Consider the following 288,358-nt stretch of genomic DNA (forward strand, 5'->3'; position numbering starts at 1 on the left):
ACATTTTACATTTATGTGAACTTGTTTAGTTCTATGATATTGGTCTAAAAACTGTCTTAGTGCTGCCCTCTTAGGGTTGAATGGTGGCTATTGCCGTTGATTTTTCTTATTGGTTCAAATGGTACATGCTTTCATCGCCATAGCCCTGCATTTGGAAGGTGGAAAATCCTCCATCTCAAAAGACAGTTCCGTCACAAAACCTCCAGATGTTGCTCTGGTCACTCCATGTTTTAGCTGGTTACTTTCCCTCGTCCTAGCCGCCGCAGCAAAGAGCCCTGCTTAAGACTCCCTCCGCTAATCCGTGTCCCCTGGAACAGCACACTTTGGTTGCCTTTACATCAGGGTGAGTTACACTTTAATAGTGGAAATAACAGCAGATAATGCAAAATTGGAGAGTAGTAGGAAAAAGTCAATAAGAGAGGAAAATTTTTCCTCATGTCCTCCAGCATCCTATGCCTTTAGAAGCATATAATGTACCTATAGTATAAGATTAGATGTATCTGCAAAAGTATTTTGTCGTTTAGGCCGTGTGTCCACATGGATCCGGTGTTTTGGGAGACCGTAAACGATAATTTTTTAAACCGGGTCCAATATTGGCTACATTTTGAAACCCCAGTTTTTCCATGTGTAAATGCAAGCCACATGTTTTACTCTACAGCTACAATGATCTCGTAGCTTTGCCTCGCTCTGTAAAGCACACGTGTCTCACTTTCACAAAAAACAACAAAGATGGCACCATCCAGTGTGGCAGCTTTGTTACGGCGGTCAGTAGCATCCTCAGATTCTTCCATTCTGAGGGGCCCGCTCTACATAGCGTGTCCAACTCACAAAACAACCACGGCGAACATGTGTAAAGGTTTGTGTCAGATCCCGGGTCGGCGGTGGTGCTGTGTTTACTTCACATGAGTTGCACATGCCCAGTGTTTTTTTTTTTTTTTTTTTGCAGTGTCAGATACCTGCCACCTGCCGGCGCCGTTAGCCCGGGCAACTAGCATGATAGTTAAGATTAGTGGCTAACGTTAATGCTGCTGTGTTTAGTCGAACATTTATTTTCTTAATCGTTTCTAAAAATGTATCGTGTTTGTGTTTTTGTAGATGAGGCTTGACAGAAGTGGGACTGCCAAACAATCTGCGTCACTGCGCTCTCTGACCACCGGCAGCAGCAAAGCAAGGGAAGTGTCTTCTTGGCTAAGGACAGAACAACTGACGCGGTCATAACGGGGTTTCGCACCAGCAACCTGCCACTTATAGGATGAATTCCCAAGCTCCTGCACCACCTTAGCCCCATATATCATTACTTGACATTTTGAAGGAGCTTTAGTCTGTTTCAACCTCCAAAATTTACTGTGGTGTGACCCTGACTTCTGGCGTTAGAGTAAAATGTGTAATTAAATAAATACGATTTAAACCGACTTTATTGTCATTCACAGTGTACATTGAAGCAACATTTCTTTGCAAGGCTTTAAGTAAAAACAGAAGACAAAATAGAAACATTATAAATATAAGCATTTGTCATTTGTCTGGAATGTAGTTGCAACAAACCCAAGAAAATACATTTTATATGTACAGAAAAGTTATGTGTAAGACAATATGAATAATGCAAGTATTTGTAGCAGCAAGATGCCATGCAAAGTGTCCACGCCTTGCTGCAAGGCAACTGTGCTAACCACTTCACCCCCAACTATTACGCATTATTATTATTATTATTATTATTATAGATTCAATTACTAATAAATAATCATTAAGTTAAAATGTACCATAGATTACAATTCTGTTACAAAAAACGTAAACAGATAATTAATTTGCAAGTGATTTTAAATGAATAAATAGACAATTATTTTTCATTAATTGACTAATAATATAATTACATATATAATACAATGCATACATACGGTTATTATGAAATGATTTATTGTTATATATGATACATATTAAATAGTAATAATAAATTAATGTTTAGGAATAAGAATCAGAAATGTCGGCTTATTACTGTATGCAATGAAAATAAAGTGAGGGGAGGTATATAAACCAATAAATCTGATTTCCAGATGTTCCTTTTCAGAATCAGAATCAGAATCAAGTTTAATCGCCAAGTAGGTTTGCACTTACAAGGAATTTGACTTGGTATTGATGGTGCAGACAAAAAATAAGAATACAGTAAAATAACAAGTAAAAAGGATATATACACGGAAGCTGTATATACTCAGCAGACTGTGCCTCAATGTAATTTTGCATGTATTCTGACTCAAAAGAAGATAGGATTGATTCTCTAAGCCATCATACTTTCAGTCAAAGGTCTGATGGAGGAATTATGATTCAGATGCATCGTTTCAGATCTCTAGCCTCCTTCAGATCAGACTGATATTAAACTGACGCTCTGAGGACAGCTGCTGCTCTTTGTCTGAGCAAACAGACAGCTGTTATTTACCAAACCGCACTGACCCACATCGACCACTAGAGGGAGATATAACACAAATGAAGACATCTGAGCCTCACCTTCAAATTTACTCTGACCTTCCCTGCAGGTCATTGTCCTACCCAAGTCTGCACGGACAAACGTTTCTGCGGAGAGACTAAAGGTGAGTTTTACAGCCTCTGCTGCTCCAGTTTCTGTCCTGACAGTTTCACTTGTTCTCAGGCTGATCAGGCGCAGATTCATTTACCCTTACTTAAAGCTGTGGTTTCAAAGTTTTACTTTACAACTAAATGCTTTAAAAAACTAACATTTTCCATGCAGGTAGGCCAAACCGATCAGATCAAGCTGTGAAAGATTCCAGCTGAACTCTAATCAGTCTAATCTGTAGACAAGGTGTTATTAAAAGGGGCTCAGATATGGTGTTATTAGTTAGCCGTGGTTTCTAGCCGTGGAAAAATCATTGCTTTGCATCAAAAGGGCCTCTGTTGCAAGAAAAGGCTGGTGAAATTGTTTCTGGACCGCCAAGAGCTTCAAGCTGGGTGGTTCAGCTGCAGAGCAGGATGCGTCAATAGGTTTACAGAGACAAGACTCCACCAGTGCAGAGCTTACTGCAGCAGGTTGGAGTGAGTTCACCCACAAGTACAGAAAGGAGACGTGATTAGAGGGGCAGCAAAGCAGCTATTTCTGTTCAAGAAAAAACAAAAACAAATTACATAGCAGAAAAATTCTACAAAGTCATTTTCTCAAATAATTCCTCTTAATGTTTGAGACATCTGGAGAAGAAAAGCCTGGAGCTCCTGTGTGGTGATGACAGTCAAGCATTCAATCCATGTTTGGAATTGCTTCTCGTCCAAGGAAGTCAGCCTCCTTCCAGTCCTGCACGAGAAAACAGCCATGCAGCTGGATCAAAACATCCTCCAACAGTTCTGGAACAGTTTGACGACGATCTGTGGGTTTTCCACTATGATGGAGCACCGGTCCAAACTGGCTCAGGGATTAAAAAAAGGTTAGAACATTAAATGTTGGACCTGTGGTCAGGCAACTCCCCAGATCTGAACCCTACTCAGAACCTGTAGTCAGTTCTGAAAAACGTGGAGAAACACAAGACAACAAACCGGGATCAACCTGTGGCAATAAGAAGACAAAAATGAGGGAATAGGTGATTAAAACATGAAGGAAAAACGTAACATGGCCTAATCTTGGTGTTTAGGTTTAATGCCACTGTCATAACAAAAATCCAATGAAATTCTTGTTCTCTCGCTGATAGATATGAATAAGAGACAAGGGTGAATCAGAAAAATCACAAACCATAAAAGGTTAGAAATAAACCACAGAGACTACCTAAAATAAGAACACTGACAAAACCCTAAACCGTATTAACAAAATGTAATTTTGTGTTTTGGCTCTTGATTCGCTGACTGCTTGTGAAGCTCCAACATATTCTTGAAATTATTTTGCTTGACAGTAGTCAGAAGGTTGCAGTTGTCCCTGTTGTTGATGAAACCTTTTCCTACTACACTTTTTCCTTCCACTCAACTTTCTTTTAATATGACTGCATACAGCACTCTGTAAACAAACAGCTTATTTAGCAACGCCTTTTTGTGGCTTACCCAGTCAATGGATGTTGTCTTCAGGACATCTGTAGGGTCAGCGGTCTTCTTCATGGTTGTGCTGACCATAATAGGACCATAAACCATAATAATCAAAATTACAAGAGGTAAAGCCTTTAAAAATATTTCACTTCACAAGTAATAAACATAATATATCAGTTTCATTTTTTTAAACGAGTGGATCTTGACTTGCTGTTACTGTGTTTTAGCACCCCCTGGTGGTCACATAACATTACTGCGTTTTTGTCTTTAAAAGTAGTTTATTTCACTTTTTTTCAACATAAATGTGTACTTCTCAGATGATAAAATGCTCTTTGTCAATAATTCTGATACCCCAATGGAGATTAGAGGTCAGTGAATTAGATTTGGTGTCATCTATGAACACCCATTGTCTTTTCCCACTTGTCTTTGCAGGGTCATGGGGAGTCAGGGTGGTCGGGGGCTAATGGGTATAGTAAAGTTTGCCTCTTCCTTTTTTCAAACTGTGAATAATACCAAAGAGTGGTCCTGCTGGATGTGTTGGGTCATTCTACTGCAGATGGGCTAAGACTAAACCCAGTGAGGTCAATCAAGTCACCTGGTGTGGATCAACCCAGCCATGGGGAATTTAGGCAAACCAATAAAACTGGTATGTCTGCTAACATAAACGTTGTTTTTTTTCCATGAAGTTGTTGTGGGCTACACGTCTTACAAAGCTGGAAACTACCTGTATCACATCAGGCCCCTGCATCATGTTTCTGGTTCATAATGACGTTAAAACCTGACAGAATATTTCACCATCATCCGACCGCGGGATGAAACAGGAGACGGGACCAATCAGGCAGCTCCGGGGCTCTGCGTAACCCAATGAGAGAGCAGCAGACGTATCATGTGCAGGGTGATAACTTCCTGTCCATGATAGATCCTGATAACCTGGTTAATATGAGCACACCAGGTTTCCAGAGGTGCCTGTTCTCTTTTAGAAAGCAGCTCTGCCTCTTTGTTCTGCAGCTTCTCTTAGATCTGAATTTAAACACATTAAACAGACCTGTAAGGCCTCTGTGCTGTTGCTGCTGCTGTACCATATGATCAACCAAAGAGTGCAAAAGACGCATCAAAAAAAAGCATAATTCTAGGTAGGACACAAGAGCCGTTCTAGATGCTCTCTGCAGGCTGACACTGAAACACACAGAGACACTCAACACCAACAACGCAGCAGATCCAGACATGGTGTCAGGCACTAAAATCATGTGCTGACCAAGTTGCAGTGGGTTTTCTGGACACCTTTAACCTCTCCTTGCAGCTCTCGCGGTCCCCACACCAGCCTGAAATCCTCTATTATTGTGCCTTTCCCCAAAAGAACCAATCATCACCTGCCTAAATGATTACCATCCTGTTGCTCTGACCCCACTCATCATGAAGTTATTCGAGAGGAAGCTCCTGCAACACATCAAGAATGTCATCCCTTCTGGCCTGGACAGCCATACGGTCCTCTATGGTTCAGGGAGAACCACAGAGGACGCTGACTCGTTAGCACTTCACACAGCTTTGACTCCTCTGCAACAGCCCAACACCTATGTTAGAACACTGTTCATGGACTTCAGCTCAGCCTTCAACACCGTGCTTCCAGATATGCTGGCTGTGAAGCTCCACAACCTGCGATTGTCTGTTCTGCTCCTGGACCAGCGACTTCCTCACCAACAGGCCCCAGGTGGTGAGGATAGAGAAACGCACAACCACCCCACAGTTCCTCAACACTGGAACGCCACAGGGTTATAAACACCTCTCCACCTGGTGAAGAAGTCCCAACAACGGCTCTTCTAAGGAAACAAACTGGACTTTCTACTCAGCAACTAAAAAACTTTTATAGAGCTACAATTGAAAGCATCTTGTGTCTCAGCGCAACAGTTTGGTATAGGAGCTCCATGGCACAGGAGAGGAAGGACTTAGCACAGGTGGTGAGGACAGCACAGGGATTGTGAGATGCCGTCTACAAGATCTGGGCACGGTTTATGCTGCATGAGTCCAGAAAAGAGCCAGATGCATTGCCCACTTGCCCATTTGTCCCTCTTCCATCAGGTATATGATTTAGGAACATTAAATCAAAAACTAACACTCAAAAACAGCTTCTTTCCCAAAGCTGTGAGGGCTATTGTCTCCTGCTTTGAATTCAAATACACCACCAGCCCAGTTCATAGTCTATTAGATGTTCACCAACATGCTGCTGGTTCCACAGGTTCTTGATCCGACTGAGAATTATTTAAATTGTCTCTCACATGCTAATGTCTATTTGCACACTTTTAGTCTCTCTGGGAGTGTTTGTTAGAACATCCATGCAAGTTGCACAGTTCTTCTAATGAACCCACGGAATCTGGAGACCCGGTAATTTAGCCGACACAGAAATAAACTTTTATAAGGTTTATTGAAGGAACTGGTTTTGCTGGACAAGGGGCTGACAGGAGAGCACACTGGAACCACCGTGGGAAGGAGAGCAGGGTTAGTGGCCGAGGATAACTCAGTGAGAATATTTGAGCGCTGTCCTCCAGAGAACATCCAGGTAGATAAGAGTGGTCATCTTCAGCGACACTTCATGTTAACTTTCAAAGTAGATATTATCTATCACATGTTCCTGAAGCCCACACAGAAAATGTAATTATGACATTGAAAGAACCCAGTACCTATATTAAAAAGTGTTATTTAAGATAAGAGAGAGAGAGAGAGAGAGAGAGAGAGAGAGAATGTGTTTGTGCATGATGTTAAAGATGTATTTTGACTGAAAGTAAATTGTTACTTTAATAATAATAAAAAAAACACTTCGAGTGATCCTGTATTTACATAAAATTCATAGTCAGGGCTTGGGTCATACACGGTAAGGCAGTCTAAAACCAGTGGTTTCCAGTAGGGCTTGGGCAAGAGACAAATCTGGGATCCAGGCTTGAGTCGTTCCCGGGAAGCTCACCCCAGGCAGAGGTTTCCAGGCAGGGGCAGAGACAGGCAGGCTAGGTCGAGAGATGGTTCAGGAAGTCAAGGTACTAAAACAGAAGCTAACAGGGGAACTCACAGGAACAAGACAAGTCAATAACAAGCAGGCAGTAAAGGAATGCTGGATGGTTTCCTCACACAAAAGGCTTTCAAGAATCTGGCAGTTACTCACTGGGAGAGCCTGGAATATAATGATCCTCCAAGATGCAGCGACGCCACTTAATTGGAGCCGCAGCAGGTGTAACTGCTCAGATCTTGATTACCTGTGCAGGTAGGAGCAGGCAGGAACTGATGGAATCATTACAGTTCTTTAACTGGACGATCTGTGCAGTTGTACAGTATATTTTACATCATCCTGTAATCTGACTGCTGCCTGTCTTTCTGACTTGAGCATCAATTAACTTAAACATTTAAGTTTTTGCTAATAGCTATTGTCACACTTTTTGACTTCTCAGGGAATGTTTTGTCTGATACATTCATGCAATTACGCAGTACTTTACATTGGCCTGTAAACTGACTGCTTGAACATTTTAATCTATAAGACGCTGAGAACTACTTGCGTGCTTTAGCTTCTCAGGAAGTGTTGTTGGTGAATCCAACATGAACATTATGTCTTGATTTGTGTCTGTGTGTTATGTGTGAATCTGTGTAAATTACTCCAAAATTTCATTACGGTTATATAATGACAATAAAGACTCTTGATTACATTTTTTTGTCCTCAGTTTATGTTCCCTGCTTTCTTTTTTTTAAGACACTGACACATTTTTCCCAATTTAATCTCCTGTCAGTCTGCATGAAACTGCCTCATATCCGTTTCGTTTCACATTTTTCTATCAAAATCTATCCTTTTCTGCATTCCTGCAGCAGCACAAAGGAGTTTTTTAACCCAATGTTTTCATCCGCTCATCTCTTCTTCCAAAACCGTCCTGCATTGAGGATCCCAATCCCATTAGTCCTACATTCTCCAAAATAAGCCACACATTGAGCTTGGAGATTTGAAGATGAAGCACCACTAGTTGTTCCCAGGTCTTGACCCTTGTCTGGGGGAGACAGATCCTTTTCAGCTGAGGGACGACGTGGCACAGAGGGTAGGGAGTTTGTCTTGCAATTGGCAGGTTGCTGGTTTGATCCCCTGCTTTGACTGTCTCTGTTGTTGTGTCCTTGGGCAAGACACTTCACCCGCATTGCTTCCTGGCGGTGGTCAGAGGACCCGGTGGCGCCGATGTATGGCAGCCTTGTCTCTGTCAGTCTGTCCCAGGGCAGCTGTAGTTACTAACATAGCTCACCGCCGTCAGGGTGTGAATGGGTGAATGACTGAACTGTAGTGTGAAGCGCTTTGGAGGTCGTTCCAGGTATTAAGTGCTCACTTATATACAGAAAGCCTGTAATTTATTTATTTATTTTCTTTCACTTTCTTTTTTCAGGTATCACTTTACACATGTCAGCTTAAATATTAATACATATGATTTAGCAATGGTATCAAGGTGTTACTCGATTGTATCTGTTGCTTTATGTCTGTTGGATGTGCTGTTTTTTTTGCATCTCTTTCTAGATGATGGAGCAGATGGAGAACGTTTTATCATTCTCTCCCTTTTATCTCTTCTTTCTTTCACCTCTACTCTTTCTTTTTTTTCTCTTCTTGTTCTTCTTTTACTCTCCCATTGTAGTGTCCATATAATTTGAAATTCTCCCTGCAGGAATCACAATAAAGCTATTAAAACAAAAAAAAAGACTAGTTAAAGCGCTATACAAGTACAAGCCATTTACCATTTACCATTCCTTGCTTCCTTCTGCACCCTCTTCCGTTGCAACCAAAATATATAACAAAATAACAGAATATGTATATATTTAACACAGATACAAAGTTTCTGCTGAGACAAAACAAGGAAACAACACAGGGAAGGTTCTGTTGAAACAAACAAAACCAAAAGGCGCAGAAAAAAACACATGGAGAAAATTAGTTATGAAAAAATCAAAGAAAAATAAATTATTCACAAAAAAGACATCAGAAACAAAGGAAGGCAAATATTAAGTGATTTTGATTTCCCTCTGAGTTCTACACAGCAGATGAAAAAAGAGAACACATGCCAGAGTTAGGTCTTCATCCCTCCATTGCAAACAAATCCATCCTAAGACGCACTGAATCAGATTTTTTTAAAAGCCCAATTGGTCTTTCAAGCTGAAAATCAGGTGATTCTGTTCACCTGCAGAGAAATCAGGTGCAAAGTTTCACAAACTAAACCCAAAGATACCGAAACAAAGCGAAAGAGCAAAAAGGTTCCTGAGAGGAAACAGATGTCAAGTCATCAGAGAGAAACAGACTGCACAAAAGATCACAAACAGACAACATGAAGAAAAAAGAAAAAAATCTCAGAAACACAAAAAACTGCTGAGGATTGAATGCTGAACCAGCATGCATCGTCACTTTGTCGTTTTATAGGATATTTACAAAGTGTCTTTAACGGCTCGACACGGTTCTGAAATGAGAAGAAATTCAAGAGTAAAACATCAGATCATAAAAGGCCTTGAAGGTTTGTGAGCAGACTCAGAGTCCTGATTCTGTAGGAAGCAGCAGAGTCGGTGTGAAGAGCCAACAAGCTTTTACTCCACCGTATCTGAGCCCACGGAGCTCCTCAATGCTCGCTGCTGCAGTGCACGCAGGGAAATACTGCCCTCTGATGACATAACGAAAGCTCTGCTACTTTTAGCAGCTGGAAGTGACTCATGAGAGCGGCTCGAGTGAATCCAAGCAGATTGTTGACGGGATTTCATAATGCTCTTTATGTAAACGAAGGAGAGGAGGGGGCTGGATGTGGCGCCTCTCCACCTGCCTCCACCTCCACTGCAGCTCTGCTCCACATCTGCGGATTTCATCCACCAAATTCTCCTTCAGATGTTCCAGCGTTCACTATGAGCCTCCCCCATGATCTTTCACATCCTGACTCATAAACTGCAGCAGACTGAGACTGCAGGGAGGTCCAGGATTGGGGATTTTAGGTCCAAGCTGCAGAAAACTGACACTGCAGGGAGCTTTAGACCATGAACCAGGTTCAATTTGCAGCAAACGAATACTGCATTAGGTTCTAGGTCACAAGAAACCAGGTTCATTTTGTACATAACTGACCCTGGTGGAAGTACCAAAACCCACGGAGAAACCAAGACCAGGAATCAGGTTCAAATTGCAGCACACTGACACCGCAGGGAGGTCTGGGCCTTCTACAGACCCCAGGACCCAGGTTCAGTCTGGGTAAAACTGACACATTGAGGAGCTCCAGGCCCCCCAGAGCCAATCAGACCAGGATCCGGGTGCAATCAACAGAAAAAGGACACTACAAGGAGGTTTAGACCAGAAACCAAATTCAATTACCAATAAAACCATATCACAGTAAGTTGTAGGTCACTGGGAACCAGGTGCAAACTGCAGAAAACTGACACTGCAGGGATGTCCAGTAAACAGAAACCAGGTTCAGTCTATACCAAACTGACCCTGCAGGGAAGTAGGAGAACCCACAGAGAAGCCCAGACCTGGAACCACATTCAAAAGGCAACAGACTGAGACTGCAGGAAGGTCCAGGATTGAGGATTTAGGTCCAATCTGCAAAAACCTGACACTGCAGGGAGGTTCAGACTATAAGCCAGGTTCAATCTGCAGCAAACGAATACTGCATTAAGGTCTTGATCACAAGAAACCAGGTTCAATTTGTACACAACTAACCCTACTGGGAGTAGCAGAACCCACGGAGAGACCAAGACCAGGTATCAGGTTCAAACTGCAGCACACCGACACTGCAGGAAGGTCCAGAGTCTACAGAGACCTTCGGAACAGGAACCGGGTCCAGTCTGCAGCAAACCAACACTGCACAGAAGCTCAGAACGCACAGAAACATCAATAAAACCATTTCAAAGTGCAGCAAACTGACCATGCAAGGAAGTCCAGACCTTTGAGAGACACCCAGACTAGGAACCTATGCAAAAAGATGGCACTGCAGGGAAGTTCTAACCTGGCTCTGCCAGATAGATTTGCTCCGCATATCCATCTGGAAACCTTCCGTTGAAGTAATTTTGGGAAGGGGCGAAAATACTGGTTAGCTGATTGGCCTGTGTTGGTGATAGACGGGCCAAATAAACCAATCAGATTCGTCGTCGCTTACGAGCGACGACGAAAACACAACCACAAGCCAAGCTACTCTTGCTGCTGCAGGTAAAGGCTCGTTAGCTCAGCAAAGAAATACTCTGTAATTCCGATAAAACTTGCTCGATAGCCACGCTAACGCTAGTTTCATCGGCTGAAGCCGCCATGTTGTTTAGACTGAACTGACGCGCTTCCCGTTGCGTCACACCTCAACCCGCCTCAAAGCCAACGCTGATTGGACGTTCGTTTGGTGAACGGCTCCAAATTTTCTTCAACGGAGAGTAGCCAGACTGATCTGCGAGTGAAACCTTGAAAGCTCGCGAGATCAGGATGGTCTCACGAGGCTAGGGAAGTTCAGACCTCACAGGACTTCCAGACCTGGAAACCAGGTTTAATTTATGACACACTGACAAAGAAGGGAGGTCCAGACCAGTAACCAGGTTCAAACAGCAGCGAACTGAGTCTTCACCCTGCAAAACACTGGGCCTGTAAGGAGGTCCAGACCCAGCAAAGATGCAGAGACAACAACAACTGGATCCACAGTAAACAGGTCAAGAAAGAATCCAAATCACGTAAGAAAATAACAACAAGCAGATAATTTAATTAGTTTTTTTCTCCTTTATTACGTGTGACTTCCTTTCCGTCCACCATTTTCATGCTGTCTTCAGATCTCCAGGTGATGTTTGGAGCAAGAACATTTTAGCTTCAGACTATCTCGCGGAAACTAACCAAGCGGCCTCGACTTATTCAGATGTGTTTTGGTGTAAAACACAAAGAGACTTCGTGGATCAAAGCAGAGGGAACACAGCAACGTGGTGAGTTATGGTGACCTGTCACCTCGGATCAGAGCCGAGGAGCTTCTGCAGGATCAAACGAGTGGGACATGAAGCCTGTTTGCGGACTGAGCCCGGCTCGTCCCACATAATCACATCATGCAGAGCGTCTGCTGCTGGGTGGGGACAGATATCTGTCCTGCTTCTCCAACATCACACACACACACACACACACACACACACACACACACACACTCTCCAGGTTGCAGTAATCTCATTACCGGTCCCTGTAACACAGTATCGTCATAAACTACTGTTTGATCCTCACTTATTACATTACGCATAATGAGTCGCTGAAACGTGCGCAGAACTGTGCGAGTCTGAAGGAGGCAGCATCAGAGAGTCCATCTGAGAGTAAAACACTGGACTCTGTTTAAATTCGTCAGTTACTTCATATTCATTCACTTTAGAAAATTAGGACTTTTTTTAAAACATATTTGCACATATGCACATAAAATCTAATTAAAATATGCTTTTAAGCTGAGATAAGATAAGATATGCTTTATTGATCTCACAATGGAGAAATTCACTTGCCACATCGGTTCATACAAGAAGGTGCATTCAGTATATACAGTGAATCTTCATATATACAATGGATCAAAAGGGATACAAAAAAATACAAAAGAAATAGGGATGGGCATATGCTGTCTTATTTACATAGATAGTGATCTATATATATATAAACATATATATATATATATATATATACACAGCATATATATATATATATATATATATGTATATTTATTTATATATATATATATATATATATATATATATATATATATATATATATGTATATTTATATATATATATATATATACACCTATACGCCTACATACATACGTACCTACACGTATATATGTGCATACATTTGTGTATACATTTGTACATACATACATACATGTGTACATGTATTTTACATATTATGTGTTTAATTTGGGAAAAATTTGATTTCTGGTGATACAATGGCCTTTACTGAAGTTACGGTTTGGGCACTAATGGGGTTACTAAATGGACACGGCTAAGCGTAACACCTAACTAGGTATAAAGTCACGGCAAATTTATTTGTGTGGCACATTTGAGCAGCAAGGCGGTTCAAAGTGCTTTACGTCATGAAAACATAAAATGTTATGGTAAGGTAAGTTCATTTATGTAGCACTTTTCAGTAACAAGACATTCAAAGTGCTGTACATGAACAAAAACATCAAACACACCGAAACTGTCACTGGTTGTGAGACCAGTAACAAATATTAAATTGCATCAAGTAACAAAAACATCAACACACATCAAACATGTTGGTCGGTGTTCCTGTTATCATGGGTGAAAGTAACTTTAAACAGGTCGGTTTTCAGTCTGGATTTAAAGGAACTCAGTGTTTCGGCTGATTTACAGTTTTCTGGAAGTTTGTTCCAGATTTGTGGAGCATAGGAACTAAATGCTGCTTCTCCGTGTCTGGTTGTGGTTCTGGTTCTGGGTATGTAGAGTAGACCAGAACCAGGAGATCTGAGTGGTCTGGAGGGTTGATACAGCAAGAACAGATCTTTAATGTATTTTGGTGCTTTTAAAGTCTATTCTCTGAGTTACAGGGAGCCAGTGTAAGGACTTTAGAACCGGGCTGATATTCTCTATCTTCCTGGTTTTAGTGAGAACACGAGCAGCAGTGTTCTGGATTAGCTGCAGTTGTCTGATTGATTTTGTGGCCAGACCTGTGAAAACACCGTTACAGTAATCAATGCGACTAAAGATAAACGCATGGATTAGTTTCTCTAGATCTGGTTGAGACATCTGTCCTTTAATCCTGGAAATGTTCTGCAGGTGCTAGAATGCTGACTTTATGTGTCCTCGAAGGTTCAGGTCTGAGTCCATCACTACACAAGAAAAAAACAGAATAAAAGCAAGTAGGAATAAAATGTAGAAACAAAATAGAACTTGGAAAAATAGAAACTAAAAGCAAACATTAAAAACAGTTGGACTACAAAGTTGAACTAATGATGTTTCAGTAAAAACAGTTTAACTAGAACAGAGTCGAAGGCAATCCTAAACAAATGTGTTTTTAATGTTGGGGGGGATTTTTTGCGGCTCTAGTGGCTCGCTTTTTCTGAAAGTAGGCTGACAGGAAGGGGGGTGGAAGAGGGGGAGAGACATGCAGCAAAGGACCGCGGGTCGGATTCAAACCCGGGTCGAACCCGGGTCGAGGACTAAGGCCTCCGTATATGGGTTGCGCTACCTGCTGCGTGGCAGACCTGTGAAAACACCGCTGCGGTGATCAATTCGACTAAAAATAAATGCATGGATTAGTTTTTCCAGATCCTGCTGAGACATCAGTCCTTTAATCCTGGAAATGTTCTTCAGGTGATAGAAGGCCGATCTTTAGGTCCAAAGATAATAACTTTCGAAATATCCATGCATTGATTTGTTCTAAGTATCCATTCAGTGCATGGATGGGTTCAGAGTCACCTGGTGACATTGTAATGTAGAGCTGAGTATCATCTGTGTAGCTATAGTAACTAATCTTGTTTCTTGTTATTATTTCAGCTAGTGGGAACATATAGATATTAAATAGAAGTGGTCCCAGGATTGAACCTTGGGGTACCCCACGTGACTTTTGACCACTCTGAAGAGAAGTTACCTATTGACACAAAGAAGTCCCTGATCTTTAGGTGGGATTTGAACCAACTGAGTGCTGTACCAGAGAGTCTGACTCTACAGTCGCTCTACAATCTGTACTTTTGTGGATGTCACTGAAGACTTTGACGAGGGCGGTCTCAGTACTGTGGTGATCACGGAAACTAGACTGAAATACATCAAAGAGCTATATAGCTGTTGAAACACACATTTTTCAATAATTTTACTGATAAATGGCCGATTGGAGATTGGCCTGTAATTCTACATGATTTTAGATTGTGCTTTTTTTTTATCAGTGGTTTAATAACTGCCTGTTTTTAAAGCCTGGGGGGGAAACACCTGATGAAAGGGATGAACTTACTATTTGTATCAGGTCAGATGCAATGACAGGCTGGACTTTTTTAAGGAAGGTTGTAGGTAGGATATCAGCAGCAGGAGGAGGAGCTTAGCTGATTTATTATTTTCTCTAAGCTTCTATTGTTGAGTAGTTGAAATGTTAGTCATTTTCTCATTTATTATGTTTGAGTATAACATTGGTGCTGGATAAAGTGGCTTAGGTACGACAAAGTCCATGTTCTGGGTTGCCATTTCCAAAGCTCTGATCTCAGTCCCATAAAAAAAACCTCTGGGCTGAGCTGAAAGGGCATGAGAGCAAGGTGGTCTACAGACCTGACTCAGTTACACCTGATCTGTCCGGAGGGTCAAGATTCCAGTTAACAATTTGACCCAAGGTTTAAAGGGAAATTCTCCCAAATAATAACGAAATGTAAGTAAGTGTCTGACGTTGAATAACCTCTGTCACATTGTTCTGCATTTTAACAAATAGAGATCATTTTGGTGGTTTCAACTGACCTTAAACAGGAATAGTTTAGTCAGATCAGATTGTGAAAAACAAAAAGGTTCTGCTTTTTTGTGTGTGCAAATGTCCAGTTTTGGCTATTTTAAAACATATAGGTAACAAAAGTCAAGATGCTTATGTTGGTCTTCAGCTGCGATCTGTTTGAGTCAGACATCATGTCACCATGTGATAATCATCAAATTGATTCCTCAGAAACCGAAACCTGACCCAACAGGTGCTGATCGAATTAAGTTTCCTCTGAGTTTGTTTAGACATGGAACCGGTCCTGTTTGACTTGTTATAGAGTAAAGGAATGTTTTCACAGGTAAGACTGCTGCTGGTGTTAAAAAAAAACTTTCACTGTCTCACACCCTGAGTCTGACAGTCTCAGGGTGTGATATTGTGCAGATATTGATCATGTTTTGTGGGTTGAGAGTACCAAAATGGAGAAAATAGCCAAGAATCAGTAAGGTATAATAAGGATAACATAAAACAAAATGAGAACAAGGGCAAGAAGCAGGTAACACAAGGAACCAGCAATGAAAATTAACCAGGGAGCTTATATACTGAGGGAAGGGTGGAGAATGACATTGTATCCAGGTGAGCTCAGCTGTGAGAGCACCCAGAGAAAAAACGAGGGAGACTAATTAATAAACACCAAAATGATCAAAAGACAAAAACACATGAAAACCAAAACCAGACACCCACTTCTGCATGAAATAAGTTGCTTTTTTATTGGTCTGATGCAATATTCTAATCTCAGATGCTGTGTTTTTCTTAAGTGGAGGTGGGGGAAAAGATCATAGTTAAGTGAAATAAAGGCTTTAAAACATCATCAGTCAGAGTTAATCTAATTAACGTGCTTTCCTTGTTGTATTCAGTTGCTGAAATAAATGAACTTTTCAATTATATTAAAATGATTGTGTGTATATATATATATATATATATATATATATATATATATATATATATATATATATATATAAAATGTTTGTTAAGTGTATGTGATGGATGGTTGTACTGAAACTGAATTTTCGATTGCAATGCAAATTGTAGTTGACAAATAAAATTCATTCATATATATATATATATATATATATATATATATATATATATACTTTAAATCTATATATATATTTCACTTGGTGTTTTTAGCTGCTGAAACAAATTAACTATTCGCCAATGTTCTAATTTATTAAATGAGTTCATATTCATGTATTTTGTTTAAAAACAGAAGCGTGTCTTGAGGAGAATCATATAAAGGAGACTGGAGACTTATTGGCAGCCTGGAGCAGACCAAAGGGAGTACCATGGGTATTTCAGGTAAGTTCTGTGCTGTCTCCTGCTAAATAAGCAGAAAATATTTTCTTGCAAACAACACTCATCCATTCAAAATGTATCTGACCAAAACTAACAGTTTAAGTATTCCTGTCTCTCCGTTCAGGGGTCCTGGGTGCGTGATGCTAAAGGCCTGCAGCAGACAGGTTCTTCTCGGTTTCCTCAGCATGCTCCTCTGCAATGTTCAGAGATGAATAGTGACCTTGTTGACCTCAGTGGGCCGTGTGTAGGTGGTGAGGGAACTGTAGTGATGATTGCTCTGTTTAGGTGTGTTTTTAACTTTTTTGCCTTTTCTTTTGCCATTTACAGAGTAAAGATATTCCACTGAAATCAGACATACAGAATGTCCAGTGTAGAAATATAAAGCAGGGTCTTTTCAGGCACATTTATCATTCCCTAACCTGGCCAGATCCCTGAATACTGATGAATTTATAATTTAAACAAAAATGTGACTTGTTTTTTTTCCCTTAACAGTAAATTCTCTGATGAATGGGACCATCATTTAGGCTCATTGTATTTGCCTGAACAAGATACCCACCTTTTGCCAACATTAGCATTTAAAATGTTCAGGACTTCAGGACAGGAAACCTGTAAAAACAAAAGATAAAGATTAGGTTGACGGGAAGGAAGGCTTCCAATCTCAAAGACTGACATAAATCATTATTATACCAGTGGAAATGCAGGAAGAAAAAATTATTTTGGGCCTTAACTGTATACATGTACATGTAATTTAAATAATTACACAACCGTCATGCTCTTATTAATGAGGTACTTGTGCTGGAAACAATTATGGACAATAGGAGATAAAAAGAGAAATTTTATGTGTTTTTTCAGGTTTGGGAGCGAGTTCCAGGATGGTGCTGGGGAGGAGAAGTAAACAATTATTGTATGAAGTTATATTCCATAATTTGCAATCTTGATTTGCAGTCCTAACATTGTCGTTGTACAAGAGGATCCTGGAGTGGTTTGTTCCTGTCTCAAGCGGAGGGGTTTGAGTATCTTATTTGAGTTCACGAGTGAGGAGAGAATTGTGCAGGAGATCGATAGACGGATCAGTGCGGCCGCCTTAGCAGTGTGTAACCTGCACTGATCCATTGTGCTGAAGAGAGAGATGAGCTGAAAGGTGAAGTTCTTGATTTACTGATCAATCTACCTTCTTATGGTCATAAAATTCAATTCAGTTCAATTTTACCTATATAGCGGCAGTTCTCAACACACGTCATCTCAAGGCTCTTTCCAAAGTCAGACTCCATCAAATCCTCCAGGTTGGTCAGAAAGTTTCCTCTCTAAGGAAACCCAGCAGGTTGCATCAAGTCTCTCCAAGCAGCATTCACTCCTCCTGAAAGAGCGTAGAGCCACAGTAGACAGTCGTCTGCATTGTTGATGGCTTTGCAGCAATCCCTCATACTGAACATGCATGAAGCGACAGTGGAGAGGAAAACTCCCATTTAACAGGGAGGAGAACCTCCAGCAGAACCAGAACCAGGCTCAGTGTGAACGCTCATCTGCCTCGACCCACTGGGGGTTAGAGAAGACAGAGCGATCCACTGAGCTAAACTAATGACTTTCTTTAGTCTACGAAATAACTTTGATCAGAAAGTTAGACATTTCCAGAGGTTTTTCAGCCCACTTATGCTGCATAAGATAGATGTATTCGAAATTAGAGGTCTATTAGATTATTCTGTCGAGATTTACAATTACTGCCAGCTCCAGCCTTATACATCTTCTAGGTTTACAACATTTCTCCCAAGACTACAGGAGTTAAACACCTACTCATACAATATATATTTTTTGGTGCTTCCTGTCAGCAGGATCTTTTACACCACTTTTTCTACTGACTGGAACCCATCAGGTAGGTCATCTTTCTCCAATAATGTAGCTGACTCTTAATTTTCACACAACCACATAACCGACAATACGCCGCACTGACGTCTTCAACAGACAGCTAGCCAACTAACAGTCACTCCTTAATCGGGTAAATTAATTGTATCTGGAATACTTAAATAAAATGTATTTTAATAATCCAGTCAAAAACAAAGCGGGTAAATGTAAAGATGTTTGAGATTCTATACACCAGCTCCCTTAACATGGATGCACTAAAACAATGGCGGACTTGGGAGTTGAGGTTGTGTTTCAGACACTATTCAATTTATAGTGGATTTTATGCTAACACAATTTGCTCCTTTACTGAATTTGGTGTGGACCCACAACAAGGCAGTCCTGCAGCAGCTGCAAGACAGGTCTTCCTCCTGCACGGTACCAGATCGTCGTGTAACTCTACACAGTAACACCTTCAGGCCATTTCATCTCAACAATTTCCCTCTGGGATTATTAAAGTATGTCTGATTGTGATTCTGATTCTGCTTCAATCAAGTTTTATTAGTTAACCTGTTTGTTTTTTCCTTTGTCCAGTACTCTTACTGCCCAACCCACACCTGTCCATTGCCTGTCCGACCCAAACTCAACACCAATGCCAGCCTACCTGTCTTGGATTCCCTGGTTTTGACCCTCTGCCCACCTGACCCTGAGAACTTGGATCAACCCTACCAGTTGGATTGGATCACCTGGATCTGACCATTGCCTGCCAGACCCAGAGAAACTGCCCCAATAAATTCAAGTTTATTCTGTACCAACTGCTTAGTGTCCAAGTGTGTCAGTATCAAATAAATCATATGTAAGATATCAGCGTTGTTTAGAACCATTAACTCTAATATTTGTGAAAGATAAAACAAAAATCAAAGGTAATCTCAAAATTAGTCATACCCCTGGCAGATTTATTATTTCAATAAGCTTGTTTCTGATAGGAAATGGGACAGAATGGGTCAAATAGTAATTCTAAAAACAGTATTAGTACAAAATACATTGTAATTTACATTTACAAAGTGGCAGGCTTAAAAAGATTTAACAGCATTAACAACATGTTTATATTACATGAAGTTAAGGTGAGCTCTGACTCTTTAGTTTAAAGGTCAGTACAGGTAGCCCTTCGTATGACACAGTACCAATGAAGTAGCTCTCAGTTTGACATAGGTTGGTGACCCTTGCTGTAAAAATTCAAGTCTTTGAGGTTTATCAAGTCCAACAAGCCCAAATGGCTTTACACTGCAGTCAGTCACCCACTCACACCCTGACGGTGAGCTATGTTTGTAGCCACAGCTGCCCTGGGGCAGACTGACAGAGGTGAGGCTGCCATACATGCCATACATACCTCTGACCACCACCACCAGCAGGCAATGCAGATTAAGTGTCTTGCCTAAGGACACAAGAACTGAGAAGGTCAGAAGGGATTGAACCAACAACCCACCAGTTACAGGACAAACTTGTTAACTCCTCTGCCACTGTCGCCCCTTTAGGTCAGACTCAAGCCAGAACTTTGGCTGGGCCTCCAAAAGGTTCATATTACCTCCAGTCTGGAGAAACGTGGGTAAAGGATTACTGTAAACCTAAGGGGTGTGAATATTTTTGGTCCTATCTGTAAATACATTTGTACATATGTATGTTATAAATGCAGTCTCTCTTAGGCGTGCATCAGTATCGGTGATCCTGTCACTTCCATGGCCACAGGTGTATAGAATCCAACACCGGCGCACGCAGACTGCGTCCTACTGACGTTTGTGAAAGAATGGGTCGATCTCAGGAGATCAGTCAACTCCAGTGTGGCGCTGTGATAGGATGCAACCTGTGCAATTAGTCCAATCATTAGATTTCATCACTACTTGATACTGCACACTCAAATGTTTAGTGGTATTTACAGCAAAGTGGAAGCGATTGGGAATGACAGCAATTTAGCAACAACCTGGTGCGTAGTGTTAAGAGATCATTATGCTCCAGATCGCTTTGTGTGGGCTTTAGATACGAGATGTGCTGCGGGACTCTAGAGAAGTAGAAAGCTGCCCTATGGTGTGATAAATCATACCCCTTTGAATATTATATAATAAGAAAAAAGGTTGGGAGTGGTGGTCTAGTGGTTAGAGCATTGTGCTTGTGTCCCAGAGGTTCTGGATTTAACTCCCACAGACTGCAACTCTGGGTCCCTGAACAAGACCCGTAACCCCCAGATTGCTACAGGCACCACACAGTGCCAGCCCACTGCTCCCCAAGGGGCTGGGTTAAGATGCAGAAGTGAATTTCTTCATTGTGAGATCAATAAAGTTCAGTTATTATTATTGTTTGGCAATCCTATAGAAGAGTCTGGGTTGACATAGGAGAAAACCAGCACTCACCTGTCTGCATCTTGGTGTGGAAGATCTTGACTAGCCTGCACAGAGTTATGACCTCAACCTGATAGATCATCTTTGGCATGGAGGTGATCAGCCCGTGGTTCTGCTGAGGTGTTCAGGAAGTCCAGGTTGCTTTGATAGTGGCCTTCAGGCCATCTGCATCATTGGTTCTGGTGTCTCTGATCTTCCTCCGGACAGTACTTCATAGAATCTCTGTGGGGTTCGGGTCAAGAACAGTAACAACGTGGTCATTGGACCAGCTTTTGGTACCTTTGGCAGTGTGGGCCTGTACCACATCCTGCTAGAAAATGAAACCAGTATCTCCATAAGGCATGTCTGCAGAATGAAGCATGAAGTAGCCATAAAATAGCCATATAGATGGCTCTGTTGACTGTGGATTTCAGAAAACCCAGTGGACCAACACCAGCAGATGACACAGTACCCAATATTATCACTGATTGTGGAAATGTTGCTGTGGACTTCAAACAGATTGGATTCTGGGCCTCCAACCTTCCTCCAGACTCTTTTCTCCGTAACCAGGTAAGACATCTCTGAAGTTAGCCCTGACTCAGGGCAAAGCTGACATGAGGAATGCCACAGTTGTAGCTAACATGTAGGTTTCATCTGTGTGTGATCACTCTTAATGCAATGATTCCAGCCTCACTCAGTGTGAAGCTCCTCCAAATTCTTGAATGGATTTTCTATACATATGCTTTGACAACATGTTTAATCTTTTTGAGACATATATATTACTTATGGGTTTTATGCCCCTGAATATTGTGATACCATGTTATGATCAGCTTCAGAAGCAGCAACACCTAAAAGTGGTTGGTTTCGGGTGCTTACAAATTCACTTCTATACAGAAAACCCCCATCAATAGCTTTAGCTGTTACTTTATATGTCCTGTATTAAATAATACTACGTTTTTCAGTGATGGTATGAAGGTATTGGTTGTTTGAACCTGTAATACTTTATCGGTTGGTTTTGCTGTTCTTTTTTATATCTCTGTTTGCAGGTGTAGAAGCAGACTCCAAGGAGGATGTTACCTTGATCTCTCCTTTTCTTCTCCTCTATTTTTTTCATCTTTTCTCCCTTTTAGCATGTTGTCTCATCTTTTTCTCTTCTTTGTTTTTCTTCTACCTTCCTGTTTTTGTGTCCATTGAAAATCATGGCTCTAGACAGGGGCCAACAGGGCCAGTGGCCCTGTGAATGTGGTTGGGGCCCCTGTATTAAATCTGAATCATGTTCTTATGATATGTGCTGGCACAGAAACCATAACATGGCTGGTCCCTTGGGCCCATTTAATTTTTTACCTTTATTTTTATTTTAACAATTTTTAAAAGAACGTGTTTCATTTTTAGCTTCAGTATTAAGACAGGATCACAATTTTCAGGGCTATGCCCTGCAGTTCCAGAGCCACAAGTGGATCTTTGGCTCTGTGGCCCACTTAATATATTACACAATTACATTTTGCCCTGTTTTTCCTGGTTTAAATATTTTGTTATTTGCCCCCATAAAAAAAAAAAACACACACACACACACACACTGGTCCCACCCTGCCCGCCCTGGTAAATTTGGTCTAAAACCGCCACTGTTGAACATGAAATAGTCCCAGAATAAAATCCAATAAATCTTCTTGCATGTTCTAGCGGAGCACTATGCCGACAGTAAGGCTCCACTTGTGAACGCAAAATCTGTTGGGCTCTTTTTGGCATTAAGACAGCAGTTCTTAATGGCACATAGCCAGACAGAACATGTTAAAAAAACTAAGCAGCACTGACTGAGAAGTTTTTCTTTTTGCTTTAGAAGAAAGATCCAACAGGAAAACCCAGATTTAGCTGCAGTTTTGTCAGGAGGTTCTCTACAGCAGATAAAGTTTGAGGATTTGGAAAGTTTATTTATTTATTTTTGCATTTGAGAAAATTACGCGTTTATTTCCTGGGGTTAGAACAGCGGAAAGTGAAAGAAGCCCCACGGACGGCCGTGCAGAGCGTGGTTCATCTGTCTCAGCACACATGTGGGAGATCTTTTTTTAAGTTAAACGTCCTCCTGCCCGCTGCACCTCCGTTTTAATTGGCTGTCAAAAATAACCCGCCTCATCTCATGGCGCGGTTCCTCCTTAGAGCGGGAACCCGGGGGATGAGGCCGCCACGTGCGTGTGGTGAAGAAGCGTGCGTGGGTCTCAGCGCGGCCGTGCGACCTCTGCTTCACTGCCGTGTGGGATGTTTTACCATCTTTATGTAAAACGTATGTGGGAGGGCAGCCGAGCGGAGCAGAGCTGCAGAGATGATCTAAGAGAGGACCACATGATCGGTGTCAGTGTTCCTCACCTCAAACTCCTCATGTGGTGAAGAGGAGCCGCTCTCATCTTTGCAAACATGATTAGTTTTAGTGCAACTCGCCTGAAAATTCACTTTTTTAATGAAATTAAACGTAAATCTACTGGAGAGGGGGTAAAAAAAATAATGAGTTCACTTCCTCCACATTCTTTCTTTTTTGGGTCTCCTCGACAGCTGCAGTGTGTCTGAAGCGCCAGCTGGTGGCAGCAGAGCGCACCTTTCTGCGCGCAGCCAATCAGAGGCCGAGGAGCCCGGGTGTGGGCGGGGCTGAGGCAAAGGAGAGGGAGAGCCACAGAGCTGAGATAAAAAGTCAAGAGAAGAGAGAAGCGGAGCAGCAGAGACGCAATACTCGCGGAGAGGAGGCCAAACTGTGACAAAGGAGCAGCAACAGGTCGAGGGAGGAGAAGGAAGAGGATTCCCGTAGCCTCCTCTCCACTCTTGAGCCCCCCCCCCTCCTCTCTCATTTGGCTGGAAACTTCCTGGATATGCAGCTGTGTTCAGAGAGCATGCAGAGGAGACAGGCTTCCTCAGGCTGGGAGGGTTAGGACCAGGAAGGAAGTGAGGAAGTGAGCGTAGAGACCAACAACCCCCACCCCCCCTCCTCCTCCACCTCCTCCCCACAAAAGAGTTGAGTTTCAGCTTCCTGGTGTGAAGTGAAGCTTTAGAGCAGAGCTGCCGCTGAGAGGACGCGCGGAAGACCTGAAGCTGCACTTCCTGTTGCCTTGAGCTGTCAGAGGAAAGTTGTGCAGCTGTCAGCATGGCTGTGAGCAGCCCGGAGCGCCTGAGCGCAGCGCTGACCCCGGAGCAGCCCAGCCTGTGAGCGCAGAGGTGGCCATGGAGCAGCCGGAGGAGCAGCAGGAGCAGCAGCAGGAGCAGGATCAGGAGGAGAGGAACACCCAGGAAGGAGGAGAGGAGCCCGTCACCTCCGCATCGTCCTCCTCAGCCTCCAACACCGAGCTGCCCTCTGAGGCCCCGGCCCCCAGCTGCCAACACAACAGCAGGACCTTCGGCTTCAGGATCTTCTGCAGGAGGTGAGTTCCTCCTCCTCCTCCTTCTTCTTCTCCTCCTCAGCTGCTCACAACGCTTCTTCAGCTCCTCATGAACACTGCTAGGTTCCTCTGAGGAGGAGCATCGCTACAAACACACACACAGGTTGGACTAAAAGCTCACAAAGGTTGGCAGAAATGAAAGCATCTGAGCAACAACCAGACATTTCTTTATTTTTTTCACCCCTGAAAGTATAAAAGCTACCAAACGAGAAATTCAAAGGGCATTTAAGCAATGAATACAAGAAGATTAACTGTAAAACCCAAAAGCTTTCAGTTCCTCTGAAAAGCAGCGATACAACAAATATAAAGGATGCAACTCACAGGATGACCAAACATATGATCATCTGTGTGGCTCAGTAATACCTTTTTTAAATTTAAATACCAAGTCCCCTTTTAACATATTTAAAAAGTGGCATTAAAATCTAAAAAGGTTATTGGAGACTAAACTGCAAAATGGATTTTCAATTCGACTTCAGTCCTGCACTGCAAAAATGAAACTAAAAATAAGTAAAAATGTCTTGAAAGTAGTGTATTTTTCCTTGATTTGAGCAGGTAGATAAGACTATTTGCCAACAGAATGAGATTTTTGCATTTAAAACGGGAACAATTCATTTCTAAAATAACATAATTAGACACCCTGCACTTGAAATAAGACGATAGAGATGAATTGTTCCTATTTTAAGTGCAAAAATCTTATTCCATTGGCAAATAGTCTTATTTACCTGCTCTAATCAAGGAAAAATACAATGTTTTCAAGAAAATTTCACTTACTTTTAGTTCTGTTTTTGCAGTGTGAAGGTAATATTTGAACAAAAAAGACGCATCCATAACAAACATATTTCTTCTAATTCATGCAACTGCTCTGCAAGCTGCATTGAAAAACAATCTGTGTGAAATGAATCTACGCTAAACTCAAATAAGACATTTGAAGAGAAATTACTTTTTAAAAAAATAGATAAATCCTGTAGAGGGATAACAGATTTTAATCTGAAATATGCACCACAAAAACCAACAGATACAGATCCCCAGGGTGGAAAACAGACAATAAATGTACATTACAATTAAAAAAAAGTCTTTTAAAGTATTTTATTCTCAACACGACATGTTGACAGTTAACAGTCAAAATTATGTAAAAAGAAAAAAAAAACGCAGGAAGAATGCAAGAAAATTGACAAAACGTAGAAATAATACCATTAAAAAAGGTTTAATCTTAGTTGACTGAACAAGAAAAAGGTTTTCATACAGACTAATTAACCAGAAATAAAACCTGAAGGATTGAACACGAGAATATTAGGTGAAAATAAATGAATAATTCAAGTGTTCATAAAAAAAGATGACTGGTCTGTGTTTAATATTTTATTAAAATGTGTAAAACCAAAATTATTCTTAAAATAATAAAACCCAAACCAGTGATAAATTGTGATTCCAGTAAAGGACCAACTGGGTTAAATATGTGATTAATCCCTAACGGGTGTGTAAAGTTTTTCTCTTTTTTTTTTTTTTTTACCTTCCTGAGGACGATGCCGGGTTATCAGTAACCTGCAGGTCCTGTTTCCATGTTTTCTTTGATAATGCATCCAGCTGTGAAGCTGCGGCGCTTTGAAGAGGTCCAACGTGTGTGCCGCTGCGGCCTAATGCTCCTGACGCTTTAATGACGCCTGAACTCTGACTGAAATCTGTCTCGAAGAGGAGCAAGAGTTCAGCCACAACCAGAAAAGTGTTTGGTGACGTTTCTCTCCCCGTCACTAAAGCCTCCAGCCGTGACACGCAATCAGAACGACGTCACCACGCTGATGTCATCTGCCGCCTCTGAGGGTGTAGTACTTAATATTCACCCAAAAAACAACAGTTTTTATCCTGTTTTTTGTTAATGTTGGCAGGTTTGTCCAACCAGATCTTTGTAGGCACCTCTTGTTGGAAGTTTTGAGCTGTTTTAAAAACGGCAAGTCTTTAATAATAATAATAATAATAATAATAATAATAATAATAATAATAATAATAATAATAATAATAATAATAATAATAATTAATAAAATCCAAACAAATTGGGATGAGCGCGTAGCAGCAGTGGACAGTTGCTTGCATTGTGCCGTTGACTTTGCAGCAATCCCTCATACCGAGCACACATGCGGCGACAGTGGGGTGGAAAACTCCCCTTTAACAGGGAGGAGAACCTCCAGCAGAACCAGAACCAGGCTCAGTGTGAACGCTCATCTGCCTCCACCCACTGGGGCTTAGAGAAGACAGAGCAGAGACACAGAAAGCTCAGAAGCTCACATTGACCCAGGAGTACTTTCTATGTGAGAGAAGTAAAAGGGTACTCCATTAGTGGCTTCATCTAGGATAGAAACAGATAAGTTCTGGGCTGGTTTTAAATTAGCATTTATAACACCTAGAAACAGTCGGCAGCCCAGGTTTATTTTACCATGGTTATAAATAAAAAAAATCACGTAGCTGTTGTTGTATCCTGGATTTTGGTTCAGTGTTTTCCTGCTCTGGATACATATTGAAACCTGATTAGCAAAATAATTTCTCATTACGTGTCTGAAATTTTAAAGGATGGTTACCTTTTTTCATATTTTTTTTTTTTTTTAAAAGTCCAGTAAACTTAGTTTCTACATTGGGGTGTAAGGGTTGGTTGAACGGTTTGGCTAGTTGCCACATCCAGCAACAATATCCCTTTGGCGGCAACCTTTTCTGCCGTGAACGCTCGTTATTTATTCATGAGCGGAGCAGCAACCCTGTGTCTGCCCGAGAGGCAGAGAGGTCGCGCCGAAAGACTCGGCAGTAATTCACTATTTTAGGTAATAAAGCACCATTACCACCTGAACTGATGCCTCTCTGTGCGTTTTCTAGACCAGAGCGTCTGCAACCTGCGGCTCCGGAGCCACAGGTTGCTCTTTGGACCTTCCAATATGGCCCTTAAAAACTTTGGCTAAAAATGATACAGAACCAAATAATCATTTTTTAAATATAAATATAACAAAACCAGAATTTGACAGTTAATCGTTTCTTTTAATGGAATAATTGAATTTAATTTCCACAACAGAATAATACTAAGTATCAGTAAGAAATTAGTGTTATGTTGGTTGGAAACTATGTACTTTATTTCTTTACATCACTTTCCGTGAATAACAATATTCCTTTGGAAAAAATCTGTTCTTCTTTCTACAATAGATTTTCTTTTTCTTTCTTTTTAAGTCTAATAATATAAATAAACTAATGTTTTTAAATGGCAATGAATTTCTTAAAGCAGATATTTATCAATAATCATAAACTGCCTTTTATTTTAAAGGTCCTGCAACATTAGCAGCTCTAAACGTGCTGTAATTTGGCAGATCCCGGGTATAAATTAATACTCCCAGCTTGTGTCACAGTCTGTCAGCTTTAGCAGCTCCTGCATGCACGCTCCGTGGCAGACAGAGGTTACATTTAAATGGAAAAATAAATAAACTTTTCTGTATTCCAGGTAGTGTTTGCTGGTGTCAGCTGTCAGCTCCTTGGTTCTCCTCTGAGCTCCAGCTTTATCTCCTCGGTTATTATCGCTGAAAAACTTGAGATGACTTCCAGCTCTGGAAACATTTGCACAAAAGTACAAAGCCGATGCTCTCCTTGTATTCCTTCATGATTTGCCCTAAAATCTCTAATAAGGTGATGCTGAGCAGCAAAGGATCACTTTGCAGCTGCAGATGTTAAACTGGCAGCAAATTATACGGATACTTTAATATTTGATACATTTATATATGTTTTTTTTGTATTACAATGTGTTTTTCCATTGGGCTGACAGAATCAATGAGGGGTATTCAGTTCTTTTTATACAAGATAAAGGTGGGAATATCATCTCCACGTTTCATTGGCTGTTGGAGATCAGGTGTGATTGTTCTTATTGGTACCTGCAGCAGTGGCCATGTTGTTTTTATTCACTTGCTCAGTGAAAACCCACCGATTCTTGTTTTCTGTGACATCTGACCAGCTGATTCAGGTCCTTTTTTATTATGTAGGTTTTATTATTTCATATCCAAACTGATCTGAATAAGCTTTATTTTGATTAAACTGTTAAATATGCTGCAGGTTTTGTCTGATTGAGGTGGAAAACAAAGGGATTTAAAGATTCACCTTAGTTCTGCTTGGAAAATATCTGTCCCAACCTTTTTTTTTACAGAACTGAACAAATATCTTAATATAGCATGTCGTTAATTGATGCATTTGCTGAGTAAAATAGGTGTGTCTTCAGTTTTGATGCCTTTGAACAGGGGAAAGGTCAGTATTTACCCTTTTAGACGCCATTCAGAGCCAGCGCAGTGAAACCAGGCTGATTGAATTTAAGGACTATTGGAAATGGGCTCGTATGGATTTCTAATTATATGATAGTGTGGAGTAAAAACGTCACTGTTGCAGGTTATTAAATAAATAACGTAAACTAGAAAAGGATATTGTCTAATTGGTTTAAACCGAAAAGGTAACTATATTACTGGTTGTTCTTTTGATAAGCAAATCTAGGTAAAATTGTTCACTTTGTGGTTTTATTGTGTTTAATGTGCAGAATAATGTTGATGTTGTTGTGCTCCTTTATATAATAACACTGTGTAACATATTAGCTGGTGGATTAGTTGGGCTATCTGCTCCGATAAAACAGATAGCCCAACTGTTTTATCGGAGCAGATAGCCCAACTAATCCACCAGTTGGGTGGGGGGGGGGGCTGCTGCCTCAATATATACTCGTTAATAACTGTAGTGGCTAAGCCGACGCTTAAAGCCACCGGAGTGTCTTTAAACCGGAATCTTATGGTTGACTGGAATTTGCCGGGGTGAGATGGTAAACAGGAAATTTCCAGACGCTGTTCTTGCAGTTAAAAGACAATTTATTCTCACTTTTGGTTGCTTATAAAACGAAAGATGATACAAACGGCCAGTTGTGTGGTGACGGCGTTTCCCGGCCAAACGGTCAAAACCGATTTGCCTATTCCGGTGAAACACACACCCATAAACGCATCATTTCCTGTCTTATATAGACTTTACACATATTGGCTTCTACAATAACCATACTTTTTTTTATTTTTTAACCTGCATAACAGCTTAAAACCTGTAGTTGAGTCATGTGAAGGACGTTAAGCGGGGGAAAGACTGCATTTGGTTTGATTTGATGAGCTAATGAGAACCTTCATTATCAGAGATGACGCCTCCGCTCTCTATTCTCGTTTTACTAGACAAAATCTTTTTTTAACCGGTTAAGTTTTTATTAACCAAATTGTTTCCTGTCAAATCGTTTTACTTTAAAAATGTTTTCCAGCCGCTCTTCGTGCTGTCAACATTAGATCGTTTAGATTTTTATCAGGAAACTCTTCATCATCCTCTCACACCTCTCGCCCCTCGTTATAATTTATCGCTGATTCAGACGCTCCGAAACAAAGTGGATGAATTTTGATTTACTGGAAACGTGTGAGGTGGAGGTTCATGAGCAAGACGCGAAAGGCCTGAAATCCAGCAGAGGAAAGAAAGAATCAGTCATAATCTGATTCGTTTTCATCTCTGAATATTTTCTGTGTGAAAGATTGTTTTTCTTTTTTTCCAATGAGACGATGATAGTTGAGCTTTACTAATTTCTAAAATGAATCAGTGTGAATGGGTTTTAATTCAGGCTGTTAACAAGTCATCTTTACTTACTTTTCTGCTGTTTCAGCCTCAGATTGATGGTAAACTGGAGCTGCAGCGACTCGTTTGATACCAAACTGTTTCTGCAGCTCAGTTATGTTTTTTTATTTTGTTTTTGTGACTCTGCAGACTAAACCAAAACTAAAATCGGCATCGGCTCGTGTTGTTTCTGCGTGAGAGCGGCTGCCGCTGCCTGCAGCAGATTTATAGACCCTCTGATGGATTGGTGAACAGAGAAGATGATCGAGAGATTAGTTGGTGACAATCATCCGTTCAAAGCTGCGAACACCTCTGCACAGGAAGAGATGTGTCAGCGAGCTGCTGAAAGAAAAAAAAAACAAAAAAAACGATCCTGCTGTGGGTTTCATCTTCATCCAGATGTTTGCAGCTGGAGCTTAGCGCTTAAAAAGGAGTCAGTTTCAGTGAAAACGGTTATGGTTATGATCTAATCTGGGTATTTTTTCCTCTGCCTTACTTATTGGACTTTAGAAACTTTAAAAAAAAAACGTAGGTTGCAGGTCAGACCTGATACGGAAACTTAGTGTTCGAAAAAGAAACATCTCAGTTTCATGATCGTTTTGAATCACTTATTTTAAGGTTAGGTTTTTATTTTTATATATTTTTTTAAGATAACATTTTAGGTTCAGAACCGAAAGGTATCAGACATGCAGCGTATTTCTGAGTTTTCACCTCTTTTTTTTTTTTGGTATTCTATGTATTTTGTTAAAAACTGGTGGATAAAATAAAAACGATCCAGACTGACGACGTCCAACCGAGGAACACGGAACCCATTAAACCTGCATCCATGAAAACTCACAGAGCCGACCAGGAGGAGGTGACCCAGGTGAAGGTAGGCAGCTACAGAGAGGGGAGAACCTGTCCACAGAACCTCTGTAAGCCCCTCACTGAAGAAAACTTGACCAAACAGAAGAGTGGCCCGGAAAAGACCAGCTTAAAACTTTAACAAAATGCCGGGATCAGCCGTAGAGGATGAGGAGCTCTGTTATCTGGGCGGAGCTCAAAGTAGAGCCGCTGCTTCTCCGCATCGAAAGGAGCCATCTAAGGTGGTTCGGACATCGGATCAGCCCCTGGGCGCCTTCCTTTGGAGGTTTTCTAGGCACGCCCCACTGGAAAAAGACCCCAGGGCAGAGCCAGAACCCGCTGGAGGGACTTTTTATCTGACTGGCCCGGGGACATCTTGCTATTCCCCAGAATAAGCCGGAGGATGTCGCTGGGGGGAGGGATGTCTGGACATGTCTGATAAGCAGAAGCCAGTGGATCGCTGGATGGATGTGACAAACCGGATCAAACGTACCACGTCTAGTCTTGCCAACAATTACGCTGAGACACAATGGTGGATGTTTTGTGTAGGGCTGGGCGATATGGATTAAAAAATAAATCTCCAATTTTATCATACCAAATCCGATTAATCGATTTTTTTTTTTTTTTTTCCTCCTTTTTGTTTCATAAAAATAAATTAAAGAAATTATTTTTAAACCTTGCTTTTTATGTCAAGTATTTCGTCAGGGAGTTGACCTGAATTCAAAGTGCAACTAAAATCAAGCTGTGAAACATGCTTGTAAAACAAGATGGCAGCCGTGCCATTATAAACAATGAAAATATAACAAAACATTTGCTGCTAGTGGTATTACACATTCAGCTAAGAACAGGCTGCACTGCATTTGTGAACATCAAACTAAGTTAAAAAAAAAAAGTAAATAAGTAAATGAAGTACCTCGTATTATGGTAAAAAAAGTTTCCACTTAACAATATTTTGACAATACATTTGCCTAAACATATATTCAGCATCACATGCTGTTCTCTTCATGGAAACCAATGAGTGTATTGGCAAAATAAAATCCAGATTTTCCAGAAATGAAATCTTAAAGAATTGTAAATTCGAATTAATCGATTAAATCGGTTTATCGCCCAGCCCTAGATTTGTGATGTTTTGCACAGTGAAGCACGGCAGTGGCAGCATCAACCTGTGGGGGACGAAGTTCAAATCAAAATTTAGTTATATAGCCAGCAGGTGTCCAAAGTGCTTAACAAAATGAGTAAAATCATAAACATACAATAGAAAGAGAGAACATAGAAAACAATAAAATCAAAAAGGTTACAGAGAAACAAAATAATTAAATTGTCACACCACTGCTACGTATTAAAAGCCAGCCTGAACAGATATGTCTTGAGTTTGGACCTAAAAAGAGCGATATCTGTGACGGTGTGAATATCCGGGGGTAACTTGTTCCAGAGTCTCAGGGCAGCATCTGCAAAAGCCTGATTACCGTTTATACCTTGACCACGGGGCTTCGAAAACCAACTGATTTGAAAACGGCAATGACCGGTTTTGCTCTTGCAAAGTTAAAATTCCAGACAAATACTTTGGCCCGAGACCATTTAAAGCTTTAAAAACAAACTATAACATCTTAGAATCTATTCTAAATCGCACCGGGAGCCAATGCAGGGTGTAGAGAACACCCTTGCGATTTGTGAAATCTGATTTTTTTGCGTGTCCGTTCACATTTCCAAATATATGCGACTTGTATGTGATCTCCTGTGTGAACTGAATGCGTTCAACCTAACTGTCCTGCATGCGCACTCGAGGACGCGATGACGTCACACGTAGCAAGCGTCCTCAGTGTTTGCGGAAGTAAACATGGATTATAATGCTGACGCGCATTTTGCGGTCATTAATTTATTTTCTAACCGGAGCTTTTTCTCCATTGACTGCTCTCCTCATTTTAGTCCGCTATGGGTGTCGTCTTTCTTGCTGCTTCTGCATAGCAGGACGCAGAATAGTGACGATTGTCGAGTATCAATGACGTACAGGTCGGATAAATGCGACCCGGCCGTACAGACACAGGTCGGATTCAGGGCCACATATCCAAGTGGCCTGGGTCGCATTTAAAAAAAAAAAAAAAAAAACGATCTGTGTTGTTCAGACTGTCATAAAAAGATCAGATCCAGGTCGCATATGGGCAAAAAAATCGGAATTGGGTCACTTCATGCTGCAGTGTGAACGTAGCCTAAAAGTGAAGACAAACCACGAGAACAAAAATGAGAGAAACCTCGAGAGATTCTATTTAAATGACAGGCAAAACAAAGAGATAAGATGCAATGTCTTTTTTTTTTTTTTTTTTTTATATATCCGGCAACTCTTTCCGTTGAGGAAGTGACTTCATAAACGGTTTAAATGTATATTTAATTTAGGACTTTTCTTTGTTTGCTTCTTTGATTGTTTTTTTATTCCCTCGCACTTTGGATCTGAAGTCATTGTTTGACCACTTGTTCTAACATTGACCCGAGATCATGACTCAGTGGAAGTATTTTTAGCCATCATGACTGGTTTCTTTTTTTCTGTATTACTGGCAGAGAAGCCCATAAATATAACACAAAGGTTAAAAAGGGTCAAAATGTTAATTTTCTTTTATCTCTGAACGTCTAAACAAGGCATTAGAGGAGTAGACCGTTGGTAGGGGAGTTAGGGTCAGTTTATTTTTCTTTACCTTTTAACAGGGAGACAAGCTAAACAATCCTGTATATACTGAACAGGTGAAGGTTTTACTCTGTTTAAATATTAACATCGGTGCCGTTGATGTTAAATTAACACCAGGTCTTCACAAAAGCAATCCACACATACAAAGAACTCAAGGAAAATTGGCCCACGACTGAAGTTACAGGTATGAAACGGAACGGCGAGGAATACGTATTGAACATGCTCCAGTGGAGCGTTGAAGCTGTTATCCCAAAAGAGGAAATAACATAATTTCACTTTAAAGCCACTAGGGCCAGGTGCTTCTTGTAAATGAGTAAAAACAAAAATCAAGAGTTCTCTGCGAATCAAGGAGCATACAAAGAGCTTCAGAAATACCAGTTTGAGTTATTCCCATGAAAACGAGAAGTAGCGCAATCAGCCACAAGGGCTTTTGGCCGCTCTCGCTGAGCAAGAGTCCACTGGTGAAGAAAAAAGGATGTTGAAGCTTTTTTTTTTAAAGTTTGCTGCAGAAGATTTTTCAGTAGAGGGTAAAATACTGGGAGGTTATAACCTGGTAAGATGAGGCCAAAGCTGAGCTCCTGGGATGTCGCAGCACACGACATGTTTGGAGGAAGAACGTTTCTCCACGTCAAACCAAACACACCAACGTTTTCAGGTGGGAACATCATGGTGTGGGTTTACTTACAGCTTATGGTCCTGGCACATTTTATATAACTGAAGGAAGAATGAACAAAAATAATAAATATACCCTGCAAACTTGTATCCAGCTACAAATCTGTGGAAAGAACAGGGTGCAAAGAACAGACCACGAGAACCTTCAAGGATTGGAGACTGTGTGGAAGGATGGGTCCAAATCACACCTGAGATACGCATACGGATAATTTCTCCTCATCTTTAACGAGAAACAATTTTCCCCCAAAGTATTTAATACATTTCTGTAAGGCTGTTCAACACGTATTCCCTGTATCTCTGTTTTTGTCCATGACTTCAACCGTAGTTGCTGTCGACATCTGCTGTAAATGTTAATGTCAGTGGCTCCATTAGACAGATTTAAACTGTTAACAAATTGGGGTGTTTACGACTTATTTTTATTTGAAGTCCTTATAAACTCTTGCATCACTAACAAGCTATTTTTTATTTCCCCCCCGCTAAAAACATCTTTCATTTCTGGTCTGTCACCAAAAATAAGCTGTTCGTTAACAGTTATTTTTCTCTAGATTAATATTTTAAATCTTTTTTTAGTCACTCACTGCATAATACAATTCTGTATAAACACATTTATATTTCTTACTTTTATACCTAAAGTCCTGTTTTTTTGTTTTTTGTTTTTTTGTTTAAACCCAGCTGAAAAGTCTGTTAGTTAAAGAATGATTTGAATGTTTTTGTTCCTGTTTCGTGTAGCATTTTACATGAGTTGGCACAATGGAGGACCTCTCCTGCCCTCATGGGGAAACGTAGTTCAAGTTCCTCAGGCTATAAAAACTAATTAGGTCCAGAGTTCTCAGAGAAGTTCACGTTGCTCGTTAGCACACCTCCTTTAGCCCAGAACTGCTGGTTCGTTCGTCGCGTAACGTGAGTGGAGCAGGTTGGTAAAATCCATTTAGAGGAAATGGTTCAGATGATGCTGCGTTGGTAAAGCAACGGTTTTTGGCTCTGAACCCAAGAGCCACACCTCCCAGACAGACTGAGATGAGACGGGTGGATCGTTTTTCGTGGGCCGATGAACAGTTTCAGTCAGAAATAAGGAACTTAACAAACATGACCCATCGTGATCTGTAGCAGATACTTTTATCCGAGCTGAATTAGTCGTTACATCTTTTGTCTCTTTGTAAAATCGCTGCAGACGTCCGGTTCCTGGATTCCAGGTTTAATTCACTGCAGCCTCTTTGTTTTTAGGGTTAAATTCAACTTAAGTCCACTCTAAACAGTGAGATTATGATCTACGTGTGAAAGCTGATGCATTTACATGTCTAACCCCCCCTGCAGTCACTTTACTCCAAACCAGTGGCCACACTATAATCCTTAAGGCCTGGTGTCCTGCAACTTTCACATGTGTCCCTTGCTTTACACACCTGAATTAAATGGCTAAACTGTCTGTAGTCAAGCTCTGCTAATAAGCTCATATTTGAGGTAAGAGTGTTGAAGCAGAGACGCATCTAAAAGTTGTAGTTTGAGACGGCTGCTTTAAACCGACGCATCGAAGGAGGAAAACACCCAGCAGATACACCTGCTGCCACGACTGACCCACATGTTGGCTCTAAACGACCCCGTGCACATGCAGAGGACACGCGTGTCTGAGCTCATGTGTTCCCAGACTTCCTCTGATCTGCAGGGACCTCTGACTAACGCATCCACATGCGTTTTAGTCACAAGCTGGGCGGCGCTGGTCATCGTGGTTAACGGCACCGTCAGAAACTCGAGAGCTTTTCCTTTGTCGTGCTCAAGGCTTGGTGTATTAGACGCTGCAGGAAGCCGGAGCCGATCCACCTTCAGCTGAAAATATTCACACTTTTTTCATGAAACGGGACTAACTATATGCATCTGTTAGGAGAAGAGGCGCTGCAGCTGCTGTCTGGTCCTTGACACTGGTGAATAAAAAGGTAACAAGTGCAACCTGAGGTTCATTCAGGTGGATCGTTTAATCTGCCAGCGATCTCCCATGGTCCTCTAATTATAGCTGCTATTAATGGATTGGCAGAGCAATTAATTAAAGGCGCTCATTTTTAGTGCCTGCTGGGAGTGTTTGACTCCGGAGAAGAGGATTCAATCTGCAGCTCTCCGAGGACGGGAAGGTGGACTCCACTCCTCCTCCTCCTCCTCTTCCTCCTCTTCCTCCTCCTTCCTGATTCGCTCCAGAAACAGACGAGGGCTTCAAAGGAGAACGCTGCTGCCACTTCATTTAGCTGCTGATACTGAAAATATAAACCCACAGGAGAGCTGGTGGTGTCTGGTTTAAACCTCCATCACCAAAACAACACGAGCTCTGCTGCCTAACCGGATCCCAGATTTATTATTCCCATCATCTATAAATTGGTCTAACTGGTTTCTGCTGTCTATTACTCTGTAACCATCTACCTTTTAAGTTTGTTTAGTTTTGGTCTGAATCAGTTTATTAATTTCTTAACTAAACCAAGTGAACCAGGGTTGGTTTTGAAGGGGCCTTGTCACATACTATGACTTTATGATTTTCTACGGCAGTAGCTCTTTCTGGTTGTCTCGATGAAATTATCGTGCCCTGGGGTCCGTTCTTCGTACGTTGCTTAAAACATCCAAGATCAAATGACACATCCAAGATGATTTCATCCGGCTAATCCTGATCCGGCTAATTGGGTTCTTCCAACACACCTGTTGTTTATGATTAGTATGACTGGATTGAGTTATCTGAGACAACTGCGCGTTCATGCGTTTGTTTAAAAGGGGAAATGTATCGATAGTAGAAACAATGATCAGCAACGCTGCTATTGGCTGTTCAGCATGGCCAAAGAACGCCCACAGTTTTTCTCACAAGCAGAACACGAGCTTAAAGGTTATGCCGAATTTAAGTTATTAATTAAAACACCTAAAAATCAGTTAAAGCCAGGAGAGAGGGCCGGCAAAAAGCAGCAGACAAATTAATGCGTAAACACTGTCCATGATAGATGTTTCTATCACTTTCTACAGTATGAATTTTTGCATTTTAATAATCTCATATTTACTTTGTTCTTTTATGTCAGAGCCTCCACGGGACCCACTAGAACATGGGGACAAGTAAAAGTGAGATACATGAATATTCTACAAAATGGTAGCCTTTAATTATTATACTTTATTTTAAAAAGGCACTTGTTATGTCAAGAGATCCAAATTTCGGTGTCATTCCTTAGACACGGGAAGTAAAGGACACGTGCAAACTGGGAATTTTAACAAAAAAAAAAATCTTTATCCATAAAAAATGAAAATTTTCCTTTTCCAATCATCCACAGTTTACACGGTAAAACTGTATTGCTCCGTGTCTAGATAATCCATCCATAGTTTTTTCTAATACAATATACGGCTCGACAGGAAGCAAGCCTTTCAAAGTAAACTAAACTTCACAATAAAATGGCCCGAAAAAATCTTCTTACTGAATATGATAAAAGTAAAAAGCAAACTATCATACAAATAACTTAAATATTTTAGATTTATGGCTCCAACACCACTTTTTCCTCTTTAAAAGCCACTGTTAAATGATGTGTTTGTCTGTTTATAACAGCCACCAAGAAAAATCTCTCTACAATTACACTGTCGCGCTGCGCTAAAGGATCCTGTCTATTGCGCAATACGCGATTAATTTGAAAAGCTCTGAAATAATTCTTGCACCTTCCGCAACAGGTTGCTGCTGTCGTAAAAATGGACATGGCTACGACAGACTTCCCTATCTCCTCCGCTTCTACAGCCGTGATCTAATCTTGTTTACATGAAATAAGCCTGCTCTGGAGCAGGTTTAAGCTGGCGCACATGTTGCTATGACAACAAGTGCAGGAAGTCTTTCGAAGAACCAAACGATCCAAGATCATGCCAAATCGTCAACAATGAAATCCTGCTAACTGAGTTAGCGACGTACGAAGAACGGACCCCTGGCGGCTTATTATATTTCATGTCTGGGTTTTACACTTTGTTTCTGTTGTATTTGTTAGTAAACAAAGGGCTTACCACTAGACCATGTGACCAGAACTATGATATGCAAAGCCAGCAGTGAGTAAACGAGGAGAAGAAATGGAGTCGAGCGAGTCAATAACGCCCAGCAGAGGCCCGAAAAGAAAGAGGAAAAATTTAAGGTCAAGTTGATAAAAAGTGCCAAAAAATATTTTATCGGGTGGGTCTTGGACCACACGGAGCTGTTACTTTACTGCGAGGCATTGTAGGACGGTTATGTTTCATTTTATTTGAAGAGGAATATATTTAATTTTTTACTCTCATAATATGTGACTAGGCTCCTTTTTAAACGGACTGAACACCTCAGGTGTGAAAACGGCCATAGGTTAATCTGGATATTCAGGATCTTGGATAGAATCCTTTCTGTTTCTGTTTGACTTCATCAGAAAGTCAAAGGTCTAATTTATTTATATAGCACATTTCCAATAACTCATGCAGCAGAAATTAAGGTTAAAAAACAATCAAGACAACAAAAGCAATTTAAAATGTCTGTTTTAAACAAACAGAAACAGCTAGAATGATAAAATGGAAGGACGATTAAAAAGACAAATAGACAAAGATGGCATAATTTTTTATAAAATACACATAAAAGCAGATTTTTTTTTAAGTTGATACCCCCGAGATGTTTTATATTGTATTTTAAGGTACACTTGATTTGTTTTCTATCAAAATAAATGTGTTCTTGGAATAAAAACAATCTTAAATCTGCTGCAGGTATGAATTGTGTTGGAGTTAACTGTATAGAAGATCTTTTGGGTTTTATCTGTTTTGCTGAAGTGCCCCTTTAGCTGGGTTTATAGTCTTTTTTTTTTCTGCTGGGAAGTAAATTTTAATCTCTTACAAATCTCTGGAGACCCTCAATCTCTCCTTCTATACAGCCAGATTTCCTGCTGAGGAAATAAAATTCCCACATCTTAATGCTGCCACTACCATGCTTCAGGGTTTGTCCAGATGTGGTGTTCTCTCTGAAAAAATTGTCAGAAGTATTTAGTGGTGGGCTTTGAGTCGAGCACTGAGCTGATTTAATGTCCCACAGACACAAAACATATTTAAGGTTATCGATATGATTGTAAAATATGATTAATTAATTTCTCCTGACTTTGTACAATAATCTCGACTAACGTATCATTTTGTGTGCACAAGTCTTGCTTTATCCAGTCTGACCGTTTTCACTTTCTTTCCTTCAAAGACATTGTTGCTATTTAAGGCATTCATCTAAACTGATCTAATCTGCGGATATTTGTCTTTGTTTGCTTTTTGGAGCATCAGCACCTATTGCTCTCAGTCAGTCACTGTGACCTGCATCATATCTCAGGAATGTGTTCCGGGTCCCCTCCTATCTAAACGTGCCACTTACCTGAACACTCTATCAGTGGCGGCTGGTAAAAAAAAAATCTTTGTGGGGCTGGCCAATAGATTTCCCTGCCTAACCCAGTACATGCATTTAAATTAAAAGTCGAAAAATTACTACGTTTCCACAATAAGCATTTAATTAATAAAAAAAAACATTGTTCGCAAAGGATTATTTTGGTGTTTTTGTCTTATTCATCCTTTTCACAGACTCATGCCAGAGGGTTTGCATACATTGTACATGTACGTATATTATTACAAAACGAACGTTTCCGTCTTGACTTAAATATATATCCTAATTTTTTATTTTATATAATGATTTAAGTAGCACAATGACTAGTGCAAAATTAAGTTGTATTTACCGGCGATGAAGTGTAGACTGCAAATTTTGTCGTAGTATGATGGCTCCCACAGTCAATGGGGATTGTCTGCCTGCATCCGTTTCATTGAAATTATCCATTTCTTTCGTCTTTCTTCGTCCTTCGGTAAACGAAAGAAACGTACATCCGACGATTTGGAATGCCTCTGTGTGCAACCGGGAGCACAACAAGTCGTAGGCATTGTTTAGATTCCAAAAATAAACTAAAAGTACGCTCTAATTCACCCGTTTTATCACGCTGGTAAGTGAAAACAGTAGTTTTTGCCGACCACCGTGACCCGGTGTAGCTCGTGACGTCATGCGTGAAATGCTCTATACACCTTTCACTGTGCAGCTAGGGCTACGACTCCAGGAGCCCCAAACCCATTCATTTTGGCGATGCTGATTGGCCAAATATTTATAAATCTTCCCTAGCAACAGTATACGATTGGTTATTTCGTTACACTTCTAAGGCTCCTTGAGTCACAGCCCCACAAATGTAGAAGAAGAGAAATGATACGTTCTGTTGGTGGAAATGCACTGTTAAATGAGTCAATTAGTAGAAGTGTTTTAATAATTCTTATTACATGTAGCCACGTACTATTAAGTAAAAACTGACATTAATAATACTTTTAAAATCTATATGTATTTTGACTTTTCCCCTCCACATCTAGGGAGGGCAGCGCCCGAGCGCCCCCTATGGGCCAGCCGGCACTGCACTCTATGCAGATGACACTCAGACTCATTTGCTTATTTTCCAGGATGTTAAACCAGGTTAAACCCTGGGCGTATACACACTAACTAACCCTTGTAGAAATAAAGCACATGTTTATAACTATCCTTCAGCTCCTCCGTCACTCAGTGTTGGTGACGATCGCTCCCTTCCTTCCTGCCTGCATCTTGAACCTGTTTTTCAGAGCGTTTATCAGGAATGATCATAAATACCATTCTGTGCAGTTTTACTATCAGTTTTAATGAATCAGCTGCTGTTAGGTTTCGGAAAGCTGCAGCATTAAGTCACCTGTGCTGTCATCACCTGTTAAACAGATAAGCCTCAGCAGTCAAAATGCTATAGTTTCTCTTCAGTCGGATGCTGTCGGACTTTTGTCCAGCCCTTTAAGCAGCAGCTTTGAAACTGATCTTTTCTGGTTTTGTGTTTTTTGGATAACTATTTATGCTTGTTTTAAACCTAATTTTTTTTTATAGAATTCAATCTTTGTATACGTGTCTGAGGGTGTTGGTTAATCAGTGTGGTATATTTGGGTGTTTTCCATCATAGTGAAGCATTTTTAGAAGCTTAAGTCCATACATCTGTGACTGGTATGGAAGCAAGCTATGTCCAGGATGCAACGTTCTGCTCTACACTGCAAAAAGGGAACTAAAAGTAAATAACTTTTTTGAGTTATTTTTCCTTGATTTGAACAGCTAAATAAGACTATTTGCCAATGGAATGAGAATTTCTATCCTTAAAGTAAGATAATTAGACGTTCTGCACTTGAAATAAGATGATGGAGATGAATTGTTCTTATTTTAAGTGCGAAAAGCTTATTCCATTGGCAAATAGTCTGATTTACCAGCTCAAATCAATGAAAAATACTCATTTCAAGAAGATTTTACCTACTTTTAGTTCCCTTTTAGCAGTGTACCAGAACATTGATTTAAATCTCTGGTGGGTTTCTAACGGGAAACTCTGGGATTTACTCTGTTCTCCTCCACAAACAACGCGGCAGCTGTTTGTTGGAGGGAACTCTGCTATAAGAGCACATGATGGGCCGAGGAGGTGAGTAATCCTCCGTCAGAGTCTCCATCAGGACAAGGGGTGGACTTGCTGATCTGAGCCGACAGCTGGAGGAGCTGCAGCTCTTCTTAAGTCGCTATGATGCTGAAAGATCTCGGCAGTGGGCACGCTATGTCAGGTCGAGGTCGTCTCCACCTTCCTGTGCTCGGTGGTGAACGCTTTGTCACCGTCTCCTCTCTGTTGTTCGCTGATTTACCTCTAGAGGCTGTGCATGCTCTGCTGCAGAGTTTTTTTAGGTCTTGGCTACACTTTGAGACATTTTGTAGCTTTGTGTTGCAGGAGGTTGAAGTTTTTTGTGCGTCTTAAGAGGGGAAAAAAATGCAGTCGGATTCCTCAGATCGTTTTGTTCAGAGCTGCCTGTTTACATGCAAACAGACTGTAAATGTCTCTGTTTAGCTCAGAGAACAGCCATGCTGGTTATGGTTTTCCATAGACCCGGTATGTTTACAGTACCATCAGACCACGCTGAGAGGTCACAGTGTTTCTCTGAACCTTAGCAGTAGGGCTGAACAATTAATCGCATTTTCAATATAATCGCGATTTAAAAAAACGCAATTTCCAAATCGCAGAGTCTGCAATTTTTGGCTATGTAACAATTAGGGAATTAGACACATCCATTAGGTGTTGGTAAAATGTTTAAAGTGGGTTTGCCTCCACATGGAAGGGAAGACAGTTGCTGCAGTGAGATAATCTAATTTTATTACTTGTATTAGAGTTTGTTTAATCATATATAGCATTAAGTACAGGTCAATCAGTTTAATACATTGACTTGTTTGTTGGTTGCACTTTATGTTCATTAAGGATTGATGTCCAAATCAACTAAAAGCTGTTCTCTTGAATGATATTCTGATTAATAGAAACATTAAAATTTCTTGTTTAAAATAGTCCTTGTTTACAAACATCTTTATTTAGAGGCCATTTTTGTTGCTTGTGGTTAACGCAGAGAAAAGTCAAAATTGCAATTTTGATTGAAATACATCGTAGGCAGAACGCAATCATTTCTGATCTGAGTTTAGATGCTGTGGGTCTTTTAGCAACTAATTTGCACAGCGAGGAAACAAGTTGATTTATTGTTTGTATATGTTTAAAAAGACATGATAAATTAAACTGGGGGAAAAAAAATCACATAAAATCGCAATATTAAGAAAAAAAATCGCAATTAGATTATTTTTCCAAAATCGTCCAGGTTGGGCTGGAGCCATGAACGGGTTAAACCTTCAGCTTCTGTTGTTCTAATTATATTTATTCCAATTTCAAAAAGTACCAATTAACAGCAGAGAAGTTGCTTCACATCTAATTATTGACGCACATCACATTTGACCACCAAGGTTAGCCCGCATTCACCCCGGCAGTTCAGTTATTTATACTCTCATTTATATGTCGACCACAACAAACTGAAAATACAACCAAGGTCTGAAAATTGTCCAGAAACACCAGAAAAGTATTGGATTTCTAGTTGGGATGTTGCCGTTCTAATAATCAGTGTGAGGCTGATTAGTAGAATGTGCAGTTGTTGTGTTTACAGGGATAACAGAGGTCAACATGTGTAAAAGCTGACCCAGGAGTACTTTCTATGAGTACCAGCTCCTTTTTAGTGGGTTTATCTAGGAAAGAAACGGCTAAGCAGATCCGCTCTGAGCCAGTTTTTAAGACTAGAGGATGAGAGAAAGCGCCTACATTTAGTCTCAGTCTCACATTCTAGGAAGCACCGGCAGACCTGCAGTCTGAGAGCGCTGAGTGCTCTGTTAGGAACAATATGGCACAATCAGCTCCCTGATGTATGATGGAGCTCGATTGTTAAGGGCTTTATATCATATAGAAAAGAGAGCAGTTCTCAGTTCCATAGAAAATGTGTGGACAGGGCAGAAAATGTGTGTAGGAGCAAGGTGACCTACAAACCTGACCCAGTTATCTGTTCTGTCAGGAGGAATGGGCCGAAAGTCGAGGAACCTGTGGTGAGAAGCTCAGGGAGAGACGACTGAAACATTTGACCCAAATCATGCAGTTTAAGAGGCAATTCTACCAAATACAAGTAAAAAAACAAACATTTTATAATCCAATAGTGCAAAATGCAATATTTAATTTATAAGATATATTAAGATTTTGATCAGGATTTTATATCTGATATTTTATCTTGCTTGTTTTTTCTGGCTCATCTCTGCACTAAAGCCATTAGTTCTTTTAAAGGGTTTAATACATTCACTAAAATGTTTTTCAGTCTCTCATCACATAAACAATAATCAGCGTCGGTTACATTTAATTTCTGATTTAAAATTACATTTAGATCAATGAGTTTGGACTTTTTATTTTATTTTTATATAGCGATCAGGCCTGAAAGAGAACGATACATGTGGGTTGGTCAGTAAAAGCCGGCTCTCTGACGCTCGCCATCAGTTTTATCTGAGGCTATAAAGAAACATGGCCGTTAACTTCACTGAGAACAAGATGCATCATGGATATCATGAGGGATGCAGCTAAATTAGCTGTTGTTGAAGAAAAGACCTTATTGCTCAGTTTGAGTCATCTTTTCCAATCGCAGCAGCCGCAGACCGACACGGCGGCAGCACCAGGATCTCTCGCCGAGGAGTGAATAACCCAGTTAGGACGTTATCAGGGACGGCGTCTATTCCATGTTTAAATAATGTCCAGCTCTGGCAGACACACGCTCGGCTGTAACCGGGCCTCTCGGTGTGACGCAGAGCACAGGCCAGTAATCCAGGGATGGTGACAGAATCTGCCGCCTCATTTTCCGAACCACTCTCAGCTGAAACACATTTATTTGGGAGTAGTTTTGGATTCAAACCTAAGATTTGATGCCAATATAAAGAAAATAAAACTTAATTTGAATTGAATTTCGCCTAATAGGATCAATAAATGCTGCTAAACTACACATTCATGCTATGATTTTATCCCATGTCTCATACTGTATCGCTGTCTGGGCCCAGGCTAAGCAGTGAAAAGTGTAGTCTCTCTTCATAAACGAGCTTTAAAAGTGCTGGACCAAAAGCCCACACGACGGCACCCCTGCAGAATTCAAGAAAAACACAAGTTTTGAGAATTTTTATAGAATATTCTTTCTTAAAATTAGTTTTTAAATGTATTAAAAACTTTGCTCCAGAAATTGTATGCAACATGGTACAAACCTATAGCGCCCGAGGTGTCACTGCCAGCGGTGACTGCAGACCAGCCAGATGTAGAACCACATCTGCACAGAGCTCATTCACAGTATATGGGCCTCAGATGTGGAACAGCATGCCTGCCCAGTTAAAAACAGACCTAAAACAGCTCAACAACAAAGTAAAACAATGGCTCTAATCTACTCAAACCTGTGAATATTAAAGCAACTTTTGTTTATAGCCGGTATTACATGTTCTGTATCTTTTTCATGTTTGTATCTCGCTGTTTTGTCTTATGGACCTGGTCTGCAAATCAGCTATTAGCTAGATGACCAAATTGTAACAATTTTTTTATATTTTTATGTTCTGTCCCTATCAAATAAACTTATTATTAATAATAATAATAATTTACAATTGAATGTTTAAAGACATCTGACAGATGTCTGCTTAGCTCTTACATTTGGACCAAATACATCCTGGTTTTACTCAAGGTCTCTGGAGACTCGTCCGAGGTTGTTCAGATGCATTTTCCAAACTAAGATGTTAAGTAACGTGGTGAAAATGGGGCAATAAATCAACAGATTCTCAATCGTTCTGCTGTTAAGGATCAAGAACCTGAAAAGCAAAGTTTGCGTTCGTTGTGAGCTGAGCTGAGAATCGATTAGATGTTCTGCAGGTTGTTCTTCATCCTGGTGCGTGGTAGGAAAGTGCAGTTTTTCCCCATGATTATCACCACCAGAGGAGTGGGAACAGGGATAAATAGACAAGTAAAAAACTCGTCTGACTCGACCCAGCGTTCCTTCTAGAACTTGATGCAGGCTTTTATTTTTTATTTTTCTGCACACAATCTTCCTCTTTAATTGATGCTGAATCCATCACAGGATAAATTCAACCTGTGTTCAGGCTGAGTCACGGACTCCATGGAAATTATCTGAAAACATGTGAATCACGCGAGAGGGTTAAAAATGAGACGAGCCGTCTGCATAATCTCACTTTTGCCCTCCTCTGTCGTTAATCTAACCTCAAACAGTCTTTGTGTACACCTTTTGTGTGTTCTCTGTGTTCAGAGGGCGGTGAAGTTTCCTCGGCTTTCCGCCTCTGGATCGGGTGTCGCTCTCTGAGCTCTGATTCTGTTTCAGGCCGAAACTGAAGCCCGTCACAGGCCCCACCCCCCCCTCTCTTTCTACTGCAGCTCTATGACCTCTCACACCTGATGGAAAGCACCTGTTGTGACATCACAGCGGGGGCGGGGCTAATGTTTAGACAGGTGGAGGAGGGAAAACAGCCCCGATGTCTATTTTTATACCCTAAGTCTAGTCTTGTCGGTGTGAAAACGTCAAAGATCTGCATTCAGGAAACCAGTTTGATGGAGATTTGATGCGTGTCAGGTGTCCTCGCACCTGACGGGGTGTGACTGCTTACATCAGCTCAGAGCGGCTGGAATGAAGTTTTACTTTCTTCATTCAGGATTTACGAACAAAATCTTCCCAGAGCGACACGACCCAGACTGTCAAGTTGTTTAATCAGTTTTTGAGCATTTCCTGGTGTGTTAATGAGAGACAGGTCACTTTTTATTAATACACAGCGGCCATGTTTTCCTGCAGCTGGGTTAAGAAAAAAACTGACGCTGACGTGTTATCGAGCTCATTCATGAGCTGACGGAGCAGCGGCGGCAACAAAGGGAACAGAAGACGCAACCAACCGGAGGTGATCATAAAGTGATCTCATGAGGAATTTGAACTATGTAACATAAAGGGGAGCGGTGCCCTAGTTGTTGGAGCAGGGTCCTTCCACTGCAAAAACGGACCTAAAAATAAGTAAAATGTTCTTAAAATTTGTGTTTTTGTCTAAGATTTGAGCAGGTAAATAAGATTATTTGCCAATGGAAAGAGTATTTTTACCCCTAAAATAAGATGATTAGACACCCTGCACTTGAAATAAGATGATGGAGACGGGTTGTTCCTATTTTAAGTGCAAAAATCTCATTCCATTGGCATATCATCTTATTTACTCACTCAAATCAAGGACAGATAGACTCATTTTAAGAAATTTTTACTTATTTTTAGTTCCATTTTGCAGTGTGTGTCCTGGGAAGGCAGCAAGTTACCCGGTTCAAATCCCACAGACTGCCACTCTGGGTTCCTGAGCAAGACATTCAGCCCCAGAAGGCTCACCAGGCGCTGCATTCAACCCATCCCCGAGGCATGGGTTGAATGCAGAGAGATAATCTCAGTCGGATGTACGTTGGAATGACAAATAAAGATGATTATTATTATTATGATCATTGGAGTCTGAATGGAAATAAATCCACATTACAATGAGTCTGCTGCTGTTCTGTCTGAGAGACCATTACCAGGAGTCCTGCTCACATGGCGTGTGACTGTGTGTCCGAGGTAAATATTTGCCGAAGCTCGTGGTTAATAAGAGCGCTGCCGCCTTGTTTTCTCTCCACTCTCAGACTTTGAACCAGTTTCTCTGATCATATACAGAAACTCTGCGACCCGTAGGTCAGCAGAGCTCTGCTCGTCAGCTGCAGAAATTCAAGCGTCTTTCTTCGGATTGGGTTTTCCTCGTCGCGTGTTAACGCTTGAGTTGTAGTTGTTTTTATTTTTTCTGTGTGTGCGTGTGTGCAAATGCCGCGTTGACGCACGAGGAAGTGTCTGAGCTTGTGGGTTAATTGTCATGCTGTAAAGCCGGGGGTGGGGGGGGGGGGGGTTGATCTGCAGGTTTTCATGGGTGAAGCGGCTCATAAATTATCTGGTTCTAAAAACATCGTGGATGTACATGTACCCTCAAGACATAATTATTTTTAAAAAGAAATTTATCAGCTGTTTTCCGGGGTTTCTGAAGGTTTTTTTCCTTTTTAACTTTGGCTGCTTCACGTCTTGACAAGAGATGACACATATGAGGCGATGAGCGAAATATGTGAATGAGTTTTATTCTCATTTACTTTAGAACTAACCTCTAAATTGGTTAAAAAACTTATTAATTATATTACTAATCTAGTGTGTAACTATGTTTTTGCCACTGTCATGTCCGAGTGTCTTTGTGGGACATTAAAGGTTTTTCTTATCTACAACAGATTCTCAAAACCGGACAGATTCTTTTCTGAGTTGGATTTCTCAAACGTGACGGTTAAAAAAAATTAACTGATTCCAGTCTTTGAACAGATTCGTGAACTAATTCCAGACTTTGAACAGATTCATGAACTGATTCCAGACTGTGAACAGATTCATGAACTGATTCCAGACTGTGAACAGATTCATGAGCTGATTCCAGACTTTAAACAGATTCACGAACTGATTCCAGACTTTAAACAGATTCACGAACTGATTCCAGACTTTGAACAGATTCGTGAACTGACTCCAGACTTTGAACAGATTTGTGAACTGACTCCAGACTTTGAACATAAACAGTTGTGAGCAGATTTCTTACTCTTAACAGACTCCTGATTGTCCACAGGAATTGATTGCAGTTTCTAGACACAAACAGATTCGGATCAGACTTCTGACTTTGATCAGATTCACGACTCAAATTGTATCCCTGGTTGTTGCGAGTTTTATTGCTGTAAACAGATTATTGGTCTGTAGAGTTTGGGATTTGGGAGATTTCTAATGAATAAATAAAACAAATAATGTACAAAGTAGACAGGTGTATATACAATAACATATTCAAGTCCGAAGAACAAAACAATGTCCAGAGGGCCGTTTATGGGAGTGGGCTGATGACCTTCTGGACAGACACCGTTCCTCAGTATGGACTTTTGAGGCTATGCAACCTTCTACCTGAGAGATGGGGTCCTTCATGATGTTCTCCGCTCCAGTTCTGTATCTGGTGTAGTAAATGTACTTTAGTGAAAGGAGGTGGCTATTTGTTCTTTGAGCTGATCTGATTGGTCTGTGTAGCTTCTTCTTCTTCTTGTCACCCTCAGAGCAGTTTCTTGCTGGCTTAAGCCTCCTTGTGACGTCGATGTGTTGGTGAGCCTTATTAAAGATGCTGGCCGTGTTTACGGTCCCTGATGTTATTGGTCATGTGCAGCACCAGGTAGCCGGGCTGCTTCCACCTGCTTTATGACTTGTCTTCCAATGATGAGGGGAGGAGGGGTGTTACGTTAAACAGACTAACTGTGAGCCGATTCCTGACTCAGAACTGATTTTTTTTTTTTGTCACTACAACCCCTGGCAAAAATTACGGAATCACGGGCCTCGGAGGATGTACAGTTGTTTAATTTTACAGGAAAATAAACAGATCACAGACATGACATAACACTAAAGTCATTTCAAATGGCAACTGTCTGGCTTTAAGAAACTGTCAGGTTCAAACACCTAAAACATTCATTAACAACACAAGAAGGAGAGACAACAATGAGGTTAGTTTTCAAAAATCTTACAAGGAGATCATAAGTGTGCAAGGAGATCGAACGAATCTCGCCTCCCCAGAGGAATTTTTTTATTCTAAAAGAAAAGTGGTAGTCTTGTAGTCATTACATCTTCAAGTTTACGTTGAGATTTTGGACACTTTTCTTATCCCTTTAATTGAAAGGATGTTTGGGGATGGTAAAATCGTCTTTCAACATGATAATGCAGCTTGCCATAGAGCAAAAACTGTGAAAACATTCCTTGAAAAAAGACGCATAAGGTGAATGCAGATAGTCCGGATCTTAATCCAATTGAAAATCTTTGGAAGTTGAAAAAAATGGTCCATGACGAGGCTCCAACCTGCTAAGCTGATCTGGAAACGGCAATCAGAGAAAGTCTGAGCCAGATTGATGAAGAGTACTGTTTGTCACTCATTAAGTCCATGCCTCAGAAACTGCAAGCTGTTATAAAAGCCAGAGGTGGTGCAACAAACTGCTAGTGATGTGTTGGAGCGTTATTAAAAAAAAAAAAGTATGGTTCCATATTTTTTTTCCCCTCTGTTTGGTCTAAAAAAGTAACCGTTACTGACTACCACATTTCTTTTGTTGATTTCTTTGTGTTTTTGAAAGCCAGACAATTGCCATTTGAAATGACTTTAGTGTTGTCATGTCTGTGATCTGCTTTTTTTCTACAAAATTCAGTTAAAATCTTCTCTGCTGAACTTATCAGTATTTCCCCATTTGGAGCCCAGATCATAATGAGCGTTAGCTGTTCATCACTCTTTAAGATTTTTATTTAACCTTTTAAATAACTAAAACCAACGATTATGCTGGGGACCACCTTGGTGAGCCTGAGGACCACCAGTAGTGACGTACGCCACTGGTTAGAGAAAAGGCATTTCGGTCTTTGAATTCACTGCTGATGAGAACCATAATTTCCCACTCCTAAAGTTGCAGTAAATGCATCGTGACGTTGAGGCCAAGTGGTTCACCTCCAGACTGGTTCGAACACAAACCTGCAGATCTGAGTGGAAAAGCCCGATTAGCACAACTGTAGAAAAGGTACGCGCGTTGCCTTGTCTTCATCATTCAAGGATGTTTATCAGCAGATGGAAGCCGCTGATCATTATTGAGATGCAGCTGTTTAGATCTAATGTCAGACTGGCTGAGTTTGTGCCAAACTAATGATCTGCTGCTGTGTGCCTGTTGATGCTGCCTCTTATAGATCTTTCTTGGTGTTAAGACTTACCTTCTGAGAAGCAGCGGGCCTAACAGGAACCAAAGCCCAGTCATAACGCAGCAGAACGTCCGGTTTAGGTTGGTGGGTTCTTTGGTTCCTTTGCTGTCTGGAAAAGTATGATTTCAGTTTTTCAGGTCTTGTTAGCTACACATAATAATATTTGTTTTTTTTTCTCTAGATTAATGTATGAAAGGTATCCTCCCATCCTTCCATATAGCATTCCCTTCCATTCCTATTCGTTTTTCTTTCCTTGTGTCCTTCTCTTCTTCCTCATTTCTGTCCTTGCTCCAATCTTTATTTCCCTTCTGATGTCTTTTCTTCCTTCCTTAGTCGCGTTTCCATCAACGTTTTTTTTTAATGTGCATTTTGAAGTATCGCACTAGAAGGGGTTGATGGAAATGGCAAAACTCAAATTAACTCACTAAATTTTGCAAAAGGTTTTACACTCTCTTCAGGTGGTTTTTGACTTTTAAAAAAAAAAAAAAAACAGTAAATGCGCTAAAGAGGAGATGGAAACACATTTGTCAAATCAGTGCTGACGTGTTAAACGTTTACCTCACAGGACTGATCAGCTGTTTCTGCTGCTTGGATATTCTTATAACGCTCGAAAACAGGTCTGGAAGCTGAGTCTCATCTGTTAAAAAACAAACAAACAAGAAAAAAAAACTCTGCACATTCATTAAAGCCTTGCTCCATAACTGGCCTGTGATCCGTGCTAGTTAGCAAATGGAAACACAGCTATTGTGTCTATCCTTTCTTTCCTGCATCTTTCCTTTTATTCAACACCTTCATTTGCTTATATCCCTCCTTCCTTGCATTATTCCTTGCCTTGTGTCCCTTCTTACCGTTCTTCCTTCCTAAGTGTGAAGAACTGGCAGGCTTATAGAAATGCTAATAAAATTAAAAGAATCAATAATCAGAGTATAATATCAGTTAGACTTCTGGAATATTGATCTGATCAGTTTAGTAGAAGAAGCTGTAAATCAGAGTCGGCTTAAGGAAATTGACAGAAGCACTAAAGGAGCAACAATGAGGCGACCCTAAAAACAGGAACGGTTTTCAAGGTGGAACCCAAAGACTTTTCTTTTTTTTTTCGCCTCCTCACTTTTCATTTATCAGCTTTTCAGTAGTTTTGCATCTGAACGGGTCTGTGTCCCTTCTGCCACCATGAGGCGATACCTGGACCCTACAGAGGCTCCAGATAGTCCAGCTCCAACAGGAAGACTCATCGTTGCGTGCCGTCACCAGAAGGTTTGCTGTGTCTCCCAGCACGGTCTCAAGAGCATGGAGGAGATTCCAGGAGACAGACAGTTAGTCTGGGAGAGCTGGACCGGGCCGTCGGACCTCCTTAACTCATCAACAGGACCGGTATCTGCTCCTTTGTGCAAGGAGGAGCAGCGCACCACCAGAACCCTACAAAGTGACCTCCAGCAGACCTCTGGTGTGAATGTCTCTGACTAAAAGCATTAGAAACAGACTTCCTGATGGAGGCCTGAGGGCCCAAAGTCCTCCAGTAGGCCCAGTTCTCTCAGCCTGGCGCTGATGAGCTGGCAGGTCCGGTTCTGGTGCCGTGTTCTTTTCTCAGGTGACAGCAGGTTCCCTCTGAGCTAATGTGGCAGGCGTGAAAGAGTCTGGAGAAGCTGCGGTGAACGTTATGCTGCCTGCCTCAGAGATCAGCTAACCTGACGCCGCCAGATAGATTTGCTCCGCATATCCATTTGGAAACCTTCCGTTGAAGTAACTTTGGGAAGGGGCGAAAATACTGGTTAGCTGATTGGCCTATGTTGGTGATAGACGGGCCAAATAAACCAATCAGATCAACGAAGCATATGACGTTCTAACAGCGACGACGAAAACACAACCACAAGCTCTTGCTGAAACCAGTCGGGAGAAGAGCAAAAACATCTTTTCCTCTGAGAAAAGCCTCCAGAGCAGCGTTTAGCTCTTCTTTCAGTGAAGAAATACTCTGTAATTCCGATAAAACTTGCTCGATAGCCACGCTAACGCTAGTTTCATCGGCTGAAGCCGCCATGTTCTTTAGACTGAACTGTCGCGCTTCCCGTTGCGTCACACCTCAACCCGCCTCAAAGCCAACGCTGATTGGACGTTCGTTTGGTGAACGGCTCCAAATTTTCTTTAACGGAGAATAGCCAGACTGATCTGCGAGTGAAACCATAAACGCCGCCGCCCTGGCTGCCATTACGTATCGGGATTAAATCCTCAGACCTGTTGTCAGAACCGTCACTGGTGGAGTGGTGTTTGGGTTCCTCCTGGTGCATGATGAAGCCCGACCTCATGTTTGTAAGAACTCGCAATTGATAGTACGGACTGGCCTCCATGCTCCCCTGACCTAAATCCAGCAGAACATCTTTGGGACTTCATGTTTAGGTCTGTTAGACACCACCTCAGGCTGTCCAGGAGCTCAGTGGTCAGGATCCGTGAGGAGATACACCAGGACACCATCCGTCATCTCACAAGGAGGTCCGACGGTATCAGGCATGCCTACAAACCGAGGACAACTTAGAGTTGCTGCAAAGACATTTCTGCTAATTGGACCAGCCGGTTTTTCAGTTTCATTCTCTCTGCAGCTGCGGGTTAAGCCCTGTGGGTCAATAATTTCCATTTTTAACAAATGATGTGGTATCCCTTTGTTCCTGACACATTATGTCAGGAACAAATTATCCTACCCATTCCACGTCATTGTGGAATGGGTAGGATAATTTTTTTGCATTGTAATCTGATCTGTTTTCCAAGTGTTGCTTGAATTTTTGTTTGAGCTGTGTCCTAATACGGTCAGAAATCCAAACGTGTGGGTGTGTGTGTGTGTGTGTGAGACGTTGGTGGTTTTCTCAGCTATAAGAAGAACTAGGTTACTGCAGCAACGAGCCAATTTGAGATAAGAGTCAAAATCATCTCTGCAGATGAAGTTCATCAGAGCAGGAGGGACCCAGAGAACCACCTCTGACCCCGTTACAGCGTGTGTCTGTGGGCTTGTGGGGCACTCAGAACCCAGGGATTACACAGACCCACTTCCTGAACTATCTTTGTCACTCGGTGCCCTGTTTCTATAAATAGACGGGTCCGGAGGGGAGGCCGAACCTCCGAGGAGGAGGAGATGAGATGGTAGATAGGATCTCGGTCGTCAGGAACACCTCCACACACAGAGCTGATGAGTTTTTAGGTCTACCTCATATGTGCCGTGGCCACTAGATGGCAGCACAGTGGCAAAAACCCTGGGGCGACAGGAGAGGAGAGAAAACTGGTCCTGTATTTTAATCAGATCCTCACTTAGACTCATAAACACCAGCCGTGAGCTGCTGATCAGATGTATCTGCGCTCTTCATCCGTTTATCTTCTGTCCGTCTGCTTCAGAAAGCCAATACTTCGCTCTCACCTGATCCGGGATCAGTTTTCCTGCAACTGAATGCTGGCATTATGTGAGAGGAATCGGATACAAACAAGGTTCCTATGCAGTCTGAAACAGTATTACATTTGCTTTCATCATTTACATGTCTGGATAAATCAAAAAAAAAAAAAATGGTATAAAAAAAGTTAAATATTTTCCACCCTTTATGGACATAGAATTGGAAATGGAGAACTCTAAATGTCTAGATATGTAGATTCTTAACATTGATGTATATTTAAACTACATCCTTTATCCTTGCATTTTAGCTATCAGTATTTATTTATTTATTTTCATTTCACTGTTTTTAGTTTTGGATCCCAAAATCTAATTATATCAGCTGTTTTAACTGTATCTACTATTTTCAGTCTGGTAAATTGTCAATCTCATTACTGGAAATGCAACGATTTGAATCTTAAAAAAACAAAACAATGAATTATTCTGAATGTTTGCTATGAAAAATCTGCATTTGGTCTAGGATAATCCAGTCCCAATAGATTTTGATCTGGAGTTGAAAAAATCAGCTAATCTGATGTTTAAAAGGTTATGGACCAGAAGGACACTTACTACCACACCTGCAGTTTCAAGGTTAATTGTTTGTGATCTAATGATCCGAACTTTATAACAACTGGGAAAAGAAAATCGTAAGATTTGAGTCTGGAAAATTGCGGAAAAAAATAAACAAAATGGTATTCGATTAATTAGAATATTATCTTAAAGTTATTTCTGTAACTCAAACCAACAACTGACATGCATTATATATATTAATTACACACAGACTGATGTTTCCAGCCTTTATTTCTGTTAATTACAATGTATTTCTGCTTACAACTAATGAAAACACAACTTTTATGATATTACATCAGAGCAATAAAAAAAATTAATACAGAAATGTGGGCACAATGAAAAGGTTTTTCTTAAAAATTAACTTTTAATCTAATAATCAAGCCTCATTGGACACATATTCTAGTTTATTTAATACGGCTGCAGAGTAATTAGGAGTTAAAGGATAAGTTCTCATGTCTGAGACATTTGAAGCTGATTTGTTGCTGTTTTTATGATTTGTTGCTGAATAGGGAAATTGGTCGTTTACGGCTGAGTTTCTGCAGCTTTAGACTCTTAAGACTTCTGACTCTGAGAGGCTATGGGCTGAGATGAGCTGTTGTTTCAGAACTGCTTTAAACTGATCAGAAAGGCTCGAGTCAATTTATGTTGTGATCAGACACATAAGTAAACCTTTTTTGGAAATATTGATACTGTTGAATAGGTTTGATGTCCCAGGATGCCGAATCGTGTGTCCTGGAGTCTTGGTTTGGTTCCCATTAATTATCAGAAGGAAGAAATACAGGACTGCCGGAGTTCGGTGACTATAATTAGTGCCCTGTAGTAGTACCAGAAATAATAAAGCCAGTTTGGTGCATTTTTAACTTGGTGTAGCTGCTTTCACCTGACGTCACGCTGACCGTTGGTAAACTAGGAGGAAGCTTCCAAGCCTGAGAACACCATCCTGACTGTGAAGTATGGGGGTGGCGGCATCATGTTTTTCTGCAGGAAGAACTGATGTACTTGAACAAAAATAGATTGCATCATGAGGAAAGAACAATATGTGAAAGCCTCAGAGAAACAAACATCTCAATGTCATCCAGGAAGCTGAAGCCTGGGTGTGACAGGGCAGCAACCAAAAACAATGCCTGGGCAAATTCTCAGTTATCCAGGTAAACCGGCTTAAATCGGAGGAAACCGGACTTTCACTCAGTTTTTTTCTGAAAGTGCTTCAACACCTATCCAATACACCTGTCCTTCATAGGCGCATTCCAAGTCAGATGCAAATCAATGACCCACCCGTCACTGTCCTGGGTTGTTAGGGGATTGGGACTTTCCTGGGCATTTTGTGGCCCTTGGAATAATCTTGAGTGGACCATGAATTCAGTCAAGAAATTTGGGAAATTGTACACCTTTTTATAATTAAGTCAAAGATCAGAGACTCCTTTTCAGACTTATAACAATAAGTTATTTTCTGGTAGAATAATTCAATATTAAATTATTTTGCATTTTTAAATCAATAAAATTTACGGCCCCAGAGTATTTTCAACTTGCCGATTTTGGCCCATCGGGCAGAGAGTTTGGACACCAGTAGTCTAAGGGGACTTTATCAGTTTAAAGTTATAGCCGGTGATTTTTTCCGGAAGTTTCTCAAAGTTCCTTTTTGAATAGATGTGCATGCACAAGAACATCTTATCTTGCTCTTCTGCTCCTCCGTGGATCATGTGAAACAAAATCTCCCAAATCTACTCTGGTCTTATTTCTTTCTACTGAGGCCTTCGTCTTCTTCTCTTAAACATGAACGCGGTTTGCTTCATGCAAATCTCAGCCATGTTCAAAGTCTACAGAGAAAGCAGCAGAGTTACAATGAACGGCTAACCGCTAAGCTAACCGCTAACCTAGCGGCTAAGCTAACTGGATACATAAACACCAGAAGTGCGCAGCCAGCAAGCGGAATCTAACGAGGAAACTAACGTGCCCACGTAACACGCAAGGGTGAGAGCAGACACAAAACTCTGACCAATCTTTGCCCTCTGGTGCAAATGGCTAGCCTCGTGAGACCATCCTGATCTCGCAAGCTTTCAAGGTTTCACTCGCAGATCAGTCTGGCTACTCTCCGTTAAAGTAAATTTGGAGCCGTTCACCAAATGAACGTCCAATCAGCGTTGGCTTTGAGGCGGGTTGAGGTGTGACGCAACGAGAAGCGCGACAGTTCAGTCTTAAGAACATGGCGGCTTCAGCCGATGAAATTAGCGTTAGCGTGGCTATCGAGCAAGTTTTATCGGAATTACAGAGTATTTCTTTGCTGAGCTAACGAGCCTTTACCTGCAGCAGCAAGAGTAGCTTGGCTTGTGGTTGTGTTTTCGTCGTCGCTCTGTTGCGAGCGACGACGAAGCATGTTGACAAGTACGTCATATGCTTCGTTGATCTGATTGGTTCATTTGGCCCGTCTATCACCAACATAGGCCAATCAGCTAACCAGTATTTCCGCCCCTTCCCAAAATTACTTCAACGGAAGGTTTCCAGATGGATATGCGAAGCAAATCTATCTGGCGGAGTCAGGTTAGCAAATGGCAGGGATTGTTTAGAGATTTTACAAACCTGCAGCTCCTACAGAGATCAAAGGTTTTTTTTTTTTTTTTTTTTTTTTTTTTTACTTCCTTTTTCTGAATACATAATTTGACTACTTTCAGGATGGAAGGACGGTTATACTCTGTATAACAAAAAGTTTTTTCTGAGCAGGATTACCAACTATAGCTTTAATGGATGGAGCAAACTTGAATCTAATTAACCATTAATCAAAAATTAATTGTAAGTAATTTGTTTACATCGCTATCTTAAAACCGGGTTTAGTTACTTCTTCAGTCCCTCAACTGCTACTTTCACCTTCACTCACTTTCTAATCCTGGTTTTTCCAATGTTGCATTTTCTTGTTTAAAATCTGAACGTGACACATATTGATGAGCTAAAGCTTCTGAACAGGCATCCTATATGCAAGAAACCCCCATATTTCCCAGGGAAACCTACTGCAGGAAGAATCAAGATCAAAGTGTCTAGGAGTCGGGCCTTCCTGCTTGTAGCTGATGGTAATCTGTTCGGGCAGGAAGCGGAGGTGATCCAATGGGAGCAGGAGCTGCTGATCTTTTAAGCCTCTTCCAGGTTTCAAATCGGTCCTCTAATTGAAACAGCAGCGAGGAGAAAGTCCCAAATGAGTTCCTGCTGCCTACAGAGGGAGCAGATCTCAACGTTAGGGGTTCAGGAAGCAGAAACCGGAGGTCTTTATTATCCGTTCAGGATGTTAAAGTGAGCAGAGCTGCTGAAAGAACATCTGGAATCAAGTTTTCAGGAGGAACTGATATCATATAAAGCTGTTACATTTCCCAGCTGTAAGCCAGAAATCAGAACCTAAACTTAAAAAAAATACAAAATTCTTAAAAATGTCTTAAAGAACCACCCAATGCTACCCACAGAATATGATCTACACCATCTAACCTTTATGTTGTAACAAAGCAGGGTTACCCTGACAAATTTACCAGGTCTGGGTCCCATAAGTTCAGGATTCTGAGTAACTACTGACTATTCATCTTAAATCTATAATCAGTAAAAGAGTTGTACAATATGTGTAGTAAAAATTAGCAGAAAACATTCTTGGAAAGTTACGATTTATAAGACCAACCACCGGGTCTGAGATCTGATGAAAAGATGTCTGCTATTTACATATTAAAATTCACTGTCTGTGTTGTACACACACAGAAATAGGAAATACAACTTAGCCGACATAGCTGACGTTTATTATTAATAGTCAATACCCAGGTAATTTAGCCTAAAATGTATTTAAATGAAACAACAAAAGCCAAATAGAAGTCATGCATTGCAAAAACAGAACTAAAATTAACTAAAAATGTTTTTAAATGAGTGCATTTATCCTTGATTTGAGCAGGTAAATAAAGTGATTTGCCAATGGAATAAGATTTTTGCACTTAAAATAGGAACAACTCATCTCCATCATCCTTTTTCAAGTCCAATATATCTAATTATCTTATTTTATGGGTCAAAATACTCATTCCATTGGCAGATAATCTTATTTACCTGCTCAAATCAAGTACAAATACACTAATTTCAAGGCATATTTACTTATTTTAGTTCTGTTTTTGCAGTGTGGGGGGCCATTATAGCAAATTTAATACCTCTATCTATGAGATACATTTAAATCAAATTATTTTTTCTAATACCTGGTGACGGTGGCCATAGAAGACGTAGCAGGAAGGTATCCTCAGCTAGCTTAGGTACGTTTTGAAGCAAGTTTAAACTTTTTCATCTGAGGTTGATAAAATGAGCTTTTAAATCGAGAAAGGTTACCTCGCCACATGCTTTACGCTGTAGAAGACAAAATGAAGAATAAATAATTACTTTTTTGAACAGCAGAAAAGGGGCAGGTGCTCCAGCCCCGCCTAGGGTCTACCTGTGCACCTCCCTGGACGCTCATAAGAGCTGCTGTGGGACCTTCTGGTTGAAAGTCTTTAGTACATTTTTTTTTTCATCTACTTATTGGACCCTGATTGTTGTCATTCAAGCAGTTTTTAGAGTTGCGGCCTGAAATGCAGCAACAAAGGGACCCTCACACTGACTCGGCACCACGCTTCTCCACAGCAACATCTGGACCTCTCAGCAGAATCTGTGTCCTTAACAAAGCCGCCTCTAATTAACCCCATGATCAGCCGTCCTGTCTGGAGGAAGACAAACCACGAGTCGGGCACAATGTTTGGACAGATTAACATGCGGCTCCACTTCCTGTCATTTTTCTCCCTAATTGGATCCATAATGCAGCAGCCCGCGGGCCTTGAAGTGTTAATGAGGAGTTGGCGGCTCCATTCATCTCCGCTGAAGAGCAGTTTTAAAAGCAGCTGGAGATCTTCTGGTCCTGGATCAGCTACTCAGTTCTCCTCACAGTCTCACAGAGGAGCTTTGAAGTGTAGATCTACAGCTGCACCTCAGCTGGTCCCGGATCAGCGTGAAGCATTTCGGAGAACCTGAAGCCGCAGATCAGCTGGTCCTGGATCAGCGTGAAGCAGTTTGGAGAACCTGAAGCTGCAGATCAGCTGGTCCTGGATCGGATCAACAGCTTACAGAGATACGCTGGCTTGGCTCGCAGCTCTGAGATCAGCTGAAGCTGCGAGAAGGTGAGCTTATTCTGGATCAGCCGAGGTGACGCTTCTCTCAGATCAGTTTAGATTGGTGCAGCTGAAGCAGTAAATGAGTAAACTGGTCCCGGATCAGTTGCTTGGCTCAGCAGAAGTAGGTTGTGAAGTTGCTCTCCGCCTGGTTTACAGCTCTGGCTGCAAATCTAAAGCTGGTCCTGGGTCAGCTGAGGTGTCCTCAGCCATGAAGCTAAATTTGGATCAGTTTAGGTTATTTGCAGGCGGAGCAGGGAGCTGGTCCTGGATCAGCGGCGCAGCTCAGCAGCGGGAAGCTGAGGTGAAGCTGCTCTCAGAGCGGTTTCCAGCCCACAGATTTATTTTAACCAGCCGCTCGCTGTGCGTTCATGCAGCGCTGCCTCTCAGTGCGTCTCTGCTCTTCACCTGTGCAGGACGGAGCGTCTCTCAGCCTCCTGACAGGTTGTATTCAGCTGCGAAGATCTGCTGCTTTTCATTTATTCTGTTGTGTTGTTTGCTGTTGTGTCGATGTTTTAAACTACTGGACCATCTCAGTCAGTGTTTCTGCTTCCCGACGGATCAATCTCTGACTTAAAGAGACGGATTACATTCAGATTAGTCTCAGATTTCCTCCTATGATCCTCTGACGCTCCTATTTGCAGCCATAACACATTTCACATATTATCAAACCCTTAAAAGCGTTGCCTTTGCTCCTCTGTCCTCTCCTTTAACATTTATTTATTTACACTAAAGCATCAGGACACAAGATTTTTGCTTAAAATTTGAATCTTTCTTTCTCGAGGAACAATTTGCCTTTCACATCTTGTCTTATGTTGTTTTGAAATGTTGTCGTTTTGTGTTTCTGCTGATAAATCAGAAGGAAACTTGTTTACGAAATAAAGAATTAATAAATTAATTTGACAAAACTGAGCAAGTCGGTTAAAATTTCTCTTTATAAATGATAAAAAATGAACAAAATAAATGGGGAAAAAGAATGTTAAAATAGTTGTAAAATTAAGATTTTACCTTATTTCAATAGAGAAGTTAAAATGTGCATCAAATTAAAAGATACAAAATGTAAATCTATAACAGTTATGTGCTATAAAACAATAAAAATCAGAGGTAAAATAATTTAAACCAGGTTTAAGGGGGAATATAGTTTTACAAAAGTCCCGACAGTCGGTTCAGCTTCACAGTTTGACTCGTTTGTGTCGGACGTCAGCGGCTTCATCAGCTGCCGTGGCAACAATGGTTTTATAATTAAGGAGCAGCCGGTGTTGCGTTTACTCTTTGATAAAACTGTTTGGTTTTATCCTGCTGGAGATAACGGCCCAGACACCTGGACAAAGTGTCAGCGCAAAGCAGAGCTTCACCGCTTTCTAATACAGAGACGGAGAACAAGAGAGACGGTGTAAAACATGCAAATGTATGAAAACGCGCTCTGCTTCATGCAGGAAAATTTCCATGTGTGACGCAGATTTCATGTCAATGTATTTTCATAGATCTATAGATACTTTACTAATCCTTGGAGGGAATTTGTTACATAGCAGGAACGACACAAAATATCAAACAATCAAACAATTGTGTAAAATGTCTAAAACTAAAGCTGGGAGCCATAAAAAAAAATTATGTTATGGTGAAAATATTGATAGATGGCAATCAAGCTTGTTTTTTGTGTAGCAAAGATTTCTCAACATAAAAATCTTTTTCATAATTGGTAAAAGCACCAGTGTCTAAAACACTGCATGAAAAGTGTCACCAAACCTCTTATAAGTTTTGTTTGAGACTGTTGACTAGACTGTGTGACAAGCAAGTGCATCTAAATAAATTAATTAAATTCTAAAAACAAACTGATTTTAGTGGTAATACAAGTCAATTCACCATTATGTACAATTTTCTACCACACTTTTCCCTTCCTCTCAACTATTCCTTATCGTCACCTTCCTAAATTAATAGCCTAAGTCATTGTTTTTCAGATTTTTCAGAAAACACATGAAATAATATGACGAAGTTATTAAGTTGACTTTATTTTAGGAAGTTGACAAGCTTGTTTTCCACAGTTTTTTAGCAGGTGTCTGTTCTGGATATACATCAGACGAGCCACATTATTTAATGGATCAAACAAATTGACTCTTTTGGAGACTTCTGAACTTTTGTCATTCAGGAAATTTGTCCCAAAAAATCTAAGCGCAGTAGCAGGGCATTTTAGTAATTTATTTTAAAAATATTTTTCCTTAAAAGCCCTGCCCTTTTCCTCCATTTAAGACCATACTGGGGTTTTAGCCTGAGGGTATTACCCCAGAATTTGTGTACCAAATTTAATGAAAAACTGATTAGCAGATTACAAGATAAAAAGCTTTTAAACATGTAGCGCCTCCCAGTGTTGAAATGCGAGATTTAGAAGATGGCTTAAAGTTCCAGTGTGTAAGATTTTCACACAGCAGCTAAATGAATTACAAACAACTAGAGCTGGTCAATTAATCACATTTGCAACATAATCGCAACTTTAAAAAAAAAACAATACAATTTCTTAATCACAAAGGTCTGCAATTTTGGCTATGTAAAAATTAATGGATAAGACGCGTCCTTTAGGTGTCGGTAATGTGTTTAAAGTGGGTTTGCATGGAAGTGAAGAGAGTTGCAGCAGTGAGATCCATTTTAAATCCCTGCTCCCTCACAAATTATCTCCGCCTGGTAATAATAGCTGCGCCAATATAGACTCTTGTTTTTCTCCTGGTTATTACTTCTTCTTTTCTTGGTTACTTTCTCTTCCCTCTCGCTGGGCAAAGAGTATGGATGGTCCGCCATTTCAACAGAAAACAGCAAAGAGAATGACCTACGGTCGTCTTTGCTTGTTTTCTACTCCTCCTCCACCAACAACACATCTTAATATAGAAGACAGATAGAAAAACACGTATAGCTGACAAGTTTGGCCCCTTTTGGTTTCTGAAATCAGAAGTTGCGAAACAATATAGCGCCTCCTAGTGGCTCACCGACATCTACTTATTTATAAACTACTAATTCTAAGTTATGAGAGCGCTTTCATTTTTTATGTGATGTTATTAGACTCTTTATGTATTTATGAAGAATATATATTTATAAAAGCAATACATGATTTTTGCTAATTAAAAGCCAAAATAGTTACACACCGTCCCTTTAAAGCTGTGAAATAAATTTCCCTCCAGTATCTTTCGAGGATCTATTTGCAACATGCCCAGGTATTCTTTATTGCAGCTGGTGATTAAAATGGGCAAGTATTTTTATTTATTTTTTTGTGCTTTTTTTTAAAATAATTTCAAAAATGGATTTCAATAACTTATTAATCTGACTCGCTTTATAAATACAGCAGGGAAATCTTCACGCCAGTTCAACTCTTTCCACTGAGCAAAATTCTATTGAAATTATGATTTATTTTATTTATTTATTTTTAAACGGGCTGTTGATGGCCACATGAACAGTCTGTGGAGTTTTGATCACATCAGGAGGACTAATCAGACTTCAGCACAATGACTTGTGCTAAATTTGGACTCATGGTCTGGAAAGGTTAAATTTTTACCACAGCATTCTGGACTGAATGAGAATGATTGATCAACCTGAAATGTCCCTAAAAAGCTTAAACATTCTGTGTTTGCTGTTGTGTAATTTATGGTTTTAAATGTAAAATACAATGACCACATCTGAACTGGAGTTACCTGCCTCGTGGGAATCAACACCACAGGTAAAGGTAATGCGTGAATGAATGGCACCAGGTGAGACAGGTGCGGCGAGGATGAGACAGGTAGCGAGTGACACGGTTACCAGGTGATACAGGTACTAAGTGAGGCAGGTAATGTTTGGGGCTGGTGAGACGGTTGAAAAATAAGATTGGTGACTGGTTAGTTATCAAATGAGATAGTTAACACAACAGTTGAGGCAGGTACCAGGTGCAACAGGTAATGGGTGGGGCATCTGAGACAGGTGATGAGTGAAACGGGTGAAGTGTGAGACAGTTACCAGGTGAGAAGGGTAACAATCATGACAGTGAAGGTGTGGGGCAGGTGAGACAGGTAACAGGAAGTTACATATGACACCACAAGTAAAAGGAGAGACAGTTACCAGGTGACACAGGTGCTAGGCCCGACAGGTAATAGTTGGAGCCGGTGAGACAGATTACAGTCTAATTATCATATGAGAGAGGTAACAGGTGAGGTATGTAATGAGTGAGACGTAGCGGATGTGACAGTGCAAGGAGAGACATGTTACGAGTGAGACAGGTGCCAGGTTAGACAAGTGATAAAGTCACCAGGTGAGACTTGTAAAGAGGTGAGACGGGTATCTGGTGGGACAAGTGATGGATGAAGCAGATAAAGTGTGAGAAAGGTAACAAGTCATGCAGGTAATGGGTAGGACAGGTGAGATGGGTAACAAATAAGACAGGTGACGGGTTGAATAGTTACCCTTTGAGACAGGTACCAGCGTAGAGAGAGATTAAAGTGCAACAGGTGAGACAGCTTACGAGTTAGACAGGTGCTAAGAGAAAGATTACAGGTGAGACAGGCACCGTCCAAGGTTGGTAACGAGTAAGACGATCACAAAGTGAGACTTCTACTAGTCAGGTAACAGACAAGTGATGGGTGAGAAACAGGTAAAGTATGAGACAGTTGCCTGGTGAAAAAGGTAACAAGCCTGGCAGGTAATGGGTAGGAGAAGTGAGACAGGTGACCAATAAGACAGGTGATGGGTTAGATCAGGTGGCCTGCAACCTTTACAGTCTAAAGAGCCATTTTTCCTACAGTCCACCTGAATTAAACTCGTTCAGAGCCGCAAATGTTTGCCGGCCTTTTGAAAAAAGACAACTTATATTTTTTGATAAAGTTCTACTGTAGGAAATATGTTGTCATCGTTAAACGCCCTTTTATGTAAATTTTGAGGTTTAAAAAAAGAGGATGGACGGGATGTTGATATTTGTGGATAATGATGTAAAAAAAAAATCCTAATTTTCGACATAATAAAAAAATATTGATTTAAAATTAAATATTACTGGCACTTTTAGCATCATTCTGTTGTGAAAATTAAAAGCAATTATTCCAAGAAAAAACTTAGCTTAAACCTGCATTTATTATCATTATTACATCTAAATACCATAATAAATATATAATTTGTTGCCAAAGTTAAGAGCCACTGGTTGCAGACCCCTGGGTTGGATGGTTATCCTTTGAGATAGTCACCAGGTGAGACATCCAAGAGATCAGACAGGTAAGGGCAGTGTTGTATAAAGTACAGAAATCTCGGAGTCAAGTAAAAGTAAAGGTACCTCTCTAAAATATGACTTTGGTAAAAGTCCAAGTCACTGACTGAAATGTTACTTGAGTTAAAGTCTTAAAGTATCTGAAATGTCTTGTACTTAAGTATGAAAATTACTGTAAAATAGATGTACTTAAGTAATGTAATAAAAAGTATAAGTAAGAAGTAAAACAAAGCAAATGCAGTTTGAATGACATTTTTAGATTTTGGTAAACTTTGAAAGTCAAATTCACTTGAAATAATATAAACAGCCAAGTGCAGGAGAAATTTAGACCAAGTTTAGACAGAAAATACAACCTTTTTGTAAGCTTTCAGTTTTCCTTCTTCAAGTAAGGTCAGTGCTGTGCACTTTAAAATTGTACACAACCAATTGCAGGCAAAATTTAGACCAGGGGGTGTATACTAAGAACATGGTTAAGTGATAAACCAGGTCCAGCCAACCTACAGGAAGTGGTAAACCTGCTAATAGATACACCTGCAGGTTATCATTTAGTTAAGAAAATTAGGACTCTCTGCTATTAGATGCTTTACCTAAACCACAAGGTTAATTTAACCTGCTTTACCACTGAACCAGCTTCTTATCCTGTTGGTGGTGATGAACAAGCCCAGGCAAATCCCGACTTTGTCGCAGTTAATCAATAGGTGGGGTCAAAACACTTGCGTCTCTCTCTCTTTTTGTAACGAGTAACTAAACCAAACATTGAAAATGTATTGGAGTAAAAGTATGCAATTAAGTTCAGAAATATAGTGAAGTAAAAGTAAAAGTTATCAAAAAAATGTATACTCGAGAAAAGTATAAAGTATTCCAAAATATACTTAAGTACAGTAGTGAAGTATTTTTACTTTGTTACTATACAACACTGGGTAAGGGGTGAAACAAGTAGTGAGACAGGTAGCAGGTAAGGCTGAAGAGTGACAGCGAGGAAGATGAAGGTCTATAAATAGCTGTTTTTTCTCTGAAGTCGCTGATAAGCGGTCTGCTGACAGACGCTCACGTAACGTCTTCCCGTTAATCCGTTGGAGCCGACAGCCGAGTCGTGGAAACACAGCAGGGATCAGGGATCAGAGGCGCTGCTGCACACACGCTGGTCACACTGGTCAGACTGGGGAGACTCTGAAGGTGGGGGTGGGGGGGGCGAGACTCACGGAGCAGGAAGCGGGCGACACGTGGTCCAGGTTCCTCCTCGGCTGCTCGCAACAACGTTTCCTGGACAAAGTTTAACGTGAAGGGCTTCCAGGTCGGAGTCGGTGCAAAAAACCAGCAGACGACAAGGATTTAAAGTGAAAGAGGGATGGAGATGTCGGGTCCTGCAGGATCTGGGATCATTTTGGATCATTTTGGATCCTTCTGTGTCCCTCTGGGAACTTTAGAGTCAGAATCTATGTGAATCTGGTGAAACCCGCTTTTTGCGCCTCTTCTTGTTCGTTGCGTCCATTTGAGGCTCATTTCTCCAACCTCATGTTTGATCTTTGTTTGTTTCAGATCTTTTTGCAGTTTAATATATGGTTATTTTCCATCTTCTCTGTTGTAACTTTGCCTTTGTGTAGCTTTCTGCGGCTGTTTCTTGCAGTACAAAGTCCCCGTGTACGTGTCCTTCCATTCTGCTTGTTTTGTTGCAGTTTTCTCTGCATCCCAATTTTTCACCATGCACCTCTTTGCAATGATTTGGAGCTTGTTTGGCTTCCTACTGGGTTGGTTCTTCTGGGTTCTTTGGACATTTTGCTGCTTCTTTGTGGACTTTCTTGGTCTTTCTTTGCTGTTTTTTCTTTTAGTGGTTTTATTTTACTTTGTCACCGTTTGAATGTTGTTTTCTTGGTCCTCTTGTGTCTCACAGTCGTAAATCCTCATTTGTTTCTTGAGGCTTTGAATCTCCTACCGGCTAAGTTGTCCATCTGCCAGAGCTAGAAGCGTCTGGAAGACGTTTGGGTCAGCCGCTGACTGGTCTTTGAGCTTCAGACTCAGGATATCCACCCGATGTGTTTTGGTTGGAGGCCTGGAAAGCAGCAGGTAGCCGTGGCTTTAATTACAGTTGTTGTTGTTGGTGTCACAGCGGCGATGACAGCTTCCTGTCGTCGTGCTGATTCTCCTGTGGAGTGAAGGCACACTTCCTGTGAGGGATTTATAATTCATGTTCCCTGCAGGTGAGCAGGGATCGGGTGGTTCTGTAACATGAAGAGCTCTTTATTCAGTCTGGATTAGCCAAGCAGTCCGTAATTATCGGCTGATGGGGGGGCTTTGACCTCCAGGAGGAGTTAGACCGACCTCCTGTTTCCATCCTGAAGCAGGCGGAAGAACCTGAACATTCAGGGGGAAATCTGCAGACAAATGAAGTCCAGTCAGGTTGCACACCCTGCAAGACTATATTTGTCCCAAAACTGCACCGTGTGCCTTAGGATAGGAAGAAAGAAACGTGAAAGAAGAGTCAAAAAAGAGGAGAAAGGAGCCGCCTGGTCGTCCGCTCTGCTGAGATGTGAGTCTAAAGTGACCCTGTTAAAAATTAAAATTAACTGTGGATTAAACCTCCTTCCTTTTAAACCAGAGGATTTAATATATATTGCAAAATAATTGTATTCAACATCACTGCACGCAGTATTGATGAAGTGTTTCTTGGACTGCAATACATATTGGCTATTTATGTAAGTGCCATACATTCAGGCTCTTCATGCCATACATGTGTGTGTAGATAAGGGGGTGGATTAAGATGTTCTGGTAAAATCATTAAGAATCTGCAAAATAAAATAGCACAGCATCTGTGTTTAACACAAGGCAGAAAGACATTGTCACTGTTTAGTTGCATGTATATCACCAGTCATACCATCATGCCGTTATTTTGCAACATTATCGTATGGTTTCCTAGCAGACAGGACCTGCAGTTTGATCTTAAGTACTGGTTCTGATCCACCGTTGAGAATCATGGGTTGAACCTTTCTAACTATCCATCCATTGTCTGAACTTATCCTTTTTGGGTCACGGTAGACTGGTCCCTGTCTCCAGTGGTTGTTAGACGGGAGGGCAGACCCTGGACAGGGCGCCAGTCCATCACAGGGAAACACGGCGACATTTTTTTACCACCTAAACACGTTCTGTAGTGTAAGCACATCCGAAAAGAGCAGAATAACACTGAGAGAGGTGGTCCAGTGGTGCTGTGGGTCTGATGTTGGTGGTGAGATAATACAGAACTATGTAGAGGTTACCGGCCCTTTAAAAGTTTGGATTGGACATCTGAGAGATGTTTATATTCTGCAGCAGGGCGTAAACTTTGCCGTGAGCTGTTTTTTTTCTTTTTTATCACACTAAATGTTTTAGATAAACATGTTTTAATCTAAAAAAAAAAATTACTCTATTTAACACACGTACAAGATAATTTGTTGAGGAAACAAAGCTATCCAAACCAGCATGGACCTGTGTGAGAATACCCCTCTAATCATCAACTAAAAGGGAATAAAAACATTTCTTTGGTTAATTTTCATGAGCCACATTCATTGGATTAATGCCAGACCCGTATGTTCAAGAAATCTCTGAAATAGTACCTCGCTTACATGAAGTAGGCTAAAAGAAACGACACATCGTCCTTCAGTCTTTGATTCAAGAACACGTCAGAAATAAAGTCACTGAGCCATTTCTAAAGGCTCCGTTTGGGTTATGCCACCAGAAAATGATCCAAAGCCCACAAGCAAGTTCATCTCTAAATGGCTAAATAAACTAAATCAAGGTTTTGGGAGTGGCCTAGTCAAAGTTTTGACTCAAGCAACTTGTTTGTGCTTAAAAACTCTTATTTACAATTATGTGGGGTTGGGCAAGGATTCCTCCTCAGTGATGTAGAAGACTCGGGTATCACAAACTCTCGATCGCAGCTATGGCCAAACGGTGGCACAAGTTGTTAGTTTTGGCTCTGGATAGATTTGTTTTCTACTTTATAACTGAAATTATCCTTTGGAAACTGATTTTCGTATTTACTCCGGCTATCTTTGTATGATTATCTGAAACATTCAGGTGTCTCAAAAACAGCGAGAACAGAAGAAAAATCGTTGGATCTCAGGTTGTAAAAGTTTCATAAAGAAACATTAAATCTGCAGATGAACTCTGAAAACTGAGTGTTTGAGATTCATGGTAGGCTCAGTCGACTGATCCGGGTCCCCAGTCAGACAGCCCTACATGGTTCTGTAGACGATGCCTGGTCTTTGTTTTGGTCCCTTGGTGAGATCACCTCCGGTAACGTCCGCCTAACTTTGTACACCAACAGCCGTAGAAGCCTTTCTGAGGTCTCTGCGTCCAGCATGGACACGTTTTTCCGTCGTCACTTCAGGAGAAAGGAAGCGGCCCTGCAGGTGGACGCCGAGGCCGCCTCCTGCCGCCAGCGCAGGCCCAGCGTGGCGGTCCCCACCAGCAAGGCCCGCCGCAGGTCCAGCGTGGGCCTTCCGTCCTCTGCCTTGACGCAGCGCCGCCGCTCCACCGTCCAGCAGCCGGCGCTGCTGAGCGCCGGCGGCGGCCGCCTGTCCACGGTTTCCCAGCACAGAAGAACGGGACACGCCCGCCGGCGGTCCAGCACCACCACGCCCAGCCTGAACCCGAGGTTCGCCGTGTGCCGGAAGAAGGTGGGGAAGCTGCGGACCATCGACACCCACCTGCTGGGGTCGTCCATGCTGCTGGCCAGCCTCATCCAAATGGCCGAGGAGGAGGATGGGGAGGGAGGCAGCTCGGGGGCCGGGTTTCCAGCGGGGGAGCAGCAGGTGGAGGTAAGGGGCGGAGCCAACAGCGAAGGGACGTTTTCCCACTCTAGCAGCCTCCAGTCAGATGGAGATGACGACAGCAGCGATTGCTCAAGCAACAGCCAATCAGAAGACAGCCTGCTGTCAGAGGCAGAGCAGCTCCCTGAGGAGGAAGAGGAGGACGAAGCCGCCACCCCCTCCCTCTGTACCTCCGCCCTGCAGGTGCTGAGGAAGCCCCCTGATATACTGTCGCCGTCGCGGCCCTTGATCCGGGCCCCCCGCTGCCTCCGCAGGAACTCCTCTCAGGTGTTCGTTGGAGACTTGTCTCCATTCACCTGCTACCGCGGCTCCAGCCAGAGGAAGAGGAGGAAGATCTCCACCATCTCCAAGGCTGGGAGCCCCTGGCCCGGCAGAGGCCACCCGCTGCCCAGCCGCAAGAGCTCCGTCTACTACCTCCACCATCCAGCCTTCTACAGGGGCCCGTTGGGACCCCATAGCTACGACTCCCGCCTGGAAAGTCTGAGTGCCTTCCTGCTGTATGTGGTCCAGCCGCTGAACGCGTCTTCAGTTCTGTGTGATGAGTTTCAGCCTTTGTGTTGCATGAAAGCAACACAAAGGCTTCTAAATTTCTAAACACTAACCTAACTATGCACCTAACTGTCTTTGATAAACAAGCATGAATCTTTATTTCCATCTCAGATTTGCCTTCCTCTATTGCAGGGGTGTCAAACTCATTTTGGTTTAGGGGCCGCATACAGCTTAATCTGATCTCAAGAGGGCCACACGAGTAAACTCATTGCAAGATTAAAAAGAACTAATAAAAGTGAACTTGTTGTTGATTTTTATATTAAATTAATTTCACTTTTACACAATATATTATGAATTACCTCAGCGTTTTTAAGAAAAGTATGTGCAATTTTAACAATACTTTTACTCAGTTAAATATTTACTTATGCATTATGCATAAGAACTGATCACAGTGATTGTACAATGTTGAAAAACATTTATTCACATTTTTGGAACTTAAAAACACTGTCCTGCATGACAAAATACATCAAACAGATAAAAATTAAGAAATGATTTAAAATCAATTTTCCACATCTGAAGCTCAGTGGTACCATCTGCTGATTAAAACACAGCGCCCCCCGTGGACAATATAGGAACTGCAGATTTTCAATTAAACAAAGTACATGTTTTTTTCAATAATTGTTTTATCATTCTCTTCCTTCTATCTCCTCTTTCTTTCACCTTTTCTTTTGTTCTTCTTGTTCTTCCTTTCCTCTCCTACTTTCCCATTGTAGTGTCCATATCATTTGAGAAATTCCCCGCATGAATCATAATAAAACTATTCACATTCATAAATCACTATGGCAAAAGCAGTACTGCTCCACTTGTGAAAGTAAAATCTGTTGGGCTCTTTTTGGCATTAAGACAACAATTCTTATTGCCACATTGCCAAACAGGACACTGAAAAAAAAAAAATTCTTTTAATTATAGTAATGCATTTAGCCACCGGGCCGGACTAAATTGTTCGGCGGACCGGAACCGGCCCGCAGGCCGTATGTTTGACACCCCTGCTCTATTGCTTCCCAGTCGACGACGCAAACCAAATATAAATCATGTTTTTATCTTGAGCTCTTTTTTTTCTCACTTTAAATATTTATATCATCCCAGCACTTACCAAATAATAGAGCTACTAACGGTTTATAATGAGGCTTAAACAATGTACATTTGTGCATGCGCTGTAATTTTTAAGTAATTGATTTTAACTTTGTAAGTAATTTTCCCAATATATGATTGAAATACTGTAATGAAATTATTAGACATCTTTGAAGGGTGCCAGTACTGCCTGAAAATATAACTTTATAAATATAAATCAACTTTCTTTTTAACTATGAAAAATGTTGCTGGTTGCATCTGTATTTTTTCTTAACATATATGATGGTCTATAACCTAGAATATAAGAGGTTTTATTTTTTTGTGTATCAAAAGATGCATAGTGTTACAAAGTCTTGTTTTACGATCTGCTTTAAAGTTTTATTTTTTTTGTGAAAACTGCTGCATCATCCATATTAATGCTTCAGAAATGCATCTTATTAGTCAATCTGTGGAAAAAAAGAGTTGTTATGGCCTTCAAAAGTTTTTTTTTCTATTAATTGTAATAATTCAAATGGGAGCAGCGCCCCCTGGTGCTTTGCTTTTTATTTCAAACATATGCTTGTCCTGCACCTCTGCTAGCTAATGGTGAATTTTATCCTGTAAAACAAACATGAGGAGAATAGTTCTGAAACAAAATCAAAATACTAAAAAACTAAATTATCCTCGCAGCGCCACAGCGTACTTGGTGGCTGTTTTTTGTGCAGAGAGCCGGATGAGATCTAAAAATAAAGACACTAACCTATCCACAGGACTGAGCTGACGTTGGTATGTTTTTCTTTTAAACTGGATTAGCAGCATTTACAGAAGTTTTCGTCTCTTCTGCTGTTTGCAGGAAAGCCATCGCCAAGTCGGGCCTGCAGCACGCCGCGACTCAGCCCCACGTGTCCGGACAGACGGACTCTCTGCAGCCCAGCAGCACAATCGACTGGAGCGTAAGTTGCTGTTTTTAATCAGAGACAGAAAGTAGCTGCATCGCATTTATAAGACACAGATATAATATTTTACTTCACATTTCTTATCCCTGTTTGATGCCATAAGTGGCCATCTGACACGGACCTTCGCCTTTAGTTCACTACACAGATATTTTGTTCCTGCCGGTCATTAAGGTTCACTTTAGCCTTCTGGAGGTCGTTTCTCACCAGCAGGGTTGCACGTTTTGGCTCAGTATCATATTCCAAGATAAAATGACGACATAACCCTGTATTTGTTGATTGCTTTTGGTTTTCTGATATCTGCTATCAGATGCATTAGTCAGGTCTTAAGGAGGCTAATTATTTTAATCCAAAACAAATCTAGGACACTTATCAAGGTTGTGTTTAACGATAATTACTTATCTAGGGCTGAGCCATATGGCTTAAAAATAAAATATCCAATTTTATTACACCAAATACAATAGATTTTTCCCCCATCCTTTGCATTTCACAAAAAGAAATTATTTTAAAAACTTCAAGCATTTCATCTGGGAGTTGACTTGAATACAAAGTGCAAATAAAAACAAGCTGTAAAACAAGATTGCGGCCCTGCTATTGTAAACAATGACAATATATATGTTTGTTGCTTAAGGCTTCACTTCTGTAACTTTAAGCTAACTTTTAAAATAAGTAAATTAATAAATTAAAGTGTTTCTTGTTATGGTTAAAAAAAAGTTTCCGCTTTAAAATATTTTGACCTATATATTTTCCTAAACATATATTCAGCATTGCTGGTGTTCTCATAATGGATGCTCAATGAGTGCACTGGCAAAATAAAATCCAGATTTTCCAAAATTTAAATCGTAATATATTGTAAATTCGAGTTGATTGATTAAATCAATTTATTACCCAGCCCAAACTTATCTTACTTCTATAACAATGAATATCTCATAGAGAGGCTAATAATGTTGTCGTCCATTTTAAACAGGATCTGACTGTTAACCTTTTAACGCAGACGTTTCAATATTAAAAACAGTTCTCTGCTGATCCTACACAGTCCCAAATCTTTTATTTTTAAGAGCTTTTACCCATGTTTTTATAGCAACTGACTCAGGTGACTTTTAGACGGCTGCCTTCGACACTAATTTTTCGATTGTGTTGACATAACGGCCTGGATGGCTTTGGACTTTTTTTTTTTTTTTTTTTTTTTTACTTTTAACGAGCAAAGTGATGTTTCAAGACCGCATCTTGTTTTTTGTTTTTTTGGCCCGGTATTCTAGCATGTTAAAACTAGTTTGGTTGTCAAAATGGGTGCAGAGCTTAAAACTTGTAAGCATGTTGTAAGAAATAGCTGTTTTTTCATTTCAAGCAGTCAAATAAATCAAATAAAGCTGTAATGCAGCTTTTTAAAACAGCAATCTATACATTTGTTAAATCCAGGCTGGGTTACTGCACTGCACTTTTATTTTGGAGTTAGTGATGCATCACTATTGTCTATTAACTGATACAATAAAGTTTGAGCACATTGTCTCCCATTTTAACTTTACTTAACCTTTACATTAAAGGATCCTTTTTAAAGTTATTCTATTTGCTTTGAGATTTCTTAAAGGCCTGATCTGCTACAGTAATATATATACCCGCCCGCTCCCTTATGTCCCTCAGTTAGCAGATTCTTAATGTGCCCAAAAACCAGGCAGAAACTTAAAGGGATCTTGCTTTCGCTGTAGCTGCTCCAAAGTTGTGGAAGATGTGGAGGTTTGATCTCTTTCTGAGTTTACAAATTTTCTTAAAGCATTTATTTGCTCAAGCCTTGATAGATTCCATTTTGAACGTGTTTCATTTCTTTTTAAACAGCTTGTGTGTGCAAGCACTTTGTGGAAGTTGGTTTGTTTTTAAAGTGCTTTATAAATAAAGCTGGTATAGCCCTGGACCAGATAATTTAATTGCTAGACCAGATTAACTGGGTGTGTTTCTGCAGAGAATCAAAATCAGACCCCAAAGTTATAACGTCACAACATTTACCAAAAAAAGTAACATGGCTTATATAAATTCAGATGGTTAAAACTTACCCCTCCGTCACTAAGAAGCGTTCGTTAAGCTCAGGTAACGCTCTGAGGCGTTCTCAGGGGCCGGTGTTCTGCAGGTTTTTTTAAAAAAAAAAAATTCTTTTTTAATCATCATCTTTATAAAGCGCTTTAGCACCAGCCACAGCTGAAACAAAGTGCTGAACATCAAAAACAATAAAATAACACTAAGGGATAAAATGGCAAAACTAAGCATACAATAATAAATGAAGAAACTTGCAACAAAACACAATAAAACGATGCAATTACATGTATTCCTCACCCATCAAACAGGTGTACGATATCTCCTCAGCATGCAGTGAAGAGCTGTAGAGTCCTGCTAATGACCTAATTATTTGTCTCAGGTGTGCTGAAGCAAAGAGAGACCTCCAGTAATTGGAGGACGCTGCTGGCCCCAGAGGACTGGAGTTTGACATAATAAATTTTCTTGGAGTGAGAGGAGGAACGAGGTCGTTTGGTGGCGGAACAACGACGCGTCAGAAGCTGACATTATATCACAGAGGCTTGGGGCCACGGTGTTTTTCTGAGCTGGCTGATGGAGACGCCCAGCCTGTTTATTCCCGTTCTGTTGCTCTTTGGGGTAACTAAAAAAACTGAATCAACATTTTAAAACACCAGACTCTGAGACTCTGACACAAATCAGTTCATCTTTATTTATATACCGTATTTTTCGGACAATAAGGCGCAGTAAATATTCTCCCCAAGTGTGTAATATCACTCCTTCACGTCCACAGCTCTTTATCTATCTCTATCAGGAGTAGCTGGACTACACTGTCCTGTTTCTAACATAAGGCCAAAATAAACGTAACTTTTATATTGAATTAACTCACTAGGTTTATTGTTGCTAGCGCGTACTCCGGGCTGCCTAAAGGCTCCTACATACTCAGTTGTACTGTGAGCTTGGCGGACTCGGCGTTAACCAGGGGTGTCAAACATCGGGCCCGTCGAACAATTTAGTCCGGCCCGGTGGCTAAATGCAAAAAAAAATAAATAAATAAAAATAATGATAATGCAGTGCCCTGTCTGGCAATGTGGCAATACGAATTGTGTTAATGCCAAAAAGAGCTCATTAGATTAGCATTACTGCTTTTGCAATAGTGCTCCACTTGATTTATGAATGTGAATAGTTTTATTATAATTCATGCGGGGAATATCTCAAATGATATGGACACTACAATGGGAAAGTAGGAGAGGAAAGGAAGAACAAGAAGAAAAAAAGAAAAGGTGAAAGAAAGAGGAGATAGAAGGAAGAGAATGATAAAACAATTATTGAAAAAAACATGTACTTTGTTTAATTGAAACTCTGCAGTTCCTATATTGTCCACGAGGGGCGCTGTGTTTTAATCAGCAGGTGGTAGCACTGAGCTTCAGATGTGGAAAATTGATTTTAAATCATTTCTTAATTTTTATCTGTTTGATGTATTTTGTCATGCAGGACAGTGTTTGTAAGTTCCAAAAAATGTGAATAAATGTTTTTATAATATAACTGTGATCAGTTCTTATGCATAATGCACAAGTAAATGTTTAACTGAGTAAAAGTATTGTTGAAATTGCACATACTTTTCTTAAAAACGCTGAGGTTATTCATAATATATTGTGTAAAATTGAAATTCATTTAATATAAAAATCAACAACAAGTTCAATTTTATTAGTTCTATTTAATTTTGCAATGAGTTTACCCGTGTGGCCCTCTTGAGATCAGATTAAGGTGAATGCGGCCCCTCAACCAAAATGAGTTTGACACCCCTGGCGTTGACTCTCCGTGGACAATGTGAACGTCGGTACGGATCTGAACACTGCGTTTCCCCCAGGTTTGCTTCCCAGGGGATAATTTCTGTGAATGTTGTGTTGCAGGAGAACGCCCAGTACGGAGAACACATCTGGTTCGAGGCCAGTGCTTCTGGAGACTTCTGTTATGTTGGAGAGCAGTTCTGCGTGGCCAAGTCTCTGGTGAGTTCACCTACAGCTCCACTGGTTTGTATTTGGTGCCCCCCCCCTCACCTCACTCACTGTCAGCTGATCTGTTCCTATGCTCTCCAGCAAAAGTCTGTACCAAGGAAGAAATGTGCTGGATGCAAGATATCGGTGCACGTCATGTGCATGGAGCAGCTGGAGAAGGTAAATGAGCTCCAGATCAGCACCTCCTCTCAGACGTTTCTCCTCCTCAGCTCACAGCTTCTGTCCTCTGATCAGATTAACTTCAGGTGCAAACCGTCGTTCAGGGAACCGGCGTCTCGAGCCGTCCGTGAGGTCAGCGATCGCGTACACCATCTGAAAGCGTCCTGAGTTGAGTTAAACGATGCTGATTTAAAGAAATTGTCTCGTTCTCCAGGCCAACGTCGTTCGGCATCACTGGGTCCACAGGAGACGGCAGACTGGGAAGTGTCGGCAGTGTGGGAAGGTTGGTCTCTCCCGATCCGGTCTTTACCTCACCTGAGATAACGCTCTTCCCTGTTTAGATTTATCACAATGATGTAGGGAAGAAGGTAAAATATTTACCCCATTAACTATTGTGTTAAAGCTCAGGAATACTTCACACCAGGGAAACCATTTAAACTTCAAATGGCTCACGGGAAGTTGGACTTCACCGACATTATTTGTTTTTACAGGAAATCTTTCTTCCCTCATCTTAAGCCCCATTTACACTAACCTTGTTAAAACGATCCACGCCGAGCTCGGTTGGAGCTTGGATCAGTTAACCGTGCCGAGTTTGGTTCTGACGACCGTTTACACACCACGCTAGCACGGTTCCTCGCCTCCTGGTGACGATCTGCGGTATTACTGCTCTCTGGGATTGAAGGAGGGAATCAAGCAAATAAAAATAGCGGCGCCCCTAACATTCAGGAAGTTATGCTTGGTTATAATTGTGATACTTCGTTGTTTGCGGAGAGTCAGGCGAAGAAGGCAACATTTGGTGAATTTACTTGACAAACTCGGCTTTTGGGAAGTGGATAAGACAAACGAACGTCTAATCAGGATTTACAGACACAGGAAACAACGACAGACGTTGAGGTTCATCACACTGCTAAGCAGAATCATCACTGGAAACCGTGTGATACGGTAGGGAAGCTGGTATTTTTATGAATGTCTGAAACCGCAAAATTAGTCAGCTGGCTGTAAGGAGATGACGTGGTCTGCTCATGCTCTCTTTGTTATCAGAGAACCGAGCCACTGATGAACCGGGCCGAGCCCACCCATCGAACTAGTCTAGATTTAGCGCAGTCCGGTTGTGTCTGGCACGGTTCAGTTCAGTTTGCGATCCATTTACACTCGATAGTTATCTCAGGTACCGAGCTCGGACCGTTCACTGCAAAAACTAAACTAAAAATAAGTAAAATTTTCTTAAACTGAGTGTATTTGTCCTCGATTTGAGCACGCAAATAAGATGGTTTGCCAATAGGAATAAGATGTCTGCACTTAAATTAGGAACAACTCATCTCCGTCATCTTATTTCAAGTGCAGTATATCTAATTATCTTATATTAGGGGTAAAAATACTCATTCCACTGGCAGATCATCTTATTTACCTGCTCAAATCAAGGACAAAGACACTAAGTTCAAGAAAATTTGACTTAATTTTAGTTCAGTTTTTGCAGTGTTCTTGGCACGGTTAAAAAAAAAAGGGTTGTGTAAACGGGACTTTAGTTTGATGATGTGAGACTCTATATTCTGACTCTGTGAAATATTTTTGATGTAAACTAATCTTTAATCTTCACATGTACAGTTCATACATCAATATGTAGGTATTCTTGTTTGCTTTAACCCAGTGTGTCTCTCCCACTGCTGTAGGACTTAAAGTTTTCTGTCAAACGGGCCTAAAGGGAAGAAATAGCTCCTAAAACTCTAATTCACTCCCTTTTTATTTCAGCTCTAAACTTTCCCTCCAAACTAGAACAGAAGGATCCTTTAAATTGTCACGTTTCCTATATAAAACACTGTAGACACGATGTGTGGCAACCAGAAGGTTCTGACACTCCTGGTTCAAGAATGCTTTGGATAAACGACTTCTACTCTATGCTGATAAAAGTATTCGCTCACCTGCTTTGACTCGCATATGAGCTTCAGTGACATCCCCTTTTTAATCCTTAGGGTTTGAGATGTTGGTCCACCTTTTGCAGCTAGAACAGTTGCATATCTTTATAGGAAGGTGGTTCACAAGGTTCTGGATTGTTTACGGGGATTTTTGACTTCCAGAAGCGCGTTTTTGAAGTCATACAAGAAGGTCTGGCTCTCAGTCTGCTCTATTTCATACCAAAGGTGTTGTGTTGGGTTGAGGTCAGGACTCTGTGCAGGACAGTAAAAGTCATCCACACCAGACTCTGCCATCCATTAACCTGACTCCGCCAGATAGATTTGCTCCGCATATCCATCTGGAAACCTTCCGTTGAAGTAATTTTGGGAAGGGGCGAAAATACTGGTTAGCTGATTGGGCTATGTTGGTGATAGACGGGCCATATAAACCAATCAGATCAACGAAGCATATGACGTACTAACAGCGACGACGAAAACACAACCACAAGCTCTTGCCGAAACCAGTCGGGAGAAGAGCAAAAACATCTTTTCCTCTGAGAAAAGCCTCCAGAGCAGTGTTTTGCTCTTCTTTCAGTGAAGAAATACTCTGTAATTCCGATAAAACTTGCTCGATAGCCACGCTAACGCTAGTTTCATCGGCTGAAGCCACCATGTTCTTTAGACTGAACTGTCGCGCTTCTCGTTGTGTCACACCTCAACCCGCCTCAAAGCCAACGCTGATTGGACGTTCGTTTGGTGAACGGCTCCAAATTTTCTTTAACGGAAAGTAGCCAGACTGATCTGCGAGTGAAACCTTGAAAGCTTGTGAGATCAGGATGGTCTCACGAGGCTAGCCATCCATATCTTCTTGCTTTGTTCACTGGTGGACATGTCATGTTGGAAGAGGAAGGGGCCATCTCCGAACTGTTCCCACAAAGTTGGGAGCATAGATCAAAATCTCTTGGTCTGCTGAAAGACTCAGAGTTAATTTCACTTGAACTAAGAGTCGAAGCCCGGTTCCTGAAAAACGATCCACCACCAGAATCCTGCTTCCACCAAACTTTACACATGACACAATGCAGTCGGAAAAGTACTGGTGTAGAATATGCTGGGTTTTCAGGCAGAAGCACTCTTTGAACGATTTACAATTTCTTTCCAGTTTTTTAGAGTTTCCAGTGTTGTTGATGTTCTGTTTCCACACACATTTATTTTTCAAATAAAATCAGATGAAAAAACATCACACGGATTTCTAAGACAGGAGATCAAGTCTGGATTTTACATTTTTACAGGGGGCAGTTTGGTGGTTTCCCAATTCCAGCTTACCCTTTAACGTCTCGCTGTGTCTCCAACATGTCATCAACAGGGCTTCCAGCAGAAGTTTACATTTCACAGCAAAGAGATCGTAGCCATCAGCTGCTCGTGGTGCAAACAGGCGGTGAGTTCATGTTAACAATAAATCATAAACCTTATAGCACTTTTTTTTAAAAAACGTTACAAAGTCCTTAACAAGATAAAACATACGAAAGACAATAATACACATGGAAATGCAAAAAGAAACTGTAAAAAGCAGGTATGAAATGAATAAAAGCTCATTTGAAAAGCCCTAATGGGCTTGGGGAGTAGGAGGCAAGGGTTGGTCTTAAGCCCCTTCCACACTTCCATCCTCATCATCTGGGTCAGGGTTATGTGTCAATAAAGCCAGAAATGATTTACTGGGTAAAACTGACCCAGCAATTTACCGGCTCAAGACCTAGTATCATGCCCGGTAATTTACCGGGACCACTCTAGCGTGAATAAAGCCGTTACATTCCTGGGTAAGGCACGCATTTACGTGATTACGCAAGACGTTCGTAGTCTTCGTTTAGCTCCGCCCCTGATGTCTGCGAGTCGCTTCTGTGACTGAGAAATGTTTACATTGATATTAACTAACATTAAAACCCAAATATAATTGACCAATTTAGTTCTAAGCAGGCATTTAAATCAAAAAGAGCATTCTTCTAATAAAAAAAAAAATTATGGGTGTCCCGATAAGTTTTTTGTTTTTTTTCCAAACAGAGTACTGCTGTTTAGATACTTGTTAATTCCAAGTACCGATACTGAGCACTTAATAAATTGGTACTTATTGATCACAAATAACTTAACAGTATCATTGACCGCTGAAAACGACTCACCATCAAGGCCGATGAATTCGGTTAGAGCTTCAATGATCTTCTCTCCTTCTTTTTCTTTTGAAGGGTCAGAAAACGACCTCTTGGTGTACAGCATCTCTACCTGGTATAGAGTGTATCTAGCCTTTGAGTTGCAATGTAGTCCAGGAGGAAAATTCTCATTGGTTCAGAGAATCTGGTTGCTTTTATGAGTATGAGTATGAGTACTTGACGCTGGTAACGGCCCCGATACCAGTATCGGTATTGGAACACCACAAATAGTAATAATAACAATAATAGATCACCTGTTTACTTTAGACTTATGCCATGTTAATTTTAAAATAAATGTGCATCTTAGAAATTACGATATGGATAGATATTTTCTTTAGCATCGATCAATCATTTAATCAATATATCGAATGTGGCTTGATTTATTGTTACACCCCTAGGGGGCGCTACAGGTAAGTTTTTACAAACCTGAAGGAGTCATTACCAATAGATGCAGAGAAATATCTGTTACTTAGATAAGATGTGAACCAGTCCGGAGCAGTGTCGGCCACAATGACTTAATAGAATAGTGCGCAGCGGAAATGTCAAGCAATACCAGAACGCGACAACCGCAAGCGTCTGAGTTCATCCTGATGTCATTCACAACTCTTAGAAGTGCCGTTTCAGTGGCGTGGTGTTTACATGATTTACATTTCAGTACAAAGACAATGCAAAGTGCTTTACATGATCAAAATATTGGAAAATAAAAACAGAATCAAAGCAAGTTGGAATAAAATGTAGAAAGGTGAATCTAAATAAAACACGGGAAAATGGAAGATCCAGATCAGTGGAGCATAGGAACTAAATGCTGCTTCTCCATGTTTTGGTTCTGGTTCTAAAATCATTTTATGATTGCTAAAATTAACAGCTAATTTAAAAATCGAGAGAACAGCATGAGATAAAGATTTCATAAAAAATTGGTAAAATATGTAGAGATAAACAAATCTTGTTGGTAAAACATCTAAAGACTATAGTAAACGTGATTTTCATTGTTCTCGTTAACTCGGACTGAGAAAGTGGATGAAATTACTGTCACTCTATATATTAAGGCGCCATTAAGTTTAGTATTCTTTAACATTCAACACTGGTGATGATTTCATGCGCCATAAATGTTGGTTGAAACAAATAAATTTACTTTATATTGGGTTTGTGAGGCTGAAATTCAAAACTGAAAGTTGACCAGTTAATGTAAACTATTTCACGCTCTGAGTCGTTTTTTTAACAACAGACTGAGGTAACTTCCTGTCAGCTGACTCTCTCTGTCTGCGTTTCAGTATCACAACAAGGTGTCGTGCTTCATGCTGCAGCAGATCGAGGAGTGCTGCTCCCTGGGAGCGCACGCCGCCGTCATCATCCCTCCCACGTGGATCATCAGAGTCCGCAAGCCGCAGGTTAGCACGCAGGAATCCTGTCGTCAAAGCAAAAAAAGTAAAAAACAGAGCAACTGGACTTGTTTTTCCGGAAGCTTTCTCAATTCAAAAAGTCTTGAGTAATGATGAGTGCAAGCTTTATACCATTGCCAAACAAAGGTAATAATGGCTTAGACAACATGCAAATTTAACAGAAACATGTCCACCCCTTAGTAATGGACGGTCGTTAAAGTCATTAAAGGCAGCAGATTGGACCGAAACTGGTCCACTCCTCTGTAACGAGGAGTCGTTAGGGTCTTTATTGGCCTGGCTTAAAGGAACGATGTTTTGATCACCCGAATGAGAGTGAGAGTTAAGGTGATGGTTGGCCGGAATTAATCCTATAGCTGTATTGTAAGTTTTTGAGAGTTGGAACCTAAGGCCCCCTCCTCTGTTTAAGGTTGGTCTTTCTCTCTTTACATAGATGGCTTCCTTCACTCCCCTTTCAAACCATCTGTCTTCTTTGTCCAAAATGTGAACATTTTGGTCCTCAAAAGAGTGTCCTTTGTCCTTAAAGGTGTAGGTGGACAGCAGAGTCTTGTCAGCAGAGTCTTGACCTCTGCTGACAAGACTCTGCTGTCGTCAAAGCGTTTACTGTCCTGATCTGGGAAATTACCCTCCACAAGTCTGCACAGTTCAAACCAGAGAAAGAAAAAGGACATTTATGTTTTTATTTTTATTTTTCTGATTTAATGTTAGGGCTGCATGGAGCTTGCATGTTCTCCCTGTTCTCTCCGGGTACTCCGGCTTCCTCCCACGGTCAAAAAACATGTTGGGTTAATTGGTCTGTCCTCATTGCCCTTAGGGAAAACAACCGTGCACACATACATTCACACCTGTGTACCTCGCTTCTCACCCAACGACTGCTGGAGATGTCATTAGTGCAAAAGTTTAAACAAATGTTATTAACTCTGCATCAGTTTGCACACAGAGAAGTTTCAGTCTATGGCTTTAAACTCCTCATCCACCTCCTAACTTTAGATTACATTAGATTCAACTTTATTGTCATTACACAGGTACAGACAATAGGCAACGAAATGCAGTTTAGGTCTAACCAGAAGTGCAATAGCAGCAAGTGCAGGATAAACAACGGTTCCATAAGTACAGGACATGGATATGTACTGAATAAATATAGAGATGGATACTATTATAAACAGAACTTTACTGATAGATTTGTCCTATGAGTATAATATATAGATAACTAGTATTATAACTAAATTTACAGCTAGATATGTACCAAATATAATATACAGGTGGATATTACTATGAGTAGAGTTTTACAGATATGTACAATAGCATAATATACAGATGATTGTTATTATAACAGTTTACATGTACTATGAATATATGTACAGATGGCTATTACTATAGGCAGAACTTGTTTCTCTGACCCAGCCTTCCCTGTAATCTTTTGAACTGGTCTGGATGAGTAGTTCTCAAAGCGTTCGCAGTGTTTCTTTTCGTACAGTTTCAGCACAGTATATAACAATTTGGAGCTATAAACTTAAGAAAACTGGATGTTGGAGATGAAGGGGGGTGTAAGGGCCAAATAAAACCTCTGTTCAGCAGATGAAGGGGACGTAAAAGTCCTGTCTGCGAGAAAGAGGTAAAACGTTGAGCAAAGACCTGACCTGATGGTGATCTCTCAGATAATCTACTGAATAATTGGTGGATTATTGGAATTAAACTGAGTTATTGAATTAAAAGCACAAACAGTAAAGAAACCGTGGATAAATATGGGCTCGATCCAGACTTTCCAACTATTGTTTTATTTCCAGCCGCCCTATTCACAAACTAACCTCAACTGTAAATCTTGCCTCATTCTTCATTGATTCTTTGATCTGATCAGTTGCTCAGAGCGTGGAGCAAAAGTCTCTGCTGCCGCTGATGGTTTTCTGTTCGCTCCATTTCTGCAGACGTCTCTGAAATCCAGTAAAAAGAAGAAACGGACGTCGCTGAAGTGCAACAAGGCGGCCAAGAAGGGAGCAGAGGTGAGCAGCTGACAGCTAAAAACGCACTTTATGTGTTGAGCCAAATGTTGGCTTTAAATAAAGCATTTATTTCAGAAATGAGATCAAACACAGTATTTTGCCCCTTGGTGGCCTTGGATGAAGTATTTTGGTTAATTAGACTTAGACAAACTTTATTGTCATTTTGTATGCACAGAGTACATACAGAACAAAATTTAATTTGCATACAGCTTAAGAAATAAAGTTATCACAGTGAACTCAGCATTTTGTCTCATTACGATTGTGAACCCTCCATTTTGTTCCATAGTGACTTTAAATGTAGAATTTTGTCTGAAAATGACTAGGAATGCAGCAATTTATTAATTTACAGTTAACACAACGTTTTATTTCCTAAAGACCGTAGGGTGCACACTTCAGTAAGGACACTAGATGCTTAATTTTGTCCAGCAATAACATTGAATGCCATTTTTTGTTTCTTAATGTTAAAAAATCTTTTGTTCCTAAGTGGCATTGGATGTAGTGTATCGTTTGGTTATGACAGTGGTAGCTACATTTTGTTCCTCAACAAGATTAAATGCAGCATTTTCTTCAGTGATGACATTTAAATGTAATGTTTTGTTTGTTGATGACATCAAATGCAGAATTGGCGCCATTGGATGCAGCATTTCATTCAGTTGTGACCCTGAACTCAGCATTGTGTTTCAAAACGACAGGGAATACAGCATTTTGTTCAGCAATGACACTGAACACGTTTTTTTTATTTTTTATTTTTTTTGTAAAAAGAGAGAAAAAAAAACCCTGACCACAATTTTGTAGTTATAACATGACTGCAATTCATTTAGGGATGAGCCTAAACTTAGCATTGTGTTTCATAACAACAGTGAATGCACCGTTTTGTTCCATAGTGGCATTAAATGCGCCATTTTGTTTACCTGTGACTGTAGTTCTAAATCTTGCATTAAATAATACTACGTATTTTTAAGTGATGTTATCAAGGCGTTGCTTGTTTTGTACCTGTAATTCTCTCTTGGTTGGTTTTGCTGTTCTTTTTATCTCACTCTCTCTGGAAGTGTAGAAGCAGACGTTATCTTGTCCTCTCCCTTTCCTCTATTCTATTTTTGTCACATTTTCTCCCTTTTTAAGCATCTTGTCTCATCTTTTTTTCTTCCTTTGTCTCTCTTTTACCTTTAAGTTTTTGTCTATTGAAAGTTAAATATGAAATAATATCTAATAAAGCTTCTTGCATATATAAATCAAGCAGAGCCCTGTGACGAAAGCAGTAATGTAAAGTAAATTTGTTGGGCTCTCTTTGGGATTAAGACAGCAATCCTTAATGCTACAATAAACGCAGCATTTTGTTTCACAACCAAAGTGAACTCTGCATTTTGTTCCTTAACAAGACTAAACGCAGCATTTTGTTCAGTAACTCTCTTCCTGTTGGCTCTCAGGTCCAAGATGGCCGCTGGAAGCCCTTCCTGGTCAAGCCCCTCCCCTCCCAGCTCATGAAGCCCCTGCTGGTGTTTGTTAATCCAAAGAGTGGCGGGAATCAGGTAGTTCTCCAAATGTGTTGCTGAAAGTTACATTTATTTGTTGCACAAATTTTGATACAACAAAACAGTAAAATCCTCAACTGTAGTGCAGGGTTTTACAACAAAACTTTGCTCTACAGTTGAGGATTTCCTTTTTACGCCATATAAATAGGACGATAAAGTAGATCTTGCTATCTGTAGAGGTAGCATGTTCTATTCAAGATGAATGCCAAGGACCCACAGCTCACTGTTGAAATTCTGGAAATTCTCCATTTAATAGAAGAACAGAAACTGAGCTGTGGAGGTGTGGATCTGCTGATGGAGATCCAGACAAAACAGATCAGACGTAATTTGTTGCAAGCAAAAAACTAATTTTTTAAATGGAAATAAAAAGAAATACTATCCAGAAATTAAACTTTGGAAACTTCTTTATATTAAAAAAATGTTTTGGGAATAACTTTGCTGTTTTCTCAGGTTGTATTTGTAAACAATGTTCATATTTTCTCTTTTTCAAATTTTCTTTTCCAAACTTTTTTGACAGTTATATTTTCAAATGTATTTTTTTATTTCTCTTTTTAAGATTGAGTTTTAGGAATTGCATTCTTTTCAAATTGCGTTTTACAGATTACGTTCTCTCCACTTCTTCTGGGGCCGGGCTTTCCTCTGGAGTGAGGAGTGAAGGCGCATTTCTATTGGTCTGCATGGACGTTAGCAACATTTTTATTGGTCAATATTCACGTCAAAAGCGAGAAGTGAAGAGAACGTGATCTGTAAAACGAAATTTTAATAGAATGCAATTTGTAAAACTCAATCTGAAAAAGAGAAATGTGAAAAAAATATTAAGTTAAAAATATGAATATCTGTTAAAAAAAAAAAAAAAAAAAAAAATATATATATATATATATATATATATATATATATATATATATATATATATATATATATATATATATATATATATATATATATATATATATATATATATATGTGTATATGAATTGAAATTTGAAAGAAAATGCAAATAAATATATGAAAGAGAAAACACCTAAGTTACTCTCAAAACCTTTTTTGATTTTTTTTAAATTCTGGATTGCATTTTCTTTCAAATTTCAATTTACAAAAACAATGTAACAACTCAGAGGAAATGAGCTGTAAAGCACGGAGGGCTGTGGGGTGAAGGTTTTTAGACATTTTTGCACAACTTCTTATTGCAGCAAGGAATTTAGAAATTAACAACAAGGTTTTCAATCAGCTCAGATCCAAACAGTCTGAAGTTCTGAGTGAGGGTTTTTCATTTTAAAGGTATAGTGGACGATCTTCTTTAGGCTTCCAGTTCTGGGGGGATTGTCTCATTTAACGGTTGTCCCACATGCCGATCATTGTGAAGCGCTCACGTAACGCCGTTGTGCGTGCACGTAACTTGCTAGTTTCCTCCTGCTGCTCATGTTTACCTTATGTATCCGGTTAGCTTCGGTTTCAGCCGTTCATTGTAGCTCCGCTGCTCTCGTCGTATACTTTGAAAATGGCCGTGAGTTGCAAGAAGCAAACTGTCTGACATGTTTATGAGAAGAAGGCCTCAGAAGAAAGAAATAATAAGACCAGAATGTATTTAGGAGATTTTTCACACGATGGTGGAAGAGCAGGTAGGATGGTGTTGCGCGTGCACAGTTATTCAAAATTAACTCGGGTGTTTATGGAAAAATCTGCCACTATATCTTTAAAAGTGCATAGTGCAAGTTTTGAGGGTAAACATTATTTATTTTCTTTCCCATACATGACCTTAAGATGCCTCTATTGATTGGATTAATCCGTTCATGAGAGAGGGACTCGGGCCAAGGCCTCAAGGTGTAATGCGCTCTCGTTCCCCTGGCTACTTCGTTGAGTCTCCACTGTAATCAACACGTTAGCAAGAGAATATGAGCTAACTTCAGTATTTATAGCTTTCATACCTCAAAGGACATCACGCCTCTAAACAAAAGCGCCCTGCAGTCGCAGCGGTATTTGGTTTTCCTCTTCTCCCATACAAGTGCACAACACTGGTGTCATTTCAACTTGTCACCAGAGGGGGCAGACTTCTGCAGAAGTCCTGGAACTTGCGCTATGCTCCTTTAACTATCCGACGGAAAGTGTCATACTTCTGAGCTGGAACAATCTGCTTTCTTCTTCTTCTTCAGGGAGCGAAGATCATCCAGTCGTTCATGTGGTACCTGAACCCTCGGCAGGTTTTCGACCTGACCAAAGGAGGACCCAGAGAGGGGTAAGGACACGTCCCATATGCAGGAGTCTTCCTCATTCCCACTTTTGTCCCCTTTTCTGCTGCTCCTCTGCTTAAACTTTTCTTGCTCCTTGGCGCATCAAACATCTCTGCAGATTTTATTGTTCCCAGATGTGATCAGGATCCAGTTCTCTGCTCCTGGATCAGTTCCCGTTCTCTTTACTGTTTGCCTTTGTTTCCCTGCAGCCTGGAACTGTACGCCAAAGTTCCCAACCTGAGGATCCTGGCCTGCGGCGGCGACGGCACGGTGAGTTTAAGCCCGTGGCAAATCAAACCGAAGTTACACGTCAGATCCTCGGGTCACATGACGTCCGTCTGTTCAGGTGGGATGGATCCTGTCGGTGCTGGACCAGCTGAAGCTCCGCCCCCAGCCTCCGGTCGCCATCCTTCCTCTGGGGACGGGCAACGACCTGGCCAGGACTCTCAACTGGGGAGGGGTGAGTCCAGTCGTTTCACACCGGCTGGAAACTTGAGAGCAGCCACAAATGTTTAGATCAGGGGTGTCAAACATACGAACAATTTAGTCCGGCCCTGTGGCTAAATGCATTATCATTATATATATATAAAAAAAAGGGTTTGTTTCCCAGTGTCCTGTCTGGCAATGTGGCAATAAGATGCCACAAAGAGCTCATCAGATTTGACTTTCACAAGTGGACAAGATAAAAGGAAGAGAATGATAAAACAATTATTGAAAAAAACATCATCAAACTTCATTTAATTGAAAATATGCAGTTCCTATATTGTCCACGAGGGGCGCTGTGTTTTAATTAGCAGATTAAGCTTCAGGTGTGGGAAAATTCAAATCATTTCTTAATTTTTATCTGTTTGATGTATTTTGTCATGCAGGACAGTGTTTTTAAGTTCCAAAAAATGTGAATAAATGTTTTTTAACATTGTATAATCACTGTGATCAGTTCTTATGCATAATGCACAAGTAAATGTTTAACTGAGTAAAAGTATTGTTGAAATTGCACATACTTTTCTTAAAAACGCTAAGGTTATTCATAATATATTGTGTAAAAGTGAAATTAACTTAATATAAAAATCAACAACAAGTCCACATTTATGAGTTCTATTTAATCTTGCAATGAGTTAACTCGTGTGGCCCTCTTGAGATCAGATTAAGCTGAATGCGGCCCTTCAACCAAAATGAGTTTGACACCCCTGGTTTAGATGTTTAAGTTTTTATTTCCCCTTTTCATCCGGAGAATCCTGGTTCAGAAACTTAAAGTACTTCTTGATTTTGAGATCATACAAGTTGCTAAATGTTAGAAAGTTCACACAGTATTATGACCTGAGGAAAAAAAAAAACTAAAATTCGATGAAAAAGTGGATTTTTAAGGCTTTTTAGCTTAACCTCCTGAGACCCTGCGTCCACATACGGGGACATTGCATATTTGCCTCTCTGCCTCTAATACTTAATTTTTTTCAACTTTAACCCACTGGCCTCATTAGTAGACACTCCCAGCATCCTCTAGTGGTAACATGATAATACTACACTCATTTGAATGAAAACAAGATGGCGGGGATTCCAGTGAAAAGCTTCTACAACAACTCTCGTGACAAAAATGGCCAAGGTAAAAATCCAAATAATATTTCATGTTTGAAACCAGTGTTTTTATGCACAATTATATCTTTAGCTTCAAAAGACATGCAAATTTGAAAAAAAAAATCTACAGTAGCAAAGCACAATGTCTGTAAAGATAACGTACTCATTTGAGGACATCGGGGCTATATTTCGTTATTGATTGTGCCATGTGGTTGGATAAATGTGGGAAAGTTTACAGATATAAATGGTTGTTGTAAGTTATATTTCATCCCATATTTTGATTAGATGAATATGGAAATATTTAAAACTTTTCACAAGTATAATATGTTCTTGCTAGTAGTAAATTTTCCAACCAAAAAATTAGCTTGCTAGCTAATTTTTTGGTAAGTCTATATAGACTAAATAGACCAGTAAGTCTATTTTGGTTATCCAGACTACTTTTTACAAAGGTTTTCTGTTACTTGGCTATATATATGGGTAGCCATCCCAGTTGCATGAAATACTCTTTGAAATACCTTCTTAGTCCTTTGTTTTATGGCCAAATGTCTGAAATAAACTGGATTTATATGTTTCAGCCAATCATGTCTTTGTTGTGTCATTTGAGAATATAGACCCAGTGTCCTCATATGAGGACATCATTTTTTTCAAAAACTATTTATGGCATCATGACAGAGTTTAGTTTTTAAACTTATTAGGTCTTACTAATCCTATGTAACTTGTAAATTCATAAAACAAACTCCAAATAAAAGCTCGGGTCTCAGGAGGTTATGGCTCATAAAAAATTTTTGCTTGACCGATGACGTAATATGTGTGTAGGCGTTGATCTGTTGACATGGTAACAAGATACTTCCTGGTTGCAAACTCGCTTTCTCAAAGACAAATAGACGGATTAAACATGGCTAAAAAGTGTGTGGCTTATGGTTGGTCAAATACCAAGAAGGATAATGTCTCTTTACACACATTTCCGAACCCAAAAAGTCCCGGTGTTGTGCAAAATTCAGTTCCCCAGTGAAAATCTGTTCCTTTCTGTGTGGGAGCTGCAGCCAGAGAGGCGGGGTTTCACGGCACTTCTGATCGGTTTCTCGGAAAAAAAACTCATATAATCATGTCAAGATTGTAACATTCAGTTTAATCGGCAGCTGTTTACAAAATTGTAAAATAAAAATAAATAGGCAGCTGAAATGTCCATATTCTCTCCTCTCGTTCACTACCTCTCTGCACGGCGCTGCTGTGCTGAGAGGTAGTGAACGATGCCAGACAATCGAGTTTCAACGAGTTGTTTCCGTGTTTAAATCCGAACAGTCAGCCATGACCGCGATTATGAGCACCGATTCCAATTATACATTAGCAAACCATTCCATTTATTCTCCTAAAATGTTTTTTCTCAAACTTACCCGAGTCGTAACAGACGCTTGCGCTGTCTTTCGTGTTAAAATCATCACTTTGTGAATCGCCATCTGAACTTCTCGTGGTCTACTTCATTGAACTCTCTGTAGTGTAACGCCCACAAACTACGCCGAGGGACAATTTTAAGTCCTTAAAAAAAACTTTTAACGGCGCAATCACGATCTTAATGCTACATTTTTTGAAAATATGGTCACTAATGCATGTATTTCCGAGTTGGTCGATCTCAGAATCAAGAAGTACTTTAAAATGTAGGAACTTAAAAAACGTGTGTAGAAATGTCCATAAATAGGGAGTTCTCCAGTCAGCCTGCTGCGCTCCTGTCTCAGGGCTACACCGACGAACCCATCACAAAGATCCTGTCACATGTGGAGGACGGGAACATCGTCCAACTGGATCGATGGAACCTGAACGTGGAGGCGAACCCCGAGGCTCGACCCGAGGAGAGAGACGAACAGCAGACGGACAAGGTCAGCTCCAGACTCCTCTGAAGAGTTTGTTTGCAGTAGAATAAAAACATCCCTTATTTGCCCCTCAGTGGGTAAGTTCAGGTGTAGCAGCACCTAGGGCTGAACGATTTTGTAAAATAATCTAATTGCGATTTTTTTTTTTTCTTCATATTGTGATTTAATGCGAATTTTTTTTTTTCTAGTTTAATTTATCATGTGTTTCAAAATATATACAAACAACAAATCAATTTGTTTCCTCGCCGTGTGGATTAGTTGCTAAAACACGAACAGCATCTAAACTCGGAGCAGTAATGATTGCGTTCTGCCTACAATATATTTCAATCAAAATTGCAATTTTGACTTTTCTCCGCATTAACCACAAGCAACAAAAAGGGCCTCTAAATAAAGATGTCTGTAAATAAGGACTATTTTAAATATGAACTTTTAATGTTTCTATTAATCAGAATATTATTCAAGAGAACAGCTTTTAATTTAATTGGACATTAATCCTTGTTGAACATAAAGTGCAACCAACAAGCAAGTCTATGTATTAAACTGATTGACCTATACTTAATGCTTTGTATGATTATACAAACTCTAAAACAAGTAATAAAATTAGATTATTTCACTGCTGCAACTGTCTTCCCTTCCATGTGTAGGCAAACCCACTTCAAACATTTTACCAACACCTAATGGACGTGTCTAATTCCCTAATTGTTACATAGCCAAAAATTGCAGACCTCTGCAATTTGGAAATTGCGGTATTTTAAATCACGATTAAATTGAAAATGCGATTAATTGTTCAGCCCTAGCAGCACCTGCACCGGGTCAATGAAAGTGTTCGAGCGGTCTCTCAGCTGGTTGTTTCGTTTTTGCCTCACAGCTTCCCATTGACGTCTTCAACAACTACTTCAGTCTGGGCTTCGACGCTCATGTCACGCTGGGCTTCCACGAATCCAGAGGTCAGTCCAACCGCGCCGTTATTCTCAGTCAATTAAAAGTCTGTTTGCTGCTGAGATTTGGATCATTGTCCAGTTGGTGAAGCTGTTTGGGCCAAGATTCAGCTGTCAGGCAGTTAAATTCAGGAACAGCATGGAGGGCACATTATCAGCCCTCCACCTCCGTGTTTGACAGTTTGATGTGTTTTTGCTGATACATTCTCGTTTTCTCCAGATGCATTAAAGCCATAAATCTCACCTGTCCAAAGGTCTTTGTTTCAACACTTTTGTTGCTCATGCCGGTGCGGCTTTGCAAACCCAAAAATATAATTTTTACAAAAAAGAGTCTTTCTTTGTCAACCTTCCTAAATAAGCAATTAATAAATAAAGTTTTTTCCTGTTCCTGTCATGAACTTTAACACTGAACATGCTAACTGAGGCCCGTAGACCCTAAGGGTGAATTTAGAAGGAGATCCTGTCGTGAGACGTCTTCAGCATTTGTTAATTTTTCTTTTCATGCTGATTAATTAATCACCATGAAAATTCATGATCATGAGGCTTATGCCAGGCATACACTGTACGATATTTTCATTCGGTGTACTCAGCAACAGCTCAAACTGTACGACAAAACCTCAGGGTTTAAAAGTCCACAGCTCTCCATATCTGTTTTTACTGTACGGCCCGACGTTCTGATGCGACCTGACTGCTCACACTGTACGTCTAAAAACTACGTCAGACTCAGCCCTGCAGAGAGATGGCGCTGCTCAGACTCTTCTATCCAGATGCCAAACGTAAACAGTAGAAGAAGAAAAAGACGGAAGTGTCGATGCTCACTGTTAAACATGAGGCTCACCAGAACGAAACGTGCTGCCTTGGCAATTCTATGAGTCGCTCCTCCGTAGTTTGACTCCATGTCACACGCACCGCCGCCATGTTTCTGTCCACTCCTATGTTTTCGAACGAGAAGAAGAAGAATCCCCTTATTTGCGTATGTGGAGTGTGCGAGGTTGGGGGCAATCGGCTCGTAGACGATCGTAACTGCTTCAACAGCAGGACCTTTTTGTTCTGTCATTTTCTCTCCATAGAGGGTCCACCTGGTCTGGTGTTCTGTTAGCTGTGACATCATCAGGGGAGGCAGATCATCCTCTATTACCATCTAACATAGAAAGTACTCCTGGGTCAATGTGAGCTTCTGTGCTTTCTGTGTCTCTGCTCTGTCTTCTCTAAGCCCCAGTGGGTGGAGGCAGATAAGCGTTCACACTGAGCCTGGTTCTGGTTCTGCTGGAGGTTTTTCCTCCCTGTTATAGGGGAGTTTTCCTCTCCACTGTCGCTTCATGCATGCTCAGTATGAGGGATTGCTGCAAAGCCATCAACAATGCAGACGACTGTCCACTGTGGCTCTACGCTCTTTCAGGAGGAGTGAATGCTGCTTGGAGAGACTTCATGCAACCTGCTGGGTTTCCTTAGAGAGGAAACTTTCTCACCAACCTGGAGGATCTGATGGAATTTGACTTTATAAAGAGCCTTAAGATGACGTGTATCATGAATTGGCGCTATATAAATAAAATAAATTGAGGGCCAACTGAATTTCAGAAATGTTTGATTTTCATCCGACCTCCGATTCCTGATTGAGAGGCTAATTGCCCCTCGTTACCCTCTGTATACGAGATGATGCAGGATGCACAATGCAGCTGAAACTCGGCCCAATCCAAAAAATTCTCACACGAACTGAAGAATCGGCCCAAAAAGGGCAAGAAATCGTACAGCGTATGCCCGGCTTTATACTGATGACCATTGACCCTCCGTGGTTCAGAGACCAAACTGCTTCAGCGTAAAGCATCTGAAGAACGACGCTGTTCTCTCCTGTTTTGTGTTTTCAGAGGCCAACCCGGAGAAGTTCAACAGCCGCTTCAGGAATAAGATGTTCTATGCTGGGGTGAGTGCCGCCCTCATCCCTCTGCTTTAGTCCATCTCCTCAGAAGCATGTTGCTAATGTCCGGCCGTGTGTGTTTTTTTTTTTCAGACGGCCTTCTCGGACTTCCTGAGCGGCAGCTCTAAAGACCTCGCCAAACACATCAGAGTGGTGGTGAGTACAGGCAGCGAGTTCCCAGAATGAGGAAACGCGGCTTCTCAGAACCAGGTGTCACAACCAGGTTCCCCTTTTATGCTTCGTAGCAGCTGCTTTCTCAGAATGAGCAGCATTTAAAACATCTGATGCCCATTGTTGTTGGTTTTTCATTTCTGAAGCTGAACTGTGCATCATCTCTGAGCGAGGTCTGAAAAACTGCTGCAGGAACAGATTTTGGTTTTATTGCCACCTGAACAAACCTGTGTTCAGAGAGAATAAAACCCATTGAAGTGGCAGCACGGAGCCTTTTGTACTGACTGCATGCAGACGTGATGAAGGACAACAAAGCTTCGTCCATTTCAACAACACCAGCAGGCCGTTTTTAACGCCTCTGAGATGCATTATCCCAGCCAATCCACAGCAAATCTAAACATGTACAACTACCTGGCTTTATGTCGGCTCTGACTCAACCATCAATGTGTGAAATATAATTAGAAATATTGTGGTTTTTTTTTACTCATTTTGAATAAACAACAAAGAAAGTTTCCCCGTTGTGCCATAGCTGTGGAGTAACAGGTATATAAGACAGAAATATACATCATCACCGTGTTTGCAACAATCACAACACAACATTCACAACAGTCAGTCAGTACGTACACATTTAAAAACCTCCACAGAACCCTAGAGTTTAAAAGCTTGATTGCAGAACAGATGAAAGATTTTGAGTGGCGGCTCGTCTGACACACAGGAAGCGCTTAACGACGGAAAATTCACCTGCCAGAGCGTGAGCCGAAGAGGCTAGGATGCTTCCTGCCTTCTGAACCGTTTGACATCAAGGTCTCTGGTTCACAGCGATAATTTTAGAACAGATTTTTTTTACTTTTGTTGCTCAGACTATTCCTGTCTTTGACTGTTAAACTGTGAAACCAGCAGATAAAAGAAAAGCGTAACAGACTCTCAATAAAAAACTGACAAAATCTATACAGGATGACCGGTGTGACAAATAAGGAGTTTAGATAAATTCTCTGTTGCCCCCCCACTTCACAATATCAGTGCTTTTTATATCAAACTTGAGATGGTCATTAAAAACCGTGCCCAAGTATTTATATGATGAGACAATGTCCACCTTTTTATTATGTGTGGTGCTCTCAGGAGCAGTATCTCTATTTTGCCCAAAGTCAATAGTGAATTCTTTGGTTTTAGATACATTTTAATTTAGGGTTGAACGATAATTTAATGATATATATTGATGATAAAAAAAAGTGTCAATAAAAAGTACAATAGAATAACAGTTTTTCTTCCTTTTGCATTCTATATTTACATTATAAGCTAGGATGCAAAATATAAGATAAGATGGGCGTTATTGATCTCACAATGGAGAAATTTACTTGCCACATCGGCTCATACAAGAAGGTGCAGGGTAGGAAAGATGCATTCAGTTATATACAGTGACTTCATATATACAATGGATCAAAAGAATAAAAAAGAAATATATATATATATATATATATATATACGTGCATACGTTTGTACATACTGACATATGTTCAGGTGGTGATAGCAGCAGAAATCACTACATCAGGGTTATGAAGTGTGTGTATATATAATGTAAGTTAATATTACAGTCATTACAACCTCCCAGCCAATCACAACACAGACCCAGGAACCAAGCTCCGCCCCCTTCAAAGAGTTCAGAGAGCACGTGTTCTTTTTTCTTTTTTAAAAACTTGTAGTTGGTGGAATAAAAGGTTGAGTTTGAATTCAGAATTTGTGTGTCTGTATCTAAAATATGTTGCAAAGCAACAGCATAAAATGGCCAGGGCTGCACTTAAAATATGTTTTGAATTTGTAGCTAATTATTGATTAGCTACAAATTCATTTTACTGGATTTCATTTTCCCCTATATCGTCCAGCCTTGTTTTAAGTTAAGCTAATGGTAATCGCACCCTGAGATAAAACCAGTCAGAGCATTCCTGCAGTCAGATACTATGACCTCCATATTTGGAAAAACACAGATTATCTCTTCAGTTTGGCGCCTGCTGGTGGGCAACAAGTCAACATTTTGTCCTGAAATCTGATACGTTTGAAGTAGGAAACCTGGGCAGTGTGAGGATGTGAGCGGGTTTGATGGGGACGCATTGTGAAGACTAGACTGGGTTAGAGCATCTCTAAAACGGCAGGTTGTCCTGGGTGTTCCCAGTCTGCTCTGCTCAATATCTATCAAAAGTAATCAAAAAAAAATAAATAAAAGGAAGATTGTAAAACCAGGAATAGGGACCTCTTGGCATGGCTCTATGCACCTAAAAATACTCCTGGATCCAGTGCTTCTCTGGCTGAATGGATGGACGTTAACGTGCTTGAATATTTTCTTGTTCATTCATACTTTCAGTTTATTTTATTTAGATTTAATTTTTTTTTTCATGATTTATTCAGCAACCCTGAACCTTGAAGAGTACCGAGTGCGATTTTACTCTGATCTCAAGTTTTAAGTGTTATCGTCTTCTGTGTTTGTTTGTTTTTTTCATTAGTGTGACGGTACCGACCTGACAACCAAAATCCAGGAGATGAAGCTGCAGTGCCTCCTCTTCCTCAACATTCCCAGGTACCCTGGATGGAAAAATTAACCGAACAGAACAGGAATATTTTTTAGGAGGTTAAAGACCTGCGTCCTTGTACATTTATAAGTAAAAACATCAGAACCTTAGAGCTGTAATAATTAACAGTACTTTAATTACAGCAGAAGCTGCATTTATAGAATAGAGGATCTCTAATGATAAAATTATACTTTGCATTCTGTCAAAGCCTGTATTATTAATTTCAGTTTGAGATCATTAACTGAAAAGGTAATATATATAAACCGTATCCCTCTTAGCTTGCATCATAGAGATAAAAAGTGTATTAAAGGCTGTTTCTTCCGCTGCAGGTACTGTGCAGGCACCACACCGTGGGGGAACCCCAGCGAGAGTCAAGACTTTGAACCTCAGCGGCACGACGACGGCTGCATCGAGGTCATCGGCTTCACCATGACTTCTCTGGTTAGGTTACAGTTCATCCACACCACATCCGCTCCACGCCCGACTTGCATTAAGACGGGTTTATGCTTGACGCACGTGCGTTATTGAGACGTACGGACACGACGTATGCAGCGTTTGTGCTCCGTGAGGCTCTTCCTCTAGAGGGCAGCGTTGTGCTCCTGCGGCATGCGCACTACATCCCACTACACGTAGAAGTAAAAAACACAGTTGCTCCCAACAGTTTAAAGCCTCTTCCTTTCTTTCAAGACTAAAAGCGGCAGTGACGTTTCTCAGTTCACAAGAACGTAAGTATGGACCTGCGTTCTCATCAAGTCTGTTCTTGGCGAGAACACAGGAAGTACGGACTTGGGAGAACGGGATCACGTAGAACGTATCTCTGTGTGTTGGAACAGAAATTTACTCGTGAACTGATCACAGTGATTGTACAATGTTGAAAAATAATTATTCACATTTTTTGGAACTTAAAAACACGGTCCTGCATGACAAAATACATCAAACAGATAAAAATTAACAAATTATTTAAAATCAATTTTCCACATCTGAAGCTCAGTGCTACCATCTGCTGATTAAAACACAGCGCCCCTCGTGGACAATGTAGGAACTGCAGATTTTCAATTAAACGAAGTACATGTTTTTTTCAATAATTGTTTTATCATTCTCTTCCTTTTATCTCCTTTTTCTTTCACCTTTTCTTTTTTTTCTTCTTGTTCTTCCTTTCCTGACAATGGAACCGGCCTGCGGGCCGTATGTTTGACACCCCTGATAAAATGAAATATCATTGTTGAATGTGAGAAGTAAAATGTTGTTAAATTATAATTTAAGTTCTTTAGCCTTTTTTTAAACATACAAAACTATTTATACACTACACCATATTTTATTGAAAACATTTTTACAACAATATTTTTAGTATCTAAATAAGCCAGAAAAATATATTAAAAAAATTATTGATTAAAATTACAAATTTTTTATTCATTAGAAATAAAAAATCCTCGCCTCAAACGATCTGAAAACGTTCTTTTGAAGAACAGTAGCAGCAGAAAAAGAATTTTTTTAACTTACTACCATGAGCTCAGTCTACATAAGGGTTTCCCAAAGTGGGGGTCGGGGTTCCCGGGGGGGGGGGGTCGCAGGATGATTTGATGCTGATTTGCTAAAAAGATTTATTATTTCCTGCACTTTTTGTTAAGATCAACCTTTTTCTTGCAATTTTACGACAGCATTATTATGACTTTATTATCACAATTTACAAAAAATAGCAACCCCCCCTTAGCCATTCAGTCTCTGGATGCTGCTATTTAGGGGGTTGCCTTCTAATTGAATTCAGTCCGCACCAGACCACACCAAGCAACATCCAGACATCTTGACTTCTCACATCCAAACTACATCATATTGGAGTCTTTCACAGCACATTCAGTCTACATTTGGACACATGCACTCAGGTAGGGCCTCATATTGTCTACATCAAGCCACGTCAGATCCATCCAGACTAAATTACAGCCCATAATGGGACCTTTTAAACGGCAAAAGACTCTAGAGTACTTAAGAGGATTGAACCACATTATATTCGTCTCATCTGACCGAACTGGACCTGAATAGGTACAGAAACCATGCAGATGTATCAAGTTGGCTTAACAGGTCCTAAATGATCAAAAGTTTGACATAAGTTTCTAAAAGTAATGCAATGTTGTGTGGAGAGGTGTTGAGCAGTCTGCATCTTACCTGAAGTAGATAAGTGTTATAATTTAATATTTCATGCTTGAGCTTCAGTCTAGCCATTGAAAGCCCTGTAATGTAACCTGACGATGAGCCTTAATAAAGGCCCGCCCTGTGCTCAGGTGTGAACACCATCAAGCTCATTTTTTTACCTGTGCTTTTTGTGCAGGCAACGCTGCAGGTGGGCGGTCACGGCGAGCGTCTTCACCAGTGTAAAGAGGTGACCCTCACCACCTTCAAGTCCATCCCCATGCAAGTGGATGGCGAGCCCTGCAAGCTGGCGCCATCCATCATCCGCATCAACCTGCGGAGCCAGGCCAACATGGTCCAGAAGGCCAAGAGGAGGATCTCCATGCCGCATTTGAATGAGTAAGGGACTGATGTGAACTGTGCTCGACCCTGGAGAAGCAGCTTATTATTGACGGCGTGCCTCAAGGGTGTGTTCTTAGCCCAATTTTAAAGGCTTATAATGTTAAAAAATCTGTTAATACCATTGGAAATCAAACATGTTTTTGTTAATTAAAGGGAATTTTAGGTTGAAGCAGTTTGGACCCAAATAATTGTTTTTAAAAATATGTGAACTTTCTCTTGTATCAAGATGTAGGGATAATTTTTTTTACAATATGCTGCATTTTAAAAGATGCGCATCATTATATTTTAACATTTTATTGTCACAGCTGTATCAAATGCTGACTGAATAAACAAAAGCTGTGGTTCTCTTACACATTACAATTGGACAAATTTATAAAATGTAACAAAACAGGATTCTATTAGGTTACTGAATAGAAACGAAAAGGTTGAACAGAACATGAAACACTAATAATCTCCACGAGATCCCTCACCGTCAACTGAGCTTTTGGAATCATGTCTGTTTCTGTCATGTTTTCTGTCATGTTACAATTGTTTTGTGTAATCCCCTCCACTTTTCTGTCATCACATCCCTTCTTTCTGAGCACATCAGTGAATTTTGGTTGAGAAGTTGACGCTGCTCCGCCAGGCAGCCCAGTCGAATGGGAGCTAAATTTAGCTGACAGCTTAAGGAGCTATATTTAAAAACAATTCAATTCAATTTTATTTATATAGCGCCAGTTCATTAAAGATGTCATCTCAAGGCACTTTACAAAGTCAAATTGAATCATATTATACAGATTGGTCAAACATTTCCTATATAAGGGAACCAGCAGGTTGCTTCAAAGTCCCGACAAGCAGCATTCACTCCTCCTGAAGAAGCTTAGGGCCACAAGGAGAATCATCTGCATTGTCCATGGCTTTGCAGCAATCCCTCATACTGAGCAAGCATGAAGCGACAGTGGGAAAAAAAAAACTCCCTATTAACGGGAAGGAAAACCTCCAGCAGAACCGGGCTCAGTATGAACGGTCATCTGCCTCGACCGACTGGGGTTACAGAAGAAAAACAGAACTGCCTAAAGAGTATTTTGCATCCATGTCATTAAACGGTGCAAAAATAATCCCACACAGGCCTCAGTTTAGACCATTTCATGTTGCGTCCACCACGACGGTCTGGCTCCGCTTTAGAATGACCGACAGCGCACTCTGCTGGATGGCGGCCCTACTAAAACACTGAAAGAAGGTCCGTCTGAACGGACATTATCAGTTAATCGGATGGAGCAAACTTTAATTAACCTTTAATCGACAATTAATCGTAAGTCGATTATTTGTTTGCATCCCTAATATCGATTGGTTCCAACTCTAGAATATGCACACCCAACATGATGCGGATGTCCTCTTCAGCTTCTGGGCACTGTTTGGTTTTTATTTAGGGTGAGTCTGTCTGTGATAAATTAAACGTTAGAGCTGGAGGCACAGCTGCCTGAGTAGACAGTTCAAATACAGCTTGGTTGTCTCAGTCCGTGTTGTGTCCTTGAAACGTTGTCTGTGTGTGTGTGTCCTCTGTAGGTTAGCGTGTAAATGTCAGTGTGTATGTGTTTGTGCACAGCCAGCAGCCGATCCCTGAGAAGCTGCAGATCACGGTGAACCGGATCAGCATGGCGGCGTACGAGGCTCTGCATTACGACAAGGACCAGCTGAAGGAGGCCTGTGAGTTTTTAAACGAGATCAAGGGGACCTGCAGATCCCTGCTTCATTCTCCTTACATACCAGACTTCAGGACTAATATCCAGGGCTGCATTCATTGTTAGAGTCAAATTCAAATTAGAAGTGTTTTTGAAGAAAAGAGATGTTGACTCCAACTGATCTTCGGCTATATCATCTGTTTAAGATTTGAGAATTTCTGAATTTTCCTCTAGATAAAAAGGATTGTTACCGCAGGTCATTCATCCCTGCTGCTATCAGATTATACAAAGCTGCAAAATAACTGTAACAATAACTGTAATTATAACTGTAACCACAACCGTAACTATAACTGCAACTGTAATAACCAACATGCAATAACTAATGTGCAATTCTATTTAATACACTGTGCAATAATCCTGAAGGAAGTGACTTCTGCTGCTACCACACCCGAATATATGTCAATACACACGCGTATAAGCCACAGTGAATGTACAGAAGACATCATCCTCTGCCTTATTTCTATTTGTATTTTTGCTTTTTCTTACCTACTCCTTTTGATCCATGGTATAACGAGGACACACTGTGTATATATTTGATGCACCTCGTCCTACTTGACTCCTCCTTGCTATGACTACTGATTACTGAGCTGAGGTGACATGTGAATTTCTCTAATGTGAGATCAATAAAGCCTATCTTATCTCTTATCTTATCTTAAATACTCACCTCTGGATTTATTCCTTATTTCCAGTAAAACCAGCAGAATCCCTGAGAGATCCCTAACTGAAATGATGCCAAAATTAATCAGGGTAGCAGTAGAAAATCAACGTTGATCCCTTACACAACCGGTGTTTTGAAGAAACGTTGTCGGATCTAAACCCACTGACGATTGTCTGTGCAGCGGCGCCCCTGGGAGTCATCACCGTCCCCGGAGACAGCGACCTAGAGATGTGCCGGCTCCACATCGAGCGTCTCCAGGACAACCTGGACCAGGACCAGGAGCAGGACACAGAACAGGTGCGGCACAGACTCTCACCACCGCGTTATCCATGGTGTGCTGGTAATGGTGGAGCTGGTCCAGGAGTCTAAAAGAACCCGTTTTCTTCCCTTTTCTGTTCCCGCAGGACGGAGAGAGGATGAAAGGAGAGATCCTGTCCTCCCAAAAGCTCTCCATGAACTGGTGTTTCCTGGACTGTAAGCCTTCACACAACGTCTCACCTCAGGTTGGGGGTGCTGAAAGATCCTGATCGGGTTCTGGTTTCTGTTTTCAGGCACGACTGCGGATCGGTTCTACAGGATCGATCGGGCTCAGGTGGGAATTCAGATCTGAGGTTCCTTCTGCTCTGTTCTTCAGTCCTTCTAGAGACATAACATAGATGCCTTAATGACCTCAGACCATTTAAATTTTTTCTTTTATTCAGGTGGTTTACAAACGGCCTATAAACCGGAAACAGATAATAACAAAAATAATTCTTGTCCAAACTGGGGCTGGGCGATATGGACCAAAATTAATATCTTGATATTTTTAGGCTGTATGCCGATACGCGATATTTACACTGCAAAAAGAGAACTCAAGGTAAGTCAAATTTTCTTGAAATTAATACATTTTCCCTTGATTTGAGCAGCTAAATAAGACTATTTGCCAATGGAATGAGTATTTTTACCCCTCAAATAAGATAATTAGATATCCTGCACTTGAAATAAGATGATGGAGATGAATTGTTCTTATTTGAAGTGGAAACATCTTATTCCATTGGCAAATAGTCTTATTTAGCTGCTCAAATCAGGGATAAATACACAAATTTCAAGAAAATGTTACTTACTTTGAGTTCCCTTTTTGCAGTGTATCTCAGTATGTTTTTCTTTTCATAAAGTAATTACAAAAAGGCGTCTCTGAATCAAAGCTTTATACCAAATGTATCATATTTATCAACAGCTGTTGATAAATATGAGAAACAGCTGAAAAATAACCTACTGGAATACATAGAAGTATAATTATAACGCAATATAGACCATCTTGATATAAACGACAAAATCTCATCTTTTATCTCTTTAAAAAAAAAAACTTTATATTTTTACAACCTCTTTATCTATTTACATTTGTGATCTGTGGGAAATAAAGTGCACCAGATAAAATTTGTTAAGGCTGTCACAGAATCGTTCAGCTCAGTGTTTAGAGCATTCAGAAAGCTAAATAAAGCCCGGTTCAGTGTTATTTCTGAGCTCTGGTCCATGAGCAACACGGTCAGGGTCAGAGCCCAGTACCAGACCCGGTGAACTCAGATGGACCGGTCCAAAGAGACAACTGTAGTTGCTGCAAATGGCTCTACAAGTGTTGACTTTAGGCGGCTTGTTTTTAAGCATGTTCTGTGATTAAAACCATGCAAACTCTCAAAAAATGCGTTCTGATTACTTGTTTTGAGTAATAAAATATGACAAATGCCAAGGGATGTGAGAACTGTTCAAATTTCTTTCTTATCAGCTGTGAAATTAATAACATGATTAAATAACAAATAAAAAAAATTACATTCCAGTTAGACAGTTTTAGTCACACATCTTTAAAATGATTCAAATTAATTCCTAAACATTGGACTTTTTATCCAATTTAGTTGTATTGAGTTACAATTAATTATCTTTATATCATTTTGATGTTTTGTTATGGGAGTATTAGACTATAAAACTATAATATTTCCAATTGCCACCCATCGTTAATAGAGTCGCAGACGTTCGGGTCCGATGTGATTGTTGGACCTTCTGCTCTTCCTTCCAGGAGCACCTGAACTACGTGACGGACATCTGCCAGGAGGAGCTGTACATCCTGGACCCGGAGCTGGTGGGGAAGGAGACGGTGGGCACCTCCCCCAGCATGCCGGACCAGTTCTCCTTCCCCTGCTCCCCCTCTTCGCCCACCTCTCCCACGTGAGTTTCCCTCCGCTTTGCATTTGCAGAACCAGAACTGATTCATCTGCCGAAACATAAAAGATAAAACATACCATATTGGTTTGGGATTTATCAGTATGAAAGGAGGAAACGCGCCATGGTTAGATATGATTTATTTTGTTCTCCGGGATCCGACGCAGGAGCAGTTCTGCTACTTTCTGGCCAAATTCTGGCTGTTTCAAAGCAGCCGTACTATTGGTGTTTGTGTCCTGAAGCAGATCACTGCAAAAAGTAGAACTAATAATAAGTACAATTTTCTTAAAATTTGTGTATTTCGTCTTGGTTTGAGTAGTTAAATAAGATGATCTACCAATGGAATGAGTATTTTGACCCGTTATATATATATATATATATATATATACCCGTATATATATATGTGTGTATATATATATATATATATATATATATATATATATATATATATATATATATATATATATATATATACCCGTTATCTCTCTCTCTCTCAGAGAGAGAGAGATTTTTAAATTACTTACTACTTACTATTAATTTAAATTACTATTACTACTACTTTTTCTATTTTAAGTGCAAAAATGTTATCCATTGGCAGATGGATAACATGGATAATCTTATTTACCTGCTCAAAGCAAGGACAAATACACTAATTTCAAAACATTTTTTACTAAGTTTTAGCTCCCTTTTTTCAGTCCAGAAACAAGCTGCTGTGTTCTGTAAGTGAACAGAGCGCCTCCTGCTGGAGGAAGTTGGTGCTGCAGCAGCTGATCAGCTGAGGGTGGCGTCTGTCGGGGTCGGGTCGTTTAATGCAGCCGTCGGTAACGAGATGAGCTCCAGCTGCTGATTGATGTGCCGTTACCACAGAGACGCTCATCTGTCCTTTACGATGGCCGCTCAGGCGCGATCGATCGGTCCCCGAGGCGAGGACGGACCGGAGGAATAAACGATGTGTGTGTGTTTCAGGGTGAGGGACGGGCAGAGAAAGAGGATCTCCAGCGACAGCTCGGTGTCGGAGGCTCTGACCCAGACCTCGCCTAAAACCACTCTGCAAAGGTGAGCTCACACACCGCGCCTCTCTGGACAGCCGGGATGGAGGAAGTTCTCAGGTCCAATGTTCGGTCAGAGCCGTTAAAAGCTTCACTTTCACCGGGTTCCTTTAAAAAAATCAGGAGTCGCTGTAACCCGTCTGGATCAGTAGTTCTGATCCCTTCAGTTAAGACGTCTTTTTCCAGCTGAATAACGAAGAGGTCCGAATCCGAAGCCTCTGTCTGGAAACGGCCAGAACCAAGGACCCAGTCAGGGGCTGTGGAGAAGATGATCCACATGATCCAGAACCGTTTAAATAAAACTAGGGACATTCTAAAACGCTTAACGTGAAAAAGCTTAACCTGGCTTAAGGTAGGAAAACAACGATCAATGATCACCAAATTTCTCTTTGATATTGTGTTCGATATTTTTATAGTTTTATGTGCTTATAAAGAGCAATATGAGAGAGAAATTTGGTGATCACCGAACGTTGTTTAGGTACATTGAATTGCGTTAAGCTTTTTCCTTTGCCTCAATGAGGCAGAAACGCTTAATGTTAGATAACGTCCATAATAATTGGACTTTGGGTTTGACATTTTGACAGTTTTATGTGCTAATTAGGAGCAATATGAAAGAGAAATCTGGTGATCATTGATCGTTGATTAGGTACATTAAACCACGTTAAGCCTTTTTCTCGCCATAGGCGCCAATGAAGAAGAAAACGTTAATGTGAGATATCTTCTATAATCGTTGGATTTTTTTTTTTTTTTTTTGACAGGCTTAAGTCTTCATGACAAGATATGGCCATGCGAAATTTGGTGATGATTCCTCGTTGTTTTCCTACCTTAAGCCACGTTAAGCTTTTTCACGTTAAGCGTTTTAGAACGTCCCCTAAAACTAGAACAAAACAAATAAAAACAAATCGGCAACGTTTTAATATTTTATCTCCTAATTTGCATTTTTTCAAAAGGAATCCATGTTTTTGAAAAATAAATAACGTTCAACTGAGATGACGGAAAGCGATGAGGAGGTAAATAAAATATTAAAGATGTTCCTGAAGCAGAGGAACCATGGGACACGGAGCCTGGATCGGACCCGGGCGTCCAGAACTTTAAGGAGTAAATTAAGATGATTTTGTTACAGGTTTTAATTCCTGATATTTCACTCGATTAAAGCCGTAAAATCTGAGATCGACTCCGAGCTGAGACCCGATCCGTTTCGGGCGTTTCTGAGAACTTCCTCCGGCTCGGACTGCTTGCAGAGCGGCTCCAGAGCGCCTCCTGCTGGAGGAACTCTGCTTGTCCCGTGCGTGACGTGAGGAACGCCCTGTAGGTTGATGAGTGACTCCTGCTAACGTGCTCCTGCTGTCATGTCTGCTGTTGAAGGAGGGGGGCAAAGATTATCAGTGTCGATCGCTCCGCTTCGACGGCGGCTGATCTCAGACCAGCTGCTAGGTAGGCCTCTGTCACATGTCTGTGTTCTCCTGGTTCCTCCTCTGCTTCTGGGTTCTGCTCTTTTCTGATGCTTCTGTCTGAACTTCATTCTGCAAAAACATGCCGGGCTCTGCAGGAGGCGATGCTGTGCAGCTGAAACCTTTTAGACCCTCCAGAACAATTGGAAGAATGTGGAAGGAGCTGTTCTGTCTTCGTTTCTGCTGATTTGCTTGTATGTTGATGCATTTGGACCCGGAGGCCGGTTTTGACTCCTGTGTGTGTGCCGTGGAGAAGAGTCCCTCATGTTTCCTGCTCTAGATGCAGATGCTAGCATCTGCAGAGAAGCTCTGTTGAACATCTCCATGTTTTAATATCTCCTCTGCATAAAAAAAGAAAGAAAAACCAGCAGGAACATTTGGCTCAAGATGTTCATAAGAGTCAGAGAGGATGTCCAGGGTCTAAGTTATTATCTGCAGTTCAGTCTTCATCCTTCTGCAAAAAGTTACAGGAAAACGATTTCAGCTGGATTTAAACTCTTTAAACTGGGAATAAAATGAACTGCTTTGATGCGGTGAACACTGCCACCTACTGGACAGAAGCAGAACAGGCTGCAGTGGAGATGTTTGGAGGCGAGAACAATTTGAAGGAACCTTTTTTAGTTCCTGGCTGGAATCTGAACTTATGTTGACTAGAGGACAAATCCTGCTAACATGGAGGAAGAAAGTCGGAGCTCTTCGGGAACCTTTATCACTCAAAACCGATGGACCAAACTAAAAATTTTTGCTAATTTACGCCATTCCTATACAGCAGTCTTGCTCTGAAAGGCATTTAAGTTTAATATAAACTCTGGAGATTATCTAAAGAAGAAATGCAGGAGATCCAAACAGTGGATGGGTCTGATTTCCTCAAGGCTGTCGGAGGCATCTTTATGGTCAGATGTTACCAGACTGAACGTGTCTGTCGTCGAAGACCTCGACTGTGAAGATGAACTCAAACAAGCAGCAATTTTAGAACAACCAAGATGAAAAGTAGTGGGTTCTGACACAGATTTAAATTTTTGTAGCGTCCACAGACTGAGACTAATGAACAAAAAAGACAACGTCTGAAACTGCAGATTAATCTATACATGTCCACAGATCCAGCTGCTTATTTCTTTAGTGGAGGAGCTAATGTTCTTGAGAAGGTTTTCAGTGGATCTGCAGACCTCATTTGTACAAAATCTAGGAGGAAAACCCAGACGTCACCATCTCCAGCTCCTCCTGGGGGATTCCAACATCTCTCCAGGCCAGAAGGGATGTTGAGCAACTCCCAAAGTCTTCTGGATCTGCTCTAGCACCTCCTCACAGAGGGATGTTCCTGAAAAACCCTCAAAGGGAGGAACCCAGGAAGCATCCTGATCAGATGACTCCTTTTGGAGGAGCAAAGCTGCACTGCAAAAATGGAATAAAAATAAGTAAAATGTTCATAAAATGAGTGTATTTGTCCTTGATTTGAGCAGGTAAATAAGATGATTTGCCAATGGAATAAGATTTTTGCACTTATAATTTGCACTCAAATAGGAACAATTTATCTCCATCTTATTTCAAGTGCAGGATGTCTAATTATCTTATTTTAGGGGTCAGAATACTCATTCCATTGGCAGATAATCTTATTTATGTGCTCGAATCAAGGACAAATACACTAACTTTAAGAATATTTTACTTATTTTTAGTTCCGTTTTTGCAGTGTGGGCCATCGTGCAGAAGAGGCCCACAGCTGCTGGTATTCAGGATCTGGTTCTTTCAAGCCGTGGTCTGTATATATCTCAGGACCATCAGTGGTAGAACGTAGATGGACCAGTAAATCCAGAGCTTCCCTTGCCAGCTCTCCATCTCCTGCAAGAACGCCAGATTCCTGGAGCTCCTCTCAATGAATCGGAGGTTTAGAAAAGCGTAAAATAACTGAGTTCTAACTCAGATTTGCTCCTCTCTCTTTCTGTGTTGGCTTTAACGTCTCTGCTGCTTTCTTCTGTGTTGGGGTTGGGAGCCATGAAGGTCTGTGGGGTTTTCAGACGACCTGGTGGGGGGGTTGTTGCTGTGAACGGTGCCGTTTTCGTGGGGAAGGAGGTCCCGCAGCTGTTTGGAACCCCAGAAGATCTTCGCTCTGCCTCTGGTTGGTTCTGACGCCGTCTTCTGTCTCTTTGTCTCCTCGCAGATCTTCCACTGCTACCTCACAGGACCCTGAAAAAGGTAAAAGACAATCAACCAACTCTTTGTAGGAACAGAATTCAAATCATTCTCTCAACTTCAAGAACAATTTAACCTCCCATCAAAGGCTTTATAGAGATACCTTCAGATACGAGATTATATCACAAGTCTTAAAGAAAGAGATTTGGTCAGAAAAAAACCCAAATGAAATAAAAGAATACTTTATCAGTGTTATAGAGAAGCATTACCCAACAAAAAAAACACATATCTGTATATGTATACTAAAGATACGTAATTGATGCCTACAAAACACGAACCACATCCAGGAAAAATGGGAATTAGAGTTAAATCTTATAATTCAAGACTCTATAAGGGTGGACATATGTTCTGACTGTCAGGGGAATTAGCAGCCAGCTATGGACAGAATTTGACTGGAAAGTGAAGATCAGATACTTCAATACTCCCTTTATCATTTCTTTAAATGTGAAAAATCCCAACATGGCATTATGTTGGCAAAATTGTGGAAATATGGGAGACACCACACTCACACTTTTTGGGATTGTCCAGTAATACGAGGATTTTGGGACAATATTAAAAAGGAAATAGGTTTAATATTGGAAGTAAATGTGGCTCCTGAACTTATGGTGTTTTTGTTGGGAGCCACGCCTAAAGACTGATATAATGTAGTTTAGAGTATACACTGCAAAAACGGAACTAAAAATAAGTAAAATTTTCTTGAAATGAGTGTATTTGTCCTTGATTTGAGCAGGTAAATAAGATTATCTGCCAATGGAACGAGTATTTTAACCCCTAAAATAAGATGATTAGATATTCTGCCCTCTAAATAAGATGGAGATGAGTTGCTCCTATTTTAAGTGCAAAAATCCCATTCCATTGGCAAATCATCTTATTTACCTGCTCAAATCAAGGACAAATCAAGAAAATGTGACTTATTTTAGTTTCGTTTTTGCAGTGTACTGAGGCTTCTTTTACTGGTAGCAAAGAAAATGATTAGCGTGGAGAGAAGTAAAAGCACCAACTATAAGTCAGTGGGTCCAGAGACTGAAACATGTCTACACGATGGAGCGAATGACTGCAAGCCTGCAGCTCCCTTTGGACACTTTTGTGCAAAGATGGACTTAAATTTCACAATATCTGGGCATCTGATGGAGAGGATGATGGGATGAAATGCTGCTGGAAAGAGATGTCTATTTTAATTCCTCTATGGAAAAAATCCTACTTAGCCACAGACCACAGATTATAGATTATCGTCTACTCTGCCTGTTGTCATAATTATGAAGACTTTTGGTGTTTTAGGTTTATTGTGATGTCTCCTACATGTTCTGTTCTGTTAGGAAATGGTAACCCCATTGGCGACACCTGGTTTAAACCCTCAGCAATGATGCAGATGAACAACAAAAGCAAAGAAGCAGGCCTTCATCACCTTCTCTGTCTGTGTTTTTAGATGCAGAGCTGATCAGCTGCGTCAAGAAGGAGAACCTGAGCAGGGTGAGTCTGCAGAGCTCAGATCTGGATTCGGTCCTGAGGTCTTTCTAGAAACTATCTGGGAGCTGCAGAGGGAGAACCGAGGAATGCTTTAACTTTTATCTTTTTAGCTGTTGATCTTTACCTTCACCCATTCTCTTCACTGCACTAACATGGAACTAGACGAAACAGAAAGAAAAAGGCAAATGTTAGATTTAATATCCAGTTTCATTGTTGCCCACAACAGCCTGAACAGAAACTGGGTGGAAAAAATCTAGAATCTGCTGGTTTCATTTATGATAGAGGTTTGACTTTCCAAACTGTAATTCTTGTTTTTATATCCCTAAAGATAAAAAAAAAAACTGAAATTTTAAGCTGTAAAGTGATTATTACATTGTTTTATATTTAGTTGATATTCTTTCTTTTTTAATTTGCTGCATGTCAAATGGACTTTTTTTGTCAAACTTATTGATCGGTTTGGTTTTCCTGGGTTATATAAAATCCAATTTTCTATATATTGTTTCCCTCTACATTTAGTTTTTTTTTCTCTATTTTGTGTTTGAGTTTAGTCATTTAAAAAATAATAATAATTCGGGCAGGAAACAGGCTAGAGAAGCCTAAAATGGATTTCGATCGTCTGGATGGGGCCCAGGACTGGACCTGTGTGCATTTTTAGGACTTGGTCTAGTTTAGGCAGCAAACAAAGCACTAATGCTCTTAGGTTTTGTAACTTACAAACAGAATAAGGATCACATCTTTACAAACCTTGGGACTATTCAGTTTAAGGGAATATATTTTGTATTTAAAGCTGATTTAGGTGGCATAAAAATACCAGGATCCAAACTGCTAGATCAGAACTTCAGCATTGTGTTTTTAATGATTTGTAGAACATAAGGGTAATAAAACTTTTTCTTGTACTACTGTCATGGAAATCTTTTTACAAATTGAGAAACTTTGAAATGGAGAATCTGCAGGAATCCTGGACTGATTTTCCGCAGCAGAAACCAAGACTTTTACCCACCACTGTGGCCACGTTCAGATGCATCCTCTGTTCTAACTCCTGCAACTCTGTTATAGACGGTCCACGTTTTAGATTTAACTCTTAAAAAACATCTCTGTCCATTTGTTTCCTCCTGCAGCTGACCGAGCTCCACCAGCAGGGGGCGGGCCTGGTGCTGCAGGACGCAGACGGCTGCACACTGCTGCATCACGCCGTCCAGACCGGCAGCAAAGACATCGTCAAGTACCTCATTGAGAACGGTGAGACATCTCTTAACGCGTTGAAACACACAGATCCAGACGGTGGAAGCTGTTCATCCGCTGGTCCTCGGGTGGGATTAGACACCTTGGTATTCCTGGATGATCCGGAGCGGTCATTTTCTGGGAAACTTAGCTCAGGCGCGATTAGTTTAATGATTGGAAAACCCGGGAAGATATCTATGAATTTGGGTTGTATTACTGATTCATCATTTTCTGTCCTGAAAAGATGTTATGAACTGACATTTTATTAGTCATTCTTACATTTTCTCTTCAGATAAAAATGAAGGAGGAACGTTTAATAGTTTTTCAGAGGAACCTTTTTTCCCGTCAGTCAGAGGGAAATTATAAAACCAAATCACGTCTCTTTCACTTCAGAGAACTCAGCCATTGTCTAAATGTGGTCAAATACTGACTCATCTCTGTGAGACTTTTAGCTGTTGGCTAAAATTAACACTTCAAAGTTATCTAATTGTTTCAACAAACTGAGAATTGGTTCAAATTGGCAAGATTTTGTGCACACAATCAAAGATTTGGACTTCGGTTCCTCTTTGTTATCAGTAAAGATGTTTAAGTATAAATGTCTTCGTTGAGTATAAGTACAATATACAAAAAGGGAAATAAATATTCTTTGTAAATATAGTTTTTTTCACAGAAGAGGTTGGATTGGTGCAGATAAGCATGCATGGATCTGAGTCCTCTAGGTGTTCATTAGCAGCGGCGTCGAAGCATTTGAAATGTGTGTGTGTGGTTAAGATGCACTTAGTAGAGCATTTTATTCTGGCAAATATTTTATCTTGATATTTCATCTTGAAGACTTCCACCACCACCGCGACACACGTCTTAACTTTAATCATCTGTATAGTTACTTCCACCAAAACACTAGGATAGGCCCAACCCCCGGTGCCAGCGGAGGAATTTAACTGTTTTTGTATCTCTTTTAATTACTGTAAGTCCCCCACAGTAAGACACAGACGTATTCACAGAAATGTCTGAATCTTGGCTCAATGCTCATATATAAAGCACTACAAACAGCATTAAAACCATACGCACTTGAATTCAGAAAAAACTCCAGATATGCCATGACTTCATATCTGTCACAGCTGATGACTTTACAACTGTTAGAGCGTCTCAGTCGAACCCAATGAGTGTATTCAATTCAATTCAATTCAATTTTATTTATATAGCGCCAATTCATGAAACATGTCATCTCAAGGCACTTTATAAAGTCAAAATCAATCAGATTATACAGATTGGTCAAAAATTTTCCTATATAAGGAAACCAGTTGATTGCATCAAAGTCCCGACAAGCAGCATTCACTCCTGGAGAAGCGTAGAGCCACAGGGAGAGTCGTCTGCATTGTACATGGCTTTGCAGCAATCCCTCATACTGAGCAAGCATGAAGCGACAGTGGGAAGAAAAACTCCCCATTAACGGGAAGGAAAACCTCCGGCAGTATAGACGGATGAAGTATGCATTTTGTCCCCACTGGTGCTCTTCACCCAGGCATTTACCTTTTCTCACCTCCCATGTATTTTGCAAATGTTTTCGCTTTGGAGTGATACTGAGAGGAGCGTGAGACAGACAGGTGTGTAGCGTCCGTCTCTAGGCAGCCTTCTCTGTTGGGAATTCTCTGATGTGTATTATGTTTGGGGAGGGATCAGGTTTTGCAAACACGTCTATACTAATAGAGCAAAGTTATGTAGATTCCTCCTAAATGTTTGTTTTAGTTGAGTAGTCATTTAAATTGGCCCAGAGCTCATTTTAAGGCCATGTAAAAGCAAAACCTAGACACGGTGAGATGTCAGTGAGACTGACGGTACCGGGCGCAGTTTTCAGCTGCCATTCAGTTTTTATGCTTGGAGAAAGCGGTGCACTGCAAAAACAGAACTAAAAATAAGTAATATTTTCTTGAAATTAGTGCATTTGTCCTTGATTTGAGCAGGTAAATAAGATTATCTGCCAATGAAATGAGTATTTTTACCCCTAAAATAAGATAATTAGATATAATTCACTTGAAAAAAGGTGATGGAGATGAGTTCTTCCTATTTTATGTGCAAAAATCTTATTCCATTGGCAGATTCTTTTATTTACCTGCACTAATTTCAAGAAAAATTTACTTATTTTTAGTTCCGTTTTTGCAGTGTGGCGTGGCGAGATGTTGAAGGTAACCGGGAAAACAGTGGAGTTTGAGACGTATAAGTGTTCTCCGATCAATCAAGTGGAATGGCAGAGAAACGGACCCTGGACCCAGTCATACGTCAAAGTGACGGGGTCCGTTTGGGTAGCTTTTAAAAGTGGAGGGGGACACGACCCCTTCACACATAATTGAGACGCCCATGTTCATTAGAGATCCAGCCTGGGGGAGGAAACGGTCTCTGTGGCGACTGGTCTTTGCATAAATCGTTCCATGGCACTGACCTAAAGGTAAATGTCTAGACGGTTTATGTCCAGGATGTGTGGGATCTGCAGAGATGATGGTGACTTTTGTCTGGATGCTAGACCTGTGCAGGTCCTGGATGGAGGGAATATCCGCCCTGATAATCCTCTCTGTAGTTTGGACCTGTCCTGGAGTAATTCCAGTCCCTCCCATCCATACACGATTTTTTATTTGCTCTGTTTTTAGTTTTGATCTCAGATTTTCTTCTTTAACTGTGTTTCTTTTGTCCCATCAGTGCCCACCACCCACCTGGACCTCACAGAGACGGAGACGTGAGTCCGTTTTGTTCTTCCTTTAAACCCACCTGTTGTTCAGCTGTTATTCCGTCCAAACGAAAGCTCAAACTTCCCAGAGGTGACCATGTTTTTTTGTTTTTTTTTCCCCGGTTTGTGTTTCAGAGGAGAGACGGCGCTCCATAAAGCCGCCACCCTCTGTCAGAGGAGCATCTGTCACTTCCTGGTGGAGGCGGGGGCGTCGCTCATGAAGACGGACCTGCAGGTAAACCTGCCTGGAACACGCTCACCTGCACAACAAAACAACATTCATCACAATTCTCCATCATCTAAATATATTTTTAATTTATTCTGCTGAAGACACATCCCGACATTTTTTAGATGCAGGAAAATAAAATTGACTTGGTTTGATCCAATGAGCCGATGAAGAAGCCCACCAGAAAAATTTGTCCATGCAGATTAAATTAATGAGACAGAATTGGTACAAATAATTTATTTTTTCCTAAAGACTACAAAACCATTAACTGCAAGGTTGTATATATTTTCTTCACTTGTTTTGTTTATCAGAAATAAAATCTCTGGATCCATCAAAAAAAAAGACCCGGGGTCTCGTTTATAAAGCTTGTAAATGCACAAAATGAGGCCTGAAACGTGCGTACGCCACTTTCCACGTAAAAGTTGGGATCTATAACAAAAATCTGTGGGGGAAATTGGCGACGCAGATGTTATAGTGGTGAATTACAGCCAAACCGCTTCATGATTCCTGTCAGACGCTCAATTTCCTTCTATATCAGACTTTAATCAACTAAAAATAAGTAAAATGTTCTTAAAATTATTGTATTTGTCCTTGATTTGAGCAGGTAAATAAGATGATTTGCCAATGGAATAAGATTTTTGCACTTAATATAGGAACAATTCACCTCCATCATCTTATTTCAAGTGCAGGATGTCTAATTATCTTATTTTAGGGGTCAAAATACTCATTCCATTAGCAAATAATATTATTTACCTGCTCAAATCAAGGACAAACACACTAACTTTAAGAACATTTTACTTATTTCTAGATCCGTTTTTGCAGTGTAGATCAACAATCATAAATTTTCAAAACCACTGTCTCATTCAGGCTTGCTCTGGTGACACATAACTATACAAAAGGACTTTTAAATAAATAAAAAATGCCCATAAGCCAACTTAAATCTTAAATAAAAGTCCGCTTAACATTTTATCACACTCCTCTCCTCCATTATCACCAATCTGACGTGTTCCATAGATTACAAGATCACTGTGACAAGATGTGTGGCAATTACTTTGATTGCTAGACGGTCAAACACGCTTATGCGTGAAGCTGAGCGGTGGATGCATTGACTCTGTTGGAGACCGTGCAGATGGGAGAATCGACGAATCGTGGTTTCAGGGATCAAATATTTCCTGGCCGATGATGGTGACTGGCCAATATACCGCTTTAGACTACATGCATTCTGCTATTCAACCTCATCTGCCGTTGAAAACAGCAATCATGTTTAATTTTAAACGAGTTCTTCTAATGTGGGCAACATCTGTGCTTTTACCTCTAATTTACTGATTTAATGAACGGGCGTGTAGCGAGCAGAACCTGAGGCGGAACCATCTATAAAGCAAAATTGCGTGCTTCTTTGCGTGCGCATGGTTTTATAAGTCAACTTCTATTTTTAAACGTTCACTTATTTTAGTATTTTACAGTCCTTTGTTTTTTGTTTCACTGAATTATCCCATAGGTCCCATTTTTTACTTAAAATACAGTGATATTTACTAGGGTCTTTTTAATCAGAGATTTTCCTTTTTAAACTAAAATATTCTCCCGTTTCAATCGAATTTGGATTTTAATGTGGATTTCCTGGAACTCACATGTTATAAAGTAGTTTTACATACAGTTATGGTTCAGTTTCAAAGACTGGAAACTGAACTGATTTTGGAAATGTTTGCCTGTTTCTACGCTTTTGGGCATTTAGTTATTTATGAAAATGTAACTCCTCCAAAAAAAAAGTGTATTTCAGTTCAGATACCTTTTCAATTTTAACAATATTAAGTTAAAGTGTCCTCGACAATTTTGGCAAAGAAAAATAAAACACAATTGAGAAAGTGACTAATTTGGATTAAACTGCAGAAGCATAATGTCATATCTAAACGCATAACCTTTCATTTGAGTACATTTATTCAGTAGAAAGGAAAAAAAATTTTGTTTTTTTTCTCCCCTCCTGGTTTATATTGTACAGGGAGCTGCAGATGAGTAAAAAATTATAGATTTAGTCAACCTTAGTGTACATTTATTTGGGTATGAACAAATATTTATATTTTGCCCACTTATTGAATGTAATTAATTTAAGAAAGGAACATAAGTCACAGTACTGATCCTTGAGGAACCCAACAGGAAATGTTCAGTTGCTGGGAATCTTTAATTTTTGGTTTGAAATCTGTTGTCCAGATTACTATTTTTTTTTTTTCTTTTTGTATTTCTCTAGTGTCTTTGAGGTCAGATTACACAGTTTGGTTGTATTTTATGTGTATTATTCACCTAGTAAAATGGTGTAAAATTTAAAATGACTTTAAAGTCAACGTCAGCTGATTGTCAGCAAAGATTTAGTTTCTGGTCAGCAGCAGCTTTCTGCTGCATGAAGTCGTTTTTAAAAAAGAATTCACTGGCAGGATGATGGCCACCAGCCTGATCCGTGCCTCCGCACTTAAATGGATCTCCAGCAGTATTTGACCCACTTCTATAAAGTGATTAATGTTGTGTGTCAGTGAGAAACGAAGCTCCGCAGGATTCCCCGGCCTCCATCCCCAACACACAAAGCCCTCGGCTCACCGTAGCCATGGTGAAGCCAGTGGTAACAGGAAACAGCCCATAATCTGAGCTTTTTCTCCTCCGCTTCACAAATAAAGAGTTTATGTGTTATTTAGAGTCCAGAGTTGGTGCCGAGCTGGAATTCACCGCAGGAGTTTAGCCGAGCTGAGAGGCTTCTCTTCTTTCATTTCTCACACCATTCAGTCACCGTCTGGCCTCAAACTACTTTTTCAGATAAAAAGATCAGATTTTGTCATGTTCATTAGCTTTCAGTTTGCTGTGAGGCAACCTCACGCTTCCTAGCGTCTGTATCTTAGCCTACTGTATCAGGAGTTGCACTACTTGCTAAAAAAAAATCGAGTGACAGCAGGCTTCAAAGTGAGTTTTAGTTTTAATTTGTTTTTAAGTAATCGTTCCTCTGTTAGCCGTAACGCTGCCTTAGCCATGGCAGCTAGCCTAGCCATTAACCTGCCTGCTAGCCTATTAGCTTAGCCCGTAGCTCAGCCATTATCTTAACTGCTGACTTGCAGTTGGATATTACCATAGCAATTAGCTTAAATATGATTATAGTTTAGCCATTACTTAGCAGTTCCCCCACCAAACCATTAGCACCTGGCAGCAGACAGATGCCTGTATCTAGTGGCGCTTCACCAGAGCCCCTCTAGCACCTCTAAAGTTGTCTAACCTCTCTCCATCTAGTCCAGGGATGGGCAACTGGCGGCCTGAATGCATTGATATGGAGTTTAAATTCCTTTTTTGCAATTTTTTTTTAAAGCAAACGGTTTGTCTTTTGCTTAAGGACATATTAAAATGCATTTATATGCAGAAAATAGTTATATGTTGGTGCAGTAAACATACAGATATATATATATATCCATCCATTTTCCGAACCGCTTTATCCCTCATGGGGTCGCGGGGGTTGCTGGTGCCTATCTCCAGCGTTCAATGGGCGAGAGGCGGGGTACACCCTGGACAGGTCGCCAGTCTGTCGCAGGGCAACACAGAGAGACAAACAGGACAAACAACCATTCACACTCACACTCACACCTAAGGACAATTTTGGAGAAACCAATTAACCTAACAGTCATGTTTTTGGTCTGTGGGAGGAAGCCGGAGTACCCGGAGAGAACCCACGCATGCACAGGGAGAACATGCAAACTCCATGCAGAAAAACCCAGGGGTGTACTTGAACCCAGGACCTTCTTGCTGCAAGGCAACAGCGCTACCCACTGCGCCACTGTGCAGCCCCATACAGATATAAATTAATCTAAAATTTGTTCTTATTGAGAATAATTTGTAGCTTTTTTCATATCCAATTATTTGAAGTGCGTGGTCATGTGGCCCTCCAATGGTCGTGCTGAAAAAAATGTGGCCCTCTTTATCATGGAAGTTGCCCATCCCTGATCTAGTCCATAGTTGTAAGCCTTGCAGTTAAACCACAAACAGACTTAAATTGGAGGCAATCAGACATTTTTCACAGTTTTTTTTCAACATGTTTTGACATCTATCCAGGTGTCTTTGTCAATTCTGGTGGCTTGCCATCAGCTCAACCATTAGCCTGGCTGTTAGCTTCAAAGTTATTGCAGGCTTTACCAAGCCGCTACCAACCAATTTCCACATCTGCTCCCGTTGTTGTTAGCCCGCAATTACAATACATACAGTAAACCCAAAGGTTACAGGACAAACTCCTAGTTCATGCACCCCATAGATGGATGTTAGCCTAACAGTTCATTCATTACTGTTAGCCAAGCGGCAGTTAGCCATTAGCCCGTTGGACGCTCCTACATTAGTTAGCCTTGGAGTTATGGTGCTTTCCATTTACCTCAGAACTCAAAACTAGCAAGTCGCAGATTACATCGTCTCCGACCTTTTGCACTCCAGTTTCCATCTTGTCGAGCAGTAGGAAAAAAAACATGGACGCCTGCACAAAACACATGGTAAACCATATAAATAAAACCAACCTGAGTCTAAAAATGTGTTTTTTAAAGTAACGTTTTATTGCAGAATCATTGTCTTTTTATTTAAAAACAATAGGTGCCGATTCTCATTACTCACTTAGCCACTATTGCTGCTGTTGTTAAAACAATAACAGAAAAAACATGCAGCATTTTCTGCATATAAACAGAACATAACAATATAAACATCCCATCTAATGAACACTGAAAAGTAGTACCTGCATGACTGTTTTAGGAGTATTATTTATGTAACATTTAGTTAGTCAAAGTATGAAGATTTACTCAATAATGCTGCGAGTAGCAGCACCCATGAATGCAGGTACTGTTGCACCGATTATTGGACTCGTATTTCCGACTTGATGGGGTGTTGTTGTTGAAATGTCCGACTCAGAGGTCGAAAATTGTGACTACCAAGGACAAATGGAGGGAGCATTATAGTGCGTTCAATTTGTCCTCGGCAGTCGGGATTAAACAACATCCAGGTCAGAAAATGTAACTGGAGCGGCCCTTAAAGTCGTTATTATGAGTCGTTGGAGCAGGATGGAACCCGACATCAGCATTCATGATGGCCGCTACACGCAGCAACATTGAGTAAAACGTCATACTTTTACTGTTTTTAGCAGCTCTGTTATGTAACATTTAGTCAGTCCTGCCGGTGTTGCTTGTCAGACGGGATGTTTCAGCTCTGTTTATTCGCACAAAATACCGCCTGGAACATAGTTATTGTCAATGTTATTGTTTTAACAAGATTGCAAGTGTCTACGTTTTTTCCTACTGTCCAACAAGAGAAACTGAACGCAAAAAGGCGGAGATGACGTGATCTGCGACTCGTGAGTTCTGTCCCCCGAGGCAAAAGGAACGCACCATTAGGTTAGCCATGACCATTACAGCAAGCCTTGCTGTTTTCCCAGCCATTAGGCAAGGCATAGTGATAGTAGTTAGCTCAACCATCACCATACACTGCAAAAACAGATCTAAAAATAAGTCAAATGTTCTTAAAATGTCTGTTTTTGTCCTAGATTTGAGCAGGTAAATAAGATTATCTGCCAATGGAATGAGTATTTTGATCCCTAAAATAAGATAATTAGATATACTGCACTTGAAATAAGATGATGGAGATAAATTGTTCCTATTTTAAGTGCAAAAATCTTATTCCATTGGCAGATCATCTTATTTACCTACTCAAATCAAGGAAAAATCCAAAAATTTTAAGAGCATTTTACTTATTATTAGTTCCGTTTTTTGCAGTGTAGTTATCCTTTCAGATAGCAGCGACGTTGGTTTTCACTAAATTGTCAAGTTATTATCTCTTATAGTTATAAACAACTTTTTAAGTCTTATTTTATAGCATTTCACATGTTCTTAACTAAAGAGCAGGACTTATTGCCTTAAATGATCCAAAAAGGCAAAACTTTGGGTAATAAGTTCAGCACTGGGTCCGAAAAAAGATCTCTTTGGAGGAGAACCAGGAAGTTTGTTAAACTAGTGTTTTAAGGGGTTTTCTTTGTTTCATTGACTGGAGGAGAATACCAAAAAAAGAACCAGTCATGATCTTCAATTAATCTATTCTGCGGTGCCTAGAATGAGGCACTAATATTTTCAATATATTTCATTAAAGAGGAAAACTCTAAAGCTTCACCAACACCACCTAGAAATGTTTATTGGCAGCATGTAATGCAGAAATGTAGTATAAACATAAAGGGCAAAAATAGCTGTATGAGGTCTTGTTTTGCGTTCGGATGGAACCAGCCGGATCTCCGGTCCCTCAGAGCTGCCGGATGTTTGTCAGCGATTAACCGTGTAAACTCTGCTGTTTGCTGACAAATGTTCTCTCTGCTGGTTCCTGGTGAAAGCAGTACAACCAACCCATCAGGTTAAACAATCACGACCGCATTCTGGAACACTTTCCTTGTCTTTCAGGGTGACACGCCCAAACATCGTGCCGCAAAGGCCAACGACCAGGAACTGGCCAACTACCTGGAGAACTGCCAACATTACCAGATGATCCAGAGAGAGGACCAGGAGACGGCGGTGTGACACGGACCCTAAACGCCTTTCTCTTCCCAGTTCTGTTGGGCTTGTTTGTTCTCGTTAGTCTCCACAGAGCCCAGTCTGTCGGAATGTAAACAGATCAGATCCTCTCTGCTGTCAGCGGCGGGGGACGGACGGATTGCTCTTTGTGTTTCTTTTTCTTTTTTTTGTGCTTTAACTGATGAGAGACGAGGCGTCTTGATGAACCCAGTTTCCTGAAGAACCCCCTCTGTTCTGCGGCCAAACTGAGCAACACAAAAAGGCTTGTGGACACTAAATCAAACTCAAACTAGTTTTTATTTTTTGGGCCACAAGGACGAACACAGAGAGCGACGCAGCTGCTGATGAAGCAACAGTGACGGCGTTCATGTTCCTGCAGCTTTCATATCCAATAAAGCAAAATGTGTCTTCTGTTAAGCTTCTAGTGACCTTTTGGGTGTTCGCTGCAGACAAATAAATGTTTGAATATTTAATGTAGACAGCGATGAATTTAAATATTTATGATCAGATTGTAGAGATAAACTCACTTTGGCTGTAATCTGAGTTTTTTGATGTTTTACTTGTCTGTTACAGAGGTTTAATGCCAGCGGCAGCCGGGCGCTTTCATTTTGGAGGTCTGTGGACTGTAAATACTCGCGAAGCCCGTTAGTTTGTCAAAGAGAAGCTGAAGCCAGATTCTGCCAAAGCCTGTATGATTATAACGAGCTTCTACATCAGTCAGGAGATTCTTATCACTGTATGATATTCATGTAAGGATTGTTTGGTTTCATCATTTCTGAGTGACCTGCAATAAAGCATGTCGGCAACAAAATGATTAATGGGCACAATTTTGGTTTTCAGGAAGCAAAACTACTTCTATTTTTTGGGACAAATGATGATTTAAAAGATGTAATATCTGAGATTTAAAAAAAAAAAAAAAAGCATACTCAAAATGACACTGGAATCAGTGTTGGATCCAGAAGAAGAAAGAAGAAACTAAAATGGGTTCTTTACAGGACAAGCTGATTTTTTTTTTTTTACCAGTTTTTGCGATTATTACAATCTCAACTAAATAAAAAATGCAAAACATCCATTCTAGACAACATGTGGGGGTCCAACCAGCTTGTAATATGTCCTTGCATTCTCTGTCTTCTGACATTGTCACAATTTGGGCCCTCTCTTCAGAGTCAGCTCTATTGGCCAACATGGAATTGCACTGCAAAAAGGGAATTAAAAGTAAGTGTAATTTTCTTGAAATTAGTATATTTTTCCTTGATTTGAACAGCTAAATAAGATCATCTGCCAATGGAATGGGTATTTTTACCCCTAAAATAAGATAATTACACATCCTGTACTTGAAATAAGATGATAGAGATGAATTGTTCTTATTTTAAGTGCAAAAATCTTATTCCATTTGAAAATAGTCTTATTCACCTGCTTAAATCAAGAAAAAATGCACTAATTTCAAGAAATTTTTACTTACTTTGAGTTCCCTTTTTGCAGTGTGGACTTTGGTTTCATATGCTCACACCGTACAGATTATATACTAAACTTTAATGTAAATAAAAGCTAAAAAGAATAATATGTAATAATGGATGACCAATATTAGCCGGACACATGTGACATTACCCAAAAGGCTAAAGATCACAGAGTGTAGCCTTTGTGGGGGGTTTTTCTGAGCAGTATGTGTATTTTTTGTATTTGCTGTGATGTGAATGTGCATTTCCTTTATATTTATTGTGTTTATAAATTATGGCAGCAGCTTTATTGTTGCACACGTAGTGACAAACATTGTGCATTATGGTCAAACATTTCATTTTCTGTCCAAATGACATTGTGCCAGAAGTCTTGTGGTCCAGGTGGATATAGTTTTTCCAGCCTGAATTGTGTTGCCATAATATTTTCAGAGAGAGGAGATTTTCTCATTAAGCTGAACAACTCATACTTGTTTTTCCTAGTTGTCCTGCCAAGGACTTGAACATTTAACATGCCATCAGTGACTTATAGAGTCTGAGATGAAGCTCCTGGGTTATTTTGTCATTTTTCCGGGCATTACACGCTCCAACCGTGTGGTAAATTTTGCTGAGACAGCAGCTTCTTGAAACATTAGAAACTATCTCTTAAATGTTTTCCACTTTCCACTAAGCTTTCTCTCTGTAGAATTATAAACCTCAAATAGTTTAAATATGATCTTATAATCCTTCCCAGATGGATTGGCAGCAACTGTTGCTTCTCAAAGGTCATCGTTGTTCTCCATCCATCTTGGCGTTGAGTTGGCGCACACATTTATGCTTCAGCTGACAGAAAAAATAATATTCAAAGGAAACTAGAAGAATGGAGAAATGTGGTTTTGATTAAATGTAACCCTTTAATGAGGTAGAAAAATCTCAGTTCAACCTATTGTTTTAAAAATGAAGCTATAGTCAACCTAATAATTTCTTTTAGAAAACCTCTAAATCAACCAGAACTACTAAACAAAGAGATAATTTGTTTCATTGGTGTATTTTGGGGAAAATGGGGAGCTGAATTGTCTTCATTCATGTTTGATGCACTACTTTCCCAAACTATTGAGTCACCGATCCAAATCATTGAATTCAGGCGTTCCAGTAACTTTTACACTACAAAAAGGGACTAAAAGTAAGTCAAATTTTCTTGAAATTAGTATATTTTTCCTTGATTTAAGCAGCGAAATAAGACTATTTGCCAATGGAAGAAGTATTTTTACCCCTAAAATAAGATAATTAGATATCCTGCACTTGAAATAAGATGATGACATGAATTGTTCTTATTTTAAGTGCAAAAATCTCATTCAATTGGCAAATAGTCTTAGTTACCTGCTCAAATCAAGGAAAAAGACACTAATTTCAAGAAATTTTTATTTACTTTTAGTTCCTTTTTTTGCAGTGTATAACCACAGCTGGATGAAACCCAGCACCAAAGCATGCAGACTGCTTCTACAGACATTTGTGAAAGAATGGGTCGCTCCAAGGAGCTCTGTAGTCCCGTGATATTGATTCTACCTGTACAATAAGTCCAGTCATAAATGACCTTGCTTCCAGTCAGCTGCTGGAAGAGATATTATACTGAAAAGGAAGTGAATGAGAACTACAACTCGCCCATAAGTCAAGACATTGGTTACTAAGGGTCAGAGGTTGGCAACTTTCCACTAATTCTATCAATATTAGCTCAAGAATACTTCATAGAGAGCTGCATCCATAGAGTTTTCATCTGCATCCAAACCTTCATTACCAACTGTAATGCAAAGCATCAGATGATGTAGTATTCAAGGTCATACCTACAACTTTTTCATAAAAATTATTAATTTATTCAAAATAACACATCCGCTAAACATCTAGAGTGGCCCAGAATAAAATGATTAATATTACTGATTTTTTTTATTTTTTATATATATATAAATTTTGATGGGTCCAAAATAGATGGTTAATAGGTTGAAGTTATGTGATGTGAGACGGAGCTCAGGCGTTTCCAGATGGTTGATGGTTGATAGCACTGGGGAAATGCCTTCTTCCCAGATTTAAGCAAACCAAAAAAATAAAAAATAAGCAAAACGAAGGTGAACAGAGTCTTCATTTTGCCTCGTCAATCATTTGAGTTAAGGTAGAAAAAGGGTTCAGAAGCCAGGTGGAGGTTGTCGCCGTTTTCCATCTGAATAGGTAAGTTAAATGTTTGCTAATGCTAACAAAATCACCTGGTGCACCCAGGCTAGCAAACCATAGACATTATAAACATAGATGCCTCGTTTGGCAGGTTCTGCCTATGCTGCGGATGCGTCAGAGCGTCCGCCATCTTTAAATGTGGCAAATCTGCAGTTAGACTCAGTCACTTAAACAGTATCAGAGGGACTTTAATCTCAGATTATACTTTATATTCGTAGTATTTTTGTTTTTGTAATATTACAAGTTTATTTTCGTATCCGTTTGGCTTCATTCTCCTGACTTTATTCTCGTAAAGAATAACAATAATTAAAATAATCTAACCTGGCCCTATTACTCCAGGACTAAAATAGTTCTGCAAACTGTGACGATTCTGGAAATGTTCCCCCTTAATTCTCATAATTTGACATTTTTCTCATATTACCACTTTTGTCTTTTTTTTATATACTTTATTCTCCTATGACTTTTTCTCATATTAGTAATTTTGTCTCTTTAATCCTCCCCCAAAAAATCTGTTGCTAATCTGTGTCTATGCCAGATCTTAAAAGGTTCACATGTGAAACAGTTTAACTCGCATACATATATGTATTTCACTCTCTCTCTCTAATATATATATATATAAACCATCTGTTTTATATTTATATATATATATATATATATATATATAAAAACCATCTGGTTTGATTGTTTTTGGAAACCCATCTAGTTACATGTTTTGCACTCAAATATACAGATTTTATCCGCCGGAGCTTCAGCGCCGCTTTAGGTTTAACTGGCAGTACTGGTTACTGAGCTTAGCGGGTCTTTAATTCACTCAGGGCTCATTGTTTCCTCCGATAGCACTGAGAGGTTTCTTATAAAAACAGAGTTTCCTTTCATCTCTTTTCCAGGAAACTGTCTGGACTCATGTTCTGGATGCGGGAGGAGGAGAAGCTGACAGGGGTCACGTGACCTCCGCCCGCCTCTCTTAAAAACAGGAGTTCAGCCAAAGTGTTTTTATTCAGCGCTAAAAGCAGAATTCAAGTGAGGAGAAAATGCGTGTTTCTCACAACTGACAGGTTAAAGTCAAGGGTTGCCTGGTGACTGTGGCGTCTGTCATCGGGAACGATCCATCAGGAAGCAGCTGAAGCGGCACATACTGTATGTTCAGGGTTAAGATCTGAGCAAATTTCACCAGAACCGACTGTGATGGTTAGACGGCTGGAACTGGGGATCAGACCATCTCCCCAGCTGAAGCTCTGCAGGGGTCGGGAACCAGGAGGTTCAAGGAAGGAAGGCCGGAGATCATCATGGGGGACCAAGGATCCTATGAGGGCTGGTCCAGTAGAGCTACTGCAGCTCTGGCTGGTTCTGATAGGTGTCAGAACTCAAAGAACGTCCCTATTTTGTTGTAACAAACCTCTCAGAAGGTCTATGCTGACCCGGGCCAATCTCACAAAGCTCCTGTAGAGCTGGACCACGGAGCCTTTTCCATCGTCTAGATGATCGACCATCTCACGTTGGAAGACATGACACCAGGATGAAATGTTCAAAGAATGAGAGGCAGCGGTTCTGCTGGAAAACCTCAGCTCAGATAACCATGTGGATGTTGCTTTGACATGCGGCTTCTGCCTGAGTAACGCTGCCAACCTCTTCATGGAAGCAGCACTGCCTGATGTTGGTCCTCCAGCGCTATGATGCTCTTCCATGATTGTCAGCAACCAGTTTGACGTGTTGATTCTCTGATTCTCCAGATCTGAATCCAATCAGTTGTCTGTGGTGGCGTGCAAATCATGACAGCTTCAACTCTCAACTTTCAAGACTTAAAGCACGCGTCAAACTCAAGGACCGCGGGCCAAATGTGGCCCGCCACGTAATTTTATGTGGTCCCCCACAGCTTGATAGGCCCATGATTGACATCAAATAGGTTTTAAGCATAAATTGACCATAAACTACATTTCCCACAATCCATTTTGATCGTTACCAGCCAAGGTTACTGTTTCTCGACACTACAGTGAAGCATCGTCACCTCAAGCCGATTTTTTTTTTTTTTTACATTTTTTCACCGAATGGATTTGAGACATCTTGACAAGCTAACCTCAAAATGTTCAAAAAAATAAAAAATCGATACACAATGAAGACTTGTTTCATGAAGGATGGGAAAACTATTTCCTGTTGGTTCTCCAAGGTGTAAAACCAGTGTCAGTCGTTGTAGGTATATAGCCATGTTATATGCTTAGAAACAAAACAAAGACCAAAACACATTTGATCATGATAAAATAAGGTTATATACACCAAGCATCCATCCTGATAGTGTTTTTATGGTCCTTTTTAAGGCTAAATATAACCCCACAACGGTCACAATGAACAGATATAAAGAGACGTAACGCCATCCACCGGCAGTATCACAGAACTACCGTAATGTGGGTTTGCTTAATTAGTAAAACACTTATAAATAATGCCAGACCGAGTTTGACCCTCTGTAATGCTTCACAGTAAAGCAGCAGCTCAGCGTGATCAAAGACCAACCGTTGTTAATTAAATAAAACGATCTACAGCAACTTTAAGAGCCTCATATCAGAACATTTACTCACGTCAGTCAACTCTGCGGTCACATCTGGGCCTCAGCAGGTTTAGCGTACGTTTCAGTGAACACCATCGTTTATACTGTATTCCCAGCGACATTCCAGTTAGAATTACTTTTTTTTTTGCGTTTTTCCTTTTCACTTGGACCTTTCTTCATTGTTTCGCTGGTAGATGCTAACAGCCATTAGCCACTTCCTTGTTTTAACCCCTGTTGCGTATGAGCAGTACGTACTTCTGTTAATGTCGTAAATAAACATGAAAGGCTTTATTTACTTACAAACTGAGCAAACACAAAGCATAAAACACCAAAATAAGAACTATTACGCCAGCAGGACCTGATAATCATTCATAAAAAGTTTGTATGCAAGAAATTTGAAAAATCAAATATCGTGGCTATGCAGCTTTAAAGAATACAATTATACATTGGAATTTTAAAACCAAACACGGAACAACATTTAACCTGCCAGAAAAACAAAGAATAGCAGCAGAATTAAAAAGCAAACAGCAGAATGTGCTTACAAAACCTACAGCCAAAAATTATGCAACTGTGAAAGCAAGAAATATTGTGGCTGAAGAAATCGTCCAAGCTTTAAAATCTTTTTCGGAGGGTTCTTTTTTTGAAGCAGTGCATGCTAAAGGTGTGTAGGCAGGTGTGACCTGACAAGGTACAGATTTTTCAAAATGTCAGCGTGAAGATATGCCATGCCATACAGAAGTAAGATGGCTGAGTAGATGGGAAGTCCTTAAACAATTTATTTTAACGGTGTATTTAAGCAGGGATGCATCTAAAAGTTGCAGGATGGTAACTTTCAAGTACTGGACTTGGACAGCCCTGATTTTAGGGAGACACATGATGGGCTCTGTTGCTGTGTAGACGGGTCTAAACCTGCATGGGGTTTTAAAAGGAATGTTGTAGGAATTCAGGAGGAGGGGACTTGAGTATTAACAGGTTTCCTCCAGGATTTGGAGGCTGAATGACCCGGCTGTCTCCTGCTGCTCTGTGCTCCCAGCTGCAGATCGGAACAAAGGCCTCCACGCATGACTGAGCCATCAGGAGCAGAGAGGGAGCAGAGAGGGAGGAGACGGACGCTCTGGAGAGCTGGGAGGCTGCAGAATCTCCGGAGAAGATTATTCAGATACACAGGAAACATCTGAGAAATAACAACACCAACACACATGACTGTTTGCTTTTTCTCCTGTCTGTAGAGCTGTCACAGCAGTCCTAAGTTGTTGGGAAGTTTTCTCTAAGTTTGGTTAGAATCTAGTTTAACTGGATCTCTGATCAAAGATGGCCTCAGCATTCATCTGTGATGGGACGGAGGAGCATCAGTCTGTGAGCTGACAAGAATAATGGAGTTAAGAACAACTAGGGTCTTTTATTAGACTTCATGAACATCTCAGCTCCCAACAAACTCAATAAATATTGACATCCCTGCTGTTTTTGCATTTTTTTTCATTCTGCTAAACAGTCTGTTGGTGTTTTTCATGCATAAATATACATTCTTGAAGTTTTTTTTAAATTCCTCTACTAAGTTGCACATTTATTTATTTATTTTTTCATTGTGCAATTTTTAACAACTAATAACTGAACATTTTTTTATATGTTGTAAATTTCCCGTCACTCGACAGTCTCTTATTTCTGTTTTTAGATTTTAACCTTTGTGTGAATCTGTATGCTGCCATTCTTGTTTATTATAATTTGCTGCTGGGACACCTGAATTCCCCCAACTGTGGGATTATAAAGGATATTTTTTCCCAGGATATCTGTTCTGCTCGACTTCAATCAGATCAGCCTTGCTTCTGACTTGTAGTACATTAAAAATCCCAGATCATTCTAAAGAATTGTTTATGTTTCCATGCATAATATTCTTTTTATTTTTCTCTGAAGAAGAAAGTGATTTTATACCAGGTGAGCAGTTAAACTTAACTTTGTTTTACCAATTTAACAAAAAGATAAAAGTCCAGACAGCCTACATGGCAATAGTTGCACTGAAATAACAATTTAACAAAAAGATAAAAGTCCAGACAGCCTACATGGCAATAGTTGCACTGAAATAACACCCATATCTGTCAGTTTCAGGTCAGCAAACCTGTTTATCTGTCTGCCCCAAACTTTGCCTCATGGAATTAAAATGTAGGACTCTATGAAGAGGTTTTTGCCTCAGACATGGCAAGAATGACCAGGGGGACGTTTAAGTGCAATACCGATGACTTTTGATGGCAGAAAAGTAATTTTCATAGGTTATGGGATATGTACGCTGTGAAGATTCCGCTTTCTCTACTCTACCTGCCATGGCAGATAACTAGAGCCAGCCTTGTTCTGATATAATTTAAGTTATTAAATACAGGGTGCCCGTCTGCATCTGAGAAAAAAACCTGTAACGCCTTTAGCCATTCAGCACACAACCCCGTCCCTTAAGCAAAGCCCCAGACTTCCTGAAAAGTCCTACCCTCAGACCTGGACCTTTTTCCCGTGAAAGTAAAGCCAGGGGAAAGTGAAATCCCCCATGTGGAAACGATAGTTGGGCTTTTGAGGTCTAATGGAAAAGGGCTGCTCATGACACTTCCACCTCCGTGCTTTACACCTACAAGTTTTTTTTCCTGGATTTCCGCAGTCCTGATCTTTGATTTGTTTCCAAAAATTAACTATAGTCTACGTCCTACAATGAAATTTAGTGGGTTTTGGTCAACTTCTGTTAGTATCTTGTGGTCCACCTTTAGGGTGAATTTGTTTGGGCAGTCAGACCTGGGCCTGGTGGTTCTAAAGGCCATCTTTCCAATAGTCCTCCTCTTTGTTCTCTCTAGCAAATTTCAGTCTGACATTCATGTTTTTGTTGGAGAGTTAAGGTTTCCTCATTTGAAGTTAAACATGTTCAGTCTATCTCTGATTAAACCGACATGTATTGTTGTGTCAACAGTAGTAGGAACCTGCTGTAGGGCTTTTAAAAACATTTTTAGGGACTTCTTTCAGCATCTTGCGGCCATCTTTCAGGGCAATCTTCGTGAAAATAGAAAACCAGCTGTCTCTTAAGGCTCTGGTCCAGAGATAATACAGGGAGCCCATCATCCAGAGGGAGCTCAGAGAAGAACCGCAGTTCCTCCAAAGGAGTCGGCTAAGGTGGTTCATCTGATCAGAATGGTTCCTGGATTCTTCATTTTAGGGGATTTCCAGGGAAGTCCCACTCAGACAAACCCAGAACGCTTTGGAGAGACTTCAGCTTGAAAGACTTCAGCTAGAGATGCTCAAGGAGGAATGTTGAAGTGTTGCTGGGGAGAAGGAAGCTTGGGAGTTTGCCTTCTCAACTGGATACGTCTGCAATCTGATCTCAGGGGGAAAGACGGACCGACGGGCCAGATTCTAATGTTTTTATCTATCTCAATATATAAGTCAAGGAAGAAGTGAAGAACACAATTTTTTCAAATATGCTGAATGCTTTCTTGAAATCAATTTGCCTTTTTTTTTTGCCAACGTTTTATTTTGATTCAGTTTTTTTTTTAAACGCTGTAAAAAACCTCCCTGCGAGCTCAGAGCCGGATCGTCTTGGATGAACTTAGTCCCGGTTCAGGTTGTGTGTAACAAGCAGGCGTTGCTGTCAAACACACTGGAGCAGGGCCGGATTATCCATACGGGCCAGTGGGCCAGTGCCCAGGGGCACCAACCATGGGGGGGCACCATGACACATGCTTTAAAAATATATTTTTTCGTAAATTGTTATATTATTTACTTGAAATTGTTGAAAGACCATACATTATTCGTCTTGTGAACACTGATGTCACAATAATAATAAATAATAAATAAATCAAGATTTTTTTGATTTCAACATTTTTAAATGAGATATTTGAATATTGCTCACTGCTCATATGCCTACATGTAGTTGTGTAAGTTAGTAAATAGTAAATTACATTACAGAAATCCCCTTGATTATGTCTGATGTTTTTGACCGGAGGACAGCACGGGTAAGGGGGGGGGGGGGGCTTTGAGGACTGGAGGACACACACTGCTGCGCTGATGCAAATGAGCTGCGCCTGTGTTGTTCAGCAGCAGCGTTACAGACCGTGACGTCACCGTGAGGCCAGCCCTCAGCGCCGTGCATGTGCACCATGCGCGCGTGCGTGTGTGCGCGTGTGTCTATGCACACGCGCGCATGTGTGTGAGGGGTTGTCCAGGAGCTGCGGCTGAATCAGAGACAGAAAGCGACGACTGCACAGCTCGACAGGCTGCTCCTCTGAGCTCGACACGTAAGTCTGCAGCTTTTTGATCAGGTTCCAGGATTCATCATCAGGGGCTTTGGCCACTTTTAAAGGAAATATCTGGGATTAGACAAAGGAAAAATACTTAATTTTAAAGGAATTTTATGCACAGACAGCTTTAGGCATGTGGATCTAGTCCTGGCTGAATGTTTTGTTCATTATGTGCTCCTAGATGTTCCTAAATCCTGATTCCTGCTGTTTTTTTGGCTGCAGTTTGGTAGTGTTTGTCCTAATTTAATGGAAGGAATCAGTCAGAAAAGTCCGAACAGAGACTGAAACGTGAAAGCAAGGGAATAACAGGAAGTAAGGAGGACAAAAAGAGGAGGAAATTCAGATTTAAAAAAGGACTTAATTGAATATATAATGAAGAGAGACAGATAAAATGAATTTAAAAAAAAGTTCAGTTTGAAGAGGAAAAGTGCTCCAGCTGAGTTTCCTTCCAGAAATTAGGATCTGAATGCATACATGTTGGAAACCGTGACCACAACTTCCCGAGCAGCTTGCAGAGGGAAGGTTCTTGGAAAATGTTGGTCCAGATGGAGAAACATCAATCTTCACCTCCTGTTTCAGGGTGTTGCTGATGTGCAGCAGAACCTTCTGAAATATCAGCCGCAGGATGATTTTAGGAAAGTTGCTGTTAGTTAATGGAGCTGATGGACCTTCTGGAGTCAGATTGTTTTTTTTTTTTATATACACAGAGAAAAACAATTATTTTTCTCCAACTATCTGATGTTTTCCAAAGTGCTAGAGGAGCTTTTGATTGGCTTGTTTCCTCTTGGACTTGCAACAAAAGTCCACTTTCTTCTGAGTCAGAATTTGTTGAAGAAGAAGCCGAATGTCGTTGAAGATCAGGAAGCTTCGCGTCTTCCCATCTGGACCCACAGGAAGAGGGTATAACCTCAGGGGCCACACTTTGTCTCTCCTTCTGGAAAACCATGGCCTCGTGGTGTTTCCTCCGTCGCAGAGAGCAGAGCATCCTGGATCAGGATCGTCAGATCTTTCTCTGCCAACATGTCCTTCCCCCAGAACGTGGGACTCTTGGGGGGGGGGGTTTCTGAGGGCTCTGGCGACCCTTGTGTTTATCTTGTAGGTCGACTTTGTGGGGACCCCGGGGGGCTTTGTCTCTCCCGTCTTTCCCCCCCCCTTGAATCCAAGATGAACCCCGAGATTCCCGAGGAAGTTCTTTAAATGTTGTTCCTGCCCTCGAACCAAAGGGAGCATCCCGTTTCCCTTTCTTCGTGCTAAGATCTGATTGTTTTCTTATGCTAATCGGTCTCCATTCAGGGCAGAGGGGGGGTGGGGGGGTTATGGGGGTCCTTGGAGGTAGCGTGGAATCTGTGTTGAGCTTTAGAAAAGTGAAACCAGGCTAGAGGAGGCTTTGTTTTGCTCCAATGAATCAGTATTCTTTTGAGAGGGAATCTAAAGAGCTCTTTCAGCTGCTGCCCCAGCTTCCCCTACCCCCTCGACCAGCCAGCTACCCCCCTACCCCCTCCTCTTCTCCTCCATTGGTGGAGGGGGCAGACTGGAGGCCTGCTGAGAGCCGGTTCTTTCTTGATGAAAGGCTGCAGGAGGAGCGAGGAGGCCAGCTGACATGTGAAAGAGAAGCAGAGCTTTAATGAAAGAGGAGTCTGTCATCTCCGAGCACAAAGAGCCAGCTCACATCTGAAGCATCCCTCGTCCCACAGAAACACGGATCTGAACGTGCGCTGGCAGCAGCGACACGCATACTGCATACATTAGCCCACTTCCATAATCCCGCAGCCATCACCACGCTCAGATTATTGGGTCTGAACTCCCTCAGATTGGAGCAGAAGGAGGAGGAGGAGGGGGGTCAGAGATTTGATCCGCTCCCAGTTTGGACCATCTGGTCCGGGCCGAGGCGGGCGGACGGATCCTTCAGCGGATCAAAACAACAACAGGAGGGTTTCAAAGCTGAGAAATCAGATTATTTTGTTAGAAACCACCAGCAGGAGGCCTGGGAACAACACAGCTGTTCCGCGTCTCCATCGGTCGTCTGTCTGAACTCTCTGGGGGTTCTTCATATTTTAGTTTCTGGTTGTTCTCTCTGCCTGCTTTTTGTAGTTTTAACTCAAGTCTTCTTTTATTCACGTTGAAAATGTGCAGCTTTTTTTCCTGTTTTTTAAAGCCATTTTTTTTTAGTTCATAAATTAAATTAAATCTATTGTTCTGTCGACCAACTTTAGCAACAATCTAGTGTCCCGTCTAGATCTGGATCAGGATCCAGACTGCTTACCAAGACCAGGGGTCCGGTTTGTTCGTGGACCATCACTGGTTTCCATTCAAACTCAGAACTTGGTACTAAATCCTCCTTCTGATCTAGGAAGTGATGAACAGTTTGGCTCCCGCCTCCATCAGAGACTTTATGCCTTCAGCTGCAGGTCTTCTTGCTTTCCTACGATCCAGACGGAAACGGGTCAGCGTTCTTCTCTGAGTCGGGTCCAAATCCCAGAAAGTCAGGACGGCTGACTCTGCTGGTTCTAGATCTAACTTTAGAGACGTTCCTCTTCTTCGCTGAATGTTTTTACATGTTTAGCTAAAACGTTGACTCTGATTAGCTAATTTTCCTTTGGTTGTTTTACTATTTATTGTAATAAACACAGTAACTTGCAAAAGTATTCACTCCCTGTGAACAAAATCCCCATGTTGTCACATTGAACCACAAACATAAATATATTTTATTGGAATCTTTTGTCAAAGACCAACACAAAGTTCTGTACAGTTGTCCAGTAGAAAATTATATGTGATTAAACAATTTTAATAAATAAAAAAAATAAAAGGTGCGTTGTGCAAAAATATTCAGCCCCCCTTTCTCCGAGTGCAACCAGTTTTCTTCAGAAGTTTCCTGCTAATGACTGAATAGCGCCCATCTGTATGTGATCTAATCTCAGTACTAATACAGCTGCTCTGTGACGGCTCAGAGGTTGATTAAGACTTAACTTAGACTTAGACAAACTTTATTGTCATTTTGTATGCACAGAGTGCGTACAGAACGAAATTTCGTTTGTATACAGCTTGAGAATTTCAGTGAATTGCAGTGGATTTCATAATAAAGTAACTTTGCAGGATAATAAAGTAACTTTGCAGGATAAATGAAGTAACTTTGCAGGATAATAAAGTAACTTTGCAGGATAATAAAGTAACTTTGCAGGATAATAAAGTAACTTTGCAGGATAAATGAAGTAACTTTGCAGGATAATAAAGTAACTTTGCAGGATAATAAAGTAACTTTGCAAGATAGTAAAGTAACTTTGCAAGATAGTAAAGTAACTTTGCAAGATAGTAAAGTAACTTTGCAAGATAGTAAAGCAACTTTGCAGGAAAATAAAGCAACTTTGCAGGAAAACAAAGCAACTTTGCAGGAAAATAAAGTAACTTGACAGGAAAATAAAGTAACTTGACAGGAAAATAAAGTAACTTTGCAGGATAAATAAAATAACTTTACAGGATAAATGAAGTAACTTTGCAGGATAAAGTAACTTTGCAAGATAGGAAAGTAACTTTGCAGGATAAAAACGTAACTTTGCAGGACAGTTCCAGGATAAAGTGCACAGTGATTTCACAGTACAGCTATAGAGATGTAAATAAATGCAGGACACATGTGATACAGAGTCCAGTTTTAGCTTCAGCAAAGAGAATACGGCTATTGGGGAGCAAACAGCATCATGACGTCCAAAGAACACACCATACAGGTCAGGGATAAAGTTATGGAGAATTTTAAAGCAGCTTAGGCTATAAAAATATTTCCCAAGAGTACGGCTCAGCTGTAAACATACAAAGATGAGGCCGTCGCCCTAAACTTACAGCCCAACAAGGAGAGAACTGATCAGAGATGCAGCCAAGAGGCCCATGGTGTCTCTGGATGAACTGCAGAGACCCACTGCTCAGGTGGGCGAATCTGTCCACAGGACAACTATTAGTGGTGCATACATGTGGTCTTTATGGAAGAGTGGCAAGAAGAAAGACGTTCTTTAGAGAAAACACGAGGAGGAAGGTGTTTTTGGTCAGATGAGACCAAAATTGAACTTTTTGGCCAAAATGAAAAACTTTATGTGTGGCAGAGAACTAACAGTGCACGTGACTCTGAACACAGACTCATGAGACTGGGGGCGGAGGTTCGCCTTCGAGCAGGACAACGACCCTAAACATAGAGCCAGGGCTACAACGGAACGGTTTAAAACAAAACAGTAATGAGTTACAATGGCCTAGTCAAAGTCCAGACCTAAACCCAATCAAGAATCTGAAACCCGCTGTTTAACAAACGCTCTCCGTCTAACCTGACTGAGCTTGAGCTGTTTTGCAGAGAAGAAATTTCAGTCACTAGACGTGTGAATACTATTTTAGGCTACTGTAGGGTTTTTATTCGGCGTTTTATAATGAATGTTTTGCTGAAGTTTCCTACTGAGTCTTTCTGTTTTAGGAGCTTTCTGTGATGTTTGGTTGCTTGGTTTGCTTTTGCAGCGACTTTGTGCTTTTACAGACATGTTCAGTGTGTCTTTGGGGCTCTTTGTGCCTGTTGGAGGTAATATTGTCATTCTGGAGCCTCTCTGAGCCAGATTATAAGGGTTAATGGGCTGTTTGTCTCCTTTTCTGAGACACAATGGGATCGTAAAGGAGATTTGTGTCTTTTTGGACTCTTTGTTTCATCTGTTTGTGCAATTACCGCTGCTCCTGTTTCTGGTAATTTTGTGTCTTTTAAAGCCTTTTGAGTCACTTTTTAGTAATTAGCGATCTCTTTGTGTGTGTTTCGGATCATCTTGTTGATGTTTAGTGGGTTAAATCTGCTCTTTAGGAGCTCTTTTATGCCAAGGTGTCCTGTGTTTCTGCTGATGCTGTTATATGTGGTCCTGCTTTTGTTCATTTCGTCTCTGTGGTGCCGTTCTGTCATCTTTTATGAGTTAATTGTCTCTTTGTTTCTGTCTCCTCTTGTTGTGGTTTATTGGGTTTGTTCTGCTTGCTTCAGAAAACATTTTTTTTAGATTGTAAATGGATTTTGTGTCTCTTTGTGAGCTCTCTTTTACCGTTTAGTGAATTTGAGTGACTGGGGCCCCCTGACCCGCTTTGAGCCCATTAAGCCCGCTTGGTAATCCCTCCGTGATGTGATCGGCACAGAGTCACAGTGGGGCTCCTCCCTCCGTTTCTGTACATCTGTGCACGTGTCCATGTTTGTGTTGATGGACGGCTCAGTCATCTGCCTCTTCCTGTTTTACTCCATTGCCTGATTATAACGCCCTCTCTGTCTGTGCTTTGGTCTCTGCAGGATGCGAAGTTTGTTCTCAGTGACGCTCCTGCTGCTCCTGGCCCTCACGCTCACCGTGGAGGCCAACAAACGGGCCAAACATCACAAAGGTGAGAGAAACTCCACCACCTCCACCAGAATCGAGTCTAAAGCGGATTATGGTTCTGTCTCTTCCTGTCCCTGAAGAATGCGGCTGGTCCACCTCACAGGTGTGCTGCTTAGATAAGGAGAGATGGCTGGTTTTTCCTGCTCAGCCAGAATGTGTCGCGCCTTAACTGGAACCACATTCGTCCACAGATTAGAACTCCCAACAGAACCACAGATGTAAAAGAGCAGTCTGGTTTCCACAGAAGTTCTGTTTTCACAGCATAGCTTCGCATTTTAGACAAGATCTTCCAATTTTTCTCTGTTTTTCCTGCACTTAAAGCTGCTTTTCCGCCTGAATAAACAGGCAGGGCTTATTCAGGGCAGGATGGGACTGTAAACTGAGGCGGCGCCGGCTTCAGGCTGCTGAGCATACATTCTGTTCTGGTTTCACTGAATCAAGAGAGAAAACTGAATTAACTGTATTTTTCAGTGACGTTATCAAGGCGTTGGTTGTTTCCACCTGTAATACTTTATCTGTACTTTTTATATCTCTCTCTGCAGGTGTAGAAGCAGACTCCCAGGATGTTATCTTGCTCTCTCCTTTTCCTCTCCTCTATTTTTTATCACCTTTTCTCCCTTTTAGCATTTTGTCTTTTTTGTTTCCTTTTCTTTCTCTTTTACCTTTCAGTTTTTGTGTCCATAGAGCATGAAATAGTCATGAAACAGTATTTAATAAAGCTTTTCGCATCTATAAATCAAGCGGAGCACTATGGCGAAAGCAAATCTGTTGGGCTCTTTTTGGCATTTAGACAGTAATTCTTAGCGCTGTACTGCCAGACAGGACATGTTAAAAAAAAAAGGATGAAAGCAGAAGTCAAGGCTGTGAAGGTGGACAGATAAGAATAAAAAAAAACAGAATGAAAAACAATCCATGCTCCCTGTTAGGAAAGATCCTTCCAGTTAAATTTTACTAAAAGATTAATTAGTTTTACACTGAAGCTATAAACGAGTTCCCGGAGGAAAGTTTCACTGCTGACCCATTTCTCTTCTGAAGCACAGGAGACAAAGATGTGAGTTTCACTTTAGTCTCATTCTAGCTTCTATATTTCTTCATATTTTCACCCAAAACTCACAAGGAGAATTAGGGCGAGACACAATGTTGGTACACAAGTCAACCATGAGACTAAAAGGAATCACCTAGCCTCTGGGCAGCTGATTAATCTCTTGATTAATCAGGATGTTTGATGTTTTTTATCACTATTCCTGCCAGGCTTGGTTGAACTGTGTTTCATAACCTCTTTGTTTTTATTTTATAACGTGTCCTGTCTGGTGGTGTAACACTAAGAACAGCTGTCTTAGTGCCAAAGAGACCCCAACAGATTTACTTCCACAAGTGGAGTATTATTGTCTATGCTACAGTCCTCTTCTTGAAACTCATGCAAAAAAAAAACTTTATTGGACATTATTTTGGGGATTATTTCAAATTCAACTGACACAAAAGCGGAAAGGTGAAAGAGACGGAAAATGTTAGCAAGGAGAACAAGTGACAAAAATAGAGCAGAGGAAAAGGAATGTGCAAGATAACGTCCTGGGAGTCCGCTTCTACAACTGCAGAAAGAGATTTAGAAAAAACAACAAAAGTATCACTGTTACAAACAAACGCCTTAGATAACTTCTCCTCCTGCACAAACTCTGAATCTTCATCACTGAATTGTGTTGCCTCTGCCTGGTTTGCTGCTAGTTTGTATTTTAGATGTTGGTTGTTTGTTGCAGCGTGGGGCCGTGAGGATCGACATTTAAATTTTTCTGTCTCTGGCATATATAGCAAATTGACAATAACCTGTTTAAACCTAAAGATTGATGATTAAGCGTGATTTTGGCTGATTTTAGCACGGTTCATCTGTAAGTGTTCAAAAGTGTTTCTATAGAGCGGATCAGAGTCAGTCTCACCTGTTCACACCTGGTATTAACATCCATCCTGCGTGACCGTCTCAAAGTTACCTGCTCAACATGTGAATAAACACGAATGCATGTCTCAGAAGAGCAGACAGGACCTCAACAGGCCTGCTGATGTTTCTGTAATATCACAGATACATTCAGACATGAACACAGCTGAAAGTCACTAAAGATTGTAAGACAATAGCTGGATATTCACTGACTTGTTGCTGAACAGTCGTTTTTAACTGACTATAACTCAAATAAATGAAAACTCCTCTCCTTAGGCGCCTGTTTAATTGTTTTATCCTGGCTAAACGCAGTGCTGATTTGAACAATGGCGTTTACAGAAGGCATCCAGGTAAGGATGACTCAGGATGCATGTTGGGACCAGGTAGATTGACGGAGTCTCTCAAGGCTCTGTGATGGGGCCTATGTTCCAGCATTATCAATAATATGCAGATGACATACAGTTTTGATGCTCCTTTTAGGACGCTGAGTTTTCAAATGGTTAAGGGTGTTAAAACTTGACGATTATTGTCCCTCTCAGCAGAATTAGGCAACATATGGACCATATATCAGGATTGTCCAATCAGGACAAAAGGAACTTCACCTCACATGGAAAATACTTCTGGAATAAGATGGCTGCTGTTAAACCACAAAGCGGAGATTATTCTCTAAGATTTTGTTTCTTCCAGTTTATTGTGATGCACTTTTAACAAAAATGCACTTGGTTGTTTTTGGACGTTTGAAAACTACGCAGAAGAACTCACGACTGGCCTTTAAAGTTCAGGTTTGACCGGCCGGTTCAATCCCCACACATCAGCTCGGGTCCTCAGGCCTTCTGTAGCTACAAGCTGTAAATAATAGCGCCTTAGACCAAACCCAGGGGGATTGTCTCTGCTCATCTTTTCAGAAAGTTTGATCAAAAAGGAACATGATAATAAAATTTGTAGAATATTTATGTCCATGGTAGAAAACCTAGAAACTAAGTATGTCTGAAGGATTTTATTCAGAAAGTTTAAGTTCGAAGAAACAAAACCAATGTTATATAATTTGAAGAAAAACGAGACAGTGTATGCAAATCATAGATTTTCTATTAGATTAGAGGAAAATTTGATGCAATCAACTTCCAGTTCTCTGATAGAGCTGTCAGAGGTTGGCGAGTTGCTGCAGTCGATTGACAGGAAACATCCAGAGATGCTGAAACTGTGAAAAAGATGCCGAGACTCCTTCGAGAAGCCTGTTTAACTCAGAGTATACAGAAACTTCTTGGCTGTTTCCATCAGTGGGAACTAAATAATCCAAAAGGCGACATCCTAGACATCAGAGCATCAGGATGAAAAACTCTGCATAATCTGCCCAGTTTGTAAAACGGAAGCAAAAACCCAGAATTTAACTGCAATAACTTTGCTGAGGGAAATGGGATTCAGGTGCATAAAGCCCGAATAGAACAGTCATTTGCTCGTGAATAGAATAAACATGGATCCATTGGGCTGAAGGTGGTTGGAAATAAGACGGTGATCCTGGAGATGATGGCGGAACGCTGGTTTGATGAATGTGTTTCTGTTCTGCAGGTGGAAAACATGATAAATCCCGGGCGTCCTCTGAGTGCTCCCCTGCAGAGATCCAGTACGGGAAATGCGTGCCTGACCACGGAGACTGTGGAGACGGGCTGAGAGAGACATCCTGCAAAGATCGCACCGAGAAGATTAACTGCAGGATCCCGTGCAACTGGAAGAAGGACATCAGTGAGCCTCACACAGACAGGACATCGTTACACAGGGGGTCATGTGACCCAGGGAAACCTGAGAAATTATTAAATAAAGCGGGAGGGGCTTATTTATTAGAGGCGCTCCACGCAGGGACAGAAAGATTTGTCTTAAAGATGTTAAACTGGACTAGTTGTATATTTTGAAGGGAAAATGTATCACATTGATAAACTGAAGCATGGCGCCTCCTGGTGGTCAATGTTTGCAACATATAGCACATTTAATCAAACAGTGAAAATCCAGCATAACATCCACCTCCTTGTTTGGGACCTATATTATGTTAATGTTAATTAGGAACCTAATTATGTAAGCAGGTTTATCTAAGCTATGACAGACCTAGGCTCTTATTTTGAAAGTCAGAGTTGTGTGCTTTTTAAGTTTATTAGAACTGGAAATACTGAATTCTGTGGAGCCTCTCCGCATATTTTATATTTATGAAGCTCTCTTGTAGAAATAGACTAATTGATGCGATGATACATGCTCTGTGAGGGCGGCCATGTTGGACCAACATCACAAAGTGATGCCCTTCTTTCATCAGAAAACTAAGAGATAAATTAAATCTTTATTCAAACAGTAAATGTGGGACGACGTTTAGCTGAAACGTCAAGCGAGAGAATCTTCTAGTCGACACGTGCGTTCATTTTTATGCGTCTGCAGTGTTTTATGTAGGAGATTAAAGACAGTTTGAAGAGATGCTGCAGTTCTAGCTTGGAAAGAAACGTTAAATATAAAAATCATTAAACTTAAAATGTGATTGTGTAAAAACTGTGAATCTAGCAAAGTTTCTGTGAACTTTGAACGGTGGCATCGGCTCAGTGCTTTCTCACTGTGAGGAAGACGGACTCGTTTATTTAATTTTTTTTCGACCGTGAGGACGTGTAATCGGCTGTAATTGGTCGGAGGCAGCAGGTAATTGAGTCTTAACGTGTTCTCAGGTGACTGTAAGTACAAGTTCGGCGCGTGGAGTTCCTGCGACGCCGCCACCAACACCAAGAGCCGGTCAGGAACGCTGAAGAAGGCTCTGTTCAACGCCGAATGTCAGGCCACCGTCAAGGTCTCCAAGCCCTGCTCCCACAAAATCAAGAAGACCAGAGGTGAGGCCTTAGAAACACGCGGTGCTGTAAACCCGATGCGCCGCCACGTCAACATCAGAAACCTTCAGCTGGTTACCGTCTGTGTCTTTGTCTCCGTCTGCAGGGGAGAAGAAATCAAACTGAGGAAAGAACCAGAAGACGACAGGATTTCTCCTCCTCTTACAGCTGAACAGTCGTCTTCCCTTCTTCTTCTTCTTCTTCAAAAACAAAAAAACAGAGACTCCAAAACAAGACTTCCTGTTCCTCAAACTGACCCCCCCCCCTGATTCCTCCTCTGATTCATTGTTCTCCTGTTTTCCTTGGATTTAAGCTTTAGCTGATCAGAATAATCTTTGTTCAGTAGCTGGTAGTTTAACGCTCCCGTAGTCCTAAAAAGCCTCTAGAGGAAAAGACACGATCCTCCAGATCCGCCACAGTTTGACGTTTCATCATCAGAACTGAGGGAAAGTTTATTTTTGGAATTACAGATTATTGGTGAGACTTGTACAAATGAAGAAATAAATGCTGTACATTGTTTTGGTGAAAACGTCGGTGTGTTTTATTAAGGCAACACAGTTTATCCATCAGGTTGAAGACGCCTGATATTTCCTGATCGTTCCGTTCCCAAACCTGAAACAGCTTCTTGATTCTGATAAAGTTTCAGCACATATTCCCAGTCCAAAAGGGATTTTTGATTCATCCAGAAAAATCAACAAACAGATTCCTGATTCTTGGCCGCTCAGAATACGGATTGTGAAGAAATGTCAGCGCAGATTCTCGTGTCTACTTTCTGAACCGGTTCAGTCGGAGCAAATTCTCTGTTCTGGACAAGTTCTTCATTCTTTGGACGGATAATTGAGTCTGAACTGATTCTTTATCCTACGCAGACTCTGAAGAAATTCCTGAACATATTTTTTTAAGTCTGAAGAAAATTGTGATCGTGAACAAATTTCTAACTTCCCATTCCTAAATCTGAACTTTTAACCGATTATTTTAGTGTAAATCTTCGTATTCTTGACAGATTCCTGATTGTAAAGAGACTCCAGATTATTGATGCGTTTCAGATTGAACTGGTTGAACTGAGTCTTTCTGGGGAGAAAAAAAAAGTCAAATTCTAGATAGATTCCTAAACTTTTAAATTAACTTTAAAGTTTCAGCACAGATTAATGACTGAAAAGATGAGATTGACAATTTTAAACAGATTTCTCACAGATTTCTGATTCTGAAGAGATTTCTGAGGGACGTTTCCTGATTCTTGACAGATCAACGGTGCTGAACAGACAGATTTTGAGACATTTCTCATCACCTAAACTGATTCTGGATTCTGAAAGAACGGCCACCAGATTCCTGACTTCAAGCCGACTCCAGGCTGAACAGATTCCTGATCAGAAGCTCAAACAATTACTGATTTTGAACCGATTCCTTGACCGAAGCGGTCCCGATCGACGGTTCTCCAGAGGAAAAACCTGCTGGTCCACCTGCTGCGGTGGCGTCAGTGCAGCCTCCCGGCGCGGCAGCTCAGCAGGCAGCAGAAGGTCTTCCTGAAGGTGACGTTGCACAGGGAGTAGCAGCAGGGGTTGATGGCGCTGTTGATGTAGCACAGCCAGTAGCCCGCGCTCCACAGAGCGTCGGGGATGCGGACGTGACGGAAGGCAGCGACGACCGCCATGACGTTGTAGGGCGACCAGGTGAGGATGAAGGCCAGCAGGATGGCCAGGATGGTGTTGGTCAGCCTGCGCTCCCTCGCCATGACGCGGCGCCTCCTCCTCTCCTGGGACCTGAAGCTGGGACAGGAGGACAGCGCCGCGGAGGCCGAGCTGTGGAGGTCGGGGGTGGAGGACGAGTCTTCGTCTCCGGCCGCGTACGACGAGGCGTGGGAGAGGCGCTGCTGATGAGACAGACAGGTCAATTTGTGACGTCACGATTTTGCTTCAGGACTAACGAGCTGAGCCGGAGGTGAGGAGGAACTAGGGCTGAACAATTAATCGGATTTTCAATATAATCGCGATTTAAAAAAAACGCAATTTCCAAATCGCAGAGGTCTGCAATATTTGGCTATGTAACAATTAGTGAATTAGACACATCCATTAGGTGTTGGTAAAATGTTTAAAGTGGGTTTGCCTCCACATGGAAGGGAAGACAGTTGCAGCAGTGAGATAATCTAATTTTATTACTTGTTTTAGAGTTTATATAATCATACATAGCATTAAGTACAGGTCAATCAGTTTAATACATAGACTTGTTTGTTGGTTGCACTTTATGTTCAACAAGGATTGATGTCCAAATCAACTAAAAGCTATTCTCTTGAATAATATTCTGATTAATAGAAACATTAAAAGTTCTTGTTTTGAATAGTCCTTGTTTACAAACATCTTTATCTAGAGGACATTTTTGTTGCTTGTGGTTAACGCAGAGAAAAGTCAAAATTGCAATTTTGGTTGAAATATATCGTAGGCAGAACGCAATCATTTCTGCTCTGAGTTTAGATGCTGCGGGTCTTTTAGCAACTAATCTGCACAGCGAGGAAACAAAATGATTTGTTGTTTGTATATGTTTAAAAACACATGATAAATTAAACTGGGGGGGAAAAAAATTAGATTATTTTCCAAAATCATTCAGCCCTAGGAGGAACGCTACCTACCAGGCGTTTACAACTTCCAGGTGTTCCTCGCTGGTCCAGAGACAAACCCGAGGCCGGGCTGCGTCGTTTCAGGAAGAAGTCTTTAACGGAGGGACGGGTGATCCTAAGCGTCTCCTGTCCCGCCTGCAGGCCGCTCAGCCTGCGGCGGCTGGCGGCCGACAAGCGGCTGTACAATCCCATCATGGCGAGCGCCGGCAGGTAGAAGGACGGCAGCGTGGTTCCCAGAGTGACGGCCGGGCTCGCCAGCAGGTGGATGTAGCACTGTCCGTCAGGGATGACCCGCCGGCCCCCGGCGCTCTGCCAGCACAGGATGGCGGGGGCCCACAGGAGGAAGGACAGCAGCCAGGCGGCGCCGATCATCAGGCCCGCCACGCGGCCCGTCCGTCGCAGCGGGTAGCTGAGCGGCCGTGTCGTGCACAGGTAGCGGTCCACGCTGATGAGCAACAGGCTCAGGACGGAGGCATTGCTCACCACGTAGTCCAGGACGAGCCACGCGTCGCAGAGCGCGGCCCCCAGGGGCCAGCGGCCCCGCAGCCGGTACACGGTGTACACGTTCATGGACAGCAGTCCGATGAACAGGTCCGCCGCCGCCAGACTCAACAGGAAGTAGTTGTTGACCGTCCGCAGGTGGCGGTTCACTTTGATGGACAGGATGACGAGCGTGTTGCCAAGGACGGTGAGGATGCTGAGGGAGCCGGTTGCCATGCCGATCAGAACCAGCTCAGCGGTGCTGTACGGATGCCACGCTCTGATTGGAGCCTGGGAGGAGGTGTTCGGAGAGGGGCGGAGCCAGGCAGAGGCGTTGAGGGTGGGGTCTGCCGTCGGTCCCATGGTTCCTGCAGAAACACACACCAGACCAAACGCTGCGTTCACCTGAGAGCGTTGTGGATGCAAAGTCAGAAGACGTTGATGCTCGCTACTATTAGCAATATAAGCTCAAAGACAAGTACGTAGTTTACAGCACTTTTTTTCCGTAGTGAAGACGTTTCGCTTCCTCTCCAGGAAGCTTTCTCAATTCAAAAAGTCTGGAGTAATGTGGAGTAACAAGCTTTATACTACTGCCTAACAAAGGCCTTGTAATGGCTTAGATAACATGCAAATTTAATGACCATGACCTGGATGACTGAGAATCTTCACCAGCATATTGCACGCCAATTTGGGAAAGACACCCCGGGAGTAGTGCGTGAGTATGATAAATTACTTAGAAAAATTGCAGATTATAGGAACCATCTTCGTTTTAGGTTGAATTTGCATGTTATCTAAGCCATTACAAGGCCTTTGTTGGGCAGTACTATAAAGCTTGGTACTCCACATTACTCCAGACTTTTTGAATTGAGAAAGCTTTCTGGAGAGGAAGCGAAACGTCTTCAACTACGAAAAACAAGTCCAGTTGCTTTGTTTTTAATTTTTTTGGAATGACCATGACCTGGATGACTGAGAATCTTCACCAGCGTAGTTTACAGCACCATTAGTTTAATATGAGACAAACCTCAGCGCCGCCCAGTTTATAGCAATCATTACATTTTATATGTGGACCCTGGACCTTGGTAGGTCAGTCAGCTCCAACTTTCCCAGCTGGAATTCCAACTTTAGGGGCCTGCTTGTTCCTTTTCTAAATGGGAACTCGGAAAATCCAACTTCCAAAGTCCAGAGAAAGTCCCCCATTGTGTGCAAACTAAAGGTGTTGACTAGGGCTGGACAATGATTCAATAACAATATACATCGATGATAGAAAAAAAGGGTCAATAAAAAGTTTAATAGAACAGTTTTTCTTTCTTTGCATTCTAGCCATGTAGGTTAATTGATCCAGAACAGATTACTGTATCAATGTGAGCTTCTGTGCTTTCTGTGTCTCTGCTCTGTCTTCTCTAAGCCCCAGTGGGTGGAGGCAGATGAGCGTTCACACTGAGCCTGGTTCTGGTTCTGCTGGAGGTTTTCCTCCCTGTTAAAGGGGAGTTTTCCTCTCCACTGTCGCTTCATGCATGCTCAGTATGAGGGATTGCTGCAAAGCCATCAACAATGCAGACGACTCTCCCTGTAGCTCTACGGTTCTCCAGGAGTGAATGCTGCTTGTCGGGACTTTGAAGCAATCAACTGGTTCCCTTATATAGGATTTTTTTTTTTTTACCAATTTGTATAATATGATTGAATTTGACTTTGTTAAGTGCCTTGAGATGACATGTTTCATGAATTGGCGCTATATAAATCAATTGAATTTAAATTGAATTGAATAAATATTAGTCATTACATCCTCCCAGCCAATCACATCACAGACCCAGGAACCAAGCCCCGCCCCCTTCAAAGAGTTCAGAGAACAGACGTTTTTTCTTTTCTTTCTTTCTTATTTAAAAACGTGCAGTTTTGGTAAAACGTTGTTTGAATAAAAGTTGAGTTTGAATTCAGTGTTTGTGTGTCTGTACCTAAAAATAGGTTGCTAAGCAACAGCATAAAATGGTCAGGGCTGCACTGATAATTATCAATATCGTAGGACTGGACGATATATGAAAAAAGCATATCAATAAAATAGAAATCATATTGCTTAGTGACTTATTTTTAGATACAGACACAAACACTGAAATCAAACTCAGTCCTTCATTCAACCAACTTTTTACCAAAACTGCAAGTTTAAAAAGAAAAGAAAAAAAAAGAAATAAGAACGCATGCTCTCTGAACTCTTTGAAGGGGGCGGAGCTTGGTGACGGAGTTCCTGGGGCTGCGTTTGTGATTGGTTGGGAGGATGTAATGATGTAATATTAACCTAAATGGCTAAAATGCATAAGGAAGATAAACATTTATTGTATTAAACTTTTTATTGACCCTTTTCGTCTATCCATCGATATCTATTGTTATTAAATTATCGTCCAGCCCTACGATATCGATCCAATATGATTTCTATTTTATCGATATGCTTTTTTTCTATATCGTGCAGCCCTAGTGTGCTGCACAATATAGAAAAACTTGCTGTACGTCTTTTACCATGCAAGACTTAAGTTTAAAATATAATCTGAGAGATGAAGTGCACACAGCCCCTCATCAACTTCAGGGGTGGCAAACTAGTGTTTCTATAGCTATTGGCTCATTAGTGACACACAGAGGGTTGGAAAACAGTTACTGAAATTGTCTTTGAAGTCTTCTGGTTAATTCTGAGGGAACTGGGTCTTCACTGGGATCTCCTCTCTGCAGGAAAACCCCCAAAGGTGGGTGTCCAGGGGGCTTCCTGATCAAATCCCCAAACCACGTCCATTGACTCCTTTCGATGTGGAGAAGCGGAGGCTCTACTTTTTGCTCCACCCAGATAATGGAGCTCCTCATCCTATCTCTAAGGCTAGGCGGGAGGAACCCCATTATGACTATAATGATAATTATTAATGCTAATAATAACAACTCTTTACTTCAACAGCCAAGAGCACTAAACTAATAGATTTAAACAGGTCAAACCTCCTTAAAAAACACTGAATAACAATATTCTGATCATTTGCTCCTGAGCTGATACACCTCAGTGTTTTGGCTCTTTTACACTAAGGTGAGATCCAAAAAGCTGTCTGAGTATCTGAGACCTTCAGTAAGAAGGTTGTAGCATCTCATTTTTGGTAAGAGAATGAAAGAGATCTAAAAAAAATTTTTTAAATCAGTTGGTTCCATGTCCAGAAAATGGTTTACTAGTGATGGGCATCCAGAAGAACTGCGAACATGCAGTTCTGGCTGTCCAAGCGAGTTTATCCCTGAAAGCAGACAGCAACATGCTAAGAGAAGTCCCTCATATGTCGTCCCTGGACCTACAGCAGGTTGTTGGTACCGTTATGAAAGTGAATCAAGAGATATTACACAAGTTTAACTTTCACAGCAAAGAGGACATGGACAAAGACCAGGACTTTTGCAATAATGTTCTCTAAAGAGACCTCAATTAAGTCTAAAAACCTAGACAGCAGAGGAGCATAAAATGGTCAGGGCTGCACTGGAAATATGTTTTGAATTTGTTGATAATTATCAATATCGTGGGGCTCGACGATATATAAAAAAAAAAACATATCAATAAAATACAAATCATATTGATCGATAATTATCGATAATTATCAACAAATTCAAAACATATAGTGTAATGTAATGTTACCTTATTCCACCCAGAATCTGACTATATTCCATAAGCTGTATGCAACGAAATTTCGTTCTGTATGCACTCTGTACATACAAAATGACAAATAAAGTTGTCTAAGTCTGAGAGGAGATGTTTGGTATGAACCAACGCGGCGTTTAGGGGGAAAGAACCTCCTACCTGCAGTGAAGGGCGGAGCTGGAAGTGTCACGGTTCGTCCAGGTCACCATCACAGAGTCCACCATCAGTTCTGCCGCGCCTCAGAGGGAGTTTGACAAGATGAGACCATCTGTGAGAAGAAAGGAAAACAAAGCTCAGGCTGCAGATGTTGCATCTAGAGCAGGGCTGTCCAAAGTGGAGCCCGGGGGCAATTTGCGACCCTTGGATTGATTTTGCGCCCCCCCAATGCAATTCAAGATTGATTTGGCCCACTGGCACAAGTGGTTTGATGCAGATGGAGAAAATATCATAACTGGAAATGTCTTTTACTAACCACATTTTTTATATTTTCTTTCCGTTTTATAGTAAATAAGACCACATCTATCCAATGACTTTTACTCAAATGCAGACTTTGGTGCATTAAAACCTGCATTGAAATATTATTTATAACAAGATGGCTAAATACAGGAATTGTTTTTTTTTTTAAAGACAAACCGAAATCCTGTTTTGATTGCTGAAAATAGACCTTTGCAAACTGTGCAACCATCTTTTAATGAGGCAAACATGAAAACCCCCTTTTTAAGTTTTGGGTTTGATATGATTAACACTTCCCATTTCTACAGAAAATCTGACTAATTTGTTTAATTAAAATATTGCATGCCCATATTTTGCGGAGCAGGTCAACAAAAATTTTAAAATCACAATATAGTGTTTGGGTGATTTTAATTTGTTTTTAAAGTGCATTTTTGGCCCACCGGTACTTTTGACTTAACAATTTTGGCCCACGTGAAGAAAAGTTTGCACACCCCTGATCTAGAGGCTACACCATCTTTCTTAAACTCCAAGAGGATGTTCGAAGCCCGTTAAGATCCGACAAGCCCCAGAAACCCCGTTAAAACCATGGATCTCACGCTGATTTGCTGTAAATATTCTAACATAAAAACTCTAATTCTCTACTAACAATGTTCTTATTTTATTGTGTTAATCTGTGCTGCAAAACAAAAAGGCAGATTTACCTTAAGATGAAGACATTATCGAATACTGCAAATAAGTTTAAGTTCTAGATATTAGACACTAGGTGGTGGAAATCAAACTAAAAAAAAAAAAAGTCTGGATTTTACTTCCATGTTGAGAGAAATGGGTCCAGGTTCTTATCTGTTATCTCCCCCTGATCCGGTTCTGCTCCTATTTACACTAAAAGACACCAAGTTCCTTTGGACCGTGTCTTCAATTTAGACTATAAAGTCAATATGTTATAAAATGATTAATGCTTATGGAGAATTTCACAGACTATAAAATAAATAAACCACTCAGAAACTGCAGTTTGGGGTTCTGCTCTTCATTAAAACATTTTCCAGGTCGTCTCTCTGTAGTTTGACTTCAGGCTGACATTTTCTACGTGTGGAAAATTAAATAAAAAAAGCAGACCAAGCAGTAAAATCTTACCTCTGATTCTGGGGCTGCGGCTGCTCAGGACGATCATCCTCGTCTTCACTCAGAGCGGCTTAAGTGGAGCCGAGGAAGAGCTCGTCCCTCCTCATCGCTGGAGACCCTCCCCGTCAGCTGCTGATGCCTGACTGACCTCAGATCAGCCTCACCAGGGCTGCATCGCTGGAACGAGGAGGAACTTTATGTTCATTTCACATCATTATGTTGCTGAACTTTTACAATCCATTTAAATCTAAAAGTACACAACTGAACGTTTACTGCATTTTTGCACCATTATTATTTTGCACTGCCAACATTGAACCTTTCAAATTAATGCCTTTTATTGCACTATAAACATGGTGGAACATTCTTCTGCACACTTTTTTTAAAAACTGTTTTTCTCCTGCACTGTTACATTCTTATCACTGCTGCACTATATATTGTAATGTTATTTTATTCCATTTGCAACCTCATTGCACTGTCGTAAGCTGTAGGCAACAAACATTTGGTTTTGTTTGCACTCTGTGCATACAACATGACAATAAAGTTTGTCTAAGTCTAAGGAAGCATCTGGTGATCCAACAGCAGCGGCAGAGCACGTGAAAAATATTAAAAGAGCTGAACATCTTCCACCAGCTCATTCTGGAGGATCCCAAAGCGTTCCTGGGCCAGACAGGATATATCGTCCCTCCAGGAAGTTCTGGGTCTCCTGCCAGTGTGAGGTAACCTGACTCTCGCCAGATGTATGTCGCTCCACCTAGCTTCACTCACATACATCTGGGACATCTCCATCAAAAATCCTTGCATATGATTCGATAAGCCACTTGTCTGTCATCTTTATCGACGTGCTATTTCAACCACTCACACCGAAGCTAACCCGTGACGCTGATGAGAGCGACGTAGGAAAGGGCCTCCTAACATGGTTCATGCTAACCGCTCCGCCACGGGCGCACCCCGGAAAACAAAACTTGCCAAATCCGGTCGGGAGAAGGGCGAAAACATCGTTTCCACCAACAAAAGCCTTCAGAGCCGTTCTCTGATGTTCTTTTAATGAAACAATATCAGGTAGATTGGACAACACGGAAGGAAATAGCAGCATCAATGTTAACGCGTGCTTCCTCAACGAGCCGACATTGTTGTCTGAATCAAAACAGTCTCACGTCATGGTCGCTTCTCCACTACGTCACATCTATGCAACTCCAGCCCTGCGTCCTGATTGGCTGGACAATAAAATGGGTTGAAGAAATCACTCTCAATGGGAAGATGTCCCAGATGGATGTGACTGAAGCTAGGCAGAGCGATATCAATCTGGCTAGAGTCAGGTTAAGTGTGAGGCGCCCAGGGGTTACAACCAATAACCTGCTAGGCAGCTGAATTTTAGGCTATTTATGTAGGTGTTCATGTAAGAAACAAAGACTATGGAAACTGGGTTTGTGTTGTAGAAACCTAGAGCGAATATAGAGCTTGGAATAAATTCTGAACAAATTAACATGCCGTTATCTTTAATTTCAATTTTATTTTGCATAACAAAATATAACTTAATTAACTTTATTCTTAAAAAAAACAATCTTAATGCTAACAGAAATCCCAAAACAAAAGTAATAGTTTTTTGCATAAGGTGTGTGTAATCCCTAATTATACTGTTTAATGTTATTTCTACATGGTAACAATTATGAATGCTTTTCAAATAAGGTTCTTTTATCTTGATTTTTTTTGTTGTTGTTGTATTTTTAGGAAGCAGCAAAGCACATTTTTAATTGATATTTTTCCAAATATTTGACCAGAAAAATACATAAGATGGTCAGGATACAGAGTCTCTAAAGAGAATATTTCTTATAACGTCTGGTTGCTTCCCTGCTGATAAATGGCCGTTTATAGTCAAATTAAACGGTACTTGGGTCCAAAGACGGCGCAGAACGGTTTGTTGTTGTAAATGGAAACGACAGAAGCTGGAGTTGCGTCAAAACCTCCACAGAAAATTTAAAACGCGACGAAAATTCAGCGGGTTTATTTTTTTTAAACATTTTTATATTTACCCAAAGCGCAGCATTTATGGGGTGAAAATCTATATCCGTTGTTCTTGTCCTTTAACCTCCGGGCAATTTCTCTGATCTTCATCTGCAGAACATTTCTCCTGATGGTTGAACTTCTGAGGGATCGATTCCATCCACAGCTCTGAAAAGTACGGAGCCCGGGAGAGCTCACTTTAAGTGATATTTTTTTTCAGGTCGTGATAATTTGTGAGCACGTTTTCTTTTAATTGAGCCCTTGAATTAATAAAACTTATTCGAGCACACGTTTTAATTATTCGTGGGTGCGTTTTGGTAGATCGAGATCTCGAATATACTATAAAGTGCTCATGTTTACATGTGTCAAGACAATATTGAGTGCACGTTTTACAAACTGTGGCCACGTTTAAGTAGATCGTGCACACAATGTTCTATAACCATGTTCACTATATTGTGCTCTCGTTTTAATAAATTGTGCCCTCGTTTTACTATGCTTAAAATGAGAGCTCAATTTAGTAAAATGAGCTCACATTATAGTAAAACGAGCGCACGTTCTCTCAACATGCAAACATTTTGCGATGACCCCTCTAGGGCTCCGTAGTAAAGTTAAATAAATGTCAAAAAGTATTTGTTTTAAACCCGAGTGCAGCGGCCGCTGACCCACACCTGAACACACTCACCTGAGCCGTGGCTGATGCTCCATGATCCATCCCTCTGATCTTCTGGTTCTGCAGACGTTCCTCACATTGCTGCTGTTTTCCTGCAGGAACCTCCACCTGTCGGCTCTGACCCACCAGCACAGGAATCCTGATGCTCTCACATGGGACTTTTACTTTCCCACACTGACATTTTAAATATTTTTTTCAGACCTTTTAGGGCAAGGGTTCCCGAAGTGGGGGTCAGGAGATGATCCAAAACTTCTGACTTTACAACGCCAGATATTTTCAAGTTATAACATTGCAAATGTATGCCTTTAATCATGGGGGAAAGAAATTTATGTCTTTGACATCAGAAAACATCCAAGTTTTTTCTTGCAAATATGGGAAATTATTCTCAAAATAAATTTTTTTTAATGTGTTTGGAAATTAACTTCTCTGTGGCCAATAATTTATTTTCTTTAATGTACGATGACCTTGATAAAAAGTGTGGAAATTACAAAAATAAACATCAGGTGTACAAGAATAAAGAACATTACGAGAATAAAGTCCTGACAATAATTTGATGATTTGCTAATAATGTTTAGTCTTTTTGTTTTTTCCTTAATTCTGAAACCGATTATCAACATTTCTCGTTTTAACACAGAAAATTACTGTATTTTTCCAATTTTATGACTATATTTTCATAATTTCCAAAAAAAAAAAAACCCAAAAAACTAAAAAAGCCCCCGGCCAAAATGGGGTCTCCGGTCTCTGGCCCTCTTATTTTGGGGATCACAGGCTGAGGCCCAGCTTTAGTGCATAAAATAATAAATCACCCAGTCGATTCTGCTCTAGAAATCACGAAACAATGCTGAAGTTGGCTTCTGGTTTCAGAGTTTTATTTTTAGTAAAATCTGGATTGCAGGTTTCGGCACTTAAATCCAAATTCTTCACAGCACATTTTTCGATACTTCATTCCTGTTTTGTATGAGCTGAGAAATTGGGAGTTTCGTCAGTCTGAAACAGACCCAAGCTTTAAAACCACCTACAGAACTGGCCCAAAATCTAATGGGCCAGATGCTGAAAAAGAATTAAAATTTTATTTTTTAGTGTTTATCTGTGGATTGTTTCTCATTTAATCAAATAACTGACAGAAAAAAAATCATCTTGCAATAGGGGTACTGCAGAGACCCCTACTTGGGGATTTTCATGGCACACAGATTGCAACACAACAGACTTGTGATGTTGACAAGCAGCAGGTTAACATCTTGGACTTAGGGTTGCACAATTATGAGAAAATACATAATTTTGGTTTTATAATTTTCCACAAAACCTTATCATTGCATAATGTTCTCCAAGAGCTTCAACATCCTGGCCAGCGAGGAACTAGAAGGGGCAGGCAGGTCCATTACGGCAACACGTCACACTTGAAATATTTCCTACCAAATCTTGCATTGGAACCCAGAGATTGTGATCTGAAACTTTGTGCAGCGACTGCTCGATGCCATCCTGTCCAAATGGACAGAAGTCTGAAGAATGTTTCCAACCTCTTACTGCATCTGTGCCATTTAGAGGTATGCCAGCGTAACTAATAACGGACCAGTTGGAGTAAATTCAGTATAATTTAGGAGCCCTTAAACCCGAACAGACAATCTGCAGCATGTTTCTCTCTTAAATGAAGCCCCAACTGACATTAACTCATCACACTTTTCCTTTAACATAGAAAGTAGTCCTGACCCAGTGCCACTGTTTGTTTGTTCTGTCATCAGAGACCTATTACACAAAACCAGGATAGAGGATTAAACTAGGATTGTCCAGATATCCTGGCTCAATTAAGCCTGGACTCAGCAGCACATCAGTTAACATGCTGATTTATTCTGTGCAGCTAGCCTGCTGCAGACCAGGCTAACAGGCAGGATTAGTTAATCCTGATAACTTCTCTGTTCAGTCACTAATTACACTGATCACAAACCAAATGGGTTTTGTCAGTGATTGTTTCCTTATCTGTGTTTTGGTTTTAAAAGGCAGCATTAAAATACCACTTATACACATTAGTATTCAGTCAAGTGCTATTATTCTTTTAAATTATGATGGTAGCCTATATTATTAACTTTATTATTATCCATGTGGGCGTTGTTAATGTTCAACTGCGTTTTTCAAGACTGCTGTTTAACAGAATAACCTTTAATAGACTATTGCATGTGTTGAGGGGATTAGATGATGGCTGAAGAAGTAAAGGTGTCAAAGTCTGGTATTACACCATTTACCAGGAAATTCTGCGACTCTAGGGGGCGCTGTTTAGCTGACGCCTATAAAACAAACCCTCATTTGCACATATTTACCCTCATTTGCACAAAATACGGATCTCAAAGCCACAAAAGGGAAGAAAACTACACAAACCATAAGCTGTTTTTTTTAAACAGTTGTTAAGGGAATTTTATGTTTTTTGATATATTTTTTCATGAAGAATAGGCCATTTAATTGCATATCAGGTATGGAAGTAAAACATTTTTTTCAAACACACAAGTATACAATAAATGACAATATATGTCCTTGTAACATAAATAAATAAATAAAAAAAAGTCTGAAAAAAGGGTGTATTGGCAGAAGCAATAAGCTTATAATGCCCACCCTCCAAAACCAATTTACATTGGACTACAAAAGAAAATCCTACATTACGTTCTTTCAATGTTTTAGAGTCGATCCTTAATATTGAAAAAGCAAACAATATTTGTATTAATAATTAATGCCAGTATTAAAATCTGATATAAGGTGAACATTGTTTTGCAAAGACTGCTGAATAAGTTTCATCCTTTATACTGATCTACTGCTTTAAGGAGTTATGGGTCAGAGAAACAGCGCCCTCTAGAGTCAGAACCTGATAGATCAGAGACAATGGGTCAACATTTATTTATTTTTTGCCCCATAAGTAGCTCCAAACAAATGTTTTCCTTTATAATAGCAGCACTGTTTCCTTTCTGGAGTCGGATGAGCTTCAGTTCCTCATAAGGCTCCATAAAGAGATGCACGCGCAGCATCAGTAAATCTGTGATTGACCTCATGAAATAATTTCCCTCTGGGATTAAATCATTTCCCTCTGGGATTATTAAAGTATTGCTGATTCTAATTAGGGCTGAAAAATTAATCGCATTTTCAATATAATCGCGATTTAAAAAACCCCGCAATTTCCAAATCACAGAGGTCTGCAATTTCTGGCTATTTAACAATTAATGGATCAGAAATGTCCTTTAGGTGTCAGTAATATGTTTAAAGTGGGTTTGCCTCCACATGGAAGGAAAGACAGTTGCAGCAGTGAGATAATCTAACTTTTGTACTTGTTTTAGAGTTTATATAATCATACATAGCATTAAGTTCTGGTCAATCAGTTTAATACATAGACTTGCTTGTTGGTTGTACTTTATGTTCAACAAGGGTTGATGTCCAAATCAATTAAAAGCTGTTCTCTTGAATACTATTCTGATTTATAAAAACATTAAAAGTTCTTGTTTTGAATAGTCCTTGTTTACAAACATCTTTATTTAGAGGCCATTTTTGTTGCTTGTGGTTAACGCAGAGAAAAGTCAAAATTGCAATTTTGGTTGAAATATATCGTAGGCAGAACGCAATCATTTCTGCTCTGAGTTTAGATGCTGTGGGTCTTTTAGCAACTAATCCACACGGCGAGGAAACAAATCGATTTGTTGTTTTGTATATGTTTAAAAAGACATGATAAATTAAACTGGGGGGAAAAAAATAACATTAAATCGCAATATTATGATAAAATCGCAATTAATTGTTTTCCAAAATCGTTCAGCCCTAATTCTAATGGTCTTTTGTTGACAGATCCTTTAGCTAGATAACTTACACCTGGCTTGACTTAGTCGCGTTTCCTGAGCCTGGATTGCCTTTGTGAAACGGATGAAGCTGGGAAACATTGATCACACCATGTCAAGCCTGGCTTTAGCACTAAATAATAATAATAATAATAATAATAATAATAATAATAATAATTATTATTATTATATTTAGTGCTTATCCTGGATTTCCAAAATCGGCTTTTGTGAATTGGGCCTCTGAAACCAAGTCAGCTGTTGCAGAATTGTGTTGGGAGTCTCTTCCTGTGAAAGGCAAGGCATTTCTCTCCACTGTCCCCGCATGCTTATTTATAATACTAATAATACTACTACTACTACTACTACTACTACTACTACTACTACTACTACTAATAATAATAATAATAATTATTATTATTATTATTATGATGGCTCCAGAAGATGATTGACTCGATCCAATCACCCGGGGCTACTTAGATTGACGATATTTGAGTTCATGAACTAAACTTGACTGCAGTGCATCCCAACCAGGACAGAACCGGGATGTTGCGTTATTTGAGCTGATGAGCTGGAGAACATTTCTGGTTTCAGCGGCTGGCAGCTGCTGGGACTGTCGGTCCGATCAGCCGGACGAGGAGGTTGGACACAAAACATTCACATCACAGAAAAAAACTCTCAAAGCTCTTTAATTACATCACGTCTAAAAGTCAAAGAGTCGCGTCGGAGCCGTCCAAAACTCCACAGTGGGTTCCCGACACAGCAGTACCGCTCGGTTTTTACACTCATCCCTCCATAACCTGAACACACACACACACACACACGCACACACACATCACAGAGAAACTGGATCACCAACCAAGTCAGCTGAGGAGATGCTTTCAGACCATAATGAACCGTGATCGGTGCGGCTCCGCCCGGGTCCACAGACAACAGACCCAAACTTGCAGGTTGAGAACTCAAACCAGACGAATCCGGCCCCCCAAAAAAACCCCAACATTTTATTTGTGGTTCAGTGGCGGGCGCGGGGAGGAAGAGGAGGTGGGATGAAGGTTGTGGAGGAGAGGCGTCAAACAGCAGGATGTGAGACAGACTGAAAAGTCCTCTTCCTCTTTACGCCCGCAGCGTACGATCTTTGGCCCAGACCCGTTCAGGGATGCCGGGGGAGATGCGTTACGTTTCCTGCAGAGAAAGTCGGCATCAGAACCGGGGGTTGGATCGACGAGCAGATGTAGCAGGAGCCTCCGGAGACCACAGATCTCTGCTGGACCTCTCAGGTGTTACGTTCTTTTGTTTAACAGAAAGGCTGTGGGGGATTATTCTACCTGTCAGCCATGTTTATGAAAACAAAGTCTGTAAACGTTCCCCTTCGGTCCGGATGAACGAGGACGACGACAGCAGTTTGGTTCTGAAACATTAAAACGATCGACATCTCTCTGTCCTTTTTTCTCCGGTTTTACCAGAGAAGACTCAAAATCCCATGATGCTTAGCTTCGCTGCGGTTTTAACCTGGTCTGGGCGCTCCGGTTAGGAGAGGTTATAGAAAGTGTTATGGAGCAGCGTCTGACCCGCCGCGCGCCTCCAGGTGTCAGCAGCTGAAAACCCCGGAAGATAAGCGATGTCTGCGGGACGATCTGAGAGCTGATCGGGGGGTTCGCCTCACAGAACCGACGCTCAGGTGACGCACCTGTGGAGACGACCTAAGACAGCATAGAAGCAGCACCTGAGGAGAAGACCTCTGCAGGAACAACCACCGCACCTCAGTCACATGATCAGGCAGGACGTCGGTCCATGATTCGCGATTGGCTGGAGCTAAAACACACCAAGCTGAATTGTCTTTTTTTTTTTTTAATGTCCTAACATCCTTCGTGGAAAAAAACTAAACAAAACAAAAAAAAAGAAACAGTTCTCAGTAGTCTGGAACCTGAAGCACCTCAGAACCAGAGCCGGGTCCAAAACCCGACGCATGACTTGTTTTTTTTGAGTAATTTTGGGGAAAAAGGAAATGCCTCCAGGAGATCAGAGTCAAGCCGTGGTTTCTAACTTAGACTCAAAGAGCTTGGAGACAATCAGCAGCAGCTCCGAGCGGGCGGACGGTTCTGGTCCAAAAAGCTCCTGATCCGGTCCTCCTTCCTGTGATCCGTTTAAAGCGGACCGGGTCAGGAGTTCCCCCAGGCTTCCTGAACAGGTAACTCCAGTAAAGCCTGGGGAAGTCTGGATGACAGAGAGGGACGGATCAGGTTTTTTTTTTTTTTTTACCAGAACCGTGAGCCCACGTGACGGATGAAATGTGAAGTCATTCATTAAAAACACACACACACACACACACTTCTGTTCAGGCTCATGTAGCATCGAACACACCGTAGTGCAACTGTGGGTTTTAAGGAGGCGCCGGGGCGGGGCTGTGGGGGGGGGGGCGGGGCTACAACAGTCCTCTGGTCTCACCCTCAGCGGGAAACGGTTGCTCTCCTTCTTTAAAAAAAAACAAAAAACAAAAAAAAAAGTAATTTTTTCACTGATCTGCAGCAGATTCAGTCTCACCTGTCCATCCAGTCTGCAGTCAGAACTGTCCACCTGTCCTCTCTCATGCCCCGCCCACCCCCGTCCTCTCACAGGAACACCCCCCCCCCCCCCCATCTCCCCGCCACCGCCGCCGCCCGAAGCCCACCTCAGAGTCACACCCGGGACAGAAACTCTCTGCTTTACAGAGATGGCACTTCATCGCATGGGAACGAAGCGGATCAGTCAGGGAGGGGGGGAGGGGTTGGGGGGGGGGGGCTGTTTCTGATGAGGAATGATCACCGTTTAGCTCGGCTTACGCCCAGGTCTCTGGGTTCAGGGGCGACGCGGTGAGGCGGGGCGACGCGGAGCCGAGCAGCACCTGGTTCTGTGAGAGCGAAGGCTCAGAGCAGCAAACCGGACTCTGCTTCTCTCGGCCAATCAGACGACTACCTGCTGTACGGGTTGCCGGGGTAACTGTTGGGCTTGTCTCCGTCGCCGGGGAGGGGGTTGTGAGAGGATGAGGAGGAGGAAGAGGAGGAGGAGGAGGAGGAGGGACCTGGCGGGGGGTCGTCGGTTCGTCTTCCGTCAAACACGTCGTCCATGTCCAGAGAGACGGCCGAGGGCTGGGGCCCCCCCCGCAGCACCTGGGAGCCCCACATGGGCGAGAGCTGCTCGGAGGGGCCTGCCGCCTGCAGGGGGCGGAGCGGGTAGGGCTGGGGGTCCGTTTGGGGCCTGGAGGCCCCGGGGCCCGTCTGGGAGCCTCGATGGATGCGGTGGCTGACGATGATGTTGTTCCCGAAGCCGCCCATGGACGCCATGGTGGTGCTCTGCTCCCTCTGGACCACGGCCGTCATGCCGCCCTCCGCGATCAGCCGGCGGATCCGTGCCAGGGCGTCCTCTGAGCCGAACTCTCCGGACTCAGCTGGACCTGGGTGGGGGGGGAGAAACGACTTGTTTTAGGCCCTCGTTCTGACCCCTGGACCCCTGGCAGAGCTCAGGAAAGACGACAGCTTGTTGCCCCGATGTGATCCGTGTGCAAAAAGTCCAGTTCTGAACCCGGCACCTTCCCACAGAACCCACAGAACCCACCATAAGATCAGCTCCGTGTTTGTGGACCACATCACAGCTCTGCAGGACCACAACACAACGACTTAAATAAAACGTGGTTGCATAAAAAAAATAAAATAAAATCTTAACGGCTCTACACATTTTTACACTTTTCTATAAAATATCTTTATAATAATGTAACAAATAATCGTATCTTAAATAAGGGGCATGAAAAATTCCACCTCTACACCCATTTGATGCCGGAGAAAGTTCAGCCAAAGCGTAACTTTTATTCCCCGGACATCCGGGGAAGTTAAAGCTTGGGTCGGCAACTTTTCCTCAAGTATGCCCAAGTCCCTTTTTGAATAACTGCGCATGTGAAAGACCGTCTTACCTGCTTTTCTGCTCTGCAGGGGCGTTGTGTGAAAAAGAAATCTCCTAAATCCTCTCTGGTCTTATTTCTTTCTACTGAGGACTTCGTCTTCTTCTCATAAACATAAACGTGGTTCGCATTTTCAAAGCCTACGGTGAGAGCAGCGGAGCTACGATGAACGACTAACCGCTAAGCTAACTGCTAAGCTAACTGGGGTAGATAAACACATGGGCCGGTGTAGGTACCAGATTGGCTCGCATACTGAGAAACGGCCTAGAAGTGCGCAGCCAGCAAGTGGAAACCAGGAAGGAACGAGCACGCACACTGGCGTTACGTGAGCGTGTCAGAATGATCGTCATGTGGGACGACCAATAGACGAGGAGATTCCCCCTTAAGGGACAATGAGGGGTGAGAGGAGGACCAAAACTCTGACAAATCCACGTCTTTCGGACTGAATGGCAGGGCCTGCTAACCTGACTCTCACCAGATGCATGTATGTCGCTCCGCCTAGCTCCACTCACATCCATCTGGGACCTCTCCATAGGAATTGCCTTTATTGAAGGCTGGGCCTTATCAAAAATCCTTGCATATAATTGGATAAGCCACTTGTCTGTCATCTTTATCGACGTGCTATTTCAACCAGTCACACCGAAGCTAACCCGTGACGCTGTGAGAGCGACGCAGGAAAAAACAAAACTTTTTTTTTTTAAATGTATTTGCAGCTCTAGTGGTACGCGTTTTATTGACAGTGAGCTGACAGGAAGAGGGGGGAAGACAGGCGGCAAAGCGCCGCGGGTCGGAGTCGATCCCGGGCCGACAAGGACTAAAGGCCTCCTAATATGGTTCGTGCTAACCGCTAACCAGAAAACAAAACTTGCCAAATCCGGTCGGGAGAAGGGCGAAAACATGGTTTGCACCAACAAAAGCCTTCAGAGGCGTTCTCTGATGTTGTTTTAATGAAACAATATTAGATAGATTGAACAACACGGAAGAAATAGCAGCGTCAATGTTAACGCTTGCTTCCTCGATGTGAGCCGCCATTGTTGTCTGAATCAAAACAGTCTCACGTCACGGTCGCTTCTCCACTACGCCACATCTATGAAACTCCAGTCCTGCGTCCTGATTGGCTAGACAATAAAATTGGTTGGAGAAATCACTCTCTATGGGAGATGTCCCAGATGTATGTGAGTGAAGCTAGGCGGAGCGACATAAATCTGGCGAGACTCAGGTTAAGGGCCTGCAGCTCCCACAGAACATTTTTTAACCTAATTTTTGTGAATACATAATGTATTTACTACTTTCAGGGCAGAAGGACGATTTTACCCAGTATAACAAAAAGTGTTTCTGAACAGGACGACCAACCATTTGGTGTTAAACGGGTCTGTAAACTGAGGGTGTAGCAGTTACCGGCTGCAGGACCGCTGGAGTCTGCAGAAGCTTCGGTCTGGACTCCATCCTGAGCGCCGCTGCTCTCAGACGACTCTGGAGGCGCCTGAGCTGCTCGACTCGTAGACGGCGTTTCAGCGATCGCACCTGAGAGATGACATTTGTGATGAACATACCAGGACTTCATCAGCCTGAATCTGTGTTCGCAGCATTTCTGCAAGAAAACCCCCCAGCGGAGAGCTAAAAAGATGCGGTGCTGACAGAACCGGCTGGTGATGCCCAGCGGGCCGAAGGTGCCGGTGTAGGTACCAGATCGGCTCGGGCGCTTCCTGATGACGTCATCATATGGCAAATCCACTCAAACAAACTACATTATGTTACAAATCAATTTTATTTTGTTATTTACGGTTATTTTCCAGTAACTTAATCGAGTCATGAAAACTTTTAGCATCTTTTTGGAATGCTTCTGTGGTAGTCTGACAATTTAATCGGTAATTTTGCAGGGTCAAAGTTACATCTTAAGAGATATTTCCTTCCTCCAATTTTTTTTTTTTTAAGTTGTGAAGGGAAAACAAAACCATAAACTCTTTTAATGTTTAATAAAAGTCTGCAGCCAGTATAATTTTATCACAGCATTCATCACTTTAAAATCAATAACGTTTATTCCTCTTTTTTCTACTGATATTACTATGTCGTTCTTTCTGATCACATGTTTTTTATTATTCCAGATGAAATTGTGATGAATTTGATTAATTTTTTATTGTAGTACTTGGTATATTTAAGATATATGCTGGATAAATTAATCTGGCTATCCCTTCCGTTTTTGTTAACAATATTCTTTCAAAAATTGAGCCAACTGTCAAATATTTGTTGATTTTTTTTGTAAAATGGCTTGAATATTTGTTCTATAATTTCCAGTGTGGTCCTTATTAATCATTATACCTAAATATTTTACCTCATTTTTATCAATTAAAGTGGGTTGATTATTTTGAATTGCTAAGATTTCATATTTTTCTATGTTCATTTTTAAGCCTGAAGCTTTTGAGAAAAAAGAAACCGCTAAATTAACTAAATAAAATTGATTCGTTACAAAGGCAGACCGCGGGCTCAATGTAGTTTGTTTGAGTGGCGTTGCCATAATGTGACGTCATCGGGAGGCGCAGGGACCATTGGAGAATTTCTTCGTAAAATTGTCCGTTTACAAACCTACACCCCGCTAGAATTACGTTAGAAAGTTGTCCAGACCAATCACAATGTTTTGCGTAATTGTGCTAACGTTAAACCAATCATGTATAGTGATGTCATCAGAAGGCGCAGGGCCCCGAGTCAATCTGGTACCTTTAACGTTTAAACGTACCTTTTAACGTTTATTCCTCCTTTTTCTACTGATATTACTATGTCATTTGTTCACATGTTTTTTATTATTCCAGATGAAATCGTGACAATATTTTTCCAAAAATTGAGCCAACTGTCAAACATTTGTTGATTTTTTTGTAAAATGGCTTGAATATTTTAGTGTGGTCCTTGTTAATCATTATACCTAAATATTTACCTCATTTTTATCAATTAAAGTGAGTTGTTTATTTTGAATTGTTAAGATTTCATATTTTTCTATGTTCATCTTTAAGCCTGAAGCTTTTGAGAAACAAGAAACCGCTAAATTAGCGAAATAAAATTGATTCGTTACAAATGCAGACCGCTGGCTCAATGTAGTTTGTTTGAGTGGTGTTGCCATAATGTGACGTCATCGGGAGGCGCAGGGACCATGGAGAATTTCTTCGTAAAATTGTCCGTTTACAAACCACAATCCCACTCTCAAATAAAACCTACACCCCGCTATAATTACTTTAGTAAGTTGTCCAGACCAATCATAATGTTTTGCGTAATTGTGCAAACGTTAAACCAATCACGTATAGTGATGTCATCAGAAGGCGCAGGACCCCGAGTCGATCTGGTACCTACACCAGAACAGAAACAGAACGCGTTTATCTGGATGGCCTGACAGTCACAGCCATGCTAATTGTTTCCTGGTGAAACAGCAGCTGACAGGAAGCTCTGTGCTGGGAGCTGAAAATGAAGCGAAAACACAGAATAAAGCTAAAGGAGGGTTTGTCCGTACCGGCAGGCTGCTGCGAGGTGCTGGGCTCTGACAGGTCCGTCTGGGTCTCGGCGTTCTGCAGCTGGATGATCGGCGTTTGGGTGCCCTGTGATGTCACCGAAGGGGCGGGGTTTCGGGGCTGCAGCCCAATGGCGTTCATCAGTCCCATGTCTCTGTCAAGCCTCCAGCCAGAGCGGTTTGGCCTAAAAAAGGACAATAATTAGAAAAATGCTAGCTTTAGCAGTTTGGCAAACTGGCAGAGACAGAACCCAAAAAGACTCGCAGCGTTCCCTGCAGTGAAACATGGTTCAGGTATCGACCCAAGGGGCTGAATACTGTTCAGATTTTGTTTTTTAAAGAGCGACTTCATAATTATGTACAACTTGGGGAAAGTTTATAACCTAAAATCCCGTCAAAATACACCAAAGTTTGTGGCTGCAACGGGACAAAATGCGAAAAAGCAGAAATTCATAAATGCGCTGTAAGGAAACGCCGCCATGTTGTTCCATCAGGGGCGGATCCAGGATTTTTCAAAGGGGGGTGCGCACGTAAGGGTCATGTCAAGACAATGTGAGGCTAAATGACCATAGAATGCCATCTTTACTCTTCCACACTACCCTAATTATTCATCTATGGGTTTTTGAATTGATAATCATTTTAATGGATGAACATAAGTGGAATTAGCATGATTATATTATTTTAATTGAAAAAGAATTTTTAAGACAAAATTTCTTGGTTTTTACAGCATGCACAAGGTTAAAAAGTAGTTTGAAGAAAGAATTATCCTTAAAAAAATATTCTTATCAACAATTAATCAAACAAAGATTTTCTTTATTTCCAGAAATTATATTTATTTAGTAAAATGGACGTAGCTGTACCTCGTAACAGGTATAACTGACAGAAGGTGAAGAATCATAGAAATGTTTGGGTAGCACTTCATATTTGTTATCCTTAGAATTTCAGGGAGAGAGCTGAGTTTTTCCACTGATGATGACCACTTTGTGTGCCACAACTTCATTTCCTGCCTGAATGTTGATCCTGATGGTAGATCATCTTTATATGATGTAAAGATCTATTTCTCACTCTCATCGTTCATCATATGCAAGTTGCTTTGAAATAGTTTTAATCGCGTTGTAATAACGCGAGACCTGAGCTGTGAGCAATTCAAATTCATGCTCGGACAGACCTGGCTGCAGAAACAAATTACAGGAGGGCATTACACTTTTCAGGGGGGCACACCTTAAAAAAAAAAAAAAAAAAAGCATTTTACATGCTTTAGGCTGAACAGTGGCTCTGTGACATCTCCTACAGTGTTAAGAAACAAACTCTCAATAAAATCCCAAAATCTAAAAAAATCAAACAAAAAGATATAGTTTATTCAGTGTTACCAAATTAGGCAGCTTTCCACCCAATTAGGCTTCTTTTGAACACAATGAGCTAAAATAGGTTATGGGCTGGTTGTAAAAATTTGGGAAGCTTTTTACATTTGTTGGGCTTTTAGAAAGAATTACTAACAAAATATATATCACAATGGTTGTCCATGTCTGGAAAAAAAACTAAAACCATTTTAATAAAATGCCATCTCATTGAACTCATTTTACTGGTCAATTTATTTTTTAAATGAGTCGAATCTGACATCATCAATGAATAATAGATATTATGAATAATATTGATTGTTATAATAAAACAAGAAAATAATAATGGTTAATCAAGTGTCACTATGAAATGGTATTGGTCTCTGTAAATCCCCCTAGAGGGGTTGAGTTCTACTAAAAGAAAAATGTTTTATTGAGCTCTATAAGACAAATTAAGTTTATATTAAGGTAAGGTTTTTTTTCCCGGTTGATATATCATGGTTGTTAAAGTGATTTTGTGTGTTATTTGGTTGACTGATTGTACATTTTGTGTACATAGTGGCATGTTCTCATGTGTTTCATACTTCTGCGCTTTTAACATAAGAGAGCTTGAGATTTGGGCTTGTTTTTTTCTTTTTAGTTGGGCAGGTTTTATGCTGGTTTGAGATGGAACCTAACAGTGAGATACAGCAACCTGTAGAGCTGTCTTGACTCAAAAGTCAAGCATTAGCATACATAAACATGAGCAATGGTGTCAGGCTGAACACTGACTGAAATAAAAATTCATACTAGAAGAGGTTCTGTAATTACAGCAGCTAGGAGCACAAGAATAAGAACAAAGCAGAGTTGCCTTCTACCTGAAGTAACCCAAGTTTCTTCAGTTTGGCAGTTTTACTCCTGAGTTTTGCTCCTTGTGCTGCTAGCTGTCTAGCTAACCCTCCTAGCATCAATGTTTACTCCAGTGTTGACTTCAAACAGACGTTTCAAACAGAAATTAATAGCGCTGCTTCCAGCTCGTTCTCGCTTGCTTCTTTGTCTCTTCTTCTAATTGTTTGGTAATCACACCGAATATCCATCCCGCTCTACCAACACCGACGGTGACCACAGCCGAGCCACCACGCCGCCGGCTTCGCTCTGAAAGCTATTTGTATGACCAAGTGACCCGCCCCTCTCCAGCTGTAATTGGCTAGCATGTTGTCTTCAGTCGTTGATTTGATTGGTTGAATTGTTTGATTGACACATCAAAGATAGTACGACCAGAGCGATGGCCACTCTGAGGTAAAAAAAAAAAAAAAGTACAGCTTCCGCCCAATGCCCGTCCGCTCTAAAAAAATCATTTTCGTCTCCAAAAGGGGGTGCGCGCGCCACCCGCGCCCCTGCCTGAATCCGCCATTGTCCATGTTTATAGGGTTAGACGACGCCACACCAATGGAATAAGATTTTTGCACTTAAAATAGGAAGAACTCATCTCCATCGTCTTATTTCAAGTGCAGTTTATCTAATTATCTTATTTTAGGGGTAAAAATACTCATTCCATTGGCAAATAGTCTTATTTACCTGCTCAAATCAAGGAAAAATACTTTAATTTCAAGAAAAAATTATTATATTTATATAATAAATATAATCTAATTATATAATATAATTTATATATATATATATATATATATATATATATATATATATATATATATATATATATATATATATATATATATATAATATAAGTATTTTTCCTTGATTTGAGCAGGTAAATAGGACTATTTGCCAATGGAATAAGATTTTTGCACTTAAAATAGGAAGAATCCATCTCCATCGTCTTATTTCAAGTGTAGTTTATCTAATTATCTTATTTTAGGGGTAAAAATACTCATTCCATTGGCAAATAGCCTTATTTACCTGCTCAAATCAAGGGCAAATACATTAATTTCAAGAAGATTTTACTTATTTTTAGCAGTGTATTGCTTCTGATGCAAAATTCAACTTTACACTAATGTGACTCGCTAGTTTGAGTTCTGATCCAGAATCATATGCCTTAACTGTCCGGTTCTGAAAGCCAACTCTCTAAATGTTTCTGTTTTCTTCACCCAAAACCACCTGGATGATCGCCAACCGTCAGCGAGACAGTTTCCTGGAGAGAACGTCCTCTGGCCAAGAGACAAACAGGTTTACAGCGGGACAAAGTTCTCACCCTGGTCTGTCAGCACCTCGGGTCCGGCTGGTCCCACTGTTGTTGACGGAGAACAACGGCTCGCTGCTGGGCTCTGCAGGACTCTCACCATCACTTCTGTAGAACCTGAACCACAAACAGACAAGATACGCATCTTGACTTAATTCACTTCCATTCAGGAAGTTTCCTGTGTGGAGGAGGGACGTCTTCGTGGAATCGCTCGGATCACGGCCTCATTAGCTGCTCCGAATGGGCTTTCCCAATTAAAGTCCTTCCTGTGCGCTCGTTCATTAGGGTAATAACGTTACGTTGGGGGATGGCGGGCCCTCGCTGTTGAAGACGGACCAACAAAGAAAGGCTGAAGGTGGAGTCATGTTGTTAAAAAGCCGTTTCCATTCGGTTGATGGAGGATCAGAGACGTTAACGAGGCTAAATTTATCACCGCGGAGATTAAAAGAGGGGCGTTCAAACTTTCTGCCCCAGGGGCCCGAGACTATTAGGATGAAAGAAATCGAGGGCTACAAAATGTTGATTTTTTTAATTAAGGATGCAACAAATGTAAAATGTTTCATCTAGGCCTGTGGAAACTAAATGCTGCTTCTTCACCACTTAAAAATTAATTAAAACATGAACGTCAAGACAACAAAGTCTGAACACATGTACATATGTTGTTTCACTGTTTCAGTATGAATGGTGCAGCTTGGAGGACCCACACTGCGACACAACCCTGTTATTAGGCTGTCTGTGAAGCTAATAGCAGCTAGCGCTAGCTTACAGCTCTGTAGTCCGGGCGGTTTACAACTTCTCTGATGCACGGAAGCTTTATGCTGCTCTGAAACATCCGCGTAATACTGTTAGCTTAGCACGTAGCACCGCTACTCTCAGTAGGATATTTCAGTTATCCCACCTATTTTATTATTGTTTATTTTTTTATTTAACAAGCCAGAAACGCACTGTTGTCTTTTACCTGTTTAATGTATGACCTTAAATCCATATGTATATAAATCACCATAATACATCTGGATTGCACTGTATATACTTCATGCACCGTTTCCCTCCTTTGTGCACCTTCTGTTGATGTGCCGATGTGACACATGAATTTCTCCATTGTGAGATCAATAAAGTTTTATATTATCTTATCCTTTCTCTAATTTCACCGTAATTAGACTGAAATGTTCTGACGAGTAATTTCCTGGTTGGAGTTGGTGGCTTGTTGTGCTAATTTACTCCATTCATCCTTCCAGGTATGTTTCACATTATACAGCCGATTGTGGATGCAGGTGTGTGATTTAATAAAACTGGCGTACCAGATTAAATGTCAGTTTTTAGTCTTGGATTGTGTGAAATAAATTTCTAAATAAATGCGACTTCTATACGTTTTTTCCTATTTATGACGCATTTTTGTACTGATGCGACTTACATCACGGAACAATTTATAGTCCGAAAAATACAGTATTTTTTTTTATAGGTTTTTTGAACAAAACCCAAAAAACAGCAAAAATAAAAACCATGAAAGATGTTAAGCGAGCTTCGATAACATCACTTTCAAAGTTCAGCCAACAGGAAGGAAAGAGAGAAGAGGCTTAGATGTTTGATCAGGAGTTTGGGTTCAGGATGCTCACATCATAGTGTGACATATAAAACGTTGGATGCAATTCCTTAAAAAAATTTATTTTTTGGGGGGGAATTTAGCACTGGGGGCTGATTTTTTCCACAGTTTTAGGTTAATTTGTTCACCCTGAACCCCTCTGGGACACCGGGACCCTGATCCAGACTAAATGAAGCATCTGATTCTAACCCAGCTGAGGGCCTGCCGCCCTAGGGCTGGGCGATATGGATTAAAAAATAATTCGAATTTATAATTCTTTTAAGATTTCATTTTTGGAAAATCTGGATTTTATTTTGCCAATACACTCATTGGGTTTCCATGAAGAGAACAGCATGTGATGCTGAATATATGTTTAGGCAAAATTATTGTCAAAATATTGTTAAGTGGAAACTTTTTTTTTACCATAATACGAGGTACTTCATTTACTTATTTACTTTTTCTTTTTTTAACTTAGTTTGAAGTTCACAAGTGCAGTGAAGCCTGTTCTTAGCTCAATGTGTAATACCACTAGCAGCAAATGTTTTGTTATATTTTCATTGTTTATAATGGCACGGCTGCCATCTTGTTTTACAAGCATGTTTCACAGCTTCATTTTAGTTGCACTTTGAATTCAGGTCAACTCCCTGACAAGATACTTGACATAAAAAGCAAGGTTTTGAAATAATTTCTTTAATTTCTTTTTATGAAACAAAAAGGAGGGAAAAAAATCGATTAATCGGATTTGGTATGATAAAATCGGAGATTTATTTTTTATTCCATATCGCCCAGCCCTAGCCACCACCACATTCATCTGGTTCTGACGGCGTCACACTTAGATGTGTTGGACTCACACGGGCCGGCAGATCACCAGGTCACCCTTGTTGGTGCCGTAGGCCAGACCCATGGCCGGGTCCGGCAGCCAGCGGGCCGAGTTGATGCTGACGTGGCGCCTCTGGTCCGGAGCCATGGGGTAAACCACGTTAAAGACCATCTGAAAGGCAGCAGAACCAGACCGGGGTTATGGCGTGGAGAAGGGGCTTCTCGCGGTGGCAGACGCAGAAACGTCAGCTCACCCTCATGGACGTCTCCCCTCCATGCGGCTGCTGCAGGCGGAACACCTGCGCCACCATGTGGTCGGTGGAGGGATGCAGGAGGATCCGCCGCGAGGCCAGGCCCACCATGACGTAGCATCCCATGGGAGACAGGCTGACGGAGATGGCGTTGGGACCTGTGGGGGGGGAGACATCGTTTAGAGGGCGGAGTCGGGAAGGAGTCAGCGGAGGATGGTGGCGAGCCGTACCGAATCTCTTGGTGTAGAGCATCTCTCCCAGGTTGGGTGGAGCCAGAGAGTAGATGGCCAGGATGCCCTCGTCGGGGAAGCCCCGCTGACTGCTGGGAATGAAAACTGCCAGCAGCTGGCCGTCTGCAGAGATGTCACAGCTGGCGTCGTTGTAGATTTTACAGTTGGGCACCAGAACGTTGACCGAGGCTGGAAGCAAAGGTCCAAACACGGCATCTGTTACCTCAAACTGCATTTGGTCCTGTGTGCAGCAGACTATAAGACTATAACTGCATATATGTGAACTGAATAGTAAAGTATCGCTTAATTCAGAGGTGTCAAACATACGGCCCGCGGGCCACCATTTTTTTTTTTTTTTTATCCAGTGTCCTGTCTGGCAATGTGGCAATAAGATGCCACAAAGAGCTCATCAGATTTGACTTTCACAAGTGGACAAGATAAAAGGAAGAGAATGATAAAACAATTATTGAAAAAAACATGTATTTCGTTTAATTGAAAATATGCAGTTCCTATATTGTCCACGAGGGGCGCTGTGTTTTAATTAGCAGATTAAGCTTCAGGTGTGGAAAAATTCAAATCATTTCTTAATTTTTATCTGTTTGATGTATTTTGTCATGCAGAACAGTGTTTTTAAGTTCCAAAAAATGTGAATAAATGTTTTTCAACATTGTATAATCACTGTGATCAGGTTATTCATAATATATTGTGTAAATAATGACAACGAGTCGTCCATCCGTTGTGAACTTTCACCCCCAACCCACAAAAAATTCAAGGAATTCTTCAAGGACAAGGTGTTTTTTTTGTCTGTTTTCAAGAACTTTCAAGGGCCTTGAATTTATTTTTTCAGATTCACAAACTTTCAAGGATTTCAAGGACCCGTGGGAACCCTGAAATATGTGAACTGAATAGTGAAGTATCTCTTAATTATTACTTGAGAATGCACTATTTCAATTTGTGAGTAGTTAATTAACATATTTACTGTATGAAAGTGAGAATTAATGTAATAGATATGAATGTAATAACTTAATGGGAATGATTTCTGATGACATCTATAATAATGTCTACAATGTTTAACTGTTAAGTGATTCTTGTTTTGTCTTGCGGACCCCGGGAAGACTTGCTCGTCCCACTTTTGGTGAAAGCTAATGGGGATCGTTTTAACAATAAACAATAAATAACAACAAGGGATTAAATTAAATTAAGGGAATGAGAACGGGAACCACATCTCCCCTCCACTGGACTCAAAGTGAAAGATTTTATTTAATTAGAAAGATGACAGAAACCTCAGAGGTTAGAAAAATAGGGCTGGACGATAATTCAATAATGATTTATATCGATTGATAGACGAATATCGATGATAGAAAAGGGTAAATAAAAACTTCAGTAGAATAACAGTTTTCTTTCCTTTTGCATTCTAGCCATGTAGGTTAATATTACAGTCATTACATCCTCCCAACCAATCACAACGCATACCCAGGAACCAAGCTCCGCCCCTTCAAAGAGTTCAGAGAGCACGCGTTCTTTGTTCTTTTTTAAAAACTGGCAGTTTTGGTAAAAAGTTGGTTGAATAAAGGGTTGAGTTTGAATTCAGTTTTTCTGTGTTTATCTAAAAATAGGTTGCTAACCAACAGCATAAAATCACCAGGGCTGTGTTTAAAAGATATGTTTTGAATTTGTTGATAATTATCGATATCGATCAAATAGATTTTTATTTTATCTATGTACTTTTTTTTTTAATCTTCCAACCCTATTAGAAAACATGCAGAAAAAGGGATATTTGGAAATTATGCTGGAAGAATTGCTTCCTGCGTTACTGTAATCATAATTAACTAAATTAACTAAAATGAGCCCAACCAGCTGCTATAAAGAGAAACTAATAGACATTAAAAAAAAAAAAAGATCCGAAGAACCGGATCACTGACTGCCCTCTAAGAACCGGTCCCAGGGGACTGAGGAGCTGTCGCACCGTTACTGATCTCCGGGAGGTCAAACTTGGTGAAGTCCCACCACTGCAGACGGTACGTGGTGTTGGCGATGTTGCTGGCGACCGCAGACTGACCTTCTCCTATGGAAGCTCCTGAGGACGGAGCACAAAGACAGATCTAAATTCACTGCAAAAACGGATCTAAAAATAAGTAAAATATTCTTAAAGTTAGCGTATTTATGCTTGATTTGAGCAGGTAAATAAGATCTGCCAATGGAATGAGTATTTTGTCCCCTAAAATAAGATAATTAGATATACTGCACTTGAAATAAGATGATGAAGATGAATTGTTCCTGTTTTACGTCCAAAAATCTTATTCCATTGGCAAATCATCTTATTTACCTGCTCCAATCAAGGACAAATACACCCATTTTAAGAACATTTTACGTATTTCTAGTTCTGTTTTTGCTGCAAATATCAGCCAGCGGTGAGTGACTAAAGCTTTTAAACAGATCTCGTTTACCGGCAAGAACTCTGTTGACAGAGGAGTGTGTGGCCAGGCCGGGCTGCCCTCGTTCGTGGAAGATCCCAGCGTACGGCAGGTACTCCGGCAGGAGGAAACGTCTGCAGGACCACGGGGTTAAAAAGGAGAGATTAAACCAAATCAGTTCAGCCTGAACTGAAACTAAATGAAAATATGGTTTGGTTTTATTACGGTCTCACCGTGGGACGAACCTTCCCAGCGAGGGAGCAGACATCCTGGCGTTCCTTGGCGTCCTGTGTCTCGCTCTTTCGCCGGTATCACTGGAAGAAAGGAAGCGGAAAAGTTTCGTCTTAATTCCTTAAACTGTTTGTGAAAAAAAAACAAAAACAAAAAAACAAGCAGGTGGAGTTCCTGCAGCGACACTAAACCAGGGCTGCAGCCGTCACAGCGGCTTCCATGAAAAACGAGTTCATCTAAAATATCCAGATCCACTAAAACACATTAAGCTCTTTGTGACCCCAAGCAGGACCTGATTTTTCTACGACTCCATTGCCAGGGTTCCTTCACATTTTTCCATTTTAAACTTTACAAAATTTAGACTCAAATGACTTGCAGTTTTTCTTACATTCTGGACATTTAATTACAAAATATTCACATTGAACTGCCTAATTAGTTGTGGTATCTGTAGGCCTAAATCACAGAACTGCCGCCTCCTGCTAAGGAACCTCTGGAGCTGCTCGCCGCTTTAAATAAACTATAAACTGCAGTGACTCAGTGAACCAATCCTGGACTGAACGGCCCAGAAGCGACTGCATCATTCTAGCTGCTGTTAAAAAAACGAAATTTTATGACCCTGAGACCACAGAGCAGCTTAAAACCAGCGTGTTTTCAGTGCCTGAAGCTCTGACTCTGGACTAGGGCTGGATGATAATTCAATGACAATATATATATCGATCGATAGACGTATATCAATGATAGAAAAAAAAGGGTAAATAAATAGTTTAATAGAATAAGTTTTCTATCCTTATGCCTTCTATCCATGTAGGTTAATATTACAGTCATTACATCCTCCCAACCAATCACAAACGCAGACCAAGGAACCAAGCTCCGCCCCCTTCAAAGAGTTCAGAGAGCACGCGCTCTTATTTATTTATTTTTTTAAACTTACAGTTTTGGTCAAAAGTTGGTTGAATAAAGGGTTGAGTTTGAAATCAGTGTTTGTGTGTCTGTATCTAAAAATAGGTTGCTAAGCAACAGCATAGAATGGCCAGGGCTGCACTTAAAATATATCTTCTGAATTTGTTGATACACTGCAAAAACAGATCTAAAAATAAGTAAAATGTTCTTAAAGTTAGTGTATTTATCTTTGATTTGGGCAGGTAAATAAGATTATCTGCCAATGGAATGAGTATTTTGACCCCTAAAATAGTTAATTAGACATCCTGCACTTGAAATAAGACGATGGAGATAAATTGTTCCTTTTTTAGGTGCAAAAATCTTATTCCATTGGCAAATCATCTTTTTTACCTGCTCAAATCAAGGACAAATACACTAATTTTAAGAACATTTTACTTATTTCTAGTTCCGTTTTTGCAGTGTAATTATCGACATCGATCAATATGGCTTTTATTTTATCGATATGTTTTTTCCTGTATCGTCCAGCAAGTTTGAAGAGATGCTGCAGTTCTAGCTTGGAAAGAAACATTTAGGGCTGAACTATAAAAATCGTTATAAAGTGATTGTATAATCAACTTTAATATGATTTCTATTTTATCAATATGCTTTTTTTCTCCCTATATCGCTCAGCCCAACCCTGGACCTTCTGCCACCTCAGCTCTGCCCTCCCGCTGAGACGGTAAAGACGGAGACGGCGCTTACTCCAGCTCCTCAAAGTCCACGTCGCTGCTGTCCATTGAGCTGGACGGGTTGGGGGCGGGGCTGTCGGAGGACGTGGACATGGTGCGCATGCGGTGGTTCTGCTGGTAGCGCAGGGAACGCTGGCGAATGCTGTCCCGTCTGGACAGATACTGGATCATCCTCTGGGCGTAGTACGCTGCAGGAGAGAGCCTGCGGAGCAAAGAGAGAACGGGTCAGGTCACATGGCTGCAAACGCTTTCCCTCTGCAGCCAATCAGAGCAGAGGGTTCCCGTCTATGAAGAACTGACTGGGTGGGTTTTAAAGGAGAAGTCCGGTCAGCAAGGAAGAATCAATGGATCATTATCTAAACCTAAAACTAATATGTTCGCTGTGATTTAATGAATTTAGCGTTAATCAGTAAAAAAAATAAAAGTATTAATTGTTGTCGCGATCACTAAGTCTGGGAGTGGCCATTAATAACTAAATATAGTAACACCTCACTCCTGACGTCTTCTGGCAGTGACGTCACGGTGCGGTAAGCCGAGGGCCGTTCTCCGCGCTTTACAAGCAAATTCAATAAGAACTATTATACACGCCTGCAATCAACAACAATTATTTCGGATTTCCAGAGGACTTCACCACTGAAATTGGTGAGAGCAATTGTTAAAGCGACAATGCCCACATGCATGGCAGCTGGATGTTGCAATACGTCGGGTAAAAGTAAAAACAATATTAATTATTTCCAAGTCATGATCCACCACGAGTTCATCATTGGATTGCCAACTTGAAGAGGGAGGATTTGCCAACAAACTTCTGGCCAGAGAAAAAACACGTCATCTGTATACACTGCAAAAAGGGAACTAAAAGGAAGTGTAATTTTCTTAAAATTAGTATATTTTTCCTTGATTTGAGCAGCTAAATAAGACTATTTGTCAATGGAATGAGTATTTTTACCCCTAAAATAAGATAATTAGACATCCTGCACCCAAAATAAGATGATGGAGATGAACTGTTCTTATTTTAAAAATAGTCTTATTTAGCTGCTCAAATCAAAGAAAAATCTACTAATTTCAAGAAAATTGCATTTATTTTTAGTTCCCTTTTTGCAGTGATAGCCAACATAAATCCACGGAACTCCCATCGCTGTTGCTATTTAATCCGTTACTCTCTGCTGCGCATAATAGTGCGTTGTGACAAACACCAGATTCAGCCTTGGGACTAGCAGCCGATACTGAACCATGACGTCACAAACTGGGAGGTGGCAGTACTGTTCTTGACCAACATGGATGCCTCCAGTAAAGCACATTCAAATGAAAATTAAAAAGAACGTATCATTTATTGAACAGCATGTAATAATTAGGGCTGAACAATTAATCGCATTTTCAATATAATCGCGATTTAAAAAAATGCAATTTCCAAATCGCAGAGGTCTGCAATTTTTGGCTATGTAACAATTAGGGAATTAGACACGTCCATTAGGTGTTGGTAAAATGTTTAAAGTGGGTTTGCCTCCACATGGAAGGGAAGACAGCTGCAGCAGTGAGATAATCTAATTTTATTACTTGTTTTAGAGTTTATATAATCATACATAGCATTAAGTACTGGTCAATCAGTTTAATACATAGACTTGCTTGTTGGTTGCACTTTAAGTTCAACAAGGATTGATGTCCAAATCAACTAAAAGCTGTTCTCTTGAAATATATTCTGATTAATAGAAACATTAAAAGTTCTTGTTTTAAAAGAGTCCTTGTTTACAAACATCTTTATTTAGACGCCATTTTTATTGCTTGTGGTTAATGCGGAGAAAAGTCAAAATTGCAATTTTGGTTGAAATACATCGTAGGCAGAACGCAATCATTTCTGCTCCGAGTTTAGATGCTGTGGGTGTTTTAACAACTAATCTGCACAGCGAGGAAACAAAATGATTTGTTGTTTGTATATGTTTAAAAAGACATGATAAATTAAACTGGAAAAAAAAAAAAATCGCATTAAATCGCAATTAGATTATTTTCCAAAATCGTTCAGCCCTAGTAATAATTTTATATATATTTCAGAAGTCTGAATTCTGAATATGACCGGACTTCTCCTTTAATCGCGCTCTCAGAAACTGAACCGGGGGAATAAATCGTCTCTAAGCCCCGCCGGGGCGGCTCACCTGGCCGGGTCCGGGTAGATGGGATGGTCTCTGGAGCCGGACATGTCGTAGCGCGACAGCGACAACAGGGACGACTCCAGCAGCCGCCTGTGGGGAACAGACCGTTGGAGGACTGTTAGCGCAGGATGTCTGCAGTCAGGAGGAAGCTCAATGTAAGACTTCTTGTTTTTTTTTTTTAAATAAAGGCATTCGTGATTTAATACAGAATAAAGGTCTGGAAAGAAGCGACACTTTCAGGACTTAAACAGTTTTAACTGAGGAGAACTTTCCGTTACCTCCTCAGCGAGTCCTCGTCGGGGGGGTCGACAGGCATTTCTTGGCTTAAGGCCTCTGGTGGCTCCGCGGTCCGGCTGCCGGTGGCCTGCCGGTACACTCGCTCCCACTGCGCCGTGTCCTGGTTGTAGACCAAACCCACCGTCTGCTCACTGGCCTGGCTGGGAGGAGGCGCTAGCGGGAAGGCCACTGCTCCTCCTGCTCCTCCCGCGGGGAGAGGCGGCTGCTCGCTGGGCTCCGGAGCCGCCCTCCTCTCCTGGGTCTGGGCGTCCAGCGTTCTCCTGCTGTCGTCCGGCTGCCAAGAGGCGGCGGGCGAGGGGAAGGAGGAGGAAGAGGAGGAGGGCTCCATGGAGGAGGAGGAGGAGGAGGTGGAGGAGGTCTGGTGCGTGCGCTCCCAGCGCTGAGAGTCCTGGTTGAAGGTGAGCAGGTTGTGGCAGGCCCGGCAGCGGTTCAGGTGGCCCCGGGAGGCCGGGGGCGGGACGTTGTTCTCCAAGCTGTGGGAGGCGGGGGGCGGCGGGGGAGGCGGCTGGTAGTGGATGATGGTCGGGGAGGTAGAGGAGGACGAGGAGGACTGGCCCGGCCTCTCCGGGTCCATGTTGTTGTTCAGCAGCTCCTGGCTCGGCTCCTGGCCCCCGTCTGCCACGCCGCCGCCCAGCGACGGGTCGATGTCGATGCGGTCGATCTCCAGGAAGTAGCGGCTCAGGTTGCACTGCAGGACGTTGCGGAAGGAGGCGGAGGAGCTCCGGGAGCCGTCCCAGAACGGGTGGTGCCCGCTGCTGGTGCCGGCCGAGTCCCGGGTCCCGGACTCGCCCTGCGGGGGGAAACCCCGGCCCTCCGAGGCAGAGGTGTAGAGGGGCGACTGCGACGAGCCGTCCTGCTGACGGAGCACCGACAGGAGGCTGACGGAGGAGGAGGAGGAGGTCCGGGGGGGCAGCATGGAGGGACCCACCCCCCCGCCGTCCCTCATGTTGAGCAGGCTGCGGGTCCAGTCGGGCCCGGGCCTGGGCGCGGGCAGCGGCTCGATGATGTTCGGCATGATGGGGTTCAGGGAGGCGCCGGCGCTGTAGTAGACGGAGGTGAAGGCGGAGGCGCGCTCCGACGGCTGCCGGGGCTCCGTGCGCGCCGAGGAGAAGGTGGAGGCCGTGGAGAGCGTGGGGGTCTCCGACGACACCCTGGGGTCCGACGGCGCCGAGGTGGAAGCGCCGGAGGGCAGGCAGCGCTTGCGGCTGACGGAGCAGCGGGTGCACACGCACACCATGCCCAGGTGCTGGGTGCAGCCGGGGACGGAGGGGCCGCCGGGCATGCTGGGAGCCTCGGCGGCCGCGCCGGGGCCGTCGGCGGGAGGCCGCAGCTGCCGAGGCTCCCCTCCCACGTTAGGCCCCGGCGAGCGGGACGAAGACAGGATATGGAGGAAGTTGTGGAGGATGGGCGTGCGGCGAACCGGCGGGGAGGGCAGGAAGGAGCGCTGGCGGAAGTGAGGCATCTCCACGCTGTCCATGGGAACCTCAGAGTCCTCCTCGTTCTGGAGACAGAGGAGACTCGTTAAAGGACGGAAAGACGTTGGAGCACAGGTAGTTTCAGGTCTAAGAAATTTATCGGTAAATCAACAGTATGCGAAGGTTAAAAAAGATAAATGCTGAGGCGTTGTAGTCCAGGTTCACAGCCAACGAGCTACAAACTCCCATCACTGTCAAACGTGTCGGGATTCTCCAGAGAATCAGGATTTACACTTTTTATTATAAAAAAAAATCACCAACTCTTCCCAACTGAAACGTTTCCTGACTGCGTATTCTTCTGCTTAATAATATATAAAAATTATAAATTGACAGCAGGTGTTTCTTGAGAGGACAAAGATGCTTTGCTCTAGGGCTGGGCGATAAATCGATTTAATCGATTAATTTGAATTTACAATTCTTTAAGATTTCGCTTTTGGAAAATCTGGATTTTATTTTGCCAATACACTCATTGGGTTTCCATGAAGGGAACAGCATGTGATGCTGAATATATGTTTAGGCAAATGTATTGTCAAAATATTGTTAAGTAGAAACTTTTTTTTACCATAATACGAGGTACTTCATTTACTTATTTACTTTTTTTTTTTTTTACTTAGTTTGAAGTTCACAAGTGCAGTGAAGCCTGTTCTTAGCTTAATGTGTAATACCACTAGCAGCAAATGTTTTGTTATATTTTCATTGTTTATAATGGCACGGCTGCCATCTTGTTTTACAAGCATGTTTCACAGCTTGTTTTTAGTTGCACTTTGAATTCAGGTCAACTCCCTAACGAAAAGCTTAAAATAAAAAGCAAGGTTTTAAAATAATTTCTTTAATTTCTTTTTATGAAACAAAAAGGAGGAAAAAAATTGATTAATCGGATTTGGTATGATAAAATCGGAGATTTATTTTTTAATCCATATCGCCCAGCCTTACTTTGCTCATGTTCCTTATGTTAAAAAAAAAAACCAAACAAACCCTGCAATGTTTTCTAAGATGATTTCCTTAAAATCTTAAATTCAAAACTTGTTGTGAAGCTTGAAAGAAAAAAAAAAAAGGTGGAAATGAGGCAAACTGTGCTAAAAATGCAGTTTGTAATGTTGGCCCGTTTTACCTGCTGCTGACCCGGTATAAATACTGAAGAACCTTTTTTTCCAGGAACCAGAGTTGTTCTTCTGGGCCATTATTAGGATGGAGGTTTTTGGAGTACAACACATTTTAAACTACTTTAATTTATAACATAATTTAGTCACGTCGTTTCAAATGACAGCACAGGTCACAGTTAATTTTATCTATCAGAATTTTAAAGCTTTTCAGTTCGTTTCCCATTGAAATCATTTAGTTCTGCTCTATATAAAGTGGAACTGCAATGCTTTGGTCTGAACGCCTCGTTGTTGTTGCCCCACAGCCTCTTTTTGCCGTTGCTCTGAGGTCCCGGTGCAGTTTCTATGAATGCAAATGAGCCACTTTACACCCTGACGCGAACCTTACTGTGACTTTATTGCCGAAAAGACAAATCAGGAAGAGACAAAACTGAACGGATGGAAAAATATGACACAAACAGAAAATATAACGACATCTACGCGGCTCCTGGAGAGACTAAAGTCCACTTTTCTGCACTTCTAGACACAACAAAATGCAGTTAAGAGCTAAAAAAGAGGATTTTGCAGGTTTCCCGTTTAAAATCATGAACTTTACGTTTACAGCCCTCTGTGGGAGAAAGAAACTTAATATTTCTCTCAAAACTGCTGTTTATTAAGTGCCTGCAGTTAATTGATCCAAGTTGCCCAGTCCTGTAATAAAAATTAAATGACAATAAGATGACCATTGACTCTGAACGGATGTTTTAGAAACGTAGGACCTTAACAATCTGGTTTTTGCTGCTTAGGACACGTAGTTATGGCTTTATTTAGCAAATATCTGTGAATGTTACAATTCTGTGCCTCAATCAGTGGCACAGAATTTTCTTTTATTGAAAATCTACTTCCCCACTCTCACACTTAGCTGCTAAGTTAAACCTTGGCTTCATCGTGAGGAGCTACATCTCAGAGTTTGGCCCCTCAGACAGAAAACGCTCTCATAAAACAGCTAAAAAAATGTTTATAATTTTGCGCTTACTCTTTAATGTGTGCATTTCCACTGTATGGTGCAGAACTGGGCTGTTCATGTAACCCTGAAGCAGGAGTGATGCTGCTTTGCTAACTGATTAAAACTAAATTAAGTTTTGTTCAGATGCAAAGTCCGTGTGTGAGAGACGCTTTAATCATGAAAATAAAAGCCCTGATTTTTTAGCAAAAACACACAATTTAAGACCTTGAAAAGACACATTATAACTTCTGTAAACTCAATCCCATCTTTGCACAGGGATGCAACTAACAAACTTCAAAATTTATTTCTCCAACACAGATCTGTTTATGCGCTGACATCCTAAGCGGTGGACATAAAAAACATGTAAATATCTGATAGAAACAGATTAATACTTCCTCTTCAAAGTCAGAGGAAGTATTAATATTGAAAGATTTTTAATAATTACAGCCTATATGAGGTGTTCTGGCGCAGCAGCCTCGTCTCCTTTTACATTTCAAGTCTGTCAATAATTTACATTTCTTGTAACTGTGACATTTCACAGTTAAAAAGTATTATTTTCTGACACATTTAAACAGGGCGTAAAAGTAGTCAAAGTCCAAAAGAAGAACCAATAAAGATGTTCAGAAAACTCTGAGAACCACTAATTAAGACTATTTTAAAGACACCAGGAGTGTCTGAATCGCGGAAAGGAAATGTGAATAACCGAGACCCGGATCTGGAAATCTAAACAAGTTTACAAAAGTTTGGCGCGACACAAAATGTAAAAACTTTAGGAGCGGGGCCACAACTTACCTGCTGATTAGACGGATTCACAATCGCTGTGAGCAGGTTGTGACCCAGAGGATCAAATCTCACCAACCTACAAACAGGAAAAGAACAACACTTTAGTTTTTACACCAACCTCTTTCTAAATGTGGGCTTTTGTGAACTTTTCAGTAAAACTTTGTAGAAAACAGCAAAGGAAATACTCAAAGCGTTGCACCGCTAGCCAGATGGTTTCAGCTCAATTTAACAATAAAAAAAAAAAAAAACTTGTTAAAATTTCCTCCCAAATAGCAATTTGTAATCTGTTCACTACATGTAAGAAATTATTAGGTTCTAATAACATTTTTGCAGACCTGTCCCCTTTAGTGAAAATTTGGTCATAGAAACAGCTTCTTATTGCTTTAAGGCACAGGTGTCAAACTCAAGGCCCGCGGGCCAAATCCGGCCCGTCAAGGCAATTTATCTGGCCCTCAAGAGCCAAAAAAGGCATATCATGTCATAAAGTAGAGGCTTATATCCTTTTAAAGTGTATAAAGTGGCTAAAACTGTGCCTCCTGTAGCAAATGTTGATTTTTTTTACTGTGTAGTAACAGCCTCCTGCCACTAGATGTCAGTTTTCCCACAACACATTAAAACAACCCAGAAATGTCCAAAAAGAGAAAAAGTGATGCAGAATGATGAGTTTGAAGTGTAATTCACCACAATATCAACTTTTTTTTCATATTAACCTGTATAAACTGGGCCTAAGGTTGCTACTTTTATGTTACTGTGCATTTTTTTATACTTCTATGTGAACTGGAATGAAATTATGAAATGAAAAGTATCATCTATACATGTGTAACCGGCCCTTTTAATGACTTCATGACGCCAAAGTGGCCCCGTATAGAAATGAGTTTGACACCCCTGCTTTAAGGCTTTGTGTGAGCCACAGTTCTGGGGCTTTAATCATCACGGTGGGGAAGATCAGCGCCAGTTCAGCCACACGGCGGCGCTCTGCGACCCACCTGACTCTTTCCGTGTCGCTGCCCGTCTTGACCACGGCGAAGGGCTCCGGGCGGCTCCAGTCCCAGAAGTGCAGCTCGTTGTTGGTGGCGATCAGGAGGAGCTGAGCAGTCGGGTGGAAGGCCAGAGAGGCGATGGCAACGTTGCTCTCTGTGAACCAGCTCTCGCTGCCGCCCTGCAAACCAGGCGCAGCGCCCAGTTAAACCCAAAAGTGAATGTAGACGAAGAATTAAAGGAAGGAATTACCGTATTTTTCAGACCATAAGGCGCTCTAAATATTATCTAAGTGTGTAATATAACTCCTCCACGTCCACAGCGCTCTATCCGTCTCTGTCAGGAGGACAGAGTAGCTGGACTACACTGCCCTGTTTCTAACATTAGATCAAAATAAACATAATTTTTATATTGAATTAACTTACTAGGTTTATTGTTGCTAGCGCGTACGCTGGGCTGCCTTACATGAATGCACTTCTAGTTTAGACATTACAGTCAGGCAGTCTGGTAGACAGCTCAGGGGTCCGATCAGGTAGTGACACAGTGTACCGCATAGACATAATATAAGAGTAGACGCGTCATTGGGCGGGTTCTGCCTATGCTGCGATGCGTCAGAGCGTCCGCCATCTTAAATGTGTCAAATCTGCAGTTACTCAGTCACTTAAACAGTATCAGAGGGACTTTAATCTCTGAATATACTTTGTATTCATAGTATTTTTGTTTTTGTAATATTACATGTTTATTTTCGTATCCCTTGAGCTTCATTCTCCTGAATTTATTCTCCTAAAGAATAAAAATATTTAAAATAATCTAACCTGGCCCTATCACTCCAGGAGTGAAATAATTCTGCAAACTGTGACTATTCTGGAAATGTTCCCCGTTAATTCTCATAATATGACGTTTTTCTCATAACATTACCACTTTTGTGTTTGTTTTTTTACTTTATTGACCTAGGACTTTTTTTTCCTCATATTATTAATTTTACCTCTTTAATACTCACCCAAAAGTCTGTTCCTAAAGGTTCACATGTGACACGGTTTTATAAAATAATGAAGATCACAATGTTTAGATTTAACAAATTGATCCTTATATATATATATATATATATATATATATATATATATATATATATATATATATATATATATATATATATATATATATATATGTGTGTGTGTGTGTGTATTCTTCTCTGATTCATGTTCACAATAACAGAACTCACATACAATATGGCGGTGACGTTGACGTGCGAACCTGCGCCCTATGACACGTCTACGTATATATGTCTGTGGTGTACCGTAATGCTCCTAATATCTATTGAGCGCAGCGGCTTTGTTGCTAACCAAAGTCGCACTTACACATTTTAACAGATTTTTGAGAGTATTGTACCACATAGAATCAGCCAGTAAACAACGGTAATCATATAAAAAGGTGCACCATCAATTTTTGAGAAAATTTAAGTGTGCCTTATAGTCCGAAAAATACGGTAAAGCTCTGAAGGGGGCGGCAGGATTTCTACCGTAAGTAAAAATAATGTGAAATTTCGAGTATGGCTGAAAATTGTGATTTTATGGAATTTTGAAGTTGAATTCAATCTCTAAACACTTTACAAAGTCAAACATACTGACAGATTGGTATAATCTTAAGCTACGTTCACACTGCAGGCCTTGATGCTCAATTCCGATTTCTTTTGTGAAATCTGATTTTTTTTGCGTGTCCGCTCACATTTCCAAATATATGCGTCTTGTATGTGATCTCCTGTGTGAACTGCATTCATACACCTAAGTGTCCCGCATGCGCAGTAGAGGACGCGATGACGTCATACGTAGCAAGCGTCCTCAGTGTTTGTGGAAGTAAACAGGGATCGTAATGCTGCAGCGTATCTTGCATTCTTTACATTATTCTCCAACCGGAGCAGCACATTACCAACGCAATCTTTTTAAGAAGATTGAAAAAGGAAGATAGCCAAATTTTAGTGATGTGAGCGGCTTTACTGATACAGACTTCATTCATAATTTTCGAATGACAAAGGCAACCTTTATGTGCGTCTGAACGGATCTCTTTAGCGCTCTCACGTAAAAACGCACATCTTCGGCGGCCATAGCAGCCAGTAAATGCGTATTTTTGTTTATTCATCACATTGTTGCCCTATCGCAGGGTATTACTTTTACCTAGGGACCACATGTGATTTGTAATAATTACGGCGTTGTATGCAGGCAGATATTAACCGGCTCGGGCTGTCAGGAGAAAGCAACAGCGCGAGGACTATTGTGCAGTACGATACACAGGATTATCCTGTCCTGTCAGGATAAGGGCTTCTACTGGAGAAACAGCCCAAATATGCGACTGCACGTTCAAAAATAAAGCTAAAAAAAAAACGCAACTCACAAAATTTACCAGCGACTGTAGAAAAAAAGAAAGCATACAGAGGCGGAGTTGACAGCGCTGCTTCAGTCACACAGCTGCAGCGCAGCGTATTAATTACATGTAATCCCAGGTAAAACCGTGCGAGTAGGCGAATGGACATTTTGCTGCATGGAGTCAGGCAAAGTTGTAAAAAAAAAAAAATCCGCTTCCAAGCATAAAGCCTGAAAAAGAAGGACAAATATGCGTGTGGGGCATTCAAAATCCGGACTGTCACCTGCCTTACAACGGACCTGTGGTCACTGTAATCCTTTATTATTGTATTCTTTCCTTCGTTATTGCAGATTTTCAGTTTTGTGTAACTCTGCAACATTTTTCAATGTATGGTTTGTTTAATAAAAAACAAAAAATAATGGAAATAAAACAAAGGGTGACGTCACGTCCGGGTATTTGTGTCACATCTTGTGATGACGCGCAGAAGGACCGCCCAGTCGGAACGCCCACACAGCTCTGCAGTCACTCCTTGGGTCGCATTTGAAAAAAATCCAATCTGTGTCGTTCAGACTGTCATGAAAAGATCAGATCCAGGTCGCATATGGGGAAAAAAAAAAAAATCGGAATTGGGTCACTTCAGGCTGCAGTGTGAACGTAGCCTAAGTAACTTGATAACGTGGTTTCTGCTCATAATCTTTGTAAGCACACTTTTAACAGCAGGTGTTCTGTATACAAGCACAACCAACACATAATGTGTCGTCGTCCGTGTGTGATCCTCATAGAAAACACGCCTCCCATGGAGAAAACTGGTGAGGGAAACCTTCTGTGTTTGAACCACGACGATTAAAGAAGGAATCTCCTGAAGAGGAGTCCAGCGTTGCACAACTTTCATAAACTGTACTTGTTATCCAACCAAAAGAGGTTTTTGTGGTTTAAAGCCTTTTGCGATGTGTGATGAAAGAATTAAGTTATTTATGTCTGTAAACAGGAAGTTAACGAGGGACACGTCTCCTGAAGATGGACTCAAGTCGCACCATCTACCATGTTTTTGTTTAATTTGAAGAAAATTTTGATTGCTGAACATCCAGTTTGTTTTTATATCTGGCTGACACGCTGGTCCTCAGCATAACTTTGTAGATTTTATTCAGATTTGATTAAAGAACTTGAATTAGGAGCGGTTAATCGGAGGCAGCGTCACACTCACATGCAGGTCCCATATGCGGACTTCCCCATCAAGGCACCCGGAGGCCACCAAGCCAGGAATGGTGGGGTGAAACGTCACACACCAGGGGGTTCTCCGGTGGCCCACTAAGGAATGTAGGCACTTTCCAGTCTTCACCTCCGTGATGTAAATGTTGTGGTTGACGTGTGTGGAGGCCATTAAAGACCTGCGAGGACAAACGAGCGAAAACTGAACACATTAAAGATTTTAAAACATCCGGATTTTATTATTCTGACACACTAATGATCTCTGAGGTTAAGTGACAGAAAACTCAAACTCAATGAGGGAACTAAAAGTAAAATTTTCTTGAAATTTGTGTCTTTTTACTTGATTTGTGAAGGTAAATAAGATTATTTGCCAATGGAATGACTATTTTTACGTCTAATATAAGATAATTAGATATATTAAACTTGATATAAGATGATGGAGATAAATTATTCCTATTTAAAATGCAAATATCTTATTCCATTGGCAAACAGTCTTATTTATCTGCTCAAATCACATAGAAATACACTAATTTCAAGAAAATTTTACTTACTTTTAGTTCCGTTTTTGCAGTGCAGAGAACCTCCCATTAAGAGGTTCTTCCTGCTGCTTCCTGTATGTCCAACACAGCAAATGAAGAAGCAGCAGCTTTGCTTTCTAATTTCTGACCAAACGGAGCCGACAGGGCCTCTCGGGTCGTCTGAACTCTTTATAACCAGAGGTTTGATTTTGCTAAAGCTTTAGAAACTAAAGCTTGTGTCCACTGAAATCTTATTTATTAAAGAACAGATCAAAACTGTATATTTTAATCTAAACTCCAAGAGTTTGCTCTGATCTTTACTTCTAAATAATCTCTTGGAAACCTACATTTGACCGTCCGGGTTGGCAAATTAAAAGCAAACGTTTCATCAGGCGTATTAGACCTTAAATCTTAGAATCAGGCTCTAAAACAGACGCCTGTTCAGACAAAGGCATTAATCTAGGCAGCCATGTTGTGTGAAAATGTGAGCTTTCATGAATGCAGCCAGCACCGTGGAACCAAAGGAGCTGATGTGGACCGTTACACATAAAACATGCTGGATATCTCTCTCATTACTACATCCCAACACAGCGCTGCCAAGCTACCCAACACCTCCATGCATCGATGGTTACGGCTCCGTCTCTCCTGTCTCACAAAACACAAAGGACAATCATTTCTAAGAGTCCAAGAGTAGATGGATCAGAGCTTCTCCTGCAGTAATGAGACCATCGCTCTGGTCTGTGTTGATGAAGAAAGAGCTGATCACGGATAAAAGAGCGAGAGATGCTGCAAAAAGAAGCTGCATTGGTGTGGAGACTGAGACTAAAGCTGCTGCTCTTCCACACCAAAAGGACTCAGCTGAGGGGGTCCAACTGATTGATATATATATATATATATATATATATATATATATATATATATATATATATATATATATATATATATATATATATATATATATATATATATATATATATATATATATATTCATATTTATTAGGGCTGGGCAAGTTAACACGTTAATTTCGCGTTAATTCATTAGACTATTAACGGCGATATTTTCTTTAACGCGCGTTAACGCATGTTGCTCACATGCTTTTATTTTGTGAAGGTCTGTTGCTGCGGTGTAGGGGTTTGAATCAGAACAGTAGGTGGCGATAATGCGCCAATAACCTCGCTGTCAGCCAAGCATCGGATTCAGAGGAAGAAAGGTGCTGGCCAGAAAAAAACAAAGCCGACATGCGGAAGGCGGTGTTTCCCGCAGGAATTTGCTTAGGCGAGGCGGTGAGTTGGCGAACGGAACAAGTTTTGTGCGGAGCGGAGCGGGGGGGTCTGCATCGACGCCGTCGGTGAAGTCGCTTCTCGTTTCAAAGTATCCATGTGTTTTTGCCTGTTTTCCCCCTGCCATTCACTATATGCGCGCGAGAAAGCAACAACAAAAAACCGCATGTTAACGTCAAATAAACCCAAGCAACGCAAGCATATCGAGTTAGCAAGCATTTCAGTTTAAAGTTCTTCCAGCAGGGATGAAGATCAGTGCCTCCAAATCCGAGACCATGGTCTTGAACCGGAAAAGGGTAGAGTGCCTTCTCCGGGTTGGGGAGGATGTCCTGCCCCTAGTGGAGGAGTTCAAGTATCTTGGGGTCTTGTTCACGAATGAGGGGAAGATGGAGCGGGAGATCGACAGGCGGATTGGTGCAGCGTCTGCTGTGAAGCGGGCGCTGTACCGGTCCGTTGTGGTGAAGAGAGAGCTGAGCCAAAAGGCGAAGCTCTCGATTTACCGGTCGATCTACGTTCCTACCCTCATCTATGGTCACGAGCTTTGGGTCGTGACCGAAAGAACGAGATCCCGGATACAAGCGGCTGAAATGAGTTTTCTCCGTAGTGTGTCTGGGCTCTCCCTTAGAGATAGGGTGAGGAGCTCAGTCATCCGGGGAGGACTCAGAGTAGAGCCGCTGCTCCTCCACGTCGAGAGGAGCCAGTTGAGGTGGCTCGGGCATCTGGTCAGGATGCCTCCTGGACGCCTCCCTGGAGAGGTGTTCCGGGCACGTCCCACCGGGAGGAGGCCCAGGGGAAGACCCAGGACACGCTGGAGGGACTATGTCTCCCGGCTGGCCTGGGAACGCCTTGGGATTCCTCCTGAGGAGCTGGTCCAAGTGGCTGGGGAGAGGGACGTCTGGGCCTCCCTACTGAAGCTGCTACCCCCGCGACCCGACCCCGGATAAGCGGAAGAAGACGGACGGACGGACGGACGGTTCTTCCAGCATGGAATATGACAGAAACAAGTTAGTTGTAACCACTGCCAAGTTAAACTTTGGTATTGAACATAAAATGGTAATGCTGCTCCCTGCTGTTACCTCAGAAATTGCCTGTTTTTGGTAGATTTTTTTCCCATAAAGAGAATTCCCTGTCAGTGGCAATAAGCTTTAATTTATTATTATTGCTATTTTTTGTTTTACATGTTTAAGTTGAGCTTCACACTAAATATGTGTTACTGATAAGTGCTACAAATGTTACAACACTTTTGTTCATATGGCAGCAGAACATTAAAATAAAAGTGCTCTTTACACTACTTTTGAATTCATTCTTGGAGTTTGTAAATACAATGCGACTAATCATGATTAATCAGGCAAATTATGCGATTAATCGAGATTAAATATTTAATCGTTGCCCAGCCCTAATATATATATATATATATATATATATATATATATCTCGATTCCTTGGGGAGAGACCCTGGGGCAGACAGGGAACACTTCGTATTTTATAACCCTTCTGGTCTGGAAACATGCAACAGGAGCAGGAGCCCTCACCATCGATCAGATGAAGATATTTTTCTTTGTATGCAGGACAAGTGACCAGCCAGAAGAAAAAAAACAAGTGAAGTCTTTTGAAAGTGTGTGTGTGTGACCTGTCGGGGCTGAAGGCCAGCAGGAACGTTGATCGAGGGCTGTCTGGAAGCTCCACTTTCTAAAAAAAAAAAAAGAAAGAAAGAAAGAAAAAAAAGAGATACAAATCAGCGCATTTAAACTCAATTGACAGTTAATGAGGAACCTAACAGACCAGTCGTTCAAAACAACTTAAATTCCTGCTGTTAATATTCACTCCATGCCTGACTGGGAAGGGCGTACGGCCAATAATTAAAAGCAGGCCCATCAGCAGGGGCAGAATAAAGGAAGGAAGCTGCAACTTAGATTGCATTGCAGTGAGGAGGAGGATGTTTCATTATCCATTTCCTAACTCTACTTACGCCTATAGATCCCTCCCAGCGTCACTGAAGCCTAACTTTTAGGGAATCCCTGCTCCCCGGACTCACCTGACTCTGCCACTTCATCCAGCGGACCTTCTCCTCCACCAGCAGCTGCAGGAGCCGCTGCGAGCCGAACGTCTGGGACCCCCGCTCCCGGCTCGACAGGATCCGCACCGAGTTCCTCTGACGGGACGCCATGCTGCGCTACCAGGGGGCCTCGGCTGATTGGCTGCTCACTCCTGCTGCCGTCAGTCTGCTGCCGCCATGCAGAGGCCAGGCTAGGAGAGGAATGGAGGAAAAACGGCTTTACTGTCTTATACTGAGATGGAAGTGACGCGTGGATCCCAAATTAAGGAACAATCACCCAGAACAGGAACAAAGCAAATAAGCACGAAGGTGGACACGCCCCTAAAGACCCACCTGTCCTGATTAAACTGTTGAGCAAACTTCCAGCTACTCCCCCCCCAGTCCCTACACTGCAAAACAGAACTAAAATTAAGTAAAATTGTCTTAAAATTTGTGTATCTGTCCTTGATTTGAGCAGGTAAATATGATGATCTGCCAATAGAATAAGATTTTTGCACTTAAAATAGGAACAATTCATCTCCATCGTCTTATTTCAAGTGCAGGATGTCTAATTATCTTAATATAGGGGTCATAATACTCGTTCCATTGGCAGATAATATTATTTACCTGCTCAAATCAAGGACAAATACATTATCAGGGTGCTTGCTCTTTTTCCAAATAAAAATGCCAGACTTTTCTTAAAACCGAAAATTTTTATTCCCCCCAAGACCTTAACTTTATGTACTTGTATACTTGTGTGCCTACTGCCTACTTCATTGGTTGAGATTGTACAAACTGTTTATTAGAAATGTTAATTTTTATAGGCTAGTATTCAATGAACAAATGCATTATTCACAGTAAATTACTTTTACTGATGAAAACGTTTTCACATCAAACAAGTGTTTGATTCCATTAGGCTAATACAGTACGTGACCAGTTAGTAAAATTATAGTTTTATAGCCTACCTTCCTATTTCTCATTTCACAATGCCTTTGAGCATACTGTAAAATTCTACCATACATTTTTTCCCCATACTTTATTAAGACTTTCACACAAAATTCAAGACTTTTCAAGGTCTGGAAAACAGTGTTTCAAAATTCCATACTTATTAAGACTTTCAAGACTTGCGCAAGCACCCTGATTATGTTTAAGAACATTTTGCTTATTTTCAGATACGTTTTTGCAGTGTAAACCACGTCAACAGGCTTCCAGTAACAATCACACGATGACAACACAGTTCTTTTTATTTCGATCAATCTGCTGACCTTGGCAGCTCTAAGGTCTTAATTAGCACCTTAGTTTCCATCTGCAGCGTTCCTCCCAGGAACAGGAAGGCTGTCAGAAGAGCAGAGAGCGCACAATAAATCAACCCCCCCCCCCCCCCCCCCGGCTCACTACAACACTGCAGTCATGGCAGCGTGATGAAGGTTAGAGGAGGAGGACGGCCTCGGATCTCCTGCCTGACTCTCTGAGCTCCTGAGGAGAACTCGTTCATGAGGCTCGATCGCAGCAGAGATCGTTCCCTCTGGGCGGGCGGGATCAATAAGAGACGACGGTACGAGCATCAGCGCTTAGACAGCAACAGAAAATTAGCCGCATCCATCCATCATCCATCAATCGGCTGATTATTGGCCTCAAATAATTCATTTAACAAAAAAACAAAAATCAATAGAATATCAGCGCAGCAGCTTCACGGCTTCTTGTCTGTCACTTCATTTATTTTTATACCACGGTCTGGGTGAATACATGATTCTGATTGGCTGCCGGGTGTCATAGGACACCTATAAAAACGTTATAATAGCCTGACTGTACTAAATTTTTGCGCCGGCTCAAACGTTAAACAGTTCTCTCAGCCGCTTTGTGGGGAAAAACATACGATTTTAAACGGTGAAAAAAAAACATTAAAGTAATGGATTTAATATTTATTTATTTTTGCAAGATACCACGGTATGAGTGGCACAATGCCTTTCGAGATGTTCCTTATCAGAAATTAACGGTTCACGCTTCTGTGTCATCCGTTAATTACTAATACCACAATGGGCATTAGCATATGGAGGACCAAATAATAATGCACATAAATACTTAAAAAAATAAGTAATTAATAAATAAAGTTGAAAATTATAACGGTCAATAAATAAGTAAGGTAGTTATTATAAAGGCGAATAAATAAAAAAGCTAATTAAAAGAGATATATACATTTATGTCTCACTTTATAATTTAATTTCTACCTACATTCATTTGTTTATTGTATTTTTGGTGGCAATTATTTGTATGCTTATTTATTGAGCATTTATTTATTTCTGTATTTATTTTTATGGTAGAGCTGGTCCTCCATATTAGTAAAGGAGCTAAACATTTTAATACATACATCCTTATAAGCTCTGTTAAACATGTTTTCCTAAATCAAAAGAACCCCCTGAACTAAAAACATCAAATAAATAATCAAAAAAAATAATGATAAAAAAAAAAAAAGACAAATCCAACTCTTCCTAAAATGGAAAGCAGAAACTACTCGTATAGCAAATTTATTCTAAACTATTCCTATTTTCCTAACCACATACATTTGCGTACAACTTATTTAATAAAGTAAAAAATAAAGTATTTAATAAAGTAGACGGGACCAAAAACATCCGGTGACTTCTACTCCAAAGCAGATCTGGGTGCAGACGTCGATTAAACCTCGACTAAATAAAAGTACGAGTTTCTGAAGAAGGACGTACCCACATCCTGTTCTTGTTACTGAGAATTCACGAAGAAAAAAAAAAAGATCTACATGAGAAAGAATTGTGACATTAGGCTTTTTGTGGTTTTATTTTTAAACGGCAAACACACGAGTCTGTTTTATGCTTCAGATAGTTAATGAAAAAAAGCAACATAACCAGACTACTTTGTTTGATAAAACACTATTTAGTTCAGTGTCTAGGTAAACACACAAAAACAGCGAAAATTAAGTTGTTCTTGAATTTTTGATAAACTAAAAAGAAAAACTTCATTTTTGTGACCACTAGTCTTAACAGTTTTGGTCCTCGTGGCGTAAAGTTTTTGTTTTACCAAAACTTCCCTTAAATGCTTAATGACATCTGGGAGGGAAACATTATTTTGTTTGACGTTTGCAATATTTTTTATATGAATAATCAAAAGCAGGTGAAAAACTGGCACCTAAAATGTTAAAGATTTGACCTCAAAACATGGATTTTTTAATCTTCATATGTTTCATCAGGAACTTAATATCGCCCTAAACCATAAACAGGAGTTAAATCTGCTAATTTTACTTCAAAAAAAAAAAAAAGAATGCTTTTGATTTAGAAAGAATTAAATCTTGACAAGCAACATGAATATTAGGACAGAATTAAAAGTGCTGTCGGATGTTTTAACGCAATTTGAATCTTGGCTCAGGGAACTAATAGGAGAAAGAACGAGATATAAAGTCTCAGGTAGGAGGCATATCCTCTCACCCCAGAGACCAATAACTTTTGTATAATGTAAATAATTGCTCCATAATAATTTAGATTTTTATGAATGTGTCACATGCTGTGTAAATTCCATAAGGAAATGTATTAATGTTTAATATGCTTATTTATATTTTATTTCTTCACTTTAACATCTTTTTGTGCGTGTGTATTTTTACCTTATTGGTTTGTTTATCAAGTGATACAGTGAATTTGATAAGAATTGTCACTAGCTATGCTTATATGCACAAAGTTTCATGTTTGGATTAAAATGTATTTGGACTGAATAATCGGATTATATCGTTTATAAAAGGCACACACTGCATTAATCCGATCTTAATGTGTGTTTCTATGCATCTGGCCTTATTCAAAATAGAACCACTCTGACATGCGCAGTTATTAAATTAATTTAAAAAAAACCCCCGCTAAACTACAAAAATAGTAAACAATGCAGTATTATACGGGTTTGTTTGTCTTTTGTCTTGAACAATGTTACGGTTGAAATGTTACTGAGAATGTAAAAATTGCGAGCTTTTATTTTTTAGAACAGAAAGGTTCATCGGGAGCCCCGACAGTTTTGCGGGCGCCCATACGCACTCGGGTCGGTTTGCCACATTCCGAATAACTTGAACCTGACAAGCGTTTATTATTCACGTTTATCGGATTATCAATCGGCATAAACCAACCCTCTCATTCAGATTACAATCTAATTCCGATCGAACTTAATCTGATCATCATATTCTGATTGGCTTGTTTACACAACGCTTTTTTATTTAGGGCTGAACAATTAATCGCATTTTCAATATAATCGCGATTTAAAAAAACGCAATTTCCAAATCGCAGAGTCTGCAATTTTTGGCTTTGTATCAATCAGGGAATTAGACACGTCCATTAGGTGTTGGTAAAATGTTTAAAGTGGGTTTGCCTCCACATGGAAGGGAAGACAGTTGCAGCAGTGAGATAATCTAATTTTATTACTTGTTTTAGAGTTTATATTATCATATATAGCATTAAGTACAGGTCAATCAGTTTAATACATAGACTTGCTTGTTGGTTGCACTTTATGTTCAACAAGGATTGATGTCCAAATCAACTAAAAGCTGTTCTCTTGAATAATATTCTGATTAATAGAAACATTAAAAGTTCTTGTTTTAAATAGTCCTTGTTTACAAACGTCTTTATTTAGAGGCAATTTTTGTTGCTTGTGGTTAACGCAGAGAAAAGTCAAAATTGCAATTTTGATTGAAATATATTGTAGGCAGAACGCAATCATTCCTGCTCTGAGTTTAGATGCTGCGGGTGTTTTAGCAACTAATTTGCACAGCGAGGAAACAAAATGATTTGTTGTTTGTATATGTTTAAAAAGACATGATAAATTAAACTGAAAAAAAAAAAAAAAAAAAAAAAAAAAAAAAAATCGCATTAAATCACAATATTAAGAAAAAAAAAATCGCAATTAGATTATTTTCCAAAATCGTTCAGCCCTATTTTTATTCCCATCAAACCTTTATACCTATTACTTTTGTCCATGTAAACGTAGCTACTGTCACTGTTTGAATGTTTTGTTAAAACTGAAAAAAGTTAAAACATGAAAAAACAAGGTACTGCACTGCATTTTATAGAATCAGTGAGATTTATAACCTTGCAGAACTTTCCCTTCATCCAACTCATTTTTTTTTTCATAAAGTGGTTCACATGAACAGATTCTCTGTGATCTATAAAAACCGATCACACCTCTCTGCCAAAAAGTTTTATTCACCAGATGATAAGTCATTGTGAGATTAAGGTGTAAACATGTTGGCGTAATGCGACTAGAATCAGAATAATCCACATTAATCTGACTAATGCTACTCTGACCTCAGCTCCAGGGAGTGTGCGGCCGGGTTTGGTCCAGATTGGGGAGTAGATCTGGCTAATATTGGACATTTCTGTAGATTTAAGCATTGATCTTTGCCAGCACACACAGATATGATGTATCTGTCAGTGGAATTAAATCAGAGAAAACTGATTATTATTGCCATGACAATATGAGGTGCGATATTTGTCTAATTTCTTCTTTTTTTTTTCCTCTCTGTGCTTCCATCCCTCTGGGTCTTTTAGCATTTTTGGCAACGTTTTTTGTGTCCGGCGTGAGCATCTGCTGCCCTGAGACGCTGTCCAACTGGCTAAATGTGGCATTACCATGAAAAATGCAAGTTCATATCATTTTAATGATATTAAGCCAACAATTACTCCACTTTAAACAGTCCTTTGCAACATAAATATTGCACACATTGATATTGTGATAATAGATTTGTGATACACTTTGCAGCCCTAATTACAACCAGTAATGTAAACTTGGTTATATTATGCTGATGTTGCAACATGTTTGCACCCGTAAACAAAGCTCAGAATTACTTTTTCATATAAACTCTATGGTTGAGAAAGTATAATTAATGCTTAATGAAACTGTTTGGCTTTTATTTAAAAAAAATAAATCTAATTTCATCAATGAATGTTAATTTTGTTGCTGTTGCAGTTTATCGTTTATTAGATATGTTTGGTAAATCTAAAACCGTATTGTGATGATCATTAACAGCAGTCAAAAAAGAAAAATAATTATTGTAATATTTATTTCTGGCTCTATAGAAAAGTGTCATCAGGGCAGTTTATAGACTGTTTAAGGACTTAAGGACTGAGTAGAAATCATCATTTAGGGGGAATAACTTTTCCCTACTTTAGGCTCTGTTATTATTCATTTATTTCTATAGACTTTTACAACAGCAACACAGCTTTACAGTAAAAACCATAAAATTCAAAAACAGATAACAAAACAGCTAAAAAAAGAGTAAATAAAAGTTAAAACTCTGGAATAAAATGCCACAGAGGGGCTGAGTATTAAAAGCCTTCCTGAATAAAAACGCTGCGGGTTTGGATTTAAAAAGGGCCGGATCAGCGATTGAGCGGAGATCCAGAGTCATGCTGCCGTGACTGAGAAGGCCCGGTCAGCCTGGTGTTTATATTTAGTTGTGGGAAGATTCAGGAAGAATTGGGTCGATGACCTGAAGGATCTACCCGGCTTGTAGAAACTCAACAAAACCAGTAACGTATGGCGGGGCCAGACTGTAAGATGCTTTAACAACAAGCCATTCTAAAACAGACCGGTGTCGGTACCAGATCTGCTCAGCGCTTCCCCGATGACGTCACAATATGGCAACTCCAGTCAAACAAACTACATTGCGCCCGCGGTCTCCATTTGTTTAAAATTAATTTTATTTTGTTATTTTACGGTTATTTTCCAGTAACTTAATCGAGGCATGAAACATTTTAGCATCATTTTGGAATGCTTCTGTGGTAGTCTGACAATTTAATCGGTAATATTGCAGGATCAAAGTTACATCTTAAGAGATATTTCATTCCTCCAATTTTTTTAAAAAGTTGTAAAGGGAAACTAAACCATAAAATCTTTTCATTTTTAATAAAATTCTGCAGCCATTTTAATTTTATCACGGCATTCTTTACTTCAAAATCAATAACGTTTCTTCCTCCTTTTTCTACTGATTTTACTATGTCATTCTTTCTGATCACATGTTTTTTTTTATTCCAGATGAAATTGTGATGAATTTGATAAAAAAAAAAAATTATTGTAGTATTTGGTATATTTAAGCTATATGCTGGATATATTAATTTGGCTATCCCTTCCGTTTTTGTTAATAATATTCTTCCAAAAATTGAAATGTTCCTTTGGAGCCAACTGTCAAATATTTGTTTTTGTTTTTTTTTGTAAAATGGCTTGAATATTTGTTCTGTCATTTTCAGTGTGGTCCTTGTTAATCATTATACCTAAATATTTTACCTCATTTTTATCAATTAAAGTGGGTTGATTATTTTGAATTGCTAAGATTTCACATTTGTCCATGTTCATGTTTAAGCCTGAAGCTTTTGATAAAAAAAGAAACCGCTAAATTAACTAAATAAAATTGATTCATTACAAATGCAGACCGCGGGCTCAATGTAGTTTGTTTGAGTGGCGTTGCCATAATGTGACGCCATCGGGAGGTGCAGGGACCATGGAGAATTTCTTCGTAAAAATTGTCCGTTAACAAAACGCAATCCCGCTCTTGAAGAAAACCTACATTCCCGCTATAATTACGTTAGAAAGTTGTCCAGAGCAATCAGAATGTTTTGCGTAATTGTGCAAATATTAAACCAATCATGTATAGTGACATCATCGGGAAGCGCAGGCCACCCGAGCAGATCTGGTACCTACACCAGCACCCATTGGGGGTAATGTGTCCACAGGCGGAGTTGTCAGTTGAAAGACCTGCAGCCGTCATTTGGACCAAACTGAAGCACGGCGGTCAATTCTTCAGCTAGGTTTAAAAAAAAAAACGGCTTCAATGTAGCAAAAAGGTGAAGGTGCTAAAACTTGATTTAACGACTGAATCCTCTTGTTGAATAAAAATTCTTTTTAAAAAAAATCACCCCTAGATTTTGTACAGTGTCACTAAATCAAAAGGTCAGATCTGACATCAGTGGTGGCATTCTTACCGTACAGAAAGCATTCGCTCTTTTGTTCATTTAAAAAAAACAGGAGGTACTGGTTTGACGAACGTTTTCCTGCAGAAACACCCTCAACAAGAGCATCACAGGGTTTTAGAAACGGGTCAATCTAAAGCTCGTCTGCATAAATGTGAAAAGACGAGTGTTGCTGGGTTTTAATCACAAGTGGCAGCAGAGGAGGAAAAAGGAGAGAACCCAGAATGGAACCCTGCGGCACGCCACATGACCGGATCACGACAGGAAGACACATTATTAATCACGACGAGAAAGACCCATCTGTCAGATAATGGCCGAACCATTTATGAGCCGAGCCACAGATATGTAGCTAAATCAAATCAGAACAGACAGAAACGTTGACGGTATAAAAAGGGAAAGCAGGACACCTACAGGCTTTCTGCTACATCTAATTGATCATAGCTCACACCAAAATAAAAGCCGCCGCACCTTCAGAATGAATTAAATATGTTAAAACAACGTAAAGCATGTGCTATAGCATAGCTGCTGTATATTTGTGTACTTATTCTAAATCATATTCAGAGATCAAAATTAATTCAAATATCATTAAATGTTCAAATTTACTTTATTTTGAAAAACCAACACCTCTGATTCCTGTCTGTCTCGCTGTGAAGCTGCTACTGTATGAAGCTACTGGGCAGCACTGCTCTCTGTAGAGGAGGAGAACTAGAGACGACAGTCCACTGTTGGACTTTTCTGACCCTTCTAGCAACTTTTATTAAAAAAAGCGACTGGAAACAAATCACAACAGTTGCTAGAGCTGCTGCGAGTCCTTCCTTATTCCCTCAGCGCTGTCTCACAGGCTGTTGCCCGGTCCTGAAAGCCCTGCTTGCAGTCAGAGCAGAGAGACCAGAGAGGAGACCTTCTCTGTTTTCAAAATGCAAATGTATAACGCATATGCAAAGCTGACGGTGATTCTGACCTGGATAACAAAGTGGGATATAAATATAGTTTTTAAATCTTTTTCTGTTGCATTAAATTACCTGATTCCCACACAGCTTGGATCACGTATTCACCTTGTTCAATGCATGTGCCTCTGACTTCTATATTTTTGGTAAAATGAGATGTATGCAGCGTGGATTCAGGCAATGTCCATATATTCATACATTGTTTCATAAAGTAATCAACGGTGACGTAGTTAATTATTACATATTAGTTAATTATTGGAGGTTTTGTTTCAGTTATGTATGCTGCACCCACCCCCTTAGCCCACCATCACAGTTAAAGGAGCTTTAAGTAATACTGACACCTTGTGGCACAAATCGGTACAACAGCTTAGTAATCACAACAAACGGTTTTTAAACGTGTGAAACCCTTCTAAATTTTTACCAACACAGGACATGTCTATGATGTATTCTGTTCTTTTCCTGGTTCACTTCTACTACTGGAAATGAAATACCAAATACTGCGCTCTGTTTTGGGAACCCTGGGAACTGTCATATGATTGGCTGACGAACCAGGAAGTAAACACGGGCTACACTCTGAACCCATGTAGAAAAACCTGACTAAGACAATGTTGATGGAGAGGACCGATTGTATATCGGAAATGTTACTTCCATCCCAGGTGGATATATATATATGTCTTAGTTGTAGCTCCTTTAAAACAAATCCTAGTGGAGACCCTTAATGGACACAGCAATGTTACTATATGTACTTTTAGGAAGAGACCAAAACTTTAGAAATCAAAGTGGCCCAATCACACTGAAAGTCAAGCATTTCATTCATCTGATGGGGTTTCCAACCAGAACTCAAACAAAGGCACTAAATAGGAGCTTTAAGAGCTTAAAGAGAATAAATCAGGGTTCCAGGGCACCAAAGAGGACGTATGGGTCTCAACTCCTGGTCCAGAGTTCTCAGTTTTGAAAGGAGGAAAGCTTCCAGTTTGAAAACACTGATGGGTGCGAAAATCAGAACAGATGACAAAATGGAGGCCGATTTCAACTGGGAAAGTGTTACTTTGATAAAGCTTGACAGAAGGTGAAAACCGCCACCGTGTCAGTTAATATGTGAATGAAACATTAGCTGATAAATAATCAACCTGCTGCACTCAGATGAACTGCACAATCCCACCTGGACCAAAGCGCCACATGAGCAGCTTTTAATACTTTAATTTTGTCCACCGTCATTAGGGCTGCAGAATATATCAAGTAATGCAATGATCACAAAATCAATGTATGCATTATCACAGTCACAGACTTCTGCTTGGATGTAATAATCGGTGGGCTATGATATTTCAGGTGGCATGAATTAAAGCTCTAATAATATATTTGGCCATTTGGATGGACTTTACTGTCCTTCATGCCCACATTCGGATCATAAAGTTAAAGTATAAAATCATTTTCATGTAAAACGCGCTGTGTTCTTGGTAGAGCTGTGGGATTTTGCCTAAAATGTAAATTGCAATTTATTTACACCAAAATTGCTATTTAATTATGACATTTCTCAGCATTAACCAAAAGCAATAAAAATGGTCTTTAGATACAGACATTTGTAAACAAGGAATATTTAAAACAAGAAATGTAATGTTTTTTTTTTATTAATTAGAATATTCTTATTCAAGAGAGCATCTTGTTGAGTTGGACATCAGTCCTTGTTGAACATAAAGTGCAACCAACAAACCAGTCTATGTATTAAACAGTCTTACCACTACTTAATGTTGTGGTGAGATTCCTAACAGTTTCTGGTTAAAAAAAAAAAAAAAAAAAAAGTATGATTATATAAACTTTAAAACAAATTATAAAATTAGATTATCTCACTGCTGCGACTCTCATCCCTTCCATGTGGAGGCAAACCCACTTTAAACATAATAACATAATACCGACACCTAAACGACGTGTCTTATGGCCAAAAAAAAATGTCTGACCTCGGCAATTTGGAAACTGGGTTTTTATATAATTGTGATTATATTGCAAATGCGATTAATTGTCCAGCCCTAGATATTAGTAGAACACATTGGCGCATTCATAATTGACACGTGCAACATAATAATCTCCTGACGTCCCCCAAAACATTTACGATGGCAAACTAGAAGCGTACGAACCGCAGCAGGGAGAGTGTAAACACGCCTTCCCATCATCCTGATAGCTGTCAGCCAGTCCACACGCCATGACGCTGCTCGTTCTCGTGTCTTTCGATAGGTGGGGAATCCTGAAAAAGGCCTTCCCTTATGCCAGACATTCCTGAATGTTTAGATCTACTGCATGTTTGTCGGGGCTTGGTGCAGTTGGTACGTCACGATTATGAAGAGTCTCAAGTGATTTGAATGACGGCGCATTGTTTGAGCCACTGAATATGCCAACATGGCACCACCATCTTTACTCTATATAGGCGTGCGTTGGTGCAAAATTACAAGTGATTAATACTTCAAGTTCGCCATCATATAATGAATGGAAAAAATAAAATTTCCAGGATTTTGTTTGACTTTAATGACCGAGTTCAGAAAGCTGGAGGAGAGTGATGGGGAGGACATCACTCAGAGGTTAAACCTAATTGATATAAAGCACTGGAATATTCAGCAATGTTACCAATCGTTGTTCTCCCAAATATTATATGTGGCTGAACTCATTATGAAAATGGATAACCAGAACTTTATAGGCAAACATAAATCAGACGCTATCACCACATCAGCAGCTTCATCGGCTGCATGCCAGATCCAAAAAGGTTCCTCTCTTCCATCCCCTTGTCATTCTGGGCGATGGGACCACGATCTGCTACCATAACCGAGGAGCTAACCGTGGATTACAGGAGCCTGCAGAGCACTCCAGGCTGCGCTGAAGAAGCAGAGGAAGTCAGCCAGCTGCTCCGGAGGATCTGAACTGGTCTCATCGACAACCTGATCACAGAATCAGCAGGAAAGACACTGAGAATATTCACAATACCCACAATCCTCTGCCCCCTACATCCTGCGGCGTATGACCTACAGAGGCCAGTCAGCTCAGCTGGATGCCAGAGGAGATCTGAAGCCATGCAGGACATCAGCAGAGAGCCATGTTGGAGCAAGATCATCATCTCCTTAGTGCTGCTCTGCAGGCCACACACTGTTCCCACACCTGCCATCAGGCAGAGGAGCAGGAGGGTCCTGGCACAAAGCAGAAGATTCAGAAAGATTTCCCCACAAACCGTCAGGATTTTGGCTGGAAATACTAAATACCTTCATGCACTAGGCCCACTTGGCTGCATTTATTGAAATGTATATTGTCTAAAAAGGAGTATAATGTTTTCTGTATATTCTTAATTGCTGGTTGCCTTGTGCCCGTGTCGTTTAACATATTTCTATGTGATACTGAGAAGCTTAAAGCCAGTATTGCCACCAAACTTACAATGTTTAAATGTTACTGCATCACAAGGACATTTTGAAATGAACTAAAACTCTAGATAAACCCATTTCGAAGACAGCTTGAGACCAACCAAAGGCTCCCAAACGCCCAAAAAACATCTTAAATCGCCAACAGCAGCTGGTGTTCAGCATTCCAGGTCACCCAGACAGAGTTCAATCACAGCAAAGCCACTCACTGACCTAAAAGAGACACATACTAACCCAGTCATCGTTAATCTGGAGATTTTAGCCCGGTATGAACAACCAACATTTAGATGAAGCTAAAGCCTAGTTAATTATGGTTTAAATGTGCTCACCATTCCTAAACACGTTATGAAAATAGAGGGAAGAATGTGTGAATTTATATCCAGCATTTAAAGCTCGAAATTAATTTAAAGACCCCATATTTAAAGCCAAATCAGAGGAGCTCGGCCTACCTCCACAGCCGCTGCTAATGGGTTAGCTGCTAACGGGCTAGCTTCGGTTAGCCGCTGAAAAATAAACCGTCAGAAAGAAACATCCGCGGCTCCGAATAACTCTCCCGAGCAGGCGCTGTTAAAATTAGCCGCCAGTGTTCATCCGTAACGAAGTGAAATAAATCCAGGGTGATTTCTGAGGCATTGGTCCGATGGTTTAGTAGCTGCCAGACGGCACTCTGCTGCTGCGCATCCAGCTAACGGCTAACCAGCCCTACTCCACAGGATGGTTAGCGGAGCGCAGAGCTAACCGAACTCCACTATTATGAGAGGAATGTTTTAATGCAAACAACAGCGCAAGTTTTGAACTGTGAGATACAAACTATGACATTGTGGTGATGTGTTGTGTTGTATGGATTTTATACTAATACTCCCAAAAGGAAAATTACCAGGAAACCTGGTTGGTAATTAATCTTGACACAGAAGCTGCTCTTCAGTCGACTAGACCTCCTTAAATTGATGGGGCGAAATCTGAGTCAAATTATTTAAAAATCATCCGCACATGAAATATATCAGATTTAATGTCTAAAAGTAACAAGGAAACACATTACCATAAATGCTTTTAATGACCAGATAGCCAGATCCAGGTCAATAGAGTAGATTAATTCCAAAAGTAACATTGTTATTATTTATTTAGTTGCCTTATTCCAATAATCACACACACACCACTAAATGCAGTTTCTCATAAAATTTTAATATCAAATAAGACCAATGAAATATTTTAGACAGAAGATTCAAGTATACAGATGGAAGGTTGAGTGGAAGGAAGAAATGCGATTGAAAAGTTTCACAGCTGGCAGGGATGACTACAGCCTTTCGAGTATTGGGAAGCAAAGCCCATTCATTGTTTAGGGGGAGAATTAAAAGTTGTGTAACATGACGTCAGAAGACTCTTACCTGGCCTAAGGAGTCGTTTAGTGTAGTGTTTTTCAAATCTGCTCCTCAGGGCACACTGTCCTGCATATTTTAGACATTTCCATGTTTCAGAAAGCCCGATTTCAATTGATGGCTGATTGACAGGCTTTTGCTGAACTGTAAATAATCTGATGTGTAAAAGCAGGGAAGCACCTAAAACATGCAGGGCAGTGTTTCTGGGGCGACATATAAAAAAAAACAAGGTTAGAGGTCCAAAGTATTTTTCTTTCATAGGAACATACATACATTTTGCATTTGTTTTGAAAATCATGGCCCGGGTAATGGACAAAAGCTAACGTTCAAAATCCAAGTTGGTTGAGGCTCAGCGTCAAATCTCCACAGCGGTGGCGTGGGGAATTGGTTCAACTGGTGTTTTTTGTAGGATTCCTTTTGCTTCGGAAATCAAAACTATTTACATCATTCCCAAAGCTGGGAATGATGTAAACCCGAGTAAACTGTGTTACAGTTAACACTGTCGGAAAAGTAGAGATCCCAAAAATAAAAACATAAAACAAACGGTTATATTTGCATAACCAATTTGCATTGCTTGTTGTCGTTTCAGCTTTTAACTTTTTTTTCTCTGTCATTTTTCTCCTCATAGAAGGTACACCTGGTCTGGTGTTCTGTTAGCTGTGACATCATCCAGGGAAGACAGATCATCCTCTATTACCATAACATAGAAAGGATTCATGGATCAAAATGTGCTTCTGTGCTTTTTTGTCGTCTCTCTTGTTGGGTCTCTGCTCTGTCTTCTCTAAGCCCCAGTGGGTCGAGGCAGATGAGCGTTCACACTGAGCCTGGTTCTGGTTCTGCTGGAGGTTCTCCTCCCTGTTAAAGGGGAGTTTTCCTCTCCACTGTCGCTTCATGCATGCTCAGTATGAGGGATTGCTGCAAAGCCATCAACAATGCAGACGACTGTCCACTGTGGCTCTACGCTCTTTCAGGAGGAGTGAATGCTGTTTGGAGAGACTTGATGCAACCTGCTGGGTTTCCTTAGAGAGGAAACTTTCTGACCAACCTGGAGGATTTGATGGAATTTGACTTTAGAAAGTGCCTTGAGATGACATGTTGTGAATTGGCGCTATATAAATAGAATTGAATTCAAGATGGTGACGGCCAGGAAAGCTGTTATTTTGTTCGTAGCACCTCTTACAAAGATCCTTTAAATAGGTTCTTTCCACATGCAAACACCACTTTTTTTTTGGGAGATTTTTCGCAGCCCTAGTGGCTCACTTTTAATCATAGTAGGCTGACAGGAAGGGGGGTGGAAGAGGGGGAGAGACATGCGGCAAAGGACCGCGTGTCGGAGTCGAACCCGGGTTGATCGCATCGAGGACTCCACTTTTAATTGGTTCAGTTCTGAGTTGCAGCCGCTTACATGTAATGTTGATTTTAGACGTATTCCTACAACGGTGTCTTGTGAAATAAACATGTTTCCACGACAGCTTACTGTTATTGGTGCGAGGAGCTGCCACATTCGATCCAACAATTAGCCTTGATAAATTTCTCCAACTTTCTAAGTGGAAAGTCCAGCTTTAGCTGCCATTACAGTTGTTTTTTTTTTCCAATCAGAAGCAAGGATTTCAGGAGTGCAGCACGAGTCCAATGAGTTTTGTCAAGTCCAAAGTCAGTGCAAGGGTTATACCAGGAACTTTTAGATCACGCAATGCTGTCCTCTGCTGACAAGCTTTACGAAGATGTGTCTAACTCTGTCAATAGCCTTGTCTGGAAGAGAAACAGAGTGTTTCTTTGATCCTGTAGACCTGAAAACTGCTTTAGAGCTTATCTGCTTAGCTGAGTTTCTGATGACACCACTAACGGAGCTACTACTGCCATTACCCTTTTAGTTTTTTCTCACATAGAAAGTAGTCCCGGTTCAGTGCTTCTGTGTTCTTTTTGTGTTGTACGCTCTGGCTTCTCAAACCTCCAGTTGGTCATGGTGGATGAGCCTGGTTCTGGTTCTGCTGGAGGTTTCTCCCTGTTAAAGGGGAGTTTTCCTCTCCACTATCACTACATGCATGCTCGGTATGAGGGATTGCTGCAAAGCAATCAACAATGCAACATTTGTGTCTGCATGCTCACACAGTGGAATGCTGCAAGTCTATGATTCAATGCGATGTTTTGGAAATCCTTAGATGGAAAACTTTTTAACCAATCTGTCTGGATGATTGACTTTGTATTTTTGTTAGGTGCCTGTGAATAAATGAACAAAAATACATTTTCCAGTAAGACTTGGCAACTGCCAAAGGGTGCTTTAAGAATATGATGGTACTGTACTGTATTGGCCAACAAACTGGTCTGATCTAAACCACATAAATAACTATGGCTGCTGTCAAGAGGAAGATGAGAGACACCAGAACCAATGAAACAGATGCCCTGAAGGCAGCTATCAACGTAACCTGGTCTGTCTGAACACCTCAGCAGAACCATGTCACGCCTTGCTGATGCAGTAATTCATGCAAAAGGCGCTCCAAACAAGAATTGAGCATACTGTGCATCAGCCTATTTTCAGGAGCATTCAGTAGATATTTCTGTATTAAAAATAATTTTCTAATTGTCTGATTTAATATTAAAATTTTCTGGTTGAATGTTTCTTTTTTTATTAGCTAGGGCACCACCCCCATTAAGATTATAGGGAAAAAGTATATTCAAAGTAAACAAATTTCAACATAAAAAGTAATTCTTCTAACATCTGTTCTCACACAAAATGTGTCGGACTTTAGACTTCTCAGCATTCCCGTTCCATTTTGAATTTAATCACATCTAAATACATGTGACTTCATGCTTAATTCATCATACCTGTCAATCAAAGGCACGGATATCACTCACACATGATGCAAACAGAAGTGAGATAATAACGACAAGACAGGAGCGAATGGTGCAGCAAAATGCATTTCTGTCATTCACAAATGATTTTCTTAAAGCTGCACAGTGTAACTTTCAGCCACTAGGGGCGCTAGACCAATAACTTTCAGGTTTAACACCCTTGGAATCTGATAGCAGACAGTTTGGACCAGCAGATTGAGAAGTCATGTAGTTACTTGTAAAGACAAGGCCACATTTATCACTCTGGATTAAATCATACACCAGGGAACCAAAAATATGTCTGATCAGGTGTCATATCTGTTTTATTTTGTTGTTACGGCAGTCCGAGCTGTGCACTCATGGCCAGATCAAACCCTCTCAAGTTACATAGGCGAGTTTTTGAGAAGGGCAGCTCAACCAGAGCATCTATACGCGCTAAGTGCTGTATATTGACCTGAAAAATAATGCAATATATCTCAAATTAAGCTAATACTTGGGTCAAAACTTGCACAGCGCTGCTTTAACTAGGCTTTTGTTGGAGGAAACAAGGCAGAGAAAAGAACTTGGACTGAACAGACCGGACTTAAAAGCCCAGCAGTGCGCAAGTAACCGTGGATGGATTCATGTTCAATTAGAGTTTTTTATTGCGTTGTAATCCCTCAACCTCTAGTGGACCCCAAACTAATTAGTTTTTATTACTGCCACTGAATATTCTGTATCACTGTGTGTAATGGATCCATTACACGAGTGACATTTTTTACATTTAATTACTGAAATACATTTTTACAGTTATATTTGTATTTATTGCAATGCACCTGCATGCTTGTTCACTTGGAACAAAACGGAAGGTTTAAGGTGAAAACTAGAAAAATGTTGCATGACAAGACTTCCTCCTGCTGAGCTGATCGGTCAGCAGATGATTGAGGACGATGAAACGTTCTGAAATTACAGCTGTCAGGAAAAAAAAATGGACTAGCTGAAACTAATGACTTACTTTGTTAGTAATTGTTTTATTTTTTTAATAGAAAAGAAGAATCATATTTAATTCCAACAGTTTTTATTTATATTTTGTAAGTTATACAGACATTTGATTTACAGTCCAGGTTTTACCATTATAACTGAATTCCTACACATAATCCTAACCTAAACTAATACTTCCTGACAGCCCAGTTTGCTCCCGGTGTTTACTGGAGGCCCCTTGAGCTGATGTCCTGTCAGGTTTTGTCGTCATAAAGATACAAAAAGGAACAAACAGAGCAGACGTCCTCAGAAGTTTTCCTTATAGAAGTTGAAGCCAAAGTGTTCACACTGAGCTTTGATGCTTTTGGCCAGAGCCGGAGCGCCGCAGTAAAACACGTGAACTTTACCTTTGTTTTCCTCCGACAGTTTCTGGAACACCTGGCAGACGGAAACAGAAACACGTGAGCGACCGGCTGGATCAAGCAGTGAGGGCTGCACTGCAAAACAGACAGCTGAGCGTTTAAAAATCAGGGTTCCTACAGCATAAGGCAAGTTAAATTCAAGACTTTTTAATGCCACTTGAAATATAAAGTTAAGGCCAACTTCACGATAAACAAGAAAAACCTGGTTGCGACAACTTCACCCAAATGTTTATTTTAACATAAACCAATACTTTCTGGCCCAGAAGACATGTTTGAAATTTTGAAAAACATTCCATATAGGAAGAAAGCTAAAAAACACACAAATTACAGATATATTTTTAACAACTACTGAACTGAATTCACAAACTTTGTTTTGTTCCCTACTAAAATAAACTATAAATCAGTTTTAAAAACCACAACATAACCAGTGCCAACCCTTTTCCCCAGCTATGGTCCGGCCGCAACAGTTTTTATTGGTTCCTCTATCAGGACAGAACAAATAATGGTTAAATTGAGCCGCTCTGTTAATTTAAAAAAATATAATTGTGTCAATTATTTTACTGTTTGGTAAGGATTACAAAAATAAAATCCTATTTATGACCTGGTTACAATTTTAAGACCTAAGAAAGACTGATTTAAGACATTGTAATGCCAATTAAGGCTTTAGTTTTATATTACAGAATTCAATGCCTTTGAAGACTTTTTAAGGATCCGCGGGAACCCTGAGAACATCACAGCCGGTTGATTTCTTCCCTAAATCTGCCAATTACATAAAAAAATAAGAATAAACAGGAGAAGAACTGGAGGATCAGATCAGATGGGTCTGAGCAGGAACGGCTTGATGGAACGTCTGGATTAGCTTCAGAAACATCCGGTTCTTGTGAACCTTCAGACGTACAGAGGAGGAAGGAAAAACCAGTGCTAATGGAAATGTTCTCCTGCAGCGTCATATCTAACGTAACACGACATTTAAAAAGTTCAGCACATATAATTCTCTTTATAGTGCTTCAATATATGCTGTAGTTACATCAAACAGCATTTTACTTTATTTACTTCATTATAATAATAGTAATTTGTTATGCACTTTACATTTGAGACAAACCTTAAAGTGCTACAGGTAAGATCAATAAATCAGTGTAAAAACTAAATAGTGCAAGGTTAAAATTCATACGTTCTGCTAAAAATAAATGTTTTTTACATAATTTATGTTAATTATTATTATTATTATCAATACTGTTATTGGTACCAGTCGTTATTGTATATACCACAAAAACTGTACGTTATAGTGTATTATTAACATTATTATGAAATAGTTTACATATTAATGTCGCCATTTATTCTAATTTGTCTGTGAGTTTCTTATTAAATCAGCGTTTAACTTTAGAAACAGGAAAACTGCTTCAGGATGGGACATGGAGGGTAACAATTACGGTAAATACAGAAATATTTGACTCCTCTGATCTGGAGGCTCGTATTTACATCCCTATATTTTTGTATTCTTAAGCTTTATCTCTGACAAAATGTGATAGATGAACGAGAACTGGCTGTGAACCGAGTTCTGAATGTGTAGATTGGGATCTTTGAACACGAACACATTCATTTGGACCTGGATGAACTCGCTCGGCACTGAACTTAAACTTTAGGTGTTTTTCAGATATACTGAATGTAAAAATAATGGATTTATAAAACATTTTTTTGCTGAAGGATCAAACTGGACAGCTGACACTCCGACGTCCGCCTGAAACCCTCCTGGATCCTTCAGCACCAAACCGTCTTCACCTGCTGAAACTCTCCTTGCTCCTGTAGGGGAGATCTGATGGAATAAAGCTTTCCATTTTTGTGCTTCATCAGGCTGTAATATCAGACATAATCTAACAATTTGATCTAGAAGTTTGTCATCGGCAGCACTTCAGATGGGTTCCTGATGGATCAGATGCAGAAAGGTGGGACTGGAGCCTCACCTTCTCCCACTGGGGCCGGCCTGGCTGAGTTCTGGTTTTCAGGCCCGTGATGGAGTCTTTCTCCTCTTTCTTGGCCAGAAGGTCTAGCGCCATCTGCAGGCCGATGGCCTTCATGTCGTTCTTGCTGAGAGCCGACGTCATGTACATGTGCATCTCCAGGAACCGACCTGAAAAGCAGCAGCCCTGTTATTGAACCCAACACCTCCTCTGAGGCTGCGGTAATGAGCAAAGACTGACAGAGTCTTGCAAAACTATTCACCCCCTCCCCCCCTCTTTGGCATTTTTCAAATGTAGTTGCCTTACAACCAGGAGTTGAAGTGGATTGTTTGAGAGTTTGCACCATTTCACAATATCTGTGATAATACGTGGCAGAAATAAGAAAAACAAAAGGATAAACAGGAAAGTAGAGAACATCACCCCAGTTCTAAAGTCCTTACACTGGCTCCCTGTATCTCAGAGAATAGACTTTAAAATACTTCTGTTAGTCTATAAATCTCTAAATGGCTTAGCACCTAAATACATTACAGACTTGTTATCAGGGCATCAACCCTCCAGACCACTCAGGTCTTCAGGCTCCAGCCTGCTCTGCAGAACCAGAACCAGAACCAGACATGGAGAAGCAGCATTTAGTTCCTATGCTCCACTGATCTGGAACAAACTTCCATAAAAATGTAAAAGTGCTGAAAGCCTGAGTTCCTTTAAATCGAGATTAAAAGCACATTTGTTTAAAATTGCCTTTGAAAGTTCAAGTTAAACTGTTTTACTGTTTTCAAATGTTCTTTTTTGTTTCTACATTCTATCCCTACTTGCTTTTATTCCTATGTTTTAATCATGTAAAGCACTTTGCATTGTCTCTGTACTGAATTGTGCTATATAAATAAATATGCCTTGCCTTGCCTTTCATTTACAGAACAGGCCTACGTTAGGGAAGATGTAGTATAGTTTTATTGTGAAGCAAACAGCAAATAGGACAAAATACCAGAAAAGTTCAGCGTATATAACCGTTGATCCCTAAATCAACACTTTGTAGAGCCATTTACAGCAATTTCAGCTCCAAGTGTCTTTGGCTCAGTCTCTTTGAGCTTCGCCACATCTTTCCACTGGGATTTCTGCCCATCCCTCAAGGCTAAACTGCTCTAACTCCTCCATGTTGGAAGCTTTTCTCTGGTTAACAGCGATCTTTGCATCTAACCACAGATTCTCTACTCTATTGAGGTCTGGCCTTTGACTAGGCCATGAAAATGTTTCAACTCGTTCCCTTATATAGGAAATTTTTGACCAATCTGTATAATATGATTGATGTTGACTTTGTAAAGTGCCTCGAGATGACATGTTTCATGAATTGGCTCTATGTAAATAAAACTGAATTGAATTGAATTGAATCCTTTAAATACATCACAGACTTGTTATCAGTGCATCAACCCTCCAGACCACTCAGGTCTTCTGGCTCCAGCCTGCTCTGCAGAACCAGAACCAGAACCAGAACCAGACATGGAGAAGCAGCATTTAGTTCCTATGCTCCACTGATCTGGAACAAAGTTTCAGAAAACTGTAAAAGTGCTGAAAGCCTGAGTTCCTTTAAATCAAGATTAAAAACACATTTCTTTAGATTTGCTTTTAAATGTTAATGTGGAAGTTTGTAGTCCAGCTTGTCTTATATCTTGACCTGCTGATATTATTTCAAAGCAATGTTCTTACCTCTGTAATGTTTTTCCTGTCTCTGTAATGCGTTTCTTTCCTCTGTTTGCTTATTCGCTAATCCATGTCCAAAACTTTAAATCTTATTACGTCTTATTATTACTGAAAAGTGCGTTATAAATAAACTCGCCTTGCCTTGCCTTCCTTGTGCTTCTCAACAACCTTGTCCCTGACTTGTCTGGAGAGCTCCTTGGTCTTCATGTGGTGCTTCAGCTCTGGGGCTTTTAAAAAAATACGTTTTTAAAGAAATATTTCTCATTTACCTTGAAAAGGTTTGACTATTTTATGAAAACGTGTTACATAAAACTTTTAAATTACAAATTGGGGGGTGGGAGATACTTTTGCAAGGCTCTGTATAATTAAATGCTGCAGCAGTGTGGATATAATACTTCAATAAAACTAACTTTTAACTAATTAACTTTTTTCTGGGCTGAGCAGCTGCTCTGATTTAACAGCTTCCGTGACATTAGACGTATATGATTTATAGCAGATTCATGTCATCTACTTCAGATTTATTGTGCCACCGTAGAGGTTTGATTCAGTAGATGCATGAATGCTGACGCTCCTGACTCTGTCTGAAACAAAGTGAGAGCATCTGGATTTTATATAAAATCCAGATCCAGACGTTTAGTTCTCAGTCAGGTGGTCTTTTTGTCGCCGTCGGCAGCTTTTACTCTCACCCTCCAGCTCCCCGTCGGCCTGGTCCATCTCCAGCTTGGTCAGCAGACTAACGAACCATTCAAAGGACTTCTGGTCTCTGTTGATCCAGATGAAGTCGACCTGCAGAGCGAGACAGACAGAAACATGTCTGCTCCGTCCGGTCGGACTTGTCGATGTTTCCGCCGGCGGCAGGACGACGTGCTTCTTACTTTACGCAGCTTCATGTCGCTGTCTTTGACGTTTTCACACCACGAGTAGTTGCAGCTGGGACAGTTGTGCTTCCTCATGCGGTACCTGAGTTAAAACCACAACTGGGTTAGAGACAGGTGGCTCTCGTTAACCTCTGACCTCACAAGGATCCCACTCTTAGCAAAGGTAACAACTCCACTCAGACTCTGGACTCCTTCATTGGTGATGCACTGCAAAAATGGATCTAAAAATAAGTCGCATTTTCTTAAAATTTGTGTATTTGTCCTTGATATGAGCAGGTAAATAAGACGATCTGCCCATGGAATGAGTATTTTGATCCCTAATATAAGATAATTAGATATATTGCACGTGAAGTAAGATGCTAAAGATGAGCTGAAGTGCAAAAATCTTATTCCATTGGCCGTCATCTTATTTAGCTGCTCAAATCAAGGACAAATACACTCGTTTCAAGAAAATGTTACTTACTTTTTATTTCTGTTTTTGCAGTGTAGGAGATGATAAGCCTCATTAAGCAGATTCCTTTGAGCAGATTTACAGCCGCGTTCAAAAGAGATGTGATGAGACTGTGAAGGGGAGGTGTGTAAATATCTGAATTTCAGACTGAGTGGAGATTAAAAACAAGGTGGGATATTTACAGGTACAATATAAATGCATAATATCAGTGATTAAAATCATTCTTTTATACATTTCAGTGAAACGGGTAATCTGCAGAGGGCTGCCACAGGGTCTTGCTATGGGATGCAGAGTGGCATTCTTTGGGATTTGAACCGGGGAACTTGCAACTTGGATGGATGGATCTCAACTCCAGAGTTAATCAATCAAATCCAAAAAATCCCACCCAGCTATTGTCTAAAATCATGTTTTGGCTTTAATAAATGTTCTTTAAAAAAACTATAAATAGATATCATGGCTAGTGGATTGATTTTTATTTTTATTACTGCATTAAATGATCACAATTCTTTTCTGAAGGAATATAGTAAAATACAGAGGTACATAGTGAATTTTCTGAATGAGGTTTTGTTGAACAACAAAAAGTTATTAAATTTTGCTTTATGCTTTACGCTCTGACCCGAGCCTTTCACCCTGGCGCTGAACCTTTAATTTGACCTTTTTCATCCTGCATAATTCTCCAGATTTTTTCCAGACAACGGAGCGACAGGCGGAGGGTTTCCTAACCGGTACATGATGCTCTGCAGGATGGAGGCGAAAGGTGTGATCCCGATTCCTGCTCCGATCAGCACGGCGTGTTCAGAGGCGAAGATCTGCCGGGTGGGAGTCCCGTACGGTCCGTCCACGTAACACTGACACATAAAGCAGAGTCAGCGTGAGCGGCCATGACAGTGCAGACCCGTCACGCCACAACCACAACCTTTTTTAACTGGGATTTTGTGTAACAGACCAACATAAAAAGCAACACATGGTTGCGAAGCGAAAGGAAAAATTGTTCATGGTTTTCAAACTACTCCAGAAAATAAACCCCTGAAAAGTGTGGTGTTCATTTACTCTGATACCTTTAATTAAAACCCAGCCCAACCGCCTGCCTTCAGCAGTCACCTAATTAGGAGATGTATGATTTAATCATAAAATAAAGGCATCTGCTCTGTGAAGGCCTCGGGTTTGTTAGAGAACATTAATGGACGAACGGCAGACAGGTCAGGGAGAAAGAAGTGGAGAAGCAGGGTTTGGTTATAGACCAATTTTCCATGCTTTTTTCTCCCAGAGCTCCTATCTGTCCATCATCTGACCACGGAGAGAGGATGCAGACCTAGGATGACATGGCCTAAACTGCAAAAAGAGAACTCAAGGTAAGTCAAATTTTCTTGAAATTAATACATTTTCCCTTGATTTGAGCAGCTAAATAAGACTATTTGCCAATGGAATGAGTATTTTTACCCCCCAAATAAGATAATTAGATATCCTGCACTTGAAATAAGATGATGGAGATGAATTGTTCTTATTTGAAGTGGAAAAATCTTATTCCATTGGCAAATAGTCTTATTTAGCTGCTCAAATCAGGGATAAATACACACATTTCAAGAAAATGTTACTTACTTTGAGTTCCCTTTTTGCAGTGTAAACTGACAAGCCAGGTATGGAAGACAGCAAAAATGTCCACTGGTCAATCAAATTAAGAATCTATTGCCAGGCTCATAATAAATTATACACGGGTGACTCTGTTTACCAATTAGAAAATATTTCACTGATCACTATAAAATCCACTGGATTTTATATCAAAGTACCAGAGTGAAAGGTTATTAACACGTTTTCAGATTTTAGTTGTATAAAAATGGGAAAACTGTGCATTAATTTCTTTTCACTGTACAGTTGTTCACTACTTTGTGTTGCTCTATGGCACAAAATACCAATAAATCATCAACAGATTGAAGTTTGTGGTTGTAATGCAACAAAATTTGGATGTGCTGCAAGAACTGAGCAGAAGAGGGTGAAGCTTCCAGACATCAGTCAAAATGAAACGTCATAAAATAGAAACACTGACAAATATTCTCTCTGTTGGTTCAAAACCAGCAACTGCATAAAAAAAAACTTCATGAAGTCGACACGAATAGCACAGAGGTTGGTAACAAGCCTCCCCTGGTGTGGTGGCAGAGCTGCAGAGCTTAAGGTTTTATGGGACCGGTACCTTGATGTTGCAGAATCTGTGGTTCTCACCAGGCTTGGCAGAAATCTGCAGATAAAACGAGCAGCAGAGGATCAGAGATGTCATCTAAAACGTCTCACTAATGTCTTACATTAACTTACAGGAAACAGTTTGTGCCACACAAGCCAACTCACCGTACAGATTCATTAAAGGGGCCATGACAACAAATGTAATTTTCCTGAAGGTTTTGGAGGTATAACACATCAGGACCTGCTCAGGGGCGGTCAGCTTTGCTGCTTTGCTCAAAACCACTCAGGTCAGAAAACGGGTCGTCTTTCTACATATTCTCCAATCAAAGCGCACCATCAGGGAAACAGCCCTCCCCTTCTCCCCCCCCCAGCTGATGCACCGGCTGTGAGTCGGGTTAGCCTGTCTGACTGCTCCACTCCAGAGGAGGAAGGCGGAGGAGCGGGAATATCCCATATTCAGCTCAAACTAACTTCACAGCGGTTACTAAAAAGGGGAGCTGGTGTGTCTGAGGGTGGTCAGAAATGCACGAAGACCCCTTACTCCCAAAGGACGAGAGAATCACAGAACAATGGTTGAAGTTAATTTATGGGGACTTTATTGAAGACGGTTTCCTTTGGGGGGGAATTCCATAAGAGTTAAAAAACAAAACAACTGGACTTTTTTCTAAAGTTTGAAGACGTTTCGCTTCCCATCCAATTTTCAATTGAAAATTTGAATGGAGAAAGCTTTCTGGATGGGAAGCGAAACATCTTCAAACTTTGGAAAAAAAGTCCAGTTGTTTTTGTCTTTTAACTTTTTTGGAATGACCATGACCTGGATGACTGAGAATCTTCACCGGCACCTGTGATGGAATTCAACTTGTGGTGTTTGAACAAACGAATTAAATAGAAGGAGGCGACCAAAACGCTGTCATTAACTGTACGTTTAATTTATATCTAAATGCTGTCAAATGTAAGGAAGGTGCGTTTGTAACGGAATAATTTCGGACACTGCCTGCAACACTTCAATGGGCCATAAAACCATAACAATGGCGCATTTGACTGGTTTTCCCAAATATGGTTGCAGCCAATCAGAGTGAAGTCAACTAGGTAGAGCTGCATATCATTACTGGAACCAAACATTTTTACTGAGGAGGGACGTTTGGATTGACAAAACAACCAGATGACGTTATTTTTTTAATGAAACTCTTTAGGGAATTTACATATGCAGCGATATCAACTAGTTTATACAGTGATGTCATGGCACCTCCAAAGATGATGGCTGATTCTCTTGTTTTTATGGAAACATGTTTGATTGACGGGATTATTCTGTAATCACTTAATAATGACAAATTTGAGCGTTTATATTCCTGGGATTGGACATAATTAGTTTTTTTGTAACATAAACATATAAAGCACAGTTTGAACATTTTAAAAAATTATTACTTTTTTCAATTTATGTTATTTTTAATAACTGTACTGTATTTTTGTCCTTTCGTCTTTACTGTACAGTCTCTTGTTCCAACTCTTTAATGTTGCCTTCGTGAGAATGCTTCGACTTGCCTGTAACTTTGCTGCTGAATTTTCCATCTGAAGGACAATGAAGGACGTTTCTATTCTATCTCTACTCTAAAATAAAACCCACGGAGCGAACCAGCAGCGCTGACCTCTCTGAGAGGGGGAGCCTCTCCTTTTTCTGCCAGACCCGCCTCCTCCTCCGGGGGAGACTTGGAGCTCAAGGCCGAGCCGGACTGCGACCCGCTCTGCCGGAACATGGTCAGCTCGATGGTGTCGTCCTGGCTGGAGGCCACGCCGTTCTCAGAGTCGGGGGAGAGGAACATCTAAGGAGCCCAGAGATCCATCAGAGTCTGTGAGGAGCGGTCCAGCTGCAGAGACTTCAGCTGTTCCTACCTGCTGCTTCCCCTGCTGCCGCCGCTTCCTCAGGCTGGTGGCCAGCCTCTTGGGACAAAGCGCCTGGCTCTCCGGCTGTCTGAAGTACTCGTACAGGCGGTTGGTCCACTGGCCCATGGAGCGCACGTGAAGCCACATGGTGTCTGCAGGTCAGAGGTCAGAGGGCGGTGTAACAGCACATCCATCCACAACGATCCAATTATGTCGACGCAAAACGAATAAATCGATCCATATCGTAATTTTAAAGATATGCTTTTATTTTGAAATTCAGACATGAGACTATAGTGAATAGATCATACGGCTGGGTATCATCTAGGAAGAGCCGATTTGATACGATTCTCGATACATAGCTCAGCTTGATTTGATTTGAGTCCAATATCGATATTTATTACTTTCAAATTAATGCTCTATTAATAGAATCAGCCAAATATTCTATTTATGTTAAATGTATTGAACGCTGATATAATAACAGGAAAATAGAGTGCGTTTGGTTCAATGCATTTAACAGAAACCAAAAATGTACCCAAACGTCTGATTTTAGGGATAAAGGTGCTTCTAAAATCCTGTTGGCCATTCCGCAAATTCGTCTCTCTTGCTCTTCCTCTCTGTGAACAGTAATGGCACTCTGTAATATCGTCCCCTAGGGGTTGGGAGGTATATCGATATCAAAAGCCAGAATATTGATATTAAGTCATTTTTAAAAACATAAATATTAATCGTTGTATCGATTTTTATGGACAGCCCTAACAGATGATTTAGTATTATCGTTATTATTTTAAAATTAGAAGAACGCTGTTTTAGATTTAAATCCCTGATACATGTAACAGCTTAGAAATAAAATGGTCTAATCGTATTTAGTTTTATTGTGAGCTAATATCAATGAAGATAATAGTAGAAAGATGATATTAAATCATATCGATCTCATCGATCGAAAATCGTAACAGACTTTAGGATATCGGCAAAACTCGCATCATCATCTAAACAAAGCAACATAACATTGTATCGTGATAAAGCAGGTGATTTACACCAATAGTAATGAGGCCTATCTAGTTGCCACGCTTACTTGGTGTCCTATTTCTGCTCCTAAAAGCATCCAATAAATTGTGAAAAAAGCAGATCTTATTGGGAACCTCGGTCAAATCACATTGTAGAAAGGTTTTAAGCTTCCTGAAGCTTTCGTTTAATGTTTTTATTACAAGGCTTAGCAGTATGGAGCGTGACAAACACATTCATCCGGCCTGAAGCTCAGGCAGCTTTTCACGTGAACTCGCTGCGGGTCCGTTCGTGCAGCTCACACCTGACTGCTCGGGGGCGCTGCTGATGGTGAACGGGTGCCACTCGTACTTGGCTATCACTGGGATGTTGATGTAGATGTAATCGCCGGGTTTAAACTGGAAGAACTGGGGACGTCTGATCACCAGGTGAGTCACCTGGACAGAAAGAAGACTTTATGCAACAAATCAATATTAATTATTACATACATCCCTCCCAGGATTACTTTATCAGTCTCTACTCTTCTTGCCAACCTTGCTGAGATTTGTTTCTTCACAGCTCTGTCAAGGTCCCCTCCGAGAGTCAGGCTGAGGTCTGGGCTTTGACTAGGCCATTGCAACGCCTCTATTCTTTTCATGTTTAGCCATTTTGTTGTGGTTTTGGAACATTCTTTGGCTGATGACCCAGTTTATAAGACAGATGGCCTCCAGAATAATTTGGTATACAGAGAAGTTGACGGTCGGCCCAGACACAAGCTCAGTCTGATTTCTGCTACATACATTTATGTGACGACTTACGGCTGCAGGTTACCGTTCTCACTCTTGCAGCAGATGTTGACATGCATTTTATTTTTCATGCTTGTTACGGAAAATCCAAAAATATGTGGTCAACATATTTTATAATTAACCAAGCACTCTATATTGGAACACCTCAAATTAAAACGCATATTATTGTGCCATTAAAATCATTAACATCATAAAATCTGTTTTTAGCGATGCCAAAGCGCTTCCCTTACGCCACAGAAACAACTAGGACACCAAAGAATCGTAGGGATAAGGGCTAATAATGAGGGGTAATGGATGAAATAGGCTTTCACCTTCAAGACTTTACTTTACTGGTATTTTTCTAAATGTTCTGTCATGAAGTTTAACATTTAATTTGCTAAATGAAGCCTGCAGATTCTGAGATGGAGCTCTTGGGGTTCCTGTAATTTCTCTGAGCAGCACACACGCTGACCGTGGGATGAATCTGCAGAGACGTCTGCATTTATTTCACTGACTGGGATTAGTTAGAACACGGTTTAGTTTTTTATGAAATAGAGGAAGGCAGGATGTAAACGTGTTCATCAAGAGGTTGGATCTAAAGATCTTCAGATCTGCTTAGGAGCACATATTGCGTTGTAGCGGTAGTACAAATGACATCGGGCTGCCGCTGGGTGAACTATATGTCAGGAGGGAACATTATGGCCTCCGAACACAATTCAAGAACGATACATATTTGGACGCCCCAGCATTTTTTACTGTAGCTAAATCTGATATCATAAAATGGGAAAAAAGTATACATCCTGTAATAATTCAGCTTTTTGCTTTCTTTTTAATTTCATAGTAAATACTCTACTGCAGTGGCAGGGAGCCGCCCTTTTTACAATCAATGCTGGTTGTCAAGCAAAATCGCTGCAAGTCGCTCCTAAAATGTTTATTGTTCTGATGTGTGACCGTCTGACTGTAATTCATGTTGTTCATGACTTGAAGAAAAACTAAACAAATTAAATGAAAGATGCTCTCGAAATCCCCAGAAGTCAGTTCCAACAGGAAGTTAATGAAGTCGCTTTAAATCCACTGACCTCAGGTTTAAATTTCTCATCCACCAATGTTAGTGCTAGGGGACAAACCGCAGGGGTAAATTAGTTTTACCTTACCTTTCTCTCGGTCTACACATATTTTAATATCCAAAGGCTCCGCTGTCAACTTCCGGCATCCATTGTAAAAATGTCGGCGCCCTGTACCTGCAGTAGGGTGTTACTCCCTGTAAAATTTACTCAAAAGCAGACTGTGGTGCAAGCAAATCTGCATTTAACTGATTTATTAAACTTGGCTGAATTTGGCAAACGCTTTTAAAGAAAGACTGACCCAAATCCTGCTTTTGCTGTTGAGAAAACGAAAACAAAAAAATCCGTCGGCCTTCCTAACAATATTTGGACACTGTATTTGTTTCTCATAATAAGGCAAACCTACAGGATCGACAGTGATTTAGAGATTCCCTTTAACTCCTAGATTACTTTGTGATAATGAAAAATTGCATGAGCAGATTATCATTGAGCTGATTCATGTTTTAATTATTAAAGTGTGGCCTGGGTGCACTTTTGACTCGGCGGTTTTGGCCCATGTGGCCATAAGTTTGCACACCCTGGAGTAGATGTTTGTTTTGGGCACCTTGGACGGCAGCAGGTTGACTTCTACGATGTAAAGGCCTCCCATGCGAGACACAGCGATTCCCACGATCTTCTCCAGCAGGAAGACCAAACCGGGAACCACGAACCACTTCCAGAAGTTTGCACAGTGAATGATGAGGAGGATCCAGACCCAGATGTACAACAGGTGAGTCCAGTAAAACACCTGGAAGAGACACAACAGGTAACAGCTAGAGCAGAAGTATAAAGATAAGCCGCGGTGCGCAGCTAAGGACTCGACCCCGTTTTCCCGCAGTTCCCACCTCAAAGTGTCCGCTGCGGCGTACGAAGGTGCTGGAGCAGACCACCATGAGGCAGATGAGCAGCTGTAGGATGACGCCGGTCAGCGACGCCGTCCCCTTCACCCAGCCAATCCCAGGCCTGGTGGTCAGCAGGTACTCCCACAGGCTGAACTCACTGCTCTCCGACATCCGAGCTGAGACACGGGTCAGCGCCAGAACAACAGGTCTGATCAGCTCTCAGGTCGGTGTGTGTGTCAAACCACAGTTTTATTGTCATCGTTTATTGGGTGATTTATTCTAAAAAAAAAAGTAAAAAACAAAGCAACTGGACTTGTTTTCCGTAGTTGAAGACGTTTCGCTTCCTAAAGTATAAAGCTTGTTACTCCACATTATTCCAGACTTTTTGAATCGACTTTTTGAATCGAGAAAGCTTCCTTGAGAGGAAGCGAAACGTCTTCAACTACAGAAAACAAGTCCAGTTGCTTTGTTTTTTCCTTTTTTTTTTCTTTTTCTTCCCAGTGTCCTGTCTAGCAATGTGGCAATAGGAATTGATGTCTCAATGCCAGATAGAGCTCGACAGATTTTGCTTTTACAAGTGGAGCGAACAGCTTTCGCCATAATGCTCTACTTGATTTATGCTTGTAAATAGCTTTATTGTGATTCCTGCGGGGAGAATTTCAAATTATATGGACATTACAATGGGAGAGTAAAGGAAGAACAAGAAGTGAAAGAAAAAGAAAAGAAAAAAAAAGAGTAGAGGTGAAAGAAAGAAGAGATAAAAGGGAGAGAATGATAAAACCTTCTCCGTCTGCTCCGTCACCTGGAAAGAGAGATGCAAAAAGAACAGCACAACCAACAGACATAAAGCAACAGATACAATCGAATAACACCTAGATGCCATTGCTAAATCATATATATTATTATGTAAGCTGACATAATCCTTTTTTTAGAATGACCATGACCTGGATGACTGAGAATCTTCACCAGCATTGGGTGATTTACACATTCAAACAAACTTTTGTAAAAATAAAAATGTCAGGTCATGTCGGCTCTTCTAAGTCTGAGGTCTTGATCCTCGACCAGTAAAAGGTTGACTACCCCCCCTCTGGGCTGGGGCTCTGTCTCTGCCTCGAACAAAGGAGTTTGGCTACGTTCACACTGCAGGTCCTGATGCTTAATTCTGATATTTTGCTGAAATTGGATTTTTTTTTTAGGTGGCTGTTCATATTATTATTAAATGCGGCTGCCATCTTACTTCTGTCTGAAGACCGCAAAGCGACCTGCATGCAAGAATAATAGAAGGAGTCGTCACACAGCAGCGTGCTGTTTATGGAAATAATGGTGAATGTTATTGTTTGTAGAAGTGTTCAATAAAGTTTTGCTAAAAAAAAAAAACGGACAGATACCGGCCAGCATCTCTCCTTGTTATCATTAGAAAGCTGTTGAGCAACGGGAGCCGAGAATATCAAGACATCATAGCAAGAGGAAGTAAAGTAAGAAGAAAGCAGTTTTCTATGGAGCACTAACTGCTGCTACTGTGTGTGGACGTGCAGTGAGAGACAGGAGAGGGACGTAAAAGACGGATAAAATGCGACATGACCGTTCAAATGCAGACGCTTTGCAAAAAACATCTGATACGTATCCGAATCAGTACCACATATGGAAGTGGCCCAAATTTTTTTTGAAGTGAAAAGATCGGATTTGGGTCACATTTCCCTGCAGTGTGATCGTAGCCTTCTGACCCTTCACCTGTGGTCGTAAGGTGTGGATCATGACTGAAAGAACGATACATCCCAATCAGAGGAGACCCAGACGTTGCTGGAGGGACTGCATATCCCGTCTGGCCTGGGAAAGCTTTGGGATCTCCCAGAATGAGCTGGAGGATGTCACTGGGGAGAGGAAAGTGTGAGTTTCCCTCTGCCAACCAATCTTGAATCAGCTTGATGGATGGATGGATGGATGTCATGTTTATGCTGAGTTTGTGTGCACGTACCAAAGTTGACGACGTGTGCTGCCGTGTGCACCAGCGTGAAAAGCAGGATGGCGTAGCCTACGATCTGATGCAGCAGGATGTTCTGGTCCAGAGGAAGGATTCTGACCACCCAGGTGGCCCGGAGCCACGTCAGGCAGCGCCGCAGCATCAACACCTGGCCACAAACACACAAACAAGGCAGGCAAACTGATTCAGGTGAGCAGGAGGTGCTCATTAAACCTAAAAGGAGCAGCAGAGACATCCATCCAACCCACCAGGAAGGATCAGAAGAAATTAAAATCTGGTTTGTGAACTGCTTGCAGCATTCCTCACATTTGTCAGACATAATATGTAATGTGTAATGCACCTTAAACTACTAAAATCTGAACAGAAACAGACATTCAGCAGGTCTGTGCTGCCCTCTGTTGCAAACATGAATTACGGCACTCTTTAAGGTTTTAATAATGCTGTGGATCCAGTCATCATTTCTGCGTTTTTTTCTTTCAGTTATATTGACTATTTAGTCCCTTAAAGTGGTCCAGATCAAGAGTTCTCCAGACTTTCTTAGTTTTTTTCTTTAAACTGTTTCTTGCTGTTGTTTTAATTCAGTTTACCTTGACCGTGTTGAATGTTTTTGCTTTGTTTGATAACCATCTACAGCTTAATTCTTAGGAATTCATTTTATGCAGTCTGAAAAACCTTCATGTCAGTTGTGTTGCGTTTGTTCTAATATTTTATACAGTAAAAAAGACATTATCTGTTTGATCTGAGTAGAAAGTATAAAAAAAAAACATTATATTGAACTGAAATGTACACCACCAGCTTATTTAACTTCGGTTTAGCTTTGTTTGATCAGTTAAAATCCAATTTAATTTAGTTAACCTTATCTTTGTTTACTTTAGTTTATCCTCATTTCACATAGCTTATTATTTTTTTTTTACGTGTCCTGTCTGGTAGAGTAGCATTAAGAATTGCTGTCTTAATGCCAAAGAGGGACCAACAGATTTGCTTTGACAAGTGGAGCTTAACTGCCTTAGTGCACCGCTTGATTTATATATGCTTAAAGCTTTATTAGATATTATTATTTTGGGATTATTTCAAGTTCAATGGACACTGAAACGGAAAAGTAAAAGAAAAAACAAAGAGGAAGCGAAAAAGATGGGACAAAAAGGTAAAAAGGGGGAAAATATGGGGTAAGATAACTGTCAATAAAAACGTATGTTTTGGTGTATGAATTTGTGAATGTAAGTCATTAACGGTGAATTCATTTAAGATTTGTTTTTGTTCCTTTTTGTCAACTCATGCAAACGTATCTCATCAGATGTTTTGTCTGTGGAAATACAAGTTTAGAAGCTACAAATACAAGTTATAACTTTGTAACAATACAAGTACAAATAGCAAATTTACGAGTACAAATCTACATCCCCTGATTAAAATGTCATACTTCTTACCAGTTGGGGGCGGTAATGAGATGTGACATCAGATGTTACATCTGTAAGCATACAAGTTCTGTTTTCTTCATCATCTTCTTCTCATTTAATGGTGGTTGGTAAACAACTTTCAGGCGTATGGGGCAAGATAACTGTCAATAAAAACATATGTGTAGGTGTCTGACATTGTAAATGTATGTCAATAAACGTGACTAAATTTAAGATGTGTATTTGTGTCTTGTCGACTCATATATATGACATTAGTTGTTTCATCTGTGAGTTTACAAGTTTAGAAGTTATAAAAACAAGTTACAAAGTTATAACCTTGCAGTTCACAAATCTAAGAATCTACAACCCCTGAATAAGCTGTTACACACCTTGCAGTTGGTGGCAGTGATGCACCTGAAAGTTGTTTACCAACCACCATTAAACGAGAAGACGAAGAAAACAGAAATTGTATGCTTACAGAAGAAACATCTCATGTCATACGTTTGCATGAGTTGACAATAAGAAACAAATACAAATCTTAAATTGATTCACGTTTATTGACTTACATTCACAAATTCAGACGCCTACACATACGTTTTTATTGACAGTTATCTCACCCCATAGTTTCCAGCCCAACACAATGCAACTTTATCTCGTGTTACACGCATAATAAAGAACAGGCCTTGACAATATTCATATCGTACCATAACGAACGTGCAGTTGAAGTTGAGACACTGGCCGCAGCCCTTGGCCAGCATGAACCAGCCGCCGCCGTAGCTGTGGTACAGCATGGCGGCGATGAACAGCAGCGAGTTGAGCAGGGCATACACGCACAGGAACAGCAACTTCCGGCTGTTTTTCTGCCAGTAGGCCCGGGTCAGGTACCGAGGGGTCTGAGGCTTCTTCTGGTCCTGATCAGGCGGTTTAAGCCAGTTAGCAGCGCTGTGGGGAATAAGTAAGGGACAAAAAGAGAAAATTCTCTGGGGTTTTGGTGCTTAAACAAAAGAGGGGTTATGATAAAAACCTTATCTGGTTGTTTGTCTCCTTTCTGACCTTTTCTAAACTCTCTGCACAGCAAAAACGGAACTAAAAACAAGTCAAATTTTCTTGAATTTAGTGCATTTATCCTTGATTTTAGCAGGTAAATAAGATGATCTGCCAATGGAGTGAGTATTTTCTCCCCTAAAATAAGATAATTAGATATACTGCATTTGAAATAAGATGATAGAGATGAGTTGTTCCTATTTTAAGTGTAAAAATCTCATTCCATTGACAAATTATCTGATTTACCTGCTAAAATTAAGGATAAATGCACCGATTTCAAGAAGATTTGACTTATTTCTAGTTTTGTTTTTGCAGTGTGAGTGGAAAACATGCGACCAGCTCACCTGATGGTGAGGTTCTCCATCACCTCTGGGAAGTTCTCCAGCTCAGCCTTCAGTTCCTCAAAGGTTATGGAGCCGCTGTTGTCCTTGTCCGCTGACTCGAACAGAACCAGCGTCAGGTCGTCCAGTTTCTCCTCTGGCAGAGAGATCGCGCTCTCCTGCAGACATGACTTCAGAACCGTTCTCAGCTCATCTGGATCGATGGAACCGCTGCCTGTCAGGAGAAACAACCACAACTGAGCTGGTGTCCCAGGTGTTGCCGTTTGGTAAAAGCTGACAGAAGGAGGAGCAGAACATCTGTGAGGTAGCCAGAGCAGACTCCAGGAACATGAAAATCTCATGACTGCTGCCCCGGAGCTTGTTTGAGGGTTTCGTTGTGTGAACTAACCGTCAACGTCGTAGACCTGGAACAGGAAGCGGAGCTTGTCGGTCTCGTCGCCATGGATGAGGAGGTTCAGAGCTTTGAGCAGCTCGTCCAGGCTGATGGATCCGCTGCCGTCCGAGTCGAACAGAGCAAAGAAGCGCTCGGCAAAGAAAGACTGCAAACGACAAGAGCATTATAAATGCTGCCCAACTCTTAGTCTCCAATATCACTGCTGCACTTTATCCGGAAACTCACTGCATATTTGTTTACATTGCAACTGTCTACTGTTAAATCACTGCTGCACTTTATCCGGAAATCAATTGGAATTTATCCTGTAAATTACTGCAATTTATTACTGCATTTTAATCCTGTACTGTAAATTCACAGCAACGTATCCTGTAGAGTTACTGCAATTTTTCTGAGCTGTATGAAAACGAAATTTCGTTCTGTATGCACTCTGTGCATACAAAATGACAATAAAGAAAGTCTAAGTCTAAGTCTAAGACAAGCGTACAGGGTAGATTTAGGACAGGCTGGAAAACACAAATCCTCTCAGAAACCGTCATAAAGCAGCTGCTGTGGTCCTTCGCACATGAACCTGAAAAACCTTCAGCAGCAACATGAGTTTGGTTGAGTGCTCCCAGCAGTTTCACAGAAAACTGTAAGTCCTAAAGCTGTGGAAGACACGCTAAGTGAAAGTGAACGGAAATACCCACGCTTTAATAATATATAAAGTGTGCATGATACACAGACTGTGAGCAAAAACAGTTTCATTTGAAATGTTTCTGAATATTTCTGATCAGAGTATTTGACATTGTCGAGTCAAACGTCTGTAAATTCAATAAACTTTAACTGTGAGGTATCAAAATCCCAATATTACAGATTGCATCATTCTTTAAGGCTTGAGAAGCTTAAATGGTATTTTTATTATGAAGCACAGATGAGCGTTGCTGCTCCAAAAGAGAGCTTTGTTTCCTCACCTCCAGCAGTATCCCGTTAATGTCGCTCATGAAACTTTTAGCAATTTTTGGCACATTTTGTAAACACTTTATAATATATCGCAGCCATAAGGCGCTGGAACTATTAAAATCGAAAACACACATACACCATGCATTTCTCAGAGAAAAACCATTTACTCAACGGCCTGTTGTTTTTTTACTTCCACAGGACAGGTATATGATGAATTCTGTTCTACTTCTGGTCTGCTTCCCTTTCTGGCTCCGACGTTTCCAGCCTGCTGCTCTTTTGCCAAAATAAAACACCAAATCCTGCGCTTTGTGTTAGGAACCTAAAGAAATCTCATATGATTGGCTCAGGAACCAGGAAGTAAGCACGGCTACACTCTGAATCGAACTCTAGATTTTAAAGGAGGAAAAATGTGACTAAGACATTGTTGAAGGTGAGGATCGATTGTTTATAGGGAATGTTACTTCCATCCTGGGTGAAGAATGAGAATGATTTAGGTTGATTTTACAGTAAATATCTTACTTATTGTCCTTTTAACCACTGGCACATTTAATTTTTACAGGTAAAGAAAGAAACAATGCATCTCAGCACGTTTTCTGTCACCTGTATGTGTTTTTCTATGTGGATCTAAAACTGGATTATGTCATCTGGAAATAAACGACCACTTTGTCTCTCTGCCATGAGGTCAAATCAGCTTTAGTAGTAACATTTTGGGCTTTTTCCTTACCTCTTTGACTTTAAGCGCGGTTTTAAACTCATCGATGTCGATCTCTTTGTCCTCTCCAGCGATGGTCTCGAACTGTTTGGTTACCCACTCCAACCAGCGAGCATCTTCATCCACACTCATGATCCTGCAGGAAAACACCAACATCGTAGAGAAAGTTTTACCTGACATCTGCAGCGTCGCTACCTTCAGGTTGGTTTAGACTGGAGAAGTGGTTGGGATTGCCTGGTATGGTGCTAAACTGGTTCAAAATTTACTTACAGAATCTGACTGCTTTGTGTAAATTATTAATTGCAAATATCAGCAGATAAAGATCTCACATGGGATTCCTCAAGGCTCCACACTGCAAAAACGGAACTAAAAATAAGTAACATTTTCTTTAAACGAGTGTATTTGTCCTTGATTTGAGCAGGTAAATAAGATGATTTGCCAATTGAATAAGATTTTCCCACTTAAAATAGGAACAACTCATCTACATCATCTTATTTCAAGTGCAGGATGTCTAATTATCTTATTTTAGGGGCAAAAATACTCATTCCATTGGCAGATAATCTTATTTACTGGCTCAAATCAAGGACGAATACACTAACTTTAAGAACATTTTACTTGTTTTTAGATCTGTTTTTGCAGTGCATTCTTGGGGCCACTTTTATTCAACATCTACGTAATCACCCTAGCTGCGGGTATGAACTACTACACTGCAAAAACGGACCTAAAAATAAGTAAAATGTTCTTAAAATTTGTATCTTTGTCCTAGATTTGAGCAGATAAATAATATTATCTGCCAATGGAACGAGCATTTTGACCCCTAAAATAAGACAATTAGACATCCTGCACTTGAAATAAGATGATGGAGATGGGTTGCTCCTATTTTAAGTGCAAAAATCTTATTCCATTGGCAGATCATCTTATTTACCTGCTCAGATCAAGGACAGATGCACTAATTTTAAGATAATTTTTACTTATTTTTAGCTCCGTTTTTGCAGTGTAAAACATTTTTCCAGAATATTTTTGTAAGATTTTATTCATCTGTGTTACCACAGAAATATAAGAACTAGACTGGAGGAGTCTAAAGACCACACAGCATGGAAAAATGTGTTGTCATGGACCTAGACGCGTGTTTTAAAACCCGCATAAAGTCTGTTACAAGATCAGTCTGTTAGCTGAACATAGCTGTTAGAAGGATTCCCCGTCCAAAAGGGACACTGAGGAACCTGCGCCTGCTTTTATTTGCACTAGGTTAGATTTATTGTGGTCTCTGCAGCTCATACAAAATGCTGACCAACACAGGAAAACAGGCTGTGGCGTCTCTACATTTGGGCCCCACCGGATGTCGCTGTGGAGCTCCATGTTCGCGATAATCAGTGAGAAAGGATTGTTCTTTATAGAGCAATATTGTAAAAAAAACACAGATTCCCTTACCAATAAAGTTCTGTTGGAAACATTTGTATCTATATATCTAAGTCTGCCAGATAACTGACAAGCTCAGCAGGCTAAATCCTGTTGTATGCGTGTTGTGGTATTGGGGCCGCCCCATCAATGTTTGTTAAATAATGAACATCTGAAACATCTGCGGAGCACAAATCCTACGGCCCCAAGCTTGGATCGTCCAATCAAAATACTGGAAATGCACACGTTATGTTTACGTCCTGCTGGACAGTGTGACTATCTAGGCTATTTATTTGTATAGCACATTTCAGTACAAGGACTATGCAAAGTGATTTACATGATTGAAAAATTGGAAAATAAAAACAGAATAATAAAAACACAGTTGGAATAAAATGTAGGGAAATTTAAACAAAAATAAAACATAGGAAATGGAAAGTAAAAGCAAATATTAATTTAGTGTTGGTTGCCATTGAAGGATTGATGTGAATCTTTTCTGTTCAACACATTAACAATATGAGTGAGCCTATAATTACAATATTATGTATAAAATTAAATGACATTTAGCTTACATAAAATGGATTTTCTAATTTGTTGGTTAATGCCAATTTATCTTTTTAATTTAAGATTGATCAAAGTCAGGTTGTATGCATTACAATGAAATTAAACCTAAGCATTCAGATCTTACCAAATTAATGGTTGGGTATGAACGTTTATAACCCTGTTTACTCAGTGTTCCTGGAACTAAACAAGGAAAGGCAACACTTTCTTTTTAGTTTCTAGTCTCTTCAGCTCTGGAACAAACTGTCTGGAATCCTGAGGAGTGCAGAAACATTTGGCTTCTTTAAATCAGGAATGAAAACATTACTGTTTGAAGAATGTTCATTAAAAAGGCCACATCAGTTCATTTCTATCATGTTTTAACTTTTGTTCTTTTATCTATGTGATTTATTTCTCTCTGTGTAAAAACAAACAAAACACATATATTTTTTATTAAACAATTGAAATGTATCACCAATATAGTTTAAAGTCAATATTTCCTAAATGAGCGTAATGTTTTCATTTTTGATTTGAGATAAACATAATGCGAGTTTCTGTTGTTTTCTCTGCATTTAAAAGGATTTCTTCTGTTGGATGTTTGAACAGAGCTGTTAAAATGTGGTTTTGTTTCTTTCTAAATAACAAAACACTGTAGTAGTTGGTGGAACGTGGGGACATTAGGGAGGCAGGCTCTTGGACCGACGCCCGGTATTCAGGGTCAGGTCACCGTGTTACAAGAACAGTATTCCTGCGCTGGACCTTGGATTCCCGGGGATCTGTATGTCCTGCTCCGCTGCCTGAGCGGTTTCTGAAAGGCTTCACGGTGGATTGCTGCTGTACAGAAACAAACTCCAAGGCTGCTGCACACCATCCAACCAGAACGCAAATAAATGACCAATAAATGTCAATAAGAAGGAGTTTCATCTAGCCGGTGAGAAAGCTGCTTTTTAAGGATATTCACTTTACGATCTGCTGCTGGTAAACCATTTTCTGACATTTTATTGTCATTATTATCATCTATTCATTGACTCTGTAAAGCTCCTTCATCGGTAGAGGACTGTGGCCTCAGCATACGATGCATCTGCTCCACCAATGGACCACCAGATGCCCTTCTTGATATTTTTAAGGTCAGGTGCTTCTCCTGACCTTAAAAACATATTGATGCTTAAATATCCTGTAATTTACTATAATTTTCAAGCTGTAGGCAAACGAAATTTCGTTCTGTACGCACTCTGTGCATCCAAAATGACAAATAAAGGTTTCTAAGTCTAAGTCTAAATAAATGGATGAGGGGCACCCTTTAAGCAAACTGACAGAAAAGTTCAGGTTTTTGAACTCGAGCGAATTTTCTCTTTGCTCTCCATTTCGTGCAGTTCGCATCGTTCGAAAACGTCTTGTTCCCATCTCGTAACGCCAATTCACTCCTTAACGCGTCGTTAGACTTTCCCGTTGTTCTCAGCGTCGGTCAATCCAACGAGTGCTGTCCAACAATTCTCACTTTATGCAGCAAAGAGAAACCTGCAAGAGAAACCTTTCAGTGCTGCACCTTATACTGTATTTTAAATCTACTGTAATTTACAAGCTGTATTCTTGCACAAATGCCCTTTGCACAATCAATTCTTCACATAAAATGTTTTTAAAAAAATACCTGTACACTGTGACTTCTCCTGCATTGTCTACATTTAAATTGTTTACTTTTAAATCACTGCTGCACCTTATACTGTAATTTAATTTTACTGCAATTTACAAGCTGTATGCAACAAAATTGCATTCTGTACGCACTCTGTGCATACAAAATGACAAATAAAGTTGTCTAAGTCTAAGTCTGACGTTTGCAGGCTTTGAGAACTTCTGGTTGCACTTATCAACGGATTTAGGCACATGGGAGGATTATAATGTTTTAATTATTTGTCAGGAAAAAGTGAAAAGTAATTTGTTTTTGGCAGAAAAGTGTGAAAGACACCAGATTTCCTGGAACAAAAATTATCTAGAAAGGAAAGGACTGAGCACAAAATGAAAAACAGCTTTCATCTGTCAGCCTTACAGTTGAGTAAATCCACCGCTTCACTCCAACAACAGCAGCCACGCCAGCTGACGGCACACAAAGCCAACATCTTTTCATCTTGTTCTGCACGCAGCAGCTGCTCCATCAGAGGAACTCGGGGTTCTGTGGCTGCAACCAAAGAGTTTGAGAACGATTGATAAGCGACGACCTGCTGCTGCGGCTCGCTCAGCCTTCAGCAACAGCTGGTCGCCCTTCGGTTCCACACTTGAGACGAGCAGAGCGTCTCTATGTAGACATCAGCTGCTGATAACAACAACGTCCAGAACCAGAAACACTCGTAGGATCTCTGATCAGATGGCTTTAATTACAATGAATCCGCATCAGTACGGCTGATTCTCCATCGGTCTCTGTCAGTCTTTTTATTCGATGACTGGTTGGTTATCTGGCTACAGAGAAATCTGGTTGCATTTATCATCACAGATTTGACCCATGATTCTGCAGATTGAGACCAACCAGATCCCTGGGGTCATGAGTTTTTATCTTGACATTTACTGTTGAATCTATATTAAAATGTATATATATATATATATATATATATATATATATATATATATATATATATATATATATATATATATATATATATATATATATATATATATACATATATATTTCTGGGTCTCGACGTTGTTATCATAGATAGATAGATAGATAGATAGATAGATAGATAGATAGATAGATAGATAGATAGATAGATAGATAGATAGATAGATAAATAGATGCTGGAGGTTTTTCCTTCCCGCTAATGGGTGGGTTTTCTTTCCACTGTCGCTTCATGCTTGCTCAGTATGAGGGATTGCTGCAAAGCCATCAACAATGCAGACGACTGTCCCTGTAGCTCTACGGTTCTCCAGGAGTGAATGCTGCTTGTCAGGACTTTGAAGCAATCAACTGGTTCCCTTATATAGGACATGTTTGACCAATCTGTATAATATGATTGAACTTGATTTTGTAAAGTGCCTTAAGATGACATGTTTCATGAATATGCGCTATATAAATAAAATTGAATTGAATTGATCTATTGGACAGTATCTGTTTGTACTGACCGGGAATAAACCAAACAGCTAAACTAAACTCCATGCTTCCAGTCATGTAGGAGCAGCTAATGCTCTGAGACTAAATTAGATTAATATAAAATGTAATATGTGAGAGCCTTAGTTATGACACTTAAACTATAGAAAACTTTTAACTTTATTAGGATAAGCTAGGAATCTGAGCTGAGAATAGGGCAGCCAACAAACCATAGAAAAAGTCAGATTTGAGAGGTTTGAGTGTAAAATTATGGTTAAAATATTGACATTTAAATTTTAACTACAATCTTTATTTACAAACGTTCCTAAATGCAGATTTTAAAGAGAAAATTAGTTAAAGTTCACAGCAGGACACAAACAATGAAAACATGTGAATGTTTTAAAAACCCAGGACCCATCAGAGTCCTTTAGAACATCTGCATGCGACTCGCTCGGTCCTAAATCTACATTCACCGTAGACCCCGCGTTTTATATCCTGCATATAAAAGCAGACATTAACTTATTTTAATCCTTTTGCACTAAAAGCGACCACAACCAGTTTTGTTGCACTTTTACAAGACTATCCAATTCTGCCACCAGAGGGAAACTGTTCCCAGATCAGTTTTACCTGCTGCAGTGGAAGCTGCTCCGTCCTCAGCTGCTCAGATTCTGCTGCTGCTTCCGATCTCCTCCGTCTGGTTCTGGTTCTGGTTCTCCTCGTCCTGCTGCTCTGAGGTGAGTCTGTGTCAGCTGCAGCCGACATCCTGCCGCCCGCTGAGCCGTCGCTGCCAGACACACACACGCACACACACACACACACACACACACACACACACACACACACACACACACACACACACACACACACACACACACACACACACACACACACGCCTCCCTCCATGTGCAGCAGGACTGCCCCTAAGGCTTCCCACAGCTTCACACACACACCAACACTAAGGAATGTTCATCCACACCTTTTAGAACTAAAACTGGATTTTTTTTAAACTTTCTCCACATGAAAGTTATCTCAAAATCAGTGTTGTATAGTAATGAAGTAAAAATACTTCACTACTGTACTTAAGTATATTTTGGAGTACTTTATACTTTTCTCGAGTATAAAATTTTTTGATTACTTTTACTTCACTATACTTCTGAACTTAATTGCATACTTTTACTCCAATACATTTTCAATGTTTGGTTTAGTTACTCATTACAAAAAGAGAGAGAGAGACTCACGCACGCAAGTGTTTTGACCCCACCTACTGATTGACTGCGACAAAGTCGGGATTTGTCTGGGTTTGTTCATCACCACCAACAGGATAAGAAGCTGGTTCAGTGGTAAATCAGGTTGAATTAACCTTGTGTTATAGGTAAAGCATCTAATAGCAGAGAGTCCTAATTTTCTTAACTAAATGATAACCTGCAGGTGTATATATTAGCAGGTTTACCACTTCCTGTAGTTTAACTAAACCTGGTTTATCACTTAACCATGTTCTTAGTATACACCCCCTGGTCTAAATTTTACCTGCACTTGGTTGTGTACAATTTTAAAGTGCATAGCACTGACCTTACTTGAAAAAGAAAAACTCAAAGCTTACAAAAAGGTTGTATTTTCTGTCTAAATGTCTCCTGCACTTGGTTGTTTATATTATTTTAAGTGAATTTGACCTTCAAAGTTTACCAAAATGTAAAAAATGTCATTCAAACTGCATTTGCTTTGTTTTACTTTTTACTTATACTTTTTATTACATTACTTGAGTACATCTATTTTTACAGTAATTTTCATACTTAAGTACAAGACATTTCAGATACTTTAAAGCTTTTACTCAAGTAACATTTCAGTCAGTGACTTGGACTTTTACCAAAGTCATATTTTGGAGAGGTACCTATACTTTTACTTGACTCCGAGATTTCAGTACTTTATACAACACTGCTCAAAATAAAGAAAGTCAAATTTCAGTTTCGAAGTGAGATGAAACCAATGCTCCGCGTCGTTCTGAGCGTTAATAAGTCACAAGTTTTTACTCTCATGCTCTGAAGAAACAAGTTTTATTAGAAGTTCATTTAAAACTGCACAGTAAAATAATTTAAGGCACAAAACAGACGTTGGTTTTCGATCCTGACAGCAGGGCTGAACCACCTGATTTGCTTGTTTCTCATGGTTTGAAGGGAAACATTCAGGTGTTTCTCACCTGTCAGAGAGGCAGGAGGATCCACCTGAGGATGAACTACAGCTCAGATGATCCGCCGGCATGGAGGTCAGAGCGACAGCTCCAACGGACCTGCAGAATAACGGCTTCCAGTGCAGCTTCTACAGACAAACAGTCCAAAGAGTTCACACTCTGCAGGAAGATGCAACACCCAAAACATGGAGAACACCATGATGTTCTCCCTCTGAGACGAGCCGTCCTGTTTCCTTCTGGCTGGCAGTGACCGATCTGATCAGAGACGCAAAAATGGCTCAGAGATTTTGTTTATGAAGTGCTAATAAATTAATGATTTTATTTACAGATAGCTGCTGACGGGTCGTGTCGTCCCAGTTCTGGAGCCAAATCTACCGACTGATTCCCAGTTTTCAATCTGAGGCTGAAGGAAAAAATCCTGCAACAGCACCTTGGTTGGTTCCAGCTGGGCAGTTTAATGTTTCTTCTGGTGCGGACGGAGGATGTTTCAGTTTGGACCTTCAGAGCCGTGACAGAGTCAAACCTGCATGCTTTAACCTGATACCGCTTCACAGCTGGGGCATAAAAGGAGCCAACAGACCATTGAAGGCATCAAGAATCCTCCTGAGATCAAGCTTGGACTCTTGGAGCTCATCCAGATGAAAGCAGCAGCAGCTTCACTCCACGTCCTGGTCCTCCATGATGGCTCGCAGGGCCTCGAGTCCCTCCATGGACACGGTCAGCCGGGCCACCACCTCGCTGCTGTCCTCCACGTCCAGCACTGCAGCAAACACACAGAGACACAGAGCACTGAGCAGCAGAACAGACATAGACCTGCAGAAATAGGCAGATAAACTCTGACAGAGCTGCAGATTTTTTATTTATTATTTATTTATATAGCGCTAATTCATGATACATGTCATTTCAAGGCTCTTTCCAAAAGTCAAATTGAATCAGATTATACAGGTTGGTCAGAAAGTTTCCTCTCTAAGGAAACCCAGCAGGTTGCATCAAGTCTCTCCAAGCAGCATTCACTCCTCCTGAAAGAGCGTAGAGCCACAGTGGACAGTCGTCTGCATTGTTGATGGCTTTGCAGCAATCCCTCATACTGAGCATGCATGAAGCGACTGGTTTTAAACTAGGGCTGGACGATAATTCAATAACAATATATATCGACCATAGAAAAAGTGTCAATAAAAAGTTCAAATAGAACAGTTTTCCTCTGTTTTGCATTCTAGCCTATCATGTAGGTTAATATAACAGTCATTACATCCTCCCAACCAATCACATCACAGACCCAAATACCAAGCCCTGCCCCCTTCAAAGAGTTCAGAGAGCACGCGTTCTTTTTCATTTTTTTTTTTTTTTTTCCCCAGGGTCCTGTCTAGCAATATGGCAATAGGAATTGATGTCTCAATGCCAGATAGAGCTCGACAGATTTTGCTTTTACAAGTGGAGCGAACAGCTTTCCCCATAGTGCTCCACTTGATTTATGCTTGTAAATAGCTTTATTATGATTCCTGCAAGGAGAATTTCAAATTATATGGACATGACAATGGGAGAGTAAAGGAAGAACAAAAAGTGAAAGAAAAGAAAAAAAAGAGTAGAGGTGAAAGAAAGAAGAGATAAAAGGAAGAGAATGATAAAACGTCCTCTGTCTGCTCCATCACCTGGAAAGAGACACAAAAAGAACAGCACAACCAACAGACATAAAGCAACAGATACACTCTAATAACACCTAGATGCCATTGCTAAATCATATATATTATTATGTAAGCTGACATGTGTAATGTGATATTTGAAAAAAGAAAGTGAAAGAACATAAATAAATAAATAAATAAATTATAAGATTACTGTATATAAGTGAACACTTAATACCTGGGACCCAGCACCAGTGGAAGATGTGAAAGTGCACTAGTTTAGGTGAAGATTATCCAGAAATAGCTTGATAGTGATTGTGGAGAACCAAAGACCCACCTTCCCCGAGCACAGAGGCAGGCGTCAGGGGACCCGTAACCCCGGACTCCCAAAGGGGTCCCTAAAGCAGGTCGCCCAGGAGGGGCCGACACAGGATATCTGCAACCCCCCCCCCAAGGAAGGAGCAGAGACGACCCCGAGGAAATCCCCCAGCCACCGCAATGCCGACGCCCTCAAGAGCCGCGGAGACGAGCCCGTGGGCTCCGCCGGCAGCCAGCCCCGCTGAAGTGGTCCTGGCCATGGGCCCTGAGGGCCAGAGGCCCCAGGGGCGCCCCGCCCCCGCGACGAGGGCCCCGGCCGCCCCCCGGGGGGCCAGGCCCCGTGAAGAGGCCGCCGGGAGTGGGCCCGCGCACGCCCGGGAACCCGCCCCAAACCCGAAGCCAACCAATGCGCCAGGGGGCCAAGGCGCCCGTAATTCTGGTAAAACGTTGTTTGAATAAAGGGTTGAGTTTAAATTCAGTGTTTGAGTGTTCTTTATTTAAAAATAGGTTGTTAGCAACATAAAACGGCCAGGGCTGCACTTAAAATCTATCAATATGTTTTTTTTCTCTATCGTCCAGCCCTATTTTAAACCAGTTAAAAAAAGGTAGAAAACCAGCAGAAATTTAAGCTTAATGTGAGAGGAGATGTTATTCAGAGCTTGAAAAACCCTCCTGTCAAATGGACCCGTTTTAAAGTTTGAAGCTCAAGGATAAATAGTTAAAAATATTTTTTTCAGCATGAAACTTCTTCTGGTTGCCCTAATTAGTGTAATGAACATATAATAATAAAAATGGTTCATCTCACATATTTGCAACCACGCCCTGCATGTTTATATCACACGGATACTGTTCGGGTCAGTTTGACCCAGCAGGCAAACTGGAGGTAAAAAGGGTGTCAGAAATGTGTTTCTTTCTTTGCAACTGTGAGACAAATTTCACCCTATTTACTTACACACACACACACACACACACACACACACACACACACACACACACACACACACACACAGGTGATGATGTTATGACTTTTGACGGGAACCATTTATGCACTGCTAAAAGTAACTAAAACTAAAAGTAACTAAAACTAAAAGTAACTAAAAGTAAGTAAAATTTGCTTAAAATTATGCATACAATTATACATTTTCTCTTTTTACAATGCAAAAACGGATCTAAAAATAAGTGTATTTATCCTTGATTTGAGCAGCTAAATAAGACTATTTGCCAATGCAATGAGAATTTCTACCCTTAAAATAAGATAATTAGACATCCAGCACTTGAAATAAGATGGAGATGAATTGTTGTTATTTTAAGTGCAAATAATCTTATTCCATTGGCAAATGGTCTGATTTACCTGCTCAAATCAAGGACAGATACACTAATTTCAAGAGAATTTTACTTAATTTAAGTTTCCTTTTTGCAGTGACATCTGCCAGGAAAACTCCTCTTACATTTAGTGGACAGTCTACAGGGGAGGGTCAGAACATATAAAAGATTCCCTGCAGTCCTACCAACATTACACTCTGACCAGCAGACCTTTACAAAAATAATGACAGTCCAGGAGGCTCTGGAAGACGCCGTTGATCACGGCAGTAAAACAGAGGAGGATGTGTCTGAAGACGAAGACCATCTTGAGCTAAATTCTGATTCTAGTGATTCTGATTTTGAACCAAATGAGGGAATTGCTGCTCCTATTCCTCCACGCACGGCATTCATGTCAGAAAATGGTCTTTATCCCCAGCTATGCGTCAGGCACAACCGTCTGCAGAAAACATAATAAAGACAGTGCCAGGGCCCACTGGGATGGCAGTGACTGACCTCAAGTCAGCTTTTGAGCTGCTCACACCGGATTCAACACAGACGATCGTTCTGGAAATGACTAATCTAGAAGAAGGGAGGTGTGAGTGATTGTGTGCTGACCGCTCAGGCTGGCCTCCGTCACGTCCTCCTGCTTCTCCAGGATCTCAGGGATGCTCAGGTAGGCCACGCCCACATCCTCACACTCCCTCTCCTGCTCCTCTTCCTCTGGCGGCTCGCTCACCACTGTGAACCGGATCCTGTCGGGAGACACATCATCATCATCATCATTATCATCATCCATCATCATCAACAATAATCATCAAAACTATCATGATCACCACCATCATCATCATCATCATCATCATCATCATCATCATCATCATCACCATCATTGTCATCATCATCATCATCATCATCATCATTACTATCATCATCATCATCATCACCACCACCACGATCACCGCCGTCATCATCATCATCATCATTACTATCATCACCACATCCATCATCATCATCATCACCACCACCGCCATCATCATCATCATCATTACTATCATCATCATCATCATCATTACTATCATCATCGTCACTGTCATCATCATCATCGTCACTATCATCATCATCACTGTCATCATCATCATCATCATCATCATCATCATCATCATCACTATCATCATCATCATCATCACTATCATCATCATCATCACCACCACCACCATCATCATCACCGCCATCATCATCATCAATCATCATCACCGCCATCATCATCATCACCACCACCGCCATCATCATCATCATCATCATCATCATTACTATCATCATCATCATCATCATTACTATCATCATCGTCACTGTCATCATCATCATCGTCACTATCATCATCATCACTGTCATCATCAATCATCATCACCACCACCGCCATCATCATCATCATCATCATCATTACTATCATCATCATCATCATCATTACTATCATCATCGTCACTGCCATCATCATCACTGTCATCATCATCATCATCATCATCACTATCATCACCATCATCATCATCATCACCACCACCACCATCATCATCACCGCCATCATCATCATCAATCATCATCACCGCCATCATCATCATCATCATCATCATCATCATCATCATCAATCGTGATCATCACCACCACCACCATGATTACCGCCATCTTCATCATCATCATCATCATCATCACTAACATCACCACATCCATCATCATCAATCATCATCACCACCATCAACATCGTCATCAATCATCATCATCATCATCAATCGTGATCATCACCACCACCACCACGATCACCGCCATCATCACCATCATCATCATCATTACTATCATCATCATCATCACCACCACCACCGCCATCATCATCATCATCATCATCATCATCATCATCATCATCATCACTATCATCATCATCATCATCATCACTGTCATCATCATCATCATCATCATCACCACAACCATCATCATCACCGCCATCATCATCACTACCACCAGCATCATCATCCTCATCATCATCAGGCTGCAGCCAGGGATCAGTTGAGCTTCTGATCTGAAACCAGGAGATGAGGCTGAACAGCATCATGATGTCAGCATTCTGTCAGATCACATGATCAGCTGAGTTCGTTACTCGCCATCATCCTTAGAGCATGGCGGACTCTGACTGGATTCACAAACGATTATAAAGTAAAATAGTCTGATTAATTGAAAAAAAAAAGAAAATACCACGAGTGAAACCTATTCAGTGATGAGAAAAATCAGGAAACAAAACTATTGATTTAGTAAATGTTTAAAAATCAATTTAAATCCCACACCAGGCTCTGTGTGAAGGCCCCAGACTGCCTCAGATCTTAAATGTTTCAGGTTAGAGACAGACTCGGCCTTTTTCAGCTCAGCTAGGAGAAATCTCAAAGCTGTTTAGCAAGACAACTGAAGCAGAGCAGCTCGTCTTAAAGCAACAATTATAGTGACCCTTTAGGGGCACAGGAACACATCAAAGGCTTCTGTTTGTCCTTTCAGTGGATTCCAGTTAACTTTTGTAAAGGTAAAACCGTTGTTTTGGTGAGAGGATAAAAAGATCGGCCGCCAGCCTCTACTCTTCCCTCAGATGTGGCTCTCATGATGGTTCTTTTGACGGGTTTAAGCTTCAGTAATAACAACAACGTTAACAACAACACTACTACTACTACTACTACTAATAATAATAAAAACATTAGAACAAAAGAGCTATTGTGTAAGACGGTCATGGAAAAGGGTGGCAGAATTCAGCTAAATAAAAAAACTCTAGTTTCATCTGAGGGCCTCTTTAGCAAAGCATTGGTCTGCTGACGTTTCTTTTGTATCTTTGGCTGAAAACGACTGGCCGTGGTTTCCTGATGGATAAAAAAACACTGCAGAGCAAAGGAATCTTTCACCCAACCATGGAGGAAGGACTACACTTTTATCCTGAACACACGAAAACACAGCTAGAACAATCTGAGGGATAACTACGGGAATGCTGCTGAGGACTAGAAGGTAGAAACAGAGTATTTAAACTCAAAGCGTTCCAGAAGAACCAGGAAGAAATACCCCACACTCGTTATGATCAGGCCTGCTGAGGGTCAAGGACGGAGAAATTCGGAGCAAGGCCGTTTAAAAACAAACAGAAGAATTTTAAAATCACTTGTGTCGCTCACAGGGAGCCAGCGAAGAGCAGCCAGGACAGGAGTGACGCGCTCATGCCGGTGAGATCGTGTTACAAGACGTGCTGCTGCAGAGTTTGACACCGAAACAGAGAACATTGCAACGGTCTAGATGTGAGGTAACAAAAGCACGAATGACTTCAAAATCCTGTCTAGAAATATCTTTTTATTTTTTATTTTGTCAACTTGTCGGAGTTGGAAAAAAAGCTAGTTTTTAAAACTGAACTTATTTGAGCATCAAATTTAATACCATCATCTACACTGCAAAAATGGATCTTAAAATAAGTCAAATGTTCTTAAAGTTAGTGTATTTGTCCTTGATTTGAGCAGGTGAATAAGATTATTTGGCAATGGAATGAGTATTTTGACCCCTAAAATAAGATAATTAGACATCCTGCACTTGAAATAAGATCATGTAGATGAGTTGTTCCTATCTTAAGTGCATAAATCTTATTCCATTGGCAAATCATCTTATTTACCTGCTCAAATCAAGGACAAATACACTAATTTTAAGAACATTTTACTTATTTTAAGTTCCGTTTTTGCAGTGTAGTTCCACTCCCAAACTAGTGACAGTGGATCTCACATGAGGAGACAAGGAGCCAACATTCAGATTGTGAGCATCACAAGAGCCAGCGGGGCGGAAAAGTATGACCTTGATCTTCTTTTCATTAAAACCTAGAATATTTAATGCCATCCAGGCTTCGACTTCTTCCAGGCATTTCAGCAGCGTATGAACGGCTCTGCGCTCTCCTCTTGTCACCGTACAATAATGAAATCTCTGAAGTTTGCAGACGCCGCCGCTGTCAGCGGTCTGATCCGGGACAGTGAAGAGCAAACAGGCAGGAGGTGGGTCAGCTGGTCCACTGGTGGGCCCAGAACCACCGGGGGGGAAAACCCGTTAAAGGCTGTGGGGATGATGGTGGACTTCAGTGGAAACGTTTCTTTTTCTGTTATAGAGAGTAGCTGCTGCCTGCTTACTGTTACTTGTCTGCCTGTTTCTTTACACGATGCCAGCGATGGAGTCCAAGGCCAAACTCCTTGTTTGTAGCCTCAAGCTTGGCTAAATAAATTAGATTCTCTAGAGGATTATCTGAGGAAGGTTTTAACGGACTGACTGACACAAAAGAGGACGCCGTAAAATCTGAATGGATCCAGGAAGCTCAGCTGCTCAATTGACTTGGAGGTAGAGTCATAGAAGTATGTTCATTTGTCTCATTTTTCTCTCCTCACCTCTCCATCTGAGGGTTTCGTCCCTGCAGGACTTCCCTCAGCAGTCGTCGCCTCGCTCCGTTGTTCTCTGAATCCACAGGAATCACTGCAGGAAGACAAACAAGTGTTAGAAACAGGCGAACACAAAGAGCACAGAGCGATTTCTACCGGTGTTATCAACACGTCCTCAAACTGTGAAACGGGTTGGTTAGCTTTATCTGAAAAGAGCAGTTTATGTTCTGGTTATCAGTCCTGACTAAAACTGATTTCTACTAAATTGGTAATCCTGAAATGTAAAAAGTCTGAGTGAGCGTGTGAGACTGAGAGTAGGACAGCTGCTACAGCTTCAAAGTTCAGAGGATTCCCGCTGATTTACACTGCAAAAAAGGAACTAAAAGTAAGTAAAGTGTTCTTAAAATTAGTATATTTTTCCTTGATTTGAGCATGTAAATAAGACTATTTGCCAGTGGGATGAGTATATTTTACCCCTAAAATAAGATAATTAGATACCCTGCACTTGAAATAAGATGATGGAGATGAATTGTTCTTATTTTAAGTGCATAAATCTTATTCCATTGGCAAATAGTCTTATATACTAGCTCAAACCAATGAAAAATATACTAATTTCAAGAAATTTTTACTTACTTCTGTCATGGTTGAGTTTTGGTTTGGCTTTGTTTTTCTGTTACTTTCATTTTTTCATCTCTTTTGGGTTAGGTTTGACTTTATTTATTGTTAGTTTTCAGTCATCAGTTATTTTCTGTCAATTTTCACTTCACCTCCTCAGCAGTCAGTCACACCTGATAATCATTTACCAGTTAATTAGTCAGACCCTTGTTTCACCTGTTAGTGCTCTATTTAAACCTCCCTCTGTCTTCAGTTCAGCACTGGGCCATCATCATTCCACACCTCTCCATGCCAGTCCCCGTTTTGCCTTGGAAGCTTTGTTTTGCTCCTGTTGTTAAGGTTAGTCCCTCTAAAGACTGTTTGTTCACTGTTTGTTCCTGGAGAGGTTCTGCTCTGTGTCCTGGTGTCTCCAGGGAACTGCTAACTGGACTAGCCATCCTGGAAAGGCTCTGCTCTGTGCCCTGGTGTCTCTCAAGTTCTGCTAACCTGACTAGCCGCCCTGGTGAAGCTCAGCTCTGTGCCCTGGTGTCTCCAATGAACTGCTAACCTGAGTGCTATGAGGCCTGCTAGCCGAGTAGCACCTAGCAAGTGTGGACTCTGTCTCCGGGCCGTCAGCTCCTGCCATTACATTCATCCCTGACCTTCTGCAGTCCTGAACCTCCGGTCTTCATCACTCACCACCCAGCATACTTCTTTCAATAAAGACTCAAACTTTTAGTTCCGTGTGTGCGTCCTGAGTTCATCGGTAAACAAAACCTTGACAACTTCTAGTTCCCTTTTTGCAGTGTAGGCTCCATCAGCATAATTTCTGATTCATTCTTTCATACAGCAAAAAGGAACTAGATGTAAGTAAAATTTTGTTGAAATTAATGTATTTGTCCTTGATTTGAGCAGGTAAATAAGATGATGGAATAAGATTTTTGCACTTAAAATAGGAACTACTCATCTCCATCATCCCATTTCAAGTGCAGTATCTCTAATTATCTCAGTTTAATAGTTTAATTCTACTGGCAGATAATATTTAGCTGCTCAAATTCAAGGACAAACACACTAATTTCAAGAAAATTTTACTTACTTTTAATTCTCTTTTTGCAGTGTATTTGTCAGGGACCTTGCACAACAAATGTGTTGCACCAACCAGCTTTAGCTACAAGCTAATTTTCATCTGTCGTCCCCAGGCAGCAGCAAGAAACAGGTAACAATGTACAGAATATTACAAAATGTAAACGAATAAATAAATTAAAAGCACCAGTAAGAAACAACAGCAACAGATTACTCACAACGTTTCTCTCAATTAGTCAAAGGTAATGAGTTCCACATCCCTGTAGCGTTAATGGCATTTTGTCCAAATACTGAGGATCTGAAGTTTATTTTATTTTTTATTAAAAACAATTTCTCTGAAGTTTATAAGACAGTGTCCTCTGGACACCATGATTTTAAAAAAACTTCCACAGGCTGTGGGGCCAGATTATGTAAAGTTTTATACACTAAACTAACATTGGAGAAGAGAATAAAATGCACAAATGTTAATGATTTATGTTTTTGAACATTGGCTGCCCAGCTGCCACAGACAGATATTCATGTTATTCAGCAACAGATCTGGCTTTGGCTCCACTTGCGATTCCCTGGAAGATGATGGGAGTCGCTGAGGAAACAGAGCACATCCGCAACAACACGCTTAACTCCGCTTAATCAAGCCAGCACATTAATGATGTTTTCAATTAAAACAAACTCACAGGAAAATCCATAAAATTTCTGCTGTTCACACAGGTTTAGATTCAAAGAACAACAAATGAACCTGTGATCTAACCACAGTTGGCTTGCGGGTGTTTTTAAGCAGGAAGGGAGGGACATTAGTGAAAAGCGGGACATTATTTCTCTTCAGCCTGCAGGATTCAACCTCAGACAGTTGAAATTTACTCCAAAGGCACACAAAGTAAATTTGGGAAAACATCTTGGGTCCTTTTAAACGAACGAATGTGGCCCTATGTAGAAAAGGCTACAGCAAAAAGACAATTAACTTCAGATGTAACTATTATTACTGGAGACTCACAGGAAACAAAAGATCCAAGATCCATGAAAGACACTGATGTTTTCTTCACTTTGTGCTAAAAAAATAAATCACAATCGTCTGAGGTTCAAACGCTCAAAGATTTAGTGACATTAAAAAAAACATTAGAACATATGTTTTTACTAATCCTCCGAATTCACAGACTTCTCGGTTTCGGCTCAGTTTCATTACAGCCAGAAGCTTAAATTCAGCCATCATTCTGGGTTGTAATGAAGTCCAAGAGCTTTCTATAAAATCGCTCTGCAAAGATAAACTATCAGCGTCCATCATTGAAAATAAATGAATAAATATTTCCCATTATAGTCCCACAGAGGGCTATTTTGTCTCTGAGTTTAACAAATCCCTTAGGGAGCAGTGTGCTGGCACACGGGGAGCAATCTGTGGTCAAGAGCCTTGCTTGGGGAGTTTCGAACCACCAACCTTTGGGGCCTCTCCAGGATGCAAACGCTCAGCGCTCTAACCACTAGGCTATCGCTCCCCGCATCAATGATCACTAACCTGAAGTTACAAAATAATACAGAACCCCAAACGTAGCAAATTTATACTTCATGGATGGATTTAGTACAGAAATGTAGGAAATATAGTAATTTTATTCATATTTAAACAACTTGTTATTGATAAGGGCCTTGTCATACACTGGTTGAGATTTTACCTGGACTTCCCTGAGAAGCCAGTCATAATACCTGGTACACAACTGGTAGTTTTAGGTAAATCCGTCCTATTAATCAATAAAATAGATCTACAAGCTGACAGGACCAATGTTGTGAAAACTCACATTATTAATAATATAGCCAAAAAAATGTCTTCATAACAGGGTCTGATTAATTAATTTAGGATAATTGCCAAAATAAAGTTTGTTAAAGGGGTCATGACAACAAAGTTCATTTTTCTGAGGTTTTGGGGGATGTAAAATGATCTGATGATTCAGGATTAAGTTCAGTTTAGCAAACTTCAGATTCATTAGAGATTTTCTTTCAACTAAAGCTGCTAAATCATATTTTTTCCCCATGATTTTATCCCACATAACATATTGTCTATTAAGCTAGTCCAATACTCACTCTACTACAATAAAACCATTAGAAACATTATACAAACAAGCATTAAAAATACTGGATAAAAAAAAACCATACCATTACCACCACTGTAGTATTCTGAGGAAATACCAGTTACTTATCTGGGACAATCTTAACAAATTCAAAAACATCTGTTTAATTTATAAAATCAGACATAGTTTAGCATCACCTCCACTGTGTGACTTTGTACAGTTCAGATCCAGTGAGGTCAGGGTAACCAGAGGGGTAGTGAGGGAAGACTACCATATGCTTGATGGACATACAATGATGTTGCTGCTGCTTCTTTTGCTTAAAAGCTTCAGGAATTCAGGACTCAGCTAATTGTCCACATGTTGACACTTGCTGCCTAGTGAGAGCCTCTAATCAATATGATGGGATTTCATCCAATTCTTAATATGAAATGATCAAGCACATTAATATTAATTAATAATACCAATCTTTGTTTCTCCTGTGTTAAGTTTATCTAATATTCTGACAAATTTTCTATGATTAACAAAACAAACTTCCTGTTTAACTCCAGCACCAGCAACCTTAAGTTGGTTCACTAACAGCAAGCGTGTGTTTTATCACGGCAGCTTGAGATGGCTCTCAACTGTGGCAGCCTAACGTTCTGCACAGAGGAAGATCGGATGATGCCTGCAAAAACGGGTCTAAAAATAAGTAAAATGTTCTTAAAGTTAGTGTATTTATCCTTGATTTGAGCAGGTAAATAAGATTATCTGCCAATGGAATGAGTAGTTTGACCCCTAAAATAAACTGCACTTGAAATAAGATGATGGAGATTAATTGTTCCCATTTTAAGTGCAAAATATTTTTTCCTGCACAAATCAAGAAAAAATACACTCCTTTTAAGAGCATTTTACTTGTTTCTAGTTCCGTTTTTGCGGTGTGAAATGACTAAAGAGTGACACACCTTTGCTGTAGTTGAAGTTGATGAGCCGGCCCTGGGGGGGTTTGGGTAGAGACAGAGGGGTCTCCTCGGTGGGAAGATCCAGGAAGTTGTACTCCACAAACAGGCGAACCACACTGTCGTCCAGCGCCAGCCGGGACTGCGGCGTCAGGCTCAGAGAGACCACCTCCACCCGGACTCGCTCGGAAAGCTGAGGACCAGAACAGGTTTTACTGTTGATTCACCGATTCAATCCAATAAAACGGTAAGAATCAACAATTTGGTTCAGTTTACAGACCAAACTTTGGAAAATGCTCACTGATTGAAACTTTTTTAAAGTTATTCAGACTTTCTTCTTCAGCATTTATAATGAAAGCCACCAATAAACCTAGCTAGCCTTTAGATATCAAATTAAATAACTTATGTATATATTTGTTCAGTGTAAAGACGACAGGAAACTAGTTTATAACTTTAAAAGACGAAATAAAATGAAAGAACAAAACAGCTTGTAAATCCTGTGAATCATAAACCAACTCATAAATGGTAAATGGACTGAACTTATATAGCGCTTTTCCAGTCATGCTGACCACCCAAAAACATGATTAAGCTCAGCTAGAAGAAATCCTCCTTCTGTTCTACTGAGGTTTAAACCAGTGGTGTCCAAACTTTCTGCTACGAGGGCCAAAATCATCCAGTTTAGCGTGACCACGGGTCACACAAATATGGATATATTTTAAATAAAAATGCAAAAATAAATTTTGTGTGACATTTTCCTTTATACTATGAGACGTGCAAGATTCTGCTGAAATGAGCAAAGTGTGTGAGGGGGGGTCCCTGTGGGTAAAAGTGTGATGTTTTTGGTTTCCTTACGCCGCAATTAAAAAGTGCTAGCAGAAACATTGTTAATGGAATAAATAATGTCTGTTGTACCTCACAATTTTTTTTTATTTAAAAATATCTACATTTGCTTCTTGAATTGTGGTTGGACAAAAACATTTAGAGGGCCACAAATGTCCCTACTTTGGACACCGCTAGTCCAGAAACTGCGAGGCGTTCACTGACCTTTCTCCCCGTGGACTGTCCCTGAACGATGCAGTCATCGCTGTCTGACTGTGTGGACTCTCTCTGAGGGTCCGCAGATGCCGGAGCTTCCTCCACATCTGGAACGATGGAGTTAAAACAACATGATGGACATAAAGCTGCGTTTCCTGTGTCTGGCAGTCAGTGTGACAGCCGTGGTTAAAATTTATTCTAAGGATATATTAAAAAACAACAAACAATACATGTCCCATAAAGATGAAGCTGGGCTTCAGATCGTTGTTAAATAAACTGCCTTCAGTTAAATTCAATTCAATTTTATTTATATAGCGCCAATTCCCAACACATGTCATCTCAAGGCTCTTTACAAAGTTAAATTTCATCAGATCCTCCAGGTTGGTCAGAAAGTTTCCTCTCTAAGGAAACCCAGCAGGTTGCATCAAGTCTCTCCAAGCAGCATTCACTCCTCCTGAAAGAGCGTAGAGCCACAGTGGACAGTCGTCTGCATTGCTGATGGCTTTGCAGCAATCCCTCATACTGAGCATGCATGAAGCGACAGTGGAGAGGAAAACTCCCCTTTAACAGGGAGGAGAACCTCCAGCAGAACCAGAACCAGGCTCAGTGTGAACTCTCATCTGAACAGACCATTTTTCCTCCGATGCAAAGAGGGCTGGTAAAAGGTTGTATGGATGTCCGTGTCAGCGAAAGGGAAAAGTCTGACAACTAAAATGTTAAACTAAGGTCATGTTTCAAATTTTGTCATGCATGTTGGTGCATCCACAAAAACATACCATACATGTGACTAAATATGAAGAAATGTGTGCTATTTTGTGAAAGATAAAGTCCTTTATAGGAGTGACAAGTCTGATGCGCTCCTGCTTTTTATGGGGCATGTACATCGGGATGCAATTCCACAATAACCCACTACGATGGAATATTGTACTTTACCTATTATGTTATAATCCCCCCCCCCATACATGATGATTTTCAGAGCATCTGGAGATGGACGTTTGACACCATCAGCCCCCCCCAAAGCGTTTAATTTGTTTTTTGCTAAATCAATAAGAAAAAGGTTACAGCCACTCTGAGCATTCAGCATTTGGAGGTGACTGAACCTTTATTATTGCAGACAGAGAGTCTGCATAGCACAGCACAAGATTAACTAATTTATTATTAGATCATCGCTGTGACACAGTTGATTCTGTAACTGTGTAATGCGCAATATCCTATAAAAGTAGAAAAGAGGCAGCAAGACTCGGCCTTTATCTCTTTTTTCAAGAGGAAGAAAAGATCTTCCACGGTTTTGGAAACTAATTTCCAAGGGGAAAAAAATCACATGCAAACTATCTGCGTATGATTCCCCATTTATTGAGCTCATTGTCAATGTCAGAGCACCAGCTGTTCAGGGTAAACCTCTGCTTCCGCGAGCTCGGATCAAAATGCTTGTGTGCAGAAAGAAGCAGGTTAGAGATCCGTCATTATCTCTTATGCAGATCTGTCTGTTTTACTTTAGCTGCTGAAAGAGGATCAGTCTTTATTTTACATGTTAAAGCAGGAAAATCTTGCTTGATTTTTTTTTCTTTCAGTTAATTAACTGGAAATTAATTTCAATAGGACCTTTATGAGTAAGAAGGACACAAGTTTAGTCTTTATCTAAATATTTTAATGGTCGACATTCTGACCTTCAATGATTTCCTCTGAGATGTCAGAGTCGTCTGAGTAGGAATGAGCCCCCTGAACCAGCTGCCCTTCAGAAACATGAGACTCCTCCTCTTCATCATCGTCGTCACCCTCTTCTGCTGTGCTCTGAAGAGCTTTGGATGCCGCCTGCGAAGACCAACAGGTGAGCGGCAGGTGAAATCTCGGGTGCAATAGGTGGCCCACACTAATTTCAAGAAGATTTTAGTTCTGTTTCTGCAGTGTAAACTGTATACACTGCAAAAACGGAACTTAAAATAAGTAAAATGTTCTTAAAATTAGTTGCCAATGGAATAAGATTTTTGCACTTAAAATAGGAACAACTCATCTCCATCATCATATTTCAAGTACAGGATGTCTGACATCCTGCACTTAAAATACATTATAAAGTTAGTGTATTTGTACACTAAAGTTAGTGTACAAATACACTAACTTTATAAACATTTTACTTATTTTTAGATCCGTTTTTGCTGATTAAAGTTCTTTAAACTCGAAAGTAACTTAATGCACCAAACCGTTCAGCGTCGGCATCAGGGGAGAGGAGGAGTGATTTATACAAGTCACTGTGAGTCTAGCTGACCTCAGCCGTGATGGTCTGCACGACTGAAATGAGTTTACCTGGACATCAGGTGCAAACGTCGCCTTCTGTTTCTCTGGGAGAATCTCTGCTGAGCTGCGCTCCTTAAATATTAAAGAAACACACACAAACACCCAACTGAGTCTCAATCATTTCTATTCATTAAAGATAAGAGACAGAAAACTTGTGAAAATCAGAAAACATGCTACTCTTTGCTCATGTGAACGATAAAGACTTGAACTCAAGAGAAGATATCGGAGCGTCCGAAGGAAGCAGCAGGAGGACAGAGTTTGGGAAACGAAATGAACATATTTGTAACTTTATGTGGAATACGGAAATAATTTATCAGAGCATCAGCAAACAATAAATTAACCAGCTCTCAAAATATAACTCTAAGAGTGGATGGCCACGTCCAAAACCTCCATATTAATTCAGGCAGGGTCTCGGGGTACTGGTTCCTATCTCCTACACCAGTCCATCACAGGAATGTGTACACACTCATTTCTATCTAGAGCGGCTAATTACCCCAACATGCAGGTTTTTTAGGATGTGGGAAGAAATCCAGACTAACGATGTGGAGATGTAAAATGACTCTAGCCAGATGAATTTCGCTCCGCCTAGCTTCACTCACATCCATCTGGGACATCTCCATAGGAATTGCCTTTTTTCAGGCTGGGCCTTATCAAAAATCCTTGCCTATGATTGGATAAGCCACTTGTCTGTCATCTTTATCGACGTGCTATTTCAACCACTCACACCGAAGCTAACCCGTGACGCTGATGAGAGCGACGCAGGAAAAAACTAAACTTTTTTTAAATTTTTTTTAAGTGTTTGCGGCTCTAGTGGCACGCGTTTTATTGACAGTGAGCTGACAGGAAGAGGGGGGAAGACAGGCGGCAAAGCGCCGCGGGTCGGAGTCGATCCGGGCCGACCGCGTTGAGGACTAAAGGCCTCCTAATATTGTTTGCGCTAACCGCTCCGCCATTGGGGCGCGTCCGCTGGGGACGCGCCCCTGAAAACAAAACTTGCCAAATCCGGTCGGGAGAAGGGCGAAAACATGGTTTGCACCAACAAAAGCCTTCAGAGCCGTTCTCTGATGTTCTTTTAATGAAACAATATTAGGTAGATTGGACAACACGGAAGAAATAGCAGCATCAATGTTAACGCTTGCTTCCTCGACGCGAGCCGCCATTGTTGTTGGAATCTCACGGTCGCTTCTCCACTACGTCACATCTATGAAACTCCAGCCCTGCGTCCTGATTGGCTGGATAATAAAATTGGTTGGAGAAATCACTCTCTATGGGAGAGGTCCCAGATGGATCTGAGTGAAGCTAGGCGGAGCTAAGCGGAACGAAATCCATCTGGCTACGGTCAGGTTAGTGGAGATGGGGAGAAAATGCAAACTCCACACAAAGACCTGGCCAGAATATTAACTGAGGAACTTCTTGCTGTGAGAAGAAACTACGTATATATCCTGTCTGGTCTGGGAACACCTTGGGGGTCCTCCAGAATGAGCTGGAGGATGTTGCTGAGGAGAGGGATGTCTGGGTTTCTCTCCTGGACCTGTTGCCCTGCGACTCGATCTTGGGTAAGAGAAAGACAATAGATGGATGGATGGATGAGTTTCTGAATATATGAAGCAGATCTGATTGTTTTTTTAAAGCTGGTAAATGGTCATTCATTGTCTGATACCTGAACCTAATGGATATTTTTCGTGGCCGAGGTGCTGAAGTTAATAGAGTGAAGGGAAGATTGTGACAAAGAAACAAAAAAGAAAAGAGTCGGTAAAATGTTGGGTTGGCAGATATTGTCAACTAATTTTTCAGCATATGTGGGACTTGTGCCAGCTTATATCTGTAGTGGAATCACACTGAGAAATGTTGACTCGTATAACTTTCACTGACACAGTTTGCTGCTTCTTTCTGTCCCTTTTGCTTGGACTGAGTTGGGCGAGAAGGCTTTTGTCCACTCAGCGCCGTCCTCCTGGAACTTGCTTCAGAAAACATTGAAATTAGCTGAACTTATGTCACCGACTGCTTTTACTTCCACACTAAAGGTTCTTCAGGCTGATTCAATAACATGTACCTGTTTTTCATAGTCTGTTGTTTTCTTTTAACTATGTAACTTTTTCTATTTGTTGCCGCCTCTTGGCCGGGATTCCCATGAGAAAGAGGTTTTTAATATCAATATATCCTGATTAAAATAGTAAAAAAGGCTCACATTTATATGTTTTTTGTGTTAATAGTCATTCCTTACTTCAGTTCTCCATGAAGAGATGGAGCATTCAGCTCCAAACAGCCCCAGAGAACCCAGAGCAGTGCAAAAACAGACTAAACTACACTAAAAATAAGTTAAAATCTTCTTGAAATGAGTGTATTTGTACTTTATTTGAGTAGGTTAACAAGATAATCTGCCAATGGAATAAGATTTTTGCACTTAAAATGGAAGAACTCATCTCCATCAACTTATTTCAAGTGCATTACATCTAATTATCTTATTTTAGGGGTAAAATTACTCTTTCTATTGTCGGATAATCTTATTTACCTGCTCAAATCAGGGACAAATACACTAATCTGAAGAAGATTTTACTTGTTTTTAGTTCTGTTTTTGCAGTGAGCTCTCACCTTGTCTTCTGCAGGGGTCGTGTCCACAAACGTGACCCGTTTGGCCCCTGCTCCGTCCTTCTCTTGTGCCTTTTGTCCTCTGATTCTGGGCAGTGCCACCTAATGGTAAGAGAGAAGAGGACACCTGTCTGTTCTGCAGATAGCTTTTTTTTCCCTAATCACAGAAGCCAAAGGTAAATTTCTAACTTTAGAAACAGCAGGGGCTTCAGCTTTATGGTTCCTGAGCTTTTCCATCTCCTCCTGCAGCATCTCTTCAACATTCTCCAGCCGTCGGTCGGTCTTCTCTGCCTCAGCATTCGCTGGTTCCTGAATAGGATCGACCAGCTCTCCAACATGATGCTCTGAGAACAATCCGGGCCCTTCTGCAGCCGCGCCGACCGCTGCTGAGCGACAGTAGGCGAACTTCCAGCTCAACGTCACCTCTAGGCAGCCAGCGGGTCTTCCCGAGGGATCAGCAAGCTCAAAGACGCCTGAAGACGAAGAGCACACTGAACCTCTCTGAGCCAGAAAAACAGACTGAACATCTGGAGCAAAGGTGGAGCTTCATAAAATGAACGCAAAAACGGATACAAAAATAAGTAAAATGTTAAAGTTACTGTATTTATCCTTGATTTGAGCAGGTAGATAGGATTATCTGCCAATGGAATGAGTATTTTGACCCCTAAAATAAGATAATTAGACATACTGCACTTGAAATAAGATGATTGAGATGAGTTGTTCCCATTTTTAAGTGCAAAATTCTTATTCCATTGGCAAATCATCTTATTTACCTGCTCAAATCAAGGACAAATACATAGATTTTAAGAACATTTTACTTATTTCTAGTTCCGTTTTTGCAGTGTATTATTCTCTTTAGAACACACACTGCAAAAAGGGAACTAAAAGTAAGTACCTTTTTCTTGAAATGATGTATTTTTCCTTGATTTGAGCAGCTAAATAAGACTATTTGCCAATGGAATGGGTATTTTTATCCCTAAAATAAGACATTTAGATATCCTGCCATTGAAATAAGACGATGGAGATTAATTGTTCTTATTTTAAGTACAAAAAAATCTTATTCCATTGGCAAATAGTCTTATTTCGCTGATTAAATCAAGGAAAAATACACTCATTTCCAGAAAATTTTACTTACTTTTAGTTCCTTTTTGCAGAGCAGTAACCTAGGAGCCGAGCGTTTTCAGAGCCACAGCATTAATAGACCCTTCCTCACCACAGCTGTAACCATCTATAGTTTAACTCCCTTCAGGATTATGAAAGTGTTATTTTATCTAATTGAACTGAACTAAACTGAATTTAATTCCAGTAATCCAGCCCCAATCCCGCCTGAATCTCACCTGAAACCTCTGGATCTCGGGTCAGCGAGAGCAGCGGCACTCTGGCCTTCCCCAGGTATGTGTCCATCTGCTCCTCTTTGTAGTCGAACACGTAGAACTGAAGCTCTTCGGTCAGCAGGTAGCGGTCCAGCTCTTCGTCCATCAGGATGGGGTAGGATTTCAGGTCGTTGAACTCTGGGTCGTTGCGGTCGTCCACGGTGGCCGTGGGATAATCGGGGAAGTCAAAGAACTTGTAGACGACGTAGGGACTTGGCTGCTGGGAGCTCCTAGACTGAAGGTCTCTGCAGCGCCGGACGGTGATGACGAGCTCGTTCCTGCTGCTGCTGGTCGGCTGCAGAGGTCAGAAAAGTTATAAGAGATACAGAAGGTTTTTAAATTAAATTAAATTAAATTAAATTCAAGTCAAATTCAATCAGATTATACAGACTGGTCAAGAAATGTGCTAAATAAGCTGCGGATAAAACCTGCCGGGATGAGCAGGTTTTTATCAATTTAAACATTGTACACAATGGATGGATGGATGGATGGAGAGATGGATGGATGGATGGATGGATGGATTAATTGTTCGTTAGTTGGATGGATGGATGGATGGATGAATGGAGAGATGGATGGATGGATGGATGAATGGAGAGATAGATAGATAGATAGATAGATAGATAGATAGATAGATAGATAGATAGATAGATAGATAGATAGATAGATAGATAGATAGATAGATAGATAGATAGATAGATAGATAGATAGATAGATAGATAGATAGATAGATAGATAGATAGATAGATAGATAGATAGATAGATAGATAGATGGATTAATTGTTCGTTAGTTGGATGGATGGATGGAGAGATGGATGGATGGATGGATTAATTGTTCGTTAGTTGGATGGATGGATGGAGAGATGGATGGATTAATTGTTCGTTAGTTGGATGGATGGATGGAGAGATGGATGGATTAATTGTTCGTTAGTTGGATGGATGGATGGAGAGATGGATGGATGGATTAATTGTTCGTTAGTTGGATGGATGGATGGATGGAGAGATGGATGGATGAATTAATTGTTCGTTAGTTGGATGGATGGATGGAGAGATGGATGGATGGATTAATTGTTCGTTAGTTGGATGGATGGATGGATGGAGCGTCTGTGTGTATCTGTGGTTTTACATCAGGATCAACTTTTATATTTGTCACTGAAACAATTGATAAAGTCAAATATCTGCATTTTTCCACACTTTATATATTTATCCAGAGATTAAAAACACTTAAAGAAGAAACAATGAGCCGTTGATTGCTCCTGCTGCAGCGATGTGACGTAACGGCACCTGTGAGCTTTCACTGAGAGCCGTTTGGATGTAGCCGACTGCCTTCAGCTTCTCACGGTACAATCTCAACGTCTCCGTCATGGGAATCCTCAGTCGGAGCCAGTAATCCAGGGATCCGAAGCTCCGGGCCTCTTCGTGGCTTCCTGATCATAGGGCGCATAAAACACTTTTTATACAGAAAAACTAAATCCAAACCAACAGACCGTACCAGGATTAAGAATCAGGATAAAAGGAATGAAGGGATTGTTCCTTTCCACCAGTCTCTGTTGCTTTCTTAGGAGGAGGGCTCGATGAAGAATCAGTGACTCAATGCAATCAGCTGAACTTCCTTATGTACACCATAGGCAGTGGGTGGTTCTAGACCAAATTTACCAGGGGGTCTTTTTCATTGTGGCACCGAAATAAAATAATTAAACCAGGAAAAACTGGGCAAAATTTAATCATTTGATGTATTAAGTGAGCCGAAGAGCCACTTGTGGCTCTGGTGCTGCAGGTTGCACTGCAAAATCGGAACTAAAAATAAGTCACATTTTCTTGAACTTACTGTATTTGTCCTTGATTTGAGCAGGTAAATAAGATGATCTGCCAATAGAATGAGTATTTTGATCCCTAAAATAAGATAATTAGATTTCCTGCACTTGAAATAAGATGATGGAGATGAGTTGTTCCCATTTTAAGTGCAAAAATCTTATTCCATTGGCAAATCATCTTATTTGCATGCTCAAATCAAGGACAGATACACTCATGTTAAGAAATTTTTTTTATTTTTTATTTGTTTTTGCAGTGTGCAGACCCTTAAAAACTGTGATCCTGTCTCAATGCTGCTGAAGCTAAAAGTGAAACACATTCATTTAAAAAATTATTACTAAAAGAAAAATATAATGGTAAAAAAACTACATAGGCCCAGGGGACCAACCAGTTACGATTTATGTTCCTGCCCATGACATCATAAGAAATTTATTTAGTATTAAGTCTTCAGTACAGGGGCCCTCGGTGCGCCAATGCTGATAGGCATTAAAAGATGAACTGAATCTGCCTGGATCATTGAATAATTTAGAGTTCACTGAATTATATGTAATTATGTATGAATCTGAATTACTGGTTTGAATTGGAGTAGAATAAATTTTAAACTTAGTAAAAAAAAAAAAAAAAATCAGAAAGTTTGTGTTTAGTCTACATCTTCTTTGTTGTAACAATGATTCCTGGTAAATAACAACATTGGTGAGGAAAATTGATCTGTGGGTTGAGCAGTAGACCTATGTATGAAAAACCTGCATTAAAGGAAGTTTTAATTCTCCACTAGAGTCTTATAAGTATTTAGAGGTCAGATAAACAGAAATGTCATTCATTATAATCCTGTCCTCATTTCTGAACAGCCAGCTGTGCAGCAGGTTGCTTTGATTCCTATTTCCTCTCCTGCCCCACAGTTACCACCAGCCTTCAGTCAAAGAGCGTTGACCTTTAAGATCCAGGTGCTTTTTGCTGGGTATCTGGTAATATACGCACGCATAACGACTCATTTATACACACGGTTAAACACATCGTCTTTCTTAGTGACTGTTTTGCAAACTAAACTGATTGCACGTTTGTATTTAAGAGCTCCGCGACTCACCGACCAGCGGGATAGTGCCGTAAACCTTCCCTTCCCGGTCCAGCAGCTGCTGCAGCCGCAGCTGACCCGTCGCCAGCGTCCTCCAGTCCACCCCCAGCGCCTGATGCAGCTCCACCGTGACCGGGCTCCTGCGCAAAGCCAAGCCGAGTCAAGCCAACTTTAATCATAAGTCGCTTTCAAAAACAGCAGGCACCTTTCCAAAATGCTGATAAAAAAAAAGAATAGTTCAAATAAATCAATGCAGTTTTTTTGGCAACATGCTTTTTATTTTGACCGGTCACATAAGGTAAGAAATAGATGGATTTCACTATTGCACTCATCCGCCATCCAGTCTAAAACCGCTGCCACTTATAAAACCAAGGATTGTGACAACAGGCTTTCTGCAACCTGCCAGACGTCCAAAATCTACACCAGAGGAAAACGCACCGGCCGTTCTGACTACAAGTCATCAACTCAGTCTTATTATGGTTGAAATGTAAAAATGCCACAGTAGCGTACCTGTGCAGGTAGTCCATGAAGTGTTCGTCCATGCTGACCACGTACTTTGAGGTGAAACCGTATGTGGGACTGCGGCCTGTGGCCACCGGGGTGGAGTGCGTGTCGAACAGGTAAAAGGCGTAGGTGCAGAAGGTGGAGGGCTCCCCATCACCGAGAACCTGCAGGGAAGTAGGAGACAGCGTGGCTCCGACTATCTGCAGCTCCAGGAGGTTTTCTCCACGCTGCAGATCGACGGCTTCATCAGGGAGCTCCGCCTCATCTTCACCCGTCAGGTCCGGCTTGAAGACGTAGGGCTTGGTGCCGTAAGCGATGTCCCTGAGCTGACCTGGGAGGCAGAGAAAATACTGAGCTGAAGGGCAAACGAAGCTTTGGGAGAACAAGTTAACATCCAAACTTTGTTTATGAAAGACAGGGACAGAGAAGCTGCTCAGGATGAGCTCACCCCAGCGAACACATTTTTTTTCTTCTATTAATTAACTAAACGTTGTGTAATGATAAAAATCTAAGCGGATATCTAGTGACATCTCTCGGCGTTTTAAGCAACTCTGAGAAGGGGGCGTAGGTGTGTCTGACGCTGCAGAACCCGACTCAAATGATGGCGGGTGTAGCTTTGGGCTTCTACATCCTGTAGGCGGCTTGTATTAACGTCAGTAAGATGATGAATGGTTGCTAGGGAGAACCTATAGTGACGAGAAGTCACGACGCTGCTCTAAAACTAAAGCTTTTATTTTCTTAGATCATGAAATGTTCTTAAAGCTTGTTGACTTTATACATTTTATTCTGTACTACATCCGATGTGTGTGACTCCTGAGGTGATGTGAATTTTCTGATATTTTTGCGGGTTCAGTTAAGGGCTGGACGATAATTCAATAATAATATATATATATATCGATCGATAGGAAAAAAGGGTCAATAAAAAGTTCAATAGAATAAAAGTTTTCCTTCCTTATACATTCTAGTTATGTATGTTAATATTACAGTCATTACATCCTCCCAACCAATCACAGTGCAGACTCAGGAAGCTCCTCCCCCTTCAAAGAGTTCAGAGAGCACATGTTTTTTTTTTCCTATTTAAAAATTCGCAGTTTTGGTAAAAAGTTGGTTGAGTAAAGGATTGAGTTTGAATTAATGTTTGTTAGTTCTTTATCTAAAAATAGGTTGCTAAGCAACAGCATGAAGTGACCAGGACTGCACTTAAAATGTATGTTTTGAATTTGTGGATAATTATCGATCAATATGATTTCTATTTTATGGATACGTTTTTTTTCTATATCGTCCAGCCCTTCGTTCAGTCATTGGTTTGAGCTCTTAGGTCATAACGACAATGGCGAGTTCCACCGTGGCGCTAAAACCAGCTCTAGCTGGACGTTTAGATGATTACCTTCCAGCTTGGTGATCTTTGCGGCTCTGGCATCCAGCAGCTGGGCCTGGCGCTCCAGCTTCTGCTCAAACTCAACTTTATCGCTGCTCATCTTCCGTAAAGCCGCCTCCAGCTCCGCCTGAAGACCGGCAGAACAGAAAACAGATTCAGCCGAGTTATTTCAGCAAAGCCCTTTCGATAGGAAACAGAAAATGGCTTTGGTGTCAAACCAAAAGTCGAGGCGGATGAAGTAGAAATCAGTGCCCTCCTACGTTCTAATCAGCAGTACTCTTAAGGAAATGAAACCCAGAGACATTTCTTCTCTGGACTCTAGAGGTTTCTGAGCTGGTCCTATAGAAGCTTTCTCACACCAATCCTCACATTGTTTACTGTTTTTGAATCGGGTTATTAAGGATAAATCTGGAGAGATGTTTCCTGGTCTGTGCGCGTCCTTCTCCACCTTGTAGTCTTTGCTGATCCGGCTCTCCATGTTCAGGAGGTTCCTGGTCTTCTCCAGCTCCTGGATGGTTTCGGCATGAGCAGCTCGCAGCTCCTTGACGGAGCTCTCCGTGCCGCCGCTCCCGTCCTCATCCACCGGCACCAGGAAGCTCAGGTCTCCGCTTTTCTGAGACTTGCGCCTCTGAGAAACGATCTGGGTGTTACTTTTGCTGGAAGGGAAGCGACGTGTCAACAGCACAAAGTTTGGCGTCTGCTTACTTTGATGAGCAGCAGGGCCTCTGTGAGTTCAGCCGGGCCGTATTCCTTCTCCTGTGGAAGAAGAGAGGGAGGAACATCGCATTGATCTCATTTTTTATTCTGAATGGTCAGACCTCAAGAGTTACAGTGTGGATGGAGGCGCTCACTCTGCCGTAGAACTTCAGCATTTCATTCAGTTCCTCCACTTGTTGCTTCTGCTCCAGAAACTGAATCTGAAGCTTTTGGTTTTCTTCTGTCAGCCGCTCATATTTCTCTGAATCATAGAGATGTATTGATTTACGTCGGTTTTATGCTGATTTAACCTGGTGAGGTTGAACTAACTCTCAGCGGTTGCTGCGTTTGTTCGGTCAGCTGAACCGACACATAATGAGACGGCAAACAGACCTCTTTCCCACTTGATCTTGTCCAGGATTTCGTTTTTGTCCATGAGGTCGGCCTTCAGCGCCGTCTCCAGCTGAGCGATCTGTAACTTCAGCTGCTGCTCCTGGAGCTGCCACTTCTGCTGCAGGGAACCATCGAAGGCGCTGTGGACCGGCAGAGAAACGGACGAGTTCACAGAGAGACACACCTGAGCTCAGACCCAACAGAACTGAAGAAATCTAAAGTCAGAGGTTGGCTGAACCTCGGCAACTTTAAAGGTCAGCGGTTTCACCAAACAGACCTGATTACCTGTCCACTTGTTTACCTGTTCACCTCCTCACCTGTCCACCTGCTCACCTGTCCACTTGTTTATCTCCTCACCTATCCACTTGTTTATCTCCTCACCTATCCACCTGTTCACCTGTTTACCTGTCCACTTGTTTATCTCCTCACCTGTCCACCTGCTCACCTGTCTACCTGTCCACTTGTTTATCCTCTCACCTGTCCACCTGCTCACCTGTCTACCTGTCCACTTGTTTATCTCCTCACCTATCCACCTGTTCACTTGTTTACCTCATTATCTGTCCACCTGCTCACCTGTCTACCTGTCCACTTGTTTATCTTCTCACCTGTCCACCTGCTCACCTGTTTACCTGCTCACCTGTCTACCTGTCCACTTGTTTATCTTCTCACCTGTCCACCTGCTCACCTGTCTACCTGTCCACTTGTTTATCTTCTCACCTGTCCAACTGTTCACTTGTTTACCTCCTCACCTGTCCACCTGTTTACCTCATTATCTGTCCACCTGCTCACCTGTCTACCTGTCCACTTGTTTACCTCCTCACCTATCCAACTGTTCACTTGTTTACCTCCTCACCTGTCCACTTGTTTACCTCCTCACCTGTCCACCTGCTAACCTGTCTACCTGTCCACTTGTTTATCTCCTCACCTGTCTACCTGCTCACCTGTCTACCTGTCCACTTGTTTACCTCCTCACCTATCCAACTGTTCACTTGTTTACCTCCTCACCTGTCCACTTGTTTACCTCCTCACCTGTCCACCTGCTAACCTGTCTACCTGTCCACTTGTTTATCTCCTCACCTGTCTACCTGCTCACCTGTCTACCTGTCCACTTGTTTACCTCCTCACCTATCCAACTGTTCACTTGTTTACCTCCTCACCTGTCCACTTGTTTACCTCCTCACCTGTCCACCTGCTAACCTGTCTACCTGTCCACTTGTTTATCTCCTCACCTGTCTACCTGCTCACCTGTCTACCTGTCCACTTGTTTACCTCCTCACCTATCCAACTGTTCACTTGTTTACCTCCTCACCTGTCCACTTGTTTACCTCCTCACCTGTCCACCTGCTAACCTGTCTACCTGTCCACTAGTTTATCTCCTCACCTATCCACCTGTTCACTTGTTTACCTCCTCATCTGTCCACCTGTTTACCTCATTATCTGTCCACCTTCTCACCTGTCCACCTGCTAACCTGTCTACCTGTTCACTTGTTTACCTCCTCACCTGTCCACCTGTTTACCTTCTCACCTGTCCACCTGTCTACCTGTCCCCTTGTCTACCTCCTCCCCTGTCTACCTGCACACCTGTCCGCCTCCTTCCATGTCGACCTGCTCATCTATTCACCTGTTCATCTTATCACCCGTTCCCCTCTCCCTCCGCTCACCTGTTCATTAGTTTCTCGTTACTCTCCTTCAGCAGGTCCCTCTCCTGCTCCAGGTCACTGACACGCTCCTGTAGCTGTTGGAAAGCTTGTGTCAGAAAAGTAAGCACGCACAGGGACTAGGCTGTAACCATGGAAGAAGCTCAGCTGATGCAGGTTTATTGAGGTGTGAAGTATCTCACCTGCTCCACCTGGATCTTGGTGACGTCCACGGTCCGCAGCTTTCTGTCCAGCTCCAGGTTCTTCGTCCTCTCGTCTTTCAGCTGAGCCGTCAGCTCGCCCAACTTCACCATCGCTGCGTCGTTACTCGCCTTCAGCGTCCGCTGGGCCTGGAAAACACGCGTGAGATGCTTTGATGCTCAGTGTTAAGGTTCCCTTGCTCCAGAACCATGAAACTCTAAAGAGTTCAGCAGCTTGGTTTAACCTAAGGAAATCTTTGAACTCTGTTTTGAATTAGTTTATAATCCAGCAGACTGACTTTATAAAGGCCTTTCCTAGTCCCACTAATCACTGAAACACAGATCCACAGGTGCCTTGCCCAGGGGAACATCAACATGGCACAAGGAGAAGTTCCACAAACAACAGATCAAAACCTTGAGTGTTTTATTTATTTTAACACCTCTTTTTGCTGTAATCTCAATGTGAACCAATGATTTTTGTCTTATTAAACAATAGAAGATTTTCAGGAACAAATGTTTAAAATGCTTTACTGAGTCTGGATCACATCTTGGAGTTTCATTAGATGCTCTGAAATCACTTCACTGGCTTCCTGTTTGTAAAAAGATAGAATTCTATGTTTTGGTGTTGGTTTATGAGACACTTCATGTTCTTGGGCCTAAATATATTTTTGTAGATGCCTCAGGTTGTCAGAGACCCGTTTACTCAATTACTCAAGATTTTGTGTCTATGCTTCTCAGCTCTGGAACAAACTCCCTGATAACCTGCGATGAGCAGAAAATGTTGGCTCCTTTAAATTGGAAATGAAAACATTGCTACAGCCATAGATTACTTTATCAACTAGCTTCAATCCTGATTAAGCTTTTTATTTTTGACCAATCTGTATAATATGATTGAATTTAACTTTGTAAAGTGCCTCGAGATGACATGTTTCATGAATTGGCGCTTTATACCGGTAAATAAAATTTAATTGAATTAAATAGAATTTGCTTTAAATATGTATTGTAGCACTTTGTATATTTCACGGAATGCTTAATTTTTTAATTAATAATTTAAGGTGCATATTTGTTCCTTTAATGAAATTATTTCTGTAATAGGCAATAGAAATATCTGTGATAGACTGGCGACCTGTCCAGGGTGAACCCCGCCTCTCGCCCATTGACAGCGTTAGGTAGGCACCAGCACCCCTGGAGGGATGGAGGCCATACAAGTATACACTTTGTTTAAAAGCCATTAAAGTTTGAGATCAGTTGATCAAACCTCTCACCTCCTGCAGCAGCCGATATCGACCCTCCAGCTCTGTCACTGTGTTGGATCTTTCGGCCAGCTGCTTCTGCAGTTTGATCATTGACGTGTTGCTACTGACGTGCGACCTGTGAGGAAAGCAGGCTGATTGCATCCACCGGCTCAGACTGCAGTCAGGGCAACTCTTCTCCACGAAGAAACAAACCTGAGAGTGGAGGTTTGCTGCTGTCGGGCCTGCAGGAGCTTCTCTTCGAACTCCTCCTCCTTCCTCCTCAGCTCCTCCCTCAGCTGCTCGGACACACCTTCCAGCTCCTCCACGCGACTCTGCTGAGACTCCACCACGTTCTCGCTGAAACACCATTTAACACCCAGTCATTTCAGCACACAGGAGACGTTTCTGTCAACGTTTTCAAATAACAAAACACTTCAAGTCATACCATTTTCAGTCATGTTTGTAGATATTGATCCTGTGTTAAAATGCTTCACAGACAAAGACTGAAAATTGCTTTTGATTGAGAGCTTCATGCCACTGCCAACGATGGCCCAAAGACAGCCGTGGGTCACAGTTTACCTGAGATTAAGTGACAGAGCTGCTGGTAAAGAAATTAACGAGTGGGTTTGCGACCAAGAGTAAGACTAACTAAACAAAGCTGTGGTAAACACATGGACACACATCTATCTACAGAGGATAGAAAAAGAAACATGGGCAATATTGCTGTAAAGGAAAGAGAACTTACAGGTTGCGGATCTCAGCCCTGGCCTCCTCCAGCAGGCTGTGTCCGTAACGAGGCAACTGGCCAGTCGGAGGTCTCCCACCTCCTTCTAAACTCCTCATACCTGCAGTAGACAGATACTGAATGACTTTATGATCCTGAACCGATTCAGATGGTCTGAACTGAACGGATTCAGATGGTCTGAACTGAATCGATTCAGTTGGTCCGATCTGAACTGATTCAGATGATCTGAACTGAACGGATTCAGATGGCCTGAACTGAACGGATTCAGATGGTCTGAACTGAACGGATTCAGATGGTCTGAACTAAACCGATTCAGATGGTCTGAACTGAACCGCTTCAGATGGTGTGAACTGAACCGATTCAGATGGTCTGAACTGAACCGATTCAGATTGTGTGAACTGAGCGGATTCAGATGGTCTGAACTGAATCGATTGAGATGGTCTGAACTGAACAGATTGAGATGGTCTGAACTAAACCGATTCAGATGGTCTGAACTGAACCGCTTCAGATGGTGTGAACTGAACCGATTCAGATGGTCTGAACTGAACCGATTCAGATTGTGTGAACTGAGCGGATTCAGATGGTCTGAACTGAATCGATTGAGATGGTCTGAACTGAACAGATTGAGATGGTCTGAACTAAACCGATTCAGATGGTCTGAATTGAACCGATTCAGATGGTCTGAACTGAATGGATTCAGATGGTCTGAACTGAACGGACTCAGGAATCGATTGAGATGGTCTGAACTCAACGGATTCAGATGGTCTGAACTGAACGGATTCAGGAATCGATTGAGATGGTCTGAACTGAACGGATTCAGATGGTCTGAACTGAACGGATTCAGATGGTCTGAACTGAACTGATTCAGATGGTCTGAACTGAACCGATTCAGATGGTCTGAATTGAACCGATTCAGATGGTCTGAACTGAACCGATTCAGATGGTCTGAACTGAACGGACTCAGATGGTCTGAACTGAGCGGATTCAGATGGTCTGAACTGAATCGATTGAGATGGTCTGAACTGAACAGATTGAGATGGTCTGAACTAAACCGATTCAGATGGTCTGAATTGAACCGATTCAGATGGTCTGAACTGAACGGATTCAGATGGTCTGAACTGAACGGACTCAGATGGTCTGAACTGAGCGGATTCAGATGGTCTGAACTGAACAGATTGAGATGGTCTGAACTGAACAGATTGAGATGGTCTGAACTAAACCGATTCAGATGGTCTGAATTGAACCGATTCAGATGGTCTGAACTGAACGGATTCAGATGGTCTGAACTGAACGGATTCAGATGGTCTGAACTGAATCAATTGAGATGGTCTGAACTCAACGGATTCAGATGGTCTGAACTGAATGGATTCAGATGGTCTGAACTGAACCGATTCAGCTGGTCTGAACTGAGCAGATTCAGGAGCTCCAACAGGTAAAAAAAAACTTTTGGAGCTGCTAATAGTCTACGGCATGTGTTTGTCTTTAAATAAATTGGATCCATCCTACGGCAGCCTGGACTCACTTCTCTGACGTGTCGGCGACGGAGATGAAGAATCATCTCTGTGCTTCTTTAGGCCAGAGTTCACCCGGGGCTGCACATGCTCATACTGCGGCTGCCTCCGGCTCTGCGAGTTGAGGATCTGCTGTTTGGCCACAAGGAGGCGCTGTTTCAGCCTCTCGTTCTCAGCCTGCAGCCCTCTGACTTTCTCCTGGAGTCCTTCCACCATCTCCTCCATCTCCACATCTCGAAACCGTGAGACAGGCTGTGCTACACCTGCAGCCAGCTGCTGCATCCGCCCACGGTCCTTCACCAGCTTCATCAGCTTTGTGCCCAACCTGAGGGGGATGGGCAGAGTCAGCGAGCGTAAGAGATAAAACCCAATTATCAAGACTTTTAGATGGTCTAACAGGCAGAAAAAAAAGCGTAAATACATTCAGTTATTATTTTACATGGTCCCTTTATGTGGAACAGAGTCAGTTGAAAACAATAACAGATTAAACCAAACCTGTTTAATAATAATAATAATAATAATAATAATAATAATAATAATAATAATAATAATATAGTCTATTTAAACGTGCTTTTCAGAGCACTCAAGTACATCAAAAATCCAACAAATCCAACAAAATCATGACAAAATAAAATGTATGCATGGGAGATCAGTCTCAGTTTGGAGTGTGTGTCTCACTTCTTAATCTTTTCATCCTGCTTGTGGGCGTGCTGTTTGAGCTGCAGCGTCTCCTCATGGACACGCAGGAATCGGTCCTCCAGCTCCTCCCTGGACAACTTCCCGACGTTCTGCCGCTCCCGAGCGTGCTGATGCACGGACAGATCTTCCAGGAGAATCAGTAAGAACGCTTTTACCAATCACAGATATCAGCCCGGGTAATAAAAGGTTTCAGTAAACAGGAATAGAACATGTTGGAGAGATCATTGAAAATACCAACACGCTTTGATGTAAAAGACACGCGTCACACACCTTGTGGAGCATCAGCTAGTCGGGATAGGTTGACAGTCATGTCTCTGACTGGGAGGTCTGTAGCTGTCTCATCGAGGACGTAGGACATGTTTCAGCCTGAAACTAAACACAAACTTCATCGAACCCTCAGATATCAGCCACAGGCATCATTCAGCTGCAAACCCTTCAAGGAAATTTCAAAGAAATCTCAAAGTGCTACAGAGCAGAAGGCTAAAAAACAAACCCCAGGATAGAATGGGAATTAAAAACAGCATTTTACAATCACCATTAACAGAATGACACAAATAAAAATCACAATAACGTTTCTAAAGGGCTTCTTTAAACAAGAATGTCTTAAGGCCAAGGTTTACAAAGCAAACAGCACAAATGCAGCGCTGGGGTGAGCAATTGTCGTACTGCTTCTTGTTATCTGGATTCTGCTTTTAGCGGCATAACAATTTTAATTTATTGCAGCAACAACAAAGTCTACGCTTATATTGATGTTGACATACCCCAAAAACTAAAGTTTTTAGTCCATATTGCCCATGCCTAAATTGCTTAAACCTGTATATGTGGTTCAAAAGGTGTGATAAACGCAAACAATTGAGTTTTTTTTTTTACCACTTAAGCCTCTTGTTATATAGCTGAGACTTCTCAGCATGCATTCAGTATGGCTGCTTTTTTGCTTTGATGTATTGTGCTTTAATTTCAATAAAATGTTCAATAATGACAGGGTTTTTCTTTTTTTGTGTGTGCTAAATCCTGATTATCGGGCGGAGTTTTTTTTTTATAGGTTGGAACAATACCAAGAAATAATACTGACATGTCATCATTCATTGAATCCGGACAGACTTGTTTAATGAGGGTTAGAAATGTAGATTACATCAGTTTGAAATAGCTGTAACTGTGGACTGAAATACAAACATCAAACAATGTAAGTATCTGCAAAACAACTTTACGGTCTCACTTAGTTAAAAACTGAATAATATTAACGTGTTACAGACAGATTCTCATAATATAAACAGCCCGCCCCAAGTCTGACTTCAGGGAGCTTTGAAAGTTGAGCTTTATCAACTGTTATTAAACTTAGCACAATAAATAGGGATATTTGTATTTCATTAAACTTTCTTGTAACATTTCTGGACATGACTATTTATTTATTGCCATAGAAATGGTGGCACATTTGTAATAAATGGATTTGTAGGTTGAAACGTGAGTTGAGTATGTGGGTTGTGCTGATGAAAAACATTACAAATCATTAATTCATTCATTTCAGTTCATTCATTCATATTCATTCATGGATGGACAGACAGATGGAAGCAGGTTTAGATGTGGATGAATGGAGCTATGGATTAATTGATGCAAAACAATGCATTATCGATGCAATTCAAATAGTTTTCCATTATTTTTCATACCCTGATCTGTAAATAATAATGAAATTCCAGCTGGATGCGGTTTAAGCCTTGATACCTCTGCTATAATTAATGACTTATTTCGTTGCTAAACCCCCAGGCTGACAGCAGATGGGAACTTCTGTTTGACAGGGATCCTGAACTATCTGAGCAGTTATTGCTCTGTGGTAATGCAGAAACAGGTTTATTTAGAAACTAGTTTATCCCCATCATCAGACTGAAGCTAACAGCTGCCGAAGCTAACAGTCTCCATCGATCAAATATTTAAGAACCTATTTGACCTTTTTTGACACAAATAAGTGTGTCGTTTACTATAATCTACAATGTGTAACATCTTTTGTACTTTTTGAATGTCTCTTACCTTTAAAAAACACTTTATTCCGTTCAGAGTGACGGTTGCTACTGAAAACCTTTCATGTCGCTATGGCGCAAGGACGCATGCGCAGAAGAAAAAGCCTTGTGGGAATTGTAGTCCTTTTTCTACAGTTACGGCTCACGGCGTTTGTTTCTTGTGTTTCATTCTGTTTTAATTGATACAGTTGGATTTTAGAATAGAAACAGTGATGTTAGATTAGCTAAAGCTCTTTAACGTGAAATAGAAAACTTCGGCTGACAATGCAAAAATGTTGTTTTTCTGTTTGTTGATGATTTGAATATTCATGCATCCCTTTATCTCCTGTGATTTTCATCATGTTTAAGTCATGAGAGCCTGACAGTTTTAACATGCATATGTGAGCAGTGTGCTGCAGAGGTGCCATATCGCACAATTTTGACAGGCCGGCTGTCAGACGCGTCTCATGAATCTCCGATGGATATAATTTTGCATCCTGAGATGAGCAATCTAGCTGGAAAGGACGAGTTCTCTCCACACGTCAGACTTCACTGGGCCGTGACACAGTGTGCTGCAACCTTTGACCCCTCCCCTCCTCTGCGAGCTAGCGGCCGCCTGGTAACGCAGTGAAATCTGTCAGGGAGTTGGTCTGGCGTTCACATTCATGATGCCCGCCAAGCTGGTGTTCAGCAGGCCATGCCAGCATCCTTGCAGCAGCTGTCAAGTGCATGATCTGATGGGGCATGCAGGACCTTCGTACAGTCATCTCTACCTCCGTATTCTAATTTAGGCAGATTTCCCCAAAGCATCAGGCGTCAGGCAGTTTATTCAGGTTTACAGAGAGCAGAGAGGCTGGTCTGTACATGTTACTTTTCAGGGCAAGTGGAAGCGCATAATGTAGGTGTATGTCTGCAGGTACTGGTGCCTGTCAACAGAAATGCAAGTGTTCCTGACCTCAAACAGAATAAAAAATAATGCAAGACGTACACAAGACAATTAGAGATAAAAGTGCATCAAGTTTAAAAAATAAAAACTACAGACATGTAAAAAGTGTCCATACAGAGATGAACACAGGAGGAACGCAGATGTACAGTTCCTTCATCTCCGGGCTCCGTCCCTTTTTGAGTTCAATGTTCAGTATATCAAAGCGTTTCCAGGTTAGGACTTGCTTAAATAGCAGCAGAGGAGCAGCGTCTTTTCTTTGGCTTTGTTTGGTTTAGTGTTGTATATTTTTCATGAAAACTTTCATGTATGAGAGGGTTATCCCAAGAAACCTACTTAGTGGAGTTGTATCAAAATTACCATTTTGTGAAAAAGACTACGGCACTTTGAAACTACTCTCACAGGATGTAAGTGTCACATTTCATCACAACTACATGTTAAATAATAATAATCTCATCATGCCTATTGTCATTGCAACATGAAATGTCATTGCACATGAAATGTTCTCTGCATTTAATCCATCCACTTGGGGAGCAGTGGGCTGCCACTGTGACCCCACTTTTTTGGAAATTATGAGACTAAGGTTGTACAATCAAAAGAATAAAGTGATATTTTTGTAAGAACTCTTACAGAACATTGCAGTCTTCTCTCTGGGTTAAAAAAAGAATTTGGAGTCTCTTGTAAAGGTACATTTTGATGTCACTTTCACAAATAAGTAAATGGACTGAACTTATAAGGAATAGAGAAATAAGGAAATGCTAAATCTTTTTAGCACATATTTAGTGCGTATTTTAAGCTTCAGTAGAGCTTAAAATACTTTTGATTTCATGGTCAGACATATGCAGAAAAATGTTTTATCATTTAAAGTTGCCTTTATATGTTACCCTACTATATCTGATGGTTCTGATCTAGAGTTTGGAACTGCAGTTTCAGTCTTACTTTTACAACAATCGTAGATTCGATTTTTTTTATATATATATATATAAATCATTTTGGGATGCAATATTACAGTAGCACCCTCATCTTCTTTGAACTCCGTTATCACATTTCTTAGAGATCTCTGAAATATACCCAATGCAACACCAGGTGGCAGCTGTTGAACGTCAGAGGAGCTGAATTTTTTTTGCCCTCCTCCTCGTCTTTAAGGAGGACACTCTAATCTGTCTGCTCATGAGGACACACTCAGAAAGCTGCATTGGTATTTTTTTAGATTTTGCATATTAAAACAGTTAATTTATTCTGTGTATCTGATATCTAACAGGAAATAATGCAAAAAGAAATCTCATGATTTAATGCCACAGAAGGTGGCACAAACAGCTCATCAGGTATAGTTGAACAAAATAATATCACTTAAAATAGTATTAAACATATTTATTGTCATTACAACATGCGTTCCAATTAAATTCCTCCTCTACATTTATCCCAACCCTGAGGGAGCAGGGGGCTGGGGGGCATTCTGGGGCTGAGGGTCTTGCTCAGGGACCCATAGTGGCAGTCAGTGGGCGTTGAACCAGAAAACTTGCAACCTCACTCGGACACAAGCATGACATTAACGTGTTCCCATACACCACTCCCCTCTAACAATAGTAAATAGTAAACTGTGAATGTTTCTTTCAAACCAACACTAAAAACTTTAGGTAATGTGTCCCAAATGTCCATAAAAGTGTAAAATAAGGAAGATTAAAGCAGAAAATTAATGTCAGGCTGCAAGGATTTGACAGGAATATTCATACAACCAGAAGGGATGATGGGTCCTCCTCTGTCCAGTGTTGGACAGAGGAGGACCCGTCTGACTGACTTCATCTCTATATATAATAAAATAAGGGGTGGGGTGGGATGGGGTTGAAAATAGCTCTGTCTCAAAAAGAAATCTAACCAATAGATGTTAGAATAGGCGACAATAAAAATATTCTTGATCTACGTTTGATCCTTGCCTGTGGTTATGAAATATGCATCAAGACTGAATAAACAGATCCTGGACATAAACAGCTGAAATGAGCTTCAGCGTGGATGGATGGAAGGATGGATGGAAGGATGGATGGATGGAACGCAGTAAAATGTGTTTTTCTGAGAAAGTTTTTGCAATATGTCATTTGCTACCTGTCTGGCTTTCAGACAATATGAGAAGGCAGAGATTAGATAAAGAGCAATTACTAAACCAACAAAGACAAGTACAACAAATGCAAAAAAAAAAAATTGAAAACAAAGGGAAAAAACTTTAAACTCTACCTTCTGTGAAAACCCCATCATTTACTCATTTCAAAAAGGCAGGGCTGTAGAAGAAGCGGATGATGCTACTGGACTTGACTGGCCTGCAGCCCTGACCTGTTCCAGTGGTGATTGTTGATGAATTTAGGAACCAAAAAATGGGACAACAAGCACATATTTTTGGACAGCGTGGGACCAGTTGGCAGGAAGAAGAGGAAAGAAACAACACCTGGGACTGTTCAGGGCTTGATATCGTCAGTGACAGAAGTGGTACGAAAAGAATTGGGGACAATGGAAAGTGAAAAAAAAAAACCGGCACTTTGTCAAACGAACCAAACCTGTTCAATCCCTCGCCTGTGGTGGAGCTGCACCAAGAACCACAGAACAAAAGAGGAAGGTCAGCAACACAGCACAACTTCCTTTTACACGAAAATGTGAACAAAATAGAATGGCAACAGATTTTAGCCGTGTGATTGCCATGCGGTCTTTTGACATGTGTGCCAGACAGGCGCATTCAACAGTGGGCTTAACATGAGCGGAGGACGAGGCACACAGGTGAGACGGAGCCGTATGAGGTGGCAGTGTGCGAGCAGGGGCGCATACACTGCAAAAACGGATCTAAAAATAAGTAAAATGTTCTTAAAATTTGTGTATTTGTCCTAGATTTGAGCATGTATATACAATTATCTGCCAATGGAATGAGTATTTGTCATGAATCAGAGCAGAGGACCCAGAATTCAACTAGACCAGCAGAGGTTCAGTAAAATAATATTTATTAACAAAATCCAAAAACCAAAAAGGGCAGAGAAACAAACAGTCCAGTTGGGCAGACAAGGCAGGAACAGACAGAAACAGGGTGGCTCAGATCTCTGGGGACAAGGGGTCAAAAATCCAAAATTAAACCAATAAACAGAAACTTGCAGCAGGAGACTCACCCATACTCAAACAGACGACCTGGCACTGATGTCTGGTCTCAACTGTTTATATGGAGGTGGAAGCAGGTGAAACCGGTCAGAGATGATTGCAACAGGGGTGGAGTAAGGCAGGTGTGTAGAGTGGGTAATTAGACCAGACATCAGTGCTGAGGCTCAAAACAAGAACAGACAAATCTAAAAAGCTGACAAGACAAGAGGACAGAAACAAACTACACACACAACTTACAAAGAAACAAAATCACTCTAAAGAAAAAACCTAAAACAGAAAATAAAGCTTAGACTAAAACAGATGACAAAACCAGATAACCTAACAGTAAATAAAAACCCAGACAGGACAAAAACTCAAAGCAAGAAGAGAACCTAAAGCAGGAGAGTAAAATGACTCAAAAATAAAACCCGAACAGAAACCAGAATATTACAGTATTTTGACCCCTAAAATAAGATAATTAGACATCCTGCACTTGAAATAAGATGATGGAGATGAGTTGTTTCTTCTTTAAATGCAAAAATCTTATTCCATTGGCAGATCATCTCATTTACCTGCTCAAATTAAGGACAGATACACTCATTTTAAGAAAATATTACTTATTTTTAGTTCTGTTTTTGCAGTGTACAGCTTAACTTAGCTGATGTACAGCAAGATATTTACAATAAATTATTTACTTTATTAGTATTATTGAATTTACAATAGTATTTACCCAGCGTGCCCCCGCCCCGTAGTCTGCTTGTTGCTTTTGGAGCGGCCTCTGGTCTGCTTGGCATTCTCAGATATATTAGAACTTCTCCAGAGTTCACTTCAACCGAGCTTTTGAGGCGGACCCGAGTTCGCTGTTTTGATCTGCATCAGAGATTGATTGCGCATTCATCCTTCCCCCAAAGGAAACAAACCTTCTGAGCAAACGAACCAGAGTCTGAATAAAGTGGGCTAAACAGGCTGGTGTGAATGCACCCGAAAGTTTACCTGTCTTCTACTTTACACACAGGGACTCCTTTACTTCTCAGGGAACAAAACACAATTGACAGGAGGAGATTAAACAGAAAACCTGTGAAACAGGTGGCCAGTAGTGGATACAGTCAAGTACTAAGGTTTATATGTTCAGATGTAATACCATCTGACCTAACCTTGCCTGCAAGCTGAATTCTCGCGGTATTTGTGCGTCCACAAACACACAAGAATCCATCTTGTCCCTCTCCCGTCTCAACCTTTCGAGACTGACCCAAAACGGTTCAGCCAATCACGTTGCAGTACTATTGTTTAAGGCGGGACACACAGCTGTGACGAAAGCAAGAGCTGCCGAGCCCACAGCCAAAGCAAAAAAAAAATAAACCATGGCAGCACAGGAGGACGCACGCGTAGCTGCTGCTATCACATCTGTTTGGTCAGAATCCTTCTTTGAAAGAAGAACAGAAAGAACTATCTTGACCAACGTAAGTTGTTGTGGTTTCTCATGGCGCCTGCTGCTTACAACATTTTCATTTGATACCGTGATTGGCTGAAACCAACCATTGGTAGGTGGGCACTAGGTGCTGCTTCATCCAATCAGCTCGGATAGTTCTGCTGAATCTCTCTCCTTTACCCCAAATGGATTTGATGGGAGCAGACCCAAATTGATAACATGCTGAACGGAGAGTGCTACATATTGTCAGTCTGGCTGGCTCGGTTATATATGCACCACAAGACTTTTCATTCTTCGGCTTTAAAAACAGCGTCAAGGACCGCTTTAGGAGTAACAATCACTCCTACACTGCAAAAACAGAACTAAAATAAGTTAAAATTTTCCTGAAATTAGTGTATTACTACTTTATTTGAGTAGGTAAATAAGATTATTTGCCAATGGAATAAGATTTTTGCACTTAAAATAGGAAGAACTCGTCTCCATCAACTTATTTCAAGTGCAGTATATCTAATTATCTTATTTTAGGGTTAACATTACTCTTGTCATTGGCAGATAATCTTATTTACCTGCTGAAATCAAGGACAAATACAATAGTTTCAAGAAAATTTTACTTATTTTTAGTTCTGTTTTTGCAGTGTAGGTGGCTTTCTGGGGCTCCACCTTTCATTAGGTTGGGCTGAACACAGTTATACAAGTCATAACAATACGTTTGCCAAAGCTGAACGATATTCTCTGTCCCACTCACCCAATGATATAGGATGGGATGGAGACTTTACAGCTATTAAGCATCCTGACCTCTTTCCAAAAGGCATTTTGAGTATTATTTAGTAGCTTTTATGTTAGCAGATGAAATAAAACCGAGGTACAAAATACACATTTTTCTTTGCTGGCTGACAGGAAGTGGAGGTCAAAGGAAATAAAACAGTTTTTTCCACTTTTTCTATAATATATCAACGTTTTCTCTTTTAGCTTTCTATTCTGGAGGTTGAAGTTGTCATTGACAGCCTCTCGTACGCTTTAGGCCTCTTACCGTCTGATCTTGGGAGTAAAACTAAAGAGATTTCATGCTGAAACGTCTTCACTGTCAGGGACACACCGTAAACGTCTTGTGACACTTGTCTTTTCACGAGTCAGGCCTTGAGGCCTGCAGGTATGAGTTGCCTGAGCTCCTGCAGAGACGAGACGTCTTACCTCCCCCCCCAAGAAGACGACAGTCGTTTCGTCATCTCAAGAAATCTGCTCTGCTTTTCATGTGTGCAGATGAGGTCAGCAGGTCATCTTTCTGCTTTTGGTGTTTTCAAGAAGTCTTTTAACTGTGCAGTCAGACTCTTCAGAGACGATCCGCCGCTAAAATGCTTAATCTGTTCCTCCTGGGGATCATGATGGAGGGTTGAAACGAGACAAAAGGTGTCAGTTAAGAAGAACACACTTCAAATCGGAGCCGATTAAACTTTGAAATGTTTAAAACGCTCCCTGCTGAATTGTCTTCAGAGTTAGGAAAGGTCAGCTTGTTTCTGCGGTGAGGACAGATGAATGGTGTTTGTTTACTCCACTGTCAGCGTTCCTCAGTGTTTCTGTCATCTCCTCTCATCTCGCCGTCAGCGCGCCGTTAAAGAGCTCGCTGTGAGATGCGACGACACGCCGGCGAGTCTTACGGGCGAGCGTTCAGGAGGACGACAGGTGTAATTACCTCCTCCGTGTGTCAGGTTGGAAACCCGTCTCCTGTCGCCGCTGAACCAATTACAGCCGCAGCTTTAACTCACTAATGTTTTATTTACAGTCGGGAAAGGGAAGAGCCGGCGCTGATTTAAAGGAACTGTCACAGATAAACAGGTTCAGTCAAGTTTTATATACTTACACTTAAAGGCAACAAACACTGACAAACTGCCAGTAAATATTCAGGTAAACAATAATATTAATACATAACTTAAAGGGCAAAAGAGTTCGTCTTCACTTTCACTTTCACATATTTTTTTGTATTATGGGTTAACACCACCTGTCCATGTGTAGATATCTTAGTTTTTTTTTTATTTAAATCTAATTAATCTAATTTAAATGACTTAAAACTGAGGGAGCTGGTCTTCTTGGACTCTTTTAAAATACCTTTAAATGACAGAGATGCTGTCACATTAACATGTAGACATTTTAACTGATTATTTTTAATTATATTGTAAAATCTGCCACTCATGATGTTTGACACTTTCACTGGTTAGTAATTGTTTATTTTCTATGTGTGGATGAATGTTTGTAACTGATAGACAACCCTGCTGCCTGTCTTGGCCAGGACGCTCTTGTAATGCCGGGCGTACACTGTACGATATTTTCCATCGTTGTACTCAGCAACAGCTCAAACTGTACAATGAAACCTCAGGGTTTAAAAGTCCACAGCTCTCCATTTCTGTTCTTACTGTACGGCCCAACGCTCTGATGCGACCTGGCTGCTCACACTGTACGTTTAAAAACCATGTCAGATATTGCAAAAACGGGTCTAAAAACAAGTAAAATGTTCTTAAAGTTAATGTATTTATCCTTGATTTGAGCAGGTATATAAGATTATCAGCCAATGGAATGAGTATTTTGGCCCCTAAAATAAGATAATTAGACATCCTGCACTTGAAATAAGATGATGGAGATGAATTGTTCCTTCTTCAAGTGCAAAAATCTTATTCCATTGGCAGATCATCTTATTTACCTGCTCAAATCAAGGACAAATACACTAATTTTAAGAACATTTTACTTAGTTTTAGTTCAGTTTTTGCAGTGGACTCAGCCCCATAGAGAGATGGTGCTACTCAGACTCATCTACCCGGAAGCCAAATATCAACAGTAGAAGAAGAAAAAGGTGGAAGTGTCGATGCTCACCGTTAAACATGAGGCTCACTAGAACGAAACGCGCTGCCTTGGCAATTCTATGAGTTGTTGCTCCGTAGTTTGACTCCATGTCACACGTACCGCCGTCACGCTTCTCTCCGCTTTTTCGTTTGAGAAGAAGAAGAATCTACTTGTTTTGCGCGAGTATACTATACTCACTCCATTGGCATCTTATTTATTTGCTCAAATCAAGGAAAAATGCACTAATTTTAAGAAGATTTTATGTACTTTTAGTTCCCTTTTTGCAGTGTAGACTGTTGTAACTCCGCTTGAACAGCAGGACGCGCTCAAGATCGCTCACCATCACCTCACAAGGGCCGACTGAATTTCAAACATGTTGGATTTTCAACCGACCTTCCGATTCCTGATTGGGAGATGGTCGTGAGAAGCTAATCGCCCCTCATTACCCCCTGTGTACGACACAACGCAAGATGCACGATCAAGCTGAAACTCGGCACGACCCAAAAAATTCTCGTACGACTGAAGAATCGCCCCCAAAAGTCAAAGACTTTTCCTGGTAAACTAAAGATTAAATCAGGGGTGTCAAACTCATTTTGGTTGAGGGGCCGCATTCAGCTTTATCTGATCTCAAGAGGGCCACACGAGTAAACTCATTGCAAGATGTGGACTTGTTGTTGATTTTTATATTAAATTAATTTCACTTTTACACAATATATTATGAATAACCTTAGCGTTTTTAAGAAAAGTATGTGCAATTTCAACAATACTTTTACTCAGTTAAACATTTACTTGTGCATTATGCATAAGAAATGATCACAGTCAAAAAACATTTATTCACATTTTTTGGAACTTAAAAACACTGTCATACATGACAAAATACATCAAACAGATAAAAATTAAGAAATGATTTAAATTTTTCCACACCTGAAGCTTAATCTGCTAATTAAAACACAGCGCCCCTCGTGGACAATATAGGAACTGCATATTTTCAATTAAACAAAGTATATGTTTTTTTTCAATAATTGTTTTATCATTCTCTTCCTTTTATCTCCTCTTTTTTTCACCTTTTCTTTTTTTCTTCTTGTTCTTCATTTCCTCTTCTACTTTCACATTGTAGTGTCCATATCATTTGAGATATTCCCCGCATGAATCATAATAAAACTATTCACATTCACAAATCTGTCAGGATTTGGGTTTTGTTTCAGCTGTTTGTTAATTTTGATTTATTAGTTAACTCTCTGGTCTTTAAAATCAGTTTTGGTTTTGGGCTCTTTCTTGTTTGGTTTCTATTATAGCTTGTGTGTGTTGTGTTTAGTCTTAGGTTTAGGTTCTGTATTAGTTTTGGTTTATGGAATAGGTTAGATTTTATTGTAGTTTGATTTTATTTATGTTTCCAGTTCAGTTCTGTCTCTTCCCAGCAATCTGTTTATCTGTCACTCCCCAAACACCAGTTACCAGCCAATCAGATCTGCTCACCTGTCAACCTCCAGTCACTAGCCAATCAGTTCAGTTTCCACCTGTCACTTGTAATTAGTCTTCACTCCCGTTCACCTGCTCACTCCACTATATAGTTCTGCCTCGGTCTTCAGTTATCTGCCAGATCATTAACGAGCCACGGTGAGTTTAGTTCCAGCATTCTTTATTCTGATTGACCTGTTGATGATAACCCGAGAGCCTTTTTGATTCTGAGCCAGCCTGTTCCCTGATCTGTTTTTCCTGCCCTGTCTGACTGATTTACCGGTTTACCGACTAGTTTCTGTCCCATGGTTATCCGAGCTTGCTTTGCCCTGTCTGTACCTCTGCCTATTTTGGACTGCTTTTTGTGTACCGGATTTTGGACTGCCCTTTTGACTATTGAGCCCGCCTGTCCCTGTTTTCATTATTAAAATCCTGTTTTTTGCCTTAACCTCACTTGTTGGGTTTGAATACTGGGTTTGCCTGATTCACGATCATAACAAAATCAAGCGGAGCACTATGGCAAAAGCAGTACTGCTCCACTTGTGAAAGTCAAATCTGATGAGCTCTATTTGGCATTAAGACAACAATTCTCATTGCCACATTGCCAGACAGGATGCTGTAAAGAAAAAAAAAAAAACTTTTTTTTTTTTATAATGATAATGCATTTAGCCACAGAGCCGGACTAAATTGTTCGGCGGGCCGGATCCGGCCCGCGGGCCGTATGTTTGACACCCCTGGGTTAAATCAAAATAATTTCTGAAACTCTTCAAGTTTTCAATTAAAAGATACATTTGAAACGTAATTGTGAACGAGTTGCTATTTTTGTAACCCACTGGACATCAAGGAGGGCAGGAGCAGACTTGGATGGGCAGATGGTATAAATCCAGCAGCCAGTGAATTTTCAGCTGCTTTATATTTTAATTGCTAGAAACTGCTCTGTCTGTTCATTCAAAGCAGACATTTCATCGCACAATACTCAAATCCCGATCATGGTTCACGTTACTGAGGTTTAACAGCCGTCTGGAGGAGAGAGAGAAGAAAGTTAGAGATTGTCAGGTAGGTCTGAGTTCCTGGAGCCGTCTGGAGGAGACAGGAGGAAGGGTGAAGCTGTTCAGGTTAGCTGGTTGTGACTTCCCTCTCATGTGGTTGCCTTCGATCTCCAGGTGGTTGAGGTAGGAGGGAGGCGGCAGGTAGGTAAAGGTAAATGCATCGGCGTAGGAAGCGGGGGGGACGGGGGGGACATGTCCCCCCCAATATTGAAGCCAGGTGGATATGTCCCCCCCCAAAAAACTGTACCGCAAAATATTGGATTTTGAAATTTTTTTAACTAGCGTGCTTTTATTTTGAAGGCGCAGCATCGCGTTACGTCACTGTACTCCCCCTCCCCTCTCTTAACTGCTGAGTGAGCACTCAGAAGGGAGGGAAACAGCGACACAGAAGTCAGAAACTTGTGAATGAGGTAATGGTCTGTCGGGAATGCTGCTATGAATATTGCTTATTTATAACGTCTTGTTGTCAGTTCACTTTCATATATAGAAACTGAATCTTTTTGGTTTAGTCATCTTAGTCTTGGGATGATCTCTCATCCAATATTTAACTGCTAACTTCCTCTAGACGTTTGCTACGCTAGCCAAAATGTCTTTTTTTTTTTTATATCTCATTTCAGTACAATGCCACCACCAACTAAAAGGCTGAAACAGCAGCAGGACTTACTCAGCTTTTTTAAAAAGAGTAACGTCAGTGTGAGTAACAGTCACACAACACAAGGGCAACACCTGTGTTGCCCTTGTGTTGAAATTAGCCCAGTCTGGGCGTGCGTTTTACGAGGATTTTTTATTTTTTGCGTCGTTTTGCTTAGCCGAAATGGACAGATATTATACCTGCCGCGCTCCTGATCGTTAGTTAAAACCACAGGGAGAGTTAATTTTAATTCTTAGCAGCGGCTAACCAACTAATTAACTTCTGCACCTTTATTTCCTCAAATAAACTGCTGGCTCCTCTTTTTAGACTATAAATATGTGACCTCAGGTACCGTTTCTATGCGTTAGACCCTTTTTGTACCAGGTCAAGGAGGTTGCAAGGAATAGCAGAGGCACGGTTTCCCATTAAATATATGATTTATTAAATATACAGGTACCAAGAGACAGAAATCAATGTATTTTATTGTACACAAAAAAAAACTAACTAGTTTAAAAGTGAGCACCTATGCTGGTCTGGAATCCTGCTAACTGTGAAGAAAAGTTAAAAACCCAGTTGAATTAATTAGATTCCTTGGGAGGGGGGGGGGGGAGAACGACTACAAAACACAAACTGAATACACCTTAGTGTTCCCCAACAAAAACACACTCACTCCAAAACCTTAGTGCATATAATACAAAAAGAAAACAAACTCTCCTCCCACTAATCCCCTTAACTCAATCTGAATAAAACCAGCGCAGGATCCAGGGACAGCATAGGGCCCCAGGTGGGTCGAACCCAGACAGCAGCCGAAGAATACAAATCCTCCCCTGCTTTTACTAACACTAAAAGAGAAAGAAAACAACAAAACAATCTGGAACTGTGGTGAAACGGTAATTAAGATGAGACCAAACAACCAAAGAAACAGTAGCAAAACAGAACTAAAATTCCAACTGAAACAGTAACAGGTCAGCCTGCACACAGAATAAATCATGTTAAATTAGCACCTTAAAACATCCAGGTAACATGAAAACTGTCGATTTACCTGTAAGGAATCCCCAGCCTCGGATGTCTTTCCTCAGCTATCTGCCCCCTTTTAGCCAGAAGGGCTTGATTACCCCCAGCTGCACCTGATCACAGCGTCCTCCAAATATGGGCAGGAGGAAGGGTGTGCAGCACCATGCTTCAGGGCCATAGTGCCCCGGCTACAAATATATTAACACAACATTGACAACTCTGTAGTTTTCTCTGTTCTGTACTGCAAACTGGAATTAAAGGCGCCATTTCTACCAAAGGTCTGGACAGACTGGCGACCTGTCTAGGGTGTACCCCGCACCAGCACCTCCCGACCCCACTAAGGGACAAGGGTGTACAGAAAATGGAAGGATAGATGGATTTCTACCAAAGGTTTAGAATGCGTTTTTGAACCAGATGCTTCAAAGCGCCCTGTCCATAGTTCTTCAACACACTGTCAGCTCCCTGTCAGAAAGACTTTAGTTCAGAGTCCATGAGATAATACTCTGAAAGGATTTAATCGATTGATTTTATTTGCCTCTGCGATTAACTCTGCGCGTAAAGTCTGTAATGTGACAAATAAAATGTTTTGTTTGATTTAAAATTGGCCATATTAGGCTCAAGAGCTGTACCTCATTTCTGAAACTGTTAGGGGGTAATAGGATAGAGGCTGGTTCTTTTAAGGTTTTAACAGCCAACAAGATGGTGTATCGGTCAGGATACAGGTAATAGGGTAATGAGGCTCGCACTCCTTTAACTGTTGCCGTCAGCAGGGTTTATTCCACTTCAATACTCAGTGTTGCCAACAGTCTGCAATAACATATGAATTGCCATTAGGCCAAATATGTATTGCAACAGTAGAAGTTTAAACCAAATAAACTTAAACATATCCAAAAAAGGCAAACTTAAACATCAATCTGTGGAAATACATTTCCCCAGCATATTAGATATAATTCTAATTATGTAAATATAGCATCACTTGGCTTAAATACTGCAGGAACTCAAAGTGAGCACAGTTTCAATGAAACATAATAAACAGACGTTTTCTAGCTCAAATTATAATGAGTAGCTTTTGGCGCCATCATGTGGTCAAATAAATAAACTACGCCATGGCGTCAGCCGGCAGCACGCCCGATCACAACATGCACACATGACGCACAACCCCGACGCAGCGCACACGCAGCGAAAATCCAAACCGTAAGTAAACAGTTTTAACATAAACTTATGAAGACCAACGAAACTGTTAGGTGTAAAATACTTCTGTGTGTAATCAACAAACCAAGCACCGAATGTGGTAACTTACGTTCATTCATTAACTTAACACTCGGAGCATCGATAGTTCTAACTGCAAACAGCCGACATGCTATGAAGTTAACCGGAAGTAGCAGATAGCGCCCTGAACTTACACCTACGTCACTTCCTGATAGCAGCCGAACCAACATCATAAACAAAGAATGTCTGAGCCTTTTATACAGCCGCCCCCAAATGTGATGCCACATTTGCTTAACAATAAAAGGCTTCTCAATTAGTTTCAGGGGATGACCGGCTGTTGGTGTCAGCGTCCTGTTCTTCAGATGGTACAGCTGGTAACACAACCAACCGAGCAACCGGTCTAGTGTAGACATGTCCCTTAATGTTCACATCAGCAGATCTGATAAATCCATCATCACTACGATGAATCTCAGTCACTTGACCTATAGGCCATAGAGCTCGGGGCAGCTGTGGATCTACAACCATAACCACGGCCTTCTGCAGAAGGTCAGGAGGGGTTGAGTGCCATTTCTGTCTTGCCTGTAGGCTAGGAAGGTATTCTCTGATGAACCTTGCCCAGAACTGATCAGCAAGAACCTGTGAGTGCCGCCAGCGCCTTCGACTGAGGACATCCACCTTTGGGTAGACCACTTGGGGCAGCGATCCATCAGGCCGCCCCATGAGAAGGCTATTAGGAGTCACAGGGTCCACATCGGCCACATCAGTTGAAACATAGCCCAAGGGCTTTGAGTTGAGGATTGACTCCACCTCCATCAGAACCGTAAGAAGTACTTCCTCTTGAAGGGGTTGGGATCCTACACAAGTGCGGAGAGCTGACTTGACAGAACGGATCTCCCTCTCCCACACTCCACCAAAATGTGGGGCTGCTGGCGGGTTAAACCGAAATGTGATCCTTTTCTGGGCAAGCTGTCCCTGCAACGTCTCTGACATGTTGGCAAAGGCTTCTCTGAGTTCTCGATCTCCTCCCTTAAAATTGGTTCCACAGTCTGACCATAGCTCTGCGGGTGTTCCTCTTCTGGCGATAAATCGTCTAAGGGCCATGAGGAATGCATCTGTATCCAGACTACTTAGAAGATCCAGGTGTACTGCCCTTGTTGTCAGACACTTGAAAATGATCCCCCAGCGTTTCTCATGCCGTCTTCCAACCTTCACAATCATAGGCCCAAAACAGTCAACGCCAGTTGAGTAAAATGCTGGCTTATACAATCTAAGCCTAGCAGCAGGAAGATCAGCCATCTTGGGAATCGAGGGTTGGGCCCTCCAACGCTGGCACTCAGGACAAGTTCTCTGGAATTTACGTATTGCCTCTCTTCCTCGCAATATCCAGTAAGATCTCCGCAGCTCTGCGAACACCCGTTCAGGGCCTGGATGATGAAGTTCGATGTCATATTTCTGAATGAGAAGGCGTGTGAAAGGATGTGAAGGATCCAGAACAATGGGATGCAATGTAGAGCCATCGAGACCTTCTAGATGTCGTAAACGACCTCCTACTCTAATGAGGCCTGTTGTAGTATCCAGTTCCGGTGCCAGGGTGAGTAATCGACTTCGGGATGTAACAGGTTTTGCTTCTGCTAGCAATCTACATTCCTCTGAAAATGACTCCTGTTGAGCATGCCGAAGAATGGCCAGTTCAGCTGCCTGATACTCTTCAGTGCTAGGTGATGATGTTGAGAACGCCTGCCCTCGAAGTTCTTTAATAGTAGCATCCAAGAGCTCCTGCCAATTCTTGTGCACTGTTCCATCCTGAAAGGTCGGCATGGAGGTGGTAGCTGTTCCACAGAAGACAGTCTTTCTGAGCTCAGCTTCATCAACACAGGGCCCAGAACTCGGCTCCTCTGGCCATTTGTCAGGACTGTCGTGCAGAAAGCTAGGCCCGTTAGACCAACGATTTGGGACCTTCAGCTCGGTCAGGGTCTTTCCCCTGGTCAAGTCATCTGCTGGATTACTCTCAGAGTTTACATAGCGCCAAGTACAATTTTCTGTTAACTCCTGTATCTCAGCTATCCTAGCTCCTACAAAAACTTTATAGCGGCAGGACTGTGAGCTCAACCAGGTGAGGACAGTTGTCGAGTCAGACCATAAAACTATCCTTCTGATAGATGAGGTAAGTTCTTTCTTCAGGATGCTGGCCAGCTGGGCTGCCACCAAAGCTCCACACAGCTCTAGGCGGGGAATAGAGAGGGTACGTTTTGGGGCTACACGGGAGCGAGCTAGGATGAACGTGAGGTGAACCTGACCGGTGCAGTCTTCAGTCCTCAGATATGCAACGGCTCCATAAGCTTTCTCCGAGGCATCTGCGAAGATGTGTACTTCGCGGGTAGCCTCCTTTAAGCTGGCATCAGCAGGTACATAAGCGCGTGGAAGAGTAAGGTGAGGTAGAAACTGGAGCTCCGCCTCCCAATCCAACCAAGCTTGAAGGAGTGTAGATGGGAGGTTTGAGTCATCCCAACCGTGCTTCTTATCCCACAGCTGTCTGAGTAGGAGCTTCGCTCGAGTGGTAAAGGGTAACAGATAGCCTAAAGGGTCATACTGTGAGGCTAGAACCCTATAGATATTTCGAAGAGTTGGCATCTCATAAGACACAGGCCTGTGTTTATAGCCTAGGGAGTCTGTATTCCAATTCCAGCTGAGTCCAAGTGTTGTCTCTAAAGGGTTGGATTTGTCTTCTGCCAACCACAGATCCAGGCTTTGTGATCTAGCTTCAGGAGGCAAATGACTCAGAACGCTTGGGTCATTGGAAGCCCACTGTCGTAACTCAAAGCCAGCAGATTTTAGTAAGTCTCTCAGGCGATCCACCAGGGCTTTGGCTTCCTCTGGTGAGGCAACACTCTGTAGGCAGTTATCCACGTAGAAACACTTCTCAATGGAAAATCTAAGGCTGTCATCAGGCTGAGTATTTTCCATCACGTGGCGCTGCAAAGCGAATGTTGCACAGCAGGGACTTGAGGTGGTCCCAAACGGCAGGACCTGCCACTCATAGGTTTTGGGAGGCTCGTCCACCTTGAGATCCCGCCATAGGAACCTCAGTACGGGGCGATCTTCTGGGAGGAGAAGAACTTGATGGAACATCCCCTTTATGTCTCCACTCACAGCGATGGGATACTCACGAAATCTGACTAGCACTCCTAGTAGGGGGGCCCCAAGGGTAGGGCCAGGCAGAAGAAACTGATTCAGGGACTGTCCAAGGTATTTGTGGGAGCAGTTAAAGACTAAACGATTCTTCCCATTATGACTAACAAGATGATGAGGGATGTACCAGCTCTCCTTAGACAAAGGGTCGTTTTCAACCTCCTTTACAGCTCCTGATTGAATCAGCTTCTGCATTTCAGCTCTGTAGGCATCAGCCTGATTGGGATCCTTCAAAAGGCGTCTCTCTATGCTTCGAAGCATGGGCATTACAGATTCCCTGGGTGCTTTCAATGGTGGCATATGTGTATGGCGGAGGAGAGGTGTAGCATACCTTAGGACTCCATCTACCATTATGCGATCTGTTTTAGCCTCAAGCAAAGCCACAGCCTGCTGATCCTGCTTTGATCGTGTCACTTCCTTTTCAGATCTGTAAGGTATGGCATCCACCTGCCAGAGCCGCTCTACGTGCTTAAATAACTCATCTGCTTGAGAGGATGTATACAGGCATAAGGCAGGCTGAGTTGGCCGCCCCATGAACAGACTTGGCCCCTGAAGGGTCCACCCCATCCGAGTGTGGACAGCTGCTGGGCTACCAGGCGGGCCCAGCCGAACTGGTTCTATAGGAGTTATCAGATGTGGCTGGTCTGATCCGATAAGGAGCAGTGGCTTTGCTTGCTTTAAGGCAGGCACTGGTATCCCTTGCAGGTGCTTATACTTCCTTTGTAGCTGATCAACAGGATATGTATGGTGAGCTAGGTTAAGAGGATCAGCTGTGAATGCTCCATCGATCTTGTAGAGGGACCCAGGATTGGTAGCGGCAGCGACACTGAAGGATACTGTATGGCCGTGAAGCATCTGAATGTCTTGGCGGACGGTACGTAGGGGAAGGTCTTCAGGGATGCCTGTCAGACCAAGGGTTTTAGCAGCAGCCGGGAGCAACATGGTTCTCTCCGAACCATCGTCAAGTATCGCAAAGGTGTCTAGAGTTCGTTTCCCATGCCTCAGAAGCACGGGTACTATCTTTAGCAGAACACGATTGCTGGCCCCATGGCGATCCAGGTAAAGGGAACCTGACGCTGAATTGGTAAGGCAACTTTCTTCCCTTCCAGCCACGACAGTATTGCTTCCCTCAGTTCGTGCATTTATCTCGTGAAGGGCCAGTAGGTGTTTTCCCTGGCAGAGACTGCAGGGTTTTTTCAGTGTACACTGAGCTGCTAGATGCTTTCGGGCGCAACGCCAGCATCGTTTGTTGACTTGGATCCAGTCCTTTATTTCTTCCTTGGAGAGCTTAGCTACATCATTACACTGACTGAAATAATGTTCTGTGCTCTCACAGTAGGCACAATAAGCTTTGCCTTTCACCTGCCCTCCAGCTTGACTCTCCTTTGGTGGCAGGAAAGTGTGTTTTGAGGGTCCCTTTGCATTATGTAGGACAGTTACAGCCTGTTTGGTGGAACGGGCATCAGCTCTCACACTGGTTCTTTCTCTAATACCCTTTCCACCAACTTGGCTATCAAACCCCTGACACCATGACTCATGACGAAGCCATTCAGATAAGTCATACAGGGTGTAGATCCCCCCAGGCTGCTTGAACTGGTGTCGACGAAAGTCAGCTCTCTGTTCTGGAGGGAGCTTGCTTATTAGCCGAGCGACATGGGAGCCGCAGTTCAGTTCCACTTCTCCTTCAATCCCCAATGTCTGTAGCAGCCCAACGAGTGACTGCACCTGGAGAGAGAACCTTTGGAAGGCTCCTGTATCACCTCGTCTTATTTCTGGACCATCTAGGACACTTGCAATTTTCTTTAGAGCAAGCTGATGAGGTTGTCCAAATTTATCATGGAGGGCTGCCATAGTCTCAGTATACGGTCGGGGTGAGTTCAGGTACGCATCAGCAATAAGCCTAGCCTCATCAAGCTTAAGATGGTCGACAAGTATCTGATACTTGAAGAGCTCAGTTGTATTAGGAGGGAGCAGGTTCTCCAGAGCCATTCGGAGCCTGGCAAATTCAGAAGGATCTGAATGAATGAACTTTGGAATTGTTGGTTTGGGCCCCCTATATATTAACTCAGGGGAAAAGGGCATGTTTGGGTTATTTTGGTCTGACATCTCACCCACCGTCCCTTTAACTGGAGAGGAGGGGTTGGCTGGAACTGGTTTCCTTTGTAACAACCCTCTATCGTTTGGTTCCCAACCCGTGTTTCGCCCAGGATGTTGTGGTGGGGAACGAAACATGTCTGCTTTAGGATCCTGATACTGCGGAAGGCATGAAGGATTAGAAAGCTTACCAGGGAGAGTTTCTGCATTAAAGGGAGGGCGGTATTGTAAGCCTTCATCGGAATATTGTTCTTCAAGCTTTAAGTTGGAGAATCCTGCTGGCAGGTCTTCTTCTGGTTCAGGCCACGGTGGTGGGTCAGGCCACCCTTCCTCATCTTCCTTTAACGGCTCTGTATCAGTTGTGGGTCTGTATGCCCCTTCCGAACTGCTTGTAGGGGGCTGATGAGTATTATGTTGTGAGGCAGTAAGCTGAGCCATATCCTTCCTCAGTGAGTAGGCAGCCTCAATCAATGCTTTAATATCACTCCTTGCTTCACTTAGTTCTCTAAGACCCTCCTGTAATCCTTGCTGTGCTTGCTGAAGCTTCTCTCTTTCTGCCTGCAGAGCTCTAAAGTCTGTATGAAGTGGTGGGATGGAGGGTCCCAGATGATTGGAGAAGGGGGTGTACTCATGTGATAAATCGCTGAAGTTCCAATCCTGCCGACTTCTCTCCAGCAGAGGACTGTTATAGTAGGCCACATTTCTATCACTATAAAAGGGAAACGTGCTGCTGTACTGAGGCTGAACTCCCATACTTCTCGGGAGAGGCTGTGGGCTGTCCCGGTGATACGTTTCCATAAAGGGATGACCTGTATAGTCAACTTCATAGTCATCAAACCGGCTCGGTCGGCGTGTTTGCCGTTTAGGTCTGACATCAGGAGGCTTCATTCCATCTGATTCCATCTTGAGAACTGTCTCCGGCTCGAAGGACCAAATGTTAGGGGGTAATAGGATAGAGGCTGGTTCTTTTAAGGTTTTAACAGCCAACAAGATGGTGTATCGGTCAGGATACAGGTAATAGGGTAATGAGGCTCGCACTCCTTTAACTGTTGCCGTCAGCAGGGTTTATTCCACTTCAATACTCAGTGTTGCCAACAGTCTGCAATAACATATGAATTGCCATTAGGCCAAATATGTATTGCAACAGTAGAAGTTTAAACCAAATAAACTTAAACATATCCAAAAAAGGCAAACTTAAACATCAATCTGTGGAAATACATTTCCCCAGCATATTAGATATAATTCTAATTATGTAAATATAGCATCACTTGGCTTAAATACTGCAGGAACTCAAAGTGAGCACAGTTTCAATGAAACATAATAAACAGACGTTTTCTAGCTCAAATTATAATGAGTAGCTTTTGGCGCCATCATGTGGTCAAATAAATAAACTACGCCATGGCGTCAGCCGGCAGCACGCCCGATCACAACATGCACACATGACGCACAACCCCGACGCAGCGCACACGCAGCGAAAATCCAAACCGTAAGTAAACAGTTTTAACATAAACTTATGAAGACCAACGAAACTGTTAGGTGTAAAATACTTCTGTGTGTAATCAACAAACCAAGCACCGAATGTGGTAACTTACGTTCATTCATTAACTTAACACTCGGAGCATCGATAGTTCTAACTGCAAACAGCCGACATGCTATGAAGTTAACCGGAAGTAGCAGATAGCGCCCTGAACTTACACCTACGTCACTTCCTGATAGCAGCCGAACCAACATCATAAACAAAGAATGTCTGAGCCTTTTATACAGAAACCATCTTATATGTTTAGGAGCAACAATGCAGGGACAGCACAAAGGAGACAGGAAAAGGAGAGGATAGTGCAACCGGGCTAGAGGCAGGAAGTCAGAGTGAGGGAGAGACAGGAGTGGAGCAACAGGTAAGACAGAGTAACTCATACCAGTAGATACTTCATGAGAGTCCACAAAAAAAGTTGAAAATTTTAATCTTTTGCTTGTAGTAAGTGTAGTTCAGGGGCATTGAGTGACATTGTAACTTTTCCTTCTAGGGAGTTCAGACTAGGGACACACAGCTGAGAGACTCTGAAGTCAGTGGACAGAGAACAGAGCCAAATCAGCCACATCCAAAATTCATAGACCCTCAA

The 288,358-nt window shown here is 41.0% G+C and overlaps 7 protein-coding genes across 15 annotated transcripts in view; 3 read left to right on the top strand and 4 right to left on the bottom strand.

The window, feature by feature from the left end:
• The first annotated feature begins 23,507 nt into the window (after window positions 1–23,507).
• dgkzb (diacylglycerol kinase, zeta b) lies at window positions 23,508–121,329 on the top strand. 4 transcript variants are annotated; one of them, XM_012867548.3, is made up of 34 exons: window positions 59,864–59,967; window positions 69,033–70,034; window positions 71,990–72,089; window positions 76,007–76,102; window positions 76,193–76,270; window positions 76,346–76,402; window positions 76,485–76,553; window positions 79,526–79,597; window positions 81,632–81,748; window positions 83,683–83,757; window positions 85,185–85,286; window positions 87,440–87,522; window positions 87,727–87,787; window positions 87,864–87,977; window positions 90,823–90,963; window positions 91,826–91,904; window positions 93,761–93,816; window positions 93,904–93,966; window positions 96,477–96,550; window positions 96,872–96,983; window positions 98,866–99,065; window positions 100,654–100,754; window positions 101,629–101,744; window positions 101,852–101,921; window positions 101,999–102,039; window positions 103,498–103,646; window positions 104,607–104,696; window positions 106,055–106,123; window positions 108,296–108,330; window positions 109,754–109,797; window positions 110,913–111,033; window positions 113,707–113,743; window positions 113,870–113,969; window positions 120,401–121,329. In XM_012867548.3, the coding sequence occupies exons 2-34, from the start codon at window positions 69,067–69,069 to the stop codon at window positions 120,515–120,517; spliced, it is 3,807 nt and encodes a 1,268-aa protein (XP_012723002.2). In that variant the 5' UTR covers window positions 59,864–59,967; window positions 69,033–69,066; the 3' UTR covers window positions 120,518–121,329. The 4 variants fall into 4 exon arrangements, with proteins under 4 accessions (XP_021174724.2, XP_012723002.2, XP_035981440.1 ...); XM_021319049.2 differs by lacking the exons at window positions 59,864–59,967; window positions 69,033–70,034 and adding an exon at window positions 23,508–24,347; XM_036125547.1 differs by lacking the exons at window positions 59,864–59,967; window positions 69,033–70,034 and adding an exon at window positions 65,926–67,259.
• A 9,511-nt stretch (window positions 121,330–130,840) lies between these two features.
• Window positions 130,841–141,330, top strand: mdkb (midkine b). Its single transcript, XM_012867550.3, has 5 exons — window positions 130,841–130,968; window positions 136,259–136,347; window positions 139,837–140,010; window positions 140,967–141,125; window positions 141,229–141,330. Exons 2-5 carry the CDS (start codon window positions 136,260–136,262, stop codon window positions 141,246–141,248), a joined length of 441 nt encoding a protein of 146 aa, XP_012723004.2. The 5' UTR covers window positions 130,841–130,968; window position 136,259; the 3' UTR covers window positions 141,249–141,330.
• A 309-nt stretch (window positions 141,331–141,639) lies between these two features.
• chrm4b (cholinergic receptor, muscarinic 4b) lies at window positions 141,640–152,236 on the bottom strand. 3 transcript variants are annotated; one of them, XM_021319050.2, is made up of 5 exons: window positions 152,115–152,236; window positions 149,444–149,608; window positions 148,019–148,127; window positions 143,746–144,581; window positions 141,640–142,992 (listed from the first exon to the last, which is right to left on the bottom strand). In XM_021319050.2, exons 4-5 carry the CDS (start codon window positions 144,574–144,576, stop codon window positions 142,597–142,599), a joined length of 1,227 nt encoding a protein of 408 aa, XP_021174725.2. In that variant the 5' UTR covers window positions 144,577–144,581; window positions 148,019–148,127; window positions 149,444–149,608; window positions 152,115–152,236; the 3' UTR covers window positions 141,640–142,596. The 3 variants fall into 3 exon arrangements, with proteins under 3 accessions (XP_021174725.2, XP_021174726.2, XP_012722953.2); XM_021319051.2 differs by lacking the exon at window positions 152,115–152,236 and adding an exon at window positions 151,462–151,618 and having other exon boundaries at window positions 141,640–142,989; XM_012867499.3 differs by lacking the exon at window positions 152,115–152,236 and adding an exon at window positions 151,462–151,618.
• A 6,484-nt stretch (window positions 152,237–158,720) lies between these two features.
• Window positions 158,721–202,169, bottom strand: ambra1b (autophagy/beclin-1 regulator 1b). 4 transcript variants are annotated; one of them, XM_036125576.1, is made up of 19 exons: window positions 201,913–202,169; window positions 189,155–189,366; window positions 188,750–188,808; window positions 185,316–185,499; window positions 181,762–181,934; window positions 180,785–180,851; window positions 176,414–177,933; window positions 176,139–176,267; window positions 174,005–174,193; window positions 172,366–172,446; window positions 172,166–172,266; window positions 171,685–171,795; window positions 169,719–169,907; window positions 169,492–169,646; window positions 169,270–169,409; window positions 166,852–166,956; window positions 163,330–163,511; window positions 161,232–161,357; window positions 158,721–159,332 (listed from the first exon to the last, which is right to left on the bottom strand). In XM_036125576.1, exons 2-19 carry the CDS (start codon window positions 189,284–189,286, stop codon window positions 158,851–158,853), a joined length of 4,125 nt encoding a protein of 1,374 aa, XP_035981469.1. In that variant the 5' UTR covers window positions 189,287–189,366; window positions 201,913–202,169; the 3' UTR covers window positions 158,721–158,850. The 4 variants fall into 4 exon arrangements, with proteins under 4 accessions (XP_035981469.1, XP_035981489.1, XP_035981486.1 ...); XM_036125596.1 differs by lacking the exon at window positions 161,232–161,357 and having other exon boundaries at window positions 176,139–176,225; XM_036125593.1 differs by lacking the exon at window positions 161,232–161,357.
• Window positions 202,170–206,788: 4,619 nt separating this feature from the next.
• On the bottom strand, window positions 206,789–232,371 carry nox5 (NADPH oxidase, EF-hand calcium binding domain 5). Its single transcript, XM_036125602.1, has 17 exons — window positions 232,243–232,371; window positions 226,617–226,740; window positions 224,948–225,098; window positions 224,563–224,773; window positions 223,879–224,116; window positions 221,778–221,931; window positions 219,806–219,978; window positions 219,526–219,708; window positions 217,398–217,530; window positions 216,101–216,243; window positions 215,857–216,030; window positions 214,224–214,268; window positions 212,759–212,883; window positions 211,582–211,666; window positions 211,393–211,492; window positions 209,015–209,181; window positions 206,789–207,069 (listed from the first exon to the last, which is right to left on the bottom strand). Exons 2-17 carry the CDS (start codon window positions 226,734–226,736, stop codon window positions 206,938–206,940), a joined length of 2,334 nt encoding a protein of 777 aa, XP_035981495.1. The 5' UTR covers window positions 226,737–226,740; window positions 232,243–232,371; the 3' UTR covers window positions 206,789–206,937.
• A 1,278-nt stretch (window positions 232,372–233,649) lies between these two features.
• Window positions 233,650–267,397, bottom strand: rpgrip1l (RPGRIP1 like). The gene is made up of 27 exons (XM_036125607.1): window positions 267,314–267,397; window positions 265,562–265,663; window positions 265,271–265,415; window positions 264,604–264,917; window positions 263,082–263,181; window positions 262,550–262,693; window positions 262,367–262,472; window positions 261,105–261,251; window positions 260,926–260,999; window positions 259,265–259,404; window positions 259,027–259,133; window positions 258,881–258,931; window positions 258,624–258,803; window positions 258,185–258,302; window positions 256,804–257,128; window positions 256,306–256,433; window positions 254,694–254,836; window positions 253,377–253,707; window positions 252,229–252,512; window positions 252,043–252,141; window positions 249,460–249,522; window positions 248,826–248,970; window positions 247,168–247,265; window positions 246,130–246,316; window positions 241,467–241,551; window positions 237,655–237,791; window positions 233,650–234,560 (listed from the first exon to the last, which is right to left on the bottom strand). Exons 2-27 carry the CDS (start codon window positions 265,647–265,649, stop codon window positions 234,457–234,459), a joined length of 3,843 nt encoding a protein of 1,280 aa, XP_035981500.1. The 5' UTR covers window positions 265,650–265,663; window positions 267,314–267,397; the 3' UTR covers window positions 233,650–234,456.
• Window positions 267,398–278,457: 11,060 nt separating this feature from the next.
• LOC118565205 (zinc finger MYM-type protein 1-like) overlaps window positions 278,458–288,358 on the top strand; it is a 14,861-nt gene continuing 4,960 nt past the window's right edge. Inside the window, exons 1-2 of the mRNA XM_036145156.1 lie at window positions 278,458–278,797; window positions 288,026–288,358. The exon at window positions 288,026–288,358 is cut by the window's right edge and continues 1,080 nt beyond it. The gene's annotated coding sequence lies outside the window, so the exon portion shown is untranslated. The remainder of the gene's footprint in view (window positions 278,798–288,025) is intronic.

This window comes from Fundulus heteroclitus, chromosome 2, assembly GCF_011125445.2.
Source record: "Fundulus heteroclitus isolate FHET01 chromosome 2, MU-UCD_Fhet_4.1, whole genome shotgun sequence".
Taxonomy (NCBI): domain Eukaryota; kingdom Metazoa; phylum Chordata; class Actinopteri; order Cyprinodontiformes; family Fundulidae; genus Fundulus; species Fundulus heteroclitus.

Coding starts and splice junctions, on each gene's coding strand:
- rpgrip1l (XM_036125607.1), bottom strand. CDS start 265,649: ATGTCCTACGTCCTCGATGAGACAGCTACAGACCTCCCAGTCAGAGAC. Junction 259,405..260,925: donor AACGAGAAACTAATGAACAG/GTGAGCGGAGGG, acceptor GCCGGTCCACAG/CGCCTTCGATGGTTCCCTGC. Junction 256,434..256,803: donor TTCATGGACTACCTGCACAG/GTACGCTACTGT, acceptor GGCTTTGCGCAG/GAGCCCGGTCACGGTGGAGC.
- chrm4b (XM_021319050.2), bottom strand. CDS start 144,576: ATGGGACCGACGGCAGACCCCACCCTCAACGCCTCTGCCTGGCTCCGC. Junction 142,993..143,745: donor CTGGAAGTTGTAAACGCCTG/GTAGGTAGCGTT, acceptor CTGTCTCATCAG/CAGCGCCTCTCCCACGCCTC.
- ambra1b (XM_036125576.1), bottom strand. CDS start 189,286: ATGGCGTCCCGTCAGAGGAACTCGGTGCGGATCCTGTCGAGCCGGGAG. Junction 177,934..180,784: donor TGAATCCGTCTAATCAGCAG/GTAAGTTGTGGC, acceptor CTCTGTCTCCAG/AACGAGGAGGACTCTGAGGT. Junction 171,796..172,165: donor TGTCAACAGAGTTCTTGCCG/GTAAACGAGATC, acceptor CTCCGTCCTCAG/GAGCTTCCATAGGAGAAGGT.
- nox5 (XM_036125602.1), bottom strand. CDS start 226,736: ATGAGTGTGGATGAAGATGCTCGCTGGTTGGAGTGGGTAACCAAACAG. Junction 224,774..224,947: donor CCAGGTCTACGACGTTGACG/GTTAGTTCACAC, acceptor TTCTCCTGACAG/GCAGCGGTTCCATCGATCCA. Junction 209,182..211,392: donor GGCCGACGGGGAGCTGGAGG/GTGAGAGTAAAA, acceptor GCTGCTTTTCAG/GTCGGTTCCTGGAGATGCAC.
- dgkzb (XM_012867548.3), top strand. CDS start 69,067: ATGGACACGTTTTTCCGTCGTCACTTCAGGAGAAAGGAAGCGGCCCTG. Junction 76,403..76,484: donor CGTCTCGAGCCGTCCGTGAG/GTCAGCGATCGC, acceptor CTCGTTCTCCAG/GCCAACGTCGTTCGGCATCA. Junction 91,905..93,760: donor GGGCTTCCACGAATCCAGAG/GTCAGTCCAACC, acceptor TTGTGTTTTCAG/AGGCCAACCCGGAGAAGTTC.
- mdkb (XM_012867550.3), top strand. CDS start 136,260: ATGCGAAGTTTGTTCTCAGTGACGCTCCTGCTGCTCCTGGCCCTCACG. Junction 140,011..140,966: donor CAACTGGAAGAAGGACATCA/GTGAGCCTCACA, acceptor ACGTGTTCTCAG/GTGACTGTAAGTACAAGTTC. Junction 141,126..141,228: donor CAAAATCAAGAAGACCAGAG/GTGAGGCCTTAG, acceptor CTCCGTCTGCAG/GGGAGAAGAAATCAAACTGA.